This window comes from Lacerta agilis, chromosome 9 (assembly GCF_009819535.1).
Source record: "Lacerta agilis isolate rLacAgi1 chromosome 9, rLacAgi1.pri, whole genome shotgun sequence".
Lineage (NCBI taxonomy): Eukaryota > Metazoa > Chordata > Lepidosauria > Squamata > Lacertidae > Lacerta > Lacerta agilis.
The window spans coordinates 62,797,748-63,086,105 of NC_046320.1; the positions used below are offsets into that span (position 1 = coordinate 62,797,748).

The 288,358-nt window shown below is 45.1% G+C and overlaps 1 protein-coding gene across 1 annotated transcript; it reads left to right on the forward strand.

Moving 5' to 3' along the window:
• The first annotated feature begins 26,910 nt into the window (after positions 1-26,910).
• Positions 26,911-162,352, forward strand: ANTXR2 (ANTXR cell adhesion molecule 2). Its single transcript, XM_033160830.1, has 17 exons — positions 26,911-27,483; positions 33,050-33,121; positions 38,509-38,580; positions 42,512-42,593; positions 43,188-43,295; positions 44,207-44,275; positions 45,764-45,844; positions 68,218-68,275; positions 68,942-69,031; positions 71,690-71,759; positions 91,188-91,266; positions 93,754-93,849; positions 97,721-97,765; positions 102,163-102,258; positions 104,516-104,683; positions 106,130-106,210; positions 160,994-162,352. Exons 1-17 carry the CDS (start codon positions 27,281-27,283, stop codon positions 161,030-161,032), a joined length of 1,509 nt encoding a protein of 502 aa, XP_033016721.1. The 5' UTR covers positions 26,911-27,280; the 3' UTR covers positions 161,033-162,352.
• Positions 162,353-288,358: the final 126,006 nt, after the last annotated feature.

Consider the following 288,358-nt stretch of genomic DNA (forward strand, 5'->3'; position numbering starts at 1 on the left):
CGGGGAGCTACAATTCTCATAGTGGTTTAAAACAATTAATCCCTCTTCTCAGGGAACTTTGGGAATTGTAGCTCTGGTGCGGGGGGAAGGGTCTCCTAACAAATCTCAGCACCCTTAACAAACAACAGTTCCCAGGATTTGGGGGCGCGCGCAGTGGAAACCATGATGGGAAAGTGGTACCAAAGTGATTTAAATTTACAGTGTGGATGTGGGGGGTTACACAACTCCACATCCAGTTCAGCCAAAGGTCTGGGTGAATAATTGTGTTTTACCTGGTAACTGAAGGCCTATCAGGGCCAGTCAAATCTGTGAGGGGAGGACATTCCACAACCATGCAGGTATTGAGAAAGCCCTCTCACACCTGCAAGTCCACCTTTCCCCATATATGCCAGCTTGACTGCCTCTATCTACAGAACTAGCAGTGCTACAGGTGCCACATGATACCTGTTTTGTGCTTGTAATAAATAAATATTTTAGTGTGGTGGTATGTGCACTTTAAAAGGGACGTGGGTGGCGCTGTGGGTTAAACCACAGAGCCTAGGGCTTGCTGATCAGAAGGTTGGCTGTTCAAATCCCTGTGATGGGGTGAGCTCCCGTTGCTTGGTCCCAGCTCCTGCCCACCTAGCAGTTCAAAAGTAGATAAATAGGTACCACTCCGGCGGGAAGGTAAACGGTGTTTCCGTGCGCTGCTCTGGTTTCACCATGCTGGCCACATGACCTGGAAGCTGTACGCTGGCTCCCTCGGCCAGTAAAGCGAGATGAGCGCCGCAACCCCAGAGTCGGACACGACTGGACCTAATGGTCAGGGGTCCCTTTACCTTTACCTTATGTGCACTTTGGAACTTATCTGCCTATTGACATCATGCAGCTGCCTTCACTGTAATTTTTTTGGTGCCTCCTAAAAACATTTTTGTTTTGCCAAGCCTACCCAGAGGCATGTCGTATGTTTAATCTATTTTTAGTTTATTGCTGAGGTTTTTTTTAAACGTGCTAAATAGTTGTTTTTAACTGTTTTTACTGATACTTTCATTGTCTTATTCTCCTTGTAAACAACGTTGAACATTTTTAAAATAAAAAAAACAATCACATGGTATATAAATTTTATTGAAATAAATAAAACAAATACATACACAATGTCACACCCTTTGCATATATAGCACTGTTAAGAGGGTGCCCCTACTTGACTGTAAAGTCTGGGCAGGTGAATATGGAAACTGGCAATCCATAGTTTTGTGGATGTTCTGGAGACATCGGTCCAAGGTGCTGGAGCTTCTCCTTCTGTACTCAAGGAGACAAGTAAGAAGTAGGAGCTCTGCCAAGACACCTGGGCCACTCCTACACGCTCACATTCATAGTACACAGGAATACATGTTGCAAAATCAAAATGGATGGGAGGCTAGGGCTGCGACAGGCTCTGCATCTAAGATTCGGGGGCAATCTATTTTTTGCAGGCCTTATCCAGTCTTCCTCACCTCTCCTAAGCCTGCACATTTGCTGTGACTTTAGCACAACGCACACTCCTGAATGCCCCCCACGCCCCCACACTCCTGTCAGAGTTTCTCTGCTCAGATGGGATGTAGTGCATGGAAGTGGGGAGTCCTAGTGTGCTGGGGAGAATTAATATGCACTGTCTCCACAAAATGGAAATGAAGGCATAACACGTTTATTTCCATGATATGTGAGGCAGACGTTTCCCCATGTGTTAGGTTGTGCTTCTGCAGTATACCCTGGTTATCGTTTGCAGAGTTTTTTGTTGTTCCCCTTTGCCCCGCCCGCTCTCATAGCTGATGCCCATTCTCTTTTCTCTTGTCCGCAAAGGAGTAGACTCTTGCTTTGTAAAACGAAAGCTGGGAGTCCAAGGAAGCTTAATTTTGCATACTCTAACCACATCCTGTGCTGTTCTGCACTTTCTTGGAATTGTGCCATCCACAGAGTTTACATATACCACATTCATGTTGAGCCACCTACTTGTTGCATTTATTCCTATATTAGAAGCACACTCTGGGCCTACGTCTGTTGGCTTATGGTGTGCCAACTGGGCCATCTTTGTTAAGTATAGTAACTCAGTTCCCTGAAATGGTAAATGCTTGTATGCATTGCTATGCTGTGTGTTTAAATTCGATTGGTAGGTAACTGAATTCTAGGGAGTTCTCTAGTAGTTCTCATGTGATTAGCTAACGTTGGTCACCTGGGAGGTGATCTAGTGAAGGAGAGGCTCCATTTTATGTGAAGCAAGTTGACTGTGTTTTAGAATCCACTGTGAACACTGCCAACTTGAACAGAGCGTTGGAGTGCTTCTTCTCTGCTTGAAAGAAAGAGAATGAAGCTGCGGAAGAAGGTAGAAGTGGAAATCTCTCATAGGAGATGCAAGGCATGGTCTAACTGAGATACAGACGGCTGAGTGCTGAGCTCTGGGAAGAGAGGAAATGATACAGTTATTTGGAAGTTAAGAGAAGAGACTATAAGCCCATGCATGAACAAGCATGTCACTGTAAATATTATGTTTTAATTCACCTGTAGCTATAAATGTTACTTTTACCTTTTACAAGGCTGTTCATGTGACTATTGTTTTAAGGAGAAGAAAAGGGGGAAATACCAGGAGAACCCAGCCTGCCTCAAACCATCCTGGATTACTTAAACTAAAAGGCTACAACTAGCCTATCTAAGCTTCCTTTAAGCTGCAGAGGGATGCACTCTGCTGAACTCACAAATGTGAGGTAGGAAGGATAATATCTAATAAACAAAGGGACGCGGGTGGCGCTGTGGTCTAACCACTGAGCCTCCTGGGCTTGCTGATTGGAAGGTCGGCAGTTCAAATCCCCGCAATGGAGTGAGCTCCCGTTGCTCTGTCCCAGCTCTAGCCAACCTAGCAGTTCAAAAGCATGCCAGTGCAAGTAGATAAATAGGTGCTGCTGTGGCAGGAAGGTAAACGGTGTTTCCATGCGCTCTGGTTTATGTCACGGTGTTCCATTGCGCCAGAAGCGGTTTAGTTATGCTGGCCACATGACCGGGAAAGCTGTCTGTGGACAAACACCAGCTCCCTTGGCCTGAAAGCGAGATGAGCGCTGCAACCCCATAGTCGCCTTTGACTGGACTTAACCGCCCAGGGGTCCTTTACCTTTACCTTTTACCTATCTTATAAACATATCATCTCCTAGCATCTATACACACTCCCTACAGGCAGACCTACCACACTGTCTGCTACTGGCTGCAGATTCCCCATCTTTATCCTGCAGCACACAATCAATTCACACAGAGCTCTAGCTGGGACTATTCAGCCTCATCGTTGCTGCATGTGAACAGGCGGTGCAACATTGGCACATGCCCAGCATTTCATGTGGCTGCACACTGCAGGGAAGGATCAGTAGTGGTGAGCTGTCTTCTGTGAAGCTTTTCTGACACTCCCAATCTTTTTATGGAGAAGCCCCCAATAAGTTTCTGAAGAAGCATGGAGGGTCTCCAAAACACGGCTGGAAACAAATGTGATGACGTCATTGATTGGGCTCCCCCTAGGAATGCAAGACTTGCATCATTGCAATACAGGATACTTCCTAGTTAACCGGGCCCTGATTGCAGCAGCAACGACCCAAAGTGGAATAAGGTGGGGAGTCACACCAGAAAAAGGACATTGCCACAGCTCTGCTGTAGTTAGGAAGCATCATAATCAGATACAGGAAATTGGCACATCTGCTTTTCAGGCTGTTGCTCCAACTGTGTTGCTGAATGTGCACCCTGGCAAGATGATGCCACTCGATGTGCTCGGCAAAGATGTCTCTGCATAAATATTTACATAATTTTCTCCAGGCAGCAGTGCTAGAAGCAGTTGTTTTTAACACTTCTCTCCCCATGTGCAATTTTCCCTCCCCTCCCTTGTTCCTGAGAAAGAGTAACTGACTTGACATCCCAATGTTTGCCTTCTCTCCTGTTCTCTCCCTTTACCACTCTCTCTCTCCCTCCCTGGAAGAATGCCCTCCCTATTAATCAAACATTGGTTAATCTTAACTGGGATACTTTCAAGCAAAACTCCAGGCAGCTCTGTAATTGCTGAGAGCCTGTGTGGTGTAGTGGTTAAGAGCGGTAGACTTGTAATCTGGTGAACCGGGTTTGCGTCTCCGCTTCCTCCACATGCAGCTGCTGGGTGACCTTGGGCTAGTCACACTTCTTTGAAGTCTCTCAGCTCCACTCACCTCACAGAGTGTTTGTTGTGGGGCAGGAAGGGAAAGGAGAATGTTAGCCGCTTTGAGACTCCTTCAGGTAGTGATAAAGCGGGATATCAAATCCAAACTCTTCTCTTCTTCTACTGTATGCAGCAAACGTGGTTTCTGCTCATACACCAGTATACACCTCAGCAGCAGGGACGAAGTTAGAGTTGCCAGAGCCCTGCCTCCCTCTTCCCAAAGCCAGACGCCTCCTTACTCGCCTTTAGGAAGGCAGTCTGAGGTCTGGGAGTGGGGGGAGCCAAATTTGGGCCCCACACAGGGTGCCATAGTACCCAAGTCCGCCACTGTCAGCTGTGTGCATGACATGTTCCATACTGTTACAAAAGTTGGGATGCCTTCCCCTCTCTCTGCCAAATGGGAATATGAATCCATGGGGGTTCCAGGCACTCACCCGTAGTCTGTGTTCCTTTGGATAATCAAAACACAGCGGAGACTGTTGTAGCTTTAAGAAATAAGGTTTATTCACCTATTCACTGAGATCCAGCGCTGAGGGCCTTCTGGCGGTTCCCTCACTGCGAGAAGCAAAGCTACAGGGAACCAGGCAGAGGGCCTTCTCGGTGGTGGCGCCCGCCCTGTGGAACGCCCTCCCATCACAGGTCAAGGAGATAAACAACTACCTGACATTCAGAAAAAACCTGAAGGCAGCCCTTTTCAGGGAAGTTTTTAATGTGTGATATTTTTGTATCTGATTTTTGTTGGAAGCCGCCCAGAGTGGCTGGGGAAATCCAGCCAGATGGGCGGGGTACAAATAATAATAATAATAATAATAATAATAATAATAATAATAATAATAATAATTTAATGTGTTTCAATATTTGTTGGAAGCTGCCCAGGGTGGCTGGGGAGACCCAGCCAGATGGGCAGGGTACAAATAAATTATTATTATTATTATTATTATTATTATTATTATTATTATTATTATTATTAACGCCTTCAGTGTGCATGGAAGGAGTCAAAATCTTACAGCATCAGATCTTACAGGGGCGGGTGTGTACAGGATTCCTGAATTTCAGGGGGTTGGACTAGATGACCCTCATTTAGAAGACCCACACAGTTCTATGATTATTTCAGCCTTCTCCATCCTGGTGCCCTCTAGATGTTTCGGACTACATTTCCCATCAGGGCATGATAGCTGAAGCTGATGGGAGTTGCAACCTCAAAACCTCTGGAGGGCACCAGGTGTGAAACAGCTGGATTAGTATATAAGGTGTTGCCAGTATTCCAGGCCGTCAGTTTGCACGATCTATAGAAGCTTTCTGTATCGCCTCCTTCCGCCCCCCCCCCCATCCATTTCTTCAAGCAGGCTTTAACATGTAGAGAACTTCCCCACCTACAATTTCTGATGAATTAACGAAACGTTCTCTGCATTGATACATTTTTAATCATCCACGTAAAGTCAGCTTGGTGGGGAAGTTAAAAACTTGCATAAGCCCCACCTGATTTTCTAGACAGATATTCATTACCATATTTCTGAAACTCCAGTATGACTTATCTTTCAAACTCTTATGAGACAAACTCTTTTCGTCAGGGCTTGCATTTCCTCTTGGGGGGATACAAATATATTTTCTTCCTCTGCAGGTTTATTTTCCAGACATTTTGGAATGCTGCTTGTCTTTTTAAAAATGTTCTTTTTGTTGTTGTTGAAAGATCGGTATCTATCCAAAGCTTTTAGGCAAAAATTAAAAATAAATAAATCTAACAGCACAATCCCTAAGGGTGCTTACTCAAAAGTAAATTCTACTAAGATCAACAGGATTTCTCTACTTAGTCACTAGAAGGTGTATGACTACTGCTTTTGCGTAAGATTGCTTTAAGTCATTTGGTTGCCTCAATAATAATAAAAAGTTTTAATCTGTCATGTATTACTCAACATGTCTAACCCTGTTCCCTTTCACCTCCAAACGGCAGGATATGCAGGATGATACCAAAACATGCTGTTGTGATCCATGACAGCCACGTGGTGGATTAGGGTTGCCAAGTTTTCAAACAGCTCCGGTAGCTTGATACGCAGGCACGAGCAGTTGGCAGATGTTTTTCCTCAATGCAATGGGAATTCTCCATAACACTCTCCATATGAACCGACCCAGACACTATCCTCACCCAAGGCCCTTCTTCGTCCCCCTCCTCCGCGAGAGGTCTGGAGGGTGGCAACATGAAAATGGGCCTTTTCTGTGGTAGCTCCCCACTTGTAGAATGCTCTCCCCAGAGAAGCTCGCCTGGCGCTTTCGTTACATATCTTTAGGCGCCTGGCAAAACCATTATTGTTCTCCCAGTCCTTTGGCTAATTAAATAATCTATATGGCCTGTTAAACTGTTTGTGTGTGGAGGTATTGTTTTGTTCGTTATCATGGTATATATATTTTGTGTGTGTTTATAATGTAAGCTGCCCTGTGATCCTCGGATGAAGTACAGTATAAACAACAACAACAACAACAACAACATATTTATACCCTGCCCATCTCGCTGGACTTCCCCAACCACTCTGGGCAGCTCCCAACAGAATATTAAAAACACAATGAAACATCAAACATTAAAAGCTTCCCTCTACAGGGCTGCCTTCAGATGTTGTTTATCTCTTTGACATCTGATGCGAGATGAGCGCCGCAACCCCAGAGTCGTCCGCGACTGGACCTAACGGTCAGGGGTCCCTTTACCTTTACCTTACCAGAGTCTGGGAGTTCAAAGGAGCTCATAATTCTGGGAAGTTGGTGAACGATAGAAATTAATGAATGTCAGCATTTAGCTAATACTTGGGGTATTGAAGGGAAAATACAGGCTGCAGCAACTCTCCTGAGCTGTGCCAAACACAGGAAATTCCTGGATTTAGTTTATGCAAACTAGCTTGGCCCGGCTAGTTAAGTGCAAGCCATTATGAAACAATGGTCATTCATCAGCACATCAAAGAAAGATCCTTGGGTCTGTGCAAAACAGGGATTATCAGGGATAAGGGGCAGAGGGCATGGGGTCACACAGGTAAAATGTGCCCCTTGTAAAACAGAAAGTTTTGGAGAAGGCGAGGAGACAATCAGCGAAGGTTCGAGATGTAATGCTGTCAACTCTCTTCCTCCATGAACTGCCCTTCTCTGCACACATGCCAGCTTCTCAGCATCCTTCTTAAATTGTGGCGCCCAGAACCGGATACAGTATTCCAGGTGTGGTCTGACGAAGGCAGAGTAGAGTAGTACTATTACTTCACAAGATCTGGACACTATGCTTCTGTTGATGCAGCCTAGAATAGCATTAGCTTTTTTTGCCGCTGCATCACACACTTTGTAACATAGCTGTCAACTTTTCCCTTTTCTTGCGAGGAATCGAAGAGGAAGAAGAAGAAGAAGAAGAAGAGTTTGGATTTGATATCCCGCTTTTCACTACCCGAAGGAGTCTCAAAGCGGCTAACATTCTCCTTTCCCTTCCTCCCCGACAACAAACACTCTGTGAGGTGAGTGGGGCTGAGAGACTTCAGAGAAGTGTGACTAGCCCAAGGTTACCCAGCAGCTGCATGTGGAGGAGCGGAGACGCGAACCCAGTTCCCCAGATTACGAGTCCACCACTCTTAACCACCACACCACACTGGCTCTCTATTCGGAATAAGGGAATTTCCCTTTATAAAAAGGGAAAAGTTGACAGCTATAGTTATGGAAAGATGTGTTCTTAATTGCCTGGGTGAATAAAAAATGGTTTTCAGCAGGCACTTGAACGTTGAAGCAGAAAGTGTTTGCTGAATCTCAATTGGTAGTGAATTCCAGAGAATTCAGCTGATGACACTAACGTCTCAGTTTCTTGTTGCTGTCCAATGGGCTTCAATAATTTGGGGACCAACCAACGATGCTCCTGCAGATAGGGGACGGAGGTGGCACTGTGGTCTAAACGACTGAGCCTCTTGAGCTTGCTGATCGGAAGGTTGCCGGTTCGAATCCCTGCAATGGGGTGAGCTCCTGTTGCTCTGTCCCAGCTCCTGCCAACCCAGCAGTTCGAAAGCATGCCAGTGCAAGCAGATAGATAGGCACTGCTGCACTGGGAAGGTAAACAGCGTTTCCGTGCGCTCTGGTTTCTGTCACAGTGTTCCGTTGCAACAGAAGTGGTTTAGTCCTGCTGGCCACATGACTCGGAAAGCTGTCCGTGGACAAACGCCAGCTCCCTCGGCCTGAAATCGAGATGAGTGCTGCAACCCCATAGTTGCCTTTGACTAGACTTAACCGTCCAGGGGTCCTTTACCTTTACCTTTTACCGCTCCTGCAGATCATCTCAGGGATCTAGGTGGGATATGAGGGTTCAGGCATTCTGATCTGGAAACCTTGAACCACAGTTGATTGCCAACTTTTCCTGCACTGTATCTTTTTTCAGAGAACTGAACTGTATCAAAGGACAGGACACCCGCCCCCCCTTTAAAAACAGTTTGCTAACGACCACACTGAAAGCTTCAAACTTCCCGCCTTGTGAACCTCAGCCATCTCTGCAATATTTTTTAATGGTATTTCCTTTGCCTCCACATTTAACGTATTAGCCACATGTGGTCAACTGAACCCAGATGTGGTATATCACATCCTTGAGAGTGAAACAAAAATAAAACAACTATCAAACCTCCAGCATAGTCATGCGATTTCGGTACTCCTTCCTGTGCAGTTGCTGCCATAATGCAGTATCTATGTACATGAGGTGTGAAAAGTCTCTGTCTCACCTCATCAAGAGGCCCTCAGCAATTCATTGGGCTTCAGGCTGCCTGAACGCCATACATTTAAAGCACATTAATTCCCCCCAAAGAATCCTGGGAACTGTAGTTTACCCCACACACTGCTGAAATTGCCAGCACCCTTAACAAACTTCACTTCCCAGGATTCCTTGGGATGCGTGTATCATGCTCTTTAAATGTATGGTGTGTATGCAGCCTCAGCCCATTACAGTGGTACCTCGGGTTACAGACGCTTCAGGTTACAGATGCTTCAGGTGACAGACTCCGCTAACCCAGAAATAGTACCTCAGGTTAAGAACTTTGCTTCAGGATGAGAACAGAAATCGCGGCACGGCAGCAGTCCCCATTAGCTAAAGTGGTATCTCAGGTTAAGAACAGTTTCAGGTTAAGAATGGACCTCCGGAACGAATTAAGTTCTTAACCAGCGGTACCACTGTATGTGGAGATAATAGGAAAGATTTACCTTACAGGTAGGAATGGGAGTATCTATCCATTTTGGGTTTTCTGCTTCTCACTTTTTTTCCAATCTTTGCTTCAGTTCCTCACATTTCAAAATCAGTTTGCATTAAAACAAACACAAAAACCAGTCCTGATGAAAATTCACCAACATTTCAGTGTGAATTTAATCCCAATGTGCATATGTTTGCATGAAACCCTCCCTAATGTACAAACCTTTTTGCAAAACAATGCTCCCTGATATAATGCATTTATGTATGCTATTTTCACTAATATATAAACACGAATTGGCTGGAGAACTGCATTGCAAAACTTTGAAGAGCGAATTTTTGAACGACGGCTGTGTTTCAGTTTATAGGCTTGTAATAAGAGTTATTGAGATAATATGCATGGAAGACTTCCAGTGCTGCTGCCCTACTCATAGAACAGCTGGTTTGTTTGTTTGTTTGTTTGCTTAATATCCCACCTTTTCTCTGAGGAGTTCAAGGTGGTGTACAATCCCCACAAAGTGGTCCAGTCCCCACAACAACCCTGTGAGGTAGGTTAGGCTAAGAGGCAGAGACAGGCTCAAGGTCGCCTGGTCAATTTCATAGAGATATGAACCCTGGAGATTTGAACATCTGAAGATTTGAACCATAGTCCAACTTTCTACAGCACTGCACCACAATGGTGATCCAGCAAAAGCAAGCACCAATGGAAGATGAGGAGAAGCAAGGTTCTTTGATTTCCTCTCCCCACTGCACCCCATGCCACCTCCCACATTTTCTTAACCCAATCCTAGGGTGTAGAGTTTCAGGGAGTGCAGAGGCACAGAGGACTGAAGAAAACTCTTTCTCCCCTTATGTTAGTGCACAGTCCTTTGACCTTGGGCCCCAAGATGCTGTTGGATCATAACTCTCATCGCCCCTGGCCATTGGCTAACCTGGCTGTGGAAGATGGGAGTTGTAGTCTTAACAACATCTGGGCATCCAAAGTTGAAGAGCTGTGCGCTAGCTGATGCCTCAGCTGGATCAAAAGCCATTCTGTGAAGGGCAGAGCAGTGCTGGATTTCACCCAGGGTATGTTTATTGTGGCCAGAAATTGAAACCAGCCTTGGAAAAAACCAGCACCAAATCCTTTCTGACTACTCACCTTCTCATTCTGTTGTCGGTCAGGAAAAATGGTTCCAAGGCGTCCAAAAGAGAGGAGTTTAGAAAGGGGAGTGTTCAAATCAGTGTTACACCCAGAGAGTGCAATATAGAGATATCCCATTTACCTGGACTGTGAATGCTTGCAAAGCGAAATAAAATCCTATTGTTTCCAGTTGCTCGTTGTGTCTCTGAGATCAATAAGGAGTGGAGTCAAGGTGGCGTGCAAATTTGCGAGAGTGTCAGGAAATGGAGAGGCACTCGTTCAACGGCTGCTCTCCTCTCCTTCCTGGAACTGATCTTCTTCACATCCTGGCTCAATGCAGTTTCCTTTCCGAGTTAGGACTGGCAGAACAATCCCCAGATTTTGCAGGTTCAGGGAAGAGCCAGCCAGCATTTTTGTTGTGTGGCTAGGAACGGGAGAGGATGATGAAAACATCAGTTCCTCTAGGAGGAAGTTCACACTAGGGGGACAAGCTGCAGGGTTTGTGGGGAGCAACAACCTCAGATATGCTGATGATACAACCTTGATGGCAGAAAGTGAGGAGGAATTGAAGAACCTTTTAATGAGGGTGAAAGAGGAAAGCGCAAAATATGGTCTGAAGCTCAACATCAAAAAAACTAAGATCATGGCCACTGGTCCCATCACCTCCTGGCAAATAGAAGGGGAAGAAATGGAGGCAGTGAGAGATTTCACTTTCTTGGGTTCCACGATCACTGCAGATGGTGACAGCAGTCACGAAATTAGAAGACGCCTGCTTCTTGGGAGAAAAGCAATGACAAACCTAGACAGCATCTTAAAAAGCAAAGACATCACCTTGCCGACAAAGGTCCATATAGTTAAAGCTATGGTTTTCCCAGTAGTAATGTACGGAAGTGAGAGCTGGACCATCAAGAAGACTGATCGCTGAAGAATTGACGCTTTTGAATTATGGTGCTGGAGGAGACTCTTGAGAGTCCCATGGACTGCAAGAAGATCAAACCTATCCATTCTCAAGGAAATCGGCCCTGAGTGTTCACTAGAAGGACGGATCCTGAAGTTGAGGCTCAAGTACTTTGGCCACCTCATGAGAAGAGAAGACTCCCTGGACAAGACCCTGATGTTGGGAAAGATGGAGGGCACAAGGAGAAGGGGACGACAGAGGATGAGATGGTTGGACAGTGTTCTCGAAGCTACTAACATGAGTTTGGCCAAACTGCGGGAGGCAGTGAAGGATTGGCATGCTCTGGTCCATGGGGTCACGAAGAGTCGGACACGACTGAACAACTGAACAACAACAACAAAGGTATAAGAAGATAAGACTGTGCTGGATCAGGCCAGTGGACCATCTAGGGCCACATCCTAACCTCATGGTGGCCAACCAGATTCCTGTGGGAAGCCCACAAGATGGACATGAGTGCAATAGCATTCTGCTTAGCAGATGGCAGAATACAGTCATTGTGACTGGTAATGGGGTTACTACAGGAGTAGACAGTGTGGTGCCCTCTAGATGTTGGTTGACTGCAACTCCCAACATCCCTGGTTATTGTCTATACCTGATGAGAGTTGTCAAACAATGTCACTGTGGCAACCCCCGGGTTGCTCCATTATGATGCTGTTTAAGGGATATTTTCTAGCATTTCTAGATGAAAACAAGTACAAGAGAAGCTCAAAGGTATCTTTTCATATGGCCAAAGTAGCCAGTTTGCTTTTATGGATAGCATTAGTCTCTGGTCTCAAAAACCTGGGTTCAAAATATCCCCTATTTGTCTATTCATTGGATGGCTTTCATGAAGACACTATCTCCCAGTTTCAGAGCCTGTAAGAGATAGCAGTATTTTTTTTAAAAAAGATCTCAAACCTCAGCCATTTTCATCAGGATAAACAAGGCAATGATCACAAGGAACTCAGGACATTAAAGCTGCAATAAAAGTGATGGATTGTAAATAACTATAAATGATAAATAAACTCTGACGTACCAGATAACACCAGGCTGGGGTGTGGGCAAATGATAAGTGATGCTTGGCTCATCACTTAAGTTACAAAAACAATGTGTATAAAAGCAGATTTTGAAATCTGTAAAACACAGGAAATGAGTCACTGAGGCTAGTCCTCATGTAATCATTTGATATACTCAGGCTACAGATTATTCCTTTTAAAGTGTTCTGCTATATGGAAGTGGTTTTCAAACTCTATTCTCAAGAACCCTGCACGTTCTCAGAAGCTTAAAGGTGGACAGCTTGCAAACAATTTTTCTGCAATGCAAAGCCACATTTATATTTCTGGCATTTATAATTCAAGGCGGTAGACACGGTCCTCCGTGCAATAACTATGTAGATAGGTTAGGCTGGGGGTAGATGACTGGCCCATGGCCACCCAAAATGCTTCATTGCTGAGTGGTGATTTGAACTTTGGACTCCCCAGACCGGATCTGATGTTCTGACCACTACATCACATAGGAAGATGACATAGAATCATAGAATTGCAGATTTGATCTAAGTCAGAGGTAGACAACATGGTCTTCCCCAGATGTTATAGCTCCCATCAACCCTGACCATTGACCATGATGGCTGGGGCTGATGGGAGCTGGAGTGCAACATCTCTAGGGCACCATGTTGACAACCCAATTTAAGTTCTGCTTGCCTCCATTCTAGGCTTCATTCTCAGCAGCAGGGGCGTACCCAGGATCAAAACTGGGGGGGGGGGAGCAAGCCATGGTCGTTCAGGTTGTGACATTTCAGCACGGAAAAGGTGAATGAAACCAAAATTTTAAGAAAATTATATATAATTATAGCAGTGCTTTATTACAGTAGTTATTACAATGATTTGCTTGAAAAAAATTAATTTTTATTCTAGTTACATGTCTTATACTAATATCATTTTTCTTGGGTTTGAAGAAAACTTGTTCAAAACTTTCATTTCAATCCAGACCCCATCCACATCCATTATTAAAAAAATAAAGGAAAAACGCACAGATTACCTGAAACAGCTGGCAGCAGGCTGGGGAATGGGCAGCTGCTGCAAATGGCGCTGAGCCAGCTCAGGCCAGCCCTCTTCCTGCTCTCAGCCATGCAGAGCTGCATCCCCCATATGTTGTTGGACTCCAGCTCCCATCATCCCTAATCACAGGCCACACTGGCTGGGGCTGATGGAAGCTGGGGTTTCTGCGCCCTAGGCGAGATCACCTTCTGGCGCCCCCCATCGTTCTGCATACTTCGCGCATGCGCAGGAGCACTCCATTGCATCATGTGCATGCACAGAAGCAGCGCTCTACTTAGACTTTTCGGGGTGCAAACAGCACCCCGGAATGGATTGCGTCCGTAAGTAGAGGTACCACTGTATTTAAAATATTTATGCACCTGCCCTTACATTCAAAATTCCCAAGACAGTTTATAAGAACTAATACAAATTACTTTAAAAACTGTAATAGGCAGTACTGAAAACGATCTATGTGCAGGAGGTTAGGCAGAGGTTAATAAAGCCCGGGGAGATAAAAAGGTCTTTAGAAGGAAAAGGATGAATGAGTAAAAGCTTATTTATTTGGCACAGAGAGCATTGCCATACTCAACTGTGAAATAAGCAGTAATGCTCCTTCCCTGCCTGCTCCACAGAGCTGTGAGTGCCATGCAGCCTGCCCTGTGCCCACTAGGCCAACCTGTTGCAGCGATGGACTCTGTTTTGTTAGCAGTGAAGTTTCATCTGCCAGTCTGGTGGGCCTCTGTAGTGTGGTCTAGTGGTTAGAGGATCAAGATGAGCAGTGTTCAAAGCCACTCATAGACCCAGTCTCTTAGCCTAACCCAGGGGTCAGCAAACCTTTTCAGCAGGAAACTGTCCCTCAGACCTTGTGGAGGGCCAGACTATATTTTGAAAAAAAAAAAAAAAAATCAACGAATTCCTATGCCCCACAAATCACCCAGAGATGCATTTTAAATAAAAACACACATTCTACTCATGTAAAAACAACAGGCAGGCCCCCCCCCCCAAATAACATAGAGATGCATTTTAAATAAAAGGACACATTCTACTCATGTAAAAACATGCTGATTCCCGAACCGTCTGTGGGCCAGATTTAAAGGCGATTGGGCCTTAGTTTGCCTACCCATGGCAACGGCGAGAGAGAGAGAGAGAGAGAGAGAGAGAGAGAGAGACGGCCAGGCGGGGAGGGAGGGAGGGAGGCTGAGGGAGGCGCGAGAGGGAAAAGCGAAGCCTGACGCAGCAGTGGCAGCACAGTGAACACAGCCGTCGCAGCCCGCCGCTTGCGCATGCGACAGGCACTCCGCCTTCGGGACAGGAGCTGCCTTGCGCAAGGGGGGGCAAAGGGAGGAACTCAGGTGGCGGGGACAGCAGCTTCCTCCTTCTCCACTGCCTCCCCTTCTTCTCCGCTCCTCTCCTCCCGCCTAAATGGACGCGCCGGGCAGCCCGGGCTGCGGCTCCTCTTGCCTGGCGCCGATCATTTTTGCTTTGGGGGGGGGGCAGCTGGCTTCTAGGGGGGGCAGATGCCCCCCTGCCCCCCCTGGGTACGCCCATGCTCAGCAGACTGCTATTGATTTCCTAAAGATGTGGGAGATCCTTCTGCTTCCTCCCCATGTGACTGTTGCCTCAGGTGTGGATTTCTTTGAATGTCTTCTCCAATCTAGGACTGAAGAAGCTTCCTTTTACTGAGTCAGATCACTGGTCCATCTAGCCAAGTACAGTTGACCCTGACTGGCAGCAGGAGTCTAGATTTTCAGGCAGGAGTCTCTCTTAGTCCCACCTGAAGATACCAGGGATCGAGCCCCCTTATATCTTTGCTCTTTTGCATAGCAGATCTGCACGGGCAGACCTTAGCCACACATCAGCTGTTTAAAATCACTTTTCTCCTTGGACCACCCAAAGAAAGTTTCTGGCAAACACTTGCTCCAAGCATTCTAAGGGCTGGTGGCTCCATTGGAAGGCAGCATGCCTCACTAAACTGTTTCTTGCTTAAATGGCTGCTTTTGCTCATAAGGCGACATCAGGGAAAACAGAAATGATGTGTTTGATCTCACAAGATTGGAATGGTGTTGTGATTGAATCTAACAAGCGCATTGTTTAAAATTCTGTGTGAAGTCTTATGGTGTGCCTCCCTGCTCCTTTTTCTTTTTTTACTGTCAATTCAGTTTTGGGGAAGAATTTTGTTAGAAGTGTCAAGGAAATGACGGATGTTAAAGATATTGACTCTGCTAGCTTATCACCGGTGCGACTGCTGCTCAATTCTTCTTGTGTTTTATCATGTACGAACAAGAAAGACTTTAATTCAAAGAGTGGAGGAGGTTTAACAAGGGTAAAAAAAATTTAAAAATGTTAAATTAAATTAAACAATTAATCCGTAGAGCAATATATTTGTCCAAAATAATCCATTGGTGACATTCATCTTAGACTGCCAGGATCTTCTTGAGTTATGTCTCAATGTTCGGACATCGAAGCAGATGAAATTCTGCTAAGAAGTCCTGCCTTTTCATGGAAGCCAAGCAGCTTTGAAAGACGGATTTGCAAAACTTGCAAGAGTGTCATGTAAAAGATGAGCTTCCCTCCCTTTTGGAAATTGTTTTGGCATTCAGAGACACTGGCTGTCATCCATTACCTTCAGAAAGGTACATTGCTCCTAAGAGGCTCTTGTGGAAGCCTTAGTATACGTTACGGGCTGCAAGTGATTTTGTAGACCTCTGGCCGTTGACTCCATTTGAACAGGAGCCATGTTTTCTTTTTTCTCCCCCCTCTTCTTCCAAATGTATTTTATTAGTTTTTAACAGTAACATCATAAACGCAACTGAGAAAACAAAACAAAACTTGGGAGTACAGATTATTGGATTGTCAAGTGCTGAGCAAATGCTGGGATAGCTCAGTCAGTAGAGCACGGGACTCTTAATCTCAAGGCCATGGGTTTAAGCCCCAAGTTGGGCAAAAGATTCCTGCATTGCAGGGGGTTGGACTAAATGCTCCTCATGGTCCCTTCCAGCTCTACAATTCTATGATTCTAAGGAGAGCCAACAGCATGTGCTTCACCTACCAATTTGCTCTTGATAAAAATTGTCCCTCACTAGCCGTAAGGCCATTTATCCTTCCATCTCCCAAAGTAATGGAGGTTTTGATGGAGTTCTTCCTTCCGGCTGCTCACTACTCTTCCGCTCCATCTTCCTGGCTTGAGTACAGGAGTGAGCAGTTTGCTGTAGCTAACATAAAGGCACCTCCGGCAAAAGCCTCAACTTGCAGTTCACAATGGATGGGAAGAGGTTAAAGAGGCAATTTGCTGTGCTGCAGCATGCAAAAGAAATGGTTGAGATCAGGACCGACCGGTATGCCACCACTGCGGCGAGGCTACTACTTGAAAATAACTGGAAAAGCCAAGAATTACCTACAATAGATCAATGGCAGGTGAAAATGATAGACTTTATGGAGCTTGCTGAACTGACTGGAAGACTCCGCGACCAGGGAGAAGAGTCGATTGAAGAACACTGGAAGAAATTTAAAATTTATTTGAGTAAGTATGTTATTACGAAGTTTAATGGTTAAGTTACTGATATAATGTAATTGCTTAACAATGATATGATTTTGAAATTCAACTGGGGAGACCGAGCAAAAATCTACCGACAGCATACAAATAAATATGGCTAACCAGATCCAAAACACCCACCAACCCCACTCACACAGAAAACCAAAGATCACCACAGCCAACCACAAATGAATAATCACACCTTACGCCAATCCCGACCTCTCTCATCGCCAAAGAAACGCAAGCGAACAACAGAGAACCTACACAATCAACGTTGACACCAAACCCTGCACATATTAAGGAAGATAGAAACATCATCACCCCACCTCACCCATCCCCCCATCCCACCCACCTCCTTTCCCCCTTCTCTCCCAAATGTCTCAACAACCAAATCTGATTTGTTAAAACGTTACATGGAAAAAATACGAGAGAGACACTGCACACACTTTTGTAAATCAGGAAAATCTTTAATAAATAAATAATAAAAAAACTGGGGAGACCGAGAAAAGTCACCTAAATAATGTGAAAATAATTTAGGAATGTAAGAACTTATTGTTTTCTTTTCTTACCTTTCCTTTCTCTAAAATAATCTTATGTTTAAATGTTATATGATATTATCTTTCTTATAAACCTTACAAAATTAATAAAAATTATTATTATTATTATTTTTTAAAAAAGAGATCTGGGCTAACCGAAGACCTATTCCTGCTTGGGGTCAGCATAGTGATGCAAACAGGGCGGTGTTGCTCTCCCAGATTCCCAATGTCACTGCTGGTAACTGAGAGGGAGAAGGACAAAATGCAGGGAGCTCAGTGCAGTGTGGCCATGGCAGGAGACGTGTCAGATTGGTTCTGCTGCCACACTTGCACTGCGCTGATCTCCTACTGCCTCCTCCTCCTTCTTCTTGGGTAGCTATGATAGTTAAGGGGTTCATCTGATATATGTTGAGTAGGTATGCTGCTAAAGATTAGGAGCTTGAGCCTGAATTTGGTGATTTGGAAGTACCCGCCATTCTATCGAATAGGATTTGCTTCCCGGTGAGCTTGCTTACACAGAAGTAAGTCCCATCACAATCAGGATGTCTCATTATCAAGTATTTAAAAATTCAGACTGGGGTACCAAAGCAATAGCTGAATCCAATTGTGCCGAAATTTGACAGGTGGTGGAGGGAAAGGTGCAATAAACTATCACATTCAACTGATTCTTTGCATCACAGAACATCTGCTGCACGCTCAATTCACCAAGAGCCATCTAACATGAAGCAATGCCACATTTTTCTTCCATTCCAGAACAGCTGTATTTCTTGACATGACTTGTTGCTTGCCTACATATGTGCAGGGAATTTTAACCGAGGGCTGTTCTCTTAGTGGGCGCTGAATGGCTAAAACAAATGTGATAATAAGACTAACAACAGATGTTGGGGAGTGGAGCTGAAGCGCTCGACAGTGGACCTTGGCTGCAATCTTACTCCTGGAAAAAGGATTAAAGAAGGCTGTCATCTTCCTCTACTTACGAGGGATACAGTGGTGGTGGGAGGCTGTATAATTGAAGAATTATGCCTCAGTGGGGCATACCCCTTTTTCCTCTTCATCAAAATAATGGTTTGGATAACAATGAATCGGCAGCTACTAGAATGGCAACACTTTCCGTTTCTAACATGCAGCTGCGATACCGTGTTTCTCCTAAAATAAGACACCGTCTTATATATTTTTTCGCCCAACAAAACACAGTATGGCTTATTTTCAGGGGATGTCTTATTTTAACCACGTCGCATCAGTACGCTGCATAGCCACGCCTCTCCAGGCTGTTTTAATGGGAGGTACCACGTCACTATGGCTTATTTTCGGGGTATGGCTTATTTTTGGGGAACGGCTTATATTTCGCAAATGCATAGAAATCCTGCTATGGCTTATTTTATGGCTATGTCTTATTTTAGGAGAAACAGGGTATATGTCACATCCCCAAAACGGAGGATGAAAGTAAGGACAAAAACCCCCACCTTTTCCAAATTAGAAGTATATGTATCTGTAATAACAATACAGTGGTACCTTGGTTCTCAAACTTAATCCGCTCCGGAAGTCCATTCTAAAACCAAAGCCTTTCCCATAGAAAGTAATGCAAAATGGATTAATCCGTTCCAGACTTTTAATAACAACCCCCAAAACGGGCAATTTAACATAATTTTTACTATCTAACGAGACCATTGATCCATAAAATAAAAGCAATAAACCATGTACTGCAGTCACACAATCAATCAGTAGCTGAACTGGGTTCCACACAGTTACACACACACACACACACACAGCCACAAAAACGCAAAATAAATAGCCAAAACAGACAGACCTCAGTGTAACACACAAAATGGAAGTGTGGCACTCAAAATGGAGCATGTTCAGCTTCTGAAAAAAGTTCACAAACCGGAACACACACTTCCAGGTTTGCAGCGTTTGGGTTCCAAGTTGTTTGAGAACCAAGGCGTTTGAGAACCAAGGTACCACTGTAGTAGTAGTAGAAATAATAATAATAATAATAATAATAATAATAATAATAATAATAATAATACTTTTATTAAATTACACCCTGCCCATCTGGCTGGGTTTCCTCAGCCACTCTGGGTGGCTTACAGCACATATAAAAACAGTAAAACGCCAAACATTAAAAACTTCCCCATACAGGGCTGCCTTCAGATGTCTTCTAAAAGTTGTGTAGTTCTTTATCTCCTTGACATCTGGTGGGAGGACGTTCCAAAGGGAGGGTGTCACTGCTGAGAAGGCCCTACCGAGATCCGCCCCCCCCCAAATGATAGAAGAGGAAAAGGACTTTGACATGATGCACAGATGCAGATGTCTGTGTTGTGCACTCTTGAAAATAGCACTTAAAAAACAAACAAACCTGACAATCTCATGAGTAAAATAAGATGGTGGGTATTGTTATTATTTGGACTTATTGGCCGCTTGTTACCTAAAACTTCTCCAAGGTCCCGGACAGCATTTCCTTTAAGTGCCACACCCACATGCTTGAGGCCAGAGGTCAAAAGTGGTGTAGGTGTGGCTCATGGAATTGTTGAGTTGGAATGGGGCTCCCAGGATGGTGGGGGGAAAGGGTGTCAAACTATTTCTGCCACGTCGAAACCATATTCCCACCGATACCACATGGCAGGTTTGCATGACATGACCAGAGGAAGTACAGTGCAATAACTAAAAAAATGTTGTCATAAATGGGAGTCTGGGAAAAAATCTCCAGAATAAAGGGTCTGAAATTGCACAAGGGTGTGTGTGTGTGTTTGGGTGTGTATGACAAGCATCACAAGCAATCACAGGGGTTGGTGTAGGAAACACTCGTGTGGTTTTACACACTCCTAGGTTTTTACAGCAGCAGTGTGATGGGGACAAAATATGATCGCAAATATTAAAAGAGGGACTGTAATGGAACGACAGAGCATTTGCTTGGCAAGTTCTCAGGACTTTCTATCCTAGGCACTTCTAATTACAGCGTCTCAGTCATTTTTGCTTGGAAATGAGCTGGAGTTGAATTGACAGTTTGTTGACAGTACTAGGCTATGGCTTACCACTGGTTCCCCCCTTCCCCACCGCCTCAATATATGTGTTGAGGGGTCTATACTGGCTAGAAATTAGCTTCTGGGACCAAGTCAAAGTTCTGGCTTCTAACTTTAGAGCCAGGAAAAAAGAGAGAAGAAAGCCTTTGCTTAGGACTCAGTTCAGCAACCAGCCACTTAGACAATTGGACTAGGCCCAGCCAGACACAGGTTCAATCCCCAGTCTGCCACAAAACTTGCTGGGTGACCTTAGGCTGACACTCTCCCCTCTGTCTAATGTACCCCCCAGGGCTGTTTTGAGGATCGAAAGCTTGGGGACTTCCGGCGGCGACGCCATCGCCGGGTGGTCGAAGGCTGCTTCGGGTCCGAAGCGCCTTGTCCATCCCGGGGGTTAGGAGCCGCGCTACCGCAGCGCGCGGCTCCGGTTGGGGTGCGGGAAGAGCGTCCCGCACCCTGGGCTCCCCGGCTGCGCCCGCGGAGGCTCTGAACCCTTCCCTTGCCCCCCCTGTAAAGGGGGAGTGGGGGTGAAGGGCAAACGGAGCCGGGCTTCGGGGACATGCCCCAACCGGGATGCAAATGCGGCGACAGAGCCCGCGGTGAGCGTCCAAGTTCTACCTGTGAAGAATGGAGCTAAAAGAACCCGGTGGTCGTGAGTAAAGAATTTGATTAGAAATCGTGCTTTTGGAACGATCCGGGGGGAAGGAGAATGGCAGCCTGCCCTCCCTCCCTTCGAGCTCAAGAATCTAACCAGTTTGACCGATTGCTGCTACAGAACTGGTTACAATGTATTTAAAATTGACACAGGAGACTGGCAAACTTTTCTTTTGGGAAGCTAACTAGAGGAAAATATCTCCTTTTAAAGTTGCGGTATTTGCGCTCCAGTTCAGGAAAATGGCGACGAACAAAGAGGGGAGTAGAAATATGATACCCACTTCCTCCTCCTCTGCCAGTATGCTGGGTTTCGTCCTTGAACTGGCACTGAACTCTGGACTAACGGACGAACAGAGACTCACTGCCTTGAAGGTGGAACTGCTTTATAGAAAAGTCAAAGTCTTGTGTGGGGGTCTGAAATGGAACCAATTGCCCACAGAGGAGGCTTACAAAACTTTTGATACTTTGGAAGAAAGCCTTGCCAAAGAGTTGAGAGGATGGATGCAAAGATGGAGTGAAATGAATGAGCTACTTCGGAGAAGAAATTCGCTTTTTGGGGGTGGCAGCCCCAAGGCGACGTTAAGATTTCGTATATCCAGTCCCCGAGGTGTGAGCTCGGGGGCCAGGGACAGAGAATTAAGGTATTTACAAGAAGAAAAGGAATGTTACAAAGAACCGAAGAAGCTGAGAGATGATGAGATGGACACCTCTGAACTCGCGGCAAGGAGAGGTTTGGACTGTGCCTGGATCTGTGGACGCTTGGAGAGGGAAGAGATATGGAAGTTCAGTGCTGATGCCATTAGGAGAAGAATAATGGACAGAGGGGGTGTGGGGTGAAGCATTAAGTAAAATTTTATGCAGCCTGATATGGTAAATTGAAATTGGAGGGTGAATACTGTCAACAACTTTTTGTTATATTTCTTATTTGAACATGAAAGGAGATATTTCAAGTTTTTATGTTACTAGCAGCAACCTTAAGGATAGAAGAGATAGATTAGATGTGAATGATTTGAGAAGATTTATGAGGTGGACTATAAGCAAAGTGAATTTAAGTGGATTAAGTTTATGGATTTAGAAGATTAAATGGTGAGGTATTATTATGATGATGCATTTTTAGCAACTGTTGAAGATATAATTGAATGTAATTATACAATTGTAGTTAATGTTTTTTTTTTTGTAGGAGAAATGGTTATTAAATAGACTAAGGATACAAACTCGAAGGTGAAAAGGCAGGGGAAGTCAAAAGTCAAGACATGGAATTAGAAATTTTTTTTTTTTCTAGAAAGATGCAATAAGAAAGCTTGACATTGTTTGTATTTGTTTTATTTGTTCTGCATTTGTTTATTGTAGGTGTGGGTGTGGGTATATGTTTGTTATAGAAAAATGCCAATAAATTCTTATAAAAAAAAAAAAAAAAACGAAAGCTTGGAGGGAGAGCCACGTATGAGACCCTGAGCTTTTATATGATCGCCATTATTTACAATCACGCTTTTGATGCAAAGGCTTCAAAAGCGTGGCTCACAAGAAACACAAAAACTGCATTGAAATAAATGCAGGCCTCTACTGATCCCCAGTTTCTGGTATCTCATGGGTTTATATGGCTGTTTTCCATTAAGATCTCCACCACTTGCCCACCCATAGCTGTGTGGCCTTCCTTCCCCATGAAGAATGACCCACCCAAGTACAGTGGTACCTTGGGTTACAGACGCTTCAGGTTAGACTCCACTAACCCAGAAATAGTACCTTGGGTTAAGAACTTTGCTTCAGGATGAGAACAGAAATCATGTGGCGGCAGTGGGAGCAGGGCCGTCTTAGAGGGATCGGCCGCCGTGGCGCAGTGATCCCTCGGCGCCCCCGGCATGCCGCCTCTCCTCCTGCCTCCCTCCCGTGCTGGCCGCCCCTTGGGAGGGGGGGTGGGCGAGCGGGGGATGAGGGGCGTGGCACTGGAGCGGCGCGGGACTTTGTGCGCCCTTCCCAGTGCTCCAGCTGGGGCTCCGGAGGGCAGCCGGCTTACAGCCCGCCCGCCAGCGCGCAAGTGCCCGCCCACCCGCCCATGGGGGCGGGGGTGGGTTGGGGAGGGGGCGCCCGGTATGCCAGCGGGCTTGCGGGGGTGCCCCTGGGGGGCCCGGCGCCCTGGTGCTTCACGCCACCCAGCCCCTATGGCGAGACGGCCCTGAGTGGGAGGCCCCATTAGCTAAAGTGGTACCTCAGATTAAGAAGTTTCAGGTTAAGAACGGACCTCTAGAATGAATTAAGTTCTTAACCCAAGGTACCACTGTATCAGCTTTGGATAGTGTGAAAAGTGCCCAACCCAGCCATGGTGCTGTCTGTCTCTTCTGCTAAATTAAATAGCATCTGTGTTTAGATTTGACTTTGCACAGATGTTTTAAATGAGTGGTATCCTTTGGGACTGAAAGAGCCAGGGGTGTATCAATAACAATAGCGCTTAACGCTTGCGCAGAGTTTACAAGGGTTCAAGTATACATTTCCTCGTATCCCTCTGGAGCCATCTCTCCCATTTCCGTCTCTTAGGAACATGGGGCCCTTCCTTGGAGTAAGGCATTATGGGTAAGGTGCCTGTTGCTGCCACCAGAGTACAGTGGCAACCACCGTTTCAAATTTCATAGCAGTTCACTGAGCAACTTTAACCAAGTGCTCCCCGGGGCCACCTCACCCGCAGGGCCAAGCTCTGAGAAAGGACTGAGGTGCCCTCTGTTGCCTAGAGTCTTAGGCAGCAACTACCAGGCTTGCAGCTGGTCGACTGGCTGCGGCAACACGGCTAGCCAGTTGGTCAGCCAGCTAGGTGATGGCATGGTGTAGTTGTGTGAAGGCAGGACTCTGATCTGCTGTCCCTTCTGATCTGCCACCTGAGACAGTGGGCTCAGATTGGCTAATGGATGGGCTGGTGACCTCATCTCTGTGGAACAAGGTTGCACTCTCGAAGCAATACCTCACGGGCTGCTTCTCCCCAAATGAACCTACCCAGACCCTGCAATCACCATCTGAGTCCCCGAGAGCCAGTGTGGTGTAGTGGTTAAGAGCGGTAGACTCATAATCTGGTAAACCGGGTTCATGTCTCCACTCCTCCACATGCAGCTGCTGGGTGACCTTGGGTTAGTCACACTTCTATGAAGTCTCTCAGCCTCACTCACCTCACAGAGTGTTTGTTGTGGGGGAGGAAGGGAAAGGAGAATGTTAGCCGCTTTGAGACTCCTTCGGGTAGTGATGAAGCGGGATATCAAATCCAAACTCTTCTTCCTCTTCTTCTTCTTCATGTGCCACCTCCACGAGAGGTCTGGTGGCAACACAAGAATGGTCCTTTTCTGCAGTGGCTCCCTGTTTTTGTGGAATGCTCTCCCCGGAGAGGCTCACCTGACACTTTCATTGTACACATTTAGGTATCAGGCTAAAGCATTGCCTGATAAACATTCTATGTCCTTTTAAATGTGTTTGGTGGGTAGTGTGGCTTTGTTTTGTTTCTGTTATCATTATGTACTTTTTATTTTGTCTTTTCATATTGTGGAACCCCCCCCCCCCCGATGTTTGAATGAAGGGTGGTATACAATTTTCATTAAACAAAAATGTTTGGCTCTTTGTTTGTTAACAGGCCTCAAAGAACTATTTGTTTCAGTCTCAGTTCGTAAGTCAGGACCATATTTCTAAATGTTTTTGTTCTCCATTCTAAATCATGTTCCATTTTTTTGGGCTGCAATCTAATATACACAAATTTGAAAGTAAAGGCCCACTGAACACATTTAAGAGAAGACATGTATAAGATTGCACTGCTAGCGTCTATAATTGGGTTTACTGGGCCGAAATGGGATGTTTTATGCCAGGGGTCAGCAAACGTTTTCAGCAGGTGTCCGGTCCACTGTCCCTCAGACCTTGTGGGGGGCTGAACTATATTTTTTTGGGGGGGAAATGAACGAATTCCTATGCCCCACAAATAACCCAGAGATGCATTTTAAATAAAAGCACACATTCTACTTATGTAAAAACACCAGGCAGGCCCTACAAATAACCCAGAGATGCATTTTAAATAAAAGGACACATACTACTCATGTAAAAGCACACTGATTCCTGGACTGTCTGCGGGCTGGATTGAGAAGGTGATTGGGCCGGATCAGGCCCCCGGGTCTTAGTTTGCCTACCCAAGTTTTATGCTGATGTTTTAAGTTTTGAAATTTACTTGCTGCTTTATATTTTCAAATTGTTTTTTACGATGCTGATTGTGAGCCACCTAGAGCAGGCTCTTTGCTCTGAAAAAGTGGCAGAAAAATAACTGAAATAAATGAACACGATCTACTTGGGTCCATTAATTTTAAATGGTTCTACTCTGAACAGAACTTAGGTTAATACCAGTGTCGGATTTACATAGAAGCTAAACAAGCTACAGCTTAGGGCCCCACTCTCTTGGGGGGCCCCCCAAAAAAATTAAAGGAAAAAAATGGGTGTACATTTCCAAAATATAAGATAAAAAAAACAAATAAAATGAAACCTACATACAGCAACAGTGTTTTGTGTTGTGTAGGCTCCTATGATGTAAGTAATGGGCCCTGCCTGCTAGCCTGCTCCCTAAAATATCACTGGTTTGCTCATTTCTATATATAGGGTGCCTACATTCCGCATGGACTGGTTACATGGTAACATGTGCAAATGGCTTTAGATACATATTAGGTACCTAAATTACCACACAGCATATATTCAACACAAAAAAGAGACAATTTGTTGTTGACAAAGGACAGCTGGACATATAAAGGGCCCCATTGCCTTCAGTAGCTTAGGGCCTCATCGAACTTAAATCCGGCCCTGATTGATAAAAGGAAGCATGTTTGCACACATACTGTACTTCTCTTTCCCAAGGGATCTGGGCAAATGGCAGGTTCAGCAGAATTGCTGTGAATCTTGAAAAGCACAGAGGTGAAGAACTAAAAAAAAAAAAGGGGGGGGGAGAAGAGTGCCATACAACTTTGTATACTTTCCAGGGGCAAAAAAGGCACACCCCTCTCAGCTCCTCGTGTTCCCAGGGTCAGTGGAAGTGAGTGGCGTTCAGAGTCCTTGTGGGCACCAGGGCAAGACCCCAAGGTCGCCACTGTACCCAATGGCAACCCTCAAGAGAGTTTATAGCAGAGGTGTGATTGGAGCCCTGAGGCCTTTTGCAGAAACAGATATACAGTAGTCAGGCTGGAGTAACCGATGCGTTTTTCGCAACCCCTGTAAAAAAACAAAAACAAAAGCGATTCTGCTTTTAGCAAATCTTTTGGCACCATGAAACCCCACGCTCTGTTTGGTTCTGGGGAAAAAAAAGTCCTTTCCCGAAGCAAGTCGAGGCGCAGGCAGGATCAGGCCACGCTGGCCAAGCCCACTCTCGGCCTCTTGGAAGGGGGGGGGGGTTGAGGAATAGACCCCGGAAAAGACGCTGGCTTTGGGGTGGGAGAACCTCTCTTCCCCTTCTCCTCTGGCAATCATCAATCACAGAAAATTAGTCACAACATCTGCCTCGCGCCATAAAAGGTCAAGGAAAGGGATTGCAAACACAGAGAGAGAGAGAGAGAGAGAGAGAAAGAGAAGAGGAGAAGAAGCAGCAGAAGGGGGAGAGGGAGGACAAAACCCAGAAAGGAAAGACTCCCAGGCGCGCGCGCGCGCAAAGTTTTCTCTCCGCGGATCTCCTCTCTCGGCCGCCGAGCCTTTTCGGGTCGCCATTGGTGGTTCCGCGTGGCAATCAATACTTTGCAGCGGCGGGGAAGGAAGCAACAAGCGGCGGCCGAGGAGGCTTGGCAGAGCCGGAGGGGAGGCGCGCTTGCCCTGCACAGAGCGCACGGGGGGCTCCGTTTGCGCTTCCTGCAGCCGTCTCTCTCTCTCTCTCTCTCTTCCTCCCTCCCTCCCTCTCTCTCTGCAGCCTCTATTGTTTGTCCAGCGGGACTCCAGGGTGGGAGACTTCTCCTCCTCTCGGGATTTGTGCAGAGTTTGCTGCAACTCCCCTTTGTCCTCGGCGCGCTCTTCCTCTCTCCTCCAGGGCGCCCTCTCTCTCTTTCTCCGCTTCTGCAAGCCAGGAGACTTCGGCGGTTTGCAAAGAGGGAGAAGGAGGCATGGGGGGCCGGAGGAGGCTGAGCGAGGCCGGGCTGCGGGCCGGGCCGGTCTGCCGCAGGAGCTGGTCCTCGGATCCGCTGGGCCAGGCGACGCCGGCTTGGCTTGCGCTGCTAGTGCCGTTGCTGCTGCTGCTGCTGGCGGCTCACGGCCAGGAGGAGCCTTCGTGCAAAGGAGCCTACGACCTGTACTTCGTCCTGGACAAGTGAGTGAAGGGGCAGAAGCTTACCTGTGTGGGAGGAAGGGAGGGAGGGATGAGGGGGAGGGGAGGGATCCCTCCCCCCCGCCGCTTGCTGACGCCCACCAAACTCCCCCAACCGCATCGCGAAACCTCCCTTAACTTTCTCCGCTGGGAGAGCCGCCCTTGGCAGCGTTGCCAACGGCACGTTGAAAAGAAGACCACCACCGTTGCATCAGAGATGTTCTGGGGCTCAAGCCAGTTTGGGGATCCCACTGGCACCCTAAAGTCTACAGCTGGGTTTTACATCGCTCAGGAACGAAGGAAATGCCCTTTGTGTATGCTCAAAGGCTCTCTTTTTTGGGGTGGGGTGGGGAGGGTTGTTAAAAACCTGGGGTTGTCATCAGCTAAGGCCTACTCATAGTAGACTCATTGAAATTAGTGAACCTAAGTCATGTTTACTAACAGCATTGCTCTAAGTGGGGCTAGCATGAATATATAAAAAATGGGGTTCCCTTTGAGACTTCCTGAAACCTAGAAAGTTACCCTTGTTCCTTCCTAGTGCTTTTCCTCAGGAGGAATAAGCAACAGGCAAATAAACATGACTTATAATGATGATTATTTTTTTTAAAAAAGTGCTGATAACACAATACAGATATTCAATATATGTTAGTTAAAACTTTGATAGCCAGACTTTTTTTTTGAAACACACACAGTGCAGAAAAAAGATAGACTTAAACCGCCCCCTCTGAATTCACCTAACAGATAGAGGAGTAGGAGGTGCCAAATGAGTATTTCTAGGGAGGGTAATAAATCACCATTACAGAAAAGGCCCTGTTCCAATTTTTATAACCTCTGAAAATGGACATCTTCAGGTTATGCTGTTAAGAAAGGAATAGGGAACCTATGACTCTCCAGATGTTGATCTCCCATCAGGACCAGTGATCTGGGATGATGGGAGATGTAGACCAACAAGATCAGGGATTCCCCAATCCTGACTTCAGGAATGGGCATGGTCACATTGGAGAAGATGACTGTTTGGAAACCCTGATACTAAGCTCTCCAGAACTTTGTTGGAACCTGCATTTGAATTGCATTTGGAATGCTAAGAAGAAACCAGTACAGATTTTTCTTTTTTCTTTTTAACACGGTCAAAAAATTCCACTCTGGCTAAACCAAACTAACAATCTGGCTGCTGCGTGGAATTCCTCAACATTCTTCAGAGACAGCTTCACACAATGCATTGCAGAAGTCTAGCTTGGATGCCACCCGTGCATGGATAAACATGGCAAGGTTATCTGTGTCTAAGGTGGGGTGCAGCTGGCACATCAGCGGAAGCTGATGAATAGTGTTTCATGCCACATGCTACCTCTTGAGGTTGCAACTTCAGGTCTGGAGTCTTGTAAGGAGAATGCAGTCTCTGAACCACGGTGGATGAACTGGAGTCATTGGCTTTAGAGGGTGTAATTGATATAGTGAGCATAATGGAAACTTTGGGGTGGAAAGTTTCAGTGGGATACAGCTGTGTCTAGGTATAAACTTCTATAGGAAGGACAGGGATGGATATACTGCTCTGAATGCCAAAGTCCATTGAGTCCAGCAAGGTAGAACACCCCAAAGCAGTGTTTGAAATTAGGCAGGTGCCAGGCGCATTTTGCATCTGGTTTTTGACCAAGTGAAGATGCCCGGGTGCCAGGATGGCACCTGTCATTTCCACCACCTGGAGGTGCATGCCTGGGGATCATTGGATCTGGACTGTTTTCACACAGTAATACCCCATCATGTAGAATTCTAATAGTTATATTTTATCTGCACAATCGTAATGAATTTCTGGAACCAAAATGCTTTTTTCTGGGCTGCCTGAGCAGGAGCAGTCACCATTAAGAAAAAGAGGTTGGATTAGGCCAATATATATGTGTACCGTCCCTGGATCAAATGACTTTTCTTCTTTAAGTTCTCAAAGCTCTTAACCTAGCTCAGGGTTGTCATCTGAACTAGCCAGATGTTTACAGTCAGTCCATCATTTGAAAAATAAGGCTTTAGAGCTGTCTTGCCCCCAAATGGCAACTGGACGTTCCATTTTGGTGACTGCAACCTTGGTTTAATGAGCCATTTGGCACCTAGCTGATATATCTGAGTTTCTAACACTGCTCCAAAGGGGCAGACTCCTTCAGAGAATCATTGCGCATGGTCATACCCAAGAGTAATTTAGTCCTGGAGACATGCTGTTATGGAGATCTCAAGGAGATCTTGAGATGAAGAATGAAATTGAGGAAGTGTCCAAAAGAGGAAATGTTGTAACGGGTGACATCAGCTACCGTCACATAGACTACGTCTGTATTCCAGTCATAACAAAGAAGTGGTGACTGACCAGGAACGAGACCTTGGGGCCGTAGCAGATACCTCAATGAAGATGTCAATCCAGTGTACAGTGGCTGTGAAAAGGCAAATTTCATGCTAGGGATCATTAGGAAAATAAATTGACTGATTTTGGAAGTTGAATGGATTTCCAGAATGCATTCTGTTCGAAAACCAAGGTACGACTGTACCGTGTCCCCTTCTGGTTGCTTCACGTCAGAAAGGATCTTGTAGAGTTGGGAAAAGTTTGGAAAAGTCAAGCAAAATGACCAAGGGGATAGCGTGACTCTTCTTTGGGGAAAGGCTACAACACTTGGGATGTTTTAGTTTACAGAAAGGGCAAGTGAGAGTTGACATGGCATATGTTAGAGATGGCTTGGAGAAAACAGATAGAGAAAAGTTTTTCTCCCTCTCTTGTAACACTGGAACTGGTGGAGATCCAGTGAAGCTGGATCACAATCAACACCCTTCCCCACCCCGGCTAATCACCATCTGAGGAAAACTCCCTTTGTATAGTTGGACAGTTTCTCCCATTGTGAATCGCTGGAGAGGAGTGTGGCACATTTTGATGGGGAACCAAGATGGGAGGCAAAGGGTTAAGCTCCCCGCTTTGTTGTCTTGTGGGTGTCCCTTGGACTTTTTGCCAAAGAAAGCGCAACTGTGTGACCAGCAGCATGTCTCCTTTGATCCTTAGAGGCCTAATTCATTCAGATTTCTGTATTTAGTAGCGATCCTTTATTGGAGGACAGAGTCTCCTGCATTCACCTGAGATGTACCTTCTTCTCCCTAACTTGATCAGCAGCAGCATCCCTTGGAGACATGCTATGGTAGTGCAGCTGATTTGCAAGAGCCCAGAAGTGCATGGATTAAGCCAGGGATCGGCAATTTTCGGTGCTGTTCGACGAGTCCCCACACCACACTGCGCCGGTTTAGCGCAGTGCGCAGGGACCTGCCGAGCAGGTTGCTCAGTTCAGGGGCGGCTCATGGGCTGGTAAAACGACCCCTGTGGGCCGCTTTTGGCCCATGGGCCTTAGGTTGCTGACCCCTGGATTAAGTAGTTCAAATAACTGAGCATGAGGGACTGTCACCGTCCAGCTCCCCTAGTGGCCTCTCCGACAGGCCCATCTACTTGCTATGAGCCGAGTGGAGAAGCAGCAGCAAGCACTAAACAAACAAGTCATCCTACCCATTGTATTGTAACTTTTGTTGTTGTTGTTGTTGTAATAATGTTACGTAAACTATTTTGTGAGGTCCGCTTGGAAAGCAATATTTAAATACTGTAAAATGTAACTACCACCACAACAAACAACAAACTGTTCAGAGTTGCAGCCTGAATATTACTGCTGAGTGACAGACCTGAAGGGCTGTCACTCAATCTGTTTTGCCTGCAGAAGGTCCAGTCCCAGGTTCAATTCACAGCATCTCCAAGGAGGGTTGGGAGAGACCCATGCTTGAAATTCTGGAGAGCAGCTGACAGTCAGTGTTGACAGTGCTGAGCTGCATGGACCGGTGGTTTAACTCTGTACAGTGGTACCTTGGTTTATGAACTTAATCCGTTCTGGAAATCCAAAACCTTAAACCAAGGTGTTCTTAAACCAAGGCATGCTGTCCCATGGGGGGGGGGGAACGACTCAATTTACAAATGGAACACACTCAACAGGAAGCGGAACATGTTCTGCTTCCAAGTTCACAAACCAAAACAACCAAGTCCAGGTTTGCAGTGTTCTTAATCCAAGTTGTTCATGAACTAAACTGTTCTTAAACCAAGGTATTGCTGTATAAGAACCCGTATTCTTATGAATGGACTGTTAGTTGTGTCAGTTTTGGAAGACAGGAAAGTTTTGGGTGGTACTTTCCACATTGGTGTTTCTGCTGTCCGAGTGATGTGTCAGTTACAGGTGGGTAGCCGTGTTGGTCTGCCATAGTCGAAACAAAATAGAAAATTCTTTCCAGTAGCACCTTAGAGACCAACTGAGTTTGTTCTTGGTATGAGCTTTCAAAAAAAAAACACCAAAAGCTCATACCAAGAACAAACTCAGTTGGTCTCTAAGGTGCTACTGGAAAGAATTTTCTATTTTGTTTCGAGTGATGTGTGTTGTAGAAGGGGCATGTTCTGGTGTGCAGTCAGTTTACACAAGTGCTGGGCAGGCCTCCTGAGCTCCATTGTAGCTGTACGTGACTTGAACATGCACCTTTGAACAAAAACACAGCTGACTCCTGCCGCTGTACATTGCAGACGACCATTGGTAGTTTTAGGAAGCCTGTTCGTTGGAGAAACACCATTAATGATGTTCTCATTGAGGGACCCCCAGAGAAACTCGCAGTGAACCCTCAGTAAGTAGTTCAAAAGCCTCTGCCTTTGTGTGTGGCTGGTTTTTGTGGTGCTAAAGGCTGCTGAAGTAAAATGGGTGCGAATTTTTGTACGCTTATGTGAGAGAAGGAAGTTGTGGGATGTGTAGATGTTGCTGCTGGTGTCTGTGTGGTTTGTGGAGAATTTGATGTGAGGTTAGCCCATCCTCGGTTGTTGAAGCAGAAAAACGCTTCTGAGGTTGTTGGTAGTGGCAGTTCTTTTGACCTTGAAGAAGAAGAAGAGTTTGGATTTGATATCCCGCTTTTCACTACCCGAAGGAGTCTCAAAGCGGCTAACATTCTCCTTTCCCTTCCTCCCCCACAACAAACACTCTGTGAGGTGAGTGGGGCTGAGAGACTTCAGAGAAGTGTGACTAGCCCAAGGTCACCCAGCAGCTGCATGTGGAGGAGCGGAGACGCGAACCCGGTTCACCAGATTACGAGTCCAACGCTCTTTTTTTTCTTTTTCAAAAAATTTATTGGATTTTAATAACAGAAATACACAAAACACAAATACATACACTACAAAAACCACACAAAATACACACAAACAAAACAGTTATTTACTCATCCTTATCCTCTTTATAATCCTAGGCTTGGGACTTCCTCACATCCTCTCTTTTGCGTTCATTTCTAATCTTCTTTAGTAACTTTGTAACATTGTAAAATCTACTTTCTTGCATCTAACCTTAGTCTTACAATTATAATCCACATATCTTACATCCTAAATCTTATTCTTATCAAATAAAACATCAAATTCCACATCTCCACTTCTTTTATCCTCTCTTCACTTAACTTTGTTATGCTGTAGCCTATTTAAAGACAGGTGGGTTATTTGCTTTGACCCCCTTCATGATTTCCAGCTCATTTTCTTTCTTCTTTACAGGTCACACAGCGTCAAGAACCACTGGTCGGAAATTGTTAACTTCGTGAGGCTGCTGACGGACAGATTTGTGAGGTGGGCTGCTCTCCTTATGGTTTCTAGGTTTAATTTTGACACGAAGATTGCAAAACAAATGCTTTGATGCGTAATCTTTGGTTGTAAACCGTTCTCAAAAGAATTAGGCACAGACATGCTTTTCGTTCACATAAGGCGCCTTATGACAACATCACATTCTCTCAATATAATCAGAACGCAGTGCAGTGCTGATAAAAATACGTCGTAAAGAGTTCTGAAATTCCTACTCGTTTTTGTTTCCTAAGGTTTTTGAATCACATAAAACTCGGGTGCAGAATCCTTTTAAGCCTGAGGCGCACATTCCCTTGCGGACAATCTTCCAGTGTTGGGAAGTAAAAAGTCTTGTTTATGTATGGTAGGCTATGTTAAAGCAGAGATTTCTACAAGCACGTCCTTCCATCCTTGCAAGTAAGAGGAATTATCACAGTTTAAGGATGTATTCCAGCCAGGCAAACATGCTCAAGCATAGGATGGAACAGGGTCAGTGAGCAAGGTGGCATGAGAAACGGGGTGGCCTGTTGTCGACTTGTGGAAGACAGCTGGCAGTTCATCACACCTCAACCTATGGGATTTATCAGCAGAGTCTTCAGAGATTTCCTGCTCCCAGCAGAATAGCTTCTTCCAGAGTCCCCAGTTAAGGGGAAAACTCCTCTCCCACACAGTCCAAAGTAACAAAGTGTGTGTTAATGATAATGAGACAATGTGGACACTGGAGTCAAAGTTATAGAGAGATTCCCCCTGTGCTAGACATGGTTTGGTACCTTTCATTCCACGGTTGCATTTTCCAGCATGTCTCATTGTGCACTGAAGGCAAGGCTGCGTGTATTGCATGCACCTCCAGTCGCATTGCACAAGGAGAGAATTTAGTGTCTGACACAGAGTTTTGCAGCTTTTCTTCTTCTTCTGCTTTCGCAAAACAAAAATGCTGCATTTCTCAACCAGGGTAGCTAACATGGTGCCTGCCAGGTATTTTTGGATTACAGTTCCCATCATCCCTGACCATGCTGTCTTGGGGCTGTTGGGAGTTCGAGTCCTGCAACATCTCAAGGGTACCGTTTTGGCTGTGCCTGTTCTGGGCTTTGCGCCTGGGGATATGGCTTTGTGAATATGCAGGCAGTGTCTGTTGAACTATTAGAAGCTGGTGCTTTTGTCGTTCTCTGTAGCACTTTGTTTTTCTCCAAGGCTAGCAGAAGCAGGATCAATTGTGCAATCCATAAGCAAATGAATGCAAAATCTGCCTGTTCTGCATTTGTTAATTCTGCTCTTCCTAATACTTTGCGCTGCCTAGAAATCAGAGGATGATATTAAGAACAAAATATACACTTATTTCCAGTCCTGGTTAGGCATGTCCTGGTTAGGCACTGGGAGCGTGGGAAGTAGCTGCTCAGACCATGTTGCAGTTAATTGTTTCCTATGGAAAATGCGATACAGAAGGTGATTGTAAGCTTGACCAGCTGTCAAAAAGTCATGTGAACCAGGCAGAACTTAATTGCATATTGCTAGCATCTATCTTCCTAAAGTCAAAAATTGAGTTTTCTGTAGAACAAGGAACGGAATGCAGTTGAAACACACACACACACACACACACGGTAAGTTAATAAAAAGGATCTAATTGGTTGTTCCAAAGAAGCCATGTGGCTCAGGCTTTCAGTTACTGGCAAAAGAGATGTTTATCTTTTCCAAAAAAAATGATCCGATTGGCCATTCCAAAGCCTTTTGGTCATCCTTTATTCCAGCCAAGAAGCCTCGCCCTTCCACTTTGTTTGTTTGTTGCTGAATTGGCCGAAATAAAAGTGATTTGGCTGAATCCTTTGATGAACAGTTCTTAACAGCTTAATAAGATTTCTTCCCTCCCCCCCCCCTTTTAAAAGAGAAATGGGACTACTTAATGGTTGATAAATGCTGCTCAGCACAGCATATGGTGAAAACGCGGAGCAGGTTTCATTATAAGAATTAGATCATTCCGGTATGAGTTGTACATCTGTTTCCCATTTTGCTGGGCTTGAAAGATGTAGGTCTGCAGTAGCAGCACAGAACACGTTTTCTATCTTTTTAAGAGCCTCAAAATTGCAGTGAGATTTTGTTTTTTTTAAAAAAGTATTCCTATGCTTCCTATCATGATAGAACTTCTGGATAGTGGAATTTCAAAATGCAGAAGAAAGAAAAGTATTTGGTAATGAAATTGCCTATCATTTTTGTTAAGCCAAATCCATTGGAGAAGCTACTTAAGACGATGCCTTAAATTTGAAAAATGAAAAGAAAACCAGTCCTTTACAATTATTCTTACAGATCAAGGTTGAGAGTTGTAGTCCAAAATGTTTGCAGAGCACTACCTTGGCTGCCACAGTTATAGACACTTCTAACACCAGATCATATGTATTTGAACCTGTTTATGTATTGAGACAAATCCAATAGAAACTAGGAGAGGTCCCAGTTCTGCCCCCAGCATTTCCAGGGAAAGAGCTCTATTGAGTGATGGTTCCAGTCGTTTTGAGCTTAGGATGGCGTAAGAGAAGGCAGAAGGGGACAAAGTTAGAGGGCTCATTATAGCCAACAAGGTGCAGTATCTCCTAGTTGTTCAGCCCAAAGAGCAATCCTGACTTGGGAGTCTTTATAGGGGCCAGAGTGACCGTGTCCAGATGTCACACTAAACCATGGTTTGGAGTGACTGTGTTCAGATGTCACACTAAACCATGGTTTGGTGCAGTATGTGTGAGCAAGGACAAGCTGCAGGGAGCCTTGGTCTCACTTTCTCCCTTCACCTCTGAAGTCAGGAGAAGAAATTCAGTAGCTTTCACTTCCACTGCAGTTGGTTATGTTGTCCAGGCATTCTAAACACAGTGGGGGGGGGGGTCTCCCAGAACACAGTTCAACCACTAGCAGGATCCAATTCCATATGAAAGTGTGTATTAAATTCTCATTTTAACAGGAAAAACCATGCTTAGAAACTATAGATGTGTATAAGATAACCATAACCTATACACATTTCGGAATCCTGAAGCCACAATGGAACATGAGTTATTTAAAACTCTTTTAACTCTTTATCAAGTCTATATACAATCAAAGTTCTGATTCATTTTGAAAGAACAGAGGAAATAACAAAGATGACTCCATCTTTGGGTTGATGATGGAGGAGATGTTGATTTGTTCAGGTTCTGAAAAATAATAATTGTCATTTGGATGGATCCATCTTTGTTATTGCTGAATAAAAGAGAATGTTTTGGCCTGGCAACAACCACTGTACTGGAGTGCAGCGGAAAAAATAGCTTTCCCAAGGAATTAGAACTTCTATTGCACATTGAGTTGATAAAGACCGCATACAGTTGAAACATCTTTTAACCCAGGCACCCCCAAACTCGGCCCTCCAGATGTTTTGGGACTACAACTCCCATCATCCCTAGCTAACAGGTCCCAGTGGCCAGGGATCATGGGAATTGTAGTCCCAAAACATCTGGAGGGCCGAGTTTGGGGACTCCTGTTTTAACCAGTCTTCTGCTGTTTCAGGAGGACACTGATATACATAGATGTTATAAATACCTTTTGCATGTAGGCATGGGTATTTTGCTTAAATGAGAACTCAATGCACTCTTTTAAATAGAATTGGGTGTTGTTACTGGCTGAATGATGCGACCTGGGCTGATAAAGTAGTTTACGGTCACAGCGCTCAATTTAAAACGGGGTATTTCAAGCTTTGGTTTCTGAAGCCGGCTTGTTTAAATTAACCATGGTTAATATTAGCTAGCAGTTCCTGGTTGGGATGAAACAACAAACCATGGTTAACTAGAAGCAAAATGCTCAGTTTAAAACAGGGCATTTCAAGCTTTGGTTTCTGAAGCCGGCTTGTTTAAATTAACCATGGTTAAAATTAGCTAGCAGTTTCTGGTTGGGATGAAACCATGGTTAACTAGAAGCGAAAGCACCAGGGATGCCAACTTGAATAAAATATACCGCGGTGCAGGCACACCATTTGAATGTAAATGCCCATCAACTGGGTGTGTGTGCCCCCCTCAGAGATTTTGTGTGTGTGTGTGTGGGGGGAACTTCTTGGCCCCTAGGAGTTGTCTCCTATGGAAAGCACCTGCACTTCCTCTAGCTGTGTAGCAGAGAGAAGCATGTGAGGCTTACTCCAGCATATGCACATTACAGCACATTTTAATTTAGTTTCATTTATTTTTAATTTTTAATTTATTGAATTTATATACTGCCCTATATCCTCAGGTCTCCTGTTTCATGTGCAAATGCTGCCAGAGTGACCATTCTTGCCTCTAGATGTACTTTGAACGCTACTTGTCTGGCATTGCTGGTCTCTTCCTAGTTCCCTTCTTTGGGCAAAAACTTGAGTTGTGGCATACAGGACCACTGCAGAATACTCTTCTAATATGTACCTGTTGCCAGTGACAGTACAGTGGTACCTCTGGTTAAGTATTTAATTCGTTCTGGAGGTCTGTTCTTAACCTGAAACTGCTCTTAAGCTGAAGCACCACTTTAGCTAATGGGGCCTCCCGCTGCCACTGCGCCACCAGAGCACGATTTCTGTTCTTATCCTGAAGCAAAGTTCTTAACCTGAAGCGTTATTAATGGGTTAGCGGAGTTTGTAACCTGAAGTGTATGTAACCTGAGGTACTACTGTATTACCAATAGAAAGGGCAGTGTTCAGAATTGTTACGCGCTGCCTTTTGGGACATCCTCGGGGAAAATAAAAGCTAAGGAGTACACGCTCGTAAGACAGTTCGATGGTGCCTTGTACGCCTCTTTCTGGCAACTCCTGCAGCCAGGCTGGGGCCAAACACATTGCTCTGCTTTCCTTTGGACCACATCAGCAAGGCTGAGAGGGGGATCTTGTTGTCTGGCAGCCCAGGACCTCCATACAGACTTGCACCCTGCAGAGGAGGAACACTCCATTGTCTCTTGAGACTGATGGATAGCAACAAGGTCTGAATTGTGCACAGGTAGTGCACATTCCTTCTTCCAAAGGTCAGCCCTTTGGCAGGACCTCGGAGGCAGCGCAACTGAACAGCAGCTGCTGGGGCCCATCGGTGGAGAAAACCCTGTTACATTCAGATCCTGCTTTTGGGCTTCTGAAAAGCATCTGGCTGGCCACCTTGAGAATAGGGTGCTGGTACAGATGAGCTTTTGGTCTGATCCAGCACGGCTCTTAAAATTATGCAGTATGTCAGCTGAAATACAGAACTGCTGAGCTAGGAGGGAGATACTAGATGTTAGCTATTTCCTGTGTGGGTTTTGTGTTTACTTGGATTCTGTCATAAAGGTTAAGATGGAGAGATCCCCAGAGTCCTGCCATGGCACAGTTCCCATTGAAACGCACGTGGGTGCAGCCTTTTGATTTATGTCTCTGAGATGAATGGTTTTTTCTTTGTCTTTAAAAGCGACAAGATGAGGGTCTCCTTCATCGTGTTTTCCATGCAAGCAACGGTCATTCTGCCATTAACACAAGACAGGTAAGCAAATTGCAACATTGCTTTCCCCACTCCACCCCGAGCTTTTGATGCTAGTAGATACTATTTTAAGTGACACTGAATTAAGTTGGCCCTGAATTAGGCCTAAGGCAATTTCCCACCTGTAGTAAAATTGCAGTTCCTTTTTTAATCACCTGAAGTGTTTCTTAAATAGTACAGTTTTACCGTTGGTGAGCAATTCGCTTTAGGCCCAGTTCAGTGGCTCCTTGTTATAAGTAATAAGCTCACCTTTCAAAGACCCATAGAAGTTTAGAGTTGGAAAAGACTCATATAGACTAGCAGGAATCACAAGCAGCCATGATGGGTGGTTGCTTTCAGAATGCAGAATTCTTTATTTCCTATTATTTCATTTATACATCCCTTTCCCTCCAAGCTCAGGGTGGTGTAGATGGTTCATCCCATCCCATTTTATCCTCACAACAGGTAGGGTAGGCTGAGAGGAGGCATCTGACCCAAGGTCAACTATTGAGCTTCATGCCTGAATGGAGATTTGAACCTGGGTCTCCCCACGTCCCTATCCAGCACTCTAACCATTGCACCCCCCTGCTCTCAACGCAGCCTTCAAGTATTACAGGCCACTCTGCTGCTTCATTCTAGTGCAGGTGATGCAACCTACCTTGCAGTGTCAGAATCATAAGAGTTGGAAGGGACCCTGAGGATCATCTAGTCCAGGCTTTCTCAAACTAGGGTTTCCAGCTGTTTTTGGACTACCATTCCCATCACCCCTGACCATTGGTCGTGCTAGCTAGGGATGATGGGAGCTGTAGTCCAAAAACAGCTGGGTTTGGGAAAGTGATCTAGTCCAACCCCCTCGAATGCAGGAATAGACAGCTGTCCCTTACGGGGATCGAACCTGCACCCTTGGCATTATCTGCAGCATGCTGTAGGCAACTGAGCTATGTTGCAAGGATTTCCAGGACTGAGCACTTCAGACACTCTGAAATGCAGTCTAAATCCGGAGTAGTTTAGCTGTGTTAGCTGGAGATGGCGGTGGATTAATTGGGACTAAGCCATCCTCCTCCTCGTTCTCGGTTGCAAGTTTGAAAGACTTGTTGAAGCAATTGTTAGGAGGGGTGAGGAAGGAAGGGAACAGGCAGGGTAACTGTTGGGGATATAAATGTGCCTTTTCTGAAAGGCAGAGGTGTGAGATTCATGCACATATGTTGCACTGAGAGGAGACGTTCTATTTGTAACCATTCATCACATGCAGAGCAGCCTCCAAGTTGCCGTCAGTGTGATTGTCCTTTCCTCCCTTTGTCTTGAGTTCTAAGACGAGTCTCACAGAACGGGTCTGTTATTGTAAGGTGTCCCATCTCTTAAGAATTGGCGTTGTTGGTTTTCTTGCTTTTGTTTCAGGAAAGCGTCCCCCTATACAATTGTGTAAATCTCAGCTTTTGTTCTTAAATATGTTTGGGGTGTAGGGCAGTTGGTCCCAGGCACTGAGATGGAATTCAGAATGTGGTTCCTTATATATATATATATATATATTTCTGGAAGAAAATCCACAGTCGGGGGGAATTATGCCTCTGGTTACCAGTTTCTGGGAATTGCAAATGGAAAGACTGGAACTGGGATCACAGCCTACTTGTGGGCTTCTCAGCAACATCTGGTTGGCCATTGTGACACTAGGATGCTGGACTAGATGGGCCTTTGCCCTGATCCAGCAGGCTATTCTTGCGTTCTGTTCCAGAATATTAGTGGACAGATGGCAACCTGCTCCCCCCACTCTTGCTTTCAGAAACTTATTCTTTCTTAGATTTTCTTTAAAAACGATATATATGTGTTCATGAGGCCCCCAGAGCTGAAATAGGTCTGGAGGTGTCAGATTGCTGGGAGGTTTTGGTTGTATGCTGGATAAATAAAACTGAACTGATTGTACGAGAGCTATTTTTTGCGTTGCGAAATCTGTTTCAGAAAGACTGGAACTTGATTTGCCGTTTGTTTCTTGGCAGCAGAAGCGCCGCGGGGCCTGTGGACATGCTGCCACTCATTTTTGGCAAGCACAAAGTGTCTGCTTTGTAATCTGCATTCGTACATAATCATTTTCGAGTTGTTTTCAATAGACACCAAGTGTAAAATATTTTGGATTAAACAGATTGCATTAACTTTTACGTAACTTGCTCAGCTGCCATCTATAGTGCACAGCATGTCTTCCGTTGAAACCAGGACTGCCAGTATGGATATAAATTGCTTTGTGCAAGTTTTCCCGATCTTACCTTTTAGATTTCGGCTTAAGGCTTTTTTATGGGCGAGGAGTGGGGAAGGGATCAATGATGATGCCTCAAAAAAATCGGCATTTGCAAATGTGGGTGTTCGGTTCCAAGGGTTCTGCGTATACATGAAAACCCATATACTCAAACCCTTGGAACCATCCCCGAATGAGCATCCCAGAGCACCTTGGAGCTGGTGACAGGTGGGTAGCCGTGTTGGTCTGCCATAGTCAAAACAAAATCGAAAATTCTTTCTAGTAGCACCTTAGAGACCAACTGAGTTTGTTCCTGGTATGAGCTTTCGTGTGCATGCACACTTCTTCAGATACCTGAAGAAGCTGGTGAGTTGGAGCTGGTGAGTTGACCAAGCCTTGCCTGGTAAGCAAGACAGGGAGCTTGAAAGCTCTTTTTGCACCAGGAAAACCTTGCATGCATTTAATTTGCACAATTTCAACCGTCCGGCTTTCAACCATGCAAGGTTGAAATCGCGCAAATTAAATGTGCATAAGATTAAACCGAACTGTGCTGAAAAAGATGCAGTTGTGAATACCTGCTATCAGGTATTTTTCCAGTGTTGCCTTTTTAGGGGCAATATATTTCTGCTTACAAAATTTGGATTTGGGCTGGGTGATATCTGATTTTCAACATCGTGAGAGACTGATATATCACGATGTCTAAAATAAGGGTGGAACTATGTAGAGGCATTGGCTGGTCTCAGTTTTCCCCACATTGTGATTTTTGCATCACACCCACCCACCCCATGATTTGGGATATATTGCCATGTCAAAAATTATGAAACCGATATCACAGTAAGAAGAAGAAGAAGAAGAGTTTGGATTTGATATCCCGCTTTATCACTACCCGAAGGAGTCTCAAAGCGGCCAACATTTTCCTTTCCCTTCCTCCCCCACAACAAACACTCTGTGAGGTGAGTGGGGCAGAGAGACTTCAGAGAAGTGTGACTAGCCCAAGGTCACCCAGCAGCTGCATGTGGAGGAGCGGGGATGCGAACCCGGTTCCCCAGATAACGAGTCCACCGCTCTTAACCACTACACCACACTGGCTCACAGTATGGACTTCCAGTCGGTTTTGGATAATATATCAATATGTCGCCCAGCCCTACTTTATGCAGGTGTTTTCAGTGTCTATTGGTACCTCGGTTTACGAACTTAATCCGTTCCGGAAGTCCGTTCTTAAACCGAAAGCATTCTTAAACCGAGGCGCACTTTCCCTAATGAGGCTTCCCGCTGCCGGTGCCCTTCCACCATTTGGTTTCCGTTCTTAGGCCGAGGTAAAGTTCTGGTTTAGCGAAAGTTCGTAAACCCGAATCATTCGTAAACAGGTCTGTTCTTAAACCGAGGTACCACTGTATGTCATTGATGGTAGCTATCGTGGCTGGTGCCAGAGGTTGACCTTATGTTGCATCTCCACTGTTGGGGACAGGAAGCCTCTGAATACCAGTTTCTGGGAATCGCAAGTGGAAGTAGGGTTGATGTACCCACGTCCTGTTTGCAAGCTTCATATCTTGGTTGGTCACTGTGAGAACAGAGTGCTGGACAAAGTGGGCCTTTGGATTGATCTAGCAGAACTCTTCTTCTCTTCTTAAGATCTTTCCAGATGGGATCAGGGATGCTTGAAGGATTCGGCGATATTTTCAGTGCAATGTTTTAATAACGATCTTTTGCTTTCTTTTTCATTTTCAGGAACGAAATTCAGAGAGGCCTTGAAGAGTTGAGTAATGTTAAGCCAGGAGGTGAAACATACATACATGAAGGAATAAAAGAAGTAAGTTTTCCTCCCCCTCACTGTTAAACGATATATTGGCTCATGGCTTAGTGGGTAGAGTATGAGACTCTTAATCTCAGGGTCATGGGTTCGAGCCCCACCCTGGGCAAATGAGTCCTGCATTGCATTCCAACTCTACAAACTATAATTTTATGATTTGTTGCTGTTCAAGGTATCTTGCCATTCTTGGGTCAATTGTGACATGGAATTAGTTACATATTTAGTTCTTGTGTGGCTTGTTTTTTTAAAAAGCAGGAAGGTGGATTAGATCAGGACCATAGCAGGGGCAATGGGGCGAAGCTCTCCTCCCCCATGGTCCCAATCCAGTTGCTTCCCCTCCTCCTGGTTCTATAAAACAAACAACCCCTCAAAGCAAGCAAGGGTTGTGGGTTCAAGCCCCATGTTGACCAAAAGATTCCTGAATCGACTTTGTCTAACTTGGCCTCAACTTAATGGGCCCTTAGCTCATTAGTTATTATAACTGTAAATAATTTCAACAGCCCACATATTCTTATCTGAAATGGCTATATTCCTCTTGTGCCAGTTCTCAGCCCCGCAGTGACAGTGATAAGCACTCTTTTTTTGGTTTTGCAGGCAAATAAGCAAATCAAGGAGGTCGGAGCCTTGAAGTCAAACAGCATTATCATCGCTCTGACGGATGGACAATTGCAAGGATATATACCGCAATATGCAGAAAAAGAGGTGAGTGTTGAATTGAAACTGTGCCTCCTGCTTAGTTCAGTGCTTGCCTGTGTGTTGTTGTTGTTATTTATTAAATTTGTAAAGTTAAAGTTAAAGGACCCCTGGATGGTTAAGTCCAGTCAAAGGTGACTATGGGGTTGTGGCGCTCATCTTGCTTCAGGCCGAGGGAGCCGGCGTTTGTCCACAGACAGTTTTCCAGGTCATGTGGCCAGCATGACTAAACCGGTACTGGCGCACGGAACACTGTGACAAGTGACAGAGCGCACAGGAACACCATTTATCTTCCCGCCACAGTGGTATCTATTCATCTACTTGCACTGGCATGCTTTCGAATTGCTAGGTTGGTAGGAGCTGGGACAGAGCAACTGGAGCTTACCCCGTTGCGGGGATTCGAACCACCAACCTTCCGATAAGCAAGCCCAAGAGGCTCAGTGGTTTAGACCACAGTGCCTCCCATGTCCCTATACCCTATACCCACAGATTCACATAATCAAAATGGAAACAAAAAATAACCCCCCCCCCATTTTAAAAGGGCAATGGATCAATCAAAGGCCTCATTACAGAGGAACGTTTTTGCCTGGCGCCTAAAGGTGTATAATGAAGGTGCCAGGCAAGTCTCTCTGGGGAGAGCATTCTACCAATGGGGAGCCGCTGCAGAAAAGGCCTGTTCTTGTGTTGCCACCCTCTGGACCTCTTGTGGAGCAGGCGCATGAAGAAGGGCCTCAGAAGATGATCTCAGGGTCCGGTTAGGTTCATATGGGGAGAGATGGTCCTTGAGGTATTGCAGTTCTGAGTTGTTTAAAACCAGCACTTTGAATTGGGCCCAGAAACTAACTGGTAGCCAATGCAGTCAGACCAGGATCTTGTTATGTTCTAGCAAATGCATAAAACTTTCTTCATTTCCATTCAAGGCAGAGCTTGCCAGGGATATGGGAGCAAGAGTCTACTGCGTCGGAGTCCTCGATTTTGACCAGAACCAGGTAGGGGCTACATTACAGGACACCGTGCTGAGACGATAAACAAGTTGCTGGCAATGTTTGAAGATTTACTTGCTTCCTTGGTGTTGGGTACACCTGCTAGGAGACCTGCTCTGTATATGCAGCAGAATGAAGGTGCAACAGCCTTAGGTTGTCAGTAGGATATAACCTCTTTTGAATTGTCCCTCCACCCCCCCCCCCATGTTAAAAAACACACACGCCCCTGTGTCAATTTTTAAATGCCTGCCAAAAACCTTCCTATTCCATCCAGGCCTATGTAGGCAATTAAGAAATGCATCCTTCCACAATGGTTAATTGATGTCTGTTTTTAACTTGTGTAGATGGGTTTTATTGTATGGTTTTATGTTTTATTGCTGTAGGGAGAGCATGAAGCTCTCAATCTCAGGGTCATGGGTTCAAGCCCCACAATGGGCAAAAGATTCCTGCATCGCAGGGGGGTTAGACTGGATGACCTTTGTGGTCCCTTCCAACTCTATGATTCTATGAGGAGCAGCAACAGAAAAGGCCTGTTCTCCTGTTGCTGCCCAGGGACCTCCCTTGGAGGCAGGGCACAACTCTACAATTCTATGGTAGATACGGCTACTGCTACAGCTAAAGCTACAGATGTAGATGTAAATATTGATATGACATAGCAGTTTGTGTTTGCCGTGAATCTTGCATGTAGGAAAGCATTCAAAACCGTGAGCCCCCTCCTGCAGGTTGGTACGGCCCATTCTGTCATCTCCTCATTTCTTCCTCATTCTGCTGCATGTAGAGGCCAAGTCTGAAGCTACCATCTGCTGCAGGGATGGGGAACTTGTGGCCGTCTAAAAGATAGTGATGGACTATACCCCCCCCCCCAGAGTCTGAGCCAGCCTGGTTGATGGCCAGGGATGGTGAGAATCGTAGTCCAGCAACAGCTGGAGGAGCCCCAGGTTATCCACCCCTGTTACACTGAGCCAGGCCATTGGCCCGTCTAACCCAGTGTTGTCTATTCTCATTGGCGGTCACTCTCTGATGCCTTGGGCTGAGCTTCTCATAGGAAAGACAAGGCACAGATCTGACTTTTTTTAAAATAAAAAAAGAAGGTTGTTGGACCAGGACCCAAGGAACAGACATACAGACAGGAGGGAGAGATGTACACATGGCCAAAGCTTTGCTGTTTTTCTAGGCAGCTGTGTTCCCCCAGCTAAAAATACAAGTTGCTTTCAAGCAGCATCTTTCCTTGTCTGAGAACAGCTACAAAGAGCAAAAACAGCCCCATCTGCTTGTGTGGTTCTCCGTCATGCATCCTTCAGTTTGTGACTAGCCATAATGGCTATGTTCTCCCTCTGCTATTGCAGGCAGTAGGCCTCTGAATATCAGTTGCCGTGAACATCTGGTTGGCCACTGTGAAACCAGGATACTGGTCTGTGATGGTTGATTTTCAAAGGCCGGTTTAGCTGTTCATATTTTATTTGCCAATGCATTTGTCCTTCCTTCCTTCCTTAGCTTGAAAGGATAGCTGGTTTTAAGGAGCAAGTCTTCCCAGTCAAGGAAGGATTCCAAGCCCTCCGGGGGATAATTAATTCTGTAAGTATTCTGGAAAGCACATATTGCCTTAATTTTTCATGTAAAGGTGGTGAAATCTTATTTAGTTTTGTGGCATTGTCTTTCATGTGAAATATTAAGCTGCCTGAGCTTTCTGTAGCCTGAGTGCTTCGTTGCAGATTGATGTGGCTTCCACAGATCTGATCTCTCAGGCAGGGATGGCTAAACTGCATCTTTCCAGATGTTTTTGGACTAACACTCCCCATCGTCCCTAAACATTGACCACAGTGGCTGGGGCAGCCTGGGATTTGAAGTCCAGCAACACACGTCAACTATCCCTGCTCTAGGAGCTGCTAGGTACCACATAAAGCCCCAGACTGGATAGAGAGGAGTATTTCTCTCTTGATGGATTGCTGAACTATGGCTAAGGCAGAATCTCTTTGGCTGGCTCCAGAGTCCAGTGTGAGAATTTCATCCTGCCCAAGTTGGGAGGGAGGAAAAAAAAAGGATTGCCATGCCACTGAAACTTGCTGCTTCTGTCTGTTCCATAACCCTGGATGAATTTGAGAGATCGCCTCCATTTTATCTTACACAGGCAGCAATAAAACTGCTAGCACCTTTGCAAAGCTAAGCAGGATCTGGTCTGGTTTCAAACTGGATGGGGGACCGCGTGCTGAGATTCCTGTATTGCAGGGGGTAGGACTAGGTCCCTTCCTCAAGGTCCCTTCCAACTCTACAATTACACTAATGCTGTGGGATGCACCATAGAAGCACTGGAATAGAGACCCAGCTGGTGGCAACCACAAACTATTGCTTCATAGTCGGGGTGCAAGAAGGCATGGCTTTTTCATTCCGTTCCGTAATTGTCTTCTGCAGCACTGTTTCAATTCCACTGCATTATGCCTTCCATCAAGAACTATGTTAATCGTCCCGCAGTTTGCTGTGGTGAAAGTGATGTGACTTACACAATTCATGGTGTAAATTACGTTGCCAATATGTTACTCCACTCCATCCATTTCAGTGCAAAGGAAATGCAATGCATTTATTTATTTATTTTTGCGGGGGGAAACACAAGAACAATTACATAATGTTTGGGTACTGAAACAACCGTGAATACCAATCCTAATAGCTGGATTGCTTTCTGTTCCATTCCTTTTCCCCTTTTCATAGACGTTCCTACTTGGTAATAGGCAGTGCCAAAAGCTGAGGCCATTGTTCTTCAGTTTCTGAGAGCTAGGTTTCTGTAACCAGGGCTTGCTTGTCTGTGCAATTCATGGAATTTACAAGGAAGGTAGAAACTGGCCTGAGAATTTCAGCTTTTGGTAGAAAAGCTTCTGCAACGAATGTAAGGTCATGCAAAATACAGTCGTACCTTGGTTCTCGAACACCTTGGTACTTGTACATTTTGGCTCCCGAACGCCGAAAACCCGGAAGTGAATGTTCAGGTTTCCGAACGTTTTTTGGAAGTTGGACATCCAACGCTGTTTCCGCTTGAGTGCGGAAGCTCCTGCCGCCAATCAGAAGCCGCTCCTTGGTTTTCGAACAGTTTTGGGAGCCGAATGGACTTCCGGAACGGATTGTATAATAAGGTTACCAGACGAACCCGTTTTCCCCGGGGACAGTCCCCAGATTTACAAATCAGTCCCCTGACAAAATCCATCTATTTAGTAGGAAATTGAAAAGTGTCCCCGGATTCATTGAAAAAAAAATCTGGTAACTTTATTGTATAAGCAATAATGACTGTATAAGCAGTCTTTGCATATGTTTACCCAGTAGATTGTATTTGGCTTCTGCTAGTCATTAGAGGAGCTGGTGCTGGAGGAGACTCTTGAGAGTCCCATGGACTGCAAAAAGATCAAACTTATCCATCCTTAAAGAAATCAGACCTGAGTGCTCACTGGAAGGGCAGATCCTGAAGTTGAGGCTCCAGTACTTTGGCCACCTCATGAGAAGAGAAGACTCCCTGGAAAAGACCCTGATGTTAGGAAAGATGGAGGGCACAAGGAGAAGGGGACGACAGAGGATGAGATGGTTGGACAGTGTTCTCGAAGCGACTGGCATGAGTTTGGCCAAACTGCGGGAGGCAGTGAAAGATAGGCGTGCCTGGCGTGCTCTGGTCCATGGGGTCACGAAGAGTTGGACACGACTGAACGACTGAACAACAACAGTCATTGGGGGTTGAAGAGATCTGAAGCTGCAGTTGAAGTGGTCTGGGATTTCGCGTTTGACCAGTCAGTCGATACATGAAAACAAATCCATTCACACCTAAATATGAGCCAATATTTGGAGCTGGTGCTGTTCTCAGCCTCTGCTTTGGAGACAGTATGCCTCTGAACACCCATTGTCATAAATTGCAAGTGAGGAGAGCTTTCTTGTATGGAGGTCTTGCTTCTGGGCTCCCTGCAGGCCACTGTGAGAACAGGGACCTGTACTAGATGGGCTGCTGTCCTGGTACGGGTGTATGATGTATGATGAAGCTGGTACGGGCCAACAGACGGGGACTTCTTCATGCAGCTCATAGTTAAACTGCGGAACTCACTCCCACAGGAGGCAATGATGACCGCTAAGTTGAATGGCTTTAAAGAAGGATTGGGCAAATCTTTGGAGGAGAAAGCTATCAATGGCTACTGGCCCTTAACAGTTGCTGGAAACCACAAGAGGGGAGATGGCTGTTGTGCTCAGAATCGGGTCATGCTTAGGGATTTCTCCACAGGCATCTGCTGGGTTACTTGCAGGACTAGTTGGGCCATTGGCCTGATCCAGCAGACTTTTCTTTTCTTCTTTTTTGTATATAATTTTGTATTAAATTTTCTGTTGTACAATTTAAAGTACTCATTTTTTACATCCTTAAGATATCAGTGACTTCCGTTCTTCTCTTTCCATAGTTCATTTTGTTGTTGTTGTTCAGTCGTTCAGTCATGTCTGACTCTTCGTGACCCCAGGGACTGTTATGAGACTTCCCGCGGGGGCAAGTTGTGAGACTGACCCCCAGGGCGGGACGAAGCCTCTGTGCACTCCTGGCTACTTGAGTCCAGGGGCACATTAATAATATGTGATTGTTCCCCAGCTTGAAGAACAACACACACGAGCCATTTAGGCTAAAACCTACTTTATTATAGATAAAGTGCAGAGTATGTCTCTGCATGTCAGCTCATGAATTCAGAGCTGTCTGTAATACGTCCAGCATCTCTGAGCCAGAACAGAAAGTAAGAATACAACAGTACATTACAATAACTTCACGTGTGTGGGAAGGCTAGTAGGGCTGGTGGCTTTCCCACAGGATGAAAACATGACTCATAGTCAGGTGACCTCACTGCTGAGGCTTTTCACAGCTTGGCTTGTAATAATATCACAACAGGGACCACAGCACGCCAGGCACGCCTGTCTTTCACTGCCTTCCGCAGTTCGGCCAAACTCATGCCAGTCGCTTCGAGAACACTGTCCAGCCATCTTGTCCTCTGTCGTCCCCTTCTCCTTGTATCCTCCATCTTTCCCAACATCAGGGTTTTTTCTAGGGAGTCTTCTCTTCTCATGAGGTGGCCAAAGTACTGGAGCCCCAACTTCAGGATCTATCCTTCCAGTCCACCTGGAGAAGGAACTGGCAAGCCACTCCAGTATCCCTGCCAAGAAAACTTCATGGACAAAGACAACAGGCATGGTTCATTTTACATATTTATAAATCCCTGCATATTTTACAGAAACTATACCATTCAGTATTCCATTATTACATCCATCATAACTTATTTACACTGTTGAATTTATCTTAATGCAGCCAGCGTTTTCAGCTGTACACAGTTATTTCCCACATATTCAATAAACATTTTTCAATCTTCTCTAAACATATGTTCTTCTTGTTCTCTTATTCTATGTTAAGTCCGCAAGCTGCGCATATTCTGTCAACTTAAGTTGCCATTCTTCATTGGTTGGGACCTCCCTTGTTTTCCATTTTTGGCCTAACAAAACACGGGCCACAGTAGTGGCATACATAAATAACCTTTTTTTGACACCTGGGAATTTCAGTCTGAATTATCCCCAACAGAAAGGACTCTGGGTTTTTTTTTGGGGGGGGAAGTACTTTTAAACATTTCCCCCCAGTTCATTATGGATCATTTCCCAATACCCTTTCACAAGTCCTCCACATATGAAAGAACGTTCCCTCAACCTTTTTGCACCTCCAGCACTTACCTGATTCAGTCTTATTGCTTTTCATTTCTTCTTATGGCTTACTTACGAGATGATATGCATAGGATTTGGCTTGCGAAAAAAAAAGAACTGAGACAAAGTTTTAGTGGTTCTTTTTTTTCATAATCACACTATATGTGTTAATTAGCATATAGATGCCAGAATTTCTGTGTTATCGCTAACTACTGTGGCTGCTGTTCTGTGTATTCTCCGCTTCATTTCCCCCCCTGACCTCACTGTTTGCAATCCCCCATGCCCCTCAAGCCATGTGCGTGTATACGAGTAACTGAGGATAACACTTTATGCGCCAGAGGAAGCGGGGCCGCGCTCTGCAAAAGCTTATGCCACCACGCATTTGTTAGCCTTTTAAAGTGTCGCAAGCCTCTTGTTTGCTTCGGCTGCGACAGCCTAACAGGGCAGCTCCTCTGGGAATTGTGCAAAGTTAAAACAGCGTACGAGGTCTGTGTGCAATCCTCTTCCGCTACAAGTCTGCCAGTGAACTTTTGCAAGCTTTTCTAGCGCCGTTAACGTCTCCCAACTTTGCAAAGCATCTAAATGAACGAAAGGCTTGTCGGAATGGATCAATCTGAGAGGGAAGTCTAGTGGCTTCAGAAGAAATGCTGAAGGCAACTTAGTTATCCGATCAGTAATGGTTTACTGATCTAGTTTGGCTGATAATTATCTGGAAGTATGGCTTCCTGAGCAAGCGGAATAAATGCTCTGGCAATGTGAAAATTCAGGGCTCGCGAGTGTATAAGTTCCCCTTGCTCTTCTGCAGAGCCATATTTCATTGCAGATACTATGCCCTTCTAAAAAAATGTTCCTTGGAAGCAAGCTGCTTAGCCTTGAAGAGAAGTGTAGGAATTGCATGTATATCAGATGCATATCATGAGCATGAATTGCGGGAGGCCGCAATTCACTTTCATTTTTTAGAATGCATCAGAAGGATCGCAGCCAGCGTGGTGTCCTGGGTAGAATGCTGGGCTTTGACTCAGCTGATTTGGGTTCAAATCCCTGTTTGGCCACACATCTTGTTAGGCAGAAAGATAATAACCGCCCTGCCTGAGAAAAATGTGTGGTGGAAGAGAAACAATATAGACCTTGTGAGCTGCTTGGAGGAAGAATGTAATTCAAAGACATTTTTTTAAAAAAATTGGCATGGCTTTTTCATGAACAGAGGCAAAGGCCAGACAGTAGTGGACGGGCGTTTTGTGTGTGTTTTGCAATACGTTTGTTTTGAGAGAAGGCTCTCCTTCAAGCATGAAATGTGAGTTGGATTTCTAGCTGCGTGGTGGAAGAGCAGGGCTTGTGGCCCTGGGTATTTCTTAGCTCCCGGAACTAGGAAAAGCCAAATAAGTTATGCAAACATGTGGCATGATCTGCCCTATTCTGTAGGGTGCAACTGTGCAGGAGAAGTATCTCCATAGGGAATCTCTTTATATGTGTGTGTGTGTGTGTGTGTGTGTGTGTGTATGCTTTTTATTAGCTTATTATTACAACACAAACACACACAATGAACAGACTTAAAAAAATACAAATACAGATACAAAACAAATAATAAATGTATATCCGTATTTCAATTCTTATTCTTCTCTAATTGACTTCCTTCATCCTCAACGCGGATCTAATTTCATATTTGGTAAACTGTTTCTTTCTCATTTCCTTTTTCCTACTTTTCTCTATATTTTATACTTTCACACCATATTTTGTTTTGCAAAAATTACTCAAAGCAAGTCCGGGCATTGATTTTAGGACACTGCATTTTAATATTATTTTTATTTTTAGGTAATCTCTATATTTTCCCCATTCTTTTTGGAATTTTTGTTTAGATTGTCCCTTAAATGTATCCGTCATTTTGGCCAATGCAAGGCAGTCAAATAATTTATCTTGCCACTCTATTTTGTTGTTGTTACTATCTCTCTCTTCAATTTTTTTGCAATTAAGATTCTCGCTGCTGATGTTGCATACAGGAATATTCTCTTATTTTCACTTGCAATCTTGGAGTCCAATATGCCCAGCAGAAAAGCTCCTGGTTGTTTTTTTTAAATAAAGGTTTGTTTAAATATTTTCTTCAGCTCTTCATATTCCATAAGCTCTTAATTTTATTACAGGTCCACCACTTGCGTAGCAGTGTCCCTTCTGCTTGATTAAACCTCCAACACATTTTGGATTTTGTTTTATACATTTTGAATATTTTGCTAGGTGTTATGTACCTTCTCTAAAACATCTTTAGAAAATGTTCCTTTATGGCGTCGCCATAGGGAATCCCTTGCTTCTTCACCCTTGGTCAGCCACACATTCCTTGCGCTGCTTTGCCGTCAGAAGAAATGGCTAAATATGCCAATTTCGGTTTCTCTCAGTTTCACGCTTCTCCAATCTTAAGTTCATTTTTCCACATTTCCACATCAGTTTGTGATTTCTTCCTACCACCCCCCCAAAAAAAAATCTGCTGAAAATTCAACTGCATTTTAGTGAGAATTTCTCCTCCTATATACATTTTTATATTCAAGTTTTAAATAGTCAGTAGTTTTTTTTTTAAGTTTATGTCAATTGTATTATCTGTTTTAAATTTTGTTATCTTGTCTGGTGCTGCTGTGGTCTAAGGACTAATGCAATGAAAGTTGAGCCTAGTCTGGTCTTATGTGCTCAGCTCCATCCAGATCTTGCTTCGTTGTGGGAGAGCATCATGGGGAAAGTGGCTTCAGAATGGCTTGGTGTGTGTGTGTGTGTGTGTGTGTGTGTGGTTTGAAGCAGTTCGACTCTCTGCATTTGTGGTATTTGCACACATCCTGTTAGTAAGGAGAGCAAACACAGGAAGTGGCCTTGATGCGGGTTGCTGTGTTTGTCATTTGGATACTTCTGTACAAGTAGTTTAGCTCTCTCCTCGTGTCAGGTCTGCGTTGGGTTGCTCACGAGTAAGCAGGCACCAGTCCGAACTGTCTTTAAACAGTTTCATTGTGCTAACTATTTACAGTGCAGAGCGCTGAAAAACATGACTGTGTCAGTCGCTAGCAGAATCCGGGAGTGCCGGTTTCCGGCTGTGACCCCAACATAGGAATTTCGGCACCCCAGAGCGCAGCCTCCCCTGTCTCCTTTTGACCCCTCTGCGCAACTGGGGCGACGGAAGTGGCGTGCTCCCCTCAGAGCAAATCTCACGAGGCGTGCTGGGGCTCTCAGCAGCATCTCCAAGCCCCTGCCTCGCCTGGCTGCCTCCAGCTTGCCCCTCCCCGCTGGAGGAGGCGCCGCTCTGCCCGCTGGAAGAGGTTTCGCTACTCAGAAGGTGCCGAGGCTCCCAGTACATCTCCTTCCCCTCCCCCGGGGCTGAGGGCAGTTCCCTGACACCTCGGAGCATCATTTCTCTTCATCATACTAGAACCTGGAAACATCAGGACAGGCAAAAGAAAGCACTTGTTCACACACTGCACAGTTAAAACTATGGAATTTCCTCTCACAAGAGGTAGTGATAGCCACCAACTTGGACGCAGTGTTAAATCATAGATATCTAAGCTAGGTGCCAAATGGCTTCTTAAACCAGGGTTACGGTCGCCAAAACGGAATGCCTGGTTGCCATTTCAGGACCAGATGTCTCATTGTGCAGATAAAATATCACAGGCAGAGTTCTACAGGATGTGTGTGAAAACAGCAAAGGTCCAAGGATCCCCCTGGCACGCACCTCCAGATGGTGGAGATGTCAGGCGCTATCCTGGCGCCCGGGAAACTTCACTCGGTCCCAAGTGGCTGATAGCCAGGTGCAAAATGTGCCCGGCCAATTCCGAACACTGCTTGGATGCCTTTAAAAGAGGATTATGCAAAGGAAAAGCTGCTATGAACTACTGTTAGCCATGATGGCTATGTTTGCCTTCACTTTTGAAGACAGTATGCCTCTGAATACCAGTTGTTGAGAGTCATAGAATCATAGAGTTGGAAGAGACCACAAGGGCCATCCAGTCCAACCCCCTGCCAAGCAGGAAACACCATCAAAGCATTCCTGACAGATGGCTGTCAAGCCTCTGCTTAAAGACCTCCAAAGAAGGAGACTCCACCACACTCCTTGGTAGCAAATTCCACTGTCGAACAGCTCTTACTGTCAGGAAGTTCTTCCTAATGTTTAGGTGGAATCTTCTTCCTTGTAGTTTGAATCCATTGCCCCGTGTCCGCTTCTCTGGAGCAGCAGAAAACAACCTTTCTCACTCCTCTATATGACATCCTTTGATATATTTGAACATGACTATCATATCACCCCTTAACCTTCTCTTCTCCAGGCTAAACATACCCAGCTCCCTAATCCGTTCCTCATAAGGCATCGTTTCCAGGCCTTTGACCATTTTGCTTGCCCTCCTCTGGAGTCACAGCTGGGAAGAGTACTCTCGCACTCAGGCCCATCTCATGGGCTTCCCATTGACCACTATGAGCCAGTGTGGTGTAGTGGTTAAGAGCGGTGGTCTCGTAATCTGGTGAACCGGGTTCACGTCTCCGCTCCTCCACATGCAGCTGCTGGGTGACCTTGGGCTAGTCACACTTCTCTGAAGTCTCTCAGCCCCACTCACCTCACTTCTGAAGAAGTGTGCATGCACACGAAAGCTCATACCAGGAACAAACTCAGTTGGTCTCTAAGGTGCTACTAGAAAGAATTTTCGATTTTGTTTTGACTATGGCAGACCAACACGGCTGCCCACCTGTAACTGGAACTATGGAAGGCACCACATTGAGTCACCTCACAGAGTGTTTGTTGTGGGAGAGGAAGGGAAAGGAGAATGTTAGCCGCTTTGAGACTCCTTCGGGTAGTGAAAAGCGGGATATCAAATCCAAACTCTTCTTCTATGAGACCAGGAGCCTTGACTAGATTGGCCTTTGGTCTTATGTTCCCATATTGAGTGTGGAGAGAGGCTTGGATAAGCCAAGGCTCTTGTTGCAGTGCAACCTTTGCTGTTTCAAGAGAGAGAGAGGTGAACAGCTGGCAGGAGGTTTGCTCCATGTTGCTCTTCATGCTGTGTCAAAACTTTCCTGCCCTGCTGTTTTTGTACAGTCACCTGCTCTCGGTGCAACTAAGCAGAAAACACAGAGGGGTTTTTCGTTTTCTTTGCAACAGGCCAGAAAAGAGAAGTGCTGTGTATATGAAGCCTGGCCATGTGCGCAGCTTTCCCCCCCCCCCTTTCAAGAACAGAATCCATTTACAGGGAGCATCTGATTACCAATTACGAGCCTCCTTAATAGGAACATTTCCTGCAGGAGGAAGAAATATGCTTGGCTTTGTGTGCTAGGGCAGCCAGGAAGCCAGTCATTAAATGCTTAAGTGGCGAAAGGAAGAAGAAGTTTGGAGGAGAAGGAAGGGAGGCATGAAGTGAGCATGGAGGAAAATTATTCCGATTATATCACTCTCTCCTCTAATCCACACGGATAGCCTAGCGCTCAAGCTGCACTTGCTGTGAGATTTAGAACAAACATGTTAAAGAGTTTTCTGCTCATGCAGCTGAAATGCGAGAGGAGCAGAGAGCTATTGGGGAGGTGAGGGGGTGAATTGCTGTGTGGAGTTGTTAAAGGGGCTCAATGGCCTGGAAGGGGAATATTTCTCCGTCCTCTTATCCTTCACTACCGCACAGGGCTTAATTTGACATCCCCTGACATATTACAAATCATATAATGTCCTGGTGCACAGAGGGCTGCTTCCTAAGCAGCAACTTAACTGATAAGGTCCCAGGTTCATTCTCTCTTTCCCTCCCACCCCCTCCTCTGCATCCCTCTGCACGGTTTGCCTTATGATTTCGATTTGACTTGTCAGATACCGCTAAACTGCTATCGGTTGCATTACATAACTGATATGGCAAACTCTCTTAACAAACTACAAACTCCAGAGCATCGCTCTCGGCCTCCCACTCTTAAAAAAAAATAAAAAAAATATTTTCACCATTAAACATCATCACATAAGTATAAAAGAATAAACCACACAAAAAAAGAAAAGAAAACATTTTCACACAGTATTAAATCCACATTTTAGGATTACTCACATCCCCCGACTTCCCTCCATTCCCTCCCCTGGTTCTTTTATATTATCTTAATTTATACATCAATAATTTCCTTATCTTTAATTATCTCCAAATTTAAACATTATCCTTAATATTAGAAGTGGGTTTTTTTTTTTAAAAAAAGCCTGCTACTGTATTAACTTTCTTATACTGCTTTTGTACATATGCAATAAATATTTCCCACTCCTTATCCCAGTCTCGTCTGCCTCCACTTCACCAAGATTCTTCCAAGCTTCATAGAGGATTGTAGAATTGGAAGGTATCCCAAGCAGGGGCGTACCAAGGCTCTGTGCTGCCCGGGGCGGTGGCGGCGCAGAGGCACCCCCTTGGGGGAGGGGCATGGCGCATGCGGCATGACGTCGTCGCGACGTCACGACGCACGTGGATGCCGCTGAAAAGGGTGAATTCCTCCTTTCCGTCACTTTTTTCGGCAGGGGGTGTGGGCCAGCAAGGAGGGGGCGTCACGCTTGTCCCTGGCATGACGCCCCCTCCTCGCTGGCCCACCCCCCCGCCGAAAAAAACCGCTGGGAGGGGGGGAAAGTGAAGCAGAGCAGGCACGTTCAAGCGCCTGCTTTGTCTCCCCCTTTCCCCCTTCTAGCGGCTTTTTTCGGTGTGAGGGGTGGGCCAGCGAGGAGGGGGTGTCATGGCAGCGACAAGCGTGATGCCCCCTCCTCGCTGGCCCGCCCCTCGTGCCGAAAAACAGCCGCTGGAAGGGGGGGAAAGCGGCATGCCCCTGTTCGGGGCCCGCCCAGCGGGGTGGGGTGGGGGGGCGGCCAAAGTTTTACCCCCTCCCCTGGAACATGGGGCGGACCGCCCCCCGCCCCCCTTGCTACGCCCCTCACCCCAAGGGTCATTGAACCTGCAATCTAGGAATCTTAGCTAAAGCCAGGGCTTCCCAAGGTTTGGCTCTGCCATTCCTTACAGAGTGCCCTGTTAGCATATACGGAGTGCCTTCCTCTTCAAAGTTAAACAAATACAGTGGTACCTTGGTTCTAAAACATAATCCGTTCCGGAAGTCCGTTCCAAAACCAAAGCGTTCCAAAACCAAGGCTTGCTTTCCCAAAGAAAGTAATGCAAAACGGATTGATCTGTTCCAGACTTTTTAAAAACAACAACCCCTAAAACAAAAATTTAACATGAATTTTGCTACCTTACGAGACCATTGATCCATAAGATGAAAGCAATAAACAATGTACTATACTATAAAATAAATAAAACAGTATTGTAGATGATGAAAATTAAAATTAGTTTTTTTCCTTACCTTCACTGATGATAATCATTATTTGGATGGGGGCCTTTTATCCATTTCTGCAGTCAATCAATCAATCAATCAATCATTCAGTAGCTGAACTGGGATCCACACAGTCACAAAAAACAAATGAACTGAAAAAGCCTCAAAATTTAAAAAAAACGCAAAATAAATAGCAAAAACAAAAGGACCAAATATAAGCTCCAAATATCACCTCAGAAACTGCAATTGGAAACAGAAGGCTTGAGTTACGATGGGGGGGGGGACACAAATTAGCAGCGCAACAGGAAACAGGGGGGGGGGCGCAAAACGGAGCACGTTCGGCTTCCGGAAAAAAGTTCGAAAACCGGAACACCTACTTCTGGGTTTGCAGCGTTCGGGTTCCAAGTTGTTCGTGAACTAAGCTGTTCGAAAACCGAGGTACCACTGTACAACCATGCAGGCTTTAACCCAGGGGTGGGTTAATCTGTGACCCTCTGCATTCTGTTGGACCACAGCTGCTATTGTCTCTAAGCATTGGCTAGGATAGCTGGAGCCGATGGGAGTTCGAGTCCAGCAATAGATGGGGAGTCAAATGTTCCCCACCTTCCTTTAGCTCCTTTAGCCCCCCAGCATTTCAGCAGTTAAGCACCGGATTGCAGCCTTTCCTTGTGTATCCTCCAGGCATGCCTCTGCCTTAGCTGTGTTCCATAGAGCTTCTCTCTAGGCTTATTGATCCAGAGTCAATCCTGCTTGAACTCAATCCTGCCGCGGCCGCATTTCAGCCTGCATGGAAACCTGCTAATTCTCCTGTCTTGTCTTCAGAGTCTTTTTTGGGGGGCAGGGGGAACAGCTCTAAAATTGAGGAGTGATGCTTGCAATCTGACCAGACTGTTGTTCTGTACTTATCAGGGCAGTGTAAAATATAAAACACCTTTAAAAACCTAAAAAGTGACTGGCAAATTTTTGAAATGAAAATGAAACAGCTGCAAAGGCCTGCTGGCGTGCTGGGGGCTGATCCTTAGACCTTTTGCATATAAAAGCAAAATAGAAAATTCTTTCCAGTAGCAGCTTAGAGACCAACTGAGTTTGTTCTTGGTATGAGCTTTCGTGTGCATGCACGAAATAAGTGTGCATGCACACGAAAGCTCATACCAAGAACAAACTCAGTTGGTCTCTAAGGTGCTACTGGAAAGAATTTTCTATTTTGTTTCGACTATGGCAGACCAACACGGCTACCCACCTGTAACATATAAAAGCATGCAGTTTACCGCTTGGCTGCAGTTCCCTATTCCGCTTAGCAACGTCTTTTTGCAAAAGCTGGCACAGCATAGTAGCGCCGTAAAGTTATTTTTTATTGTTTTTAGTTTGTAAAATCTGTATACTGCTTTTAAATAAATCGAAGTTGTTTACAAAAAGAATGAAACAATAACACTGTCAATTAAAAAAAACGGCTATTTGAAATTTTCAAAATATAATTAAAATTAGCGAGAAGCTAAAACCAGATTGAAGCATGCCAGCATTCTACATAACTGGATTGGCTTGCTTAAACAAAAAATGTATTTAGAAGGCACCAAAAAGAGTACAGTGCCAGATGTCAAGAGGCAGGGAGTTCCAAAGTGTGGATATTGCCGCACTAAACGATTGATTTTGTACAAATGCGGAACGAGTGGCACCTGTAACAGTTCTAGCTCTGCACTGCCGCATATTTTTGCAAAACAGCTTCTCTTTATCAGTTCCTCTTTCCCCCTCCCGTTAAAGCACACTTCTCTTTTAAATCGTTCTTTTTTGTGGTTTCATAAACCGGGTTCCATTGCCCTGCTTTGCACGGCATTGTAAGTGAAACCATGTGCAAAACGGCAGGCTCCCGGAGAGGAGCTCCCAGACTCCTCCTTCCCTGGTCGATTTCCGTTGTTTCATCTTGTGTTGAGTTTTAGATTGTAAGCTCCTCGGAACGGGGACCTCTCTGAAGCACCTCTCTCACGGGATGCATGCTGAATAAACAGCAATAGCAAAAGAAGGTGCTGTGGTTCAAATGTGCATTGCAGCAACTCCTGAGAAACTAGCCAGGCAGAGTGGAGGGCAGAAAGAGAGAGACAGAGAGAGGGAGGGAGGGAGAGAGGGAGAAATAGCTCTCTTTTAAAAATTCTGGCTTCACCAGCAGAAATTCTAGCACCCACCCAGCAGGCGAAAACAACTGCTGAGAGAGAGAGAAAGCATCAGCCAGCTGGCAAACCCAATAGTGTGATGTTTCTGCTGTTCGTTGTGGTTTGTTTTTTTGTGTGGGCCTTGAGTGACTCCTGGATTGCTTCCTCGTTAAGTGAATAATTGGGTGGGACTTTGTCTTCCTCTCGCCCTCTCTTTTGTTCCACTTCATTAGTGTGCTATATTGACGTAACCTCAGGAAGCAGCTCTGATGGTGTCGGCCCCCTCTGAGGCTACAGATGTTTCGGAGGAGGTCAAAGCTGCGGCGGAGCTTCATGCTCCGGCACCGGGGTGGGGCGGGGCGGAGAGCAGGCAGGGGCGGGGCTGGCGTGTGTCCTGGGGCGTGGTGCTCCGCCTGCAGGGGCGTGGCACCCAGTGTGGGCGGGCGGGGGGCATCCGCGATGGCACCCCACTGGGATCGCACTGCCAGGGGCGGTGCGCTCCCCCCGCACTCCTCTTCCTCCGCCACTGGATCAAAGAAGATCCTGAGGATTATCCCGATCTTGGCTCCTTTCATTTATCGGCCATATTAGCAATCCATTTTCTCCTCGGTGCTGCCGATGGAGACTTTGAAAGGTGCCCCTTTGCCATTATTTGTGCAATAAACAAGACTTTAGAACCACCTTACCCCAAATGGCAACTACATGTTACGTTTTGATGATTAAACAAAATAAAATATAAAATTCCTTCCAGTAGCACCTTAGAGACCAATTAAGTTTATTCTTGGTATGAACTTTCGTGTGCATGCACACTTCTTCAGATACCCAAGGTTACATTGATGACTGTGACCTTGGTTTAAGGAGGCATTTTGCGTCTAGCTTGTATATATCTGAGTTTCTAACACTGTTTTGGGAGCCCTGAGGTTTGCAAAAGTACCAAAACCAAATATCCGAGTGGAAGTTCCGCCACCCCTGTCCTGTCCCCCACAGGAGAACTGATTATGCTCAGCATCTGCAGAAAACTGATTGTCAGATAGAAAAGGAAAACGTAAGTGGAGAGGGATGGAATGAGCTAACCTGGAAATACTGTTAGGAGATGCTGCAACATTTTGTTGCATGCCCACCTAAATGTTCTTTCTCTGAGAACCTCAGAGCAGCTTATATGCTCTCAGGGGGGCTCCCATCCAAGCAGCTTCCAGGGTCAAACCTGCTTAGCTTCGTAGTAGAACGCCGTCCCTGATGCATTTGCTTCTGTCACGAACCCGCTCTGACCTTTTGAGAAACCTCAAGGCTGTATCTTTCAATATATAAAGAAAAACGAATGATATAAAGTCTGAATCATCCTAATTGACTGTTTCTTGTACTGGTTTCTATCCCATTAATACCCAATGGAATTTTGCATAATGGTGTTCATAAATAGAGGGGGAAAATAACCACATCTGCATGAGTATATTACTGGACTCACATTCCCTTGAAGACATTGCCAGTCCTTGAATCATAGTGTGGAGCGAGAAAACCATTAATGCAATTTGTGTGTGTGGTTTTGTTTTGCTCTTTTATTGACGCAGGGTTCTGTAAGGTAAATTTTTGCAGCCAGTGCGCACGAATTTGGCAGGCATCGCAAGAGCAGGCCAGACGCTGGGCTTGCCATCTTTCTTGTGCAAGGAAAGGAGGAGCTAAGATTTACATTAAGTAAGACTTTTGCGTGGACCGCTGTGCTAGAATATAATGGCAAACTGCTTTAATTTTGTTTTAACGACTAGCGGCATATAAATTTGATTTCATAAATAAAAATAAAGAAACCATTTGTTTTTAGAAAACTTATACATTTGCTATCCTATGCACTGTCATGCTTTGGCAGGATTTAAGCAGCCTAGCTGTCAGGAAGGTTGCAGTTAGAGAGAGAAAGAGAGAAATACTTTTTCTGGCACCGTGGGAATACTGGATGAAATAATGTATTTAACTGTAACACCTTTTAGATGCATCTGCTAACTGTACAGTGGTACCTCGGGTTACAAACACCTCGGGTTGCAAACACCTCGGGTTACAGACTCCACTAACGCAGAAGTAGTACCTCGGGTTAAGAACTTTACCTCAGGATGAGAACAGAAATTGCGCGCCAATGGTGTGGCGGCAGCGAGAGGCCCCATTAGCTAGAACGGTTTCAGGTTAAGAACGGACCTCTGGAATTAAGTTTGTAACCAGAGGTACGACTGTAATTATTTTTAGAATGCGTTGGCTTAAATAAAATTAAAATTACAGGCACGCTTGCAACCCTGGGCTCCTTCATAAGGAAAGGGTGGGATGTAAATTCAGTTAATTAATCATCTTCATCATCATCATCATCATCATCATCCACAGCAAAGAGCAGTGAATGGTGCACATTTATGAAATGCAAGTGAAATCTTCCTATTGCTTTTAAAGTTGTGACATTCTGTGTATTCCACATGTGCGCTGCATATTGATAGAGAGCTTTTAATCTGGGAATAACTCCCAACGCTGCCCTTTCTTTTTTAAACAAGTAAGCAATTGCCTTGTTGCGTTCATGGTTTTCCTTGGTTCAAAATGATCTGAAATCTGACCCTTGAACTTGTTTTTTCTTCCTTTCTGGGGGCGGGGGAGGAGAGATCCAGCTGTTCTGAAGGCCTGCCCAGAATCCTGAACTCTGTTTGCCATATCACGGGAGGAACAGATGCCAGGAGAGTTATGATTTATGGTAGCAGCGGCTGCCAAAATCTTTTGAACTGTGTGCTAGGGCTAAGCGAAACCAAAGGATGCTGTGAAACGAATTGACGCTTAGCATATTTTGCTAATTGTCAATGTATAGAGTGTGTTGATTAAAAAAATAAATCCATCCATCCTGGATGTGTTCTTTTATACCTGGCCCTCCCACGCTTGGTTATGAGTTGGAAATGGGTTCAAACAGTTTGTTGTTGTTGTTGTTGTTCAGTCGTTCAGTCGTGTCTGACTCTTTGTGACCCCATGGACCAGAGCACGCCAGGCACGCCTATCCTTCACTGCCTCTCGCAGTTTGGCCAAACTCATGCTAGTCGCTTCGAGAACACTGTCCAACCATCTCATCCTCTGTCGTCCCCTTCTCCTTGTGCCCTCCATCTTTCCCAACATCAGGGTCTTTTCTAGGGAGTCTTCTCTTCTCATGAGGTGGCCAAAGTACTGGAGCCTCAACTTCAGGATCTGCCCTTCCAGTGAGCACTCAGGGCTGATTTCTTTGAGGATGGGTAAGTTTCATCTTTTTGCAGTCCATGGGACTCTCAAGAGTCTCCTCCAGCACCATAATTCAAACAGTTTTTCCCTAAAACTCATTCCTGTATAAATGGGTCTGGTGGAAGTAAGATATCACTATATGCTAACCCAGGCACCCCCAAACTCGGCCCTCCAGATGTTTTAGGACTACAACTCCCATCATCCCTAGCTAACAGGACCAGTGGTCAGGGATCATGGGAATTGTAGTCCCAAAACATCTGGAGGGCCGAGTTTGGAGATGCCTGTGCTAACCTGTAGCATAACCTGTTTACTGCAGCTCTCACTGAAAGATGTTGGCTTTTTGGGGAGCAGGCTTTGAGTGTCCATGTTCTCTCTTATTTTCTCCCCAGTGTTGTGATTGGTGGGAAAGTGAGGGCCTGGGTTGAGAGTCTTTCCCCTCACTGGCAGTGTTAGAAATGCCCCAGGCGCCGGGTGCATTTTGCGACTGGCGTGGGTCAAATTGCGACCACGTTGAGATCTGTGGATGCCAGCTTGGTGATAAACATCTCTTATCTGGCTGGCCTCTCCAGCTTTCTTAAGCAAGTAAGCAGTTAGGCTTATTTATTGCAGTTATGTCCTACTTCTTCTCCAAGGAGGACAAGGTTCACTCCCCCCCCATTAATCACTACAATAACCCTGTGAGGTAGGCTAAGAAGCTGTGACTGACACCAAGGTCACCCAGTGAGCTTCATGACTGAGTGGGGATTTGAACCCTCATCTCCCAGGTCCCAGTCTGACACTCTAACCACTACACCACCCTGACTTCTTAGAGTTCTTCTGCTATGGGGCAGCTCTATAAATTAAACGGGTAGGCAAATAAATATGTCCAATGTTTTCCTTGAAGCTTGAATTAGTTTTATTTTGGATTGTTTTATTTGATGTTTTAATGTGCTGTAAACTGCTTTGAGGTTTTTTTCTTTAAAATACAAAGTGGAATAGAAACGAAACAAAGGAGGAGAATGGTAGTAATAATAATAAATTCCAATAGTAGTTATAATAAATTTAATAAATTCCATTGTGGCGACTGCAACCCAGGTTTAAGGTGCCATTTGGCGATTAGCTTATACAGTGGAACCTTGGTTCTCAAACTTAATCTGTTTCGGACGTCCATTCAACTCTTGAAACGTTTGAAAACCAAGGCGCGGCTTCCGATTGGCACTGGAAACAATAGCCAACAGCCGCATTGGGTGTTTGACTTCCGAAAATCGTTCAAAAACTGGAACACTTAGGTAAGGTCCTCTGTTGGTTGCTCATGAGTAAGCAGGCAAAACTCTGAGTTTCCTTTAAGAGTTTTATTGTGCAGAGCTAATAAGTTCATGTCTTTATCAAGCACCGTCAGAATCCGGGAATGGCGCCTTCCAGTTCTGACCCCAACAAAAGAGCTTCAGTATACGGAAACCCTGCCTCCCATCCTTTCGTTTCACCCCACAACACCTTTGGGATCCGGAAGCTGCGTGTCTCTTCCCTCGCCCCTTGAGCGAGAGGAGTGCGAGGTCTCTTCAGCATCCTCAGAGCCTTCTCCCTCCATACCCCTGAAAAGCCTGCTCCCTCGGCTGCCAGAGGAGGTGCTGCTGGTCAGGTGGGGCCGGGGCTCTCTATAGCATCCCGAGAGCCCTTCCACCACCTTGTGCTGCGCCGGGGACAGTTCCCTGACAACTTACTTCCCGGTTTTTGGCGTTCAGGAGCCGATTTGTTTGTCAGCTAAGCCAATCGAGAACCAAGGTTCAACTGCATATGTGACCCCAGTACTTTTGAACTGGACCATCTCCTCACCTTTGGAAGAGAGGGTTCATTCTGCATATTCCTGCATTGCAGGTGGTTGGACTAGGTGATCCTCAGGGTTCTTTTCAGCTTTACAATTCTATGATTCCCCAGTGTCTGAAGAGATGCCATATTAGGATCACAGAGCATTGGAAGCTGCCTCATACAGAGTCAGATCATAGGTCCATTTACACTGACTGGCAGCAGCTCTCTAGAATTTCTGGCAGGGGTCATTGAGCCCGATGCCTTCTGCATGCAAGGCAGATGTTCTCCGACTGAGCTACAGCCCTTTCTGATTGCTCACCCCTAGCACCTATCCTGTCCTCCATTTCCACCCCTTCCTATAGTTATGGGAACAGGTGCTTCCTTCTCCTGGTGGTCAGAGGAGTGGGCTTCACACCAGCCTTACGCCTCCTCAGGGACAATCTTGGGGAGAACATACAATTCAAAGAGGTGGTCTCTGGCTAACTGGAACTGACAATGCAAATCCTGTTGTCAATGTAAAAATGACAGACAAAAGGATGTGGTTTCGATCTTTGGTGGTGTGGGAGAAGAACTGCACTCGAAAATTGCAAGAACGGATATGTTTGAGTGAGAGAAAACCTTGTCAAACAAATCTGGTTGCCATAGTTGCTAGGCCTCCTTCTAGATGTGCTAAGTTATAATTGGCTTGTGAACTTCGCTTGCTGTCCAAGGTCCCTGAAGTAACCCAACAGTTCCTCTGAGTGCAGCCTGCTATAAGTTTTGCAAAGCTGGAGGGGGAAAAGGGGTTTAAGGTGATAACGAAATGTTATAAATCAGAGGTTGAGTGGGGATGTGAACTCTGATCTTCAAGGTTTGCATCCAGGATTCCAGTCCTCCGTGCTGGTTCTTGATTTCAAAGCTCCATTCAGTTTTGTCCTATAGCTTGTTTTTTTAAAAATAAAAAATAATAAAGGCTTTTCTTGGGTATCATTTATCGTTGGCAGTCCAGAAACTCTTGGAAAGGGGTGTGTGGGCTGCTCTCTGCAAAGACAAAGCAGATCCTATATTTGGTGCAAAACACAGGAAATAAAAAAGATGTCATCAGTTATTTTGCGCTCTCTACGTTGTTCTGTCAAGGAAGTTAACAACCGTGCTTAGATTCACGATACGACGTAAGAGGATGTTGCTGTCCGGTGATGGCCTCATCCAGCAATTGTTTTATCATGGCTTCTGTCACCTTATTTTATTTTAACATTGCTTGCGCACTTTTGATGCTATCTAGCAAGTGTTGGGGATGAAATTTTAGTGGGTATCCACATTGTGCATGCAATAAATGTAATGTCTCTTGTTCTTCCTTCCACACCTTCCACTCTGCAACTCAGAAAGGCAGAGGAGGTTCATATTGCTTAGTCTGCCCCTTTCCCCCCAACTACCCCCCCTACAGAATATCCTGCCCCCCCCCCCCGTGGCTCCCTATCTTCCCCCCAACTGGTTTTCCAATCCCTGCCCCACATGATTCCTACTTGCATAGGGCCTGTGTGAGATTTTAGTCCTCGGTCAGCCTGCCACAATCGTTTCTCGCAGAAGAAGCGTGGTTTTGACATTTTGTTGCTGAGAGTTTTGTTCCCTGAGCTGTTGAGATATTTGTGGACATTCCATAGAACTACAGCCTGTTTTAGAAGTAGGAGGAGGATATAGTTAGCTATTCTAATAAGCAGAATGTATTTTGAGCTGCATCCACTGGAGTGGGTTTTAAAAATGCACGGAGCTCAATCTATCCCTTCCTCCTCGATCCTGATAGAAGCACAACTTTATTTTGATGGGATCATGTTGTCTCTCGGACATTTACTGGATAGTGAAAAGGGGCTGAGGATAGCCTATACTCAGACTAAGACCATTGTGAGTACATTAAAACAAAACAAAACAAAACAGGAAAACCTCAGCAACTGATATATTTTGCACTGTTGCATACATCTGTTAAGCGTGTGCATGTTTGCAAAGGAAATTGAAATGCAGAAACCTAGAGAGATGGTGTAATTTTGATATGCAGCCAGCTTCCTATTGCTTCAACAGGAGTTACTGTACTGGCAAGCAGAGTGAAGTAAAAGTTTAAAGTTGCTTATATTCTGTAACTTTGCTCGTGGGAACTCTGTGTCTGATACTGGCTTGCCGTCATCTGTATGTTAAAGTTATTTTAATCAGCAAGAATGAGTGATTGACAGGGTAGTCTGTAGTGTGTCTGGGAGTAAGTCTTCCTTTGAAAATAAGGAGCAAGTGTCTTTTGGAAGCAATTTGCTCTATTTCAGAGCAAGTGACCATGAGCTAACTTCGACCTTTGAACTCGCGATGCGTTCCCACAGGTTGTGTTCATAAGTTAAAGCCAATTGGATGAAGGTAAAGGTACATTCAAGGAAATGTGGCCTGGACCTGCTGCCTACCAATCATTGGTAATCAAGCCTGCTCCTATCTGCATAGTCCTGCCCCAATCTGCATATGCAAATAGAGCCCTATGAAAACCAGTGCTTACACGACAAGAAAGCACACCCCCTTCCTCTTTCTCTGAAAAGCATTTCTTGAAATCTCTTGCTTTTCTGGGATTGCAGCATTCTCTCTAGACTGGACTTGGACATGGTGAAATTGTCAAAGCATCACCAGTTGCCACGTCACTTTACAGCACCAACAAATCCTGAAACAAACAGGTCTTTGGGGCAAGACGAAGAGCATGCAGTTTGGAGTTTGACAGTGCGGTGTATGAGCAGGAAGAACAAGAGAGTTTCTTGTGTACTGCAGATTTTTGAGGGGATATTTCCCGAGTCTTTTCTGGGCACCATAGGTGGTACTGGTGGCCATGGGCTGATATTGGTTGATATTGGCAACCCCTGCGTTTACAAAACAGTGGTTGCCTGTGTAATTTCTCTACCCTCCCAGTCTCATGGCAGTCTAATTTAAACCAACTCCCTTTCACAGGGAGCTTATCTGGTTGCTTTTTATCGGCCTTCAAGCATTTAGTGAATACCATATTATTTTGATGGGCCTTCAATATTGCTTACACCTGGCCCCCGTCTGGTAGTGTTTTAAACAACTCTTATACTGTTGAGGCTGCTAACAGGACCAGTGGTCAGGGATGATGGGAATTGTAGTCCCAAACATCTGGAGGGCCAGAGTTTGCCTATGCCTACATTCGCGTTACATTAGGAAGAAAAGGGGGAAAGAGGTGGAGGGAGGAATGGTGAGTGGGGGTGGGGTGGGGTGGCAATGTTTCTATTTTGCTTAATGTGTATGTGGGGTTTAATCAACCAGGCCTGGTTATAGAGAAGCATTTTTGCCTGGAGCCTAAAGATATGTAGAGAGGGCACTAGGTGGGACTCCCTTAGGAGAGCGTTCCACAAATGGGGAGCCACCACAGAAAAGGCCTCTAGACCTCACACAAAGAAGGGCCTCAGATGATGAGATTTACACCCATAGAGTTTTCCACAGGTATACTGAGGGCCTGTGGGGTGAGTGTGCTGCGGAGTGTGTCTCTGCCCCATCCTAAACTCTCTCAACGGATTTCCAGTGGGGATTAGGATTGCTCTGAAAGTGATGTAGTTTGGCCATTCCCTCCATTCTGAGTCGTGGGAAATGAACGAGAGGAGTCCATTCATGGTGTAGGCAACATTCGAAATCTGCCTTGACGTTTGGATCGGGTGACTATAAAGCTGTTGTCTGGACGAGGGCCACTCCATGCACTCTCTACCCCAGGGCAGATGGATATTCTTCGTTATGGGTGGTTAGTTACAATTGCTCCATTTTGCTTTGACAAATCCTATAATGCCCCCCCTCTTTCTTAATTCCCACTTTCCCAAACAGATATTGAAGCAGTCGTGCCCAGATATAGAGCTGCAGCCATCGAGCGTTTGCGTGGGAGGTGAGTTTGCTACGGCCGGAAAACAGTGTTCAAATATTGACAATCCTGCTGTTTCTTCCTTGGGCAAAATGTGTAACTCGGAGCGCCATATGCTTGAGTAGGAAGATGCGAATTAAAGGTGCTTCCCTTCCTTCTCCAGTTTGCCAGTGACGACATTGCAGATTTAAATTTGTCCCGGTTTCCTTCCAAAAGCACCCCTTGGGGGTGTGTGTGTGTTTAGACTTGTAAGGAGGTTAACTTGATGCCATCCCAAATTATTTCCCCAAGCTACTCTGTCAGATAGATAAGGCCAGAATTAGGCTACATTGTGGAAACACCCCCCCAGATGTTAATGGACTACAGCTGCCATCAGGGGTGCCATTTCACCCTCAGGATTGTGCATGCCTGCCACTGTAAGGCTGACGTGCGACATCACGCAACATGTGACATCACAGACACTAGGTGCAGGCGTGTGCCTGTGATGTCCCACATCTGTGTTGTGGCGGCGGCAGTGGCTTCTCTTCCCCCTCTTCTTCACAGCCAGCAAGGCTCCCTTTTCTGTGGGAAGGGGCTCAGAATTAGAGGCAGAGAGACATAGCCTCCGCGCCTTTCCTGCCAGGGGAATTAACACATTCGGTTTTAGAGATGGCAAGCTCACGTCTGTCTCTCTGGTGTCCCTGCTTTCAGAGGAGTTCCAGGTCGTTCTGCGAGGCTTCATGCTGGGAAGGAATGTGGCCAATGTCTTCTGCTCCTACGAGGTCTATGGCATGAAAATCGGTAAGTATCACCGAAAAGTGCAAAACGGTGTCACACAATTCGAAACTCTTGCCTCTGCCCCCAGTTCTCGGGGAACTGGTGTAACCCAGCAGTAATGCGTTTTGAAACTGGTGGGGGGAAATTTGGAACGGAGATACAGCTGGAGAAAAAGCTGTGAAGCTCTAATTCCCCCACCCCTCACGTTTCTTTGCTCCGAATTTTCTAGCATGTTTTTTACTCTTGCAAAACTGGTTTTCACTTAAAGAGGCTGAAGGCAAAGTGCAGCATGATGTTTATCCTGGAATCTGCTACCGGCATGCTGATCAGCCCCCTTCCAGTCTCTCATGCCACAGGGCTGTCTTCCTCTGCCCCCAACCCGAGTTACCTATTTATTATTATTATTATTATTATTATTATTATTATTATTATTATTATTATTAAATAAGGGTGCCAGAGTAAATCATGTGATAAACATCTCATCTAGTTTGTCTCCTAGCTGTATGTGTTTTCATGTAGTGCATAGTTTTGATTTGGGTCGTATACACACCACGCATTTGAAGTACAGTCGTACCTTGGATCCCAAACACCTTGCGAGTCAAAACGTTTTGGCTCCCGAATGCCGCAAACCCGGAAGTGATTGTTCCGGTTTGCAAACGTTCTTTGGAACCCAAACGTCCGATGGGGCTTCCGTTGGTTGTCTTGTCACATTTTGCGAGATCTATGTCTAAAGCACTGTAAATGGCACATAATTGGAGGAGACAAAGAATTTTGCCAGGTGGACATACTTTGGTCTGAGAGGTTAAATGTTTGCTCAGTCTGCTGCAGGTTGTAGATTTGCGTGCATGTCTGTGTTTAAAAGTACTGAATTTGGCTGGGTTTTCCACGCCTTCCCATTTTTTTGGGGGGGGGGGCGGGGGGGGGAGATTGCCAAATGGTGTAAAGGAACCTTGCCAAAGAGAACAGCAGAAGACCAACCTTTCCTCCCTCAGCACTCTCTGATATGAGGGCATTTAAGACAAAAGCATATGGGCATATGCTAACCCACTCTGTTTGTGCTAGTATCCGATCTGGAATTAGCTGCTGGTGCAAAATGTTCTGTTCACAAGAAGAAATGTTTCATGAGCCCCTTCTTCTAACACATTCGTAAAATAGTAATAATAATAATAATAATAATAATAATAATAATAATAATAATGGAATGTTAATTTATTTGTTGTACAGTGGTCCCTCGACTTACGAAATACTCGACACCCGAATTTTTTGACTTACGAACGAAAAAAGTGGCCGCACGCCAACGAATTTTTTGACACCCGAATGGAAATCCGTTGGCATTTTAGAAGCGGTTTCCTCGACTTACGAATTTTTCTTTTTAAAACTGCTTTAATGCATTCCTATGGGAAAATCGCTTTTTCGACTTACGAACTTTTTGACCTATGAATGTGTTTTCGGAATGGATTAAATTCGTAAGTCGAGGGACCACTGTACATAAAATGTCTCAAAGCAATGTAAAAAAAAAGGCATGAATAGGACAAATAATACATTAAAAATACATCAAAAAGATTGAAAAATGTTATAGACTAAAAGTGAACATCCTGCCACACACGCCAAAAGGACAAATGGTACCCCAGCCCTACTTAAAAGCTGAAAACCAACACAGGCTGGTACATTATCATGCTTACAAAAAAAAGTATCAGGTGTTAAGCCGATTATGATACACCAAGACCAAATCACCAACACGGCTTGCAAATATAAAGAACAATTTTACTTGATTAAACACACTAAAGTGCAACATGCATGTCAAAGCCTGGAGATGTAGTATTGGTATAACAGTATAATAGAGAACCACCTGCAAGAAAATTTGCGTGTTTACACTGCGCTATATTATTATATACATTATTGGCAGAGTTGTGCCATTAGTTGACTGTTTGTCTATAAGTATCTCCAGGCTTTGACAAGCCTTATGAGGATGGGTTGAGGGAACTGGGTATGTCTGGCCTGGAGAATAGAAGATGGAGGGGTGATAGAATAGCCATCTTCAAATATCTGAAGGGCCGTCACATGGAAGATGGAGCAAGTTTGTTTTCTGCTGCTCCGGAGGGTAGGACCCAAACCAATGGATTCAAATTACATGGAAGGAGATTCCAATTAGAAGAGTTTGGATTTGATATCCTGCTTTATCACTACCCGAAGGAGTCTCAAAGCGGCTAACAATCTCCTTTGCCTACCTCCCCCACAACAAACCCTCTGTGAGAGCTGCATGTGGAGGAGTGGGGAAGCGAACCCAGTTCACCAGATTACGAGTCCACTGCTCTTAACCACTACACCATGCTGGCTCTCACACCATGCTGGCTCTCAATTAAACATTAGGAAGAACTTTCTGACAGTAAGAGCTGTTGGACAGTGGAAAGGAGGTGGTGGGTTCGCTTTGAAGATTTTAAAGCAGAGGTTGGATGGTCATCTGCCATGATTCCTTAGCCATGATTCCAGCAATGCAGAGGGTTGTGTGAATATTTGATTCCATGATTCCTGAACGGATATCTCTCCCATACTTCCCCACTTGCATACTGCTTCTAAGTTTAGCTTAGAGCAGGGCAACCTGTGGATCTTTGATTATTGTTGGACCTCAGCTTTTTATCCTGTAAAATTCTGTGACACTTTGTTTTTGTTTTCTCCTCACAGATGAAAGGCCCATAGAGGTGGGAACTGACTTCATCCTCTGCCCAGCACCTATTCTCAACGAAACTGGCCAGTAAGTAGTTCACACTTGTGTGCCATGAGTAATTCAGTTAATAGAGAGAAGCTCCAGAGAACCCAAAGCACCCATCTGCCAAGGAGGTTGCTCATGGTGTCTCTGTATGTGTGACGGTTGCGGCCATGCCTCTCTCCTATCAGGCCCCACTGAGGGCAGGCAATTTTTCTTGAATTTTCTGAAACAAATGTAATTGGATCATTCAGTCACTCCCAGTTTGCTGGTGGTGGGGTGTGTGTGTTTGTTAGTATTAGAGTGACTCTGCATGAGTCACTGTTCATTCAGGAAACGTAGATTATAGGAATATGGAAAGGGCATCTCTGAGGATGAGTAATGCATCCTCTTTCACAGTCTCTAAAGTTTGGGAGACGTAGACTCTGCTGTAGCTTTGATCTGTGTTTTAGAAAAGAACTGTGTTTGGGTATAGCTGGTCCCCCCCCTTTCACTGCTCCCTTCCTGTGTGCTAATTCACTAGGGAGATTCACCAGATCTGAAACGAGTTTTAGATAGCTTGCGACCAAACAGATTTGGAGAAGACTGTAAAAAATGAACCCACAGCCAGTTCATTTAACTCTGGAAAGGTCTGCCTTGTCAAAAGTTGTGTGCATGCTAGCTCCCTTTTAAAAATAAAATAAAACAGGGCATGTAATATGCTTTCTTCCGGACGATCTTTGGTCTAACGGTTAAACGGCTTACATTACCACTGACACTTACAAGCTATTATTAAAATTGCGCGTCAAGATGTGTAGCAGCACTCAACGGGCGATGATAAAACAAGGCACTAATTTAACATCCACAGCAGAATCTTCACAACATTATGGCTCAAACATTGTCCAGGTCTTATTCTAAGTGTCACTGGCCTTGCCTGAAGATCCCATATGCAGCCTTTAAAGCTAATTCTTCCTTCCATATTCAGAGATGCCTTAGGCTTCCGAGATCACATTTGCTTAGGTTTAATTTCTTACATACTTAGAGAAGCTTTTCCTCAGTGCTACCCAAGCTAGTCAGGAAGCAGAACATAAATGGCAATGGGAGCGTGCAACCAGGAACCTGTTTTGTAGCAGGAGAAGAACTTCACTGCCGTCTGTCCATTGGAGGTGAAAAGTAAAGAGTCCATTAAGATGGTCTATGTACCATGTAACTACGGGTTTCCCCCTTAGCTTTTTCTTTTCCTGAAGATATTCTGCAAGGCAGCAGAGCATCCCTCTACTCCACTGTTTTTTCTGTGTGGATTGTCCCTTCGGAAAGAAAAGAACTACAGTGGTACCTTGGTTCTCAAACTTAATCCGTTCCAGAAGTCCGTTCCAAAACCAAATCGTTCCAAAACCAATATGCGCTTTCCCATAGAAAGTAATGCAAAACGGATTAATCCGTTCCAGACTTTTAAAAACAACCCCTAAAACAATTTAACATGAATTTTACTATCTAACAAGACCATTGATCCATAAAATGAAAGCAATAATCAATGTACTGTACTATAAAAGAAATAAGACAGTATTGAAGATGATAAAAATTAAAATTATTATTTTTTCCTTACCTGCACTGATGATAGTCATTGTTTGGATGGGGGGCTTTTATCCATTTCCACAGTCACACAATCAATAAATCAATCATTCAGTAGCTGAACTGGGTTCCACAGTCACAGCAAGTCCCAGGTTCAAATCCTGCCATCTCCAGGTGAGGCAAGGAGAGAACCCTGCCCAAAATCTTGGAGAGATGCTGTCAGTCATTGTAGTCAGTACTTAGCTGATGGACTCCGTATAACTACATAGGCAAGAAGAAGGCCCCAAAATATAAAAGTGCTCTATATTGTATTCAAAGAATAAATGTACAAAGGAATGAAAAATGCAAATAGGAAAGTAAGTACAGTATTACATATAACAGAAGATGGAAAACTGCTTGCAATCTATTTTGACCCAGTCTTTTTAAAAGGTAAAGGGACCCCTGACCATTAGGTCCAGTCGCGGACGACTCTGGGGTTGCGGCGCTCATCTCACTTTACTGGTCGAGGGAGCTGGCGTACAGCTTCCGGGTCATGTGGCCAGCATGACTAAGCCGCTTCTGGCAAACCAGAGCAGCGCACGGAAACGTCGCTTACCTTCCCACCAGAGCGGTACCTATTTATCTACCTACACTTTGACGTGCTTTCAAACTGCTAGGTTGGCAGGAGCAGGGACCAAGCAACAGGAGCTTACTCTGTCGCGGGGATTCGAACTGCCGACCTTCCAATCGGCAAGCCCTAGGCTCTGTGGTTTAACCCACAGCGCCACCTGTGTCCCACTCAGTCTTTTTAATCATGCCCAAATAATCTAGAGTCCTTGGGAAGAGTTTTAACAACAAACCTAGTTGCTCACCAATAGAAAATACTTTGCCCGATCAGCTGTTTTGTTGACGATGGTTCTCCACTGTAAACATAACTTAATGTTATCTATCTTGGACTTTTTCCATATACACAAATGCCGTACAAATACTTTACTATCCGAAGATGCAAATGGGATATTTCACTCGAATTACAGTCTCCCACATTCCCTAGGGCTGAAACAGAGTAAGCATTACTTCCATGAGACATATTTTGTATTAGTTGTGAACATACTTCTTTCAGGTGACTAATCGTTAGCAATCAGAAACTGGGATGTTTATTGTTTATTCCACTGACACAATGCAAGGGAGCTTCCTGTGTGTATGTTTGGATGGTATCACTGCATGTGAAGGAACAAAGGTTTGAATGCTTACCCACATAAGCTTTCCTCTGCACATTCAAAACCAGCGTGAAAGAGAGCTGGGTGGAGGGAGGTTTAGTGTGATAAACTCGTCTTTATGTTTAGTTGCATGGGAGGAGTGTTCGCACACCGCTCCATCTCCCCAATTGCCGCCTGAAAACGATTCAGCAGCCCAGCAACAGATGCATCACGTGGGGCTCCGAGATGATCACCACAGCGCAGCCTGCCAAATGAAGGCTAAATGTGCTGGATTTTTACTGCCGTGTGTCTTTTAAACCTTGGTGCAAATTATCAGAACATGTTGTATTTTTATTGTTCTGGGATGCGACTGTCGGGCGGTGAAGTGTTTCTGCAGTCGGCACAGCACCAAATTGCAGTGGCAATGCAGGCAAAGTACGTGGTAGCCAGGAGAGGTTCTTTTTGGGGGCAGTCTTTATAAAACACTGCCTCTAGACTAGCCTAAACAAAATAAAAAATAAAAAAAATTCCTTCCAGTAGCACCTTAGAGACCAACTAAGTTTGTTCTTGGTATGAGCTTCCGTGTGCATGCACACTTCTTCAGATACATGCACATGAAAGCTCATACCAAGAACAAACTTAGTTGGTCTCTAAGGTGCTACTGGAAGGAAATTTTATTATTATTATTTTAATTTTTCTATTTTGTTTTGACTATGGCAGACCAACACGGCTACCTACCTGTATCTAGACTAGCCTGTTAGGGTCAGGTGTAGATGTTACATAACGGTGTTGACTTACTATTTTTCATCCTGGTATGTGTGCGATGGACTTCAACATTTTTTGCCGTTTTAAAGAAATCCGAAGGAGTTTGGCCTAGTCAGCGTGCGGCGAGTTAGAAAGCCGACAGCTCTGAAAGCAAATGTACATATTTGAACTTCTGACTTTCCGTTGGCAAAGCTTGTGCTGTTGTTGGAGAGCTCCCAGTTATTCCCCTTGAGGGGAGCGAACTTTGGTTGCTAACTTAGCAGCAAGCAATCTGCAAAAGGCTACGCTCCCACCTCCCCACCCGAAAAAAAAACACACACAACACAATCCCCATGGGAAGCCGTGTAGATTAAGTTGCATTATCGACCGGCCAGTTTTCACAACATCCTGGGATTTCCTAAATATATGGAGGAGGCAGATAGGCACATCTACTCCTATTAAACTCAAGGCAGGCCGACAAGGATAGAGGCCAAACAACCTAAAATAAATTGGTATGGCTGGCAGGACAGTGGCTTAGCTTGGACTCCAGCCCCAATCTCGTATTTCTGTTGACAGCACCGTGTGATCGAGATTGATAAAATGCCATCCAGGGCTTTGCACCCAATAGCAAAGGAACGCAGCCTGCTGTGCCATCAACAAATCCCTTGGGGTTGGATTTTGGTGTCCCAAATTTGAGGCAAGCGGGACAGTAAATTTGGAAGCCTGACTGTGCACATTTTGAGTTAGAATGAACATTCTGCAACCTGTATAAGCACGAGATAAAACACTTAATTTCTTTTATTTTTCACGATCTGCTTTATTCGGGTTGTGCTGGTTATACTGGAGGGAAAAACAGAGGACACAAATGCTCTGCTGCCAAACTATAGGAAATCTTAGACATCCACTTTCTGAGATTTTATCAGGTGTAGCTCATGTGGCTTAAAATGTCTCGCTTCCCTTTCCAGTCTGGAAGTGACTGTGGCTGGGGTGGGAGGGAGTTGCTTTTAGGCACTGAAGCTCAGGGAGGTAAAGTGCTTTGTGCTTTGTTCCGTGTTTAAAAGTAAGCATTCACTAGGAAAGGAACTGGAAATAAAACTGCTGACATAATAATGCCGTCACACAAATCTATGGCGTGGCCACATTTGGCAATAGTTCGTTCAGTTCTGGTCACCTCAAAAATGATATTGTAGAGTTGGAAAAAAGGTTCAGGGAAGAGCAACCAAAACGATCAAGGGGATGGAGCAATTCTCGTACGAGGAAAGGTGGCAGCATTTTGAAGTGCCACCTTGCCCCTCTCCATACTGTTAAGCATCAGTGGTACCACTGCCAGGAAGCTGGCACTGTAGCCGCAGTCCACTTCTGCTTCCAAGTGGTAAAGACTTCCCTGCTTGGTAAATTGATAATCTGTGTTCGTCCTCTGGCTGGAGTAATAAAGGGAACCTCCTTGTTTCCCCCCAGAAATTGGTACCTTCTGTATTTGCCATGTCCTCCAGCTTAGCAGGAGGTTGTACCTGGAGCTGGAATACCTAGCAGGGTGGGGGGGGAAGTTCCCCCAAATTGTGGCTTGTTCATGGAGGTGTTCTGAAGAATGCATTTGCTCTTGGTGTGTAACAGTGGTACTAAGGATGCGGGTGGCGCTGTGGTGTAAACCACCGAGCCTCTTGGGCTTGCTGATTAGAAGGTCGGTGGTTCGAATCCCCACGATGGAGTGAGCTCCCATTGCACTGTCCCAGCTCCTGCCAACCTAGCAGTTCGAAAGCACGCCAGCGCAAGTAGATAAATAGGTACCGCTGCGGTGGGAAGATAAATGGTGTTTCGATGCGCTCTGATTTCCGCCACGGTGTCCCGTTGCACCAGAAGTGGTTTATTCCTGCTGGCCACATGACCCAGAAAGCTGTCTGTGGACAAATGCCGGCTCCCTTGGCCTGAAAGCGAGATGAGCGCCGCAACCCCATAGTCGCCTTTGACTGGACTTAACCGTCCAGGAGTCCTTTACCTTTACCTTTTTACCAGTGGTTCTCAGACTCTGGGCCACACTTTCAGAATAAAAAAATTGATTTTTTTAAAACTGATAAATACATTGTAAAACAAAAAGAAACAACACCTGGCAGTGCTTGATTTATAAGAGCATCACTTGGTGTTCTTGCTCTCATTTTGAAAAGATACTTATCCATATTCTGCAAATAATATGTTTAAAAAATTTTTTTTGCTATACTATATTACACTGAAATGTTTAAATGTTTCTCTGCTTGTACTTTACACCAGGCTTGTAATCCTCTCCTGCCACACCCTTTGAGAACCACTGGTGTACAGGTGAAACTCGAAAAATTAGAATATCGTGGAAAAGTTCATTTATTTCAGTAATTCAACTTAAAAGATGAAACTAATATATGAGATAGACTCATGACATGCAAAGCGAGATATGTCAAGGGGCCCAAACCAAGTACTGAGTACCTATGCATGCTTCTACTTTTCAGAGGTCCAATATTGTTCTATTTGCAATCCTTGTTTTGTTGATTTCATTTATTATTCTAATTTTCTGAGATTGTGAATTTGGGGTTTTCATCAGCTGTTCGCCATAATCATCACAATTATAACAAATAAAGGCTTGACATATCTTGCTTTGCATGCCATGAGTCTATCTCATATATTAGTTCCACCTTTTAAGTTAAATTACTGAAATAAATGAACTCCCCCCCCCCGATATTCTAATTTTTCGAGTTTCACCTGTATATGATTGAATCTATAATAAGGTGCTTGGTGTTGTGAGTGCTACTGAAATGCCAAAAAGAGAGATGCCGGCTGCAGTCCAAAAATCTCACGCTTACGATAGAATATTATAAGTGTACTGTTAGCTTTTGATGCAGTGGATATCTTAGGATGTTTGCGGGAACCTGGGCTCAAATCCTTGCTCTTTTCTCAAAAGCTTCGTTGGCCAATAGACATGTCCTTTCTCTCTCACGCTACATAAGGTTGATAAAGTGTGGAAAGCTAATTCCCCCCCCCCCCGTCCTGAGTGCCTTGGTGGGTGGGTGAGACCCAAATGTCATAACAAATTTTAACACCCCCCTGCTCGATTCATTCTTTCTATTTGCCTCAAGATTGCAACTGTAGTCTGCTTTCCATTATGGGCTCCACTGCAAGTTATTGCCCCCCTCCCCCCGCACCATATAGGCTTACTTAAGGTGAGACATGGCTTGCAGCCTGTATTCCATTGCACAATCCAGTATTTTATAGAACGAAATGAAAGCGAAATACCCCAAAGCAATAAATTCTGCTAAGTGGCCTCAGAGGTCTCTGTTTCTCCAATCTGTCACCGCAGTGAGTTGTTTTTTTCATTATGGTGACTCTGTAACAACACACACACACATTCCTTTTCATGAAGCAATTTGGAGACTGAAGTGGGATCTGTGCTTTTACTACAGCAAAAAAGATTTTGAAATCTTAGCTTTTTTTAATTTATTAGCGTAACAGCAGCATCTGGCCTCAGATGGGAGCGATAGGGGTCTGTCGGACGCACAAAACAGACACAGTTGAGACACGCTTGGGGGAACGTGATATCATTTGTAGACAAAATCTATCCTCATGTGAGGTCAGGTGAACCCCCCCCCCCCATAAAAGGTTCGGCTGCTGTGCATCGCTGCAATGCTGTACACAAGTTACTTGGAAGCGTGTCTGATTGAGTTCAATGGGACTGATCAAGTATATATAGGACTGGTCTCAGTGGTGCAGCGATTAAACTGCTAGTGTCCTTGCAAAGCTAAGCAGGGTCTGGTACGGTTTCAAATTGGATGGGGGACGACTGTGTTGAGATTCCTGCACTGGCAGGGGGTTGGACTAGATGACCCTTAGGTCCCTCCCAACTCTACGGTTCTACAATTTTCATCTTTTCTCCTTCCTCTTTTTTCTACTAACCCTATGATACAGCTTGCCCTTGTTGTCCTCGGCTCCCTGGTTTTATTATGGCTCAACTCTCATCCAAGGGATTTGAGTTCAGATTGTGCTTTGGCAAAAGTAACATAGAGTCTTGTGGCACCATAAAGCTGAACCTGTTTAATCTGGCAGAAGCTTTTGTGGGCTAGAGTCGTTTGTGGCAAAGTGGGCTCTGGTCCACTTAAATCTATTTGTATTTAAGATGCTGCAGAAATACTTACTTGTGTGGTTTCATTTATTCCCCCCCCCCCAAGCATCTCTAGACCGTATAATATCTTTTTTAAAAAATAAAAAAATCCATAAGCGATGTACAAAAACAACATAAAAACATTAACAGAGAGAGAGTAAGGCAGCATTATAAAAACAGAAATCTAGAAATAACAGGGTCTGAGCAGATCTGTCAGGGACAGCTTGGGTAAAAAAGACATCTGGATCAACGAATAGATTATGCTTCATATATTGCAGAGGGAGGAAGTTTCCACAGTGCAGGGGCAATGGCCGAAAATGCCAATTTTTGGGTCAGCGCCCTGTGGCATTTTGTGGACTGCAGCGCCACAAGTACAATCTCCCCATATGCCCTGAGTGATGTTACATGTCTGTACTGGGCAGGCAGTCTTTCAGATAACCCGGTCCCCAGTTGTTCAGGGGTTAATACGTTACTAACAAGAGGCTGGATGGGTCTCTGTAGCCGATCGGCAGCCGGTGATTCTTATTCAGGCAGAACTGACTCTTGAGAAGTTTGCGTTCAGATATCACAAGCAATGCAAGGACTACAACTTTCAGCATGATGCAATGAGGTGTGCGCACCTATTTTCCCGACCCCCTCGGTCGTCGCCTTCCCTGTGGTGCTCCTGAATCACTTCTCTGAAACTTAAGTACTCCCCAGAATTTTTTTTTTTAAAAAAATTAAAAGACCCCCACACTCCTCTTTTTTCTGGTTTGGGCTCAGGGTGGACAAATCTTCCAATTCCAGTTTCTCATCCCCCCCCCAATCTTCCAATTTTCCACATCAGCTGAAGAATTCTCTCTTTTTTTATGTCCTCATGAAAATTCATCAGCATTCTAATGTGACTTTCTCCTCAAGTATACTTATATGTAATCTTGCCTGATATACATGTTTCCCAAGCAGTTTCCCCTCATACATGCATGTTGGTTTCACCAGTACCTGCATCGTTATGGATGTTTTGCCCTAATATTGATGCTTTTGTGCACATTACGTGGCTAGAGAACTGTTCTGCAAACTTTGGAGAAGCACATGTTTCAAAGGATAGCCGTGTTTCGGTTTGTGTATTGTTTTGAAAAGTATTAGCAAAGCTTGCCTTTAGATGAAAAACGGAAGCAAAATTCTCCCCTAACCCTGTTGGTTTTAAATATAGCTGCTGTATTTTTCTTCTTTAAAAATTCTGCGCGTCTATGTGTATATTCCTGCCAGCATTTCTGTTGAAGTTGGCTATAGCCTATTAACAAATTTTCTGGTTTTGGGGGTGCAATAGGACCCTCTGTTTTTGCTTCAAGGGGCTAATAATAATAATAATAATAATATTCCTACCTCTTTGGAACTTGTGATAGCTAATGATCCTGTTGAGTTAAAAGAACAGACCTTGAGTTATTGACAGCCCAGTTTCTCCTATCTCTCTGTCTCTCTTATCATTATACAATCTTCTGTAGACCTCTGAAGGCAGTCCTGTTTGTACAGTGGTACCTCGGGTTAAGAACTTAATTCGTTCCGGAGGTCCGTTCTTAACCTGAAACTGTTCTTAACCTGAGGTGCCACTTTAGCTAATGGGGCCTCCCGCTGCCACCGCGCCACCGCCACACGATTTCTGTTCTCATCCTGAAGCAAAGTTCTTAACCTAAGGTACTATTTCTGGGTTAGCGGAGTTTGTAATCTGAAGCGTCTGTAACCTGAAGCGTCTGTAACCCGAGGTACCATAGTATTGGGATGTTTTTAATGTATGACGTTGTGGTTGCTGTTGTTATGTTTCTGTATATTATGTTGGAAGCTGCACAGAGTTTCTGAGGCAACGTAGTCAGATCAACGGGGTTCAACCCCCCCAATTGTTATTATTATTTGTTGGTGTCGCTATCTGTCTCTGATAGATAAATGCACTGCAGCCGGGTGACTTCAGTTCCCCCACCCACACCCCGATTTGGTGTTCTCCAGTTGGTATGAGAAATTGTGCGTGAGAACTGATCAAAGTTTTGTTTTGTTATCTCCCCCCCCCCCCCGCATGGCCCAGAAAAAGGCAGGCAGGAAAGAGGGCTGCCATGCAAGGTGACGAATGTTCGGCGTGTTTGCCTAATTAACTTTTGGCTAAGGATTCGGAACCATTAAGGAGCTAGTTAGTATACGTCCCAAATAAACACATCTGGTCCCGCCAACAGTGGCAGTCCTGCCTGGATGCGGGTGACAGATGTGACGATCGTTCCCTCTGCCCTCTCCTTTAAATAATTAACAGCGTGCTGGTGGACGAACCCTCAAAGCCAGCTGCATAGTCTCCGAGCTGTTATCTGCGGACATGTGCCCCCATCCCCATTAGTCTGCTCCATCTAACGCAGTCTCTCCTCGGTTGCTGTCGCAACAATGGCATTCTTTGAAATAGCTCCGGAGCCTCTGCCTTCTCCCCCCCCCCCGCCCCCCGTTTGAAAAGGCACTTGGGCGGAGGGAGGAATACAGAGCAGACCACACATGTGGGAAAGATCGCCAAGTGCCCATTAGCTCGGGAGATTGATTCCTTCTCTCAAACAAAGGGCATTTCAGCTAGTCCCACCCAGATGTTTCATTATCTGGAGGTGCTGGGACGAGGCTGGAAACATCCCTCTTTTGAAAGCGGTGGCATCTTAAGACTCGTTTCTTGGGTTGATGTATGGTCGCCCAGCTTGGAACAGCTGGGAAATTGCTGTTAATGGGAGCAAGTTGGTGGCTCGGGAGGCGGGGAGAGGAAGGAGAGGAGAACAACAAATCTCACGACAGAAAACTGGCGAAGGACTTATCGCCTGCTTTATATCAGAGAGTTATGTTTCTGCTTTGGATGTTCTGTCCCGAAGGCTGGAGACAGGAGAACAATGTGAGATGGGGAACGTCGCTGGACAGTTTATTTAAGTCTTCGTTTGCACTTTTTTTTCTTTTTAACGACAAAGCTCAAATTCACGCAACTCCCTCTGCCCTCAAAGGCCAAAAATATCCCCCTTTTTTCCCTTTCAAAGTTCTCAGAGCCCTGGTTGTTCTGTAGAGTGTAATGACCAACAGAGGCAGCTGTCACTGACTTCTTCTGGTGAGCTGGGCTGTGCCTGCAAGCTCTCTTTTCCCCCTCTTTTTCATTTTGGTGAGACGGTCAACAATAGCGCAGCTGTCCTTCCGCCTAGTTGAGATCTCAAACCTGCAATTTGGCAAGAGGAACGGCACAAATTGGATAAATACCAGTAAGCGTATTGCGAAGGAAAGGAAAGCGGGACTGAAATGAACCCTACAACTTGTTTGATAGAAATGATTTAAGCAGGCATATGGTATAGCTAAGCGTGCTTGCAAAAACATTGGCCTGCTTCTTCTAGCAAGCTTTTGTATTATTTTTGTTATTTTAAAACCTGGTATAAAGAGAGAGGGAGCTAGAATTCCTGAGTTACTTGAAAAGAAAAGAGAATTACTTTCAGAAGATAATAACACACACTTAAACGGCATTCGCCCAAAGCATAGTTAATACAGAACTCAGCCCACAGAGTTGTGGAATTGTTGTTGTTATTAGTATTGTTTTGATTTCTTACCTTCCCATCGCAATAAGGCCCAAGGGGTTGGATTGCAGCAATTAAAAACACGAAGATTAGAAACAGTTCAGAACAACAACAAAAAAAACTATCATAAGAATAGGGCGGGTCCTGAGAATACACATGTCCATCGTTCAGCCCGGATATGGAGGTCCAGCTCCGAGGGCCTTCTGGTGGTTCCCTCGTGGCCAGATGTGAAGTTACAGGGAATGAGGCAGAGGGCCTCCTCGGTGGTGGTGCCCGCCCTGTGGAATGCCCTCCCATCAGATGTCAAGGAGATAAAGAACGACACAACTTTTGGAAGACATCTGAAGGCAGCCCTTTTCAGGGAAGTTTTTAATGGTTGATGTTTGATTATGTTTTTAATATTTTGTAGGGAGCTGGCCAGAGTGGCTGGGGCAACCCAGTGAGATAGATGGCATATTGATGATGATGATGATGATAATAATAATAATAATAATAATAATATCTCAAGTGTCAAAGCCAGGGTAAAGAGGTGCACCTTCAGCATACAGTGAATGATACAGTAAAGGTGCCCCACATCTCTCTCTCTCTCTCTCTCTCTCTGTGGGGAAATCCCGCAATTCTTCCAGTTCAGCCTTGTGCTTTTTGCCATCATGCTCTGATGAAGTAATGCGGAAGATGTCGCTGTAAGTTAGAATGTCATACATAATCCTTTCCCCAGGCCTGGGGTAGGTAACCTTTCTCTTCTCCCCATCTTTTAGGGCTGTATTTCCTTTGGGGTGATTTGTCAGGGGTTGTGTGTCAGTAGGGCTGGGCGATAAATTGATATATCGTCCAAAACTGATTTGAAGTCCATATTGTGATATCGGTTTCATAAATTTTGACCTGGCGATATATCATGAAATTGTGTGTGTGTGTGTGTGTGTGTGTGTGTACACGCTCTATGCAAAAATCACGATGCGGGAGAAACCGTGAAGCCAGTCAATGCCTCTACAAAGTTCCATCCTTATTTCAGACTTCATGATATATCATGATTTTTAGCTGGTGATATTTCACAATGCTGGAAACCAGATATCGTCCAGCCCTACTGTTTGCATCTATATAGTTCCATCCTTATTTCAGACATCGTGATATATTGGCATATCACGATGTTTAACTGGTGATACGTCGTGATGTTGAAAACCAGATGCTGCCTAGCCTCTCCACTAGTCTTCTTTTGTGATCACTCGTAGCTGAGTAAGATTGTCTTCCATAAACATGGTTTTAACAGTGAGTGTGGAGGCCAATTCTGGATCCACACGTCCTTCCACAGTGGGGACATAGGTTTCTGGGCAGGAGTTGGTCATGGTGAGGGTTTGCCAAGCGTGCCTTCCTCTTAGCACATTTCTCCCTTGTGTCCTGAGTTTGAGTGTCTTCAAAGCCCACGACACCTTTGGTAATGGCTGTTCTCCAACTGGAGCGCTCGCAGGCAAGTGTTTCTCAGTTGTTGGTGTTTATACGACATTTTTTTAGATTTGCCTTGAGAGAGTCTTTAAACCACTTTTGTTGGCCACCAGCATTACGCTTTCCATTTTTAAGTTCGGAATAGAGTAGTTGCTTTGGAAGATAATAATCAGGCATCCGCACAACATGACCAGTCCAACGAAGTTGATGTTGAAGAATCATTCACTGGTGATCTTCCTCTCCAGTAGTGGAGAGAACCAAAGCCAATGGTGGGTGGGATCAGAACAAAAAATGTTCAGAGCCACCCTTTCTCTTTTTGCCATTCCCTTTTCTCTCTCTCCTCTTTCTAATAATAATACCGGCAACCCCCAATTTGTACAGGGGTTGCATTCCTCATCATCATGTGGATTGGCAGAGCATTTCCACTCAGCACTCAGGGCTGATTTCCTTCAGAATGGATAGGTTTGATTTTCTTGCAAGTCCATGGGACTCTCAAGAGTCTCCTCCAGCACCATAATTCAAAAACATCAATTTTTCAGTGATCAGCCTTCTTTATGGTCCAGCTCTCACTTTCCATACATCACTACTGGGAAAACTATAGCTTTCATTCCTTGCTGTTCCCATTTTTTTTAGCAAGGTCATTTAAGAAACACCCACACCCACAAACACACCCTGCAATGGAATTCTGATAGTTTGGGGAAAAAAATATTTTTAAAATCTCGAATGCCCCAAGTCCTGAAAATGTGTTGCAGTCCTTTATTGACTTAAAAAAAAATAACTCTGGTACCTCAATTCCAAAAACCTCTTTACTTACCATCATTTTAATAACTTTTTGAGCAGTTGCCAGTTTAATCTTCAGTGCGTGGAAATTGGAAGTAAATTATTTATTGCTTCCAGCAAATGTCTTTCATGGTTTTTATTTAATTTCCCCCCCCATCTTTTTTTAATGGATCGTAAAATGGCAATCTTTTATTGGATGCTCATAAAGAAAGGAGCAAATGAATACTTTGCAAATAGGTTACAGTGGATTGAAATGTCAGTTGTAATTCAAGAGAAGGGAAATCCCTTCTCTAACCAAAGATGAGTAGACATGTGGCAGCGAGCCATCTTCCTCTCCTTCAATTTTTAAAATCACCCAATCCAAACACAAAGAAAAGGGAGAATTGCACTGGGCATTAAGGTTTATTTACAGTATTCGGCCCTCAAGCTAAACCCCAAAACTGGCTTCACCACTGTTTGGTTCTAGAAACTGCCTTGTCAGCCCTGGGACAGTGGAGGAACAATCAGGTGACACCAAATTGGGAGGGGTGGCTAATACCCCAGAGGACAGGATCACACTTCAAAATGACCTTAACAGATTAGACAACTGGGCCAAAGCAAACAAGATGAATTTTAACAAGGAGAAATGTAAAGTACTACACTTGGGCAAAAAAAAAATGAAAGGCACAAATACAGGATGGGTGACACCTGACTTGAGAGCAGTACATGTGAAAAGGATCTAGGAGTCTTGGTAGACCACAAACTTGACATGAGTCAACAGTGTGATGCAGCAGCTAAAAAAGCCAATGCAATTCTGGGCTGCATCAATAGGAGTATAGCGTCTAGATCAAGGGAAGTAATAGTACCACTATATTCTGCTCTGGTCAGAACTCACCTGGAATACTGTGTCCAGTTCTGGGCACCACAGTTCAAGAAGGATACTGACAAGCTGGAACGTGTCCAGAAGAGGGCAACCAAAATGGTCAAAGGCCTGGAAACAATGCCTTATGAGGAACGGCTTAGGGAGCTGGGTATGTTTAGCCTGGAGAAGAGAAGGTTAAGGGGTGATATGATAGCCATGTTCAAATATATAAAAGGATGTCATATAGAGGAGGGAGAAAGGTTATTTTCTGCTGCTCCAGAGAAGCGGACACGGGGCAATGGATTCAAACTACAAGAAAGAAGATTCCACCTAAACATTAGGAAGAACTTCCTGACAGTGAGAGCTGTTCGGCAGTGGAATTTGCTACCAAGGAGAGTGGTGGAGTCTCCTTCTTTGGAGGTCTTTAAGCAGAGGCTTGACAGCCATCTCTCAGGAATGCTTTGATGGTGTTTTTGCTTGGCAGGGGGTTGGACTGGATGGCCCTTGTGGTCTCTTCCAACTCTATGATTCTATGATTCTAGGTGGGTCTGTTTTGAGCATCCCTTTCCTCCTTTACTTGCCTTGTCCCAGGGAACTGTTTGAAAGCATGTGATAAGAAAGTCACCTTCCTGAACCTAAGCAATCTGGTGCCTGGGTAAGGATGGGCGAGAAACGATTTGCATTTTAAAGTGAGCCTACCTAATTTGCATTTTATGTACCGAAGCACACTACTCTCACTTTTCCAAATTTTGCAATATAGAATTGTATACGAAATGGCGCGTATTGCAGAAACGTCATTAAAACGCATGCACATATTTGTGGTGACTCCCCCTTTCCCCTAAAAAAAGCGCAAACGGATGCATAGATTGCGATGCAGAAAATTGTATACAAAAATGTGTGTATTGTAGAAATGTCATGAAAACGTGTACACATTTTTGTGCTGACTTCCCCTCCCCCCTCCCAAAAGAAGCAAATGGCTGCATAAATTGGGTGAACTGAACTCATGATTGCATCACTGAGAAATGGACAGAAGCTGAAATTGTAGATCTGTTGTTCATCATTAGGTCTGGGTCAGTTTCTTGAAGTGGAAGCCACATTTCACAATTTTCTGCAGTCCCTTCCAGTTTGGGTAAACTTGCAACATATAATCTACCTCAGGTTCCCCCCCCCCCAACCCAATGCTGGGTCATTCAAAGCTTGCGTTTCCACAAGCCTGCTAACAATATCTTGATTTGAGGTGCTTATTTAAATCGTACAAAACATGCCGGCATATACATTTCAAGGAGATCAAAACAAATGAAAGGGTTCCTTGCAGCTCTCAAACATGACGTTTGCGAAGATGACATGATTTTTCTTAGGCCTTTGAACACTTATCTCTGTGAAGATGATCTGTATGACTTGACTCCATAGCTCCTAGAACTTCTCTGTCAATCTTGTGTCCCTTAATCTTTGCAGCTGTATATCAGAAAACGGAGCTGATACTTGATGTGCTCAATGAGTCTGTTCCCTGAGATATTCGTCAGGCATTTTGGCAGCTGAAGGTTGAGAGAAGGAAAGATGACAGCAGCATCTTTCGGAAACCGGCATCCTGGAGATGTTGGAATATTGCAGAAATCCGGAAGGAATTTTGCCTTGCTCTTCATTTGCATCTAACTTTTAAAACCAGAGTGCACCTACAGGTGAAACTCAAAAAATTAGAATATCGTGGAAAAGTCCATTTATGCAAGCAATTGTTTTCATTAGCTACTGGAGTTTAATATATGAGATAGACTCATGACATGCAAAGCGAGATATGTCAAGCCTTTGCTTGTTATAATTGTGATGTTTATGGTGTGCAGCTGATGAAAACCCCGAAGTTGAAATTGTTAATTTGGGATTCTCATCAGCAGTACGCCATAATCATCAGCTGTACGCCATAATCATCTTAGTTTCACCTTTTAAGTTGAATTACTGAAAGAAATGAACCTTTCTATGATATTCTAATTTTTCGAGTTTCACCTGTACATTAAGCCCCAAAGGCATAATTCCTCTTAAATTTCAGTCCTTTGGGAATAATTCAGCTTTAAGTTACAGTGAAGACCACTTCAAATGTGGGAGTAAATAAAAGTAGAACTGGATACCAAGGCTAGATTGATTAACACAGGGGTCAGCAACCTTTTTCAGCCGTGGGCCGGTCCACCGTCCCTCAGACCATGTGTTGGGCCGGATTATATTTTGGGGAAAAAAATACAGTGGTACCTCGACTTACGAATTTAATCCATTCCGAATGCACATGTGGTTGAAAAATTCATAAGTCGAAAAAAGCAATTTCCCCATAGGAATGCATTGGAAATGAAAAATTCAGAAAAATTCGTAAGTTGAGTAAACCGCATCTAAAATTCATAAGTCGAGTAAACCCCATCTAAAACTGCCAACGGATGTCCTTCAGATGTCGAAAAATTCGTAGGCGTGCAGGCCCTTTTTTCATTCGTAAGTCGAAAAATTTGTATGTCGAGTAATTTGTAAGTCGAGGTACCGCTGTATATGAACGAATTCCTATGCCCCACAAATAACCCAGAGATGCATTTTAAATAAAAGCACACATTCTACTCATGTAAAAACTGCAGGCAGGCCCCACAAATAACCCAGAGATGTATTTTAAGTAAAAGGACACATTCTACTCATGTAAAAACACGCTGATTCCCAGACGTCCGTGGGCAGGATTGAGAAGGCGATTGGGCCACATCTGGCCCACGGGCCTTAGGTTGCCTACCCCTGGCTTTACACTAAGGACTGCCTTATGTATTATCAGCCCCTTGTAGTTCAAAGTGAAGCATAAATGGAAACTCGCTGAATCTCCTGTCAAAGCCGGGGAAGTGGAGGACAGCTGATCTATAATCCTCGCCATGTGCTTGGGGTTTTCCAGGGTTATTTGAAGAAATGAAAAACCACTTTACCATTTATGTTTCTCTGATGCCTGCCTGCTCTTCTCAGAAAGCCTCAACCAGCTATAATTAGGGGTTTTATGCTGTATGTATGTTGTCAGAGTGGTAATTAGTGTGTTTATTGCCAATCCTGAAATTTTTATGTACATGAGTTAGTACTTCACACAGCTAAATGTAGTTCTGCACATCCCAGGTCCTCACCATGGGACCAGAATCTTTAGACCACATGGTATCGCTCTCTGAGACGGTGAAATTATTTTCCACCGACTTCACTGCAAGCATTACAAATATGTATATATTTAAAATCTCATATTTTCTAATTCAGGGGCCTCATTTTGACTAGTTATTTTTGTAACTTTTATAGCTTCCAGGATAAAATGCTTGTTAGGTTATGTGGTTATGGTTTTCTATTGATAGTTTTGCACCACTTGGCAAATCTGGCTTTAACAGTCTTCACTTTGAGACAAAATAAGTTGCGGACAAAGCAGAATCAGCTGCTCTTGGGCCTTGCCCTTTTCTCCATTAATTCACCACTTTTAAACTGCAAAGGACTTCACGGCTGTTTACCATGTTCAGCTCTCACATTGGTTATTATTATTTATTTAAATTATCAAGCTATTGTTATCTTTTAGCATTTAATTGATTTACATAGTGCAAAATGCCCCCAGATGGCTTCTAAGCGGTTTACAAAGCATAAAAAACAATTGCACAAAGTTGTTAAAATGTAAAATGATTAAAAGCGCACCATAAATAAATAAATAATGCAATAAAACAATCCCATTAAAATATTTATAACCCGCTCTTCATTGTTCACACAAGAGAAAGAAGCAACATTAAAATGCAATAAAAAAAAAATCATTTAAATAGTACTTAAAAAGAAAGACAAAATGCAACAACAGGATTGCATTAGCCAACCGAGAGGCACCGTTGATGAATAGCTATGTTTTTATACCTTGGGTGCATTTTCATGTGGAGAATATGGCATCACTTTTCCTGATTATAACGCTAGCACTTCTGACTTGTTTTCCTTTCATGCTGCTATACCTGTTGCGTTAGGGAACTGTGGCTTTCTGACTGATAGACTGGCGCATCATGCTAAAAAAAAAAATCCTAGCAGTGGGTGTGATGTGACACCGCACTAAACATCGTTGTGCATCATTGCTATCCCTCCTTTTCCACTCATGTCTGCTTCTGTTCCCCCATGATTCCTCCATGAAAACACAACAGAACTTTGTGCTGGCGTGCTGTCCAAATTTTGCCAATTTACTACCATAGTTTTGAGTTAAGGGGCCTGCAAATGCCCCCCTCCCCTGCCAAATCAAATACAGTAACCATGCAAACTTGCGTGCATTCAACTTGCACGGATTCGGCTTAATGCTGAAGACAAAAATATATATTTTTTAAAAAAAGGGGGCTGGGTTCTGGGAGAAATGACTTTGGCAATCCCACCCACCATTGAACCCAATGGGTTTTGGCTCTACGCAATTTTAGTTTTAGGCGCGACCCCCGGAACGTGACCCACACCTAACTTGTGGGTCTCCCTTAATACAGAAATAAGTGCTGAACGTGCGCTGCATTCCATTAGTTTTCCCAAAGTGGCGTTTACATCATGTGAAAGCTGAAATACAATGCAGATATTAACAGTTATGGAAATGCAAGGGAAATGGGATAAACTCGTGTGAAGGTGGTCCTGATCTCAACCCCTCATTGGTGTTGGTGCTCCTTGCAGCTGGCTGATCACCACAAATATCTTGAGGGCCAAATGACATTTTCAGCTGAAAGCTTAGCATACAACTACAGTGGGTACCTTGGTTTAAGAACAGCCCTGTTTACAAACAATTCAGTTTATGAACTCTGCAAAACCGGAAGTAGTGTCCCGGTTTGCGAACTTTACCTCAGTCTAAGAATGGAATCCGAACAGTGGAAGGGCACTGGCGGTGGGAGGCCTCACTAGGGAAAGCACGCCTTGGTTTAAGAATGGTTTCGGTTTAAGAACGGACTTCCGGAACGGATTAAGTTCGTAAACTGAGGTACCACTGTACTTTAATTAACTGCAGCGTTGGGACTGCATGAGAAGTGAGGTTATTCCCTTTCCTTTCCAGCTGTGACCAGGCCAAAAATCCACACACCCACAGGCCACATGCAAGTCTGGTTCCTGCTGGCACTAAATGGGAACATTTTACCTAAATGTCATATCTGCACTGCGGGAGGGAGGGAAAAATTCATAGGTGTGCGGGCACTTTTTTCATTCGTAAGTCAAAAAATTCGTATGTTGAGTAATTCGTAAGTCGGGGTACCACCGTACTGAGTTAAAAACATTTTTGGTGTGTTATTTTCCCCACCTCACTTCTCGTTTCAGAACGATGGAGGTTTCCGTCAGTTTTCACCGAGGACAGTCTCCCCTCTCCAGTTCTTTGACAATTACCGCAACAAGATGTGTAAGTACATATCTGGCAAGAGCCAGGAAATAGGAATATGTGGCTGTTGTTTTTAATTATGGTTGATGTGCTGCTGGTTTTAAATTGCAGTGTCCATATCAAAAGGCTTATATTCCTGAGAATTTATCTGAATGCAGTCATCCAGGTTTGCTCTTCTCTTCCTTCTTCCAACCTCTCTGCCCCAAGATCAGATCAGGAGTGGAGCAGGTTTTGTCTAGACCTGGACGGCAGGACTCCATTGATGTCTGTGGGCAGCTCTTTCTTCCACCCTGGGAGAGTTCAAAATAGATTCTCAGAATGAACCAAGAAGTGACAACGAGATGTTTCTTTCCAAATACTGTACTTTTCCATGTATAAGACGAGGTTTTTTTTAATTTAAAAATGATGCTAAAAATTGTTGGCTCAACAACTCTGGGCCACCCCCCCCCCCAAAAAAAAAGCTCAACCATGGGCAATCTTCTGCCCCATTTCCTTAATTTGGGGTTCCCCAATATAGGGGGCGTCTTATACACAGGGGAGAGTTATACACAGAAAAATATGGTATATTTCTCCCATTCATATTCTCTCTCTGTCTCTCTCTGTCTCTCTCTCTGTCCTCTGTTCCAGTCACCCCACCCATCTGCTTGCCCATTTCCCCACTTTTTCTTCCCTCAATATTCTGTGCTATCAAGTTATTATGGGCTGTCAGAGGAGCTGTTCATGTTTCTGCCTCCTTTGCTCCCCACCCCTTCCCTTGAGCCTTTCCTGAGCATCTGCAAACCTTGTTTTACCTTGAGCCTGTTGCTACCTCCTTTTGGTCTGTGGATGGTACAGCTTTGGTTACATCAGCGGAAACAGGGGAAGGCTTGAAAAGTTCTTACGTACACAAGGCCCATTTGCTAGGGCTTCCAAAACCACTTCCTGTGGCAAGCCCCTTCGAAAAGCAGCTTTATCATTTAGCGCCCACCCAATGTCCTTGCCATTGGAGGAAGAGTCCAGAGGTTCACTGCAAGCAGAGTCCAGACTGCAGTGTTACTGTTACAAAGAGGACTTAATGTTCTGTCCTGGTAAAAGCAAAAGCAAAAACTCCTTCTGGTAGAAAATCCAGTGGTTGTAACAAGAATAAAACAACAATAAATCTTGCAAATTGAATTTATTTTATTTGTCTACTGTACTGAGACCATTTGTTAGCAGAGGTAGTAGGATCAACATTTTTTATGGCATGGGGGGTGGGATGGGGTAGGTGGATTCTTATCTATTTATCTGAATTATCAGGTTTTTTTTTAAAAGAGGAATAAAATCGGCAGCCTGATCTTTGGTGAAGCCAACTTACTCATTTGGCATCCTAGCCCTGTATGCTGTTTTCATAAACAGGAAACACATTTGCATATTTTCACTGCCAGAACAGGCAGCAGTTTCAGGAAAATACACTGTTGAAACAACCAAGTCCTAAATATTGCAGCTGCAGAAGGTGTCTTTCTTTCTTTCTTTCTTTCTTTCTTTCTTTCTTTCTTTCCTGTGCTGTTAAGATATTCTTTTACTTGCTAAGAGAAAAAAAATTGTAAGGAGAGCAACTGAATTTAGGCTGTCCATAAATTTAGGTACGCTTTATAAACATTAGATAGAAAATTGGAAAATTGTATCATGAATGCCAGACAAGAAATAAATGAAAAACCTCTTTAAGTGTTTTTGTTTGTTTGTTTTTAGTTTAGTTTAGGGTTGTTGTTTTTCAAAACAACAACAACCCAATTTGGGTACTGTACCCTTAAGAGTGATGAATGATGAGAACTGTTTTAAAAGTTTGTGCATGTGATCAAAATTCTACTGTGCATTTCCACCACCTGAAAATGAACACATTTGCAAAGTCCTGTAAGTGCACGGCAGAGATTATGAGCCAGTCCAATGCAGTCGGTGACTTCGAAGTACAACAGAGATGGAATTTTGCCATTCTTATTGGTAGATCCTCTTTTGTGCCTTGTGAACTGTTTATGTTTTCAATGTAGTGCAGTGTTTCCAAAACTTGGGTCTCCAGCTGCTTTTGGACTACAGTTCCCATCATTCCTGACCACTGGTCTTGCTAACTAGGGATGATGGGAGTTGTAGTCCAAAAACAGCTGGAGACCCCAGGTTAGGGAAACACTGGTGTAGTGCAATGCACACAGAGAAAGACGGAAATCACAAACGTATAATACCCTGCCTATTGATAGCAGACGGGCACCTTCGCTGTACTATTTTCCAGTGCCCGCGAAAATTTTTGCTTAGACAAGCTGATCCAGATATCTGGAATGCTGTTGCGTTTTTAGTTAGCTGCTGGTTTTAATTTCCTGGGCATTTTTATTGTTTTTACTAACCACGTCACACTTTTATTCTTTTTGTAAACCACTTTGTGGGGTCGTTGTTGTTGTTTTTAAGCAACCCAGCGGTATATACATTTTCTGAAATAAATAGTAAATATAATTTCAGCGAATATAATTATGATCTTTCCTTTTCTCTCTCTCCCCCCCATAGGCAAATGGCATTATTGCACTTATAGTTATCCTGGTATTGCTGCTGTTGCTGGCGCTTGCCCTCATGTGGTGGTTTTGGCCCCTGTGCTGCAAAATAGTGAGTGAAATAAATCTACAACGTGAAATTCTTGTCCCTTCCGCCTATGTTATCTTGGCAGCAAATGGCTGACTTCATCGTAACATGCACAGTTAGACAATGGAACTTGCTCCCAGAAGAAGCAGAGATGGCTTTAAACTGCCCTGTGATCCTTGGATGAAGGGTGGTATAGAAATCTAATCAATAAAAACAATTGATTAAATAATCCACTATTGCAGACGGAATGCCTTGCGACTCCCAGTGAATGGTATTCACAGTGGGGAGAGGTTCTGTTGCTATCATGGGGCCTGTTTACAGGCTTCCCACAGAATCTGGTTACCACTGTGAGATTAGTATGCTGGACTAGAAGGGCCTTTAGTCTGATCCAGCAGGTCTCATTTTTCTGCACCTGTTGCATTACCGGTAGTTGGCAAACAGGCCAGGTGGTCTTCCATTATTGTTTCCTGTTTTGCCTGAACTATGGTTTAGTTCAGCTTCAAACCATGGCTTAATAACACCATGGTCTGCTTCGAAGTTGTAGTCTACTGCTGTTATTACAGTCCTACCTCGGAAGCAGAACGCCTTGCAACTTGAACGTTTTGGCTTCCAAACGCCGTAAACCCGGAAGTGATTGTTCCGATTTGCAAGCGTTCTTTGGAATCTGAACGTCCGACGCGGCTTCCTATGCCCCACAAATAACCAAGAGATGCATTTTAAATAAAAGCACACATTCTACTCATGTGAAAACACCAGGCAGGCCCCACAAATAACCCAGAGATGCATTTTAAATAAAAGGACACATTCTACTCATGTAAAGGTGGGTAGCCGTGTTGGTCTGCCATAGTCAAAACTCATGTAAAAACACGCTGATTCCCGGACCATCCACGGGCTGGATTTAGAAGGCGATTGGGGCGCATCTGGCCCTGGGGCCTTAGTTTGGGGCCCCCTGGGTTAGAGTGTGGTGCTGAAAATGCCAAGGTCAAGGGTTTGATCCCTGTACGGTTGCATATTCCTGCATTGCAGAGGGTTGGACTAGATGACCCATGGAGGTCCCTTCCTATGATTCTATCTTAAAAATAAAAATACTTGAGGGCTAGAGCAACAACAACAACAACAACAACAACAACAACAGGACGTTGAAGGGGAAATATGCTGCCCCTCCTCTTCCCATTCAGCTTTCTTTTTGGCAGTCGCCAGTTGGCATCTAGCATGTCAGATGAATTGGGCATGCTGTTTAATTTTTGGCAGGAGCCAGTTGAAACCTCCCCACCCCCACCCCACTTGATCTACAGTCCATGCACACAACCAGGTTGTTGGTTTTTCTCTTTTTTTTTCTTATTTCTCTCCTTTTCCCCCACCCCCCTTTAAAAAAAGGAGTTTACTGTTGACAGTTCTTTCACTCTTCTCTGAATGTTAGAACATATGACTGCATCAAGCTGGCTCTGGGCTCTGGCACTGACATTTCTTAATGCCCACCTCGTTCGAACATTTGAAAAGTGTTAATGAGCAGATCAAAGGGACTGTTGCCTGAAGCAACTCGTTTTTAAATAAAAAAATAAAAAATATATATATATATCTATATATATTACAAAGAGAGAAAGAAAGAAAGAAGAAATCAGCTGCCCTCCAAAATAGTCCCTTGATTTTTTTTGGGGGGGGGTTTCTTTTCCTTTTCGTAGCTAAATAAAATACGAAGCAGGCCGTTCCTGACAACGATGATAATATAACCAAACTCAGATAAAATTGGAGAAGACTCAAAAGTCTGCATATGGTAAATAAACTGGAGATTGAGTCTCCTGGGCCCTCGGGATGGTATTTAAGAAATCTGAATTAAACAGAAATGCTGGCCGCCTTGCAATATTATGTCTTTTTACATCTGCAAGTTCTCAGGCTGCAGAAGTTGCCTACGCCCCCCCCCACCATGATAAGGATGCGCATCTTTATTTTGAAAGGAAAGATCAATCAAATTAATTAGTGGCCAGGATGCTTGTATTCGGACATGGTGACTGTGTGCAAGGTACACAGGTTACCTGAGTCCATTCGATGCAGTTCTGCTGACACAGCTTAGAATGCTGCCTGCAGAGGAGATTGCAAAAGAACCTCGTCCCAGGCACATTGAGCTATGCTTTATTGAAAGAAAAATTTGAGTACCCGCTCTGAGCCCAGCTTTGGCTGGGGAGGGCAAAAATAAATTATTATTATTATTATTATTATTATTATTATTATTATTATTATTATTATTACCATTTTTATTCATGCACCTATTAACAAATTTTCAGAACTGAATCGCTCTTTTTCTTTCACTATTGGCCTCCAAGGTGGTGCGGTCTGACCAAGGCAGAATCGAGCGGTACTATTACTTCCCTTGATCTGGATGCTATACAGGTGAAACTCAAAAAATTAGAATATCGTGGAAAAGTCCATTTATGTAAGCAATTGTTTTCATTAGCTACTGGAGTTTAATATATGAGATAGACTCATGACATGCAAAGCGAGATATGTCAAGCCTTTGTTTGTTATAATTGTGATGATTATGGCATGCAGCTGATGAAAACCCCAAAGTTGAAATTGTTAATTTGGGGTTCTCATCAGCTGTACGCCATAATCATCACAATTATAACAAATAAAAGCTTGACGTATCTCGCTTTGCATGTCATGAGTCTATCTCATATATTAGTTTCACCTTTTAAGTTGAATTACTGAAAGAAATGAACCTTTCCACGATATTCTAATTTTTCGAGTTTCACCTGTACTTCCGTTGATGCAGCCTAGAATGGCATTTGCTTTTTTTGCTGCTGCATCACCCTGTTGACTCATGTTAACCTTGCAGTCCACTAAGACCCCTAGATACTTTTAACATGTACTGCTAGTAAGTCAGGTGTCCCCTGCCCCCCCTTTTACATTTGTGCATCTCGTTCTCCCTGCCTAAGTGCAGAACCTGCCATTTGTCCCTATTGAAATTCTTTTCGTTAGTTTGGTCCCAGGTCTCCAATCTGTTAAGGTCATTCTGAATCCCCACTCTGCCTTCTGCGGCATTAGCAACCCCCTCCCGGTTTGGTACCATCTGCAAAATTAAATGAGCACCCCCTCGATCCCTTCATCCAAGTCGTTTACGAAGACGTTAAAACAACAGCGGGCCCAGGACAGAATCCTGCGGCACCCCACTTGCCACTTTCCCCCCAGGATAACAAGGAACCATGAAGGAGTACTCTTTGGGTTTGGTCAGTCAAACTGGCTACAAATCCACTTAACAGTTGCTTTGTTCAACTGGAATTTTACCAGCTTATTCACAAGAATTTAATACCATTACATGTCTTTAGGTGCTAAGCAAAAACCTTCCTCTTTGGCCATTAAATAATCTATGGCCTGTTAAAGGTGTTGGGGGGGGGGGAAGAATAGTCATTATGGTTATTTTTATTATTTTGCTGTCTATTACTATGCTTTGTTTTATGTCTTCATTATTATGCTCCGTAAAAATACATTTTAATGTTGCACACCGCCCTGAGGTCTTTTCATAAAGGGCAGTTTGTGCATGTATGTATCTGTATCTATAGCTATATCTATGCACATATTACACAGTCAAACCTCTGTTCTCAAACGGCTCCGTTTTCGAATGTTTCGGCTCCCGAACGCCAAAAACCCAGAAGTAAACGCTATGGTTTTTGAACTTTTTTGGAACTTCCGCCTTTGGGTTTTGAACGTTTCAGAAGTCGAATGGTCTTCCGGAATGGATTACAAATGAAAACTGAGGTTCCACTGTATATATGTTTGTGTGTGTATAAAAATATGTAGCAGAGGATGCGAAGCCAGGTTATCCAGTTACGATGCAAGTCTCAATGATCTTTGCCTTTCGTCTTCTATCCTCTATTCCACTCCCCCTTCCCCAAATTAGGTCATTAAGGATCCTCCTCCTCCACCACCACCAGCTCCAGTAGAGGTAAGTTGTGAAACTGCTTCAGAGGTTGGTTACTGCAGACACATTTTTCTGTCTTGGAGCCAGTGACTCAGAAATGTAAATAAGCAAGGCTGGAGATGCTTGCCCATCCATTGTCACCATGTGGTACCTTTTCCTGCTCTCTTCCAGAACCAGCTGGTTATGTAGATAGGTGTTGGGGTGAGGGGTGGGGGGCACAAACGTGGAACATGATAACATCATGAGTTGGGTAGGTGGTCCTACATGTTATGAAAGGAAGGCAGATAATTCAGGGATGCCATTTCCAATGAAAGCGCAATTTAAGAGGGTATCATTTATTGTACAGTGGTACCTCGGGTTACAAACACCTCGGGTTACAAACACTTCGGGTTACAGACTCCGCTAACCTGGAAGCAGTACCTCAGGTTAAGAACTTTACCTCAGGATGAGAACAGAAATTGCGGCGGCAACGGGAGGCCCAATTAGCTAAAGTGGTACCTCAGGTTAAGAACGGACCTCTGGAACGAATTACTGTATATTCTGGCGTATAAGACTACTTTTTAATCCAGGAAAATCTTCTCAAAAGTCGGGGGTCGTCTTATGTGCCAGGTGGAGAATCTGCGGTCGAGTATATCTCAAACTCTATATTTTAACTGGAAAAGTTGGGGGTCATCTTATATGCCCAGTCATCTTATACGCCGGAAAATACGGTAAATTCGTAACCAGAGATACCGCTGTATTGGGTTATTACCTTCATGAAGGAGAATCCCGTGATGAGCGCTTCGAACTAGACAGAATGCTGCTTTTTTCATTTATTTCATTTCCTAAATTTATACAAAACGATAAGTTCTAAATAAACAACAAATTGTAAATGATGACGGAAGGCGGTTTACGACATGTAACACAAATGTCACTACGTAATGTAATATCTTTATAGCATCAGAATCAAAACAATGATAGAAATGTAGTTATGTAATAAAATACGGTTTCTCTTAATGGCGTGAAAAATAAGGTTGGGTGGTGGTGGTGGAATCAGGAACAGGATATCTAAAATACAGAAACAGTGCACAGATGCACAATATTCTCTCAAAGGTAGCTCTCAATCCTGGCCACTCACAGAAAATGACAGGGCCTCCCAGCTCACACCCTCTCCTCTCCTCTCCCAGTCTTTCACTTTGAGTGAACTTCAGTTCCCTGAACCTCACTCAGGGCCCTTCCACTTTGTATTATACAGTTTCTTTTTTCTCTTTTTTATAAATAATTTTTATTAAGTTTTACATACATTCTTTTAAACACCCAATAAAATTCATCTCTTATACATATTTTTTGACTTCCATCAACCACTTCTCAAGGTTTTCAAATTTCCTAATTTCTTCTTGTATTTCCAACTTCACTATTACTTTTTAATCACAATAATTGATTATTACCTTCCAAAATTATCTCCGTAATATTTTCCTAAAATTAACCTTACAAAACGTCTTGTAAACCTACTAGCGTAATTTGTTGTTTACAGTTGCCTTTCAAATATTTCCTCAGATTTAGTCCAATCCTTCAGGAATTCCTGGTCCCGCCGGTTTCGAATTCTTCCTGTCATCAGTTGGGTTCAGCCCCTGGGTTCCCAATAGTGTCCCAGAATTGGAGGCACCACAGGGATATTTCCCTCTGGTATCTGTCCCTTCAAGGTGACTCCCACTAGCACATCACCTGGCAGACTGCTTTTCTGCAGCATACCCATTTTTCTCTTCCTCAAAGCTGAACCCCCCCCCCAAAAGCATTTCCCCTGAAAACGTTTGATTCTACATTTTTTTTGCAGTGTGATCGTTGTTATGAGGACCCCTGATGTTATTTGGGGTATTTTAGAAACATGTTTAATCATATTAACACCCCCCCCATTTAAGTCCTGGTAGTCAAACGAGTAGCAATAAACAAAGCAAATATTGGTAGTCGAGTGTAGTATAACATTCTTGTATGTGTGGCGCACTCCATTAGACAGATTGTTCCCCCAGAAGTACATAGGTAAAGGGCCTGTGTTGCTCAAACGGGAATTGGGGTGTAATAGACACTTCGAAATGCATTGCGCTGCAAATTGATTTTCCTTGCACATAACCAGAACCTCAGCTTTATGCGTTCTGCGGATGAAGGCGCCGGGAAGGAGGGAGGGGGGGAAATTGCTTTCTGATTCAGAGAAGATCTTATCCGCGCTTTCCCCTGTTCCCCCAGAAGCAGAGCTTTAAACATGGGAGCATCTTCTGATCATATCAAATATCTCAGACACACACATATATATTTACTTAAGTGCTCTCTTCAATAAAAGCTTATTTCCAAGTTGCACCGTGTACATCAGTTATGCATCCACCCAGTCAGTATATTTTAAGATACTCTAAAACAGAAAAGATAGTACATACTTTTGGGGGCAATCCTAACCAAGTCTACTTGGAACTACCAGTAAATCCTGTTGAATTGAGTAGGACTTAACAAGCAGGGTTACGGCTGCAACCTTAAATTAGTTTAAGTTAATAGCATTTATTTATTTATTTCGTAAAATCTACAACAAACCCTCAAAAGTGGTTTACAAAGAGAATAAAACAATAAAATTATCAGTTAAAAACAACTATTAAGAACATTTAAAAAAATGAAATAAACTAAAAACAGATTAAAGCATGCATACATTGACATCCTGCAGGTCTGGGTTGTTGTTGTTCAGTCGTTCAGTCGTGTCCGACTCTTTGTGACCCCATGGACCAGAGCACGCCAGGCACGCCTATCCTTCACTGCCTCTCGTAGTTTGGCCAAACTCATGTTAGTAGCTTCGAGGACACTGTCCAACCATCTCATCCTCTGTCGTCCCCTTCTCCTTGTGCCCTCCATCTTTCCCAACATCAGGGTCTTTTCTAGGGAGTCTTCTCTTCCCTCCATGCAGCAGGTCTGGGTAGGCTTATCTAACCAAAAATGTTTTCCAAAAGTGCTGTAAAGAGTATGGTGAAGGTGCGTGCCGGATGTCAATAGGCAGGGAGTTCCAAGGTGCAGGTGCTGCTACCCTAAAATACAGATTTTTTTACAACAACAACAATTTATTATTTATACCCCGCCCATCTGGCTTAGTTTCCCCAGTCTCTCTGGGTGGCTCCTAATCGAGTGTTAAAAACAATACAGCATTAAATATTAAAAACTTCCCTAAACAGGGCTGCCTTCAGGTGTCTTTTAAAAATAGGATAGCTGCTTATTTCCTTGACATCTGGTGGGAGGATGTTCCACAGGGCGGGTGCCACTACTGAGAAGGCCCTCTGCCTGGTTCCCTGTAAGCTCACTTCTCGCAATGAGGGAACCGCCAGAAGGCCCTCGGCGCTGGATCTCAGTGTCCGGGCTGAATGATGGGGGTGGAGACGCTCCTTCAGGTATACAGGACTGAGGCCAATACCAAATGTGAAACCGGTATTATGTGTCATTTGTAACAGTGCCAGGTATCTGAAGAAGTGTGCATGCACACGAAAGCTCATACCAAGAACAAACTCAGTTGGTCTCTAAGGTGCTACTGGAAAGAATTTTCTATTTTGTTTCGACTATGGCAGACCAACACGGCTACCCACCTGTAACTAGTGCCAGTTATGCAGATCAAAGTGGTAGATCTTGGGGGTAAGGCCATCTCTCAAATAAATTAGTCCCAACTTGCCAAGGGCTTTATGTCATGCTGCGTGGAGGAAAAAAAACCCACAACTTTAAACACGTAGCAGAGTTCCCCGAAAATAGACCAGAGGCAATTGTATTTCATCCAGCAGAGCTTTACTGCTGCTGAAGGCAAATGAGCATAATGGTCACAAATCCAATACATTCAGGATTGGCACAGTCCATAAGAAATCCACTTGCAGCAGACTTAACTTAAACTTAACAAGAACTTATAATAAGACCAAACCTTAACACGTGTAGCATACAGAACACCACAATAGAATGAAGGGATAGAAAAAGAAAATGAGTAAAACCCAGACTCCTCCTGGCTTGACTATTACAGTCCGCACAACCTTGACAGAAAGATAACAGAACCGGTTTAAACCAGCTGTTCTCAGCTTCCCAGAAGGAATAACCCAAACATCAGAAACCTACTGCCTATTTCCTTTACATAGAAAGACACTTTCCAGAACACTCTTGAATTAATCAGAATAGGAAAGAGCTCTACACATCAGATCAATACTTTCTGTGCTAAGAAAAGAAAACTTGAGAGTACACAAGGTGTGGTCTGCTGGAGAAAGGCTGAGTTCGGTCAACCCAAAGCAGACAGTTCCCCCATCTCCTATTTTCATTAGATCCCGTTCTTCAGAAAAGGCCAATAGCAGGTTGGTTGGAAAAGACCTCTAACCTAAGAGCCATTTGTTTCCCTTTTAAACAAACACCTCCCCTTAAAAATCTGTTTTGGGTTTTTTCCCCAGGAAGAAGAAGAAGACCCCTTGCCTAACAAGAAATGGCCAACAGTGGATGCTTCCTACTATGGCGGGCGAGGAGTTGGAGGAATTAAAAGAATGGAGGTTTGTTTTGTCGAGCCTTGAGTCGCTGCCGCTCGAGATGCAAAGCTGTGAGACGCTAGTGGTGTCTCTCGACTTTGCCTCCGATGCTGGCAACTGTGCGCCGTGTCACATGTTACCATGATAAGCCGGGAAAATGGAAGTGCTGCTCTGCTCCTGCAGTTCTCCAACAAAGGGGGAAATGTGTAGGAGAGAGGGGCTAGAGGAGGAGAGGGAGCTAGAGGAGGAGAGAGGGGGTAGAGAGGAGGAGAGAGGCCTCTTACTGGAACCACTCAGAGTAGACAATAGTGAGCTAAATGGACGCAGTATGACGGAGACTCCTGTGTTCCCTTGCAACTGACCCTCCTTGTTGCTCTTCTTCGCGGCCTCCTACTTGGGACCTGGACAGGACAGGGATAGGGAAGCAGGGGTCGTTGGGTGACAGCTCTCCTCACCATTGGCCATGGTGACTGGGGATGATAGGAGATGGAGTCATACAACATAACGCAGGTGTCGGGAACCAGCCAGCAGTAAATTGCACGGAGTAAGTGAACTCTTTATTAGAAAAACAGGATCTGTCAGGGTGCCAGGTCTAATGTGCACAGCAAGTCTTTTTCAATAGCCCCACTATTGCTGCCACTCTGATCCAGTCTCACCCATGTAAGCTGCAGTGATGCCAGGGGTCAGGAGAGTGGGTCTGCCCTACCCTATTGGATGCTACTGGATAGCAGTTGTGGCTCCAAAACATCTGGAGGGAGCTAGAATGGCAAAGGCTGGTCCAGATGGATCTTGGGTTGGTTCCAGCAAGGCTCTTCTTGCAGCTCAAGGAAATCTTATGTGTTAGTTTTAGAGGTCTGTAGATCATGGTTGCTTTGACCTCACTCACACAATCTGGTATGTGATTTGATGTCAAGTTGGATTTTTAAAGTTAAAATGGGCTTCTTTTTTAATATTTTTAATTTTTAAAAAGCGTCCCTCAGTTGACTAATTTTTAATTGTAGCCAGATTGACTTACTTCCCCTGATGTCAGACTTCTTGGAATTTCCCCCTTTAAATTTATTCGTAGGACAGTTTTAGGCATCTCTCCACAGATTAGGGAAGAACTGATTTCATCGGTTTCATTTCTTCAGGGCTTTGAAAAAGAAAAGAGAGAGAGGCTTGTTTCTACAACTGAATGCAGAAAAGAAGAAGAGAACAAGTCTTTTCAAGACATGTTAAAATCCTTTTGGGAAAAAATTACAGTGTCGTGTCAGTATTCTCATTTGCAGGCCATGTGTATCAAAAGCTCCTATTCTTCCACAGCTGGTGCAGTGTAGTGGTTAAAAGCATGATCTGCAAATCCCATGAACTCATGGCAGGAGGTGGTCTGGCTTAGGCAAGGCACTGTCTCTTAGCCCCAGGCCCCAAATCTATTTTATGTGGGTGGTCATGTTGGCTGATGGTCCAGTGCTGCAGCATCCGGAATGCGATGGGATTCACTTCTGAGTAGATATACTTGGGATTTCTCTGTAACTTAGAGCAGGGGTCAGCAAAATTTTTCAGCAGAGGGCCGGTCCACTGTCCCTCCCACCTTGTGGGGGGCCAGACTGTATTTTGAAAAAAATTATAGACGAATTCCTATGTCCCACAAATAACCCAGAGATGCATTTTAAATAAAAGGATACATTCTACTCATGTAAAAACCACGCTGATTCCCGGACCGTCTTTAAGCTGGATTTAGAAGGCGATTGGGCCGCATCCGGCCCCTGGGCCTTAGTTTGAGGACCCCTGACTTAGAGCTTAATAGAGAATTATACTTGAATCAGTACGTTTGTTTTTGCAACTGTAAGGTTCCAATGTGCATGTGGCTTAGCATGAATGGGCAAACATGCAGGTTGCTGGATTAAAGATGGCCATAGTGCTTCTTCCTTGGTTCTGGTTCTGCTGCTGCTGCTGCTCCACCATCAAGGGCGAAGCCATAGTTTGGCTTAAGGTTAAGTTTGAACCCAGGTGTGTGTAACCAATGTTTGTTCTTGCTTTACCACTTGGGAGAGACTTGGGATAAGCCCAGGTTTGGGTGTAATGGTAAGCCAAAGCATGGCTTTGCCCTGGCAGTGCTGCAGGACCAGGGGAGGAGTGCTTTGTCCCAGATCATTGGTCTGGGAGTCCACCTGTGGGCTTGTTTGCAGTGAGCCATGGTATGGCTTAGCTCTACATGCAAACTGGGCCACCTTGACTACTGACTTGAGCACCGTGTGTCCATACACAAGGCCGCTCTGAGAATGGGTCTTGCTTTCTGCAGGTTCGCTGGGGTGATAAAGGGTCGACCGAAGAAGGCGCCCGACTAGAGAAAGCCAAAAACGCTGTGGTGACAATCCCTGAGGAATCTGATGAGCCATTTCAGCCTAGACCTCCGAGACCCAAGCCTACCTCACTGCCTGCTCAGGAAAAGTGGTACACGCCTATTAAGGTACACGCCGAATCGTTTGTCATTGAGAGCATTGAAAGCAGTGTTTGCTTTGCAGTTGTATAATGGGGCAAATCAGGGCTGAACGGCTGGGAAGCCTGGGGAAACCAAGCCCCCATTTATACTAATTTAAGACCACTGGGCTAAACAACATTGGCAGTGGGTTGCTGGGAGGGTAGTGGAAGCCCCAGCCTGTGACATCTGGAGGTATTAGGAGCCTTGATTGTTGAACCAGGCCTCCTTCAGATTAGCCCTGCTCATACTCCAGCCAAGGGATAGGGCCTGACCCTATCAAGGTGCATGGAGCCAACTAGATATCTCTTGGGAGAGGGAACTTGTGGCCCTCTGGATGTTCTTGGACTCCCAAATCCCATCGTGGTCAGGGATGATGGGTGTTGTAGTCCAACAACACCTGGAGGGCAACACATTCTCCCTCCCTGTGGATGTTAAAAGCATCAGTGTGTTAAGGAAAGAGCAGCAATTGGAAGGCGTAGAGTTGGGAAAGAAGTGTGCAGGGCCTGAAGGCTATGGTGGAACTGAAAAGAGAAGGTGCAAGTTGCACCCACCCCAAGGCTGACTGGAGGGGAGAGTATTTATTATTATTATTATTATTATTATTATTATTATTATTATTACTACTACTACTACTACTACTACTACTACTACTACTATTATTATTATTAGAATTTATATACCACCCTATACCCGGAGGTCTCAGGGCAGTTCACATAAAAAGATCACAGTATATAAAATAAGAATAAAAGCAATAACCCAATAATACACTCCCCCCCGCAAAAGAGCCACATTTTAAAAGGGTATGTGCCGGAGCGGTACCTATTTATCTACTTGCACTGCTGTGCTTTCGAACTGCTAGGTTGGCAGGAGCTGGGACCGAGCAACGGTAGCTCACCCTGTCGCGGGGATTCGAACCACCGACCTTCTGATCGGCAAGCCCTAGGCTCAGTGGTTTAACCCACAGCGCCACCCGTGTCCCCCTTTTATAGGCTTAGGTTTTTTAAAACTACTAGAAGTAAGCACCTGCTTTGACTAGACAAACTTCATTTGAACAGAGGAGAGTTTGGAAAGTCTTTAGACCAACGAGATGCTTAATTTTTACTTGGTTTTCATATGTGCATGCAGGTGTTTTTGGGGTTTTTTTTTTTTAAAGTCCCTTAAAGTTAAAATAGTAAAAGACCTGAACTTAGAATTTCCCACTCATTTAACACATTGTTAAGAACCACTTACTTAATCACACATCGCTGGCTCAATGTGTTCCCATTAGGCGAAATTTATGCCTTAATAGCATCCCATTTAAGGAGCTCTCATTGTCCTACGGTGTCATTTGGCGGAAGATGATCCCTGAGACATATCCAAGGACGGCTAATGATTCCGAGAACTGCCGCCACGTACGTCAGCTAATCAAAAGTCCTCTTGGTCTCCTCTTCGCAGGGTCGTCTCGATGCGCTGTGGGCTTTGCTGAGGCGGCAGTATGACAGAGTGTCTTTGATGCGACCGCAGCAGGGAGATGAGGTGCGTGTTACGTGTTTGCGTGTGTTTGCTGTGCTGTTCACCACTCTCCACAGGGCTCTTCCCTTTTGTGTATGGAAAGATGGCCTACATAACTTCAGGTCCAGAGTTTCAGTCAAGGTTTTTTTCCCCATCCCTTCCTGGATATGCTTGAAGACCAGACCAGACCAGACCAGACCAGACCAGACAAATATTTATTTGCATCAGCCACTAGCCATAGCAGTAAAATAAAACACAGTTGTACTGAACATAGAGGTAAAGGCTTAACTATACAAAATGTCGTACTTTTCTGTCTATAAGACGCCCCCATGTATAAGACACCCCATATTTGGGGGGACTCAGATTTTAGAAGATGGGGGAAGATGGCACAGAGTTGTTGAGCTTTTTTTGGGGGGGATTACCCAGGGTGGTTGAACTTTTTTGGGGGGGGGGGTTGCCGAAAATCGCTCACCCCCACGCGCCCTAAAATCTGCCTCTCATCTGTCTCCTCAACGGCAGAAGCTGCAAATCGCCCGCCCGATTGCCTCAGCCTCAGCCAAACAACACCATCCATTGTCACAGCAACCAATAACACGCCCACCCTATGCACTATCCATGTATAAGACGACCCCCACTTTTTGGCATAATTTTAAAAGAAAAAAACCTAGTCTTATGCACAGAAAAGTATGGTACATTCCAAAGCTTTAAATCAACAATCAAGTAATAGATCTTATTCTAATTGCCCCTGCTATTTATTTATTGTTTTAAGTTTCTGCTGTCTCCTGGTTATCTTGATCTGCTAGACACAGTAGCGATGGTTGAGTGACCTGGCATAGATATTAGTAGAGGCATAATAACGCCACTCCTCAAATCTTTATAAAGAGTGCAAGCTAGCAACACGTGAGCTGCTGATAGTGAAGAGCAGGTGCTGTGAGCCGCTAGTCTATGATCGCCTTCCCTTACAGCCTTCCAAAATGGCAGAGAATGGCTGAAATCCAAATCGCTCCCTGTGTGACTTACGGCAGTCTGCAAAGGGAGACTTGTGCCAGGGCTAAAAGTGGACATTAAGCTTAGGACTGAGTCCCTGTCTTTCCCCACTCCCCGAAGCCTATAAGGGGGAGGGCATGGAAATCCCATTAAATGGAGGGCCGTAGCAAAGAACACATTGCATGCCGTTAATATAAATCAGAGGGCTGTGACTAATTAGCACCGTCTTTATTTACCGGGACTTTATAAAAGCACAAGAGCAAGGGACACCTGATGAATTTGTTTTGCCTTTTCTGTTAGCTTTATACCCAAGGCTTGTTGATCCCAAATAGCATGGCAAAATTCTGGCAAGGTTTTGAGTTAGTGGGAAACTGACAAACAGGAAATGTGTGTGTGTGTGGGGGGGGGAAACAGAGATATTTACAGAATTTATTTGGCTGTCAGTGCTAAATTTGATTATAGCATTTGACTCGCAGAGAAGATGACATGAGAATGCAGATGTGAGAGGGACTGATGAAGAGAAAGCCAGCATGTTTGGGTCTTTGTTAAATTGCCCAGCCACCTCCTATCCAAAATTCTAATAGAGCATGCATTCAGTGTTTAGTTCATTCATCTGTTATCTTACCCGTTCAATACATTTTGATCAGTTAAAACAAGGCAACAGACTCTTGAATTTATTTTTACTTGTGCCTAAACCCTTTTTGTGACTGTTCACTTCTGGATCAAGCAAGGAGTTTGGGTGCTTGCCAGTAGAACAGCATAAATATTGACCGCTTTTTAGTTGACTTACATACTTGCAAGTACGAGGTGGTTTCTGTAAGTTACTTACATGACAGGGAGCAAAAAATGGACTCTCGTTTCTTAAGGCCACCAGGAGAGAAGACTTTCATTACCTCTAAAACAAACAGCAGCCAGCATTTGATTTGTGTGGGGAAAAAATCAGAGAGAGAGAGAGAGAGAGAAAGAGAGTTGTAAACAGAATCTATATTTTGGCTGCTGAACACAGCGCTAAAGACAGTTATCATCTTTTGGGTGTGACTTGTGGTGTTGCAAGAACACAGCTTCTGCCTGGGTTGGGGGGGGGGGAAGCATGTTTTAATCCCCTGAAGGAAAATTTGCTCGTTTATTCCTCAGTTCAGATCAGTACCTCATGCAAGTGTGAATCGGTAAGCAAAACCACAGTAAGCAAATACAACTGTCACGCTGAACAGCAAGCGAAACGAAACGGGCTCCTGTCATCTCGTTCCCCTTTGCCAAAGAAGCCCCATTTGAATGCGAGTTTCTGATGAAATAATTGAAGCTGAAGCATAAAGAACCAGAAAGGAAAGGGGCCCTCTCTCCCGCCTCTCCTTTCTGCAGTTCTTTCAGACACTTAAGAGCGATGCTGGCCCAGTTTGAGGGCCACCCGCCGCTGATCGGAGAGGCTTTGATTGTGGACGGCACTCCTGGGAGTCATGAATTTTTCATCCCGCAACCGGCGAGGTGAGGGAGGCTTGTACAGGTGTGAGCTAGCAGGTTGTTGTCGACATCTGTTCGGAGCAGAGGCCCAGCTCCACGCCAGCCTGCAGCGAGGCTTCTGGGTTGTCGGCAGATGTAGTTAAGGGTGGAAGGAACAGTGGTTTTTGGTCTCACATTTCCTGCCCGGGGGGTGGGGGTGGGGGGAGCCCTGAAACACGAAAGGTAGAGTGGGGGGCGGCGGGCGCAGCTGCGCTCCCAAACATGCCCGAGGCACAAATAGAAGAGATCTAATGTAGTTTGACTCTGTTGTGGTGGGGAGATGGAGAGAGGGAGCCACTTCAGAGACAACCTAACGTGGCAACATCTGCCACCAAGTTTCTAGGGACTGACAGGGGACAGCAGGTATGGATCGAAGTCTCCACGTAGACAGCCTGCATTAAGCTGTGAACTCTTTTGAAGGCCTTCCATCAAACGTGCCGGAGTCCTCAGCAGGAGCTGGGTTTGTTTTTGTGCTTTCTCCCCCGTTTTTCAAAGCGGTGTTTTGGGGTGGGTGTAGATTTTTTTTGTGTGTGTGTGTGTTTATAAATGATGCATCACCACACACCCTCACCGTTCGTTTAAAGCCGAGAGAGAAAGAGGGGAGAGGAAGAAAGGGAGACCGGCAATACTTTTGGGGTTGTTCTGTAAGACAGCCAATTAATTCTCAGAAGTGCTTCTTGAATTTAATTGAGGTTACGTTCACCTTCAGACCACATCGCTACAACCGAGGCAGCAGCCAGAGTGTTGAAACGTTGTCACAGCGACACCTTGTCACACTGTTGCAGGAGATGGTGTTGGCTGCCCCCCCCCTTCAGTGCTTGTTGTTCAAGGGGTTTCGGGTAGCAATAGACAGAAAACTGGCACAGCTTTCAACATGCGCATTCGGCTCCTTTTGCTCTTTATCTAAGCCAGCTCATGCATTTTGATTTATGAGTCCAAGACTGGCACACAGACTCATACACCACTCAAGGTTTGTGTGTGTGTGTGGAGGGCGTTATTATTATTTCCCCCGCTTCCTCTTAGGTTTTGCTGGCTGTTGAAACTTACTGACACTGAAACTTACCATTGATCCTGAAAAGTCACAAGCATGGTGTACTTTACGGTTCTTTTGAACTCAAAATGGATTTTTCACTACCCTTCAGTGTCACAGAAAGTGCCAGTTTGCTGGGGTCTAGCAGAATTTGGTTCAGAATCAGGGCTTCGTTTGAGTTGGCTCTAGAATTAAAATAGGAAATGGATCCTGGTGGATGCAGGTCATTTTCTGAATGCAGTGGTGGAGTTTTGAGAACCTCTTGTTACCAAACAGGCTTCAAGAGCAACCTGAGAGCCAGTGTGGTGTAGTGGTTAAGAGCGGTAGATTCGTTATCTGGGGAACCGGGTTCGCATCTCCACTCCTCCACATGCAGCTGCTGGGTGACCTTGGGCTAGTCACACTTCTCTGAAGTCTCTCAGCCCCCACTCACCTCACAGAGTGTTTGTTGTGGGGAAGGAAGAGAAAGGAGAATGTTAGCCGCTTTGAGACTCCTTCGGGTAGTGAAAAGCGGGATATCAAATCCAAAATCATCATCATCATCATCTTCTTCTCCTTCTTCTTCTTCTTCTTCTTCTTCTTCTTCTTCTTCTTCTTCTTCTTCTTCTCCTCCTCCTCCTCCTCTCCTGCCTCTTGCAAAGCATTCTGGCATGCCAGGGCCAGTTGCAACTGAGCACAGCAGAAGATAAAGAATCAAGCTTGAGTTTCTTGATCTGTTTCTTTACACAATCAAACTGCAGAGATTGCCATATTGAGGCTGCCCCCTGCCTACGCTTTACCAGGAAACCCCAGGCTGGTTTCTTTTGCTGGCTCACTTCATGGGCAAGGGAGTCAGAGCTCATTGGTAGAGCATCTGCTTTGCACATGTAACGTTCAGTGAGTGTACAGTCTGCGTACCTAGCAGCTGAGCTTCACAACCCAGCAAGTATATGCCCTTTCACACAAACACTTGTAGAGACTGCTGGCGCCTGTGTTTGTTTTAATGTGTGAACAACCCTTAACGCCACACTCCCTTTTTATTCCCAGTATCCAGTCAATGAAGTCCCAGTGCGCGCACAGAGGTACAGAAGACAATCCAGAGGTACAGGTGACAATCCAGACAATCTGGATTGTCTTCTGTAGCTCTGTGTGTGCAGAATTTGGCGCATTGGGCATTTGGTTCTTCCCTTGGGAAGACCAACTGTGTGTGGATTGTGTTTGAGGGCTCAAGGATGTCTTGGGACCATTTCCTGAAAGTGAGTCCATATGTAGTGACCGCTGCCAAGGAGGTTTGACCCTGATCATATGACCAGCCCCCTTGGTGTGCAATGGCTGCTTGAACATGCTGCATCCTTGAGAAGTGGCTATTGCTTGACCCTAAAAAGACTGCAGAGAAGAGTTACAGGTGGGTAGCCGTGTTGGTCTGCCATAGTCGAAACAAAATAGAAAATTCTTTCCAGTAGTACCTTAGAGACCAACTGAGTTTGTTCTTGGTATGAGCTTTCGTGTGCATGCACACTTCTTCAGATACACTGAAACAGAAGTCACCAGATCCTTAAATAGACTGGAAAGAGAAGTGGCTGGATTGCAACTAATCACCAAACTTAAAACCATGGAGAAACCTGGTCTGAACCAAGACATTGGATTCTTATCTCATTATACATAACAAAGCTATCTTTAGCCATCTCACCCCTTGCCTTTCCCTGCAAGACTAATTGCAGCCGTTAAGAGTCGTCAACAGGTTTTCCACACCTATCAGCTGATCACCCATTCCCACCACCCTTCTGAGTAATACCCCTCCCCACTCCCTCACTATATTTAAGGATCTGGTGACTTCTGTTTCAGTGTATCTGAAGAAGTGTGCATGCACACGAAAGCTCATACCAAGAACAAACTCAGTTGGTCTCTAAGGTGCTACTGGAAAGAATTTTCTATTTTGCAGAGAAGAGTGGGAGACAAAATTGTTTCTTACAAATGGTGAAGGGTACAAATATTGGCGGCCAGTCACAAGGCAGCAAATGTGATGAATCCTTGGGATGTGCTGTGCCATACATCCTGCTGTATAGAAGCATGCAGGTGGGATCCTGTCTGCTCAGGAAGGTGAAGCCCCCTTTCTCTTCCTGTGTGCACAGCTAATTTCCCTCTCCCCATTGCAGCTGTCAAATATTAACTTGGCTACATTGCAAAGCATTAGAGGACTGGGATTGTTTCGCGGTTTACCTTGGCCCTCTCTGTTGCAGCGCATTGCCAATATTTGATATAGCCATTTCTCCCCCCCCCTTTTTTTTGCATTCCACCAGGATGCCCCGCTACGAGGTAGATGGGAACAAAAGCAGTTGCGTTTTAATCTGAACGAGGCTGCCAGGGAATGAGACACCTTCCATATCTATATATAACTATGCTCCATCATAAAAACGCAAACTCCCTGATTCCAGCACAGCCATTATGACCTGTTGGGAACTGACGTGGTTTATGTTAATGCTGCGTATCTCATTAGTCTAGTTTACAGAAGGGCTTGCTACCCTCCCAGAAACAGCAAGCAGAAAGCTGACAGTTTAATTCAGTTGCTCCTCTCCAGAGGAGACGTGACAGCTTTAACTGTCTTGTGCACCCAGATTTATGAACTAGTCCCGCCGCTCTTAACCAGATTAGTTCCTTTTCCATTAACTGTAGAAAATAGGGCAGCTGTCCGAGCGGCTGGTTGTAAATTCGATAATGTCTGCTGTGTTAATCTGTAGGTTTTTCAGATGGAGAAGGCAACAGATAACAGGATTAAAGTTTCACGACCCAAGGTTTTCACAGCCTGTGCAGGGGGCACAGGGGGGAGGGGCAAGGAAAAGAAGGGGGGGGAGAGACACATACAGAGAATGGAGAATGACACCTGTCATTAATCTTAATTGATTGCCAAGAGGTTTTAATCTGGGTTATTAATTAGGGAAGTCCTTAACGCACTGTCCGCATAGGAACATCAGATGCTCTTTTGTGGAATATGATGCGCTTGTATAGACACAGGATTTATTGACTGACAATATATTTTAAAAGTCCATATTGCACTGGGTTGTTTTTTTTTTGTGTGTGTGTGTGTGTGTATGTATGTATGTATGTATATATATATATATATATATATATATGCATGTGTGTCTGTATACACACAGAGAGAGACATAGTGAAAGTTACAATGTGGTGATTGTCGACAGTCACATGTGAACGCTGACAATCTCAGATGGATTTTATGAATGACTGAAAATAAATATGTTTACCCGCTTTTTGGACATGTTCCAAGTAAATGCTGACAATCATATCTGGGTGATTGTTAAAACTTAACACTGACTGCACGCTGATGGTGCTGTGTAGATAATGATAAATATAGTTTGGGATTTTGGATTACAGATTTTCACAGTGAACTAGATGCACCTGTGCTCTCATTCATGCACACCATGTACAACTGATGTAGCCACAGCTGAATGGAAGTTGTAGTAAAATGCTTCCTTAAAGGGTTCTGTATTTATTACTTGCCATTTTAAAGGAAGGCGTGTTCCACTTTTTTCAATTCTCCCCCCTTCTCTCTTTGCACCTCCAAAATTCATGCACACATTTTTCTATTATATAACATTTTTCTATGCATGTATAGAGATGAACACATGTATTCGCGGAGCTGTCACCAGCCCATGTGCAATATAACTATTTGCATAAATCTCTGTATTTAATTCTCTCTGTCAGTAGCTCCTGGTAACATAACTTGGCGCAGCTACTAGCATTCGGGACATCGCACGTTGCTTAGCACCTTAAATGTTAGATTGGGCGCATCAGTGTTAATAATCTGGACCACACTGTTGTAAAGTCTTGGCCTGCAGCTTTCAGTCTAGAACCAGGCCCATCTCAGGCCAAGCCGAATATTGTTACCCTTTGCTGAAATGAAAACACCTCTTCCACCATTACCTTGAGAGAACTGTGCAGGTTCATCATCTATTTCATCTCTTTCCCATGTAACTGTCATGCAAGGCATAGGTGGTGACTAAGGTAACACTTCCTTAGCAGAACTGAAACATTTTTGTTTATCGCAGAACATGGAGATTTGCAGAAAAACATTGCTTTTGACCAAATACTCCCCAGCCTCAGAAATCCAGCCACACAATGAAAGCTGGAGCTAAACACAAATGGTAGCCTTTGAAATCTCAGCAGCTGTTGAGTGCAGGAGCTCTGGAATTGCTGGAAAGGGGAGAAATAGCAGAACCCTCCAAGTGTCCCTATTTCCAGGGACAGCCCCAGATTTACAGAAGCCATCCCGGTGTCTGATTTGATCCCAGAATGTCCGCTTTCCCTTAGGATAGGGCTATGCAACCTAAGGCCCGTGGGCCAGATGCGGCCCAATCACCTTCTCAATCCGGCCCGCATATGGTCCGGGAATCAGCGTATTTTTACATGAGTAGAATGTGTCCTTTTATTTAAAATGCATCTCTGGGTTATTTGTGGGGCACAGGAATTCGTTTATATTTTTTCCCAAAATATAGTCCGGCCCACCACATGGTCTGAGGGACAGTGGACTGGCCCACGGCTGAAAAAGGTTTCTGACCCCTGCCTTAGGACATCCCTGTTTTCATCGGAGAAATGTTGGAGGGTATGAAGTTGTGCGGTCGGTCCCTGAACCAAGGAGATAAGTAACTACACAGCCTTTAGAAGACACCTGAAGATAGCCTTGTATAGGGAAGTTTTAAAATGCTTATTGTTTTGTTATGTTTTTATATATGTTGGAAGCTGCCCAGAGTGGCTGGAGCAACCTAGTCAGATGGGTAGGGTATAATTATAATTACAGTGGTACCTCCGGTTGCAGGCGGGATCTGTTCTGGAGGTCCAGTCAGATCCCAAGGTTTCCGCAACCTGAGGACTGATTCTGTGCATGCGCAGACCACTTCTGCACATGTGCGCACGGCGAAACTCGGCAAAATACTTCCAGGTTTGCCGCGTGTGCAACCTGAAGTTTGCGTAACCAGAGGGTTACGTAAACGGAGGTTTGACTGTATTATGGAATGGGACACCCCTGTTTTCATGGAAGAAATGTTGGAGGCTATGAAGCAGCGCTATAATAAATTTGGACGTTGTGTGTGTGTGTGTGTGTGTGTGTGTGTACACACACCTTGCTTTACAGCCCTGCTAGGACAAAGACCACTTGCATCACTGTGTTTTTTTTAAAAATGCTGTTTATGCAGAACCCTTAAGCTTTAATATTTGGAAGCTTAAAGATAGAAACATAGTTCAGAAAGAGGAAGGCTTTCAGCTGGGCACTTGTAAAAGAAGAAGATATCATTTTACCTCACCTCATCCCTTCCTTTTATTGTACTCCTATAACTCTCAGTGATTTTATTATTTTCACAATTAATTTTTGCATGCTCATAGCCTGTATTAATGAAGTACAGTTTCATTAAGATATTAAAAAGTAGGAGGGGGAGGGAGAAATATTAAAGAGTTGAGTTATTAACGTTTTCGAAATTACCGAGTGCGCCCACCAAGTAAGATCTGTGTCGCCTTAACTTCTCGAGGCGCCGTTCTTAGGCGCGTTGTGCATCTTCCAAGAAAGGTGGTTTCTTTTTGTGCACCTTTAAAAGAAACGCGGTCATAAGGACCAACATTTTGTAGGCGTTTTAAACCCGTAGGAAACAATCCAGTGTAGGCGGACATGAAAGGAAGCTGAATGTTGTGAGATTCAGGACAAAAGAAAGCACTTCTCCATGCAGCACGGTATACCCAAAGGAGCATCTCCAGCCCCATCGTTCTGCCCGGACACTGAGGACCAGCTCTGAGGGCCTTCTGGCAGTACCCTCACTGCAAGAAATGAGGTTACAGGGAACCAGGCAGATGGCCAGCTTCTTGCAGTACCCTCACTGCAAGAAATGAGGTTACAGGGAACCAGGCAGAGGGCCTTCTCGGTGGTGGCGCCCTCCCACCATATGTCAAGGAAATAAGCAACTATCTGACTTTTAGAAGATATCTGAAGGCAGCCCTGTTTAGGGAAGTTTTTAATGTTTGATGTTTTATTGTGTTTTTAATATTCTGTTGGGAGCCACCCAGAGTGGCTGGGGAAACTCAGCCTGATGGGCGGGTTATAAATAACTAATAATAATATTAATAATTAATATTAATATTAAGAAGAAGAGTTTGGATTTGATATTTCGCTTTTCACTACCCGAAGGAATCTCAAAGCAGCTAACATTCTCCTTTCCCTTCCTCCCCCACAACAAACACTCTGTGAGACGAGTGAGGCTGAGAGACTTCAGAGAAGTGTGACTAGCCCAAGGTCACCCAGCAGCTGCATGTGGAGGAGCAGAGACGCGAACCCGGTTCACCAGATTACGAGTCTACCTCTCTTAACCACTACACCACACTGGCTCTCATAATTATTATTATTATAGCACATAGATAAACTATAGAACTTGCTCCCCCAGTGGTGATCACCAACTTGGATGGCTTTCCAAGAGGATTAGACCAATTCAAGGAGGGTAAGGCTACCAATGGCTACTAACCATGGCAGCTCCACTCTACACTTGATCAGCAATATGCCCCTGAGCTCCAGTTCCCAGGAACCCCAAGGGCGGAGAATGCTGTTGCATTCAAGGTATTATTTGAGGGCTTCCTATGGGCATCTGCTTGGCCACTGCGAGAACAAGACCATGGACTGGATGGGCCTTGGGTCTGATCCAGCAGGGTCTTGTTGTATTCTTAAACCGAGAACATGGGGAAAGGCTAGGATAAGTTGAGGAGGGTGTCACAGTGTCACCTAGGCTGCTGCAAGAGCGACGGAGGTGAGCAGCTAGCTGGAAATCTGGTCCACTTAGCTCTTCATGCTGGACAGATGGATGGCCATCTGTCATGGATGCTTTAGCTGACATCACTGCATTGCAGGGGGTTGGACTAGATGACCCTCAGGTACCTTCCAACTCTACGATTCCATGACTAGATGGACTCTTGGCCTGATCCGGTAGGGAACTTAGGATTTCAATCTGGGATGGAATATTCCAGGAGAAGCGGACACTGATGTTCTGAGTCTGGGAGCCCTAATGTAATTGATGAGGGTCAACTGGGTTTGTATCAAGCCAGCAGCCACCAGGGGGTTTCTGTAGTTGCCAACCGTAGTTGGTCTTTCTGGGGTTTTCCGTAGAGGCTTGCTGTGTCAGCTGGCAGACAACCACAAGAAAGCTCCATTCTTTAAGTAGATAATAGAGTGGTACCTTGGTTCTCAAATGCCTTGGTACTCAAACAACTTGGAACCCAAACACTGCAAGCCCTGAAGCAAATGTTCTGGTTTGCAAAAAAAATTCAGAAGCCGAACATGCTCTGTTTTGAGTGCCACACTTCCGTTTTTAGTATTACGCTGAGGTCTGTCTGTTTTTGCTATTTATTTTGTGTGTGTTTTTTTGTTTTTGCGGCATTTTTGTTTTGTTTTTGTGACTGTGTGCAACCCAGTTCAGCTACTGATTGATTGATTGTGTGACTGCAATACATTGTTTATTGCTTTCGTTTTATGGGTCAGTGGTCTCGTTAGATAGAAAAATTGTCGTTAAATTGCTGTTTTAGGGGTTGTTTTTAAAAATCTGGAACGGATTAATCCGTTTTGCGTTACTTTCTATGGGAAAGCGTCCCTTCCCATAGAAAGTAATGCCCCAGCCACTCTGGGCAGCTCCCAACAAAAAATAGTAAAACCACAATACAGCATCGAACCCTAAACGCTTTCCAGAACAGTGCTACCTTCAGATGTCTTAAACATCACAGAGCTGTTTTCTATTTGACTTCTGCTGGGAGGGCTTTTCGCAGTTCCATAAAACAAAGCAGTTAATTTGCATCTTACCAATGTCTCATTCTGCAAGTGCCTTTTATAGATATCGATGAAGGAAGTGCAGAACGACTTACAGTTTGATAAGCAAAGAGCTACAGTCCCACAGTCGCAAAGAAACGATTTAATACCTTATTTCTTTAATACCTTATTCCTTTAATACCTTATTTCTCAGTCCCTGTTTACAATAACGTGTGCCGGAAGTGAAATCAACAACGAATGCGCCCTTAATTCACAGCCTCGCTGATTTAAAATTTACCCTCCGCAATTAAAATTGGCCCCCACTGATTAATGAACTGAAACTTTACTTGATTGATCTACCAATTAAAGGTTTGCGGGTTTATTTTACGCCCGTGGGAGAACGTCAGGAGAGATGGAATCAGACACAAGCCTTCCCTGCTCCCCCCGCCATGTGCACCCAACATCCGCCCCCCGCCTCCCCGAAATCATCCTCGGCACGGGCAGCAAAAGATGGGCCTGCATGAAGGATGGGGTGTGACAGATCTTGTTGCCCATCTTTTTATTTCCATTTAACTATGTCAATGTTCTTAGCATTTTTATGCTAACAAATGCTCCCACTTGACAGTTTGCGTCGCAACCTGAATGCAGCTCAAACATTAAGGTATGCTTCCCCCCCCCTTTTCTTTTTTTTTACTTAAGCAAAACACAGAGAGGGTGTATTAATTCAATTACAGGTAGCGCTGCTGCCTCCTGTCACTAAATATAGATATAGATACATATGACTTGCCTCGTGTTGGGTCACCCTGAAATGGATTTTTTGGCAGTGGTGGACAAATGCTAAATGAAAATCAATCGCTTCCATTTAAATGGGCTAGCCATGCTGCCTTTATTAAATAGTCTATGGCAGGCAGCTAACCTAATGATAAGGAGCAGCTTAACCTTTGACCCCTGAATGCTATTTAACATAACCCTCTGAGGACAGCGACCTCATTACTCTTATTTGCCTCTTTGACATGGCATCCGTTCTCTTCTAGCTAATACTAAGGGATGGCTTTCAATAGAAAAGTTAGATTTTAATTTTTATGCCTGCATCTACACCTTTTTTCTGTTAAGAGGGTGTTAATAGTTGAACTTCTAAGATTGAGGGGGAATCGCAGCAAGGAATCCATAATATATGGTTTTGACACTTCATGAAAAGGGGGTATTGGCTTTTAAAATCTTTTATCAGAAAATAGAGCTGTTTGTGGGTGATCTGGGAGGCTGTCAGTCTTCAGCCTTTTGGTGACCGGTTTCAAATTCTGCTCGCTGATAGTTCGCCTGCAGTATGTACACCGTCGGCCTCAGTTCTTCAACTGGAAATAACAACAGTTTTCCTTAAGAGATTGTTGGAAGCGTGAAGTATTACAAAATGTAACTTGAGGTACCAAAGGGATTATATAAATTATTTTTAGTATTTACAGTGGAACCTCAGTTGTCAAACATAATCTGTTCCAGAAGACCGTTCGACTTCCAAGGCGCGTTTGAAAATGGAAGCATCCACTTACGGGTTTTCGGCATTCGGGTTCTGAATCATTCGGCTTCCGAGACGCTCGAAAACCGAGTTTCCACTGTATTTATTGTGTGCCTCCTACTTCTTCTGCAAGGCACTCAGGCAGGTGTGCAAATGGTTGGTTGGTTAGTTAGTCCTAACCCTCCTTCAGTGAAGGATAGGCGTGCCTGGCGTGCTCTGGTCCATGGGGTCATGAAGATTCGGACACGACTGAATGACTGAACAACAACAACAACAACCCTACTTACTTGGGAGTAAGCCTCATTTAATTCAGTATAATTTACTTCTGAATAGCTATGGTTAGGAGTGTGCTGTTAGTGAAATGGTCAGAAATCGTAACGATGTCTGCTGAGAAATAAGTCCCATTGAACTCAGCTGTGCTTACTCCCAGGCAAGTAACGTTAGGATTGCTGTGTTAGCTGCAATTTCTTAGATGCTTTTTCATAGACACACACACGCGTGCATGCACCTCTTATAAGTTTATCCAAGCTGCATTGCCCAAGACCACTCAGTGAGTTTCAAGACCTTACCATTAAAATTACAAATGTAGTCTATAAGCCAGAACTACAGTAAGATGCATAGGTAAAGGTAAAGGGACCCCTGACTGTTAGATCCAGTCGCGAATGACTCTTGTCTTGTTTAGCTGCCCGTTTGGCAGTTATCATAGAATCATAGAGTTGGAAGAGACCACAAGGGCCACCCAGTCCAACCCCCTGCCAAGCAGTTGGAGCAAGGCATCCAGGAAGGGGGCTGTATTTGATGTAAATGCCAGTCTTCTATATCCTGACCAGGATAGGATTGTGCAGATTCACCTGTTGTGTGATGTCAACCTGAGTCTTCCATGAATTAATTTATTTCCAAGTTTGACTCACCATTTTTAAACCTTACTAAACAGGAAATGGTTGGATGTTACCTTGGTTGATTTGCATAGATCTCGAGGACAGGGCTGTCATTTCTGTCCAGCCAACTTTGCATCAGAAGAATGGGTGACGGGCGGGCGATCTTTCATTAGTGCCACCGTTTTCGCATTCCTGTTCAGGGGTCAGAGTTAACAGCATTGGGTCAACGTGTTAATAGACACCGGGTCCCATTCATAATGTGATATAAATACATCTGAGCGGACGGGGAGACATTACATGTGACCGATACACTGGGTGGAAACGTTCCCAACAGCAGCTTCTGATATGTTTTCTGCTGCTGTCAGTGCATGGACTGCACAGATCATTTTTTTAAGAAATAAAACATGCCCATCTGTAATCAGACAAAGTATTGCAGAGGTTACAGCGCAGCCAGCGGTTCTGCATTTCTTTTCCCAGAACTGCTGAAGATTAATATTTTAATATTTCTAAAGTGCTTTTGAAGACCGAAGCACTGTATAATAAAAGGAAAAGGAATTTAAGACATATTCTGCCCGCAGGCTTACATTCTGCAAGACAGGGGGAAAATAAAGGAAAGGGGAGGAAGGGAGATAGGTGTGGAGTAACAAACAGAAGCTTGGGGGCACAGGCAAGGCTTCAAATAGTCTTTAAAAACAGACAGTGCTGCTTGGATATCCAGTGGCAGGTCATTCCATAGATAGGCGGCTGCGATATACCAAGTCAGACCATGGTCCATGTAGTGTTGTGTGGCCTACACTGGCTGGCAGCAGCTTACCGGTATTTCAGAAAAGGATGTTTTCCAATACTGCCTAGAGATGCCAGGAGTGGTATCTGCAGGACCATTTGCTTGCAATGTGCAGTCCCTACAGTCATCATCAGGGAAACGCCCTCCCATCAGATGTCAAAGAAATAAACAACTACTACTGTTTGAGCTTCCAAACATGCTATAGGCATGGGTCACAGTAGTTTGTCGGTTTTTGTTTTTAACATGCTCCTTCATTGGAGGACTTTAAACAGGGTTTCGGTGGCCACCTGCCAGGGATTCTTAAGCTGTGATTCCTGCATTGCAGGGGGCTGAACTAGATGGTGCGGGGGGGGGGGGGGCTTCCAACCTTACAATTCTATGATTCATCCTCATAAATTCATTCCACTCACCATGTTGCAGTGGGCTCCTGATCCAAAGCTCTAGCCCTGATTGTGGTTGGTTCTGTGAACTGAGACTTAAAGGTAAAGGGACCCCTGACCATTAGGTCCAGTCGTGGATGACTGAGGTTGTAGTGCTCATCTCGCTTTATTGGCCGAGGGAGCAGGCGTACAGCTTCCGGGTCATGTGGCCAGCATGACTAAGCCGCTTCTGGCGAACCAGAGCAGCGCACGGAAACGCCGTTTACCTTCCCGCCAGAGCGGCACGTATTTATCTACTTGCACTTTGACGTGCTTTCAAACTGCTAGGTTGGCAGGAGCAGGGACCGAGCAACGGGAGCTCACCCCGTCGTGGGGATTCGAACCGCCGACCTTCTGGATCGACAAGCCCTAGGCTCTGTGGTTTAACCCACAGTGCCACCCGCATCCCACATGAACTGAGACATAGCCGGAAATAAATGGTGATAGTTCACAGATCAGCTTTTGCCCAAGAATGCAAATTGAAGGAAAGGCCTACTACTCCACGTCTTGAAGTGAGAGACGGAAGCAATAATGGTTGTAGCCTTGAAACAATGCTTTGGGAAGTTGTGCTTTTGGCGGTGGCGGGGCATTGCGTTCAACCTTTTCCCAGCATCTGGGCCAAAGCCACAGCTGTACATTTGCAGGTTGACTCGATGCTAAGCCTCCCTTCCTGTCGAAGGAGCCTGCCTTGTCCTAAAGTGACAGCGAGAGCAATTAAGACACAAAAGGAAAAGGCAGCAGGTTTCTTAGGGTTGCATTGTGTGAATAAGAGGAAGTGATAAAGAATGAAGGCAGTGATGGCATCTGACGTTTTTGAAAAGATGATGCAAACACCAACTAATGAAGGTTAGAGAACCCAGGAGAGGATGGAAGGATTTCTCAACAGAACAGAAGCCTATTAGTTCAGATAGGTATATTTAGATTTGAAGGGGGGGGGGGGAAGAAACAGAGGAAGCATGATGATATTGAGGCATCTTGGGACACATGAGACATGTTATAAATGTACATCCCCCCCATTATGTTTTTTGTGGCTAAATGTTGATTAGAAGAAGGATAGTGGTAATGAGGCTTACAAAACGGCATGTGCATAACCCACAAGCAAACTACTTCCGTTTTCTCAGCACCTACCGGCAGATTATGTTGGAAATCTTGCCTGATTTTGAATTGTGGCAATTTATTGTACGTTGCCTGTCCTTCAGTATTCTCAGTTCATATGGGGTTTTAAAGATCCCGGATGTCTGAGCAGATGCACTTAAAAAATAAAATAAAAAACTTGAACCACACTCCATTATGGGCTTTGTAGTCTTGAGACTGCGAAAGCCATTTTTGGCTGTCATTTGTTTATGTGTGGTTCACGGTTCCTTCAGTAATAAAATCACCATGAAAATGCAGAGATTGTAACCATATCCATATTATTATTATTATTATTATTATTGTTATTATTATTTCAAGTCAGGTTACAGCAAATAAATACACTGCTTAATTGTCCCAACCTCTATGTAAAATATAGCGCTGTACAGTCATACCTCGGGTTATGGCCGCTTCAGGTTGTACGATTTCAAGTTGTGCACCGCGCCGAACCCGAAAGTACCGGAATGGGTTACTTCTGGGTTTCGGCGCATGCTCAGAAGTAACGACCCGCGCATGCGCAGACACGGCGCTGCGGGTTGCGAACGAGCCTCCCGCACAGATCATGTTCGCAACCCGAGCGTCCACTGTACATTAAAATTACCGATAAAATCGGGTGTTAAAAACAAGGTGACTTAAAGCTTTTCCAAACTTTAGCAGTCTGAAAAAAGTGTACTGTTATAAAATACAATTCCATGTTAAAATACATGTCAGGTTTACATTGGTGTAAGAGGCTTTGTCACCATGAGCCTCCTTAGGAGGCAGAGTCTACTTGTGAGGAGGGAGGCATTGGAGAAGACTCAGCTTTGCATGGCCCAGCTGAAGAAGAGCAGTGCAGATACTGGACCACAACCACCTAATCCTAGAAGTGCAACATTGCCATATCATCATCATTTTATTTGTATGCCGTCTTTCCACAATTAAAACAATGCTCAAGGCAGCTTACAATATGAAAAACAATTACATAATTACAAACACAGCAAAATAGTCATAAAAATAAATAATGCATTAAAAACTACATAACCAAGCTGAACAATTTCCACATAGAAATGAAGATACAAAAAGTTCATATCAGTAACAACAGCGAAAACTCCCAACTAAAACTTCTCCCCAAATACCCCAGTCCTTGCTGGGCAGCAGCCGCAACAAACAGACAAACATTATTATTGCGGATAGTAGCCATTGATGGTCTTGTCCCCCATGAATTGGACAGTCCCAGTTGCCTTCTGCGCAAGAGACAGTCCTATGGGTCCGTTACGATCTGGGGTCGGGGGGCAAGGGCTGGTGGAAAAGTGAGGGCATCCCATAATGCCTTAAATAGTGAAGCAGCTGGTAGCCGGAGACATGCTGTAGCAGGCAAGCATATGCGCTGTAAAGGGAAGTTCAGCATCCTAGGGAAGATTTGCAACGAACGAAGGGTTTTGCATTGTCCAAATGGCAATTAATAACCATGCAATGTCTTTCTTCCCGGGACTGAGCTCTGCCCGGTTCGGCCTCAGTGGAGCCGGGATTACGGCAGGCAGGGTCAGCTCACCTGGGAGAGAGAGACAGCTGTTACGGCTGACTCCAGCCTTGTCAGCATTAATGGCCTGCTCTTGACACCTCATCCCAGCCGTCCTTGTTTCACGTACGATCTATTGCTTTCAAATAATTACTACCTGTCATCCTCCATTTAACGGACATTCTCCTCTTAGTCGGCCCGGACATGTAAGTGACATGAGATTGTAGCTAAAGCAATATCGGTTAACTTCGCTTTTCCGTCCTCCCTTCCAGCACTAACCAAACCTGGTGTGGGCCGATAGGAATTTCCACTTGGCTGTTTGTCATAGTAGGAAGTCTTTACTCCTTCTGTTTTGTCATGTACAAAGCATTGCTTTTTTAAGTAAATCAGTGCACTATTGTATGGTATGATTCCCCCCCCCCGCCCCAAGATAAGGAATGAAAGCCTAGAGATGTTGCCTTGCCTGTGTCTAGCTTGAAAGTTTGACCAAGGTGGCAGGTGCAAATATCTATTGCGTGTTGAGGTCCCCAACCACCCTCCAGTAAATAACTCACACCAGAAACATTAATTTTGGTTTGGTTTTTGGGATAAATTTTGGCCACAACTTTATTAAAATACAAGATATGTGAGTGGTTGCGTAGGCATTGGTTTAGACTATCTGACCCACTGGGGACAGAACTGACGACCGTCAGTAAGGGAAGGCATATTGGGGAGAGAATAGGAGCTGGGGGGTCAGACACAACGACTCTCCCCAAATGCTCCCAGGGGCTCTTGCGTGGCCCTGGCCCCCGACCGGGGGATACGGACAAAAGCATTGCGAGCCCCTGGATTCCTTTAACGGAATTCCCACGCAGCAGCAGCAGCATTGGAGGGGCAGACACAGCCAATCATTACCCCTCCAGCAACGAACACGAAACCAATGCCTAACCGCCAACCTTACAAGTTGTGACTAATTGCTACGCAGTAGGCGAAAACCAGAAGGCACCAGCCAATCAGTCAACTGGAAAAATTCCTACCAGGCCCCTGCACCAATGGCAGACGACCCCATGACAGGCATAGCAAGGTCAACGCAGAGGCCTAAAACGAGGGAGGGGAGGGCGGGCGATCCGTTGCAAGCAGCAAAGAGAAATAATACAGGGCACACCAAGGATTTTAATCCAGTAACTGTCCATCAACCAAAATTGCAACGTTAATTTCTCCCCAACAACAAGTAATGCCCCAATCAAAACAGCGACTAACTCAGAACCAACCCACACTGGAAGGGTGGATTTTCTGGCCCCCACCGCAACCCGTGCTCTCTAGGATGGAGAACACGCATTTCCAGCACACTGCAAGGTGTTGGTTGTAAGCTATGAAACATGAACTGTTCTAGGCCGAGCAAGACTAAGAAACCTGCTCTTTGATGTCCAATTTTATCTCTGATACCCACCAAGGTGGGGCCCAATTAAGGACTCCATGTATGTGTCAGTTTCAGTTTCAGTTCTTTCCAGTTTAAACAAACGAGGTGAGCATGCCTGTTTTGGAGAAAAATGTCCCTAGAAAGACTGACCCAGTTCTCTGGTCACGAGTGTCATGATGGCTCTTGTACACCAGCCTTCTCCAACCTGGTACTCTCTGGGTTTTTCTGGACTACAATCCCCATCAGCCCTAGCCAGAACATGCTCACTGGGGCTGATGGGAGTTGCAGTCCAAAAAATCTGGAGGGCACCAGATTGATGAAGACTGCTATAGATAAATGAAGCCATTCAAAGCACTTAAAAGATGGTTTGGAATGAAGTTACCGGCATATATTAATTATCAAACATACCTATATAGTCTGGCAAAGTTGCATAGCCTGTAGAAAGTGACCTTGTTGGAAAGAGGGAGAGAGAGACGTTTGGTGCCTCTTGAGATCAAGTGGAGTGATGCGTATCAGGAGAAGACACTAAAGATTTATTGTCTGTGGCAAAAGAAACACAGATCTCTGCTTGCGCAGTAAGTGTTTTTGACATCATACGCTGCAAAGGATGATTGGATGCTGTAGGTTATGAACTGTTTGGCTGAAGGAAAATAGCAGGCATTTTCACACTGCCGTTTTTCTCAGCCTGGGATCATCTTTTGCTGTTTGGGGACCAGGAGATTTTTTGATTTGCTTATTTGGAATAGACACTGCCTTTCCATTCACATGGCTGTGTTGGGTGAGAATCTGGCCATCACCAAAAGTGTGCCAACTTGTGTTACCAATATCTATGTTAAGTGAATCTGAATTAAGAGGTGACTTTACCACCAACAATTCCACAGTCCTTTCTAGTTGCATTTCCAAAGTTAAACCAAATCAGAGAGTATTCCACATTCTGGTTAAACTGGAAGGTCTGAGATTTAAACAACTTACCAGTTTGATCCCAAGCATGAAGTCAGAATGAAACCTCATGATGTTCAGTAGTGATTGTGCTTTCTGTGGCTGATGAGAGTTGTGGCTCAGCAACATCTGGAGAAAAAAGGGTTCCCCCCACCTGATCTATAGTTCACAGTTGTTCCAGCCATGTTTTCTGTTTCTTTTTTTTTAAAAAATGCCGAAACCTGCAGATTAAAGCAAAACAACTTAATTTCAGTAAAGAAACTGAAGACCATCAAGAAGCATATAAATCTTTCATTAGTTAACTGGATAATTTGAAACAAACCTTTACACAGCAAGAGAGCTTTAAAACGCATCCTTTAAAATAATTTAGCATGTGCGCCTACATTTATATATAGGCATACAATCAAGCAGTTAATTGTGCTGAAAATGGGATTAAACTAATCACACCCCAAAGCATATGCAGTTGTTTATGACATCATGAAACACCCAGTACACCTTCACAAACACCCACCCACCCACCCCATTCTGCTGTAAAGGGCTATTTGTTAGAAATGTTGCATTACAGATGAATGAACTAGTAGGGAAAGTAAGATTCTTATGTCGCCAGAGTGATACCTTAACAGTGCACAAGAGGGAGGTAAGCGTGGATTTGAGTGGGTGCCCCAAGAACTGCAGAACTGCATAGAAAACTCTAGAAGGAAGCACAAGGGGAGAAATTTCCCCACCCCATGCCATCACAAACAAAACAGCTCAATGAGAATGGAGTATGTTTTCAGTAGGAGCAGAAATCTCACCAACTCACTGCTGGTGACTGGACAAGGGGGACAGGAAGGGTTGTCCTGGAAGATACTATGGTTGGCTAAAAGAAGCACTCAACGCCACAACATTTTGTTGTAGGCCACTCTTGTATCCTCTGTTGTCATAAGTATCACAAGGACTTTGGATTATTTTTGCATATGCTGAGTGCAATAAGCCTGTTCTCATTGGGCTACATCAGGAGTCAGCAAACGTTTTCAGCAGGGGGCCGGTTCACTGTCCCTCAAACCTTGTGGGGGGCCAGACTATATGTTGCCATGATTATGACCCACATTTTTGGCAAAAACCCTTATTGGGACCACCCCAACGTTGCCCAAATGTGATTTTTTTTTGGGGGGGGGTGTTCCCTCGTACACCCATGCTGCTTCCTTTGCATTTTGTGCTTTGACAGTTATTATTTCTCTCGTAAGGCGGGGTGGGAGGCTGAGGTAAATGTGCCATTCCTGTCAGCCCTGGAGTGCGTGTGCACATGCGTGGGTGAAGGGAAAAACTGTTGGCCACGCTAAGTCAGGAAATCTGAACTGTGGCTCCCCTTCCCTCTTCCCCACCCCTCACCCCGGAAGAAAATATTGCTGCGCACACACGATGAATGGAGAAGGGGCTTTCTTGAGCAGCTGCCCGCCTCACTTTTGACCCCCAAGCCTGACTGAATCACAAAAAACATCACGTGCATGCTATGCCGGCTTCCTGGATTCCCAGACCGTCTGCGGACCGGATCTAGAAGGCAATTGGGCCTGATCCGGCCCTTGAGCCTTAGTTTGCCAACCCATGAGCTACATCTCTTCCGTGTTGTGTGAAGGAGAAGAGGGCCATTTAACTGATGCATGTAGAGTTCATGAGAAGCAATCACAGTATCAGAGTGGAAATCAAAAGTACTTAATAGTGGGTTGCGCATCCTGTGATTGTTCCTGCAGGTGGAAAAAGCATTAACATGCTAGAGTATTAAAGAACAAGTTTCCTTCCTCTGATGCTTAATTATCTGATGCATTGCTTTGCATTGTAGCGACGAGCAGTTAACCCAGGTGTACTACACCTTTCTTCATCCTCCATTTTTAAAAATCATTTCTTCCTGGGGGGAAGATCTTAGTTCTGCATTTTACAAAGTGCAACTCGGGCGAGAAATCGCTAGGAATATAAATCTCCATGTCCAGCTCAGTGTCCAGCTGATTCCTCTTTGTTACCTTTGAGCTTCAGGATGTGAACTTGTCATAAATCAGCGTCACGTTTCAATGGATTGAAGGCCAAACACTAAACTGTATTTCCGTGTCTCCCAAAGCAGTGAAGAGACTAATACAAAAGAAAATATGATAAAACTACAGTGAATACAATTACAAAAGTACAATGAATCACTAAAAGTAGAAAATAGCAACAACCCTGGCACACCACGAATCACACTTTTGGCATTCAGGAGTTGCATTTGTGTGCCAGCCACAAACACAGCTGCCACCCACAAGGAAGTACCCACCCAATAGGTTTATCCTTTGAAGCAGCTACAGCTGTGGCAGAGTCCCTGCAGCTGCTTTCCAGGTTGTGGCTAGCTGGTCCAGCCTTCTGGCTCCTTAACAGGCTGTAGTTCTCCTGGTGCAGCTGCAGGACAGAAGAGCTGGAGAGCCTATATTGGTGTCCACCTCCAAACCAGCAATAGTCCCATAACTGCTACCTGCCACCTAGAAAGATGCTTTGCACTGAGTCCATCTAGCTCAGTATTGTCTACACTGACTGGCAGCAGCTCTGTCCCCCCCCCCAGCTCTACCTGGAGATAGCAGGATTTGAACCTGGGGTCTTCTGCATGCAAGGCAGATGCTCTGCCATCAAATTTCGGCCCTTCCACATCCAGCCTGATCGAGCGTTCTGGTGGACTCAAAACTTCTTGCGATTTTGCTGTCCTATTTTATGTTTCCGTATTGTTGTAATACACCTGCTTCTTGGGAGAAAAGCAATGACAGCATCTTAAAAAGCAAAGACATCACCCGGCCGACAAAGGTCCGTATAGTTAAAGCTATGGTTTTCCCAGTAGTAATGTAGGGAAGTGAGAGCTGGACCATCAAGAAGGCTGATTGCCGAAGAATTGATGCTTTTGAATTATGGTGCTGGAGGAGACTCTTGAGAGTCCCATGGACTGCAAGAAGATCAAACCTATCCATTCTCAAGGAAATCGGCCCTGAGTGCTCGCTAGAAGGACAGATCCTGAAGTTGAGGCTCCAGTACTTTGGCCACCTCATGAGAAGAGAGGACTCCCTGGAAAAGAGCCTGATGTTGGGAAAGATGGAGGGCACAAGGAGAAGGGGACGACAGAGGATGAGATGGTTGGACAGTGTTCTCGAAGCTACTAACATGAGTTTGGCCAAACTGCGAGAGGCAGTGAAGGATAGGCGTGCCTGGCGTGCTCTGGTCCATGGGGTCACGAAGAGTCGGACACGACTGAACGACTGAACAACAACAATGGTTGTAAACCGCTATGATAAACTTTTATGATACAACTGTATATATGTAGGGTATGTTGTTGGCATTCATCTGTTTCGAGAGACAATGGAGTGCACCTCTGGGGGTGAGTGCATTCGCAGCACCAAAACGACCTCCCCGGGGCTCAAGCCTGAGCAGTGTGTATGAAGGTCTTGGGCTGCCCAGATGACAGGGACACCCCGCCCCCCTCAGCCTTGCAGATGTGGTCCAAAGGAAAGCAGAGCAATATGTTTGGGACCAGCTTGGCTGCAGGAGTTGCCAGAAGGAGGCGTACAAGACACCATCCAACTGCCTTAGGGACTCCCCTCCAGATTTGTGTAGGGTTTACTCCTGAGCCTTTTCTACTCCCAAAGATAACCTGCAAGGAAGCAGAAATTTAGGGTCAGAGTTTTCCTTCTCCTAGATGGCCTCCCTTCCCAGGTGGATGCACCGCATTTGCCAAACCAAGTATATCATATCATACTACCCGGCAACCACTATATCTAGTATGACCTTAAATTAGATTTTCAAAAGGAAAGGAAAATGATGTAAGCAAGAAAGGGATCCATTCTCCGTAGGAACTGAAATTCCATGTGGTCACGCTCTGCTGCGTGAATCTTTGCCCTGGAGGCTTCGAAGTCAAGGGGGGGGGGCGGGCTCTGTCCTCGAAAGCAGCAAAATTGAAAGGCCAGGGTTGGGGGTGGGCTTTTTCCAGAGCACTCGATACGCTTAATGTATTTAAGAGCTTAGCAGCCTATTGAAATTAAATTGCAAATGGATCCCACCGTTGTGGTTAAAAAGTCTTATCTACGCTCTGCAAAGTCACAAGAGCTGGCATTTCAAGCCCCCTTTATTCTCCTGTCTTCATGACGTTCAAAAAGAGTGGAAATGGTTCTAAATCTCCTAAACAACCGGGGGGGGGGGGGGAGGGAAATAGTATTAAATTTGTCACCGGACTGAATGAGCAAAAAGAATGGTAACTTTGCGGAATACTTAGTCTCATCAAGGGACTTCATTATTCCTTTGGAAGAGCCTCGTGATGCAGTATTGTTTAAAATCTGAACTTTTTCTTATACAGCATTATTTTAATGTTCATGTGATTTAATCATCTCTTCTTTTTTTAATGACTGCAGTAGGAGTAATTATTCCTGAATGGTGCTAAATCTATCAAACATCCTCCTTTCCACTCAAGCTTTTCTTGTGCAATAAATGCCCAGTGGCTTCCCATTTGCTTTGCACAGCCCCTTTTTACCCTAACAGAGTGCTTGTGTTTGCCTTTTTTGTGTGTCTTCTTGTACAAGTTCAAAAGCACAAAATTTTGTTTGGGGTCCCCCTTGACAGCCCCTTCCCCATAATGCAAACGTAAGGCTCAAACAGTAACCTTTACACTTACCTAGTGAGTTTATGGCTGTGAGGAAGTCGGGGGACTTCAGTTCTCATGCTTATAGTCACCACACCGCATCAGGTCTGGAGATCTCCAACCCCCAAAGCTTCTTCAAGGTGGGAGCCATGATAAAAATAGATCAGACGGTAGAGCAAAAGATTCTTCATCTCAGGGTCATAGGTTCGAGCCCCACGTTGGGCAAAAGATTCCTGGATGAGATTACTCCTGTGGTCCCTTCCAACTCTACAAATTCTGTGATTCCAAGTCCATTTTGTGCAACATTTGAGAATTATGGTATAGAAGGTTGTTGTTGTTGTTGTTGTTGTTGTTTAGTCGTCTTAGTCATGTTCAACTCTCCATGACCCCATGAACCAGAGCATGCCTTGGAAACTCTCACTTTCTTCTCAAAGCTTCTCCTTTTTTATGTCCATGGAGTTTTCTTGGCAAAATACTGGAGTGGTTTGCCAGTTCCTTCTCCAGGTGGATCACATTTAGTCTAAACTCTCGGCTATGACTTGTCCGTCTTGGGTGGCCCTGCATGGCATAGCTTATAGCTTCTTGGAATTATTCAAGCCACTTCGCCATGACAAGGCAGTGATCCATGAAGGGGATGGTATAGGTATGTCCTCCTAATTGGGGGTGAGTAACCCCCCAACAGCACTTGGAGAAACAAACTTTCTGTTTCTGAGTCCAGAGAAGATTAAGAACAGACAGAGAGCCTGATATATCAGAGCAATGGCCCATCTAGTCTAGCATCCTGTTCTCACAGTGGCCAACCGGATGCCTGTGGGATGCCCACAAACAAGACCCGAGTGCAACAGCATACTTGCCACTTGTGATTCCCAGCAACATTCCATCAATGAAGGCAGGACATAGCCTTATCATCCATATGTTTTTGTCTAACCCTCTTAGATTCTGCTTAGATTGATGTTTTTATTATGATTTTAGATAAGTTGTAAGCCACCCAGATTGACTGGGGAAACCCAACCAGAAGGGCAGGGTAACAACAACAACAACAACAACCACCACCACCACCACCACCATACACTTGAGGAGTGATGTCACCCCTGATGTCACTGGGAGAGCTTGTTGTTCAGTCATTCAGTTGTGTCCGACTCTTCATGACCCCATGGACCAGAGCATGCCAGGCATGCCTGTCTTTCACTGCCTCCCACAGTTTGGTCAGACTCACATTGGTAGCTTCGAGAACACCGTCCAACCATCTCGTCCTCTGTCCTCCCCTTCTCCTTGTGCCCTCAATCTTTCCCAGCATCAGGGTCTTTTCCAGGGAGACTTCTCATGAGGTGGCCAAAGTATTAGAGCCTCAGCTTCAGGATCAGTCCTTCCAGTGAGCACTCAGGGCTGATTTCCTTCAGAATGGATAGGTTTGATCTTCTTGCAGTCCATGGGACTCTCAAGAGTCTCCTCCAGCACCATAATTCAAAAGCATCAATTCTTTGGTGATCAGCCTTCTTTATGGTCCAGCTCTCACTTCCATACATCATTACTGGGAAAACCATGGCATTAACTATACAGACCTTTGTCGGCAAGGTGATGTCTCTGCTTTTTAAGATGCTGTCTAGGTTTGTCACTGGGAGAGCAACAGGGTCTAATTCCCCCCCCCCCATCTCACCAAGCTCCTCGCACTTACCTGCCTTCTCACATCCCAAACATCACCTTGACTTTCTTGCTGTTCTGATAGCAGCAGTATATATAGAAAGGGATGGGAGTTATACACTGCTATGGCTGCATGCGTGGTGAAAGGAATGCTGGGGAACCAACTGTAACAGTGTGACAGGAATTGGAAAGAATTGGGGGGAGAGGGGCATCTTCATCCATTCAGCAAGCCAAGGGTGTAGAGAGCAGGAACCATAGAATCGTAAAATTATAGAGTTGGAAGGCACCCCAAGGCTCATCCATTCCAAAGCCTGCAGTGAAGGGGAATCAACTAAAAGATCAATGACATCCAACCTCTGCTTGAAAACCTCCAAGGAAGGAGAGCCCACAACCTTCTGAAGAAGTCTGTTCAATTGTTGAATAGCTCTTATTGTCAGAAAGCTCTTCCTGTTGTTCAGTTGGAATCTCGTTTCCTCTAACTTGAATCCATTGGTTCGGGTCATTCTCTCCAGAACAGGAGAAAACAAGCTTGCTCTATCTTCCATGTGACAGCACTTTAGATACTTGAAGATGGCTATCCTAGCTCCATTCAGTCTTCTCTTCCTCCTTCAACTGTTCCTCATAAGTCTTGGTTTCCAGACTCTTGATCATCTTTGTTGCCCTCCTCTGCACATGTTTCAACTTGTCAACATCCTTCTTAAATTGTGATGCACAGAACTGGACACAGTATTCTAGGTGTGGTCTAACCAAAACAGAATAGAGCAATCCTATTACTTCTCTTGATCAGGACACAGTTACTTCTGTTGATGCAGCCTAGAATAGCAATTGTGTTTTTTTGTTACTGCATCACACTGTTGACTCACGTTAAACTTATCGTCTCCTTAGACCCCTAGATCCTTTTCACATGTACTGCTAGTAAGCCAGATGTCCCCCGTCTTATATTTGTGCTTCTGGTACAGAACCTTATGTTTGTCCCTGTTGAAGTACATTGGATTAGTTAACTTTGTTAACTAACCTCAGTCCTTGCCTTGCTTGGATATTAATTTGAGCTGAATAAGAATTTCCGGGGTTGTGAATCTTGCCCCATATCGAGATGCATCTCTTGAGATCCATATTTCTGTTCCACCACTATTGCTATCTCTGCTCCTTCAAAGGCAGCCCCCCCTTCCTTAACAGCAAAAGCTGTGCCTTTCCGTTGCGAAAATACTTGTTTACTCCATGGCAGTGTTGGTGGAAGAATGAAAGATCCGTTGGCTAAAGCCAGAATATCTGCTGTTTTGTACAAGTCCCCACTTTACTGCCCCAGCAGGACCCTCAAGGGGGCTTAGAATTCTGCACACCGTCCGCACAGGAAGCTGCAAAACAGAAAATAAAACAGCTGGGTGGGGGAAGAGCCTTTCTAAACAGCTTGTCTCTTGCAAGCATCATCAAAAACATTTCTTTCTACATTAACCTCATCATTTGAGTTTAATCTGCGCTGCCCTTTGGGGAGGGCAGGGGCTTCCTGGCACGTGGCTGTTTTAATGTCCAAATGGCAGGCTTTCAAGCAAGTGAGTCCATCCCTGTCCTGACAGCTTACTCCAATTAAGGCTGATGCTCCAGTCCTTTAACTCATTCCCCCTGTGCTTAGGTATTGCAGCACATATGGTAGGCTGCATCAGGCACTGATGTGAGACCATTTCCCTGTACCTGGACTCCAGAGAGGAGCTCAGTAAGGACTGCAGGCTTCATTTTAGTTTGGCTCGCTGCTCTAGTTTTCCAATCGTCGCGGCCTTGCAGCAGCTTCCGTTTTATGGATGTTGCCAAAACGTTGCCAGAATTGAAAACTTACTTGGCAACTTGCTTTTTTCTGCTCTAGGGCTTTTTGTAATCCGCCCTTCAGGCAGAGTCCCTGAGAATACATGCACATTAAAGCAAATACATGAGAATACATGCACATTAAATACATAGAATACATGCACATTAAAGCAAACACATGAGAATACATGCACATTAAATAAAGAGAATACATGCACATTAAAGCAAATACATGAGAACACATGCACATTAAAGCAAATACATGAGAATACATGCACATTAAATTAAGAGAATACATGCACATTAAAGCAAATACATGAGAATACATGCACATTAAATAAAGAGAATACATGCACATTAAAGCAAATACATGAGAATACATGCACATTAAATAAAGAGAACACATGCACATTAAAGCAAATGCATGAGAATGCATGCACATTAAATAAAGAGAATACATGCACATTAAAGCAAATACATGAGAATACATGCACATTAAATAAAGAGAATACATGCACATTAAAGCAAATACATGAGAATACATGCACATTAAATAAAGAGAATACATGCACATTAAAGCAAAATCATAAGAATACACTAAAAGAAAATGTTGCAAAATAATCCATCGTAAAAATCACAACCAGTAAAGGTAGCAGCAGCAGAAATAAACTTTTTAATAATAAAATTTGCCTTCCTTTTCCTGGGATTTCCCCCACCTGCTTATATGCTGTGAATTGCACCATCACACCTAGAACACTGGGAGTGTTTTATAAATATTACAGGGAAGAGCATTGTGTATTGCTTGAAAACCACAAAGCTTGGTTTAGATGGCTTTACACTGCCCCACTTTTGGGCTTGTGATACTCACCTGCAATCAGAGGTGAGGATTAGGAATCCAGAGGTTTTCTCTAGCCCAGGTTGCAATCTGAGTCAAAGAACCCCCCCCCCCACAAACACGCCCGTAGTTCACTCGTTTTTCACATTATCAAGTGTGCAATGGGCCTTGTGAATTTGGAATTGGGCTCGGAAATCAACTGAACCTATTTCTGACTTTAAGGGAGCGCAACAGCTCAGTTAACCAATTCCAAAATAAGCTAAAGGTTTGGGGGCGAGGTGTTGCCCATTGTGAATGAAGTGCAGGAAACACCTTCCCTGTGACTGGCTCCCATGCCATCTGGATGTTTTGCTCACATGGATAAACCCAGCTCATCGGGGCATTTTGCAAGCCGCTTGCAGCCATCAGACAGCGACTTCCGAAGTCTGCCACTCCAGAGTGGGTTGGGGTGCAGAAATTAGTAATTAACTATGGCTGCTATGCTAGACTGCAAAGCTGTGGTGCTTTCCGTATTTGGGGGGGAACACCCACCGAAGGTGAACCTTCCTTCTGAGCAAATGTGTAGGATTGTGCTGCGAGTCTTTGGAACCAGTAACACCTACCTATCAAAATAAAAAATAAAAAAATTCCTTCCATTAGCACCTTAGAGACCAACTAAGTTTGTTATTGGTATGAGCTTTTGTGTGCATGCAGAGCCAGTGTGGTGTTGAGAGCCAGTGTGGTGTAGTGGTTAAGAGTGGTAGACTCGTAATCTGGAGAACCGGGTTCGTGTCTCCGCTCCTCCACATGCAGGTGCTGGGTGACCTTGGGCTAGTCACACTTCTTTGAAGTCTCTCAGCCCCACTCACCTCACAGAGTGTTTGTTGTGGGGGAGGAAGGGAAAGGAGAATGTTAGCCGCTTTGAGACTCCTTCGGGTAGTGAAAAGCGGGATATCAAATCCAAACTCTTCTTCTTCTTCAGGTGTATCTGAAGAAGTGTGCATGCACACGAAAGCTCAAACCAATAACAAACTTAGTTTGTCTCGTAAGGTGCTACTGGAAGGAATTTTTTTAATTTTTTATTTTGTTTCGACTACGGCAGACCAACACGGCTACCTACCTGTAACCTACCTATCAAGTGCCTCAATACAAGTAGCCATCTGTTTAAGCTACAGTCCTAGGCACCCTTGCTGAGAGCTAAGGCCATCGGAAATAATGATTTGATTGAACTTCTCAGCACGCTAATGGTTAAGTCCACCCACAATTTGCAGATCCTCTCCTCTTGTCTGCTGCTACTGCTCTGAGCATTTCCTGCCTCACATCTAGAGCTGCCTTCGCCAACCTGGGTGCTGCAGGTGTTGGACTGCGGCTCTCCTGTGTTGTGGCTGGAACTGGAACATGTGGAGGGCACCAGGTTGGCTAAGGCTGATCTGCAGCTTCGGCTACCAGGAAATGAGGTAAATCGAGCCACCTGCTGCAGAGGGAACTTGACATGGGGTGCCTATTTCTTTTTAACACCTGTGTCTGCCCATAGAAGTTTCTCCTCAGGCAGGTTTAGAGGAAATGAGAGTATAACACACAGGTATGGGTGATGCCAGTTTTTGGTTTCTCTCATATTTCCATCGTGTTTCTACACCACTTCTGCAATTTTTATTTAAAAAAAAAATCGAAAATTCTTTCTAGTAGCACCTTAGAGACCAACTGAGTTTGTTCCTGGTATGAGCTTTCGTGTGCATGCACACTTCTTCAGATACTTTTTATTTTAAAAACGGTCTTGTTAAAACGAACCAGCAGTTTCGCACCTATCCCTCCCCGCGTATACACTTGCATTGTATAATTTCTCCCGATATGCACATTTTTGTTAAGCAACGTTCCCCATTATAATGCTTTTTTAAAAAATTGCCTTACTTTCGTTAACGTATGCACCCGCCTTCTCACTTTACCGTAAAACATAGGAAGGCACACGTTTTCGTACATGTAACTTAACTGGAGAATGGCATTGCAAAATTCAGAGACGTGCAAATTTCGGAGGATGTCTTACGCTTCGGCTTCCGGATTGTTTTGGAAAGTGTAGATGAGGTATATTTGCCTTTAAACGTGAGCCGATTTGAATGTCTCCCGGATCCATAGTAAAAAAAAGTTTTTCTTCCTTCATAATCCTTGTGAGAGATCAGCTTCATACAGTTTCTCTCGCCCCTCTTCCTTCCTTCCTTCTACCTACATATGCCTGGAGAATATGGTATTAGAACCTGGATGGTTGATTGGGGAACAGTAGGCTCATGGCAACCTCGACGAGGCTCACCTTGCCAGTCACATTACGTGTTCCTGCAAATGCACCGCAGCTATTTGGAACCTTTTCCGGGTTGGCGCTGGCATCTTCTTTTTTTGCTAGATTACATTTATGCATTAGTACCATCTGTGCCTCCTGAACCTTCTGTGACTCAGCCTGGGCCAAATGACTGGCATTTATCTGGAAGTGCATGCCGAATAAAGGGGGGGGGGTTTGGAGAATACCTAGAGTACTTGAAGCCCTTAAATAAAAATAAAAAATTGCTGGCTGGCTGTTAGCACTTAATGGATCTCGGGGAGAGAGCATGCCGGCGTTGAGTGCAAAACATCTGCATCTGGTGTCCCACCTTCAGTTGGGCTTTGCCATCATGCGCCTGAATGCTCAGCAGATCCCAAGCTGTTTATTTTTTAATGGGATGCAAACAGTGCCTGCAAGCCTCGCGCTCTCACTCATTGCATATTTTCTTGAAGAAGAAGAAGAGTTTGGATTTGATATCCCGCTTTTCACTACCCGAAGGCATCTCAAAGCGGCTAACAATCTCCTTTCCCTTTCTCCCCCACCACAAACAGTCTGTGAGGTGTGTGATGCTGAGAGACTTCAAATAAGGGTGACTAGCCCAAGGTCACCCAGCAGCTGCATGTGGAGGAGCGGAGACATGAACCCGGTTCCCCAGATTACGAGTCTGCCGCTCTTAACCACTGCACCACACAGGCAAAGAGTTAAAGCCCTGTGCACCGATGGTGTCTCAGGCACCTCTGGTAGCTTCTCGCGGTCTCCGAGAGTACAGTGGACGCTCTGGTTGCAAACGTGATCCGTGCGGGAGGTGCGTTTGCAACCCGCAGCATTCGCAACCCGCGCTGCTGCGTCTGCGCACGTGCGTGATGCACTTCGCCGCTTCTGCGCATGCACAAAGTGCGATTTAGCGCTTCTGTGCATGTGCGAGTGCCGAAACCCGGAAGTAACCCATTCCGGTACTTCCAGGTTCGGCACGGTGCGCAACACCGAAATCGCGCAACCTGAAGCGGCCGTAACCCGATGTATGGACTGTATAGTGAAAGTAAGAGAGTAACAGGCTGAAGAACTCGACTTTTCTCTGTTGCTCTGAATGTGTGCCAAAGAGGCAAGTTTTGATTTGTTTCAGAATTGACCTCTTTGGCAATGTAAGCAGCTGCAATAGGAACCGAAAATGAATTGGTCTGTTTTTGTTCTCTGCCACCTTTCCATGCTTTCAGTCCTAAGTCCATTCTTTCCCTTTCTTCTTTTACGTAAATGGCAGATGGGAAACCGGAAGTTCCTCTTTTGTATTTTTCGCTAATATCTCTTTTCTTTTCCTTTATTTCTTTTCTCTTGCTCTTTCTCTCTCTTTCTTTCTGCTGCCCCTTTCTTCTTCTGTTTTTATCTTTTGTGGGTGTAATTTTACTGCATTAAAGGAAAACCTTAATAAAAAATATCTTACTATCAAAAACTAAGTCCATTCTGCCCCATGTCCACAGTCTCACCTTCAACTTTTTATTTTTAAAAACACACAACAAAATTTGCATGTAAATAGATATTTTAAAATGTACTTTCTCTGGAAATACACGGTTTTTTCCAATGCATTTCCTTCAAATGTTTTGACCCCAAACTTCCAAGTTCATAAGCAGCTGTGTGCATGTTTTGTAAGATTCCTGAATTAGGGACTCCAGCTGTGAGACCCAGGCACTTTCTCTGGGCCACCACAATAGTTTGGCAGAGGAAGAAGCAGGTGGTTTACTCTGTGCTGTGCTACAGTGCCATCACTGGCCAGAGGGTAGTATTTCAGCTACCCACTCCCCCTAGGATCAGGTGGTGCAAAGGAGCCAATAGGGATCTGTTGTTGTTTAGTCGTTTAGTCATGGCCGACTCTTTGTGACCCCATGGACCAGAACACTCCAGGCACTCCTGTCTTCCACTACCTCCCGCAGTTTGGTCAAATGGGGATCTACGTAGTCCCATAAAGCTGTCAACTCTGAATTGGTTCCTCAATGCCACAATAAGTATCCATCCTTAAGCTTGGTCTGGTGGCTCCAGGATTTGACAAGGCTATTTCTGTTTCATTTCTCGGAGTCATTATGTCTCTGTATACCAGTTGCTGGGAATTGCATATGGGCAGAGTGTGGTTGTGTCCATGTTCAGCTTGCAGGGTTACCACAGGCCTCTGGGAGAAGAGGGTGATAGACCAGATGGGCCATTGGCTGCATTCAGCAGGCCTCTTCTCATGCTTTCAAGGCAGGCCCTGCCTCTGGTCTTCCTTCTGAAATAAATGGCAACCGCACAAGTATGTCTTCTGGCAAGGCAAGGCGTTCTCTTGGAATTTTGTCGAAGTTGCAATGATGAACCCATTCCCAGTGCTCTGACCTGGCGACCTTGCATCAGAGAGAAAATGAGCTCGTGATTTGTACAGCGTGCCTGATCCCTGGACCCTTCCGTCTCTGTCCCTGTGAGTGACACCTGCTCTGCCACTCTTCACGTGTACGCATCTGTGTTTGCAAGCACTTCTCCTGCTGCGGTAACCGGTGCATTGCTCTGCAGGACACCTTGCAGGCATTCGCTTCTTGTCAGCGAATCTGCTCTCTGTAGCTTCGATTCCTGTGAAGCTTATTTTTGATGTTCCATCGCTAATCTGCAAAGCTGTCTGGGGTTCACACAGCCACTCAGCACGTGGCTGGAAGCCTGTCTCTCCTCTCCTGGTTTTCTCGAGCCTGTGGTGATGCTTCTGAGGGTGCAGTTCTCATTGCCACATGTCACCGCCACCACTTGGTATCGTTAGTGGCATACCGGAAGGCAGAATGCGCCCCTGACTGAGGTGTTTGCTTCACCACAAAGACAATAGATTCTCGGATCATTTTAAAACAAACAGCCCAACTTTGAGCAGCCCAGTTTCACTGGAGGTCTTCAGGGATGGGTCCTGGCTCAGTGGCAGAGCATCTGCGCTGCATGCCGAAGATCCCAGGTTCAATCCCCCAGCATCTCCCAGTAAGACTGGGGAATACATCCTTTCTTGGAGCTTGGAGAGCCACTGCCAGTCAGTAGATGGTACTGAGGATGCCTTCAGCTTTTGGGAATATTCCTGTAGTTTTCCGGATTATATTGCTAGTACAGTGGTACTTCAGGTTACAGACGCTTCAGGTTACAGACTCCACCAAACCAGAAATAGTACCTTGGGTTGAGAACTTTGCTTCAGGATGACAACAGAAATCGCATGGCAGCAGTGGGAGGCCCCATTAGTTAAAGTGGTACCTCAGGTTAAGAACAGTTTCAGGTTAAGAACGGACCTCCAGAATGAATTAAGTTCTTAACCCGAGGTACAACTGTACTTCTGTTCCATTTTCTAACATTCCTTTCGCACTGCAGGACCTATAGTGTTATAGAATGGTGGCTTTTTGACTGATATACTGGCATGTTATTTTATTCACGCCAATGGGTGTGATGTAACACAATGACAAACGTTATCGGATGACTTCACTTCTCCCCCTCCCTTCCTGCACATGTGTGCTTCTGTGCAAGCTTCCTGCACATGTGTGCTTCTGGGTTGAACGATGGGGATGGAGATGCTCCTTCAGGTATACTGGGATAAACTGATGCATGAATGTAGCCTGAGTTAATCTGGCACTGTATAAGGCAGGTGTCTATATTTTTTATGCAGAGGACGGATTGCTCTGACTCCTTGATTTCCTGCATCTAGCAGAGGGTTGGACTTGAAAGCCCAAGAGGCCCAGTTTCAGTTCTGCGATCTCCCTCATAGCGGCGGCATACAAGGCTGTGTATGCACCATGTATTTCAAGCCCACAAATTCCTCCAAAGAACTGTGCCTTCACAGAGCTACAGACTGCAGGAATCTTGTGGGGAAGTCACGTCCTTGAAATGTATGGAGCTGCTGGATCAGCCCCAAAGTCCATCTGGTTCAGCATCCATTCTCTTACGCGTCACCAACCAAGCACAGTGGTACCTCGGGTTACATATGCTTCAGGTTACATACGCTTCAGGTTACAGACTCTGCTAACCTGGAAATAACGCTTCAGGTTAAGAACTTTGCTTCAGGATAAGAACAGAAATCGTGCTCTGGGTGTCCCATTAGCTAAAGTGGTACTTCAGGTTAAGAACAGTTTCAGGTTAAGAACGGACCTCTGGAACGAATTAAGTACTTAACCAGAGGTACCACTGTACCTTTAGGAACCTTAAAAGCAACAGCAGGAGGCAGCATAGCCCTGGTGCCTGGTATTCCGAGATATACTCCACTGGCCATGGAGGTTCCACTTAACTTCCGTGGCTAATGGCTGCCTAATCCTTTATGTTACAGTGACAAGTGTTTGCACAGTCGCAGCTACAGCATGAATCATATTTTGCCTGGGAATCAAAACCTGCTTTTTCTTTTTCCCCATATGCTCTGTGTTAAACATATGCTACGCTGTATATTTAAAACTATCAGCACACCATAAAAAAATAGCTATCAAAATATGTTTTCTTCATTATTGAAAGCTGCCATGTCTTCATCCATTCAGAAGAGGTTGGGGGTGGGGAGAGAAAAACCTGACAAGAATTTATGGATATAATCACCTCCCTCTTTCTCCCCAATGGAAAAAAAAATCTTTTAATAGCTATAGAGGAAATGAAATCTGTAGCAGAAATTCCAGCTCATTGGAATTACACAACTGATGATTAAAGCTCTGTGTGTGTCGATAGGGGTGTCAGCTGACCAGGTAGAATGACCTGGCCTCTCGTTCTTTTAGTAGGAGCTTAACTTGCAGAAACCAGTGGTTTAGAGGCTAGCTCAGGGTTTTCCAAACTTGGGTCTCCAGCTGTTTTTGGACTACAACTCCCATCATCCCTAGCTATCAGGACCAGTGGTCAGGGATGATGGGAACTGTAGTCCCCAAAGCAGCTGGAGACCCAAGTTTGGGCTAGCTTTTCATGGCGTAGGTGTTCACACGTTTGCCCACTAAGCCACTGATAAATGATCTAGAGCAGGCATCTCCAACCTTCAGCCCTCCAGGTGTTTTGGCCTACAACTCCCATGATCCCAAGCTAGCAGGACCAGTGGTCAGGGATGATGGGAATTGTAGTCCAAAACACCTGGAGGGCCAAAGGTTGGGGATGCCTGATCTAGAGCTTGTCTCAGAAGTAGGCAGCCCCTCGCGTGGGACATCTGGGGCTGTGCCAGTCACCTAGGCTGGCATATTTCCACTTTTGTGAGTTATCCCAACTGAAACGAGTCAGAGGATGTGGTAACCACTTGCATATTTCAGGCTACTTATCACCCTGAAAACTCGAGGGGGGAGAAACCTGCAGCTCTTTAAATGCAGTTGGACTCCAACTCCCATCACCCCCCAGCCAGCAGGGATTGTGGTAGTTGTGGTCCCATGACATCTGTAGGGGCACACAGATTCCCCCTTCCCTGCTAGGAAGACATGGAGCAAATTAAAATCTGCTTCCAGGAGATTCAGCTGTTTTGAGAATTTTTGATGCACAATTTTGGGTGGCAGAGGGCAGGAAGTGTAAGGTCAAGTATGGAAGCAATGGGCAGATGTGCGGAAGGGCACATGGTCACTGTAGGAAGGAAAAAGGGCAGCTGTTTAGTGCTCTTAAGGCCTGCAATCCCTCCAACAGTCCTAAAGCCTCTGGTCAACTCATCCAGGAATGGTAGAGCAATAGCCCAGTGGTAGAGAATATAATTTGCATGCAGAAGATACCAGGTTCTGTTCCTAACATTTCTCAGGTAGGACTGGTGAAAGTCTTCAGCCTGAAACCCACCCTAGGGGTGGTGGGATTATCTGGAGTGGTGCTAAGAGGTGAGGGGACAGCAGGAGGCACTGCACATGTGAATGACTATCAGACTTTGAAAAGCTGGTATCACTGGATCAGGTGATACCATTGGTGTCATAGGCTATTGGGTGCAGAGGAGTAGGTGAGAGGCACCAGCTGGGGAACCCCGAGGGAAGAAGATTCAGAGCCAGGAGAGTGGCGGTAGGACAACGATGGGTGGTCAGAGGGAGAAGAGGGAGCAGACTGGGAGGAGGAGGTGTTGGAAGCTGAAGAGGCAACAGGGTTTATTGAGCAGGAAGAGGCTGTGGCAGAGAGCAGTCCAGACTCAGAGGCAGGAGTGGAGGCTGGAGAGGAGGGGAGTCAAGAGGCAGAGGTCAGGCAGGCTGCTGTAGAAGCCTGGGAGTCTCCCCCTCCTGCTGCAACCAACTCCCCTCCTCTCAGTCTCCCAGAACCAGAAGAGGTAGGAAGAAGGCAGAGCAAAGACAGACAAGGCGGAGAAATCTCAGGTTGCTTAGGAAAGAGGAGACTTTGAGAGCTGTGGGAAGGTAGAGGCCTTCAGTCCTCACAACTGCCTTGGGGCAAGACTTGCTGGGAAGAGTTGCTGTGCTCACTAGGCATGAGCCGTTTCGCTTCTTTGAATAAAGAGTTAAACTCATATATACCTTGCGAGTTATTGCTGACCCACTCCCGCCATCCACCCTGACAAATCAATTTTGTTGAATTAATTAAGCCAAATAGTTTTAACTGGACTTTGAATAGATGTGCAATTAATTGTTACTGTTTTGAATTTTATTGTGTTATTGTCTTCCTTAGTGGGTCATGCAAACTGCTGTTCTGAACCATGCATTGTACAAGGCAGGGTGGTGGGAACTGAGGACGAGTTTATGGAGCCAAGAGGGTGGTGGCCCGAAAACGTTTGGGAACCACTGGTGTAGACAGTACTGAGTTAAATGGACCAGTGTTTTGATTCAGTATAGGGCAGCTTATTGTATGACCCAGTTAGACTTGGAGTGCAGCCGGAGGGCTCTCATTCCCAAGCTGGCTTCTGGGACACCCTTGGTGGTGTGACTTCCAGTTCCTAACATGAGCCTAGGCCAGCTGAAAATTGCAGCGGCATGCAACTCCAGCCCTTGATGATATCTGAATGCTGAAACATGAAGGATGTTTGTCAAGGATGTCATCAGAAGGCGAGCAGAGCACATTTAGCTGTCATGCCAGATCTGCTCTCCCGACTGTCCACCCTGCTGAGATCGCAGGGCTGGCGTTGATGGGTCAGCTCAGCCGTTCCTGTGGCATTGTGCTGTGTCCACAGTTGCAGCTGACAAGGTGCTGAGATGGGTCTTTCCCCCATCAAAACAAGGAGAAGTAGGGCATGCCAGGGGATTGATGCAAAGAGAGATGCTGCCTATCTCTCACCTTTATTTACATCCTGCCTCAGGGAGAGAGAGAGAGATCCTGCGCTTGCCTTTGTTTGATCAGCCCTTGGCCTGCTCTCCTCTCTCTCTCCAGGGGCCGTTGTGTTCTTTTCCATGGGAGCCCCATGGCTGTGGGACTCACTTCGATTTATTGATTTAGGAAATGCGCCCCTTCTTCACCCACATGTGCATACACACAACGCAGGCACTCAAAAATAATTTGAAGGAAACAAAGCAGTGTAGTGCGCTTGATGCAAATATCGCATCCCTGGTGCTGCACTACCCATGCAGTAATTGCTTGAATCAGGACTTGGGCTGCCATGCAGTTGTTTGTACTGTAGGCCAATCTCTGCCCCCCCCCTCTCTCACACACACACAAGCACCAAACAAATAGATTCTTAACATAAACCCCACATATCCCTCCATGAGGAAACGTTGAACCTTCTTGTTGTGTTCTCTGTAGCCAGAAAAAATAACACAAAGAGGGGAAAACACCCACCTAGCCTTGAGGGAGGGAGGGTGCCCGGGCATTTAGACTCTTTTTGGGGTACCTTTACCTTTTTAGCACTCATTGCGCCGAATAGTGCTTCAGAGGCTAGCTGTCGGGTAGCATAACAGCTGCTTTGGTTGGTGAAATGACAGCTGGATGACAGTGGCATCTAGAGGGCTGTTATATGCAGAATGTGTTCGAGGGTCTCTGTTGCTTTTGCCTCCTCTGTTTAAAGTACTGGTTCAGCTCTTACGCCTCTGGATCTATCAATCACTGTCTTAATGAGGAATCTGCCTTCATTCCTTGAAGAGTTAAACCCCGATACTATTTTAATCCTTGTTCTTAATGACTGCAGCATTTAGTGATCTCATGCGCAGTCAGCGTGCCTTGTTTCAGAGTCCCGCCCTTCCTAGTTTATTATGTAGAAATAATGGCAATTATTTAAATTATCATTATTAATTTAAATGATTGCCAAGCTGCTTTGCAAGCATTTGGAACAGCAAGTTTCGGGGTTGTCTGTTGAGGGGGTGGGGGAGATGTATAGTTTGAAAGGACTGGCAAATAATGGCTTCATTGAGGTATATAAAAACAACTACTGTTCCTGGGCATGGGTGGCGCTGTGGTTTAAACCACTGAGCCTAGGGCTTGCCGATCGGGAGGTCGGTGTTTCCGTGTGCTGCTCTGGTTTCGACAGAAGTGGCTTAGTCATGCTAGCCACATGACCCAGAAAAACTGCATACAAACGTCAGCTTCCTCAGCCAGTAAAGTGAGATGAGCGCCGCAACCCCATAGTCGTTTGTGACTGGACTTATCCGTTGGGGTCCTTTACCTTTACCTTTTTACTGTTACGATATTATTTGCTAATGAAATGGTATCAGTTAGACAACTTGATAGCCGTTTTGCTTCACAATGATAGGGTGTAACAAAAGGAAACGGTTAAACCACAGAGTCTAGGGCTTGTCGATCAGAAGGTCGGCGGTTCAAATTCCCGCAACAGGGTGAGCTCCCGTTGCTTGGTCCCAGCTCCTGCCCACCTAGCAGTTCGAAAGCACATCAAAGTGCAAGTAGATAAATAGGGACCACTCCGGCGTTTCCGTGCATTGCTCTGGTTCGCCAGAAGCGGCTTTGTCATGCTGGCCACATGACCCGGAAGCTGTCTGCGGACAAACGCCGGCTCCCTTGGCCTATAGAGTGAGATGAGTGTCGCAACCCCAGAGTTGGACACGACTGGACCTAATGGTCAGGGCCCCCTTTACCTTTACCTTTAGCATTTATACAGGCCTTTCCCCAAGAGTTCAAAGCTTATTTGCATTATTTCTGTAGGCCTTAAAATTGGAAGGGTGTGGATGGGTTAAGAAAGACCTCCCTAGCTGTAACTACCATCCATCTGGTTTAATTTGCCAGTCCCCACCCTGCAACAATATAAAATCACAGCAGATGCAAGTGGGCATTTGCTGGTGGAGAGATGTGTCCGATGCGATCCACATATTACAAGAGCTGAGCAAGCCCACTCCTTCCACATCCAGGAAGTATCTTGGCTTCTTTCAGGTGCTGGTAATAATACTCACTTGGAGTCGAGATGAGTACCCCCCAAAACTCATACTTCTGAGCCCAGAAGCACCGAGTTCTGTGACATCACTTCATGTTTCCATTACAGATATTGGTACTGCAGTTATCACGGCAGCTACTACTAATAGTATATTTATGCTTCTGGTTTGAATAGCAGTGCCAGTACAACGACTGTTACCAGTATTCATACTTTATTTATTACTGCAGTTATCCATACTGTGGCTGCCACTTGTGCTACAGTTACTATTACAGTTACTAGGGCTGTATTCCTGTTGTTACTGCTGCCACCACTCAGTGAACATTTAGTGAACGTTATGGGCATGGAAATGAAATGGGTTGTGTGCAGAGAGTTGGAAGCTACATTAAGTGGATAGAAACAAAAGAAATATACAATATAGGCAATGCATTGGTCTCTGAAACTCAATAAAATACAGTGTATACTTCCGGGTTTTGCCGTGCACGTATGCAAAAGTGTGCCTCTATGCGCGAACGGACCCCCAGAATGAATTCAGTTCGTATCCAGAGGGTCCACTGTATACAGTTTCACTTGTTGTTGTTGTTCAATCGTTCAGTCGTGTCCGACTCTTCGTGACCCCATGGACCAGAGTACGCCAGGCACGCCTATCCTTCACTGCCTCTCGCAGTTTGGCCAAACTCATGTTAGTAGCTTCGAGAACACTGTCCAACCATCTCATCCTCTGTCGTCCCCTTCTCCTTGTGCCCTCCATCTTTCCCAACATCAGGGTCTTTTCTAGGGATTCTTCTCTTCTCATGAGGTGGCCAAAGTACTGGAGCCTCAACTTCAGGATCTGTCCTTCTAGTGAGTACTCAGGGCTGATTTCTTTGAGAATGGATAGGTTTGATCTTCTTGCAGTCCACGGGACTCTCAAGAGTCTCCTCCAGCACCATAATTCAAAAGCATCAATTCTACGGCGATCAGCCTTCTTTATGGTCCAGCTCTCACTTCCGTACATTACTACTGGGAAAACCATAGCTTTAACTATACGGACCTTTGTCGGCAAGGTGATGTCTTTGCTTTTTAAGATGCTGTCTAGGTTTGTCATTGCTTTTCTCCCAAGAAGCAGGCGTCTTCTGATTTCGTGACTGCTGTCACCATCTGCAGTGATCATGGAACCCAAGAAAGTGAAATCTCTCACTGCCTCCATTTCTTCCCCTTCTATTTGCCAGGAGGTGATGGGACCAGTGGCCATGATCTTAGTTTTTTTGATGTTGAGCTTCAGACCATATTTTGCGCTCTCTTCTTTCACCCTCATTAAAAGGTTCTTCAATTCTTCCTCACTTTCTGCCATCAAGGTAGTATCATCAGCATATCTGAGGTTGTTGATATTTTTCCCGGCAATCTTAATTCCGGTTGGGGATTCATCCAGTCCAGCCTTTCGCATGATGTATTCTGCATATAAGTTAAATAAGCAGGGAGACAATATACAGCCTTGTCGTACTCCTTTCCCAATTTTGAACCAATCAGTTGTTCCATATCCAGTTCTAACTGTAGCTTCTTGTCCCACATACAGATTTCTCAGGAGGCAAATGAGGTGATCCGGCACTCCCATTTCTTTAAGAACTTGCCATAGTTTGCTGTGGTCGACACAGTCAAATGCTTTTGCATAATCAATGAAGCAGAAGTAGATGTTTTTCTGGAACTCTCTGGCTTTCTCCATAATCCAGCGCATGTTTGCAATTTGGTCTCTGGTTCCTCTGCCCCTTCGAAATCCAGCTTGCACTTCTGGGAGTTCTCGGTCCACATACTGCTTAAGCCTGCCTTGTAGAATTTTAAGCATAACCTTGCTAGCGTGTGAAATGAGTGCAATTGTGCGGTAGTTGGAGCATTCTTTGGCACTGCCCTTCTTTGGGATTGGGATGTAGACTGATCTTCTCCAATCCTCTGGCCACTGCTGAGTTTTCCAAACTTGCTGGCATATTGAGTGCAGCACCTTAACAGCATCCTCTTTTAAAATTTTAAATAGTTCAGCTGGAATATCATCACTTCCACTGGCCTTGTTGTTAGCAAGGCTTTCTAAGGCCCATTTGACTTCACTCTCCAGGATGTCTGGCTCAAGGTCAGCAACCACATTTCCTGGGGTGTATGAGACCTCCATATCTTTCTGGTATAATTCCTCTGTGTATTCTTGCCACCTCTTCTTGATGTCTTCTGCTTCTGTTAGGTCCTTTCCACTTTTGTCCTTAATTGTGGTAATCTTTGTACGAAATGTTCCTTTCATATCTCCAATTTTCTTGAATAAATCTCTGGTTTTTCCCATTCTGTTATTTTCCTCTATTTCTTTGCATTGCTCGTTTAGAAAGGCCCTCTTGTCTCTCCTTGCTATTCTTTGGAAATCTGCATTCAATTTCCTGTATCTTTCACGATCTCCTTCGCATTTTGCTTGTCTTCTCTCCCCCGCTATTTGTAAGGCCTCATTGGTCAGCCACTTTGCTTTCTTGCATTTCTTTTTCATTGGGATGGTTTTCGTTGCTGTCTCCTGTATAATGTTACGAGCCTCCATCCACAGTTCTTCAGGTACTCTATCCACCAAATCTAAATCCTTGAACCTGTTCTTCACTTCAACTGTGTATTCATAAGGAATTTGATTTAGATTGAATCTTACTGGCCCAGTGGTTTTTCCTACTTTCTTCAGTTTAAGCTGGAATTTTGCTATAAGGAGCTGATGATCTGAGCCACAGTCAGCTCCAGGTCTTGTTTTTGCTGAGTGTATAGAGCTTCTCCATCTTTGGCTGCAGAGAATATAATCAATCTGATTTCGATGTTGCCCATCTGGTGATGTCCATGTGTAGAGTCGTCTCTTGTGTTGTTGGAAAAGAGTGTTTGTGATGACCAGCTTGTTCTCTTGACAGAACTCTATTAGCCTTTGCCCTGCTTCATTTTGATCTCCAAGGCCAAACTTGCCAGTTGTTCCTTTTATCTCTTGACTTCCTACTTTAGCATTCCAATCCCCTATAATGAGAAGAACATCCTTCTTTGGTGTCATTTCTATAAGGTGTTGTAAGTCTTCATAGAATTGATCAATTTCGGTTTCTTCAGCACTGGTAGTTGGTGCATAAACTTGGATTACTGTGATGTTAAAAGGACTGCCTTGGATTCGTATCGAGATCATTCTATCATTTTTGAAGTTGCATCCCAGTACAGCTTTCGCCACTCTTTTGTTGACTATGAGGGCCACTCCATTTCTTTTACGGGATTCCTGCCCACAGTAGTAGATATGATAGTCATCCGAACTGAATTCGCCCATTCCTGTCCATTTTAGTTCACTGATGCCTAGGATGTCAATGTTTATTCTTGCCATCTCATTTTTTACCACATCCAGCTTACCAAGGTTCATGGTTCTTACATTCCAGGTTCCTATGCAATACTTTTCTTTACAGCATTGGACTTTCCTTTCGCTTCCAGGCATATCCACAACTGAGCGTCCTTTCGGCTTTGGCCCAGCCGCTTCATCAGCTCTGGATCTACTTGTACTTGTCCTCCGCTCTTCCCCAGTAGCAAGTTGGACGCCTTCCGACCTGAGGGGCTCATCTTCCAGCGTCATATCTTTTATATGCCTGTTGTCTTTGTCCATGGAGTTTTCTTGGCAGGGATACTGGAGCGGCTTGCCAGTTCCTTCTCCAGGTGGATCACGTTTGGTCCAAACTCTCCGCTATGACCTGTCCATCTTGACCTGTCCATAGCTTGCCTGAGTAATTCAAGCCCCTTCGCCACGACAAGGCAGTGATCCATGAAGGGGACAGTTTCACTACTAATGGTTAATCGGTCCTAAATTTACATTATAAAACAAGCTTGTTTATGAACATTTTCTGTTACGGTATTATTACTATTAATTAAATTTGTATACCGCCCTACATACGAAGATCCCAGGTCAGTTCACGAACAGAGCAAACCGCATGGCTTCTCTTACCTGACCTCCCAAGAACTCATTCTGAGCACAGGCAGATAAAGCCCGCCGTTGAAAATAACCTTGATTTGTTTGTTTCTTTGCCCTTCCGGTGGTGACAGAGCTGTTAGTGCTGGTGCAGCAGTATGAACTGCCTGCATTGCCTCTGCAGGCCCAGCGCTCACAGGGTTAAATGACTGACAACCGTGTACATGAGGGGTTTATGCCATGTGGCTGCACGGTTGTTAGGTCCATATGCCCAGTTACAAAATAAGCACTATTAGCAGGGATAAAAGAGCTGCTCTTAATAGCATTTTCTAAAAGCAGCCTGTGAACTAAAACAAAAAACCATGGGTGATAGATAATAGTCTGTTGACTCTCTTGGGACCCTTTCTCCAGCAGGCCATAGCACTTGTTTTATTTACCCAGGTTACAGTATCCTCTGCGGGGCAACCGGGTTGCTGGGACATACACCCTTCTGCAAATTAATTGAAACAATGTAGTTTATTGTGCAAAATTCACATACACATGTACAAAACTCACATATACGCACACTAGTAACGGATATGACCTCTGCTCTTTTTAAGCAGCATTTGAACATGGTTTGGCATGGAGTCTACTAGTTTTGAACAGTCACTGTTGATTTTCGGATCCCTGTACCACACTTGAATCAGCCCCTGAATGAGCTTCTCCATAGTCAAACAGTCTACAGCACGGAGGCGACTTTTACATATAGCCCACAATTCTCAATGGGATTTACGTCCGGGGAATTCCCTGGCCAATCAAGTACCTGTATTTGCTGCTCTGTCATGAATTTCTTCACCACTTTCGATGTGTGATGGGGCTAGGTCCTGCTGCAATATCCCTGTACCATCAGGATACCACTTTTCCAGCTCTGGAATAACTCGCTTTCGTAGAACCTCAATATATTGTGGCGAGCACATCATTCCTTCTATTGGCTGCAGGCTTCCAACACCATAATGATCAACTAACTTTTCGTGTTTGTTTTGAGTACAGGATTACGAGTAAGATAGAAAACATGCTTTGTTTCAATTAATTTTCTCTCAGCTTATAAAGTCAAAATCTTGGCACCAACTATACCTCCTCTTCTACCTCTGCCCCTCTCCACACCAAATGTTTGTATGTTCAGACTTTACTGTGCTAGGAAGCTATCCACCTGGAGATGCAATTGGAATTGTTTGCTTTTAGCCCATTCCGTTTTATTTACTTCCAGTTAATAGTGACGAGGGATGCGTTTAACATTCACTGGCTCCGATTTCATGTGCATGAAACCGTGTTTCTTTCACACAAACACTTGCACATGTGTAGAAACATGCTTGTACCTGTGCCCTGCATAACATGTGAGCAAGCCTGTTCAGACTCCCCACCAAGGTTTTTAAAACCTCACCCATGTTGTTCACCAGGTATATATGATGAATAGGGAATCGGGATTCCCCTAACAACTCAGCACCCTTAACAAACTACATTTCCCAGGATTCCTTGGGAGAAGCCATGGCTGTTAAAAATGCTCGGAACGTATGGTGTGAATATGGGCAGAGAGACCTGCCTTTAGTGAATTTGGCCCATCCCATTTCCAATGCCCAGGCCTGTCTTGTCCCTGTGAATTCCACCAATTCATTATGACAATCAGAAGTATAGCAATCTGGGAGACATCCATCTCACCCTGGCATAGTTTGGAGCATCACCCAGTTAAATAACAAGGAGGATTTTGGAACTCATTTTATTTCATTTATTAAACTTGTTAGTTGCTTGTCGCCCAACAGTCTCCAAGCGACTTACAGCCACAAAAGGAAGATATACATTACATAATCCCTTCGGAAATAATCTGGTAATAATCTGGGTGGAGTAACAATCTAGAGTCAGAATGCCTTTGAAAATGACATTCTGGTTTGTTTGTCTTTTTATTATTCAAAAAATTTAGACTCGCTTTCTGTGAATATTGCATGTATCTGGCTGTTGGAAAGCATGTGCTGAAATGATTGAGTTAGCCTCTTAAAGGACACAATCCGACTGCCTTAGCCTTTGTTCTTGAAGGACTTTTTGTCAGCCAAGGAAGTGCCTGTTTAAAACTTTGGCCACATTTCAAAGCCGCCTAGAGCGCTGGCGTTTACTAATCCCTTTCCAAAGTAAATATATCAATCCACTCCCTGTGTTTAAATATATATACAGTATTTAAACTAAACTGCAGGTGTCCGTGGATATTTATGAGGTGAGCCCAATATTCCAGAAGTTATAGCAGTGAAATACATCCTGTGCAGGGAGCCAGAGCAGGCACAGGGGAATGTTAACGCCGCTGGAATGTTAACGCCTCCCAGACTGGAAAACATGACACTTAAGTTCAGCAGTGGGCTGGTGATGTCAGCTCCTAAATGCTAAATGTAACACGGTTAGAGGGAAATGCCTGCAACTGAATGCCTTGGGAATTACCGGTATTATTATTATTATTATTTTACTAGTTCTGCACTGTTGTGCTACCAGCACCTTGTGCTTTATCGCTCATTTGTCCGAAAGTATAAGGTCTTGCCATCTTAGAGGACCCGGAGGAAACGGTTGCATGCGATCTTGCTTCAGGATTTTTGCAGCGTGCACATGATCTGTCTTACCTCTCAGCAGTGCAGCCAGGTGGGTGTGTTGAGGGAGGATTGTACTGATAAAAGTATGCCTGTGCTGCAAAGTTATAGAAAATTCTTTCCAGTAGCACCTTAGAGACCAACTGAGTTTGTTCTTGGTATGAGCTTTCGTGTGCATGCACACGAAAGCTCATACCAAGAACAAACTCAGTTGGTCTCTAAGGTGCTACTGGAAAGAATTTTCTATTTTGTTTCGACTATGGCAGACCACCACGGCTACCCACCTGTAACTGCAAAGTTATGTCAGTTGTGTGTGTGTGTGTGTGTGTGTGTGTGTGTGTATGTATCTCAGAGTTGTTCGGCAAGTTGTGGAGGGCTAGAGAGCCCCTACCTTCATTCACATGGAGAGAGAAAATGGAATAATAATAATAATAATAATAATAATAATAATAATAATAATAATTTATTACTTATACCCCGCCCATCTGGCCATGCCTCCCCAGCCACACCCTGGGGGGCTCCCAACAGAATATTAAAAATACGATAAAACATCAAACATTAAAAAACTTCCCTAAACAGGGCTGCCTTCAGATGTCTTCTAAAAGTCAGATAATTGTTTATTTCCTTGACTTCTGGTGGGAGGGTGTTCCACAGGGCAGGCGCCACCACCAAGAAGGCCCTCTGCCTGGTTCCCTGTAACCTCACTTCTTGCAGTGAGGGAACTGCTAGAAGGCTGACCTGGGACCTTCTTCATGTGGCTCTACACCTAAGAAGGGGAGGGGAAGGGAAAGGATGAGGAGAGAAAACAGCCAGTTTAAACTCGGTTAAGTTTGCAGACTATACATGCTTTCCTTGGAGTAAGCCCCATTGGACACAGAAGGCATGGCTGTTACACTGCCGTCTGCAGTCTACCTAAGCTTGTGTCATGGTCTGTCTTTAACCATGAGCAACCTATTGCTTATAGGTATTGGCTTGTCTGCTTCTAATCAGGGAAACTTCTAAATCTCCAGACATGAAGCAAAATGAGACCTGCCCCCAAATTTCGCTTGGAAGAGAAACTGAAGATGAATGCGTTGTCGTTATTGTTACTATTCATCTCATTTCTATACCGCTTTATATTTTTAAGGGGGGGGGGATCTCACAGCGGTTTACAGCCTACATTAAAACATCAAATAAAACAAAATAGAAAATTCTTTCCAGTAGCACCTTAGAGACCAACTGAGTTTGTTCTTGGTATGAGCTTTCGTGTGCATGCACACTTCTTCAGATACACTGAAACAGAAGTCACCAGATCCTTAAATATAGTGAGGGAGTGGGGAGGGGTATTACTCAGAAGGGTGGTGGGAATGGGTGATCAGCTGATAGGTGTGGAAAACCTGTTGACGACTCTTAACGGCTGCAATTAGTCTTGCAGGGAAAGGCAAGGGGTGAAATGGCTAAAGATAGCTTTGTTATGTATAATGAGATAAGAATCCAATGTCTTCTGATACCTATCCAATGTCTTCTGATACCTATACCTTTTCCACACCTATCAGCTGATCACCCATTCCCACCACCCTTCTGAGTAATACCCCTCCCCACTCCCTCACTATATTTAAGGATCTGGTGACTTCTGTTTCAGTGTATCTGAAGAAGTGTGCATGCACACGAAAGCTCATACCAAGAACAAACTCAGTTGGTCTCTAAGGTGCTACTGGAAAGAATTTTCTATTTTGTTTCGACTATGGCAGACCAACACGGCTACCCACCTGTAACATCAAATTAAACAGTCCAGAATAAAACATTATTGAAGAAAGTCCAATATAAAGTATATAAACAGGAAGCTAAAGATTTCAAAACAAAGCATTGCAAAGGAGATCAGCTACAGAATGCACATTTAACGTAGCCAAGGTACCAAAAAAAAATCTTGAACATTTCTAAAGAAAACATTACTAAAGGAAGTCAAATATTAAATACACACTGAAAACAGCATGATTAGCAAGAGAGTGAAAATATTATCTTAAGCATAGAACATATCCGTTGCTATTGCTGCCAATCCTGCCAATGGTGGTTCATGGCGAGTGACAGCTATGGAAGCTCGGGCTCGATAACTCGGGTCTGCACCGAAAGTCAGCCAAGATGGCCCTTTTTTGGTGGAAACATCAGAGTAACATTGAGGGAAGTTAATACTGACTTTCAACAAGACAAGCAACTCGTTGCATTTCTTTCTTTTGGGCGATCGCAACTAATTCGGTGCCTCCTGAAACTGGCACCTTTTCACAAGATAATGGGCACCCCCAAAATAATTTAAAGTGAAGTTCACAGGAGTTGTCACTCAAATTAGAAATGGCTGGCACTTGCCTCACACTCTGCACTAGCCATATTCACAGCAGGTGATGTGAAGTCATACGCAGGGCAGACCCACTGAAAGTAATGGACTTAAGTCCCGTGATTTCAGTGGGCATGACTTCCTTTGGATGTCACCCAATGGCTTTAATACTGCCTATTTATTTATTGGCGGAGTGTCATGCTAAATGCAAAGAAGTCCTTTTCAGAAGTTCCTCTGTTTCCGCCCCCCCCCCTTTTAAATGTTGTGCTGCTGGTCTCTTACAGAGGATTCCAAACACTTGGTTTTTCAAGATAGTAAGGGGCAAAGTTCAAGGTTGATAAAGGCATCAGATATGTGTGCTGCTTTAAAATCTCTTTTAGGATTCCAAAACAGGTCCCGTTCCTTAAACCTGCATCCTTAAGCATATTGGACCACCCAAGCTACTCTGATCACTCATGAGACAATCATGGGATGCCTGCATAACTCATGTTTTAATTAGTGTAGCCCTAAGACACTAATTTAGTTCAATTTTATACCGACTGCATGTTGGTATTGTTAAGGTTTATGACCCAATGATTTACAAGGCATGATACATCTGAATTCAAATTGGATGTATTGATTGTTTAATTGAGTAAGAGGGCATGAGTGTAACATTAAGCCACCGCAATGACAGACTGTGGCAGTGGGGCTGAGAAGGTAGATCAGTTTCCTCAGATTTTTCTGTGCTAGAGGAGGGAAATCCCGATCAGTGAATTCCATCCCATATCTAACACTAGCTTATTTAATATAGTTCATTAGTCATTCTTCAGCCATGCCCTCCCCAGGTAAAACATAGAAGAAAATAAAAACTGTACAGAAAAAAACCCATGGTGTGATCACAGCAGGCAACAAAATCTAACCTGAGAGAGAGAAAAAAAAACTCCCAAAAGCAATTAAACTGAACTCTGGGATGTCACAAGAAGAAAGACCCTAAAAACAGGTTTTATATACAGCTTTATAATGCAATAGCATTCCCTCCCCCCTCCCAAAAAAAATAAAGCTCAGTGGTGGGGGTTGATCCTTATATAGCCAAAATGGCACCGTTCACATGCAAAAGTGGTGTATGAACATTTACCTTGATCGGATGCGTTGGGGCTCTTCTTATTTATTTATTTTTTAAAAGTCTTACGCACTGAATTTCAGATTCCACTCCTCAGGTTTCAAATGTGCGTGGAACTGGAATCGGGAGCGATGGGTTCTGGGTAGGATTTGGGACAACAAATTAATTTCAACGCCAGGAAGTTGCTTCGGCTTTCTGTGGCAACTTTTAATGTGCCCTCTGCATGCATGCATTACAAAGCAGCGTAAACCTTGTCACATTCCATTACCTACACATGCAACTTGTACTTTTTTCTGCGCTGGCATGGAATCTTCGCTGTTACATCCATGGCGATACAACACCCCCGACCTTCAAAGTTAATTAGCACTTTCTGTGTGTTTTCCAACATCCTGCCTTCGGATAAAGCAGGCTTGCAGCTCACAAAAAGATTCCCTCTTCTGTGTACGGTTTTGATTTAGTGCCTCTCATCTGCAAGCCCATCAATATGGAGGGGGGAAGATAAAATTGAGAATGCATAAAGAGAAAATGCTCCATTGACATGGATGAATATCTCATAACCCTCTGTTCACTTGGTAGCTGGATGGTGGCGGGTGGTAAGAACCATGGGGAGAGAGAAAGGCCTTTGTATGTACAAGGTCTCAGGTTCATTTCCCAGTATCTCCAGCAACAAGGATCTCGAGTTACCAGAGTGAGGAAGACATCCGCTGTTGTGAGACAGACTGGACAGTAGTGAGATCTGTCATGTGACATCTTCCCACACAGAAATAAGCTATTTGGGATGGTTTCCAATCAGTTTCATAGTCAAACACTGGTCATTTGCAATTTGCAAGCCAGCAGTAATAAAGATAGATGTAACATCTGCACTCAGATTAACTGCAAACCATAGTTTGTCATTGCAAGCATGAGCTGCTTTAAGCTCACATGCTTTCTCCTCTGTGCATGAGAGTTTAGAAGCTTTCATTCTGGGTTCTCAGCAAAACGTAGTTTACTTTGCATCCAAGTGCTACTTTTAGTTTCTTGGTTATATACACACAGTGAAAACTATGGTTTGTCACGATGCCTGACCGCATCCTACAACTTTGGAGGCAATATATGTGATCCACTTTTGATATTTGAACACATTCCATAAATGTCAAGTTGTATTATTATTATTATTATTATTATTATTATTATTATTATTATTATTGCTGTGGATTATGCATAAATGTTTGGCATTGGTGACTATTTACAATTGCATTTGGAATGCTGACGATCTCAGATGTATTTTCTGGATTCCTGAAAAGAGATACATGTATGTGTGTCCCTACTTTTGTGACATACACAAGAGAATGCTGACAATCACATTTAGAGGACTGTCAACATCTACTGTGGTGTCTCTTGATTTCTTTAGACCTTGACAGAGTTCTGAGATTGTCAACATTCCCATGTAAATGTCAACCGTCAACCGTTTTCAAACATTCACGATAACATATGTACATCAGAGTCCACGGAAGTCAGAGGGAGTTTTCCCGCAGTCTTTGTCTACTTCGCTTCATTCACATGCTATTCAAAATTCAACTTCAGTTTAGATTAGGTTGCTTGACTTCCAGTAAATATGAACCCAGCATATGTGTGTTCTTATCTGAATATTCATAATATATTTCATTTGTGAATTTGGAAAGCCCTACTTGTTTTAGCTCAGGGTTACAGATCCCCAGTCAACGTGTGAAAATGGGCCAGGGTATTGCTATCAGAACACTATAGAGTTGTCGGCTATGGAAATCTAGGCACACGGCGAATACACTGTGAGACAAATAAGAAAGCTCAGGGAACTAGATGCATCCTGATAGTCTTAATATTCTGGTGTGGCCTCTGGTGGCTATGCCTGCCTTCCCAAACTGTAGTGCCTTCCAGATGTTTTGGACTGTGATTCCCAACAATCCCAGCCAGCATGGCCAAAGGTGACCAACGATTAGAGTTGTTGTTGAAAACATTGGTTGGGGAAAGCTGATCTATATCTATGATGTACGAAGCTGTGATTTACTCAATACTGAGATGGCAAAGTTATCGATCCGTATTAGGAACCCACTCAAGATCTTCTGCTGTCAGAAGTGGAATCTGCCTTCCCCGTCCACATGGGCTATTCTGGGCTTCCAAGTGCAGGAAGATCGTGCATCATGCTGTGCACGCAAAAAAGTGGGACAGTGGACCTCTCTGTATATCTCTCTCTCTGTATGGGTTTGGGTGTTTCCCTTCCTCTTGTGTGAATTGAAATTCTGGGTATTTTTGCATTCACTAGGACTTCGCTAGATCTTTTTTTTTCAAAAAAGAAAAAAAGCAGGGAAAGGGGGGGAATCAATTAAGTATATTAGTTAATATTGCCTTACAGTATGTTAATTAGTTCAAAAGCAACCTAAACATTTCAAAACAGTTTCTGATTTAAATCATGAAGAGCAGCAATTTCACCAACTGTAGGCTGACACTAGTCATGGTCCTGAATGTGTTGTGCAAATTATGTTAATTGCACGCAACTAATATATGTAAATCTACATTCCTTCAGAGCATGATGCATACTCGGTGTGGCCCTGGTTGCTGAGCAAGCTGCTCATCCTCTTGATTTTAATCAAGGCCTTCTGCTGGGTGATGATGCAAATCATGGTTACATTAATCTATCCACTGTGGACAATGTGTTTAAAGAGAGTTATGCTCTTAGTTTACTATGGCAAAATTTTTTATTAGAGATATAGGGTATATGGTACTTAAACGGTCCAGAAAAAATATCTGCATTCAGGTCGGTTGTAGCAAAACCTCCAACGATTTCTGTGGAACTGACCCTCTTTATCTTAGTATAAGCTTTTGTAGGCCAGCACCTAATTCATCTGATGCATGAAGCCACATGGCTGTAGAATCAGTTGCCGTACTCCATGAGTAAGAGGCCGTGAGAAATTACACAGTGTATTTTATCATGCTGATTTAAAGAATGATTTAATTGACCCACGAAAAGCTTATCACCTGACCGACTTCATTTTCATTCTTTGGAGCCAAAATCAGAGGAGCATGTCAGTCATGAGTTCTTTACATAAGCCAAAGCAAATACACCAGGCCCCTCCAAGTTAGAACTTAGACAGTGTCCCATTGTTAATCCTTTGGTTCATACACAATAAGATATCCAACCTTGAAGACAAGTAGTGTGTTAAACCACAGAGCCTAGGGCTTGCTGATCAGAAGGTCGGCGGTTCGAATCCCCGTGACGGGGTGAGCTCCCGTTGCTCAGTCCCAGCTCCTGCCCACCTAGCAGTTCGAAAGCACGGCAAAAGTGCAAGTAGATAAATAGGTACCACTCCGGCAGGTGTTTCTGTGCACTGCTCTGGTTCGCCAGAAGCGGCTTAGTCATGCTGGCCACGTGACCCGGAAGCTGTACGCTGGCTCCCTCGGCCAGTAACACAAGATGAGCGCCTCAACCCCAGGGTCGGACACGACTGGACCTAATGGTCAGGGGTCCTTTTTAGCAACCTTATTTGGAGATTAGTCTTCAGCAAAGCCAGAGGATAGACACAACCATGGAGTCTTCCACTGAATATCAATATATGCATTGTTCAAGTGTTCAGAGACAATAATATATGGGAAACCATTAATGTCAGATCTTTCAACATATCTCTTTTGACCATATTTTTCTAGATGGATGGTTGTGTTAATCTGTGGTCCAGGTGGGCAGGAAGTAGATCAGGATCTAGTGGCACATCTCTGGGTGATCTGCATTAGATAAGCAGGGATTTCTTACTCATGGTACTTTGACCATAGCAACAACAACATGCTGAAATGAAAAGAAAGATTATTGTAGGGTCTTAAATACTAACAGTTTTTTTTAATAGCATAAACACTTGTGGAATACGACCTGTGTCACCAGATGCATGAAGTATTGTCCTGAATTAAGCTTCATAATGTGATGAAGTGGACTGTAGTCCACAAAAGCTAATAAATTTGTTAGTCTTTCAGGTGCCATGAGCCTCTCTGTTGCTTTCTCTCTTTCATGCTATGGGTTTATATAGGATTCCAGTTATCTGAAGGACTGAATAGCCAGGGTTCCTATCGCCAACAACAACATAGCATGGTCATTCTCAGGGATCATATCCAAAAGGATTATAGCCATACCATTTATCCAACCATTCTGTCTTTGTTTTTAAAATGTAGTTACAGGTGGGTAGCCATGTTGGTCTGCCATAGTCGAAACAAAATAAATCTAATCACCAAACTTGCAACTAATCACCAAACTTAAAACCATGGAGAAACCTGGTTTGAACAAAGACATTGGATTCTTATCTCATTATACATAACAAAGCTATCTTTAGCCATCTCACCCCTTGCCTTTCCCTGCAAGACTAATTGCAGCCGTTTAGAGTCGTCAACAGGTTTTCCACACTTATCAGCCGATCACCCATTCCCACCACCCTTCTGAGTAATACCCCTTCCCATTCCCCCACTATATTTAAGGATCTGGTGACTTCTGTTTCAGTGTATCTGAAGAAGTGTGCATGCACACGAAAGCTCATACCAAGAACAAACTCAGTTGGTCTCTAAGGTGCTACTGGAAAGAATTTCCTATTTTGTTTTAAAATGTAGCTATTACCGCCATTCCCACTAACACCTGTATTGTGTTTTCTCTCTCTTTTTAGGGCCGATGCATGAACTTCACCCGAGTTCAGTCTCAGTAAAGGAAGGCAAAGAGGATGAAACGCCACCACTTCTGCGATGCAACCAAAGAACGGCAACCAAGCACTTAAAACAAAATCCTCAGAACAACTTCAGCCTCTCAGCCTGGAAGTTTTGCTGCATTTGATTCCACCGCAAGCCACCTACTGCTGCACTAAGCTCTGATGCCCGCCATTTTCTTCTCAGCTTGTTACCTCATGCAGTATTCATTACCGTATTGTATTATTTAGGAACGTAGGAAGCTGCCGTATGCCAAGCCAAACCATTGGTCCAGTGCATTGTCTACATTGACTGGCAGAATTCCAAATGGGAATCTCTCCCGCTCCTACCTGGAGAGATGCTGGGGACTGAACCTGGAACCTTCTGCATGCGACGCAGATAACTCTGCCATTAAGCTATGGCCTAAAGGTGATATTACAAAGTGTGTGCGCCTAGGTTTTCAGCGGAAGATCCACTCCAGGAATCACAACCGAATGACCAATGACATTGGCTTTTGTTGTTATTGTAGCGGAACAATATGCACTCGAGCCTTCATGTGCCTCTAGTGGAGCTGCCTTGTTTCTTGGATGCGACGGCAGCACTTGCTACTCAAACAGGAAACTTTTCGCCACAGGCAGGAGACTCAGATTCCCACCAGGCTTGGAAAAATGCAAGAGTTCATTGCCTCTCAGCGATGTCATGTCACGAAATCCTTCCGAGTCCCATCCCAACCCCAACCCCCCACTCCACCGCCACCCATCGGAGTGTGCCTTACGGGAACCTTCTGACTGAAAATCTTGTCACTTTAACACTGAGCAGTGCACATGCATGACAAAATCGTAGACATGGTGCCTCAAGGTATTGGTGGCAAGCGAGACTTTGCCCTTTAGTTTCTGAAGACACCTTTCTTTCATTATGTACCCAGGACAGGAAGAAAAATTAATAGAGCGTTATTCTACAGGAAGACAGCCTGTAACCAGGGATCTTGAGCAGAGATTGAGGGACTGACGCTACCCCAGGCTTTGGCATTGTGGCCGATATTTTCCCCTCTCCATCTCCCCCTTTTTTGCACTCGGCACTCAGTAGCACATGAAAACATTAGCCTCTGTAAACATACCTACCCATTCTAGGCTTATGTGTTGTTGTTATTGTTGTTATTGTTATAAGATTGGGAAAAAAACAGCCATTGCCACAATGCTGGCATCTCAGGGTCCTTTTCTCTCTCCTCTCCCACCCCCACCCCACAAATCTCCAAGGGCTCTTCAGCGTCACAACCCAGCAACTCTCTGTGCATGAGAATTTCAAAGTTTAATTAATATAATTAAAGGCAACAGCAAGCAGCAGCCTGTGAAGGTTTTGCTCATCTTTTTTATGCCTTTTGACATTGAATGACCTATTACTGTATGCGCATTACTCAGTTTTTTGAGGGGGTACCATGCTTTGGTGGAGATTCAACACTGGGGCCAAGAAAGGAGAGAGGGGGATGGAAAGACGAGGCACCTCCTTTCCTCAGTTTATAAATTAAATGTGCAGGAGTGCCGGCCATTGGTAAAACGTTGACAAACTATGTATTATATTTTTTTTTTAATGGAAAAACCAGTGTTGTGTCACGTCGGCAGTGCCAAATTATGTTAGCGTGAGTGGAAGCACTGTGGGGGAGGAAGGAGGCAGCAGCTGAAGAAAAGGGCTCAAATGATCCAGTCACTTTCGATACTGTACTTCAGATGCAAAATGGATATTCGAGTCGAAACCTGACAAAGTGCGCGTACTTTGATGGGAACCGGTATAGACAATGACCAGTGGCTGGGTCAGTGGGATGTCTCTCTGCGAGCAGGGAGGCTTATCAAATGACACTAAAAATAAGTTCAACAACCATCACGTCTGAGGGGAAAAGGCGAACATTTCACGTTTGGTGGGCATGCCTGCGCGGAAGACGGGAAAGAGCGAAAGGGATGCGTGCTGGTCTAATTATCCCCTTTGTTGCTTTTCATTGAAATCCCAAGGGGCGTGGAATAATTCCCCTTGGTTGATGGCCAAATTTGCGGCTCTTCCCAAAGCAAGAACTCCCGCCACACAGTGTAGCCTCTTGCTTAACAGCTATTTTTGGCTGGAGATTGTTGACATCGCCGGTAGCCTTGCCAACACCCCATGTGAGCTCGCATGGATGAAATCCTTTACCTGAGGTGCTACTACAAGTCATTTCACTCTTATTATTTAAGCCCTTCTCGCCAGTTCCTTCTTTTTGCTGGGGGGGTTACTGCCTTCCTTGGCTTCTGGCTTCAACCAGGAGACCCCACCTTCCGATGTCATCACATGAGTTTCAAGAAGGCATGTCACAGGCTAACTCAGGGGATTTATGCTCGCTGTACAATTATTTAAATTTGTCAGATGCTACAGCATGTGCGATGCGCAGCGTTAGCAATGTAAATAAGACAGAAAAATGTGCCGCCGCCATCATCACTTTCGGCAGACTCTAGTGGGAATGGAATTGGAGCTAAGATCATATCTGCAGACCTTTTTGACGGGGTCGGAGTACGACGACGCTGTCCGTTTTATATCCAAAATATGTAACACTTGCAGTTTCTTCACAAGCAGATATTTATAGTTTACTGCAAAACCTTGGTTATGTCTGTGTAAATTCTGACTTCCTCTGCTTACGGTGAAAACCAAACCATGTACATTTTCTGATTTGCTGCTCTGCACGTACCTGGGGAAATGGTGCTACAGATTTGGGTCAAGATATTGAACCATCGAGTGAAATTTGCAATCAATTCAGACATTGAACATGAAATTTTGCCTTTGAAGTGAAATGTTTAGGAAAGCAAATAACCTCGACACACCCATGGCTACCTGTAAAATAGCATATTTAAAGCAATTTCTTTTTATTTTCTTTCTAAAATGTATGCTCTATTGTGCAGAAAACTAAAACCAAAACGAATATTTAAAAGGACGACATGGGTAATATATTTGTGGCGCTCCAAAGGGCCATATTTAATGTTGATCATATAGTTCCATCTTTATGAGTTTCTATTTCCAAGAAATAAAACTCTGAAATGTGGTTATTTATAATAATAGTTCTTCATGCAGAACAACAAAGGTTTCTCGGGGTTTAACATTACATGGCTTTCGTTGTTTTATGAAACCTTTTTTGTTACTCATGTACAAACACTTATAATATTTAAATATATGTAGTAGCTGAAATGCATATATTTAAATATTGATGGAAATGGGGACATAATTCAATGCCTACTTTTTTTTAAAGCCCCTGGTTTAATAATAATCACGGGTGTGTTTGCCAACTTCATGTGCAGTGAGCTTCAATGCAAATGTACCAAAGCATTATTAATTTAACAGAGTTTATTAAATGTATTAAAGCTATATGTTTATAAAATTATAAGAGTCATCTCTATTAATCTCTGAATAAGGTTTCTTGGCATTCACGATGGAGTCATAACACTTTGGTAAGATACTGGAGTCAGAATGGACTTCGTTGCAGCAGATGTCGATGTCAACAGCACAATTTGGGGAAATAAAGACATACCTTTCTTCCAGTATATTTCTAAAGTACAGAAGAGGACTCGGGGGGGGGTGTTTACAGGACTCCCAGGAACATCATGAAGGACCTGTGTGCATTTGTGTGTGTGCACCTACTAGGGCTTGTGAAAAATAGGTGAATGCAATGGATTACAGTAATATATTCTACAGTGAAGTTTTAAAACAAACATAGAAATCCCATTTTAAATATAGAAGTCATAATCAAGTTTTATTTTTCTTACCAAAATACCATTAAAATGGAAATATATTGGCTTGTGCATCAATTAGGGATGGCTGAATTTATTTGGCCATCCCTAATTGATGCACAAGCCAATGTATTTTACTTTCTCATTTTTTCACTCAGGTTCCATAGCCCATATTCCCACATCAGTTTGTGTGTGTGTGTGTGTGTGTTTTAATTTTAAAAAATCTTTATTTCTTATCAAATTATACAACATAAGCAAAAACAATAACAAAAATAAACATGTTGCAAGTGTTTTTTTTAAAAAAGTCCTCGTGAAAATTCATCAGCATTTCAGTGTGAATTACTCACAATATACACGTTTTGCACGCATTTTTGCACATTATAAACATGTTTGCAATTTCCCCATATATAATGCATTATTGTGTGTTATTTTCACATTCTGTGGCCTTTTGAATGTGTTTGTGGAAGGCAAGGCAATTATTGGTTTGTTTTTGTTCTTCTAGGATGCATTTTGTGTTCTTATTGTGTATTTTTATGCTGAGAACCACCCTGTGACCTTCAGGTGAAGGGCAGTATACAAATTTAATTTATAATTATAATACATGCATTCATATGCACACTAGTATATTATTATTATTCTCAGTGATGTGTTAAGTCCCTTTCTAAGCTACCGTCTCAAAGTGATTGACACATAAATAAAAACAGCTGAAAACACAAAAACAGCAAGCATATTTAAAAAAAAAGACTAAAACCCTATCAAGGGGGTACTTGTGGTAAAAAAAAAAAAAAAAAAAATTAACCGCCTGGGGAAAACCTGTCAGAATAAAATTGTTTTCTCCTGTTTCCAGAAAGTGTAAAGTGGGCAACTGTTGGATCTCGACAGGAATGCTATTCCACAGAATAGGGGCAGTCACAGTAAAAGCCCTGCTCCGAGTTACTTTGCATTTTTATACAACATAATTATGCTATCAAAGTGCAAATTTCAAAAGGTGATTGTGTTTCAGTTTGCATCTTGTTTCAAAAGTGCAGATTTAGTAGATGCATCTTTAAATGTGAACTGAATCAAATCTCCCCCATCCCTAGGAACAATATGCCACGTTTTCTGTTGGAATTTGATGCATAGCTCAGATACCTAGATAGGGAAATTGAATATATTAAAAGCTGCCTTGCTTCCCCGCAAATATTTTTACTTCTCCTTTTCCTCCGAAATCGTAGCAACACATATACAAAAATATCACAAGTTCTTCAAAGTATTGCAATATATAAGGGTCTGGTGACTTCTGCTTCAGTGTATCTGAAGAAGTGTGCATGCACACGAAAGCTCATACCAAGAACAAACTTAGTTGGTCTCTAAGGAAGGATTTTTTTTATTTTTTATTTCGTTTTGACTATGGCAGACCAACACGGCTACCTACCTGTATCTTGCACTTAGATTCACCAGGTTATTTCTGGTTAATATTTAGAGAAGAGCAAATTTCCATACCATTTCATCAGCCAGACACACCCTTGTACGGATAACTGTCTTTCTGCCTTAATCTTCATTGTATGAGGAAGCAATTATTTTATTGTTGGTCCCATACAAATAATGCATGGATATGAATTGCTTACAATTGCCTTGTGAGGAAAGCAGATCGCTGAGTGTTTCACGAAAGGAACGCTATCGCGTTGGACTGGTATTCCGTCAATAGCTGAAATGTTTCACAAACGAGAGAAGAAGCTGGTGTTGACCAAAGATTAAAATTCATTTATTTCAAGGAGCCTTATGGAAATCAGCTAGTGTGTATTAGTGAGTTACTGTAAGAGGCTTAGAATGAATGCATACCGTGGGCATGATCATTCAACAAACCACTGCGATCAAGAGGTATATAAATACTTCAAATAAATAAACACTGAAATTTCCCTTGATTTAAACACATCAGGTTAAAGCACACAATTTCATTCGCCCAGTGATAGCTGTAGCTGCCTAATTGTGCCCATAACTGATAAATCATTGCCCAGTCCTATAGATTGTGCCCATTTGAACACAGTTCTTTTGCTGGAAAAAAAATATGTGGCATTCTTGTGTCACCCTAAATGAATACCTCTGGCCCTGCTCCCAGCATGAAATTTAGGAGAAATCTTACTGTAGTTCTTTGCCAATGCATAGCTGTGCTGGCACTGGAAGCTTTGGAATTAGGGTTGGCGTGAAAGTGTCTAATTGTGGCACCATCACATCCTTTTCCCAAGAAATCTCTGCCTGCACCAAATAAGGGTTTACCACAGAGTTCTCTTGTACTACCCTGTTGCTGGTGGCTTGCTGAGCCTGACCACCAGAAAGAGGCCATGGGAATCTGGGCACCCAAATTTAAGAAGGATGTTGACAAGCTGGAACGTGTGCAAAAGAGGGCAACCAAGATGATCAAGGGTCTGGAAACCAAGCCTTATGAGGAACGGTTGAAGGAGCTGAGAATGTTTAGCCTGAAAAAAAGAGGAGAATGAGATGTGATGCGATAGCCATCTTCAAATATCTCAAAGGATGTCACGAGGAAGAGGGAAGAACCTCGTTTTCGCCTGCTCTGGAGGGTAGGATTCGAACCAATTGCTTCAAGTTACAAGAAAGGAGATTCCGACTAAACATCAGGAAGAACTTTCCAAAAGAGCTGCTTGATTGCAGAACAGTCTGCCTTGGGAGGTGGTGGGCTCTCTTTCCTTGGAGGTTTTGAATCGGAGGTTGAGTGGCCATCTGTCATGGATCCTTTAGCTGAGATTCGTGCATTGCAGGGGGTTGGATTAGATGACCCTTGGGCTCCCTTCCAACTCTACAATTCTGTGATTCTATGAATCTCTCATATTTGTGCAGGAAACCCTGGGCTTGATTTTATGCCCTGCATTTGAGAGCACAGATTTGGGGTGTAAATATTCTTCAAAGCAAAAAAATAAAAAAAATGACATGACACAACAACAAGTCACATGTGAGGAAGGTGTGGAGGTTCCAGAACACTACTATTTTTAAAAAAGAAAGAAAGAAAGAAAGAAAGAAAGATAAAATAAACTCATCAGTGGGAAAAAGGCAACCGTAGGATGATTTATCAGCAAAGAATAACCAATGGTGACAACAGTGTTGGCAGAAAAGGGTCCATTTCAAGAATCTTTGCCGCATCAAGTTTGTATTTACTCATTCTGGTAATATGATGATTTAATTAGTTGGTGCCTATCTGAGGTTAAATGAATCGTTATTTTGTAAGCATTCTGTTTCACCTGGTATTTAATTTAACCAGAAAGTGGTGCGGGTTTTCACTTAACATTCATCTCCCAGATTTAAACAAAGGAGACAGTTCAGGCTAGTTATTAAAGGAGAAAGAATAAGAAAATGCCATAAACAGCTTTGTTCTGGGGAGAGGCTGGGTGGGGGGAAGAAAAAGCCCAAGGCTGGAAATGGCTAGCATATAACTATAATATATTTTCTGCAGCTTGATTACCACAATTATATATATATATATATATATATATATATATATATATATATATATATATATATATATATATATATATATATATATATATGTGTGTATATATATATATATATATATATATATATATATATATATATGTATATATATATATATATATGAAAATTTCCATGCCATCCAATCTTAAATGCTTATATAATTGTTTACATAACATTGGCTCATTAAATAAAAAGAGAAATTCTGGAGAAATTTGCCCTACTCAACACATGCACATACATGCACTGATTTGGGCCCTACAAAATAGTATGAGTTTATGGGACTGCTGCATTGAGGAAGGTCTGTTCAGTGTGCATGCACACGGAAGCTCGTACCAATAACAAATTTAGTTGGTCTCTAAGGTGCTACTGGAAGGATTTTTTTTTTTTTTGTTTCGACTATGGCAGACCAACACGGCTACCTACCTGTAACTAGCATCATTATAAAAGTACTAGATTCCGGGACATTCCAGTGAAGCTGTTTGTTGGAAGGTTTTGCCGAAGTAGGCAAAAGGAAATGCTTCTTCATGAAGCCCACAGTTGAAATGTGATGTAACCACACAAGGTGTAAACTTCTGAGGATGGTAGAACTACCAAGAGACCGCTCCCCACCCTGCTGAGCTCAACACCCAAGAAGGTCTTTCAGCTATTCGGGGCCTAAGTCATTCCAGTCTTTAAACAGTAACGTAAACTCTCTGGTGATAATGTGGGAACAAAGAGGACGCCTCAGCTATGAACATGCTCCTTCCAGTAGGGTGGGAATACAAGCCCATCCAGAAGAGACCAGCTCCTCATTTCATGCGCCCAGGAACCTGGAACACATAATGCCTCCATCTTTGAAGGGTTCAGCTTCAATTTATTGGCCCACACCCACCTTATCACCGCTTCCAAGTGCAGGTCTAACACCTGAACCACCTCTTCAGATTCCGATGGAACAGGGAGATGTAGCTGGGCACCATCCATGGAATCTGCAGGTGTTCAGTTAATATAAAATGGGAGTTGGGTGGGTGGTGCGTGTTTGCGGAGGGGAGAAAGCATGAATCACTTCTGTTGCAGTCAAAGTAGGAGCATACCCTGTAGGGCAGGAGTCGGCAAGGTTTACCTCACCTGGGCCGGTTCACTCTAGCGGAGATTCCTCCGTGGGCCATGATTTCCGGTGTCTGGGTTTGTGCAGACGCGATTTCCGGCATTGCCCATGCGCAGAAGAGATTTTCGGCGCCACAGAAGCGAGTCCCTGTGCCATGCTGTGCCAGTTTAGTGCAGTGAGCGGGGACTTGCCAAGCAGGTGGCTCAGTTCATGGGCCAGTTAAACGCCCCCCCATGGGCCGCTTGTGGCCCATGAGCCTTAGGTTGCCAACCCCTGCTGTAGGGAGATGTGTGGGCTGTAATGTACTGATGCATTAAAAATAAGCTGCTTTGAGAACATCCTAGGGCAGACGGGTGGGGGGGGGGGTAGAAAAGATTAAATAAAACAACGTTTTACACTAGAGATGCTGCACATGCACAAGTCACCAAGATTTCACATGAATCACTAGTGCTTCCTCTTCCCTTTCACGTGTTTCATATCCAAATCAAGCTGTTAGAGCTAAATCCCTTGGCCAGCCAGTGAAGAGGACTGCAATAGCTCGGAGGATAGATTCCTGTGCAAATCTTATGTTTTTTAAGAAGATTTTTTTGAATTGAATTTTACAATTTAATCAGCTTAATCCATCAACATAAATCACATAAGAAAGTAAGCACACACACCCTTCCCCCCCCCCCCAACCATAGACTTCCCTCAACTTCCCCCTTTCGGTTCTTTCTAATATTTTCTCATTCTGCATATTCTAATCTAATCTTAATATCATTCCTCTTTACCTAAAAACTCTTATTTTCTTACAAAATATTTCATATCAAATCATTTAAATCCCACATTCTACTTGTTTATTTCCACATCATTTTTCAACATCTACCACATTCCATTTTCTTAATTGTAAGTGTTTACTCAAAACCTGCTAGTAGTAGTAATAATAATAGTTGTTGTTGTTGTTGTTGTTGTTATTATTATTATTATTATTATTATTATTATTATTATTATTATTATTATTTGTACCCCGCCCATGCAGCTGGGTTTCCCCAGCCACTCTGGGCGGCTTCCAACAAAGATTAAAATACATTAAAATGTGAGTCTAGTTCTTTACAATATTTCTGTATATATAAAATAAATACATTCCAAACTTTTTTTTAAAAAAGTCTTTGTTGTCCTTCTCTTTTAATCTTGCTGTAAATTTCGCCACCTCTGCATATTCCATCAATTTGAGTTGCCAGTCTTCTTTCGTTGGCATCTTGTCATCCTTACATCTTTGGGCTAAAAGGATCCTAGCAGCCGCTGTAGCATACATAAATAAATTTTTGAGTGCAAATCTTATCAATCCCACCCTAAATGCAGATGAACTGGGGATCAGCAAGGGTTAACCTTTTTTATGGAGACTGGATGTGCTGTCTGCATCTAAAGGAGCCTTATTTATACAGGTGCATCTCAAACTCACACAAGTACTATTCATGCTTACCAGATGTGGTATGTTCCCACTGAGATCTATTGTGTGCATTTCCATTTTGGGCATTATACAGAAAGCAGAAAAACTGGAATTGCTTCCCATATCACAGAATGTTCCTGTAGCTTCCAAAGCTGCCAGATGAAGCTACACCTCATGGGCAGCTCCAGATAGTGTGTTTGTTTCTTTAAGAGGTTTTCCTCGAGAGTTGGGCCAGCAACCTCCCTTCCTCTTCCTGTAAATGGAGATTTGATTGTCATTGCAGAGCCAAGCTCCGCTCACCCTGCTCTGCTCGTTTCAGAGGAATGAGAATGCTCAAGCTTGGAATAACAGAAATTTGAGGATGATATGATCAAGGTGACATCGAATGTCAAAATGGAGCACGAAGTAAAACGGTATCAACCAAAGGGAATTAAATCAGGTAGAAAGGTATGTATCAAAAATTAAGAGCTTACATCAAGCCTGTTAATGCTACATTTGCTAATGAACATCTCCTTAATATCTATTGTGCAGTTATAGAATTTGTCATCATTTCCAACAAGATACTTATTAGACCTGGCATGTCCCATTTTATTTTGCAAATCTGTTTTGAATTGGCTCAATTAAAATTGTTATATATTTTTGATCCTCTGGAGGTGCCATCTGTTTAGTGGTACTAGGGGGTCCTGAAAAAACTGTTGTCAATTTTGTTCTGCAATAATTATTCAATTGTAATGAAAGGTTTTGGGTGCAATCCAAAGAAAATTAGGTGGACCTAATCAATGAGACTTATTCTATTTATTCATTTGAAATATTCATTAAACGTCCTTCATCAAAGATTCCAGATGCTTCACTGCGTCCTTAAGTCCTTAAGTTGTGTGGATTTCGGCAGAGGTACCCAAGGTCACCCAATCAAACTGAACGGTGGGACATTGAAGCAGACAGAAGAAAGTACTTTTTCACACACCACGTAGTTAAAATATGGGATGGGGTTAAGTAAGGTTAGGTCAGGCTTAGACAATCTGTACATTGCTTTCCATTAAAAGAAAGTCAGAAAATGATTCACAATCAAACTTTGAAAATGCAATTTAAAAAACCCAGAATACCATTGTAAACAGCGATTAATAGGACAATATCACAACCCAAATGGTTGGCAAAGCACAAACATTTTTGCCTGGCACTGAAATGATGACATGGTTGGCTTCTGGGGATGCTTCCACAAGAGGTGGTAAGGCCACGAAGGTGGAATGCCTATTTAAAAGGGACTGAGAAATGTCATACAGAATAAGAATATCCATGGCTACTTAGGAATGTTGGTCTTCTTCTTCTTCTTCTTCTTCTTCTTCTTCTTCTTCTTCTTCTTCTCATAGCCAAGTAAGATTGTCTTCCATGAACATGGTTTTAACAGTGAGTCCGTCAGTGACTGTGGAGGCCAATTCTGGATCCACACGTCCTTCCACAGTGGGGATATAGGTTTCTGGGTGGGAGTTGATCATGTTGAGGGCTTGCCAAGCATGCCTTCCTCTTAGCATGGTTCTCCCTTTTGTCCTTTGTGTCTTCAAAGCCCATGACACCTTTGGTAAAGACTGTTCTCCAACTGGAGCGCTTGCAGGCCAGTGTTTCCCAGTTGTCGATGTTTATACTACATTTTTAAAGAATTGCCTTGAGAGAGTCTTTGAACCTCTTTTGTTGACCACCAACATTACGTTTTCTATTTTTAAGTTTGGAATAGAGTAGTTGTACATTACCTGCAACACCAGTGGCAAAATGCCTCTGAAAGCAAGTTGCTGGGGTCATAAGCAATTATTGTGCTCATGCCCTGCTTGTGGGCTTCCATAAGTATCTCATTGGACACTGTGGGAACAGAATTCTGGACTTGATAGGTCTTTAGTCTATCAGGGTTCTTGGGTTTTCATGCAATACAATGTCTTGAAGAACTTTAGTTTCCACTTTGCACTGAGTACCATTTTCAAGTTTCAAGACACCTTGTTTTTGCATGAAATGCAAATTATGCTACTGGTTGTTGTTGTTTTTTAAGTCCTGCATACACACACACACACACAGAGAGAGAGAGAGAGAGAGAGCCACTTATAAGAGCTTTTCAGGAACCACAAAGGAACATTTTTAAAGGCTCCAGGGAGTTCTTCTATGAGCTCATCGAGCCAACTTCAGGAAAGCTCTTAATGAAACAATGTGGACCCTGGTAATATTCCTGTCCAGGATTCAACCCACATAGAGTAGTGCAGTGTGTGTGTGTGTGTGTGTGTGTGTGTGTGTGAGAGAGAGAGAGAGAGAGAGAGAGAGAGAGAGAGAGAGAGTGTGATACCCTCTAACATCCCACTGATCAGAATTGGGACACTTGTTAGTTAGTCTCTGGTGGGAGCCAACTGACTTGGCAGAGACCAAAAAACCAGTGTCTTTTGGTCCAGCACTCTATGTAGCTTTCCTGTTCTAAAGACCTGTCAGAGATGTAGCCCCAATGTGGCCTGTGGGGCCTGGCTGCTGCACGTCATTCCAGGTCCTGCTCTATAAATTTTCAGTTCTCACTTCTAAAAGCCGACAGGAGGCTCCCCACTTCAGGCAGCTGTCCTCCTCAAATTTGTGGAGAGGAACGATAGGGATGAATGGAGAGCAGAGCAACCCTGCAGCCCTTCTCCCTATACACCTGATGTGATTGTCTGAAAAGGGCTTCAGCCACATCAACACTGCAAACCTTATTTATTCCGCAGTCACAAAAAGTCGCACTTTATATAAATAAGTACAGTAATAAAAACATCATACAGTCAAACCTTGGTTGTTGAACGTAATCTGTTCCGGAAGCCCGTTCAGCTTCTGAAATGTTCAACAACTGAGGCACAGCTTTTGATTGGCTGCAGGAGCTTCCTGCACTCATGCAGAAGCTGTGTTGGACGTTCGGCTTCCAAAAAACATTCGAAAACCGGAACACTTACTTCTGGGTTTTTGGCGTCTGGGAGCCGAAACATTCCAAAATAGAGGTGTTTGGGAATCGAGGTTTGACTGTATAGCGTATCAGCTCAAATCGACTCTTTATCTTTCCCTCTATTTAAACCCTCCAATCTAAATCGGTCAAGTTGTGTATCCATACAAATCCTCTTACAAAATCAAACCAAATAACAGTAATCTATGTAAGTAGCATTTTGGTGTACCAGAACACTTGGTAGTCTGTAATTGGTTGAAGTCCACACCAAGCTGTTCAAGAAAACAGGTCTACACTATGTAGTTCTCAATTCAAAGAAGATAAACTAGATGAGTATATCCTATTAAAAAGGAAGAAAGTCTCACTGTGCTCAGTAGAACTTACTTCCAAGTAAACATGTATTGTACTTCATGTCTATTAAAATCTGTAGGTTTAAGGCAGGAATGAGAGAGACAGACAGACAAATACTTTTTCTATCTATCTATCTATCTATCTATCTATCTATCTATCTATCTATCTATCTATCTCTTAATGAAAAAGTACTTAATTTGTACTTTTGAGACCAGTTCACAAACAAAAATGCAATTATCATTCTCACTTCTCTGAATTTTTGATGCCATTCTCTAACCAATGTGTACAAAAATGAGTCCATTAGCTGTAACAGTGAAAGCATTTTTTTTTAAAGACAGGAAAGTTGGGAACTAGGAAATTAGGGAACTGGGCTGCAAAAAGGTGTGTGTTGATCAAACTGCATACTGTAATGCATATGTTTGGATAAATTTGCACTGTAAGTAAGTAATTTTATTGTGGTCAATCAGAAATTTGCGCTGAAATGGTGATGAATTTTCATGAGGAACTTCCATTAAGAATGCAAACTGATGTGGAAATCTGGAGAGCTGAATTTAGGATCGGAAAAATTAGAAACTAGCAAAAAAATTGAATTAAAAAATGACAGGTTCATTACTTCTGGATTTAACACAATGTTAAATTCTGCTTTTTCTGCAGACTATTTAGACTTGCCAAGCATTCCGGCAGTTTAGGCATATACAGCACACAGCTACATGGCCTCCTCTCGGGCATGAGTCCAGGAATAAGTGTGAGAATCCAATGACAGGTACAGCAGCAGCGAGAACGGTCCCAGCGCAAGTTATTTTCATATGGGGACAAAATTATTCTGTTTGCGATGGCATCACAGCTTCCTCTCACTTTCCTTATTTAGGAGGCAGGGACCAAAGAAGCACACCACGAGCTGGCTCACATTCCAGCATGCAGAAAATTAATTTTCCTTCCAGTGAAATGAAACAACGGGATGAGAAGGTCATGAACGTTTGCTATTTAAGCTCAGGGTAGCAGCTGCAGCAGCTACTCTTTGGTGCTAAAGGCAGATGACTGGAGAAGCCGGGAATTAAGGGGAAAGATCCTTAGGCACGCTTCTTTCCGATGGATTGTGGGTGGACGTTTAAGCAATAAATACATTTGCTGCTGACTCAGAATTTGGCAATTCTTGCAAAATGCAAGCATTTAGCCAGGAGTCACAGATGTAAAATACTGGTCCTTCCTTCCTTCCTTCCTTCCTTCCTTCCTTCCTTCCTTCCTTCCTTCCTTCCTTCCTTCCTTCCTTCCTTCCTTCCATGGTGGCTGCTGCCTACTGAGACTGGGTGCTGGATGAAACAACAGGTTAAGACAGAGCCAATGACAGGTGGAAACATCTCCCCCCACATTCAGTTCTGCAAAGTCAACACTGAGACTAACATGGAGGAAGCTGACAGACGGCGCCTCCCCCTGGACTGGTTGGAAGTAAGAAGGGTGGTGGGTGGGTGAGGTCAGACTGAGGGTGCTTGTGCTGGTCCCATGGGTTACCCAAGAGGCGAGGTCAAAGTCCGGTCCGTGGTCAAAGGTTCAGCATAGAGACAGTCCGTAGTAGCTGAAGCTGGGTGCAGGGCAGGGAGTCAGGCAAAGTCAGGAACAGGTATGCAGGCAGGGAACCAGGGCAGGTCAGGAGCTCAGGCAGAAAAGCAAGACGGGTCTCAAGCAGGAATACTGGCAGGAACTAGCAACCAACAATGTTGCTCCCACAACCCGGGGTGAGGTCTGGCTGCCTTTTATCTAGAACCGGGTAACGGATGGCCCCGATCCCCTGGCGACTCATTCCCTCGCCTCGCCTGGAGGCGAGCACTCCTCCTGCGAGTACTCAGGTCTCTCCTTCTATCAGCCCTGAGTCTCTGCAGCTTGGGAGAAGCCTGTGGGTTACAGCAGTGTTCCCCAACCTTGGGCCTCCAGCTGTTTTTGGACTACAGCTCCCATCATCCCTAGCTAGCAAGGCCAGTGGTCAGGGATGATGGGAGTTGTAGGCCAAAAACAGCTGGAGGCCCAAGGTTGGGGAACACTGGGTTACAGGACCCAGGAGCCACCTCAGCCCCAGCCGGCAGTGGGCCAGCTGCTGGTGACGACCCGGCTGATGGCAACGAGGTATCCCCTGCATCTGGAACCAAGGCAGACTCAGGCCCTAGACTCAGCTCAGCTGAGTCTTGTTGCAGAGGAGGCTGGGCAGACTGAGGCTCCTCAGGACCAGGCCCCAGACTTGGTTCAGCCGATGTCCCAGGCAGAGGGTCTGTTGCAGGCTGAGACTCCTCCGGCTCCGAGTCTGAGCCCGAGTCCCAGGCCATCACAGTGCTTGGCCAGGGTGCCATGCAACTTAATGGAGCAGCCTTTCTTATGGTTCAGAGATCCATAGCTATATGTATATAACTATGCACACAGTGAGAGCAGAGGAGGAGGGGAGATATATTTCTGAATACCTGCCCCCACCCAATCCGTTTAAAACCAGTCACATCTCAGGCCTTGTTTATCAATAATGTGGTAAAGCTCTGACTAGACTGTACCACTTCAGGCTGCAGGTGAAATGCTTCTCTCATACGAAAAAAGGGGGTGTGAGCATTTCACATAGAAAACTAGCAGGTTTGGGAGAATTTTGGATTAAAACTTTATCTCTGATATGCAGGAGCATATGTGCAAGGATTCCCATGCACACTCTGAAATGGTACAATCAGGACACTGGTTAACCACCTCAATGAGAATTACCGGTAATACTTTGATGCAAGCAGAGCATGGAGTTACCCAATCGAAATTCAGTTTGAATAAGTTATTGAAGCATGCACACATTTCTCTGGTTTATGGTAGCCCCATTATGCTGGTGCACATCAACCAGAGGTGAGCTATCAAAAAGTTTGAGCAGGTAACCAAAAGACCAGGTCTTCTACAGTGTGGCATAGAAATTCAAAGAGGAAATATAAATTGTTGATAATTGTGCCTTTGTTGGTTTTAGAATTTCAAACTTTTCAAGAGGAACCAGCCTTGTCAAGGAGAAAGGGTCTGTGATGGACCTTAAGAACAGCCTGCTGTCCGGGGTCCCATCTAGTCCAGCATCCTGTTCTCACAGAGGCCAACCAGATGTCTTTGGGGAAAGCAGCAAGCAGAACCTGGTCACACCAGCACTTTATCCTCCTGTGTCTTCCAGAAACTGGTTTTCAGATGCACACTGCTTCCAACAGTAGATAAGGAACTTACAGTTTGAGTAGCCATTGGTGGCCTTTATCCTCTATGAATGTGTCCAGTCCCCTTCTAAAGCTGTTAGTTTGATGGCTATCACTGCCTCTTTTGGGAACTAATTTCATAGCTACCAAGAAGAAGTACTTTATTTTGTCTATCCTGAATCTCTCAACATTCTGCTTCATTAGACGTTCTTGAGCAGAGTTTCCCAAACTTGGGTCTCCAGCTGTTGATGGACTACAACCAGGGCCGTCTTAAGCATATCCGGCACTGTGGTGCAAAGCTCCCTCCGGCGCCCTCCCCCCATTTCCCAGAGGTTTTTTTTTAGGAAGGATGGAGCTGCTGGCAGAGCTGGAGGAGGCAGGCAGCGGCTGGAGGGCGGCTCCTCCGGCAGGGAAGAGGCGGAGGCTGGACGTGGTGCCTCCCGGCTCAGCTGGCCACTTTGTGCCACGGTGGCCATGGCAGATGGAGGCTCCGGGTGTGGCGCTGCTTCGGCGTGGGATGGCGGAGGCGGGCGAGGGCAGTGAGCTGATGCCGGGAGGTGCGGTGTCCAGCCTCCGCCTCTTCCCTGGCACCCTCCAGAACGTGGCGCCTTGGCACCCCGCACCACTAGCCTCTATGGTTAAGACGCCCCTGATTACAACTCCCACCATCAATAGCTAGCAGGACCAGTGGTCAGGGATGAAGAGTTTGGATTTGATATCCCGCTTTATCACTACCCGAAGGAGTCTCAAAGCGGCTCACATTCTCCTTTCCCTTCCTTTCCCCACCACAAATACTCTGTGAGGTGAGTGGGGCTGAGAGACTTCAGAGAAGTGTGACTAGCCCAAGGTCACCCAGCAGCTGCATGTGGAGGAATGGTGTGATGGTCTGGGAGTCAGACTCTGATGCTGAACCTGAGGGATCCCAGCCTGCACAGGATTCCCCGCCTCCAGAACCAGCTGAGCCGGGGCCAGGGCTTGAGCCTGAAGGATCCCCACCTGTGCTGGATCCCCAGGTGCAGGCATCAGCAGAGTCTGCTCTGGCTCCTGATGGGAGGGAGGACCCATTGCCTGCAGGTGCTCCACTCCCAGCCTCTTCAGAGGAAGCCTGGGTCCAGTAACTCACCATCCTCTCCTGAGCTACAGAGGTTCAGGGCAGAGAGGCGAAGGGAGTTAAGTGTCTGCAGGAGGAGTGCTCGCCTCCAGGCCCGGAGGAGAGGCGAGTCTCCGGAGGATCGGGACCGCCCTAAGCATAGGGCCAGATAAAAGCCAGCCAGACCCAGCCCAAGTTGCGTGAGCAACTTAGTTGCAAGCGTGTGCTCAACCTGCAACCTTGTGCCTGAACCTGCCTTGGACCTTGACCTGCTCCCTGCCTCGCTCCCCGCCGGATTGACCTCCTTTGGACCCCTAGACCCAGGACTGCACTTGGACCTCGCTTCATGGACAAACCCTTGGGGCCAGCACAAATGGAGACTCAAACCCGGTTCCCCAGATTACAAGTCTACCGCTCTTAAGAGAAGCTTTTCTCTGTCCACTTCCACCATGCCATGTACAATTCCATCACTGTCTTTAAGATAATTTGAGAGCACACCTTTGACCATAGCAGACAGGCTGTGGTGGTGTATGGAGGTGAAGCTGCAGTCATTGAAATCGGAGACATTCCGCACAGAATTTCTGGGCCCACTGATTTATTAGTAGGAGAGCATCGTCTTACTGAGCAAATTAAGTACATCAGCCAGCACAACTGCCTAAGGAGAATGAACTGAATTGTAATGCTAAGGGGCTTTTCGGTTTCCTTGTTAGAATGGAGAGGCTGGGCTCTGCTAATGTAATGGTTGATCTGATTTTATTTGATTAGGCAAATTATGAAACAACTGTGTGAAATTCATTATTGTACTAATGTGATCTCGGAAATTGGAGCCTTATTACAGCTTTGGCCTTGATGCGTTTTATCGTTACCCTGAGCTTTGGAGCAATTTTTCAGAAAACAAACATGGGGGAGCTCTAGTAAATACATAGTGTTACACAGCCCCAGTTCCCCAAGCGCCGAAAAGATCCAAGGCCAGAACGACAGGGTCCCGTTTCCTTTTCAATTAGAGTTCACTGGAGACAAATGCTGCTTTTGTGTCCACACAGAGAATGCCAGCCAGGGAAGCACTAGCTATTCAGATTAACTGGATGCCCATGCAACATTCAGGAAAATGATCTATATATATTCTGAGTTACATCTGAATCGGATTTGGGAGCCGTTCCATTCACCCTACTGCTAAGGCTTTGGTCTAGTTTTCAGTGGGGTGACAAACTTGCATTTGGGCTGCACCACTTCAGACTGCAGGTTCGGGGCTCACAGGATAGAATGCGCCCCCATGCTGCAAAACACACAGTATAAATAAAGAATCATACATGGCAGAAGGAAGAAGAAGAAGAAGAAGAAGAAGAAGAAGAAGAAGAAGAAGAAGAAGAAGAGTTTGGATTTGATATCCCGCCTTATCACTACCTGAAGGAGTCTCAAAGCGGCTAACATTCTCCTCTCCCTTCCTCCCCCACAACAAACACTCTGTGAGGTGAGTGGGGCTGAGAGACTTCAAAGAAGTGTGACTAGCCCAAGGTCACCCAGCAGCTGCATGTGGAAGAGAGGGAGACATGAACCTGGTTCACCAGATTACAAGTCTACCGCTCTTAACCACTACACCACACTGGCAGAAGACTAGGTTAGCTCCCTTCTCCCTGATGTGCAACTTCTGTGTTAGAAACGCCCTGTCTTGGCTTGCCACCTTTGTTCTGGCAAAATACAGGGAAAGGTGGGGGCCGGGTGGTTGGGGGATGATTAATATTTTCATCCGGTGCTGAAGTGACTTCAAAGCAATCCATTACAATCTACTTCAGCATGGGCACACAAATACACACAAATTTGTCTTTGCTTGGCTACCCAGAGCTTAGGGGTCAGCAAACTTTTTCAGCAGTCCACTGTCCCTCAGACCTTGTGGGGAGCTGGACTATATTTTTTTTGGGGGGGGGGAGTATAAATTCCTATGCCCCACAAATAACCCAGAGATGCATTTTAAATAAAAGCACACATTCTACTCATGTAAAAACACGCTGATTCCCGGACTGTCCGCAGGCCAGATTTAGAAGGCGATTGGGCCGGATCCAGCCCCCGAGCCTTAGTTTGCCTACCCATGGCTTAAATACATGACCTTTCACACACCCTTTCAAACACATGCATTTGGAGAGGATCCCTTACTTGGCAGAGAGAGACACGACTTGAAATACAGGACAAAACTGTATCAATAAAAGATGTATCATTTCACACCGATGTGGGACAATTCTGTATTGTACAGGACTAGCAGCAACCCTAAAAGGGGCTTGTGTGTGTTGATGTGCCCTCACCAGTAGCCCACCACCTTCCTAAGAACTGGGCCCTTGAGACAACAACTTGGCCACCGTAGTGCATGCACTGCGAACCTCACAACTTGGATTACTGCAATACGCTCTTTGCAGGGCTGCCCCTGGACCCAGTCAGGAAACTCCAGCTGGTGCAGAATCCAGCAGCTAGACAGATGATGGGGACAGAGGGCTGACGGCATGTGGCGCCCTCGCTGAAACATCTGCACTGGCTGCCCAGAAACTGACAGGCCAGGTTCAAGGCTCTCGTGTCTATGCACAAAGCCATCAACAACTTGTGTCCAGGACGACCTAAGGACCACCTGAGATCATCTGGAAGTGTGGTTAGCTGTCCCCTGTTTTACAGAGGCCTGGCAGACCTCAATCAGAAGTCGAGCATTTTAGCATTGCCAAAACTATGCTGCAGTAACTGGGTTTTTTTCCAGCAACAATTCAGCAGGCACGCTCCCTTTGAACTTCCAGGCGTCTCTTGGAGGTATCTCAATGCAGTTGTTTTAAATTTTCTTGAGTCACTTTAATGATCATTCGGTATTGCTTGAAAAGATTTATGATGTGCCCGTACACCACCCCGATGTATTTTTTTGGAAAGGGCGGTATATATCAATATATTAATTAAATTAATTATTTAATTAATTAACATGAGGGACAGCTGGAGGTGTGTGTGTGTGCCTGTCTGTCTGTCTGTCTCTGTGTGTGTGTGTGTCTGTGCATGCGTCTCATCTTCTGGTTCATATCTGCGCTATGTTTAACAGAGCATAGCTGAGCCAACTGCACAGACATATCTAGGATCTCTCCTTCCAAACGTTTTTTTTTTTTTTTTAAGATTCTGTCGTCCCTTCAGGTTTGAAGAGGAAGATGAGAAAGGTGGGTTTGCAGGCCGTTCCGTCATTGTAAAGAGGAGGGAAGAAAGTACAGGTAAGAAGCAATAAGAGGAACGCAGGCAAGCTGTGGTCAGCTCCTCCCAAAATACTTATTTGAAAGACTGATGTGAGTTAACGCCGACTGTGTGCGATTCCCTCGCTTAAAATATATTTTAATTTTGCTCCAATCAATCTCTATTTTCTTTCACCATATCCGTGAAATATAACGCGGAAGATGAAAGCAATAAAAATAACTCACCTGGGTTGTAAGTGAGTGAAAGTAAAATGACAAGAGTAATATATAAGCATTTTAATAAAGAGCAGGGTGACAAGAAAGGAAAGCATCCCTTCCCTGATTGATTTATATAACTACCTTCATTACAGGAAGCTAACGACAATGGCATGCACACCTTCTCGCCAAGGAGCGCCGTGGGAAGGTGGTGTATCTTTCAATGGGACTATAACAAATGAGCCAGGCTGCTTTGCTGTAAAACTAATCTGTGCTCTCCACATATGAGCCACCTCCCTCTGCGCACGATAAAAAGGCCAATGTTCGAGGAGGTCCGTTTTTCACACTTCACCTGCTTCTTACTTTTGGGTGGAGTTTTCTTACTTTGTTAGGGGGCTGCGGGTGAATCTCAGGGAAGCAAAGGGAGTCCCCTGGCCGTGATTTACCTATAAAATCTCAAACTGGCTGGGGATCCGGAGAGCTGGAGGCCTGCCTGAATGAACCAGTCAGTTGCACCCATCTTTGAGATGGAGTAATGACTGCCAACTTGGATGGCTCTGTCGGTGGAGGATGCAAATTCATGGAGGGTGCCTATTAGCTGCGACGACTGCGTCCACTCTCCAGTATCAGAGCAGTATGGGAAATGCATATGGAAGGCAAAATGTATTTCGAGGAGTTAGTGGCCTCTGACACGGAGCCCTTCCTGCCTCTTCCTTCCCCATCCCTCGCTCTTGTTAAGTGTTTGTGATGGTGTGAGAACAGTCTTTAATGTTCTGACAACGTTGGGAAGAGGTGAAGCCCCCCACACAGCTGCCTTCATCAGTTTGGGAGGATAGTGCTGGTCACCTTCTTTCACGTTGGACATTGTTTTGAGAAAGTGAGGCATTGGGAGAGGGTGGCTAATCTGCACATAGCCAGTCTGGCAAGCTACACAGGTTATCTATAAAATTGGACAGTTTGGGCAGAGGGGTTGCAGTTTCATTGTTATTTTGGGGGGAGGGCCCCTTTGGCTGTTTTGAAAAAAAGAAATGTATTTCTGTTTTCTTTTTGTGAAATGTCTTGGGGGCTTTCTCTGAAGCAGAACGGCGGTTTTATGAATATCAGAAAGCATATTTTCATATTACCCAGCTGCAATGGAATTGCAATGTGGTGTGTTCTGCCGAAGCCTTAGACCATGGGCAGCCAAAATGGTTGATGGACTCCAACTCCCATCAGCGCCATCCAGCATTGGCAACGTTCAGAGATGATGGGAAGTGTAGTCACACAGGTTCCCCTTCCCTTTCCCAACTAGAGGGTAGCTTCTGTGTGGCAGTGCCTTTCCTAACAGTTTTGCTCGAAGGCTCGTGGAGGAGTTGAAAAGTTCAGCAGTTCCTTGCCAATCCCACCATGTCCGTCCACTGTTCTTATTTTAAGTGAGCGATGACAAGGTATTATTCACACCTCCTAATCTCTCCCTGGCTCGTTCCCCCGCTTTCTCGGATGGCTCAGCAGTGTAGGCATCCCAAATATCTCTTGGCTGTCCTCTCCCGGCTCGCCCTGCCCTCCAGAACTTGCCATTCCAACTTGTTTTGCTGGTCTCCAGCGTTGGACGCCTGCCCGTTGGAAGGGCAGCACCTGGTGTGCTAATGAGAAAATGCAACACAGGGCCCCCCGATCAGGTTTCTGTTCACTTCCTCTTCTGCCACGGAGACGCCCCCCCCATCATTTCCTCGAAATGCACGATCCACTCGTAGCTGGCTGAGAGGAAAGCTGGGGATGGTGACAAGCATTTAAAAAGGGGTGGTGGTGGCATTTTCTTTCCCCAATGCTCAGCATACCTGGAAAGCTCACCACTTGCCACTTGCCACTTCCTGATCTCAGGATGGAAAGAGAAGCTCAGCTGCCAGCTGGAACCATCCAACTGTCCCATCACTCTGCAAATATTTAGAGCCAGGTTCTGGATCAGCAGTGCTGAGTCACCTTGCTTGTTCCCGCCGGTGGAGTTACAAGAAGGATGAATCAAGGGAGCTTCCTGATTCTGTTTCTAATACAGTACCTTTTTTCCAATATTCAGGGCCGCTACTTAGGTAACCAAATAAGGAAAAGTACATGTACAAAAGGGAGGTATTGGCCTGGAGGAATCCCACAAATTGCAGAAATATAATAACAATTTGGTGCTGGACTCTAAAGGAGGGGGACCCTGAAAGCACCTGATGAGGACTGAGCATGCTGCTCAGTGGCTGTTGGGGGAAGAGAAATGGGAAACCAGAGAAGGAGGGGAGTTTTTTTTTTGAATTCTGAACAGCAACACCCCACAGTTCTTAACACATCCCACTTATTACTCCTATAATATCATACCCTCCAACATTCACCAGAAAATAGGGACATTCTAGAAGGCAGGATGTAGCACAGGGAGAAAATAAAAATAATTTTTTTATTTATACCCCACCCACCTGGCTGGGTTTCCCCAGCCACTCTGGGCAGCTTCCAACAGAATATTAAAAACAGGGCTGCCTTCATATGTCTTCTAAAAGTCAGATAGTTGTTTATTTCCTTGACATCTGATGGGAGGGTGTTCCACAGGGCAGACAGCACTATCAAGAAGGCCCTCTGCCTGGTTCCCTGCAACCTCACTTCTCACAGGGAGGGGACTGCCAGAAGGCCCTCGGTGCTGGACCTCAGTGTCCAGGCTGAACGATGGGGGTGGAGACGCTCTTTCAGGTATACTGGACTGTTATGTACTGAGCTGAATCCTAGAACAATAGGATCCAGAATGCAGCAGTCTGATTGGTCCGCAGGAGCCACCCAATCCAGCTCCAGGTGGAAGTGAATCCGCAATCTGATTGGCCTACAGGAGTAGCCCGGAATTAGCCAATCACATGGGGCCCATTGTGTAAATAATGTATAAATAGCAGACGTTGTGGGAAAACATTCATTCATCGCTACTATGAGCTGAATAAAGAGCATGAAATTCACACTTGACTCCAAGTATATTTCATGGGCCAAGGCCATTTAGGGCTTTAAAGGTCAGCACCAACACTGTGAATTGTGCTCGGAAACGTACTGGGAGCCAATGTAGGTCTTTCAGGACTGGTTTATGTGGTCTCCACGGCCACTCCAGATATCAGTCTAGATGCTGCATTCTGGATTAGTTGCAGTTTCTGGGTCACCTTCAAAGGTAGCCCCACATACAGCATATTGCAGTAGTCCAAGGGGGAGATAACTAAGGCATGCACCACTCTGGCGAAACAGTCTGCGGGCAGGTAGGGTCTCAGTCTGTGTATCAGATGGAGCTGGTAGATAGCTGCCCTGGACAAAGAATTGCCCCTCCATGGTGCAGAAACACCATGGAAAAGGGAGTGGGTAGTCAAAATTATTATTATTATCATCTGAAATATATGTGTGAAATTTTGGAAAACTTAGTTTAAAAATTCACAAAAAAGAAAATAGGGACATTTTATTTGGCATAAGAATGTCCCTATAACTGCACTGTGGCAGATCATGGCAGGAACATAGGAAGCTGCTTTTGACCATGTCAGACCACCAGTCCATCTTGCTGAGTATTGCATACACTGTCGGGAAGCTACTCTCCAGGAGAGGCATGAAGAGGGTGGAGGAGAGATTCACAACATGCAGGAGCAGTCTCTGACAGCCTGGAAGAAATGCTAATGCGAATAATAATAATAATAATAATAATAATAATAATAATAATAATACTTTATTATTTATACCCCTCCCATCTGGCTGGGTTTCCCCAGCCACTCTGGTTGGCTTCCAACAAAATATTAAAATACAATAGTCTGTCAAACATTAAAAGCTTCCCTAAACAGGGCTGCCTTCAGATGTCTTCTAAAAGTCCGATAGTTGTTTGTTTCCTTGACATCTGATGGGAGGGCGTTCCACAGGGCGGGCGCCACTACCGAGAAGGCCCTCTGCCTGGTTCCCTGTAACTTGGCTTCTCGCAGTGAGGGAACCGCCAGATGGCCCTCAGCGGTGGACCTCAATGTCCGGGCAGAAACCCTGGAGAGGAAGGGACTTAGATGGCTGTGAGGAGGTAGGGACCTTCATTCTCAGCAACTGATCCATGTAGAGAAGACCTACCGGAGATGAGTAGCTGTGCTTATTTGGCCTGACATTCCCGTGTCAATCGTGTTTTTGCCAATAAAGGGTTAACTCCAACTTGCACAGTGTGATTTACTGCTGGCTCACTCCTGACATCTACATGACAGAAATTTACATTTATAGCTCTGCTCACTTTTACCTTTGGCCCCACCCACCATTGGTATGTGGCCCCTGAGCTGGTTGCCTAGAAGCCAATGTGGCCCTTGTTCTGAAAACAGTTCCCCACCCTTGAGCGATAGCCTTCACGAGTCCTTTTTAAAAGTTGCCCTTTTCATTCTTGACTCTCTACACTGATGATTCCGAGACAGGAAAAACAATTTACGGGGCAACAGACAGAGAGCACACAATGGATTGCTCTGATCTGCAGTTGCCAGGAGGCTGCTTGACTCAAATGCTGAAGAAGAAGTGGAATGGGAGAAATTCGTTGGAATTCAGTCTGCTTTTAATATTGACTTCACCCTCTTCCAGTTTTGAAAAGGGGAAATCCCAGTTTATGCACAAAGGGACATTATTCATAGCTAAAGCATCAAGAAATGAAAAGCAGCTGGGCCACAAGGAACTGCAGAAAGGCTGCCAGATGTAGACTTTGGCCCTATTTGCACTATATCAGGCTTCCTCAGCCTCGGCCCTCCAGATGTTTTTGGCAACAGAATTCTGTTCAATGTTTTGACTTTACTTCTTATTTATTTACAGGACTTATATACCACTTCATCATTAAAACCTCTAAGCGGTTTACATAAACTATACATTAACATTACCAATAAAATCAGACGTCAAAAACATGTTAGCCTAAACCTTTTCTAAACAAAACCAGCAGTTTCAATAATATGCATTATGAAATAAAATGACATATTGAAATATGTTTTCAACAGACATGCCTGGGGAAACTGGTTAAACACCGAAAACAGTGCAGCAAAGGTGCTTGTCTAATATCAATGGACAGGGAGTTCCAAAGTAGTAATAATAATAATAATAATAATAATAATAATAATAATAATAATAGAATAATTTATTATTTATACCCCGCCCATCTGGCTGAGTTTCCCCAGCCACTCTGGGTGGCTCCCAACAGAATAATAATAATAATAATAATAATAATAATAATATAGCAATAACACTGATATTAAAAACTTCCCTAAATAGGACTGCCTTCAGATGTCTTCTAAAAGTCAAATCGTTGTTTATTTCCTTGACATCTGATGAGAGGGTGTTCCACCGGGCAGGCGCCACTACCGAGAAGGCCCTCTGCCTGGTTCCCTGTAGCTTCACTTCTCACAGGGAGGGAACCGCCAGAAGGCCCTCAGCGCTGGACCTCAGTGTCTGGGCTGAATGATGGGGGTGGAGACACTCCTTCAGGTCAAAGTGCAGACACTGAAATATTGATTTCTTACGAAGGCGGAACAAATGTAATGATGACTTGTAAAAGAGCTAGTTCCACAGATTGTAGTAGTCAAATGGGCATGTATGAGGCAAGGGGGTAAAGTGGTCGTAATCTGTTAAGAGTTTTATATAGCAATGCGAACACCTTGAAATACTATTAATAATATTAGCAGTTTTTGTTCAAATGATATGGTTATCCACAGATGGATTTTTAAACACGACAGGTTGAAATGTAAACATTTTGGGCACGCTCTTTTCTGCAAGCTACATAAAGCAAATGCTTGTGTGTGTGTGTGCACGCACACACACAATATTCTGTATTTGCAGAAGGATGACGTCTCTCCCTGCCCTAAGAGTGTGCCAGATTACTCATAAACCTGGACCATATGCCACTGCAATTTGTTGATGGGCCCAAGCTGTTTTGGTAGCTATAAAATCCAAGGGGATTAGAGAGGCTCGATCCATGCTGGAAATGGAACAATGGTGGTCGGGGCAGCTGTTTTCTCTCTCTCCTTCCTGCTTCTCAATTTAGGTCATCGTTCAACGAAGAGCCCAAACGCCGCAAACGAGAACGAGTGAAATACTTGCAACACACTGCGATAAGGCACTCTGCTTCTCTTGAACCTTCACGTCACGGATCACTTGCATGGCCAAGTGCCCAGGCTGGAATGGATGAAGGACAAACCGTACATGCAGAAACATCTGAACTTCTGTTTGTCCATTGGATCTGAGGATCCTGAAGTTGCTGGATTCTTACTCCTACAACAAACCATTAGTCCGTTTGCCCTCTCTGCTTGTGTGCACCATTTTGCTTCTCACGTGTTTCAGGTTGTTAGGAATGTGTTGATTTAAGCAGGGGTGGCCCAATACATTTTGCTGCAAGGAATAAAATGGCACTCCTTCCCCAGAAGCCACCTATAAAGGTCATCATTGCTAGTTTCTTCTTAAAATGTTCAAGTTCATCAGGGACCCTGGGACACGATGGACTGGATGCAACTAAGTTGTCGTACTAGTGGAAGTCAGCACAAGGCCTGCTAGAATGACACCTCCAATTTTTCCTGCCTCAGTTGAGTGAAGTGAGAGACATTACAAAGTCAATTTCCCAGGCTCCCCAGCAGTGACGGAGCCTTCTGAGAATTCAGGAAAACTTAGGCATGACCATAATCTAGGGTTGCCTTATTTCGTAAAAGTTGGGCCAAAACTGTTGAGTAAGATCTAATTTTAAAAATCACATTTTTGAGCTAAAATCTCGACTTCCAACATCGATTCTGTACATCATTTCCAAATATTGGCGCTGTCTTTAAAATAAAGAGGCAGATGTCTACATTTAATTCTACTGGGGATAAAGAATGAGAGGTTAAAACAGAAGAGCTGCTTCAGGACATGGTGGGGGCAGCTGTCACCTCGGAGTTTCAGATGACATGGGACGATTCCTCTGGAGTGTCTATATCTCACTGGTTGTGTTTCTGATTCCATTTAGGTGGCGACCGTTACAAACAAGGAAGTGGGCCTGTGGACCTCTCCTCACAAAGGTGAGCATTAGGCTTCTGCAAATATTATTGGTTTGCTTATTGCGAAGCATACATTGAATGCATGTATCTAATACATTGTGCTTTCTTTTCTGGTCAAAGGCCTGGAAACGATGCCTTATGAGGAACGGCTTAGGGAGCTGGGTATGTTTAGCCTGGAGAAGAGAAGGTTAAGGGGTGATATGATAGCCATGTTCAAATATCTAAAAGGATGTCATATAGAGGAGGGTGAAAGGTTGTTTTCTGCTACTCCAGAGAAGCGGACACGGGGCAATGGATTCAAACTACAAGAAAGAAGATTCCACCTAAACATTAGGAAGAAGTTCCTGACAGTGAGAGCTGTTCGGCAAGAAATTTGCTGCCAAGGAGTGTGGTGGAGTCTCTTTCTTTGGAGGTCTTTAAGCGGAGGCTTGACAGCCATCTGTCAGGAATGCTTTGATGGTGTTTCCTGCTTGGCAGGGGGTTGGACTGGATGGCACTTGTGGTCTCTTCCAACTCTATGATTCTATGATTCTATAAGTTCAACTTTGCCCCTTCCTCTGAATATTGCTCTGCTTTCCTCCCAGCCAGCCACCCACAAAAAACCTCTTTGTGTTCCATTCTCTCTAACCTTAAATGGATTACTTCTTTCCAACTGGACCATTTCGGATTCCGATCCTTTACTGTATCTTTCCGTTTCCATCTGTTCGAACTTGAACTCCTGATGGGTTTAGCAGATGTGCTATGAGGTTTGCTGTATGTAACTCTTATCATTCTACTTGCGCCCGCCTTTCCAAATATTGCAATGTTGGAGGAAAAATATTGGTAGTGGAGTTTAAAAGGCCATTTCACGGCTTTTTCTCATCACCCCCCCCTTTCTTTCGAAAAAAAGAGAGGAAATGATTTAATTGTTTTGTGTGTTTTTTTTTGAGCTTAAGGCCGTGTTGCCTTCTTGGCAGTGTGTGTGCTAAATTATTTAAAGACATTGATAGTAGACAATAGATATATTTTCCCCCCATCTGTGTCTGTAGTGTCCTGGCTCCCAATTGCATTCAATTTCATTATTATAACAGCACCTCTTAAAAACAATTGGCTTGGCTCTGCAGGATAGTTTTATAATGAGAGGAGAAGGGTCTTTAATGGATACATGAGTCAGAAATGAACAGCTTCTCGGGGCTAACAAAGCAAGGGAGTGGTATGTCTCCAACAAAGCCCTCCCACATGTTCCATTGAAGGGTAAATTTTCAAAACAGTGCACTCAAATTCCATGTCAAAATTCATTTTGTTTTAAAAGGAGAGAGACAGATAAACCCACTCATGTTATGCTTTGAACATTCACCCGATACAGCTTAGCTTTCCAGGAATGAAAATGTGGTGTGTGTGGTTGTGTGGTTGTGTGTGTGTGTGTGTGTGTGTGTGTGTGTGTGTATATATATATATATATATATATATATATATATATATATATATATCACTACAGAAAGGATTAATTCCTTAAGTGAGATGGGTTAGGTACTCCCCCCCCACCCATTCTCTATCTCCCCCACCCACCCCGCTCCCTGCCGAGATGTTCTTGATTACAAAGCAAAATACACGAACTGTGCCCAACTTTTAAAAATTGATTTTGGGATGGATGCCAGACCAGATGGTTGGGGGAAAAAACCTAAATACCATTGATTTATCTCGCCCACTTTGCAAAGCAATATTAGAGACAATGGACCTTATCAGAAGGAATGAGAATAAACAACGGAATGCAGACTCAATACAGAGTTAACAACCAAAGCTTAGCAGATTTTTATTATGCTATGATTAATTCAGAATTTATGAACATGCTAACTAGCGGGCAAACACGGTTAGCTTTACCTAATGGAATTGGAGCCAGGATGTGCTTGGCCTTCTGTTAAGTCACCTCCAATTTGTAGGGAACCACAACGGAGCTTTGCATACTGTAGAAATAAAGGAGCTAAGAGGGAGGGAATCATAGAATCATGGAGAGAAAATCCCAAAGGCTCAACTGTGTATCAAAGGAGTGAGCTAGGGCTGCAAGATTTAGTTCAGTTAATCAGCCAATTCATTGACTCAGCTTTCAGACCAGGGGTTCCCAAAGCGGGTGGCCCTGCCTCCTGGGGGATGAGTATACCTAGGGAGGTACTAAGCAGCAAGGGAGTGCTGGAGACATAAATGAGCATCAGACTTAGAAAAGCTGACACCATTGGTTTCAATTGGATTTTGAATAAATGTGCAATTAATTGTTACCGTTTTGAATTTTAGTGTGTTATTATCTTCCTCACTGGGTTGTTGAAGCCACTACAGTGGTACCTTGGTTCTCAAACTTAATCCGTTCCGGAAGTCCGTTCCAAAACCAAAGCGTCCCAAAACCAAGGCACGCTTTCCCATAGAAAGAAATGCAAAATGGATTAATCCGTTCCAGACTTTTAAATACCCCTAAACAGCAATTTAACATGAATTTCACTATCTCACAAGACCATTGATCCATAAAATGAAAGCAGTAAACAATCTACTGCAGCCACACAATCAATCAATCAATCAATCAATCAATCAGTAACTGAACTGGGTTCCACACAGTCACACACACGAAAAAGAGCCGCAAAAACAAAAACACAAAATAAATAGCAAAAACAGACGGACCTTGGCGTAACAATCAAAACGGAAGTGTGGCACTCAAAATGGAAGCACAACACTCAAAACGGAGCACATTCGACTTCCGGAAAAAGTTTGCAAACCAGAACACACACTTATGGGTTTGCAGAGTTTTGGGTTCCAAGTTGTTTGAGTACCAAGGTGTTTGAAAACCAAGGTACCACTGTATTCTGAATAATGCTGTGTATAGGATAGGAGCACTGGGGATGTGTTTATGGAGAGCTGTGCCCCCCAAAAGCTTGGCAATCACCATCCATGACAGACCTGGGTCATGCTCAAATGCACTGATTTTATCAGATGCAAGCCTGCCTAACTCAATGAGACTAAGACGCCACAAGATGTTTCCTTGTTTCAAGTGGTGACTCTCATGTGGATCATTGGCTTTTGATCTCTTCCAGCTTCATGATTTACAACGGCGACTTGGATTCAGAATTCTTCACTGGGTTTGTGATGATTTGAGAGAAGCAAATGAGAATGTGTCAGTCTGGTTTCCAGACACCTTGCCACCCCCTCTCTCATGCCTCCGCCATCTTGCCTTTCTCTATGCCAACCTTGGGGAATTGATGGCCCTCCAGTTGACGGACTCCAACTCCCATCAACCCTCAGTACTTGCCATGCTGATTGGGACTGATTGGGAGTTGGAGTCCGACAGCCTCTGGAGGGTTTCAGCTTCCCAACTAATGCACTACAGGAATGTATAACGTTTTCCAAGGACAAAAATAAATACATGTGGACAAAACAAATAACTATAAATACAAAATAAATATCACACACAGGAACTATAAGGGGTATAGAACTTTTCTTGCAGAAATATAAATTACTAAATGTGTTAATACGAATGGGATTTTAAAACATTGTAGCTGTTGTATTATGATTAAGATTGAGATGCAATTGGACTAAATAAGATTTCAGAAGCAAAATTAAATGAATTTATCTTACCTTGAAATCTAGCACACGGGGAGCCATCTAAAAAGTATAATTGGCTTATCAATTGGTTTATTTTTGAATTGTAATTGTAATTTGGTATTGTTAGAATGTGGCATATACTGGATATATGAAATTGAAAATTAATAAAAAATATTTACAAAATAAAATAAAATATTGCACTATGGCAATGTATGCTTTGGTTTGTCTGGGGTCTGTCTACAATTCCCATACATTGTCTATTTCCTCTACAACGGTTTACTGATTTTTTTAAAAAAATTCTTTTTGCTTTTAACTTCATATGATGTCATTGTTTGGTTTTGTGTTTTTATATTGCTGTAAACCACTGTGATATTTTTTTATGATCGAGCTGTATATAAATATTTTTATAAATAGATAAAGTAAGTGAAATCAGAACTGTGCTTAGCAGAGAGAGGATGCATGCTGGTCAAGCCGATTTATTCCAACTCTGCAAAGCTGGAAAACAACAACTCCCAGATAGCTAGGGTACCATTTAAAGATATCAAGAAATTGCATATCAATTATCCCTAGGGGAAGCAACCTCTAGACAAGCCCTATGACATGGAAGAGGACTCTGCAGCTGGAACAATGATAATGCCATAGAAATGAATAAGGTTCCTTTCTTACACTTTTCTGGGATAGTGTAGCCAAACACCTTGAACCACTCAGCCACCTAACATTACACAAACAATATTTAATTGCCTCACCTTTCCAAATGTTTGCGGAGGTACTAAATTACCCTCAGGTTCCAGCATCTCAGCAGAGCGATCATTCATCTCTGGTTAACGGCTGTTAGCAATGCAAGGGAATAGATTTCTCTGATGGAAATGTTTAAGGCCTGTTATTTGTGAGATGCAGGCGAGAGGTTGTATGTAATGAATTTAGCCCTGCCTCACTTCATTTGCCATGGCTAACATATACAATAAAAAGAGGAGTTTATATTCCAGCGCCACCATGCATGAACATCTCATTATAATAGCGGAGTCTTTTATTTTTATTGGAAATTGTAACTACACCGTGGTGTGTTAATTTTCAACGCTATAACACACACACACACACACACACACACACAAAGTTGCAGATTCTTGCAGCAAAGAAACTTCATTAGCGCAATTTAAACAAAGAAAACTGGTAACAACAAACGGTTGTGTTTTGATTGTATTGACTGATGCTCGGGTAAAGTTTGGTGGGGGTTTTTAAGTGCTTAGATGTTTTGGAATCAAAAAGTTTGGAGAGATATTAAATAGTTAGGGCTTTTGCAGGACATCATTTTATTGCTCCAGAATGAACAGTTGCTATTCAGCTGTGGAAGATCCTAATAGCTTAATCCTCCCAACCCTTCACATCCGTTGCTCTGTCCCAGCTTCTGCCAACCTAGCAGTTGAAAAGCACACCAGTGCAAGTAGATAAATAGGTACCGCTGCAGCGGGAAGGTATATGGTGTTTCTGTGCACTCTGGTTTCCGTCATGGTGTTCTGTTGTGCCAGAAGCGGTTTAGTCCTGCTGGCCACATGACCCAGAAAGCTGTCTGTGGACAAACGTTGGCTCCCTCGGCCTGAAAGAGAGATGAGTGCAGCAACCCCATAGTCACCCCATAGTCAGGACTTAACCGTCCAGGGGTAGTAGTAATAGTAGTGGTAGCAGCAGCAGCCGCTGCAACAACAACAACAACAACAACAACAACACATAAATACATACCTGTATATTTTTTCAGTTGCATTTATACCCCATATATTTTCACATGGGTGAATGAAATCTATCTAGGCATTCTGGAGTAAAAGAAACCCACCCTTATTGACCCAAAATGCTTTCCTCCATCCAATTTCCATCTGTAAACAAACTTCAATATCAGGAAAACATCAACACCACTATATGCTCTGCAGCCTTCCTGCCTAGCCCGGGAATCAGGTGCAGGTTTTATGTCAATCTATTTATTTTTATTTTTTTATATTTTAAAAGGTAGGATCTTACAATTTTCATTTCTGCTCGCATGATTGGATCTTTAAACACCAAAAGCATTCCACCTCTGCTGCGAAGGATGTGGCTGAAGTAGGGTTTGGAAACAGCTGAATAATAACAGGAGCCAATGGCTTAATGGAGGCTTAGGAGCGCCCTGCTTAAGTGCTTAATGGATGACATCTAAAGACCTTTCCATATAGCAAATGCAGACAGGTTGAATAATGTGTTTGTACGGGGAGGGGACAGGCTCCCCAAGGCAGCCCTTCCCCAGTTAATGCACAGCAGGGAATTGTGTGTGAGCAGGCTTACTTGCATAGGCTTTGTAGGTTCAAGTGGGAAGCCTGCATTTCAGGAAGCATAGTCTGCCAAAGACCAGTACTCCAGCCTCCTTCAACCTGATGCCCTTCAGATGCTCTTGAACTTGTGTCCAGTTCTGGGCACCACAGTTCAAGAAGGATACTGACAAGCTGGAACGTGTCCAGAGGAGGGCAACCAAAATGGTCAAAGGCCTGGAAACGATGCCTTATGAGGAACGGCTTAGGGAGCTGGGTATGTTTAGCCTGGAGAAGAGAAGGTTAAGGGGTGATATGATAGCCATGTTCAAATATATCAAAGGATGTCAGATAGAGGAGGGAGGAAAGGTTGTTTTCTGCTGCTCCAGAGAAGCGGACACAGAGCAATGGATTCAAACTACAAGAAAGAAGATTCCACCTAAACATTAGGAAGAACTTCCTGACAGTAAGAGCTGTTCGACAGTGGAATTTGCTGCCAAGGAGTGTGGTGGAGTCTCCTTCTTTGGAGGTCTTTAAGCGGAGGCTTGACAGCCATCTGCCAGGAATGCTTTGATGGTGTTTCCTGCTTGCAGGGGGTTGGACTGGATGGCCCTTGTGGTCTCTTCCAACTCTGTGATTCTATGATTCTATGATTCCAACTCCCATCAGCCCCAGCCAGCATGACCGGTGGTCGGGGATGATGGGAGTTGGAGCCTGAAACATCTGGAGGGACCCAGACTGGGGGAAACGAGTCTACTTCACACAGCACATAATTAAACTATGGAGCTCACTGCCACAGGAGGCCTGTGATGGCCACCTACTAGGATGACTTTAAACGACAAATTCATGGAGGATAAGTTTAATAGCCCTGAGGTCTACACCAGCCTGTTAAAAAGTGTAACAATTAAACCAGTTAGAAGAACAATGAAAGCAATTAGATCAGAAAGTTTGTGTTCAGGGGAATGCTTGTCATCTTCTTCATCATCATCATTTTATTTGTAGGCCGCCTTTCCACAGTTAAAACAATGCTCAAGGCGGCTTACAATATGAGTTACATAATTACAAACACAGCACAGTAGCCATAAAAATAAATAAAACACGAAAAACTGCCTAACCAAACTGAACAATTTTCACATAAAAATAAAGATACAAATTAAGTTAATATCAGTAACAAAAGCAAAAAAATCCCAACAAAACTTCCCCCCAAATACCCCAATCCTTGCTGGGCAGCAGCCGCAGCCACAGTCCTTATGAGGCCTGTCAGGCCCTGTCCTGGGTCAGGTGGAGAGAGGCAGGAACGGGGCCCTCAGGCACTCGGCAGGGGAGTGTGTCTCCAAGGGCCGGTGGAATGCCAATGCTGATTGGAGACGCTTGTATTTCAGTAGCGCAGGCATTCCACAACACCAGTACCACCAGTGAAGAAGCCTGCCTCCTTATAGGCCATATATTCTGACTGTGGGATCAGTGTACCGTGTATTGTGGCATGACCTAAGAGAGGAAGCTTTTGCTTAGGCATGGCACCCATCGATTTTTTAAAGCTGTGCAGGCTACAGTAAGGTCACCAGATTCCCCCCCCCCCAAGAATCCAGGGACAGTTTGTTTTTGAAAAGAGAAAAATAAGTTCTTTTAAAAAGTTAATTTTTTTTAAAGAAGTAATATCTTCTCTTCTGTGCTCTCCTCTGTCACATGGCCTTCTCTCTTGGAGTGCTAGCCACCGTGGAATAGGCTTGGGTCGGGCCTGGGCTTGGCCACGTGTCCTTGCCCTCCCAGTGCTCTCCTACCTCTCCTCCTCAGTGGCAGTGGCAGTAGCTGCAGCGTGGCAAGGTCAGGGCTCCCCAAATTTTTTCCTTCCTCTTTCTCTCTCTTCCTTCACCTTCTGCTCTCCTCCTTCTCCCTGCATCGGCTCCAGGGTTTTCCTGGCCCCGGAGCACCGCTGGGCAGTTAGCCAGGCGCTCTCGCTCCCAGCTCGATTTGGGTTGTGGGGGGGTGTCAGCGGTTCCCCCAGTTGATGCGCTGGGTGTCCCTGGTTCCCCCTTGGTAGTGGCAGTGGCAGTCTCAGCAGCCCGTAGCCAGCCTGGTAGCGCAGTAGGCTCTGGCTGGCTTCAGGAGCTGCTCGCTGCCATGGCACCTGCCATTTTGCCTTGCCGGAAGTCCCCATATGATGTGTCTTGTGCCGTTGAACCAATCACGCAACATTCATTCCCTACTAATAAATCTACAACACTTAAAATATAAATCCGTGGACATTAAATGAAATCTGGGGACGTTCTGGGGACAGATTTTGTCCGGGGACAGATTTGAAAATCCGGGGACTGTCCCTGGGAAATGGGCACGTCTGGTAACCATAGGCTACAGGAGGCCATGCCATGCTGTGCTTTTCCTTCTTTCCTACCTTTTCCAGCAGATGTCCCACACCTGAAAAATATGTAAGTGGATAAAAATGATGTTTAGACAAAGCATTTGAGAAAATTACCCTCTAAAGAAGCGCAATAACCCAAGTGCCATGTGTTCATTGCTCACATAAAGGAGTCAATTAAATACACGGTGAAATTTGCGGCATGGAGCACACCTGCCCCGCCACTATTCTTGGCTAATTATGGCCATCTTGTAAATGGGATGATTCATAATAGAATTGTAAGGGGTGTTGGACTGGCTGCTAGCAAGGCAATAACACAGCCATTAGGCGGGAGGGCGCCTGAGCTCCTTGCTCATATACAGATGCGTGGAGGGAGGCTCTCCGAACTTGCTCAACAACTGTGAAATTGAATTGTACCAGGACTGAAGGCTGAAACTTCGGTCAGAGATGACGGGGGCTGAACCAAATGTTTCCGAGTTTCAATTTTCATCTTTGAAATTTGCATGTGCAGTGAAGGTAGAATCTGTTGTCAGACACTGGAGCGAAGCAACTTGGAGGCGTAAAATGTTTCTTTGAGGGGTTTTTTGTTGTTGTTGCTGCCCATGTGCTGGACTCTAAATATAGTTTGAAGGAACTGTGCATGTATATCCTGGAGACCAAAACACTGAGAAATGGACAGTTTCTCTTTGTTTCTCATTTTACCAGTCTCGGGTTTTCCACATTTCTGCATCAGTTTTCGGTCTGATATCCACGTTTTGCAAGCAATTTCCACACACACACACACACACACACACACACACACTGGTACCCCGGTTTAAGAACAGCCCTGTTTACGAACTATTTGGTTTAAGAACTCTGCAAGAGGTAGTATCCTGGTTTGTGAACTTTACCTCAGTCTAAGAACGGAAGCTGAATGGTGGAAGGGCACCAGTGGAAGGAGGCCTCATTAGGGGAAGCGCACCTCGGTTTAAGAACGGTTTCAGTTTAAGAACGGACTACTGGAACGGATTAAGTTTGTAAACTGAGGTACCACTGCATATGAAATATATGCATTTTTATGCATACTTTCCCATAATGTACACATTATTCAGTGGGAGAACTGCACCACAAAATTCAGAGATCTGCAGAGTTTGAAAGATAGTTGTGTTTTGGTTCACCTCTTGTTTTGGAAAGTGTGAATTAGGGAAGGTCACATGATAATCTTCACCAAAACCAATTCTCTCCCGCCCGCCCCCCCAGTGTGTGAGATACAGTAGCACTTTTCAGATACCTGAAGCACACTTTTTCTCTGTTATCCCAGAGAGCAGGACTGGATTTAATGGACTACAGGAGAGTAATGTTTGGGCACCATTTCAATGGCAGATGAGAACTGTGAGCCATGCCCAAATATTTTGAAAATTTTTGAGGTTAATATATGAAAAGAAAGAGAAATATATAAATAAAGAGAGAGAGAGGAGAAGGAGGACGATGTGTGTCATTCACCAAATGTTATTTGGAACCATGCTTTCTGTATCTTATAAGAATGGACTCCATCATTCTTTCAGATGAGCGAGAGGACATGCAAAAATCAAATACAAATTCAGACAGAAAAGGCTGCATTTGTGACAGCTTGTTGGAAATGCAGTCCAATGAAACTCTGCCCACAAGTGCTTAGAAAATAGAGGCAGGACTCTGTTGTTCCACGATACCAACATACATATTGTAAGAGAGAAAGCTATGAATAAATTCTCTTTTATGTGCCCACGTTAGCTTCCAAACAGCTCTCCCAAAATATGTTTACGGAGGTTTTCTGTAAATGTGTGGGCTTCCTGGGGGGGAAAAAAGCCCACCACACCAGCCATGTTTTAATTGTTAATTAATTTAGGTTTTAAAGTGATACACTTCAAAGAGGGAACAATAGGTGTTTGATCATAAAAGACTTGCTGGCAAAGAGCCTCACTTGTGTATTTAACTGTTTGCAGATATTAGGGGGGGGGGGGAAGTCCTCAGACGCCTGTGCTCCAGGGAGTCAGGAGTGCTGGAGTCATGCAGGTGATACTTTCAAGAGATCCAAACCTGTACATTGGAACTGCACAGATGAACTGCCCTGGAGATGAAGGTTGTTTACGATTCTCCAGTGGAAAAGTGACAAATTAGAGAACAAAAAGACATTATTACCCCTGCGAAAGCTGCTAAAGTCCATGGTCTCAACTTGACCAAAGGAAGGCGCCGATTGCTCCTCTGCCCTCTCGTGAGTTCCTCAAGATGACCTGATTGTTGAGCATTCCTCCAGATTTGTTTGCTCAAAGCTTACAACCCCATAAAATACTTTCCTGAGATTAACAGAGTAACCCAAAGCACGATTTATCACACTGGTATGGAAGGAGCCAGAGCTGCTCGCCTTCAACCAGCTCTGCCCATCTGCCCTGGGCTCTGTGGTGGGGAGTCTTCTGCCCACCTAAATCATGATCGGGCAGAAGCTATTTCCATTGTATGCCTCCCAAATGGGCATTTTGAGAGTGAAGCAGAGGTGAAGCTTCTGTGGCCAACTATCTGCTGCATCCTAAGCATGTGCCGGATTTCGGTTTGATGAGGCCCTAAGCTACTGAAGGTAATGGGGCCCTTTGTAGGTCCAGCTGTCCTTTATCAACAACAAATTGTCACTGTTTTTTTGTGTTGAATAGATGCTATGTGGTAATTTATGGACCTAACAGGTACCTAAAGCCATAACAGGATCAAAATAAGTAAATTATGTATTACATGAAATCAGTAGGCACAAGGCTCATACCCTTAGTCTATGCTGCCTGATCATCAGTCTACAAGCACTCTTTTATATTATATAATAGGTACAACGGCTTGACCTACATTCAACTGTGCTGCACTGCAGTCCGCAGCTGCATGCTACATGCTGCCATTCAACCAGTCCATGCAGAATGTAGGCACCCTATATATAGAAATGAGCAAACCAGTGATATTTTAGAGAGCAGGCTAGCAGGCAGGGCCCATTACTTACATCACAGGAGCCTACACAACACAAAACACTGTTGCTGTATGTAGGTTTTATTTTATCTTATATTTTGGAAATGTACATCCAGGTTTTTTTCCTTTAAATTTTTTTGCCCCTCCCAAAAAAAAAAATCCAGCACTGATCCTAAGCCAGTTCAGCTAGAGGTAAAAAGACCCTGTCTGGGTCTCTCTGCTGTGCCAGCCTGGAGCTGTCACAAAGAAAGATCAGAGTTTGCTTTCTCACTCCTTCTGCTCTGGCCAGAAGGAGCCAATCTCTGGATTCAGTGGCCATTCCATTGTGCTATTAAGTCCTGCTACTGCCCACCAGGAATTGGAATTGCTCTCCACGTCCTATTCAACTCAGTGAAGTTTACACCACTGCACACAAATGTGCATTACCGTTAAGTGTGCTATTATTTGATCACGCCTTTGAGAATACACACACATATATATATATATATATATATATATATATATATATATATATGCTGGTTTATTTCATTTACTTGATTTGAGCAGTTCACAAAAAGAATGAAACATTCCCAAAATTAATTCAAACATCTGGTAACAGTGTCTGGGTGGAAATCGCTGAGACGCCTGTCAAAGTCTGGATGTATGGCATCCCATGTCAGAAGTCTAGATTTTGGAGGATTCCCTTAAAAATAGCTCAAAAACTTAAATTGGTCAACTTTGCCCCCCCCCAAAAAAAGCTTAACAACGTTGCCAAAAAGAGCTCAACAACTTTTATGTCCAGATTTACACTTTCTGAAATATGGCAGCCCTAAAATAAAATCAACGATGAACTAAAAACCAGATTAAGATACATGTCAACATTATAAATATTTCTGACGGGCTTGCATAAACAGCTGTTGAAAAGACAGTGAAGGGGCTTGCCTGAGTCAATAGGCAGTGAGTTCCTAAGTGCAGGGCTGCCACACTAAAAGATCAATATCTTACAAAAACAGAACAGGTATTATGTGGTACCTGTAACCGAGCTAGTTTTGCCAACTGAGGTGGCCAAGTGGATGTAGATGGGGGAAGATCTACTTATAAATGCTATCTCCAACTCCTCGAAAGATTCCATCAATGGTGTCTCTGAAAAATTTCACACATCCCTTGGGAAGACACAGGTGAACTCATACCAGTGTACTGGAAGACGCAAATATCAGCTGTGTCAAAGCAATGATTCTTCAACATCAACTTCGTTGGACTGGTCATGTTGTGCAGATGCCTAATGGTTGTCTTCCAAAGCAACTATTCTATTCCGAACTTTAAAAATGGAAAGCGTAATGCTGTTGGTCAGCAAAAGAGCTTTAAAGACTCTCTTTAAAAATGTAGTATAAAAACCGACAACTGGGAAACACTGGCCTGCGAGCGCTCGCATGGGAGAACAGCCAAAGGTGTCATGGATTTGAAGACGCTGAAACTCAGGACGAAAGGGGGAAACACGCTAAGAGGAAGGCACGCTTGACAAACCCTCGCTGTGATCAACTCCTGGCCAGAAACCTATGTCCCCACTGTGGAAGGACGTGTGGATCCAGAAATGGCCTCCATAGTCACTTATGGACTCACTGTTTAAACCGTGTTTATGGAAGACTCGGCTATGAGGGGAAGAAGAAGAAGAAGAAGAAGAAGAAGAAGAAGAAGAAGAAGAAGAAGAAGAAGAAGACCTAGCAGGGAAATTGGTCCCATGTTGTTAAGGGCTTCATTCACTAATAGTAACACCTTGCTGGTTCACGGTCTGTCTCCTTCCATGAGTGCACAGGCTACTTTCTCTTGGAAATGAAGAGCCTGCATGCTGGGGCAATGAAGATAAGGGCAACTTCTATAGGAAGTAGGGAAATGCCATGCAATCCAGGTGATGACAGGATGTGCCACCAAGTCCCCAGTGCATAGCCAGTGTGGTGTAGTGGTTAAGAGCGGCAGACTCATAATCTGGTGAACCGGGTTCGCGTCCCCGCTCCTCCACATGCAGCCGCTGGGTGACCTTGGGCTAGTCACACTTCTTTGAAGTCTCTCAGCCCCACTCACCGCACAGAGTGTTTGTTGTGGGGGAGGAACGGAAAGAAGGATGTTATCCGCTTTGAGACTCCTTCGGGTAGTGATAAAGCAGGATATCAAATCCAAACTCTTCTTCTATAGCATGAACCTGGCAGAGAGGAAGAAGGAAAAAGCAGTCTATATTGCCTCTTTCCCCAGTTAAGGTAGGAGCTATATAATGCCATTTCTCAATCCATTCCGGTTGCAGGGTGGGCTTAACAGAGGATGCCCATTTTTTGAAATGCCTATTTCATTTTGTCTGAACATCAAACAAGAATAATGTATCGGAGAGGTCTCTACAATTTGCAGAGCAATATCTTTAACTCGGAAAATTGCAGAATTGCAGCCCCAATCCCCGCTTTCAACGGAAGCACAAAGAGAAAGGGTAAATCTTTCACGCAACAGTTCGAAACAACATTTAATCCTGGCAGAAACTTAACATAGCTTTCTGTCTCTTGCAATCACAGAGAACACTAGAAAATATGTTCTTTTGAATAAAACGCATTGGAAGCCTTGTCAGGGAAACGGGGAAATTGATATCTTAGGCTCTTTCTTGGATCCAGCTTTTAAATAATATTTATCTGCCGGTTTAATGGGCGGGCGACCACAATGCGCATTGGACAGTGTCTCTGCTTTTTATTTGTCCTGTTGGACTTGCAAGCGAAATATCATTGTTATCCTACAAAACCTACTAAAGGCTTTTATTTTTTTAAAATACAGTATTGTCATGCACAGTTTTGCCAGCCATAACCACTGTGTATATTGTCCTAGTCGCCGTGCTCTTCAAAAACGACTGTACAATAAATAATCAAAGATTAAAACCTTAAACCAAGAGAACTTAGGGGGGAAATGTTTGAAAATTTTATCTCAGATTATAAAAATCCTGGGATGATTTACCTGTAGAGACAACTTCATTGCTGCCATGTGCAAAAACTAATGATCTCGCTTGGCCTGTGATTGGTGAGGATGTGGCTTAGGAAGCAGGCTTATAGGGAAGCAATAAAGTCATCTTTTACCACAACTACCTGACTTGTCACCAGCATATCTTCCGCCATTTGTTACAAGAAAAATCACAGTCAGTGTGTATATTTATATCAGGATGGTACTGGTGTGAGCAGTAATGCTTGCTCAAAGTTCCCAAGTTGTTTTAAGCTTGGGAGGGCTGGCCGCAGCCAAATGTATCATCACTTTTTGCCTGGACATAAAAAAATACACATGTTCTTACTATGAGGCTACTTCTTGATATACTAAGAACCTCACAGAGAGAATTTGACCTGCCCCAAAGTTGTTGTTATTATATTCTTGTGTTGTAGTTGTTGTTGTAGTAGTTGTAGTTGTAGTTGTTGTTGTTGTTTTGTTGTTAAGGTTTCTTAGAGGCTGTTAACAAGGCAGACTCAAGCAGTACACTTAAAAAAACAAACTCCTTAACAATAACAGACCCTCCAAGTGTCCCTATTTTCAAACCCTCCAACATTTCTCCAAAGAAGAAGAAGAAGAAGAAGAAGAAGAAGAAGAAGAAGAAGAAGAGGAGGAGGAGGAGGAGGAGTTTGGATTTGATATCCCGCTTTTCACTACCCGAAGGAGTCTCAAAGCGGCTCACATTCTCCTTTCCCTTCCTCCCCCACAACAAACACTCTGTGAGGTGAGTGGGGCTGAGAGACTTCAGAGAAGTGTGACTAGCCCAAGGTCACCCAGCAGCTGCATGTGGAGGAGCAGGGACGCCAACCCGGTTCCCCAGATTACGAGTCTACTGCTCTTAACCACTACACCACATTGGCTCACAAAATAGGGGTGTCCTATTCTACTACTACTACTACTACTACTACTACTACTACTATATTTGCACTCTGGGCAGCTTCCAACATATATAAAAACATAATAATAATAATAATAATAATAATAATAATTATTATTATTATTATTTGTACCCCGCCCATCTGGCTGGATTTCCCCAGCCACTCTGGGCGGCTTCCAACAGAAATCAAATACAAAAATATCAAACATTAAAAACTTCCCTAAAAAGGGCTGCCTTCAGGTTTTTTCTGAATGTCAGGTAGTTGTTTATTTCCCTGACCTGTGATGGGAGGGCGTTCCACAGGGCGGGCGCCACTACCGAGAAGGCCCTCTGCCTGGTTCCCTGTAGTTTTGCTTCTCGCAGTGAGGGAACCGACAGAAGGCCCTCGGCGCTGGATCTCAGTGTCCGGGCTGAATGATGGGGGTGGAGACGCTCCTTCAGGTATACAGGACCGAGGCCGTTTAGGGCTTTAAAGGTCAGCACCAACACTTTGAATAAAACATAAAGCATTTAAAAACATCCCTATACAAGGTTGCCTTCAGATGTCTTCTAAAGGTTGTATAGCTACTTATCTCCTCGGCTCGGGGGGGTCACATAACTCCATACCCTCCAACATTTCTCTGCTGAAAAGGGGGGCATCCTAAGGAAAAGTGGCGCATTCCAGGATCAAGTGTCTCTATTTTCCATGGACAGTCCTGGATTTACAGAAGCCATCCCGGTTTCTGATTTGATTCTGGAATGTTCCGCAAAACTTAGGACATCCCTATTTCCATCGGAGAAATATTGGAGGGTATGGAGTTATGCGACCCCCAAGCTGAGGAGATTTACAACCTTTAGGAGACATCTGAAGGCAGCCCCGTATTGTTTTATTATGTTGGGTTTGTAAAAAATGTTTTTATGTTGGAAGCTACTCAGAGAGGCTGGGGCAATCCAGTCAGATGGGTGGGGTATGAACAAAATGATGGTGATTATGATGAAGATGATGATGATGATGATGATGATGATGATGATTATTATTATGGAATAGGACAAACTTGTTTTCATCAGAGAAATGTCGGAGGGTATGCAATAATAAACATCCAAAGTTTGGATCTTGATGGATCAGCATTTTCAGGAAGGGAGAACATTTCATCAAGCTGTTCTGATCTTCACATCTGGGGGTGTTGAACTGGGCTGGGGTTTGCTGGATTCTGAGCCAGTTCCATAGCTGGGCCCATTGGGCCCAGTTACAGGTAGGTAGCCGTGTTGGTCTGCCATAGTCAAAACAAAATAAAACAAAAAATTCCTTCCAGTAGCACCTTAGAGACCAACTAAGTTTGTTCTCGGTGTGAGCTTTCGTGTGCCTGCACACTTCTTCAGAACAAACTTAGTTGGTCTCTAAGGTGCTACTGGAAGGAATTTTTTATTTTATTATGTTTTGCCCATTGGGCCCAGTTTGCCTGCCTGCTCTCCCAATGAGTGCCCAGGTTGTGGCTGCACCAGTGGCTCTGTCACTCTGCTGAGCCTCAGTAGTGGCAGCAAGGCTTGTTCTGTCAGGGAGTAAGTCCATGGAATATAAGAGGGCTTGTTGTTGTTGTTTAGTCATTTAGTCGTGTCCGACTCTTTGTGACCCCATGGACCAGAGCAAGCCAGGCACTCCTGTCTTCCACTGCCTCCCACAGTTTGGTCAGACTCATGTTGGTAGCTTCTATAACACTGTCCAACCATCTCATCCTCTGTCGTCCCCTTCTCCTTGTGCCCTCCATCTCTCCCAACATCAGGGTCTTTTCCAGGGAGTCTTCTCTTCTCATGAGGTGGCCAAATATTGGAGCCTCAGCTTCAGGAGCTGTCCTTCCAGTGAGCACTCAGGGCTGATTTCTTTAAGAAAGAAGTGTATCTGAAGAAGTGTGCATGCACACAAAAGCTCATACCAAGAACAAACTTAGTTGGTCTCTAACGTGCTACTGAAAGGAATTTTTTATTTTTTATTTTGTTTTTTCCTTAAGAATGGATAGGTTTGATCTTCTTGCAGTCCATGGGACTCTCAAGAGTCTAATCCAGCACCATAATTCAAAAGCATCAATTCTTCAGCAATCAGCCTTCTTTATGGTCCAGCTCTCACTTCCATACATCACTACTGGGAAAACCATAGCTTTAACTATACGGATCTTTGTTGGCAAGGTGATGTCTCTGCTTTTTAAGATGCTGTCTAGGTTTGTCATTACTTTTCACCCAAAAAGCAGGCATCTTTTAATTTTATGACTGCTGTAAACATCTGCAGTGATCATGGAACCCAAGAAAGTAAAATTTCTCACAGCCTCCATTTCTTCCCCTTCTATTTGCCAGGAGGTGATGGGACCAGTAGCCATGATCTTAGTTTTTTTATGTATGAGGGCTTACTTTTGTGTAAACATGCATAGGATTGTGTTGCATGTTGTAGACACCAAGTGTTGCTCAGAAACAACTGCACAAAAGCCTCAGTAGGTTTACTTCTTTAAGACTTATATTGGTTTTATACCAGTTTAACTATGTTGGTTTCCCCCTAGTAATTTTGGGTAGTGAATTTATTTAGAAGATTGCCACCCCCAAGCCATTGAAGACTTGGAGGACACACCAGAGAGGAATTAGACTAGAACTTCATTGTCAAATAAGAACCGAACAGCAGCAGGAAACCCCTGACTCCACCCAGATACAACTTAATTCAATGCCACCTAGTGACTAAATGATATAACGACACTCTCCACCCATTAGGACCCCCTCTCAAATTCTGCCAGCCTTGCCAGCTGCTTATATTGTTGAACCAGCCCAACACGAGCACACATATATAGTCCCAGCAAGAGACTTTACCCACTGACTTTTAGTGGATTAGATTTACAGAACGTTTAATCCTTCTGTCTACTATATTAAAGGTTGCTGGTATTGCCAGCCCAACAAATGATAACTGCAGCTAAGTCCCATGGAAAGCAACAGAAGACTAAGTTGCATTCATTTCCATGGGGAGAAAACATTTCATAGATGGGACGCTATGGCAGAAAGCACCCCTTATCTCATGGTTACCCTCCAGACCTTCCTTGAAGGTGGCAGCATAGAATTGTAGAGTTGGGAGAGACCAACTAGTTCCTGCAATGCAGGAATCTTTTGCCCCACGTGGGGCTTGCATCCTGAGTGTTCAGATCCCTGGACCCTCACTTGTGGGGTGCCTCAGGGTTCTGTCCTCTCCCCCATGCTTTTTAATATCCACATGAAGCCGCTGGAAGAGATCATCAGGGGGTTTGGGCTGGGTGTCCATCTTTATGCAGATGATACCCAGCTCTACCTCTCTTTTAAATCGGAACCAGTGAAGACAGTGAAGGTCCTATGTGAGTGCCTGCAGGTGGTTGGAGGATGGATGGCGGCTAATGGATTGAGGATGAATCCTGACAAGACAGAAGTACTGTTCTTGGGGAACAGGGGGCGGATTGGTGTGGAGGACTCCCTGGTCCTGAACAGGGGTAAGTGTGCCCCTGAAGGACCAGGTGTGCAGCCTGGGAGTCATTTTGGACTCACAGCTGTCCATGGAGGCGCAGGTCAATTCTGTATCCAGGGCGGCTGTCTACCAGCTGCATCTGGTATGCAGGCTGAGACCCTACCTGCCCGCAGACTGTCTCACCAGAGTGGTGCATGCTCTAGTTGTCTCCCGCTTGGACTACTGCAATGTGCTCTACGTGGGGCTACTTTTGAAGGTGACTCAGAAACTACAACTAATACAGAATGCGGCAGCTAGACTGGTGACTGTGAGTGGCCACCAAGACCATATAACACTGGTCCTGAAAGACCTACCTTGGCTCACAGTGCATTTCTGAGCACAATTCAAGGTGTTGGTGCTGACCTTTAAAGCCCTAAACGGCCTCGGCCCAGTATACCTGAAGGAGTGTCTCCACCCCCATCGTTCTGCCAGGACACTGCGGTCCAGCGCTGAAGGCCTTCTGGTGGTTCCCTCACTGCGAGAAGTGAGCTTACAGGGAACCAGGCAGAGGGCCTTCTCGGTGGTGGCGCCCGCCCTGTGGAACGCCTTCCCATCAGATGTCAAAGAGATAAACAACTACCTGACATTTAGAAGACAGCTGAAGGCAGCCTTGTTTAGGGAAGTTTTTAATGTGTGATATTTTAATGTATTTTAAATCTTTGTTGGAAGCCTGCCAGAGTGTGGCTGGGGTACAAATAAATAATAATAATAATAATAATAATAATAATAATAATAATAATAATACTAAGTCTCATGCTCAACTGACTGAGCTCTCTATGGAATATGACAACAGAGGATGATCTTAGGGGCATATCTTCCCTTCCCCAGATCCATTTCTGAAGAAACTGAGGGGGGTGAGGCTAAGGGTTTTCTTAAACCTTATTTTATCACAAGTTTAAATTAGAGTGTAGAACTATGGTCAGGAAGGGCACTGAGCAGGATCAGAACTTCCTGCCCACCAGCTCCCTCTGCCTTAAGCAAAAGTTTGTGAGTAGATCATGACCTTCCCTCATTCCCATCAGTGCCACGAACTACAATTCATGCAGAGGAGTTGCAGTGATGGTCAAATCTGTCAATTTTCAGGTTTCTCATTTTTTTCCAATCTTAAATTCAGCTCTCCACATTTCTGCTGCTGCTGTTCCCATGAAAACCAACCAGCATTTTGGTGTGGATTTCTCCTAACAAAAGCATTTTTTTTGTATGCCGTTATGACTAATAGACACATTGTTGCGAGCACTTCCCCCAAATTTAATGTGTGTTTTTGTATGTTGTTTTTGCTAATATGTCCATTTATATGCACGCCTTACCCTAGTGTGTAAATATACCCTAGTGTTTAAAACATGGGGAGCTGCATTGCAAAATTTGGAGACACGTGAATTTCCAAGGAAGGCTGTATTTCGGTTTGTGCATCTTCTTTCAGAAAATGCAAATTAGGTACGTCCACCTTTAAATGCTAACTGAAGCAAGTTCCTCCTCTGTCCCTAATGCTGATGGAGAATTTCCCATGCATTTCCAGAATTTCCTCCCTGATCTGTTTGCACACCTTGGTACCTATTTACCTTTGGCTATGCTGGTTCCTTTATATCAGTTGCTTAGAATTCTGCATTCATTCCTGGCATTTGCCATCTTTTAGCCGAGGGATTTAAATGATCTAAACCCTCCCATGTCTGACTGAGCAGGGCTTTGATATTTACTGTTCTTCTGACTTTATTATCATGTGAAATTGTCACTATCATGCTTCCAGCCCTTCCCTCTTGGCTCGTGTTATATTTAACTGTCTGATCTAGAAGAGGAGGCTGGAAACTGCCAGCCACGGGGAGATCTTAATACTGTTTATGCCATTCCGGGTAAGGGGGAAATATATATATGAAATTCGTGCATTTTCACAGGGTCGTTGTACAGCCATGCCCCCTTCTTGTGTGTGCACATATCAGAAGCACATTGTGCAAAAGAACTGGCCATCTGGATGCACTCCTATGCTTACTGAATCCCTGGCTTCACAGGTGCATTTCAGCTCTTTGTGTGAATTTCAGGAAGGAGGGCAGGATCTGTAGGAGTGCTTTGATGGTGAATCCATTGCTGGCCTACTTCTTAGGGACCACCCAAACTTACCTACAAAACTCAGATTTTACACAGTCAGTTTGCCCCTGGACAGTCCATACCTGGGTAGCTTCAGATGTGATTTTAACTTGGAGTTTCCATGTCTCTTCTCCCCATTTCCCAATATTTGATGGTTGTCTGATTATTTATTTTGTAACTGTGAACTGATTCTGTTTCTTTATTTTCCCTTTTTGTTAAAAGACCCCACAGCAACAAGCCCTGAACTGGGGTGAAGAGTAGAGATGCTTAAAGGACCTTCCAGAAAGGGTGTTGAAGAAATTCAATTCAGTTCACATTTAAAGGCAAGCTCCCCACTTCAAATTCACACTTTCTGTCACTGACCAAAACACAGCCATCCTTTAAACTGTACACTTCCTTGACTTTTGCAGCACATTTTTCCAGCCAAGCAATGTGTACAGAAATGTATCTACTAGGGTAAAGGGTGCACAAAATGCTTGTATTAGTGATAATAATAATAATAATAATAATAATAATAATAATAATAATAATAATCATCATCATCATCATAGATGATAGCATTGAAAAATGCATTATAATTAGGCAAAATTGCTTTGCGAAATTATGTTCATCAGCTGAAATTGCTCACAAATGGGTATATTTGGAGAAATTTGCCCTAACTTGCTGCTGGATTTTCCTGAGGACTTCTTTAAAATTTTAAATGAAATGCAAACCAGAACGGGAATGTGGAAAACTGGAGAAAGAAAGAAAGAAAGAAAGAAAGAAAGAAAGAAAGAAAGAAAGAAAGGGAGAGAAACTGAAATTGAGATATTTGGCAAAAACCCCCCCCACCTTTCAGCCTCTTATTCCCTCGCAAGCACCTATTTCTCCATAATATATATATATTAGTTGAGAGAACATCATTACAAACAAGGCAAAAGAAGCAGATTCTTTTTCCAGATGGACCCAACAGCATTACAGTTAAAGCAGCCAACCCTTTCAAGACCTATTTCCCCTCCTCGAATGCCCCCCCTCCACTTCCATTTGCTGCAAAGACACAAAACTCAATTAGTTATTAATTGGTGCATGTTAAAATTCATTAACTCTGCATATGAAGCTTAAGCTATAATTAACTGTCTTCCTTGCCTTCTTCTTCTTCTTCTTTTTAAAAAAATCCAGGTACAAAATCTCCTTTGTTAATAGGAAAGAAAGGAAACGTAAGTCCCCAAGACATATAGCTGCCCAGTGGCCTCCCTGAGAGACACCTCCACAGTGCTGGCAACATGACAAGCCCAGCGGGATCTTCAGAGCCAACCCCCTCATTGCAGCGCCTGAGTATTTGTTCTCCAGGTAGGAGTCAAAAGTAGAAAGCAGAATAACCAACCCCTACGAGGTTTTTTATTTAGCATCCCCGATGTTCTGATCTTGACAACATATGTGCATCCCCGGCCCCCCCCGGCCGCCCTTTGCATTTATTCTGCATGGCTTCCCGCTTTAAACCTTACCCGAAAGGTAATACAAGATAGACTCATAGCCCACATATGCAGCAGCGTGGGGGCCAACAGTGATTTTAAAGTAAAATGAGCAGTGAAATTAATTTACATGTCAGGTTCCCGGGCTAATGTCCCAGTGCCTTTCGATGGAATTTGCATATATCCGCATCTCCTCTCTTGCTTGCTGGGGATGGGATGTGTGCAAGGAAGGAGGCTGATGTGAATCTCCTTCTGTTGTTGTTGTTGTTGCTGCTGCTGCTGTTGTGGCTGTTGCCGTTGTTTCGTTTGCAAAAATGCTTCCTAGGGGAAAAAAGCTCAAAGTGATTTTGCAACGCAACGAAAACATGTATACAACAGTAACAACTATTGCGCATGTGAAAGCCATTAGAAACAAACACGTATTTTTCTTTTTAGGCAGTTTATTTATAAGAGAAATTAAAAACAATTTAAATTCCAGTGCAAGCCATCAGTTGGGATAAACACCTGCACTTAACAGTGCTGTATCGGTGTGATGGTTGATACTGCAAGTGCAAATGGTATTATCTCCATACCTTTTGAGAAACTGCTGGGATGAAGAAATGCCTTACAATGAGGATTGTTGTGTTTTTTTGCAGTTGAAGTTTTATTAAAGCTTGAAAGAATAACCACACACACACTCACACACCCGAAATAAGCATCAAAGATTGAGCATTTTTTTAAACATAAAAATTAAAAGAAAATAGAGAAGAAAAAGGGAGAAAACTTCTGATTCGCCATCTAATAGCTTTAAAAAACTTAATGATTGGAAACCCCTTCTGGACTTCCTGCACAATAAGGAAAATGAACTTGTGATATCAAGGTTTGAAGACGAGGAAAAGAAGAAGTTGACTTGTGAAAAGTAGAAGAGTTGAATGTTATGATGAAGTAAGAACCTTACAATGGGGATTTTGACCACACCAGAAAAGGCACATTTTCCCTACATGCCAACCCTATAGGCTTTTCCTTTTTTGCTGGAAGAGATAACAGCACAAGCCTATGTATGTCTATTTAGAAGTAAGTCCCCCTATATTCAGGGGGTCTTTTGTCCAGGTAAGTCTGTATAGAATCATAGTTTGGATTCCCTGGACCGTGGGCCAGAGATGGAGAATTTGTTTCCCTCCAGATCAGGGGCGTAGCAAGGTAAATTGGTACCCGGGGGCAATTTTTTTTTTGTCAAACCCCCCCCCCCCAGGCATGGGAAGGTCAGGTGGTACCCAGTGCGGAAAATTTCTTGTCATCCCCCCCATTGATTCCCCCCCCCCGCAAAAATGGTTTTACGTTAATTCATATTTTCTTACAAAGGAATAATAACAAGTAATAATAAAAAAAACCTTTTATTTATATCCCGCCCTCCCCAGCCAAAGTCGGGCTTAGGGTGGCTAACATCAGATACAAAACATTGGTGTAAAATCAAACAATAATTAAATTACCTCCTAAAAAGATCTCAAAATCAAATTAAAGTCTAATTAGATGGCTTTCTACAGGGTTAGGGTTGGGAACAGTAAGTGTTCTCTGAACTGAAATTTCAGCCTTCATGACATAGGAAAACAGCCAAGTGAACAGCTATTTTGGTGGAGGAGGGTCAAGATTTTAACTGATACGCATGAAATTTCATATATAGCTATATAATACCTAGTATAGTAAGATAAGACATTCGGAGCAGGCATTTTCCAAAAAAAAAAAAAAAAAGTTTTAAAAAAAGTTCCTTGATCATTTGTCACCCCCTCCATTATGGAACCCAGGGCGACCCAACCCCGCCCCCTTTGCTATGTCCCTGCTCCAGATGTTGGTGAGCTACAATTTCCATCATCCCTGGCCATGGGCCATGTTGGCTGGGGTTGAGGGGAATTGGAGCCCAACAACATCTAGATGGCCACAGGTTCCACTTGTATCCTTGCTTTAAGGGACAGGGCTTCCTTTGATTTTTACCACTGAAACTTTCTGTGACCATTTGTATGTATTGAATCTGGAGAAGGTGTCAAGGGTGTCGCTGCAAAATGGCTGCTGTGTACAATTGGCCAGCCACAAAATGGCTGCAGTGGGGGAATGACCATTGACAAAATGACCAGCATTCCCCTTGACTTGAATTGTTTGGGTAGAGTTTATGGGTCTCTGGGATATCTATAGATAACCAACATTTGTGCAGCCAAAAGCATTTCTTATATGATACCTCCACTGTTGGAGCTAGTATGCCTCTGAATTCCAGTTGCATGGAATCGCAGGTGCGGAGACCGCCATTGTCCTCGGTTTCTGCTGGCAGGTTTCGCACTGGGGACATTTGATTCGCTACTGTGAGAACACAGCCCTGAACCAGATGAGCCTTTGACCTGAACAAGCTTGGCTCTTCTTGCGTTCTTATCTACTTATTGTTGAGGAAAAACTGGTTGAAGTAAGCACTCGGTTTCCAGGAATGTAGGGCAAACCTTCAGCGATGTTCCCTGCCTTCTGACATGTAGCTCTCTGGGGTGGTCTGCTGGAAATATGAGGAGGGATTTCTAGAAATTCCAAGAGGGGATCGATAGAGCATTTCTACTCAAGCAGAGAAGAATGACATGCACCTCTGTGCCCAGGAAACTAGGGGGCTCCAAATGAATCACTTTTGTTGGTCTCGTTTGGATCTGAGCTCTAAAAATCCGTAAGTTATGTTTCAGCTCCCCGGCCTTCTGCCTTTCCTTTTTTTTGGACAGATCTGGCAAAATGCTCTCATTCCATTTTTTGTCTGTCAAGTGGAAGGAAGAAGTGGCAAGGGAAAATCAGCGCGACTGCCAGAAAACTGGGGCAAACCAGTGGCCTAGTTTATTGCATTTGTTTATGGCAGTAGCAGAAAGAAAACAGCAACAACAGAAGGGGGTTGGGACAGAAGGAGTCTGAATGCCTGTTACCAACTTCTCTTCTGGTCAGGCAGAAGCTTCAGTGACATGCAGGAGACAGATTGAGGGCTTGCCGAAACTTTGCCTCCTCCCGTCTGCCCTGCGGGTATCAATTCCACGTAGGATTTCTCCTTCATTTCCCACTGTCCCGCCTCCAGTAGAAATACCTGCTAGCGATACTAGCTTGCAAAACTGCTTTCATGTCTGTGCTTGTGGTGGTTGAAAAGCAGTTTGGCACTGCAGGGAAATCAAAGGAAGAACCCCGTTGAACAATGGACTGTAATGGATTTCCTGTTGGAAGTGCAACAGCAGGGATCATTCAGTTTGTAACTTAAGGTTAATTCTGTCAGTGTCAAAATCAACTAGCCTGCGTAAAACACAGCATACAAATGTTTGCACATACTTTTTAAAAAATGCAAACAGATGTAAAAATGGGGCAAAGAGAATGAAAAAAATGAGAAACGGAGAACAAATAGATTCACCTATTTCCTCAGTCAGACTCTGGTCCATTCCTGATGGCATCCGTAGATGAATGACTAGATATTATTCTGTTTCAGTAAAATATATCTGTGTAGTTGTAATCTCTTTGACACTTGAATCCTTCTCATGTTTACTGGGAAATTGGCCCAACTGATCTCCCTAGGAAGCTTTCTTTATGTTGCAATGGAAATTGATTAGATATTACCCAGTCTGAACCTTCAACTCAGGCTGAGCTACATATTTAAATTAATAACATTTCACCAAAGAGTAACTCAACAATTCCACCCCATTTCTGCCGTGGAATGTTTAGGATTTCAAAGGCCAGTTGCCCCCCTGCTATGAATTGCATTTGATCATAAACCATAAATCAGTTGGTTCCTTTGGGAGGAAAGGTGGCATATAAATTTGAAAAGTAAAAAAATAATAAAAACATTTTGATAACAAGTGTGCTCAGGTTCCAGTTTGCTGTCTTGGAACGATGCGTGAAATTTGTTGGCAATGGGTGGATTTTTGACGCACTGTATCTTGTAAACAAAGAGATTACCTTATCAAGGACTTGGGGCTTGCTGTATATGCAGGTGGTTTTATTATGCTATCAAAATCATAACAGTGGCATTATAATAAGATCGGTGTTTGCTTTGCCAAGAGCAATGAATAATACAAACAACGCCTGCTAAAATCATTACTATTTCATTTCGATGGGAAGCTGAGAGCCACCCTCTGATTAAAATTAAAAGGAAACAAACGTGGGGCAGTGGGGCTTGTGTGTGTGTGTGTGTGTGTGTGATAGTGATAGACACACAGCTGGAGAGAATGAACTCCTGGGTCTAGCTGACAGCAGGTATAACGCAAAGCATGAAGTGCCAACTTTCCTTTCTATAAGTAAATATCCTCTATTATTCAGATTTGCTACCCTGCCATTGTTGATCATTGCCATTACTTCTTATATGCCACTCTTCTCTCCAAGAGCTCTGAGCAGCTTACCTATGGCTCCTAGGTGGCGTCCAATCTGGGCAACTTCTAGAGCTATATCCACTGAGCTTCCGCAGCATCGCATGCCTTTTATATCATTCTCCGGGCCATATTCGCTTATGCAAAATTGCTTGGCTGGATGGAGTGAAATCCTATCTAACACAGTGTTCCGTTTCTCAGACTGGCCAGCCGAATACCTCTGGGGGCTCCCAAGCAGGGCTTTGCTTTTCCTCAGCCACTTGTTTCCGCCGTTAGAAGTGTTCTGCACATAAGGTCCTACAACACATTATGCTTAATGCACAGTGTGCTGTTACCTTTCTTGTTTTTATTAAATTACCTGCAGTCATGGTGTGTGGTTGTGACTGGGATCACAGTATGTGAGGAGGGGGGGGGTTATCCCTCCCATCCCAAGGCATTGCTCACCCACCTCTAAATATCCCCATTGCACCTATGAGGCTAAGGGGGGGGGAAGTTATCATTGGCACCATCGAGAACTTCCATACTCACTCTGGGTGGCTTCCAACAATATAAAAACACAATAAAACATTAAACATAAAAAACTTCCCTATACATGGCTAGTTTCAGATGTCTCCAAAAAGTTGTATAGTTACTTATCTCCTTGGCTCGAGGGTCACATAACTCCAAACCCTCCAACATTTTTCCGGTGAAAATAGGGACATCCTAAGGAAAAGCGGGACACTTGAGGATCAGATCAGAAACTGGGGTGGCTTTTGTAAATCTGGGACTGTCCCTGGAAAATTGGCACACTTGGAGGGTCTGAACCCCCCCCCTCCTGCAAGCTTCATATCCAGTTAGAGGGGGCAGGATTGTGGCGGTGGGGAGTTGAAGCTAGGGATGAGCTTTCTGGACCCTGTGATCCCCAAAACAACGCCAAACCTCATTGCAGGTGAGTCATTGCTGCTAACTGTGTGGAGAGGAAGTGGAAGTGTGGTGCAAACGGCCTGGCAGGAACACTGGTTTGGCTCCATTGGTGTGTTTGCACTGCGCTGACCTCACCACGCCCAATAAGCAGCAGTGACTCATCTGCCAGGAGGTCAGGTGAGTACCTCCCCCCCACCATGCCATCCACTACTGCCGGAGATCTACCCAGAGCTGTCTTTACCTGGGAGTGCAAGGGGTGCCGTCTTTACCTGGGGGGCGCCAAATGTATACCTACTGTATACTGGTCCCTCTCGATTGGTGGCAGTGAAAAGTAATGGAGCGAAAGTCCCCGCCCTGCCCTACTCCTCCGTCGCTCTGTTACTCCATAGCATCAAATATTCCCAACGAGTCAGGGAAACAAAAGCAGTTATTTCTGCTGCATCATTGTTACAGGTGAGTGATTTTCCTCCCACCAAAAAGCTCAGCAACTTTGAGTTTGCCCCCCTAAAATTTTTTGGGGTGGCTAAACTAAATTTGGGGGTGCTGGGCGGATCTTTGCACCCCAGCGGCACATATGCTAAAGACGGCCCTGGATCCACCAATAGAAGCCTCTGCACCAGAGGTTTTTTTTTTTTTAATAAGCTCAATGTGTTTAAGACAGAGCTCTTCCTCAGGGATGCAGGTGGCGCTGTGGTCTAAACCACTGAGCCTAGGGCTTGCCAGTCAGAAGGTCGGTGGTTCGAATCCCCGCAACGGGGTGAGCCAACCTAGCAGTTCGAAAGCATGAAGTGCAAGTAGATAAATAGGTACCGCTCCGGCGGGAAGGTAAACGGTGTTTCCGTGCGCTGCTCCAGTTCACCAGAAGCGGCGTAGTCATGCCAGCCACATGACTCGGAAGCTGTACGCCGGCTCCCTCGGCCAGTAAAGCGAGATGAGCGCCACAGCCCCAGGTCGTCCGCAACTGGACCTAATGGCCAGGGGTCCCTTTACCTTTACCTTCCTCAGAGGCATCCTGTTGCCCATTATGTGGCCTTGGAAAGCCCTCTTGGAACAATGGGCTTTATCGTTTATCAATGGAATTGCTTTGCATTCGGAAGGTACCGGGTTTGACCCCTGACATCTCCAGGTCTGTGGGAATACACTTCGTGGGTTTCTTTGAACCCGTGATTATTTGTATTAAGTTAATGTTAATAATGTGCACTATTTTATGTATTCTTCCGTGTAGAAGTGAAAGCGAAAGCAGGGCTCAGTGGGCGTCTCGCCACTGAGATCCCTCCGCTTAGGTTTTTGGTTCCAGAGGTTTGAAATTGTGAATGATCAGTTAATCTGCTTCCCGCCTTTTTTGGGGGCAGCAACAGCGTTCCTATTGGTAAACTTATCGATCATGACATTGCACTTGGTTGTCAATAAAAGGCTGCGGCTCCCCATTTTACAGAGATAGTCGGATAGTCAGGATTGAACAGTCGTTCAGGTAGTTGGGGTTTTCGGGGAACGGGTTGGTTGGGTTGGAAGCGCGTGCAGGAGGTAGATAGATTAGTATTGTGGAAGAATTGGCGGTAAAGGTTTAGTTAGCTTTAGTTTTAGTATAGATTAGCATTGCGGAAGAATTGGCGGTAAAGGTTTAGTTAGCCTAGAACTTGCGGAAGAATTGGCGGTTCAGGGTCAGCTAGCCTAGGTAAATGTTAGATCAGTTTAGGTGTAGAGAAAGGTAATAGCCTATACGGGTCAGCCAAAGCCATCAAAAGAAACAGTGGTTGTCTGTCTTTATTTAGTCTTAAAATTAATTTTTGGTAACTCACTAGCTCTCTTGCTTGGCCGTAGTTTTGGCCGCCTTTCATTTGGGTACGTTAATTAAGGGAACAACTTAGGAGGTCGCAAGTGCTTTCAGGTACTTTTACGAGGCACTTTTCGTCGGACTACTCATGCACCTTCAGATTTAGCCTGGCGGACAACGGCGCGGTGTGAGTTTTAGCTCCGGAATTATTAGCTGTCCCGTTCGCAGGCTTGGCCGGTGCCCGTGCAAGGACGCATGTGTGGCGCTGGCCGCAGATCCCCAGCAACTGGTATCCCGTGTGCAGTGGGCCTTGCCCTGCACGCGGGAGGCTCCAGCAAAGAACCCCCACACAGGTCAGGCTGGGAATGTCTGAAATCCCAGAGAGCTCCTTCCACTCAGTGTAGACAATATTGAGCTAGATGGGGCAATGGGCTGTCTCAGTATAAGGCAGCTCCCTCTGTTCCCATGGAAAGTGGATTTACTGCAGGGAGCCTGGAACTCGATGAATTCAGCTGCCAGTTGTCACATTTGCAGGGCACGTGTGCAGAGAATCACATATGAATCAGGCCTGAAACATTATGGCTTGAGAGCGAGAAACCAGAGAGTCTGCATTGACAGATACATAGATTTTTCAGAACAAAGTGTGATCTTGCAAACACAGAGCCACTGAGTCTCGGGCTCCGCGCCACCATCCTGTCTGGTTGTTCTGCGTCACTTTTGGAAGCATTAGTCAAGGGTGAAGAACTTCATAACCAGTGAAGAGCCAGTGTGGTGTAGTGGTTAAGAACGGTAGACTCATAATCTGGGGAACTGGGTTCGCTTCCCCGCTCCTCCACATGCAGCTGCTGGGTGACCTTGGGCTAGTCACACTTCTCTGAAGTCTCTCAGCCCCACTCACCTCACAGAGTGCTTGTTGTGGGGGAGGAAGGGAAAGGAGAATGTTAGCCGCTTTGAGACTACTTCGGGTAGTGATAAAGCAGGATATCAAATCCAAACTCCTCCTCCTCCTCCTCCTCCTCCTCCTCCTCTTCTTCTTCTTCTTCTTCTTCTTCTTCTTCTTCTTCTTCTTCTTCTTCTTCTTCTTCTTCTTGGAATGTGGCCTTCTGCTTGAAAAAGGTTCCCCATCCCTGGTATCAGTGGACTCTTTTCTCTGGTCTCTCATTTCAGATTCCCTTTTGCTATGCGGAATATCATCCGTTTCCCCAGGACGCCTACTAATCCCTTTACTGTCTCCCCTAGGAGTGATCCCAGTGTTGTGCCTCCAGCTGTGGTTAGCAGGTGAGCATCTCCCTTCTGCACTAACACCCTTGCTGCTTAATAAACCTTCCTGCCAAGCCAGCTCTCTTATGGTTCCAGCTGGGATCCATAGTCCCAGGTGCCTGGCTGTTTCCTCCAGGGTTCCTGTATTGTGCGCTCTCGATCACTGAGAATGCACAAACTGCACATCCCATTCCCAAGCGACACCAAACCACTGAGATGCTTTTGTTTCTTTGTCATATTGGGGAAGGGGTGCATTGATCGGCCATTGGACTGCCTGCTTTCAAAACTAGTCCCCTTTCCCATTTTTCTACTGTCTGGTTTAAATTTCAGCCCCTATACAGTGGCACCTTGGTTCTCAGACTTAATCCGTTCCTGAAGTCCATTCCAAAACCAAAGCGTTTCAAAACCAAGGCACATTTTCCCATAGAAAGCAATGCAAAGTGGATTAATCCGTTCCAGGCTTTTAAAAACAACCCTAAAACAGCAGTTTAACATGAATTTTACTATCTAAAGAGCCCATTGATTCATAAAAATGAAAGCAATAATCAATGTACTGCAGTCACGTAATCAATCAATCAATCAATCAATCAGTAGCTGAGCTGGGTTCTACACAGTCACAAAAACAAAAACGAAAGAGCCGCAAAAACAAAATAAATAGCAAAAATAAATAGCAAAAACAAACAGACCTCAGCGTAACACTCCAAATAGAAGCGTGGCACTCAAATCAGAAGCGTAACACTCAAAACGGAGCATGTTTCAGCTTCCAAAAAACATTCGCAAACCGGAACACTTACTTCCGGATTTGCAATGTTCAGGTTCCAAGTTGTTCGAGTACCAAGGCGTTTGAGAACCAAGGTACCACTGTATTGGGAAATTCTGAACAGAAAGCAAGAGGGAATTTGGTGTGAGGATGGCATATCCCCTTGCACTTTGCATGATCCGAAGCCGTTAGGGACTTTACACCTCCTAGGATTGAAACCTGGATGATACTGTATGTTTCTATCCAATTATCTGGGCCTACTCAAGACATGTTGCTACCTGAGACCAAGGAGAAGATAGAGCTCCCTACTTGTACAGAAAGCACCCCTGACTTGGCAGGTCAATTATTTATTAACAGGATTTATAAACCGCTTTTTATAAAATCTAAGCGGTACACATGAAATGGAATTAAAATACAGTGGTGCCCCGCTAGATGAAAGGCGTTCACTAGCGGAAGGCTGCCCCGCAAGACGAAAAAGTCAATGGGCTTGCCTCGCAAGACGGATTTTTTTTTTTTGAAAACCGCTATTCTGCTTTGGTGCTTCGCAAGACGAAAAATTCGCTATACGAAGACACTCGCAGAACGAATTATTTTCATCTTGCGAGGCACTACTGTATTCATTTTAAAAAAAGAAATAAAAATTGACCTTAAAACAGTAGACAGAAAGAAATGATAAAAATATAGATGAAACCAACACATTTTGAAAACAAGTGCGCATCATAACATTCCATGGGTGGGCGGCCTTTTTTTTTTTTTAGACTTCCTTATAGGCATCTGTTTGGCCATAGTGAGAACAGGATGCTGTAACAGAGGGGCTTTTGGCCTCATCCAGCAGGTCTTTTCTTACGTTCTTTTTTTTTAGCAAGCATTGGAAACAGTTGGATTAAATCACCTGCCTAATATCAAGAGGCAGGGAGTTCCAAAGGCTAGGGGCTGCTGTGCTGAATGATTGATTTTTTGCAAGGGTGGAACAAATATTACATGGCACTTGTGAAAGTACCAGTTCCGCTAATCAGAACGGTTGATTGGGCAATATGCAGTATGGCGATCCCTCAAGCAAACTGGTTCTAGGCAGTTGAGGGCTTGATATACTAAGAGTCGGATCTTACTTCAAAACTAGTGATCGGGGAGCATCCTACACTGTACCTGAAGGATACAGGCTAGCTTAGGAGGGCCAGGGCATGAAAACACAACACATAAAACTTTGCTCCAGCAACACATTGCTCCCTGCCTGCCTCCCCCCCCCCACCCAGCCTGTGCCGTCCAATGTGTCTGCCTCATTCTTCCCAATGGTAGGGCAGGCCAGGCCTATAACTGAGATCAGGCAGCAGGAGGCCTCTTTGCTGCCAATGGCAGCTTCACTCCCAATACATGTAGCAGCTGATCCTTCACCCCCTCCAGTGTGCTTGCTAACACAATGAAGAACCACAGGACACCGAAAACCATGTGTTCCATGGAAGATGTAGTTTGGCCCATTGTTAAGGCTGCAAAGGCAGCCAGGGTGATTTGCCCAGCAACAGCTACTGCCAGGGATGGGATCAGGCTGTCCAACTGATATTAAAATCACAGCGGTTGAGCAACAGCTCTGTGTGTGTGTGAGATCCCAGGTTCAACTCCTGACACCTGCTGTTAGAAGACACAGCCTTAGGTAGCTAGGCTGGGAATGGTTTGCTCCTCAGGGCCACCCACCCATCGGTGGAGGCAGTGCTGGGCTAGATGGGTGAATGGTCCAGCTTAGTATAAGGCGGGGCTGGTCCATTGAGGACTCCTTGCCATCCCTCTTTGTTCTTACTGCCTCGAGTAATTTGGTGCCATCGAGTGCTACAAGGGCAAGAGCAGGCTAATATCTTCAACAGTCGCAGGATGGCTGATCCCAGGACCAGGTAAAACACTTGGCTGTTTGGGCTATTGGTGGGGAAAAAAATAATTCTGGAAATCCAACATATACTGGCAGACTTGCTGCAACATATTAGCGCAGGCAAATCCATCTTTAACAAGCTGAGTGAATGTCTTCCCAATGTATTGTAATCCCCATTGAATCAATTATTCTCTGCAATGTTGGGCAAAAAACCAAAATCCTTGATCCCTCCACCACCAGTCTTCCTACTCCTTTGCTCCCAGAACACTGTCTTCTGCAGACACCCATGGGTTTGTATGATGTACACTTGAGGTTTAGCAGACCCCCTCCATTGTTCTATGCCTTTAAACAAGTTTGAAACTTTGCTCTTTTATCTCTGTTTTAATTGGTATCCATTAAAGTGGCAAGGCGAGATCCCAGATGATAAATACTGACAAGCACAAGTGAGAAATTTTCCAATTGGACAGTCCCCCATACGCAGGGCCAACTAATAATTAACAAATCGAGCAGGTACTTAAAGACACAGCCCTCGTCTAATGGAGCAGGAGACAGGGAAATATTAAAGGAGTGTGAACAGCTGGCTTGTTAATACTCTGAGAGCCAGTTTCTTACATAAGACACAAATGGGGAGGCCCAGTGGTAATTACAGTCTACTTTAAGATAAACAGGAGCAAAACACCTCATGAATCAATATCATAATCACACTCGGTGACTATTTATCTACAAAACTCTTGGCGTCACTTGGAGTCCCATTCCATGGCAGCTCAGACAGTGAACTGAGTGGAATAACTCTATGACACTGATTCCCACCGAGGGCTCGGGAGTCTGATCTGATCTGATCTTGGGGTTGGTTTCTGTGCTTCAGGGCTTTCATAGGATTGCAGTGTTAGAAGGGATTCTGAGAGTCATCTAGTCCAACTCCCTGCAATGCAGGAATCCATGACAGATGGCCATCCAACCTCTGCTTCAAAACCTCCAAGGAAGGAGAGTCCACCACCTCCTGAGGGTGTCTGTTTCACTGTCAAACAGCTCTTACTGCCAGAAAGTTCTTCCTGGTGTTTAGTCAGAATCTCCTTCTTTGTAACTTGAATCCATTGGTTCGGGTCCTACTGTCCAGAACAGGAGAAAACATCTTCCATGTCACAGCCCTTGAGATATTTGAAGATGGCTATCATATCTCCTCTCAACCTCTTCTTTTCCAGGCGAAACATACCAAGCTCCTTCAACCATTCCTCATGTGGCTTGGTTTCCAGACCCTTGATCATCTTCATCACCCTCCTCTGCACATGTTCCAGCTTCTCAACACCCTCCTTAAATTGTGGTGCCCAGAACGCTGCCAGTGCATTGCCAGATTCAGATTGAGAATTCACAGCGTAGCTCTGTGTTGGTTCCCACATGGTTTCGGAAACTGGAGGTCCGGTAGTTTTGCCTTTAAATGTGAACTGAATGGAATATGTCCCTCATCCATACGAGAGAAGGGTGGGAATTCTTTCTGCTCATTTCCTTCACACCATTTATAAGGTCTCACTCAAATCAGCCAGTCTTGGCCTGGGTGCATTATGAATGGTCCCACTGGCCGTCAGGTTTGCAACGATGCTCTTAAGAGAGCCGGTTCACATAGGATTTTTATTTCCCACTCGAGCAGTTCCGATCTAGACTACCCTTTTTTATGACGAGATTTCCTCACAGACAAATAGGATGATTACCTGGGAATGGCAGCAATATCTCACGGGCACGTCGACATTTTTGGGAGACCCATTGCAGTCACGGGATTTGCTGCTGCTATATGAATAACTGTTTGGTTAAGACATTGCCCTAGTCTTTAAGAAAGTGGAGAGGGTCAGGGAACCACTTCAACACCGAGAAAGATTTGTGTGGGTTGGCCTATGCTATGGTGAGTATGTGAACACTGGATTTGTAAATATCATTCACCTCTAGCAGTTGGGCAAGCCTGCCTTCCAGTGTGACGGGTGAGGGAAAGGGAAAGAAATTTATGCTTTACGACTCGTATCTAAAACAAATTTTATAGGAAACTTTTATGTTTGTAGGTTTGAGCACTTTTTTTATAGTGAGGAGTTCTGAAAACTGCCATAAAATTTCGCCTTGGGGGTTATGATTGCATTTGTATCCTTCCCCACCTTAGATAAATAAAAAAAGACAGTTTTTACTGTAGATGCTTAAATGGTTAGAATGGTGTTTGGGTTGTGATGAGCCTTTTATAGGCATGGTGTTATAAGAATTTATTTTTTAAAAAATAATAATAAAGAAATACAACTTAACATTTCTTGATAAAGAAATCCCAACACTTGGTGATATGAGCAGGACCTGGGAGAAACTCAGATTTTGCCACACTAAACTCTTTTATCATAAAACGAGGACTTGAATATATTTACCTTTTTATTTTATTTTTTCCAGAAGAAAAGTTTGACTTAAATTAACTTTAAGAAGCAAACAGGCAACAAAAGCAGCAATAAGCAGATTGGCATCCCTAAGATGACTTAACACAATTAGTATTTAATATCCATTTAAAATATTGAGAATTGGTATGCTCGACATATAATGTGAAATCCTCATTGTCAGTGGTAATATTAAATTTATTCCAGTTTAAACAGTTTCAAGTAGTTCATGAACTGGTTATGAAACACTTTTTAAAAGGTTTTTTTGCGGGGAGGGGTGAGAGAGTAGTAAAAAAATTGTATATATACAAAATTCTAGACTTTTTTCCTCATATCAAGGTGGTATACAACAAAATGCACAAGTGAAATAATACAGAAATTGTCATAAAAACAATACAAAATAATCATAATAGTGACTGACTCATGTTGCAAACGGTTAAACAGCTGATCATACCTGTCAGCATAAAAAGGTCTTCAACTGATACCTGAAAATTAGGAGTAAGGATGCCTGATAAATTTCCACTGGAAAAGTATTCCACATTCTGGGACCAGCAATGCTACATGCCTGAGTTCTAGCTGGAGCCAGTTAAGCTTCTGAAACTAGCATTGGGTTATCAAGTTGCTTCACTCGTGCAGAAGCTGTTTGTGAATCTTTGATACCCAAAACCTGCTTGCCTTTGAACGGGGATTGAAAGGAAGCCAAATTCTGGAGTATGGGGTTCTTTTGAAGGAAGGAAGGAAGGTGAGTGAATGATGGAATAACCTGTGTTTTTCTTAGTTATCCAGATAACAGGAATGATTGCCGGAAGTGATTTTCGCTTAATAGAAAAATGTGAATACACCTCATCACAGCTTGATCCCTCTAAATGCTGATAGAGAAAACATTTTCCAATCTATATCCGATACGTGAATGCATGCAAGCTCTGTGTACATGATCAGGAACTCTGAAAAAAAAAGTGAGGTCCCTGATCAAGCAGAGAAACCATCATGCATACATTGACTGTGTCTAAGTTGGGATGTGGAATGCTGCTGTGATCTTGCATATGTTCAGACAACAGAGAAATTTGCCCTTGATTTAGGCCTTGGTTTTTCAACATGCATGAGCTCACACATTATTCTGTGGTATGGCTGGGGAACTAGTGGCCTTCCAGATGTTGTCGAGCAGCAACTCCCATCATTCCTGCCCATTGGCCACGCTAGCTTGGGTTGACATCTGGAGGGCTATTGGTTCTCCACCCCTGTTCTATCGGATGGCAAGCACACTCCTTAGCACACCAGGATGGAAACTGTACACCAATGTGCTGCTGGAATCCTGTGCCCATTGGCCCCAGTCATCAGGACAAATGGCTGGGAATGATGACAGCTGTAGTCCAAAAATGTCCGCAGGGCACCATGTTGGGTACCCCTGTTGAATGCAGCCATATCCTGTGAATTCCCATCCGTTTCAAACTGGACTGCCATGGCTTCCCCTAAAGAATGCCAGAAATGTCTTCTTAAAAGCTCTCATTTTCTTAAAGCTACAGTTATCAGATGTCCCAAGTTGGGAGCAATGAGAGTTTAATGGGGTTTAGACTGACTTCAATTAGTGTAGCTGTTCGTCATCATTAGGAATGGAAGGATCTTTGGTTCTCTCAGTTTTTCATTTTTCCAATCTTAAATTGAGTTTGCATTGCAGCAATTTTAGATGTGTGTCTGTCTGTCTGTCTGTCTGTCTGTCTGTCTGTCTGTCTGTCTATCTATCATCTATCTATCTATCATCAATCTATCATCTATATCTGTCTATCTATCTATCTATCTATCTATCTATCTATCTATCTATCATCTATCATCTATCATCTATCATCTATCATCTCTCTCTCTCTCTCTCTCTCTCTCTCTCATCTATCTCTCATCTATCTATCCTCATGAAAATTCACCAGCATTTTAGTGTGAATTACTTCTACATACATTTTTTTGGGATGTAGTTTTAACTAAAGTACACTTATTTTTCTGCAACCACTTGCCCCCAATATAATGCAGACTTTCCCTTAATAGATGCATTTTTGCAAACATTGACTGATTGGAGAACTCCATTGCAAAGTTCAGATGAGAGTCTCCCATTGTTTCAGAAAGGGCGCATTCGATAGATCCAGCTTTAAATGCAATCTGACTCTCAATTTCTCCCCTATTCTTAGTCACTGTGACCTTACCTTTCACTTCATGTGCCTACTCCATTCAAGGCTACGGCAATCTCCGCAAAGAGTTCAGTGCATTGGGAATGAAAGCAGCAAAGGGGAGCACCGTTAGAATCCCAACAAAATGTCCTGCAGGCTACGATTAGAATCAGCTGGAGGTCATCAGACAGATCGAGACTGGCTGAAGAGGACCATAGTCATGAAAATGTTACCCAAGGGCTAAAACAATAGTTTCTGAGATTGTGGGCAAATAGCCAGGAGCCAGAGGCTGATGCTAATATATACTGTTGTCACCTAAGGCAGCTTTGACTATTTCTGCCACAAGGAACTATCATGCCTTTTTTTGGGGGGGGGGGGATGCAGACTTTTTTACACAGGTTTTCTTTTCTCCATCCCAACCCCCGAGACCTTATCATAGAATTGTAGAGTTGGAAATCTCTAGGATCATCTGTAGTCCAACCCTCTGCAATGCAAGAATCTCAACTAGACCATTGCACTGTAGTCTGATTTCTTCTTTTCGTTTCAACTGCTTTTATATGGCTGGCTTTCTTTATATGATAGCTTTTTGTTTGTTTGTTTGTTTGTTTGTTTGTTTGTTTGTTTGTTTCATACCTGATTCTTTAGGCAAAAAGGCTCTCACGAAAGCTTACATGCAAGCAGTTGAAATAAGGCAGCCCCTGCCTGAAGGCTTGCAATCTGAAAGACACGACACAAAAGGAAAAAGGGATAGGGAGGGAAGAGGGGTGAAGCAGACTCAGGAGCCATTTCTTAAGGTAAAATAGTGGTTCTGATGATGACCAGCTGGAATGGAAATAGTTGGGGTGGGTGGGTGGTATGTGATGGAACTGACCTGTCCGTGAAGCTTATGGAAGGAGCTAATGGAAGGAGCCCTGCTGCTCATCTCTCCCACGGAGGCAGCCTGCTGGAATGGCAGGTGAGAGTTGAAGGAGAGCAGGCCTGATGGAGCTGGCTTTTCAAGGAAGCCGATGGAGAAGCTTGCTCTCTAAGATGTAGGTCACCTTTTTGTCCTATATAAGGATTGTGCACTGGTGCTGAAAATAAACTTGCCAAAGTTCACAGGAGAACCTTCAAACTGCAAATCATTCATTGGGAACCCAATAAATTGCAATATTTTATTGTATATCTTATTTTTTTCGTGTGTGCATGCTGTTGTTGACTTGCAACTAGGGCCACATAGGTTTAAAAGGACGCAGGTGGCGCTGTGGTGTAAACCACTGAAGCCTCTTGGGCTTGCCGATCAGAAGATCAGTGGTTCAAATCCCCATGACAGGGTGAGCTCCCATTGCTCGGTCCCAGCTCCTGACAACCTAGCAGTTCGAAAGCATGCCAGTCCAAGTAGATAAATAGGTACCGCTGTGGCGGGAAGGTAAAAGGCATTTCTGTGCGCTCTGGTTTCCGTCACAGAGTACCGTTGCGCCAGAAGTGGTTTAGTCATGACCCGGAAAGCTGTCTGTGGACAAATGCCAGCTCCCTCGCCTTTGACTGGACTTAACCGTCCAGGGGTCATTTACCTTTCATAGGTTTAAAGCACTTCGATAAAATGTTAATAGTTGTGGCTTCCATAATGAACATTGGGAAGCAGTGGCTTGTGGTGAAATTTTTCGTAGGGCCAGAGCCACTAGCATCACACCTCCCTCCCTAAGCCGGACAGAAGCTTCTTGGGCAGGGGTCTGCAACCTTTAAGACAAAAAGAGCCACTTGGACCCGTTTCCGAAGAGAAAAAAAAATCTGGGAGCCGCAAAACCATTGCGGCCCACAAAAATATAAACACCCAGAAGCTCATAGCACAATTTAGACAGGTAATGAAGAGCAGGTAATGAAGGCAAAATGGCAAAATATCACGAAATGCTCCCCCCCCCAGCCAAACAACAAGCACTGTATTAAAGGAACCGTCCGAACGCCTGACGCTGCAGGGGCAAATCTAGAAGGGGAAATCCAACCCCCCAGAATACTTCCGCCCCATGAACAGCACAAATGCAACCCTAAAAGTTTAGCAAACTTATGCAAAAGCACACAGCATGCACACTGCCCCAATCACTATTGGCCAGCAGAGGGGCTGGGCAAGGCAGCTGAGAGGGGCTGAAGCAGGGGGCTGATCACGTCCCCCCTGCAGGCGCGGGAAAACATTCCTTCAGAATGGATAAAACCCTTCTTTCAGTCCATGGGACTCCCGCTTCTAGGGGGGCAGGGGGCTTCTAGGGGGGGCCGCTGCCCCCCTGTCGGTACGCCCATTCTCGGGCCCCTTTCGCTACACTGCTTAAGGGAAGTCTCCTGCGCGCCCCCGAAACAGATCCCGGGACCGGTCGTCCCCTGAGCTTTTTCCCGCGCCCATCTCATCCCGTTGGGCCGCCCTTAGCTGAACAGCCGGGCTTCCTTTTCCTTCCCAGACTGCCACGTGTCCTGGAGCCGGGCCCTTCCACTTTTTTAAAAGAGGGCTTCCCCCTCGCCCGCCGCCCCTGGCCCAGCCCGCAGCTGCCTCCTTACCTCCTCGAGTCGCCGCGCCTCGTCAAATCACAGCAGCCAGCAGCTCCACCAGCAGCAGCCAAACACAAGCGCCGGGACAGGCGCCAAGGAGGGAAGCTGCTGCGGTCTGCTGCTGCGCCTGCGCTGGCACGAAACGAGGCACGCATGAGCAGCACAGCCGCCGGCAAGGTAGAGAAGTGGGTGGGCGCAGGCGGGCCAGCAGCGCGGCGCAGCGCCCCCTACATTTCGGCGCTAAACGCACCGGCCCTGCCCGGAGCCGCGGCAAAGGTGCAAAAGAGCCGCATGCGGCTCCGGAGCCGCGGGTTGCAGACCCCCGTTCTTGGGCTTTTTGAAGGAGGATTCAGGCTATAATTATAGGTTTTAGTGTACTGGTCCAGAAAAACACTTCTGCTGCGCAAACCAGCAACACTTCTCTTTGCAGAGCATTAAACAATTCCAGCAGCGGGATTCTTAGTGCAGAGACGATCAAATGACACACGGGAGCTCAGCTTCTTAAAGAGAGGTTTATTGCAGGCTGATAACAGAAAACACCTCCGGAGCTTTCACTGTGCCACGCCCAAGAGGCAAACAAAACAAACGCTCTGTATTTACTGAGCAGCTTAACAACTTAATGACCTAAATCATGTGACCTTGCTAGTCTGCCAGCGTTTCAGGTTTTAAACCCTAACATATAATACTTTAATACTCTAATTTACTGGGAACATTTAGGGGACTTGTCCCCGTGTCCACTGACCACACACCACTGCTGGGAACCATAGTTTACCCCTCACAGAGCTACTTCCAGCACTGTAAACAAACTATAGTTCCCAGGATTCTCTGTGAGTGTGGCCTAAGTCTAGAATTTTACCAGGGAGTAAGCCCTTTTGAATACAGGGGAAATTACATAGGATTGTGATATAAAGTCTTTAAGTCCTTTTGGGTTTCCTTCCAGAAGGAAATGGGTGGTGATGTAGAAGGAACAGTTTTGCTGCATTTATTCTTAATGAGAAGCAATGTTCCTGGTCCATTTCTGTCACTGTCCTGGTTTGCCCAGAAAGAAGACTGGTGGTGTTTTAGTTAACCTTTCTTTTTCAGCCCCCTCATTAGATGGAGTAGCTGTCGTGTTGATTTGGGTTGGTAGAAAGCAGAACTGGTTAAAAAAAAATTACCTATATGTGCTGCTTTTTAAAATGTCACAACTAATTAATACCGAAGTCTATAAACTATCCCAACGAATATGATAATGACTTGCATATCACTAAGCTGTTTGCATAAAAGAGAACCCTAAAATGCTTCACCAAGCTCTGCTGGTCCAATGTTGCTCAGCTTAAATGCTGTGTAAAATCCAATTTAACGGTCCTGGGGCCAAGTGAACGGGCCTGATCCCAAGGTTGCGGGTTCAATCCCCCTATGGGACAGCTGCATATTCCTGCATTTCAGGGGGCTGGACTAGATGTTCAGGGCCCCTTCCAACTCTACAATTATACGGTTTTCTTATTACCTGCCCCCACAGTATACACTGCCGGTCTCCACTAAGGAAGAGCAGGAAAGCACATGCAAAATGGGGGAATCAGGACGCAAATTTCAGTTTGACTATGCTGTAGCCACCCTCAACTGCACCGACTTTGGGTTTATTTCAACAGGACGTTCTGCCCTTGGACTGAGATGTTAAAATCATTATCTTTCCCCACACATCAGGGGGAACCATAAGCACATCCTTATAATGTCAAAAGAAAGAGGGACGAGGGAGGGGAGTGTGGAGTTTTTGAGGGAAAGGGTAGAGGATCTGTGTTGCATGCAGAAAATTGCAGGTTCAATCCCAGGCATTTCTGGGTTGCGACGGAAGTGACCCCTGCCTGAAAACTCAGAGAGCCTCTGCCAAGTCAGTGTAGGCACTACTGAGCTCAATGGATAAATGGAAAACCTGTTGCAGGACACCGAGGGATAATGTGCCTCATTGCTATGAAAACATCATTTGCCATTTCCCCCCTCTTCAGTCGCTTCAGTCCTTCTGCCCCAGGTGTAATGAAATCTTGATTAATGTGTCCCGTCCTTGTCCTTTGGGCCTATTAGAGTCAGAAAAGGACAGAGCCTTCAAAGGAATCCCTCTGAGGCTTTCCCTAATGAAGGGGAAAGCGACGGAAAAATCTGCAGAATGGACAATTCTGACATACGCTTTTAAGCAGCCCATCTTTCAATGGCATTGAGAGGCATTTAGCTTCCTATTATTTGAGGTTGTCGCCAACGGTGCTGCTCCGATGATGTTAAGGCTGCCATTAGCAGAACATGGAGGGAAGCAATTTTCAGCAATTTCCTTCTCCTGTGCAGCCCCCAACCCCCATTCAAGAGGATCCATGTATTGGGAGTCTGCAGTGTGTGGGGGAGGGGGTTGTAAAGAAATGGGTCGCCTCTCCATTTTGCTGATGAAAGCCTTACTCCAGTGCTGTCAAGTATCCCGTTTTCCCCGGGAATCTCCCTTATTTCAAGCAGTTTCCCGCTGTTATCCCTTATTTTTTATATCCCTTTAACTTCCCGTTTTTTCAAAGGAAGCAGCTCCTCTCCCACCCCCTGCTGGCCAGGGACTGGGAAGACCTCGCCTCCTTGCAGCCTCAAAGCAAGCGGGAGCCATTTCCCGCACTTACAGGTGTCGTAGCCCACGGGCAGCGTTTCCAAAATACAGTAAGCCTACTGCACGCCTTCACACCAGTGCCGCCCACTTTTGCTTCTGGCTCCGCCCACCACTGCCATGTGACTGTCCCCGGGATAGGTGAGGCTGCTGATCCCTTATTTTCAAATCCGAAACTTGACAGCTATGCCTTACTCTCAGCTCAGAGGTACCATGCAGTCTCCTCTTTAAGGCTAGATCTGCCAAGCCACACCCATCCACCTGACCCACACCTGACAAACTACACGATGTCAAGTGTGGGACAAGAAAAAGGCACTTTGCAGGTCCTGCTAGAATTTGCAAAGCCCAGGTTCGCAGTGCTCCACAACCAGCTGATCATCGTATCTCACGGAGCTCCAACATAGTGCTGTCGGCTCTTGCAAACCCTCTGTTCCTCTTGCTCCTTTCATTTGTTCCTCTCCTCTTCTGCTGTATTATTAACAGGTTTGTAATTATTGAGCCCAAGCTGTAACGGCATCTGGAGCAGAGCAGCCCATCTGCCCTTCATACCCAATGTTGCTAACTCGACTGCTGACTCTCTTGTGATTTCTTGAAACCTGAAACAAGAAAGGCCATCACATGACTTCCATTGCATACCTTTGGCCAGCAGTGGGGCTGTGACAAGGCATTCCGTTTGTTCCTTCCCCGGTGAGAGAACTGATGGGGATGATGGTGGCTGGAAGGACTCTGAGCAGACGGACGTGGCACCGCTGTGCCAGCTCCGGGGCACTTATCCCAAAGGAGCTACACCAAAGGTGAGCCCTACTTCAGTGCTGCCACAAAGGCATGGACCTAGAGAAACGTAGGAAAGGTACAGAAAGGGAGATGAATAACAGACCAAGAGAGCAACATAAGACTTTGACAGGGCTCTGATCCAATTCAGGGAGGTTTATTGACAATGAGTTCAGGAAAGGCCATTCCCCAGTGATCCCGTTACCTCATTATCTGACCCACACATAGAAGGATGCAAATAGAAGGTGACCAATCCCATTTCTCCACCAGAGGTGAAACAGGAAGATGTTGACCTGTCATGAGAGAGCCAGTGTGGTGTAGTGGTTAAGAGCGGTAATCTGGTGAACCGGGTTCGCGTCTCCGCTCCTCCACATGCAGTTGCTGGGTGACTTTGGGCTAGTCACACTTCTCTGAAGTCTCTCAGCCCCCCTCACATCACAGAGTGTTTGTTGTGGGGGAGGAAGGGAAAGGAGAATGTTAGCCGCTTTGAGACTTCTTCGGGTAGTGAAAAGCGGGATATCAAATCCAAACTCTTCTTCTTCTTCAACAGCTGTGGAATGCGGGGACAGTGCAGGAGGGCACTGGCACAAACACTCAGCATGTGGCTAAAGGAAAACAGAGGAATCAAGAACCATTACACATGACTCGGTATAAGGCAGCTTTCTGTGTTCCTATGAGATGCAAGCACAGGGTTGGGTCCAGACTTAGTTGCACTCAACACATGCCCATTGGAATCAGCGAGACTTGCACTAGCCCCTGCAGCTCTTTTACACTACTAGCATACCCCTCAACCATCCCAGTTTTGAGTGGAATATCCCAGAATTACAGAAGCCATCCCAGCTTCTGATCGGATCCTGGAATGTCCCTTTTTTTGGTCTGGTGCTGGACCAAAAGGCTCTCATTTTATGGTCTCACGCTCTTGCACAAATCAGCTGGCTCCTACAAGCTTCCTGATTTTGCTCAGCAGGGTGTCAGAGGGTATGGAGCAGGTTGACATTTTCTATGAGCAGCAGTGAGGAACCTGTAAGCAGTGAGGAACCTCCAAATGCTGCCATCATCCCTTACCACTAGGATCCTGGCTGGGCCGAAAGCTCATACCAAGAACAAACTCAGTCCGTCTCTAAGGTGCTACTGGAAAGAATTTTCTATTTTGAATTCAAACTAGATATGGCTAAGTCTGGAACCGGCTCTCAAACTGAATTTATTCCTCTTCCTCCCCCCAACCTCCCCCTCCCCGGAGAGTTAAGTGCGGAAGAGAATACAGAACAATTACATTCTGAAAGCAAAGCTAGGCCTAAGGTGCTCATAAATATACAGCCTTCCAAAACCCACAGAGCAGACTGCGCCAGCGACGTGCTAAAGGGGCTTTGTGCATGCCAAAGCCCAATGACAATGGGAGATATTTGAATGCATTTCAAGACCAAGGATTGACCAAAAAAACAAACAAAACCATCAACAATTGGCAGCAAACAAAATTAAAAACAACAGCATGAAATGCCCTGGAAACGATTCACGACTGAAAGTGAGGCATGGCTCTTGGAAGGGGAGAGGTAGAAAGAGAGAGAGAGCAGCCTTTTCGTGGGGGTTGTGTGTCGTCGCTGTTGTTCTCTCCCCCCCCCTCCACCCGCCACCCAAACACTGTCTTAGGCTTGCCCCACTGCCTGTATGCTCAAGTCATCTGTCGAAACATCTGTGTTTATTTTGCATGACAAAGTTGTTCTTCGGCTTTGACAAAGCCCGTGACAATTTGGGACCTGCCGGTTTTGCGGCTCTTCCACAGGCTCCTGCGGAAAGCTTCTGCGGCTGGCTTCTCCTTTCTCGATGTAATACATATTACATGATCTCCATCCATATTTAATGACAAGTGTGCAATAGTTTTTTAATCTTTATAGCTTTAATGTGAGCGAGCGGTTTTAATAATTGGTGCTGCCGCGGTGGCCTCTTCCCAGAAATACCCAGGAAAACTGCTGTGTTTTCAAACCCCCCTCGGTTGTGCAGGAGTGGGGGGCGGTGGCTGGGGGCTGTAAATTACAAAAACTAGGTTTCTAATAGAGTTGGCAGCCTTGCCTCACTCTTTGGAAATGCCAACCTGTAGCAATAATCAAAGACAGATGCCTTGACAGTTTGCAACAAAAAGTTTTTTGTGATGAGACGGCTCCAAGCTTCCAACTCAAGGAACTTACACAGCAGGAGGGAGGAGGCCCTCGGAGACTTCCTGTCTATGTGCTCATATATATTGATGTTTATATTGTACAAATGGGATCCCGAAAGAACATAAGATGAGGAGGGAAATTCTGCTGGATCAAACTGGCCTCCTGTTTCTTCCAGTTGCCACAAGCAGGAGGAGGACCACAATCTTTCTCTTCGTTGCCTGGAAATGGCACTATGATCAGCTATGATGGAACCCAGTTAGTTTTTCCAAAGACTGATGATTATCAGCTTGTGGTACCACAATAGGAGAACTTTTTCTCTGTTCTTCTTGGATGCCCTCCCTGACAAAACACAAGAGGTTCCATCAGTGTTCGCATTCTGACAGATATTGAAGACACACCCATTGAGGGAAGCATTCCCCTGAACTGAACTTCTGATTTTATTGTTTTAACTACTTTAAAAACAAAAACAAAAACAACTCTTTTATTTGTTACGCTTTTTAACTGTTTGCTTTGTTGCCTATTTTAATAAAGGATGTTCTAATGGCCCTCCCCCACAACAAACACTCTGTGAGGTGAGTGGGGCTGAGAGACTTCAAAGAAGTGTGACTAGCCCAAGGTCACCCAGCAGCTGCATGTGGAGGAGTGGAGACACGAACCTGGTTCCCCAGATTACGAGTCTACCGCTCTTAACCACTACACCACACTGGCATGCATTTCAGTACTGGTTGCAGACCCTCCAAGCCAAGCATTTCAATTTTCCAGGGACTGTCCCAGATTTACAGAAGCCGTATTTGATCCCAGAATGCCCCGCTTTTCCTTAGGACGTCACTATTTTCATCGGAGAAATGTTGGAGGGTATGGCGTTACGAGACCTCCAAGCCAAGGAGATAAGTAACTATACAACCTTTAGAAGACATCTGAAGGAAGCCCTGTATAGGGTGTTGAAGGAGGCAGTGGTGCGTCTGCTCTTAAACAAAACACCATCAGATCCTTGAGATCTATCCAATTACCGCCCGGTTTCAAACCTTTTGTACCTGGGTAAGGTGATGGAGAGAGCGGTTGAGGAACAGCTTGGTAGGTTTCTGGATGAAACATTGGCTTTGGATCTATTTCAGTCCGGCTTTCACCTTGGTTATGGGACCGAGACGACTCTGGTTGCCCTAACAGACGATCTCCGTAGGCAGCTGGATCGAGGTGGGTCGGGACTGCTGATTCTATTCGATCTGTCAGCAGCCTTCGACATGGTTGACCACGAGCTTTCAGACCACCACCGTGCCTCTTTTATCTCAGGTCAGGGACAGAGGGTGGGGCTAGGGGAGGAATTGTCGTTGCGGCACCCCTTGGTGTGTGGAGTGCCTCAGGGCACAATCCTCTGCCCGGTGCTTTTTAACATCTTTATGTGCCCCCATGCCCAGCTTGTCTGGAATTTTGGGCTGGGTTGTCATCAATATGCTGATGACACCCAACTTTATCTGTTGATGGACGGCCATCCTGACTCGGCCCCAGACACACTGACCAGATGCTTGGAAGCTGTGGCTGGATGGCTGCGTGGGAGCTGACTGAAGTTAAATCCTTCAATGACAGAGGTCCTCTGACTGGGTCGGGATGACATGGGGTTTGGGGGCCAACTCCCATCCCTTGTGGGGGCTCAGTTAGTGCCAGCGCCCTCTGTTAGGAGTTTGGGTGTAACCTTCGATGCCTCCCTTTCTATGGAGAGCCAGTGTGGTGTAGTGGTTAAGAGTGGTAGACTCATAATCTGGGGAACCGGGTTCGTGTCTCCGCTCCTCCACATGCAGCTGCTGGGTGACCTTGGGCCAGTCACACTTCTTTGAAGTCTCTCAGCCCCACTCACCTCACAGAGTGTTTGTTGTGGGGGAGGAAGGGAAAGGAGAATGTTAGCCACTTTGAGACTCCTTTGGGTAGTGAAAAGCGGGATATCAAATCCAAACTCCTCCTCTTCTTCTTCTTCTTCTTCTTCTTCTTCTTCTTCTTCTCTACATGGAGCTGCCCTTGAAGCTGACCCAGAAACTTCAGCAGGTGCAGAATGCCGTAGCAAGGCTCCTTACAAGGTCCTTGCCATGGCAGCACATTCATCCAGTGCTATACCACCAGCACTGGCTCCCGGTGGAGTACAGGATCAGGTTTAAGGTGGTGGTTTTAACCTTTAAAGCCCTATACGGCCTAGGACCCTCGTACTTACGGGACCGCTTCTCCTGGTATGTCCCACAGAGGACCTTATGGTCTTCAGATAAAAACATCTTGGAGATCCTGAGCCACAGGGAGGTTAGGCTGGCCTCCACCAGAGCCAGGGCTTTTTCAGCCGTGGCCCCGATCTGGTGGAATGTCTGGTGGAATGTCACAAGAGACTAGGGCCCTGTGGGACTTGACATATTTCCGCAGGGCCTGCAAAATGGAGCTGTTCCGCCAGGCCTTTGGTCCAGGCCCAGTCTGACCCCCTTTTTTCCATGAAACCCTGTATGTAAGTGGCCCCCTTGGCCCTTTCGATTGGCCCATATGGGACCAGCACGGGTGACCAGACCTGGCGAATATTTAATATTCCTACTGTCATGGCTGTGATTCATGGGTTGGCCACTTAATTTCATTTTGATTTTACTGTGATTTTGAGCTGTGTTTTAATCAATTATTTGATTTTGTGTTTTTAATGTATTATATATTTGTTATTAGCCGCCTTGATCCCAGCCTTGCCCCGGGAGGGTGGGGTACAAACAACAACAACAACAACAACAACAACACAACAACAACAACAACAACAACAACAACAACAACAACAACAACAACAACTATTATTATTATTTTAATGTTTTATTATGTTTTCATATATGTTGGAAGCTGCCCAGAGTGGCTGGGGCAACCCAGTCAGATGGGTGGGGGGTTATAAATATGATGATGATTGAATAGGATGTCCCTATTTTCATCAGAGAAATGTTGGAGGGTATGTAGTTGCTGGGAACTCAGAAGAGAGAGCTTTTGTGTTTGGATTCCGCTTGCAGGCTTTCCACAGGCATCCGGTTCGCCACTGTGGGAACAGGACGCTTGACCAGGTGAGGCATTAGCCTGATCCTGCACGATATACGTTGTGTATAAATCTGTGTCTCTTAAAGGCAAAACACATCATGTTCCAGAGGTTCAGAATGAATGGCACTGAAGCATGTTAAGTTCAAGGCCTTAAATGTGACTTCGAGCACAAATGCCAAGCAAAGTATTAGCAGCAAGCTGGGAATTTATGCTCTCCTGCAAATAATTTGCAAATAGGCCAACTGGTTACCGCCCCGTCTCCTCACAATTTGCATTAAATGTCACACATGCAGCTGCATGAAATTGGAGGGCTGTGAGTTAAATCAATTTACCACCGTTAGAATTTTTTTTATTTCTCCACTTTTAAACGATGAGGCTAAAAGCCAACAAGGATTCTGTTCACTGCAGGCTAAGAGGTAGCTGTGCAGTGGCGATTAAACCGGAGAAATAATAATTATACTAAGGGCTTTTAGCATGGAAACATAGCTACATTCTTCTCTATTAATGTCCAGGATTTTCCCAAGCAAGTGATGAAGGAAATGTAGGAATTCAACGGCGCAGTCCCCTCTTCTGCTGGGCAGGATGCAACTGAACTTGAATCAAGTACAAAGGGCCTTTTCATGCAGGAAATTTCAAAGGGTACCTGTGCTTTGGTTCTCGTGCGAATTAGGTAGGCTCACCTATAAATGCAAAGGGATTTTAATTCTGTCCCCCACCCAGCTCACCCCATGGGGGGTGTCCCCACTGCTGCTCTCCCCGTCCCCTCCCTCTCTGTTGCAGGCTAATTGTTGTGTCTTAAACTCAAACTGCAAACTGCCCAGGAATTGAAAAATCAGTGGCGATGTACAGGTGTTTTAGGTAATCAAATAAAAACCTAGGATCTTTTGCATGAAAGTATTTGCTCTGCCATTGAGCAATGATCCCTTGGGCACTTCATACCTTAAAGACCACTCTCCTTTTGTGTCCCTTTACGATCTCTGAGATCCACAGAGAGCCTCTTATCCTCAGTAATGCCCTATCCACCGAGAGGCAGCCCAAAGGGACACAATAAAATGCATTCTTAGTTCCTGCCCTTCAGGGGTGAAACACTTCCCTGGTGCTGACTTGCCAAAGTCTTAGTCTGCACATTTATTTAAAATATTTCTGTGCTGCCTCTGGTTTGTTTTAAAGTCCTAGGTTGGTTTTCAACAATATGACAAAAGGACGATTATGATAAAACGATATTTCATTGATGAACCACATCCCATCAGGTATCTTGACATGAGTAACAATGTAATGAAAACATATACAGAACAGGCGCATATATAAAATGAGTTAAATCAGTTGCACATATAACAGCAATGGAGGAAACCAACCCCCCCCCCCCAGTTTAGAGCAACAACAGCACATACATAAAATCAGTTCAAATCTGATATAGGTGCCAATTGAGATACAGATCTGTATCAGTTAAAAACCACACAACAACAACAAATTGGAAGAAGCAATAGTTAAAACAAACTATACCATTTGGCAGAGCGGGATCCCACAAGGTGGTAAAACATCATAGCAATTGAAAAGGCTTTTGCATGTCACTCATCAGTGGTGGCTGGTGCCCAGACATGCCAACTCTATGTGTCTTTGCCCCCTCCCCCCAATATCTTTTGGGAAGGGGTCAGGCCTCCTCAATGTTGAGGGGCCAGGGGAGGCCAGGAACGGTGTGACTTCAGTGCTCGGCTCCTCCTGAGCGCAAGAGAGGAGGAGCCATTGGCCATTGAAGCCGAGTTGCACTGGGCTCCATGCTCGGCTTCCTCCCGGCGATGTGACGTCGTGTATGTGTTGTGTGTTGCGCACGTGGTGTCACACAAATGCGACGCGCATTGCAGCATGACATCTCTCCTGTGTGTCGCACCGCCGGGCCCCCTCAATCTTGGGCGCAAGCTAGTGCCTCTGCTGGTGCCCATTGGGATGATGTTAGACACAAGTCACAATATATGAAGCTCATTGAAGTCATGCAAGGCAACTTGCTAAAAAACAACAACCCTCTTCTACATAGTCATTGAAGTTGCAGGAGCCCATCTCTCTCTCAGTCTCCCCACTCCCAGCAGTGCCCCATCTGAGGACAAGTACAATTGCTGGGCAATGATCTAATGGGTAAGGAAGTCTTTCACCTCTTCATTCGATAACAAGTCCTACCTGTTTTGGCACACCTCAAAATTCGGGATTAAGGTGGGAAGGCATAGGAAAAAGCAAGTGTAGCAGACAGCTGGTGTGCAACTGTACTTCATTGTGGTTCACTCTGAAATAGGATGGTTGTGCTACACTGAGCATGTGGATAGCCAATCCACTTGTGGGTTTTTCACAAGTACCACAAATATGAATGGGAGACAAGCTCAATGTCTTTCAGGGATGTTAGAGGCCGAGGCAATGTGTCAATCTTGTCTTCGGCCTCAATAGGCTGCAGAAGATTGGATGAGATGACCTCTGGCATCCCTTCCATTTTTGTGGCTAAGTGAATAAATTATTCCATAAGAGAGATGGAAAGACAGAACTAATGAAGTCATATGCTGTGTTAATGCTCACTTAATTGATACATTTATCAACTTCATCTATTGATTCATTTGTCACTTGAAAACTTACTCTTTCTCGAACCCAGAAAGGAAAGACGCACATATTCAACTCAAGAGAGCACAGAATCAAGCTTTTAAATGAAGCTTTGTTGTGGACTGGCTGATTGTATCATTTATTGCCTCTGCAACCATCCAGAACGAGGAAATTAAAAAAGCCAAACAGCAGTAGTAGTCAATGTGATGCTCTCTAGATTTTAAAGACTACAGCTCCCATCAGCACTAGCCAACCAACAATCAGGAATGTTGGGAGTTGTAGTCCTTAACTCTAGGAGAGTACCAGATTGGCTTCCCCTGCTAGAAAGTGTCAGCCATTATTCATGGGCCTGAGAATTCTGATTCTGGGAAGTTGGGAATACTCTGTATTTCTATTGTATTAAGCATTACTGCCATACAAAGACAAAGTAGATCAGCACCAAGCCCCCTAAGGATAACTTTTCAAGGGAAGCAAGGGGTGTAGGGCGTGGGACAATCTAATGAAAGCAGGGATTGTCTCTTCCCCTATTTTGCTTGAGTCACTGCTTTTAATATTGTCCATGGAAAACCAAGACCTGCTTGTCCCCCCCCCCCCCCCCCAGGATATGAAATATGTCTCGGATAATCGTAGATTCTAGGCTAGATCAAAATAGCTCATTTGCCACATAGCAGCTGGACGTCCAATGCTGGCGTCAAAGGAGAAAGCCAACTCCAAGATCATACATCAGAACTTGGCAATAGGCTGTCAGTTGGCAACCAGAGAAGAGCAATATTACATCTCCTTGCCGCAGCTAGCTATGGAAACTTCAGAGCTTGAAAGCCCTCTGGGACACTGTGATTGTGATGGATAGTGTGCCCTTGGTCATAAATTGCTCTGATATGTACCAGAGCACTAAGAGGCTTCTTCTTACTTGTAGCTGATTAGCAATTGCAATGTCTCTGTATGAGGATATTGATTAAAAACAATACCATATGAAAATTACCAACAAGTGATAGGCAACTGAATCTCATCCCTGGTGACAGACACACTTTGACTATAATCTCTTTTCAGAGACAGGCAAAATTGTCTTTTTAAACCCCTCTGGCAAAAAAGATAGGGACATACTTTCATATGTGGTGGTCATGTCTTCATGCTTGTAGATTTTAGACTGCTGTCTGGCTTCAGTTTCAAGAGACTACCCACTGTTAGGACTTCACAATTGACACTAAGGAGTCTAGTGGTCTGAATATGGACTTCTAGAAGAATGTTTGACGGTGGCTAAATATTGGAAGGATGATGGTTGAGTGAGACCTTGATAGCAGAAGCACATGTGGATAATACAGAGACTGAGACTTTCTAGGGGACAAATAAAGACTGACAACTTTGTTGTATGTTGCCATGAATTTATTAGATGTATCATACCAAGGAGAACATTCAAGTTTTGCCATCATATAAGGATTGTTTGGTTGTGCCACCTGTATGGCATTGATATATGTACCAAGAGAATATTAACATCATCATGATCATCATCAAATCTGCACACACTATTGGCTTACAATCATAGTTGGAAGGGACTCCAAGAGTCTTCTAGTCCAACCTCAACTGCTCAGCCCCAGGTCTTTTGTGCTATAGAGTATTTGAAGGGTTTGTTCTTTCCCCATTGTAACCAACCACCAGAGGTGGGGAACTGCTCTCGCTCTCTCTCTCTCTCTCTCTCTCTCTCTCTCTCTCCCTTTCTCTCACCATATTCCCTTGGCAGTGGGTGGACCTGGAGCAAAACTAGGCAGAACCTGAGTCAGGTGCACATAGGAATGTGTGGCTCTCTTTCAGCCCTGACTGGGCAACCTGATGTCTCCCCCAACTCTCTCAAACACACACACACACACACAGTACAAAAGAAGATATTCTTCCCAAAGAAGTGACCCAGAGAGCAAGAATGTGTGTACAGCATTTTGAGGTCCGCATTAAATTGCATTGCCCAGTCTGGATTTACATGAAACCACCAGGTGAAGTCATCAGAGGTTGGTGGGCAGGACTGGAGTGAAATGACATCACGATGCTGATAGCGCTCTATCTCTCTTTCCATATCTGAGGCAGGTGGGGCAGTGCAGGTATCTGGAGGTTATAATAAACTGGATGAGGTCCAAACAAGAGATTTAACAGGGGAATGGAACATGAAATAAAATGCAAGAGGCAAAGCATACAGGGAACATCTTCAATGCTAGCCCCATCGGAAGAGACTGAATTAGACCCCATTCCCCCCAGATTGCATGCCTGGTATGAGCAAACCCCTTGCAGCTCTGTTGAGAAATCTGGAAGCCACAGTGTTAATCTCTATACGCTTCTCCGACAGGGGAATATATACTGTTAAATCTTGGGAGTTATTTAAAATGCCAGGGAGTATAATAGCAGTCCTCTGAAATAACCATTTCATCTGCCTACATTACTCTAAAATTAATGAATAATGAAGCGATGCCCTTCACATTCTCTTCCCTTTCCATTCCAAGATATATTGATCAGATGACATTTATTTAAGTTTGGGATAATGTATTAATTTCAAGATAATTATTCAATATACTTTTGTCACTGTTGATATGCTTCAATGTCATCCAGGGGCCGGGGGATGAATAAACTGTTATCTGACATTGCTGGACAGGGTGCTAGAAATAAATGCAATTTTTCTCCTTGGGGGAAAAAAAAATCAATGTCTTTAGTGTGGGGAGGTTCCCCCCCTCTCTCTTTTTGGAGTGGGGGGAGAGGAGAGGGAAGAGAGGAGGAAGCAGGGCATTCTGGTGGAATGACGGAGGATCCCAAAAAGACCTTTGTTATTGTCGCTTTTGTAAAGCAAGGCTGGTTCTGTGGAACAGAGCCCTCTTTGGCTGTCACCGAGGTCAGACTGATGCTCAGCAAAGCTGACAGAGCCCATCCTTAGTGGATGCCATTGCAATATTAACACTCATTTAGAGCAGATGTGGCTAAAAGCATGAAACATTGAACAAACAGCTGCCACAGATCCAGTGCCATTGCTTGAGCACTTATGTTCTATTAATGCACTGGGTTCCTGTGGCCGTCAGGGCTGCCTCCTGCCTCCCTGGTTCTCCATGCAGCAGATGGGTCAAGCTGTGGCAACTCCGAGATGAGCTGTATTCCCCCTTCCAACGGGCGTCCCTGGATTGCAAAGCAAAAACTGGAAAGGAACAGAAGAGGGGAGTGCGTGCATGGGGGGGGGGACACACCCCATCAAGCTTCTTTTGGAGGACTGGCAATGACATTGCTCTCACAAACAGCAGTATTCTTGTGCCAGGCTGTGTATGTTCAAAGCCTGTTCCCAGCCCCGTTCTCAGCTTTATAACAACTCACATGGACACACAAACACAGAGCGCAGCCTACTTAGGTTTTCACAGGTCCACACTGAAGAAAACAAAACAAAACAAAAATGTTCTCCATTTATATATCTCTTTATGAGGGTTTGGAGACATAAGGCGCAGCCTTATACTGAGCCAGACCATTGGTCCACTTAGCTCAGTACGGTCTGCACTGACTGGCAGCAGCTTTTCAGGGTTTCCGGCAGGGGGCATTCCCAGCCGTCCCCAAAGATACCTGGGATTGAACCTGGGCATGTCGTATGGACCATAAAGAAGGCTGATCGTCAAAGAATTGATGCTTTTGAATTTTGGTGCTGGAGGAGACTCTTGAGAGTCCCATGGACTGCAAAAAGATCAAACATATCCATCCTTAAAGAAATCAGCCCTGAGTGCTCACTGGAAGGGCAGATCCTGAAGTTGAGGCTCCAATACTTTGGCCACCTCATGAGAAGAGAAGACTCCCTGGAAAAGACCCTGATGTTGGGAAAGATGGAGGGCACAAGGAGAAGGGGACGACAGAGGATGAGATGGTTGGACAGTGTTCTCGAAGTGACTGGCATGAGTTTGGCCAAACTGCGGGAGGCAGTGGAGGATAGGGGTGCCTGGCGTGCTCTGGTCCATGGGGTCACGAAGAGTCGGACACGACTGAACGACTGAACAACAACAACAACAAATGTCGTACACAAAGTGACCGAAGTACGGCCCCGCCTTGGAGACCTGAGTCGTGCAAGGGAATGACACCATGCTATGGTTTAACAGCACAAAGCCAGTGTTATTTGCATCACATCTTCTGCTTCCCGGAGCTGAACTGAAATCCTTACCTCGTTAAATTCAATCAGGTTGGTGATCTCGGTGGCAGGCATGTATTAACAGCATTTACATGCCATCCAGTAACTGGTCTCTGGGTGACTTACAAAAACACACACATGAAAACATACTGTGCTGGCCCCAAGGGTTTGTCCATGAAGCGAGGTCCAAGTCCAGTCCTGGGTCTAGGGGTCCAAAGGAGGTCAGTCCGGCGGGGAGCGAGGCAGGGAGCAGGTCAAGGTCCAAGGCAGGTTCAGGCACAAGGTTGCAGGTTGAGCACACGCTTGCAACTATGTTGCTCACGCAACTTGGGCTGGGTCTGGCTGGCTTTTATCTGGCCCTATGCTTAGGGCCGCCCCGATCCTCTGGAGACTCGCCTCTCCTCCGGGCCTGGAGGCGAGCACTCCTCCTGCAGACACTTAACTCCCTTCGCCTCTCTGCCCTGAGCCTCTGTAGCTCAGGAGAGGCTGGTGGGTTACTGGACCCAGGGGATGCCTCAGCTTCCTCTGAAGAGGCTGGGAGTGGAGCACCTGCAGGCAATGGGTCCTCCCTCCCATCAGGAGCCAGAGCAGACTCTGCTGATGCCTGCACCTGGGGATCCAGCACAGGTGGGGATCCTTCAGGCTCAAGCCCTGGCCCCGGCTCAGCTGGTTCTGGAGGCGGGGAATCCTGTGCAGGCTGGGATCCCTCAGGTTCAGCATCAGAGTCTGACTCCCAGGCCATCACACCATCCCCCCTCCCAGGCCTCCCCCTCAACTGAGGGGCCGGACCAGGCTTGCTGGGGTAAGCTGCATGGAAATCACGGAGGCAGGCAGGTGCGTGGACGTTTTCCACTGGTTCCCATGAACGATCCTCAGGCCCATACCCCTTCCAGTCGATGAGGTATTGGAGCTTCCCCCTGCGGTATCGTGAGTCGAGAATGCGCTCCACCTCGTACTCAGGCTCCCCCTCAACCAAAACTGGCTGCGGTCGTGGATTGTCTGGGTGGAACTCGTCGGGCGGGGCGACTGGACTAAGTAGGGACCGGTGGAATACTGGGTGAACCTTGAGTGATGGAGGTAACTGGAGGCGAAACGCCACCGGTGACACCTGCGCAGTGATGGTGAATGGGCCGGCAAACCGTGCATCCAGCTTTCGTGAGGGCCGAGAAGGATGCAGGTGACGGGTAGAGAGCCACACCCGATCGCCAACATGGAGTTCTGGCCCCTCCTGACGATGTCGGTCAGCCTGGGCCTTGTATGCGTCCTTGGCCTGGCGCAGTTGCTCCATCAATAATTGTTGCTGGGACTGAAGCTCCTGAAGCCAGTCTGTCACTGCGGGGACCGCGGAAGCTGGCAGCACGTCCGGGAACAAACGTGGATGGTAGCCGTAGGAGGCCTGGAACGGGGTCTGCTGGGTGGAGGCGTTCACTGCATTGTTGTAGGCGAACTCCGCCAATGGCAAGTGATCGACCCAGTCATCCTGCTGGAAGCTGCAGTAACACCGGAGGTACTGCTCCAGCACCGCATTTGCCCGTTCCGTCTGGCCATCGGTCTGCGGGTGGTGGGCCGAAGATAGACAGACCTCCGTCCCAAGGGTCTGGTGCAGGGCTCGCCAGAAGTGGGATGTGAACTGGACGCCGCGGTCAGAAACCACACGCTCGGGAAGGCCATGCAGGCGGAAGATGTGCTGCATGTACAGTTGAGCCGTCTCCTTAGCTGTGGGTATGGACGGGCAGGGGGCACAGTGCACCATCTTAGTGAAATGGTCCGTGAAAACCAGGAGGCAGGTACAGTGACGAGATGGGGGCAAGTCTACCACAAAGTCCAGTGAGACCGTGTGCCAGGGACGTGGTGGGACTGGTAATGGCTGGAGCAGACCGGGGGGTCGCCCAGTAGGACCCTTGGCCCGCCGGCAGACATCGCAACCAGCAACATAGCGTGCCACATCAGCCTTCAGGCGGGGCCACCAGAACTCCCGGCTTACCAGATGAGTGGTCCGGTACCGCCCAAAGTGCCCTGCTGCTGGGGCATCGTGGGACATCTGGAGAACCTCAGCCCGCAATGGTCCTGGTGGGATGTATAGACGACCCTGGTGCAGCAGTAGGCCCTGGTGCAGGGCCAGCCCTGGATATCGAGGGCATGACCCGTCAGACAGTTCCCGGAGCCGTTCCTGAGCCCAAGCGTCGACCCGTTGCTGTTCTCGCACCCGAGCCTGCAGTGGCTTGGCCTCCTGAGTGGCCAGGAATGTGGCTGGTGGTAAGATAGTCGTCGGTACTGCCTGCTGTACAGTGTCTGCGACGTCCTCGGGTTTCCGGGACAGGGCATCCGCTTTCCGGTTTTGGGAGCTAGGGATGTAGCGGATCCGGAACTGGAACCGGGAGAAAAACAGCGCCCACCGGATCTGCCTTTGGTTCAACTTGCGGGTGGTCTGGAGGTACTCCAGATTCCGGTGGTCCGTTCTCACTTCCACCGGGTGTCGTGCCCCCTCAAGATGATGGCGCCAGACCTCAAAGGCCACCTTGATGGCCAGTAGTTCCCGCTCCCACACGGTATAGTTACGCTCTGCCGGAAGGAGCTGCCGGGAGTAGTAGGCGCAGGGTAACAGCGGCGCATCGGGTCCGTGTTGCTGAGACAGGATGGCACCGAGAGCCGTACTGGAGGCATCAGTCTCCACCACGAAGGGACGAGAGGGATCAGGATGCTGTAAAATCGGCGCCCTCTGGAAACAGGCTTTCAACCCCTGAAATGCCACTTCAGCCTCCTCATCCCAGGAGAAGGGTGTCTTGGGGCGCAGCAGTCGGGTTAATGGGGTGGTGCGATGAGCATAATCTGCAATGAAGGTCCGGTAATAGTTGGCGAACCCTAGGAACCGCTGTAAGTCCTTGCGGTTCCGGGGCGCTGCCCACTCTCGAACCGCAGCCACCTTCCCAGGGTCCATCTGCACCCCGTCAGGGGAGAGTCGGTGTCCAAGGAAGTCCACTGACCGCTGGTGGAACTCGCACTTGCTGAGCTTGGCATACAGGCGGTGCTCCCGCAAGCGCTGCAACACGGACCGAACATGACTCTCGTGATGGGCTGGGTCACGGGAATAAATCAGAATATCATCTAGGTACACCACCACGTATTTGTCTAGCAAGTCCTGGAACACGTGGTTGATGTACCGTTGAAACACGGCGGGTGCGTTGCATAATCCGAACGGCATAACCAGGTATTCAAACTGCCCATACCGGGTCCCGAATGCCGTCTTCCACTCGTCCCCGGCACGGATCCGAATCAAGTTGTAGGCCCCTCGGAGGTCCAGTTTGGTGAACATCTGCGCCCCCTGCACCCGCTCCAGCAATTCTGCAATAAGGGGCAAGGGGTACCGGTCTGGGATGGTGATCTTATTCAGGGCCCGGTAGTCATGGCAGAGGCGAAGCTCCCCACACTTCTTCTTAACGAAGAGTACAGGAGCGGCAGTGGGTGAGGTAGAGGGCCTAATAAACCCGCGTTCCAGGTTCTTGCGAAGGAAGTCCTGCAAGGCCTCACGCTCTGGCTCCGAAAGAGAATATAAGCGGCTTACAGGCAGGGGCGCCCCAGGCTGGAGGTCTATGCCGCAGTCGAAGGACCGATGAGGTGGCAGCTGGTCTGCTCCCTGTTCCTCAAACACGTCTAAATAGTCCTGGTACACGGCAGGGAGCGTTGACACAGCCTGCCCCATGGGGGCAGCTGCTACTAACTCGGACTGAGCATGGGAACCCGGGTCTGGGAAGCGTACAGTCCGATTGACCCAGTCGATCTGAACATTGTGCGACTCCAGCCAGTCCATCCCAAGCACCAGGGGAAACCGGGGCATGGTGGCAATGTCCAGGGTTCGCACCTCCCGGTGCTGCTGGTAGCACAGGACCAAGGGCTGGGTCTCCCGAGTAACCGCGCCCGAGCGTAGGAGCCGTCCGTCAATTGCCTCCACCTGTACTGGTTCCGGCTTGTTCTGAAGCGGCACCTGATGCTGAGTGGCGAAGGCAGAGTCCATATAGGAGCGGGTTGCCCCCGAATCCACCAGAGCGTGGGTGAGAATCCAGGGCCCACCGGGGGGGTATAGACGCACCGGTATCATGAGGTGTTGCAATTCCACTGGTGAGGGCCCATCATGCGATGCTTGGGGCCCCAGGTAGCCTGGGCCATCGGCTACTGGGGTTGGCCGTTTCACCTGCGGCTGGCGTTTCTCAGGGCAGGTTCGGGCGTAGTGTCCACTCCCACCGCAGTAGAGACACAGGTTCCCCTCCCGACGCCGAGTCTTTTCCGAGGGGGAGAGGCGAGGCCGCGCTGCCCCGAGCTGCATCGGCTCCTCCAATGACTCAGCTCTGGCCACGGAACTGCAGGGAAGCACCGGCGCTGGGAGCCCGGAGTGCCGGCGGCCCCGGGCCTGGCGACGGTCCTCCAACCGATCATCTATCTGCAGACTCCGTTGGATGAGGGCATCCAGTGTGGCAGGGCGATCCAACGTGGCCAGCTGATCCAGTACCTCGTCTGAAAGTCCCTCGAGATACTGGTCCCGCAGTGCAGAGTCGTTCCAGGTCAAGTCCTGCGCCAGCAGCCGAAATTCTGTGGCGTAGGTGGCCACTGTGGACTTGCCCTGTTTCAACCGCCGAATTGCCCGATTGGCTTGACTCCCCTTCTGAGGGTTGGCAAACGTGGTTTCCAGAAGATTGCAAAACCCCGTATAGTCTGTCAGCAAGGGAGAGTCTTGCCGGAGCAGCGGCAACGCCCACTTGGCCGCCTGGTCCTTCAGCAAGCTGATCAGGAAGTGCACCTTGGTGCGGTGGTCGGGGAAATCCCGAGCTCGCCCCTGAATATACAGCTTGGCCTGGGCGAGAAACATGGGAAAGCTGGCTGGGGACCCATCAAATTTCTCTGGCAGGGCCACGGGGTACTTGCCAGGAGCTGGGGCGGCGGCCCCAGGAGCCGGTAAGGCATCCAAACGCTGCTGAAGCGCCGTAACCACATTGCTTAGCTGCTGCACGGTGTGGGTCAAGGCCTGGTTCTCCTGGGCCAATGCCACCAGCGCAGCCGCCTGGTCAGCCATGGCTATTAGTTCCTCCCGAACGCACCCCAGCGAAGGGGGAGTGCGGGTGTGGCGTGAGCAAACTGTGCTGGCCCCAAGGGTTTGTCCATGAAGCGAGGTCCAAGTCCAGTCCTGGGTCTAGGGGTCCAAAGGAGGTCAGTCCGGCGGGGAGCGAGGCAGGGAGCAGGTCAAGGTCCAAGGCAGGTTCAGGCACAAGGTTGCAGGTTGAGCACACGCTTGCAACTATGTTGCTCACGCAACTTGGGCTGGGTCTGGCTGGCTTTTATCTGGCCCTATGCTTAGGGCCGCCCCGATCCTCTGGAGACTCGCCTCTCCTCCGGGCCTGGAGGCGAGCACTCCTCCTGCAGACACTTAACTCCCTTCGCCTCTCTGCCCTGAGCCTCTGTAGCTCAGGAGAGGCTGGTGGGTTACTGGACCCAGGGGATGCCTCAGCTTCCTCTGAAGAGGCTGGGAGTGGAGCACCTGCAGGCAATGGGTCCTCCCTCCCATCAGGAGCCAGAGCAGACTCTGCTGATGCCTGCACCTGGGGATCCAGCACAGGTGGGGATCCTTCAGGCTCAAGCCCTGGCCCCGGCTCAGCTGGTTCTGGAGGCGGGGAATCCTGTGCAGGCTGGGATCCCTCAGGTTCAGCATCAGAGTCTGACTCCCAGGCCATCACACATACTAAACATACCAATCTAACAACAACAGCAGCAGCAACAGCTAGGTAGCCTTGTTGGTCTGCCATAGTTGAGACAAAATAAAAAAAAATTCTTCCAGTAGCACCTTAGAGACCAACTATGTTTGTTATTGGTATGAGCTTTCATGTGCATGCACACTTCTTCAGATATTCTTCAGGTACCTGAAGAAATGTGCATGCGCACAAAAGCTCATACCAATAACAAACATAGTTGGTCTCTAAGGTGCTACTGGAAGGAATTTTTTTATTTTGTTTAAACAACAACAACAATTTATTTATACCCCCACCCATCTGCCTGGGTTTCCCCAGCCACTCTGGGCGGCTCCCAACAGAATATTAAAAACACGATAAAACATCAAACGTTAAAAACTTCCCTAAACAGGGCTCCCTTCAGATGTCTTCTAAAAGTCAGATAGTTGCTTATTTCTTTGACATCTGATGGGAGGGTGTTCCACAAAGCAGGTGCCGCTACCAAGAAGGCCCTGTGCCTGGTTCCCTGTAATCTCACTTCTTGCAGTGAGGGAACCGCCAGAAGGCCCTCGGAGCTGGACCTCAGTGTCTGAGCTGAACGATGAGGGCGGAAATATGTAATGATTAGATAATCATAATAATCCATTATAATAAAATGTTATAATCACAGACCAATAACAATGGTAAACAAATTCCAGCATTAAAAAAAGCAGCAACGGAGAATAAAACACTGAATTATAGATCTAAAATTCAGCGCTTTCAAAATGTAAAAGCCTGGCAAAATAAAATGGGCGGAGCTGCCAGGTGAACCTCTTTGGGGGGAGCACACCCAAATTGGGGAGCCACTCCCTAAAAAGCCCTTTCTTTAATATCCATCCACCTCATCGCATTTGGTTGGGCACCTGCAGAAGGGCCTCTGAGGAAAATTTCATGTTCTGGGTTCATCTGTGGGAGGAAGTGATCCTTCAGGTAACTTGGTCAACACTTTGTCTTGGGCCCAGACTGAAAGGCAGATGCCTTGTACCATTACCTGCTATCAGAATGGTGACTGATTCCTTCAGTGCTGGCCCTAGTCATTTTGCTGCCTGAGGCAAAGGACAAGATGGCGCCCCATGTGCTTCCATGTCCAGAAGGTGACTGGACTGAGACCCAACTCAAACTTCAATGCCGGCAGCAGGATAGCACACATGAGGGCCATTGGTGAGTTTAGAGGGTGCAGGGCACTCAACAGGAGAACAGCCAGAGGAGAACAGCTGCTGCTGCCGCCTGAGGTTGTTGCTTCCCTCTGCCCAACAGTCAAACAGGTCCTGACTCGCTTTCTAAGAAACATAGTGAACTTCTGGTCTGTGGGTGACGTATGGAACAATGAGAACTTGCCAGGAATGATGGAGATGGAATAGATTCTGAGATACACTTGCATAACCTAACTAAACTAGATCCTCCTTTGGAGAAGAGCACCCTTACACATAAATGGTTTAGAAATAGTACAGAATGAAACACTTCTGAATTCTGCATGCCACGCCCCCTTTCCGGAGAAAGACCTATATACTGTTCACCTTAGGTCATTCGAACGCGGTCCAAGAAGAAAATGTTGCGAGTGAAGTCTCTCGTTCGCCCTCACCTCGTTTCCCAAAGAAGCCAGGGTTTTGCCCTTTCTAAAATAAAGGAGAAAATCTGTGTGACAAGCACGCTCGGTCTGATTGCATCTGACAGATTTAAAGTGCACCCCTTTTACTCCCCATGAGGCTTTGATCCTCTCACTTAACAGGACTTGTAGCTGCAGGAAATTACCTTGTCATACGCAACACAGTGTTGTGGGCTGGTATTGACAGTGCAAAGTGTCAGTAACTGATGCACGGAGCAACATCAGTAACTGATGCGCGGAGCTAAATAATTCATCGAGAAAGCAGGCGCTTCTCCAGCAACACACCCTCCCCGAGAATCTCCATTCTGCACCGGGAGAGGCACGAGATGACAAAGGGATCGAATGTTCCCAGCCCTCCGTATAACCCAAAGGCCGCTGGTGCTTATTAAAAGGATTGCCAGCATTGTGTGAGGACAGACCAAAGGCCGCCATCGATTTCACCAGAGTGCAGCCTGAAAGTGTGGAGAAATCCAGCTGGACGTGGTACCCATTGGCTTAACCCTCTTGAGGATTCCTGCCCTTCCATTTGAGCAGAGGCTGCATTTGAAAGAGCTGGGGGGGGAGGAAAGGTCGATCAGTCCTCTGAGCTGTAAAGCGGATCGCCTCTTGCTCCACCTGAAGCACACGGGAGGCAGGAGGTGGCAAAAACCAAACAAAGCATCCGTTCTCCCGCACAAAGTGCTTTTTGGTCCATCGGTGGGAGGCCAAGAGGCTTCCATGAAAGCCATTTCGGAAGAGACAGTGGAGGGCAAGGGAAGGTGGCTCTTTCAGGAGACTAATAGGGGAGTAAAGGCATAAAGGAAAGAAAGGTTATAGAGAATTAAATAAGGTTCTTTACGTATGCCACAACAGCAGCCCGTGTTTTTTAGCCCCCAAAATGGAAAATGAGTGAGGTCCCAACCAAAGAAGAACGGCAACTAAAACTGATGGAATATGCGCAGCTTGTGGATCTAATTTATAGAATACTAGTGGTTTCAGCCCGTTAAAATAACGGGTGCTAGAATATATGTAGTCAAATTTTTAGGGAGGCAGGATGAGCTCATCCTACCAGGTTCATCCAGGGTCCAGAAGCGTCTCCAGGAAGTCAGGTAAGCCCAAGGGTTGAGTTGGAGGGCCAGGATCAGGATGATTGGGCCCGCTTCATTGGCGGCTGCACGCAAGGGCTCAGGGCCCTTCTGCCGCCGACGCTTGCCATGGGGGTGCTCCCGCTGGGCCTGGGAGGGCGAGGGGAGCCCGGGATCAGGCCGCGTCGGCGGCCGAAGTGATGCTGGCGGCGCGGAGGGCCCAGGGCCCTGCCGTCGCCGCTGATTGTCTTTGCGGCCTCCCGCTGGGCCGCGGGAGCCCGGGAGCAGGCCGCTTGGCGGCTGGAAGGGACGCGGGCGGCGCGGAGGGCCCAGGGCCCTGCCGTCGCCGCTGATTGTCTTTGCGGCCTCCCGCTGGGCCGCGGGAGCCCGGGAGCAGGCCGCTTGGCGGCTGGAAGGGACGCGGGCAGCGCGGAGGGCGCAGGGCCCGGCCGCCGCCGCCGCGGGTCGTTGGGGCCTCCCGCTGGGCCTGGCGGGCTGCGGGAGCCCGGAATCAGGCCGCTCGGCAGCCAAAATGGATGCGGACGGCGCGGGAGGGCTCAGGGCCCTGCCGTCACCGCCGCTTGTTGGGGCTTCCCGCTGGGCCTAGAGGGCCGTTTGATCAGCGGCGGCGCAGGAGGGCGATGGGGGAGCCGTTGTGAAAGCCCCCGGCGCCTGTGCAGTGGCGTCCGCCGCTGTTGTCCGGTTGCGCCGCGCCTCTGCCGACGCCTGGCCGGTGGGTGTTTCTCTCACGGAGGGGGAGAGAGAGAGAGGGGGGGAAAGGAGCGTGAGACGCCGCGGCCGGGTGCCTCGCGCCCGATGTCTCTCCATCCAATCCCTGTGTCCCTGGGGCACATGCGCAGTAGCGCAAACCCAGAGACACACGGACTGGACGCAGAGACACTTGCATTTTTTATATATAGAAGAGAACAAGAAGAACATTCGTTTGAAGAAAATTGGAAAGTGTTTGTTGAATATATGGGGGGGAAATTGTGTACACTTGAAAACGTTGGCAGCATTCAGATAAATTCAACAGTGTAAATAAGTTTTGATGGAAGTAATAATGGAATACCGAATGGTTTAGTTTATTTAAAATATGTAGGGATTTATGCTATGCAAAATGAACCATGGAAAGAGTAAAAGGGAAGTCGTTGATATTTTAAGGTTGTTTAAATGAATATTCCAAATTGTAAAACAGAAAATGTAATAGAAATTATGTAATAATAATAATAATAATAATAATAATAGAGTGCTAGATTTAAGTTGGAATTATGCTGGGGAATGCTTTGTGGCCAAATGGAAGTTGGTATGTGGGCAGGGTCTCCCAATGCCTCGGTCCCAAGGCAAGAGGGTTATGCTCACCCCATAAGCTCTAACATTCCTCAGATGAAAATAGGAACATTTGTCACTCCCCCCAACTGACCCTTCTCAACACCCCATTTTTGTCCACCTCCCTGCAGAGCATTTCCTATCAGAAGAAAGGCAATTGGACAGAGCAAACATGCCCTCCATTGTCCTGAGAAAACCCCGTTGTCCCAATTGTATTTTGCTTTATTCTTTGGTAGATCTACAAAGAAGAAAAACACAGACTGATAAATCAATTTTAGAAAGGGACAAGATTAGACAAAGGAAGAAGAAGAAGAAGAAGAAGAAGAAGAAGAAGAAGAAGAAGAAGAAGAAAGTTTGGATTTGATATCCCGCTTTATCACTACCCGAAGTAGTCTCAAAGCGGCTCACAATCTCCTTTCCCTTCCTCCCCCACAACAAACACTCTGTGAGGTGAGTGAGGCTAAGAGACTTCAGAGAAGTGTGACTGGCCCAAGGTCACCCAGCAGCTGCATGTGCAGGAGCGGGGATGCGAACCCGGTTCACCAGATTACGAGTCTACCGCTCTTAACCACAATACCACATTGGTTCTCAATGTACACACTGGAGTACAATGTATTTAAAAACAATGACAACCAAGACTCCTCGTGCTCCACTTCCCCTTTCTTCCCACCCAGGGCAGCCCTGCCCTCTACCTGCCCCCTCAGAAGTAGCATGTCACACAGGGGTAGGTCTTGAAGATGGTAGTCTCTCCTCCTCCACCTTGTCCTCTCTCCAGCAGCTGCCATGAGCTGCCCAAGGGAGGAGGCAACAGGATGCTCCCTTGATACAAAACTTGGCAGCAGCAGCACTGACAGGAGCAGATAGGGACATTCTGGGATCAAATCAGAAGCCGGAATGGCTTTCATAATTTGGAGATAGTCCCTGGAAAGTCGGGACACTTGGAAGGAATACCACCCTATCCCGACTTCTGACCTGGCCCTTTGTGGTTTAACAGGTGGTAGAAACAACAAAAAGAGCCCTCCTGAATGTGACCAGGGGCTTACCTAGCCCAGCATCCTGTCCTCATATTGCCTTCAGGAAGCCCCCAAGCAGGACTTGAGCACAACAGCAATCTCCCTAGTTGTGGTCTGAAATGCAATGCCCCCCCCCCCGGCCTTCTCATAATCATAGAATCATAGAGTTGGAAGAGACCACAAGGGCCATCCAGTTCAACCCCCTGCCAAGCAGGAAACACCATCAAAGCATTCCTGACAGATGGCTGTCAAGCCTCCGCTTAAAGACCTCCAAAGAAGGAGACTCCACCACACTCCTTGGTAGCAAATTCCACTGCCGAACAGCTCTCACTGTCAGGATGTTCTTCCTAATGTTTAGGTGGAATCTTCTTTCTTGTAGTTTATAATAATAATAATAATAATTTATTATTTGTACCCCGCCCATCTGGCTGGGTCTCCCCAGTCACTCTGGGCGGCTTCCACCAAACATTAAAATACATTTAAAATATCACAGTTTAAAAACTTCCCTAAACAGGGCTGCCTTCAGGAATTTTCTGAATGTCAGGTAGTTGTTTATTCCCTTGACTTCTGATGGGAGGGCGTTCCACAGGGCGGGCGCCACTACCGAGAAGGCCCTCTGCCTGGTTCCCTGTAGTTTTGCTTCTCGCAGTGAGGGAACCGACAGAAGGCCCTCGGCGCTGGATCTCAGTGTCCGGGCTGAATGATGGGGCTGGAGACGCTCCTTCAGGTATACAGGACCGAGGCCGTTTAGGGCTTTAAAGGTCAGCACCAACACTTTGAATTGTGCTCGGAAACATACTGGGAGCCAATGTAGATCTCTCAGGACCGGTGTTATGTGGTCCCGGCGGCCCCTCCCAGTCACCAGTCTAGCTGCCGCATTCTGGATTAATTGCAGTTTCCGGGTCACCTTCAAAGGTAGCCCCACATAGAGCGCATTGCAGTAGTCCAAGCGGGAGATAACTAGAGCATGTACCACTCTGGCGAGACAGTCTGCGGGCAGGTAGGGTCTCAGCCTGCGTACCAGATGGAGCTGGTAGACAGCCGCCCTGGACACAGAATGAACCTGTGCCTCCATGGACAGCTGTGAGTCCAAAATGACTCCCAGGCTGCGCACCTGGTCCTTCAGGGGCACAGTTACCCCATTCAGGACCAGGGAGTCCCCCACACCCACCCGCCCCCTATCCCCCAAAAACAGTACTTCTGTCTTATCAGGATTCAACCTCAATCTGTTAGCCGCCATCCATCCTCCAACCGCCTCCAGGCACTCACACAGGACCTTCACCGCCTTCACTGGTTCTGATTTGAAAGAGAGGTAGAGCTGGGTATCATCCGCATACTGATGAACACCCAGCCCAAACCCCCTGATGATCTCTCCCAGCGGCTTCATATAGATATTAAAAAGCATGGGGGAGAGGACGGAACCCTGAGGCACCCCACAAGTGAGAGCCCAGGGGTCTGAACACTCATCCCCCATCACCACTTTCTGAATACGGCCCAGGAGGAAGGAGCGGAACCACTGTATAACAGTGCCCCCAGCTCCCAACCCCTCTAGCCGGTCCAGAAGGATGTTATGGTCGATGGTGTCAAAGGCCGCTGAGAGATCCAGCAGAACTAGGAAACAGCTCTCACCTTTGTCCCTAGCCCGCCGGAGATCATCGACCAGCGCGACCAAGGCAGTTTCAGTCCCATGATGAGGCCTGAATCCTGATTGGAAGGGATCCAAATGGTCCGCTTCTTCCAGGCGTGCCTGGAGTTGTTCCGCAACCACCCGCTCAATCACCTTGCCCAAGAATGGTAAATTTGAGACTGGGCGATAGTTGGCCATATTGGCTGGGTCTAAAGATGTTTTTTTTAAGAAGCGGTTTAATGACCGCCTCCTTCAGCGGGTATGGGAAGACTCCCTCACAGAGGGAAGCGTTCACCACCCCGCGGAGCCCATCGCCCAGTCCTTCCCGGCTTGCTTTTATAAGCCAGGATGGGCAAGGATCAAGGACACAGGTGGTTGGTTTCACTCGTCCAAGCAGCCTGTCCACATCCTCGGAGGTAACAGATTGAAATTGATCCCATGAAACGTGACTAGACAGAGCTCTAGCACTCTCCCGCCCCAGCCCTGCTCCCACGGTGGAATCTACCTCCTTCCGAATCTGAGCGACTTTATCTGCAAAAAACTTTGCAAAAGCATTGCAGGAGATCTTGGGGTCCCTACCAGGCCCCGATGACGACGGTGGTTCTGCTAAACTGCGAACCACCTGGAAGAGTCTCCTGCTGCTGTTTTCTGCAGATGCAATAGAAACGGTGAAGAAGGCCCTCTTCGCCGTTGCCATTGCCACTTGGTAGGCTCAAAGTTGAGCTCTAGCCAGTGTCCGGTCAGATTCAGAATGAGTTTTCCGCCACCGGCGCTCTAGCCGTCTCAGCGACTGTTTCATCACCCTCAGCTCCGGGGAAAACCACGGGGCTGTCCGGGCTCCATGCAATCGGAGAGGGCGCTTCGGAGCCAGACAGTCAATAGCCCTGGTTAACTCCACGTTCCAGCGGGTCCAGTTTGAATCCAGTGCCCCGTGTCCGCTTCTCTGGAGCAGCAGAAAACAACCTTTCACCCTCCTCTATATGACATCCTTTTATATATTTGAACATGGCTATCATATCACCCCTTAACCTTCTCTTCTCCAGGCTAAACATACCCAGCTACCTAAGCCGTTCCTCATAAGGCATCGTTTCCAGGCCTTTGACCATTTTGGTTGCCCTCTTCTGGACACGTCCCAGCTTGTCAGTATCCTTCTTGAACTGTGGTGCCCAGAACTGGACACAGTATTCCAGGTGAGGTCTGACCAGACCAGTTGCCCCGGCATATGCCAGCAGTCGCTATTGTCCTGACATTGAAACATTCTGCATAGCAATACCACCCTAGCTTTGTGATATACCATACCACCAGACTACAGCTTGTATAAGCTTTGGAAACTAGTTTCTTGTGCTGTATATCCTTTCTTCTTCATATATATATATATATATATATATATATAATCCATGGGTACCAAACAAACACATCAAAACCAAAGTCATTTGCATCTATCAACACTAATCAGAGCCACACCACCGCTTTGGTAGCATCTCGACTCTCACCTGACCCGGAAGTTCAAAAGCTACATCAAGAAGCAATTAGCATATTTCCCACAGACGAGGCAGCCAAATGAGCAAAGAGCTAATAGCAGCCCCGACCAAAGCGTCTCGGCGGACTTCCTCCTCCGCTTCCGAATTGGATCTGTCAGCTCCTAAATTGCGTGCATTTTTGAGCCGCTAGTACAGTTTACTGCCCGAGAAAATATCGTATCAGCTACCATTAAGGTGGCAAATTGCTTCCTAAATGGTAACTTAAAGGATAGGATTGTACTTCCCATCTTAATTAAGAACACAGTCCTGGTAAATGGAAATAAGCTGGCCAATGTATATTTTTGTTACTGAAATGGAAACTAGCACTAGAAGGAGATATCTGAAGCTCTACGTGTAGGATAATGAGGTGTTCTGCCCATCCTCATTTAAACCCCATAACAACCCTGTGAGATAGGATAGGCTAAGAGGGAGGCAGGCAGGGAGGGAGGGAGGGAGGGAGAGGGAGAGAGAGAGAGAGAGAGAGGGAGAGAGAGACACACAGAGACCCAAAGTCACCTAGTGAGCTTCATTTGGTTGAGTGGGGATTTGAACCCTGGTCTCCTAAGTCCTATTCCAGCACTCTAACCACTACACCACACTGCCTTGCAATGCTGAAACTTATAGGAATTGATGGAAGGCCACCACAATGAGCCTGTGGCTTAATGGACATTGCAATTTGCAAAATTGCATCAGCCTGAAAAAGAGCTAATGCAATCATGACAATCATCTCCGTCGCAGGTTTAGTTCTTGGAAACTGAGGTGAGTAATGTGTAGCTCAGCGCCGAGCCCAGCAGTAGCCCATGCCAGCAAAATCCAGCTTCCTAACAACATTGGGTCACATTTTCCAAAGTCTACAACCTGATCCCACCCCCCACAATATTTTGCTATATAACAACTAATTACATATAAACGAATCCTTCTTCACTGATCCAACACTCAGTCTGCTTTTAATTACAAGGTTTCGACAGTGACAGATGGCACAGAGTATGACGAATTGACCCTGAAGGGTTAGATGGTTGTCACAAGAGTGATTTGGTTTCAACAGCCAAAAATAGGTTGAGGTTTCAACGTTCAAAGGTATAACATAGAGTTGACTTGATGTTGGCAAGTGCCTCTTGGATCCATGCTGTTATTAGTAGGCCCTGAAAAGTGTACAAAGAGTCTATTGAAAGCAGACCAGGGCTGAATGAGATGAAGCTATTCACTGTTATTGAACATTTTCAGAACTGCCCCCCAAATGCCTTCCCCTTTCAGCATTTTTGTCACTTGAAAAACAAAAGTTCACTTTTTCATTTAAGCTGACTTGCTCATCCTTACTTGTCCTCACTTTCCATCACCTTCATTCACCCTCAGCGATCTCACAGACAAATGATTTTATTGACCGATGTCTGGCAATATGGACGTCACTCAAGGGCGCCGCCATAGTCACTAGATGTCCACTGATCTGGTGGGATCATCTATATGACTAATTTAGGAAGGAGGGAGAATAACTGGATGATAGAGCTGGAGGGGGAGCACACTTGAATGCCATCTAGCCCGACCCCTTGCCTGCGGAAGGAAATCCAGAGCGAAAGCATCTTCAAGATGTGGCTGCCCAGTCTTTGCTTCAAGACCTCCAGCAGAGAAGAGCAAGGGCAACTGGTTTCATTGTCAAGCTCCTGTTAATGTTAATACATTTCTCTTAATGCTTCATCAAAACTCAGCCTCTTGCAACTTAAGCTCATTAGATCTCTCACCAACACTGGATGTCCTGGTAGGATTTCAAAGTCTGGTGAAGGAAGTCTCCTTGCAGTGGGAAAACTGGGAAAGGCCAGAGATTAGAGTTCATAAAATCATAGAACTGTAAGTTTGGAAAGAACCCCGAAAGCTCACCTAGTCTAATCCCCTGCAATGAAGGAATCACAGCTAAAAAATCCCTGACAGAAGGCCATTCAACCCCTCTTTTAAAACGTCCAATGAAGGAGCATCCATGTTATGTACTGAGCTGAATAGGATCCAGAATGCAGCAGTCTGATTGGTCCTAGAACAATAGGATCCAGAATGCAGCAGTCTGATTGGTCCTAGAACAATAGGATCCAGAATGCAGCAGTCTGATTGGTCCTAGAACAATAGGATCCAGAATGCAGCACTCTGATTAGTCCACAGGAGCCACCCAATCCAGCTCCAGGTGGAAGTGAATCCACAACCTGATTGGCCTACAGGAGTAGCCTGGAATTAGCCAATCACGTGGGGCCCATTGTGTAAATAATGTATATAAAGCAGACGTTTTGGGGGAACTTCCATTCCTCGCTACAATGAGCTGAATAAAGAGCATGAAATTCACACTTGACTCTGAGTATATTTCAATCCACCATTTTCCAAGGTGGTCCATTCTGCTATCAAACAGCTCTTACCACCAGAAAGTTCTTCCTAGTGTTTAGCCGGAAACTCCTTTCTTGTAATTTGAATCCTACCCTCTTGGGGCAGCAGAAAACAAGCTTGCTCCATCTTCCCTGAGACAGCCCTTCAGATGTTTGAAGTTGCCTATCCTATCACCTAGTACAAGTTTTCAAGGTACATTTTGGTGTGAAAATTTACAAGGGAGTTTGAAAGAAGGGGGAAGAGGGATTCAATAAGGCTGAATAAACTCCTTAGGGGTGGTTTGATTCATCCCTGTCATTGCGGACTCTTGGAAGAGTAACAAGATCAGATTTCCTAGGAAAGCTAGACTTGGACAGTCAGGTAAAACGGGCATGGAGTTTACTTTACGTAAATCATATAAAACACCTGGAAGAACGTCCTGCCAAATGTGATTCAAACTTTCAGGTGAAAACTAGAAAGCAAAGACCAGAAGCAAGTAACTCACAGCTGAATTGTTACCTGTCTGGTTGCAGATGCCTTTCTTTTGTGAAAACAGGTGTATCTCTGCCCTTGAGACAGCTGCTTGTCACTTCTACTCTGACCAGGTTCGTCCATCAGCTCATCTGCGACCTGCCCTGACAGGAGACAAAAGGGCAACAACATCAGATGGCAAAATTTGGGGTATTGCCAACCTGATGGAGAGTGTATTAGGTGCTGAGAACAGCGGCAACTCTCAGCAAAGGCCTGAAAAGCAATCAGAATCCATTCACACAATACTGCTTCTTGTTTAGCATGGTGCATTGGTCTGTGGAGAGGATCAAACCCCCCCCCCCCACTGCCATATGCCCATTTACCATTTAAGACAGTGGTAGCCAAACTTGGCCCTCCAGCTGTTTTGGGACTACAGTTCCCATCATCCCTGACCACTGGTCCTGTTAACTAGGGGTGAGAGAGATTCTACCAAACTGTGAAACCAGGGCAATGCAACGATGGTGTGGGGTATATTTCAATCAGAAGGGCAATTTGGGAGAAGGCATTAGGGCTTCCAGTATTTATGCATTGCCTCAAGTGTGGCTTTGCTACTTCAGCTGGTGAATAGGGAAAGCAAACCACTGCTGCTAGAATGGCTATAGGGCAACAAACTTTAAGTACCCAGCATCTTCTTTCCCTAATCCTCTGCTGTGCTGTACTGCTCTTCCACCAAGGCTAGGGAACCCTTTTTGGTCCAAGGGCCAGATTTTTATCTGGCCAGCTTCCGAGGGCCAAGTGGGTGCGATCAAAGGCCAAGTGGGAGGGGTCAAACAATGCCACTATAAGGAAAGTGAAATACGTTTGAAAAACAACAGCCATCAAGCCAATCACCTCCATAAAGTTTAAATAACATACACCACACTCCTAAAAATTCTACATGCATGCACACAAAACAGTGTGTGTGTGTGTGTGTGTGTGTGTGTGTGTGTGTGTTTCTGTTTGTGTGTGTGTGTTAAGGGATTCTTGTCTCACCTCAAGGTTGAAACAAATTGCAGCTTCCCAAATGTTTCAACGATAGTAGTAGTAGTAGTAGTAGTAGTAGTAGTAGTAGTAGTAATTTTATTACGGCCATTGGCCCATATCCAAACAACAATAACAATAATACATCATGTAACATTTAAACCGATACAGTTTAAACAGTTTTCCAATTTAAAACAACCTCTATATATACACACACAAAATTTTCAGTTGGATAATACAATTGTATTCAATGAAATTTATTCGTCCATCTAAAGCATAATTTAAACTCTATCAATAAATTATAATTTGATTTATTGATAGAGTTTCAATGTTACACACAGCCCACAAGCTATCCACTTGTGTAGCATGTACACACAAAAAACCCTCCCCCAGTACATACAAAAGTAGCATTTCAGGAAGAATGGCTCTTGTCTAGCTTTTCCCCTGACAGGCTAGTTTTCTATATTCAGGGCAGGGGGTGATTTTTTTTTTTTTCAAATGGAGGGGCATTTACACATTATCTCCCACCAGTTTACTGAAGTGATACAAACAGGTTCCTTACATGAATGAAAGGACTAGGCCTCAGTTTTTCTTCAGACCCCACTTTCCCCTCCTAGTTCTTTCCCTCAACCTTCTTTGCCTGAGCATCTCCCCATTTTCATCTGAAGTGCTGTCATTCCTCTCTCTGGAACCCCATTACAACAGCAATGAAATGTAAGGCTCTCTAATTAAGAGAAAACAATTGGGGACCGAGTAATGCAAAGGGGAACTTTCTGGACACCTTTTATGTCTTTAAATGTTCCTATTGGAGCATTCAAAGGTATTTAGCTAGAATTCATTTAAAACTGAAGCTGAGGAATGTCTCTAACAACTCCGGAGGGGGCAATGGAAGAGCTTTCGACTTTTAAGTTGCACTTGTTGGTTCTAATAATTGGACTGTGTGTGATTCATTTTGTGTGTGTGTGTGTGTGTTTTAAGAAGCAGCAGAGAGAACTGTTCAGATACTTCTTGCAGGGGACAAAATAGCATTTGCTATTCAGAGCAATTTGGGGCGGGGGGGGCGGACAAAGCTTGGGAATAATTTTTCCAAATTAACTCTGCAAACCAAGCTTCCTTTGGGTCTTGTTCTGGGTCCCTTGACTGCTGGAAGGAGAGAGAGAGAAAGAAAGGATCCCTTTTATCCAAGTGTTTAATAGACAAATAGCCTGGCAGGGATCAGATTCATCTTGCTGGATGGAGTGCTGACATGCAGAAAGCAGAACTCGTCACAAGCAACTACAGTAGCTCAGTCTCGCCCCCATGGTCCCCCCCCCCCCGTGCCCATATAAGTGGCACCAGCAGCATCAACTGTATCAGCAGCCTGTCCACTGTTTTGCATCTCCACTGAGCCTCTTGGCCAAGGTTGCTAACTTCAGATTTAGAATCAACCAGAGAATCATAGAATGGTAGCGTCCGAAGGGACCCCAAAGCTCATCTAGTCCAGCCCCCTGTAATACAGGAAACTCAGCTAAAGTATCCATGACAGATGGCCACCCAACCTCTGCTCAAAAAACTCCAAAGAAGGAGATGCCACCCAGTGTGGGAGCCAGTGTGGTGTAGTGGTTAAGAGCGGTAGACTCGTAATCTGGGGAACCGGGTTCGTGTCTCCACTCTTCCACATGCAGCTGCTGGGTGACCTTGGGCTAGTCACACTTCTTTGAAGTCTCTCAGCCCCACTCACCTCACAGAGTGTTTGTTGTGGGGGAGGAAGGGAAAGGAGAATGTGAGCCGCTTTGAGACTCCTTCGGGTAGTGAAAAGCGGGATATCAAATCCAAACTCTTCTTCTTCTTCAGTCTTGAGGGAGTCTGTTCAATGGTTGAACATCTCTTACTGTAGAAAGTTCTTCCTGATGTTGAGTCAGCAGCTCCTTTGTTGTAACGTGAAACCATTGGCATGGTTCCTACCCACAGGGAGCAGAAGAAAACAAGCTTGCTCCCTCTTCTATGTGACAGCCCTTAAGACATTTGAAGATGGCTATCATATCTTTCCCTAGTCTCTTCTTTTCCAAGCTAAATATAGCCATGTTCAAATATATAAAAGGATGTCATATAGAGGAGGGTGAAAGGTTGTTTTCTGCTGCTCCAGAGAAGCGGACACGGAGCAATGGATTCAAACTACAAGAAATAAGACTCCACCTAAACATTAGGAAGAACTTCCTGACATTAAGAGCTGTTCGACAGTGGAATTTCCTGCCAAGGAGTGTAGTGGAGTCTCCTTCTTTGGAGGTCTTTAAGCGGAGGCTTGACAGCCATCTGTCAGGAATGCTTTGATGGTGTTTCCTGCTTGGCAGGGGGTTGGACTGGATGGCCCTTGTGGTCTCTTCCAACTCTATGATTCTATGAATCTATACCCATTTTCTGGCATATAAGACTAAGGCTGTAGATTGAGGCACATGCAGGGGTGTAGGAATGGGGGGCGGGGGCGGTCCACCCCATGTGCCATCATAGAGGGGGTGACAAATTATCAAGGAACAATTACTGCCCTACTAGGGTGGTTCATAAAAACTTTTTTTGAAAATGCCTGCTCCAAAGATCTTATCTTACTACACTAGGGATTATATAGCTATATATGAAATTTCATGCATATCGGTTAATATCTTGACCCTCCTCCACGAAAATAGCTGTTTACTTGGCCGTTTTCCTATGTGATGAAGGCTGAAATTTCAGTTCAGTGGAGCAGGGTCAAGATATTAACCGATATGCATGAAATTTCAGATGTAGCTATAGTAAGATAAGACCTTTGGAGCAGGCATTTTAATTTTAATTTTAGAAAAGTTTTTTTTATGAACCGCCCTACTGCCTTACCCTCTGCTGGGCTTTCTGGGTCATGGAAAGTCGGCCTATGTGAAGAAAATAAGACTAGGCCGAGTAGATTAGATAATACAGAGCATGGTGAAATCACACTAAATAAAACCTCCCCTTCAGTAGTTTCAAACACTACTACAGGTTCCACATAATATCTGTTATGTATTGAAGTACTGCATTGTTTACTGTGACAGCACCTGCACTTTGGAACTCCCCGCCTATTGCAACAAAGCACATGCCTTTGCTAGACTCTTTTCGGGCACCTGCTAAAAGCATTCTTCTTTAGGCAAGCATACCAAGATGCTTAGGAATTTGAAGTAATTTTAATCTTAATATTTTAGCATTTGTATGTTTTAAGGTAGGATTGTTAATTTTTCTTGATTTTACTGCTGTGGTTTTTTTTTGTTTTGTTTTGTTGTGTTTTGGTAAACCACTTTGTAGATTTTTTAAAAATAAATTTTATTAAATAAAAAACAATAAATAAATATAAATAAAATAACACAGGCCAAAACACAATCCACCCTGTAGATTTAAGTATCTGCCCATAGTCGCCTACTTGTTATCAGAGGCCCAGAATCCACATTCCTTTGTAAGAAAATATGAAATAACGTAAAACCATTTTTGCAGGCAAAAAACCCCACACAGTATGTAGGGGGGTGACAAGAAATTTTCCACACCGGGTACCACCTGACTTTCCTATGCCTCTGGGCACATGGGAGTGAATCTCATTGAACACAGTGACACTTACCTCTGAGAAAGCATGCCTATCATTGTGCTATAAGTACTTTAGCTTCCAGAGAGCATCATTTGGACACAAGTTATCCTGTGCCCTCCCGATCACAGCGCTTCCAGTGTTGGAACGCTAATGTCAGAAGCAGGAGGGCCAAGGAAGCTGCCGTGGCAACAGAGAGGAAGGATCCGGCAGAGATAATAGGGAGATCTATTATCCAATGGCTACTGGGCCATAGGATCACAGCTGTAATCTCTTTTCAGAATCACCAGAGATTAAATCCATTGAAGTGTGTGTTTGTGTGGGTGAGTGTTTAGCAGGACTTCTACCCATCTCATTTTCAGAGCAACGTACACAAGAAATGGGAATCATTCCCCCACCCCCACCCCAAAAAATCACCACTGAAGTTACTTAAAACAGCCAAACCAAATTTGGCAAGTGTGTCGCATAATCTCCATGCCACAAAATCTGCACAACCCTCTAATCATTCTACATGCACATACCAAGCAGTGTTTAAAGGTAGGGAACACATATTTTAAACAATACAGATCACAATAAATATTGAAGTAACTTGGGCTTAGTGCTCACCTGATCGACCAACAATATTTTCCCATCTCCGCTTGGTTCAGTTGATTAGAGTCTTTCCCTGTCCTGGACAATGCCAATCTGTGTTCTGTTAAGAGGAAATTTAATGAACAAAAGGTCAAACCACCCGACCATTTCATCATTATCAGATACATGGTGGGGGGGGGGGGGAGGAGACAGAGAAATGTAATTTAGCAATAAATAAGAGGCTGTTTTGTGTGTCTGCTTTTTCCCTTTCTGCATTCCCTTCTCATGAAAGTTTTTCCAGTTTAAACCTAGATGTTTTCTTGAAATAGTTACCAATATCTAAAGGGTGAGGAAACCTTTGGTGTTTTTAATTCTAGGGAGCAACTATAAATTGAGAAGAAAAATGTTCATCCTTTGAGCAGCCTGGATGCAGAATTGGGCAGAATCAGGACTTGAACGCAAGTCCCCAAACCTTTTAATGTATGCATCTGATGAGGCAAAAAAAGGGGGCATGCAAGTCTCACTGCAAGCAAGACTAGTTATGCCTTCTCCCCTTTCAGTTTTGGTTCCAACCTGTCATTTATATTGACTTCTGTCCATCACCCAGGAAGGAAGGAGCAGAAGTCCACTGCCCCCCCCAGCTTTGCCCTGGTCTCCAGTGCAGTTTTCTGACTTTTCCTTGCCAAGACAGAAGTGTAAATGCACATTTAAAGCACATGACTTCCCCCAAGAACCCTGGGAACTGTAGTTTCCCCCTCACATACAGTGGTGCCCCACTAGACGAAAATAATTCGTCCTGCGTAAATTTTCGTCTAGCGGGTTTTTCATCTAGCGAAGTGGCAATGGAAGCCGCACTTTCGCTAGACGGGAAAAAAAGACGAAAATTTTTCGTCTTGCAAGGCAGCCCCATAGATTTTTTCGTCTTGCGGGGCTGCCTTCCGCTAGACGAATGCCTTCGTCTAGCGAGTTTTTCGTCTTGCGAGGCATTCGTCTAACAGGGCACCACTGTACCTGAAATTCCTGGTGCAATTCCAAGGATTCTTTTGGAGCAGTCATGTGCTTCAAAGGTACCGGTATATTGGATGTGTATATCCAGGGATATGCCTGGAGTTGGTCTTTGTTGCCCTCACCAGTTGGTGAGGTCAGCAACTATTCTATTCCAAACTTAAAAACGGAAAGCGTAATGCTGGTGGTCAACAAAAGAGGCTTAAAGACTCTCTTAAGGCAAATCTTAAAAAATGTAGTATAAACACTGACAACTGGGAAACACTGACCTGCAAGTGCTCCAATTGGAAAACAGCCATAGGTGTCATGAGCTTTGAAGACGCTCAAACTCAGGACACAAGGGAGAAACGTGCTAAGAGGAAAGTATGTTTGGCAAACCCTCACTGTGATAAACTCCCACCTGGAAGCCAATGTCCCCACTGTGGAAGGATGTGTGGATCCAGAATTGACCTCCACAGTTACTTACAGACTAATTGTTAAGACAGTGTTCATGGAAGACAATCTTACTTGGCTATGAGTAATAGAAGAAGAAGAAGAAGAAGAAGAAGAAGAAGAAGAAGAAGAAGAAGAAGAAGAAGAAGGGAGCTTTTTGGCCTCACTCTGTCCTTTCTCCTCAGGTGGGCAATAAGGACTCAACTCTGGGCCCAAATTTCTAAAAGACCACCTCTTTTGCTACAGACCCTTTTGGGTGTTAAGATCAACAGAAGAAGGCCTCGAGGTACTTCCACCCCATTCAGTCGTTCAGAGGGTGGTGGCCAGTGAGAGGGCATTCTTTGTGGTAGCCCCTAAACTGTGAAATTCCTTCCCCACAGCAGCCCATCTAGCACCTTCACTGTGTGCTGAAGATGCCTGCATTGCAGGGATTGGACTAGATGACGACTCATGGAGTCCCGTCCAACTCTGCAACTATGCTATTCCATTATTATTCACACTGGACTTGGATACCTGAGCAGGGCCGGATTTAGGTTTGATGAGGCCCTAAGCTACTGAAGGTGATGGGGCCCTTTATATGACCAGCTGTCCTTTGTCAACAACAAATTGTCACTGTTTTTTGTGTTGAATATATGGTAATTTATGGACCTAATAGGTACCTAAAGCCATTTGCACATAACAAAATATGTATTTTACCAAAGTAATTGTTGAACTGAAATACAATCAAGAAGAAGTATATTCATAGTGAAAAATTTTGGGTGCCCCTAAGAGAGTGGGGCCCTAAGCTATAGCTTGTTTAGCTTATACGTAAATCCGGCACTGTACCTGAGATATATATTATAGGATCCACCTTGTTCTCTTGATTGGGATCTGTCTTAATGGCTTTTAGTATTGCATTATTAAATTGTTGTGGGCTGCCCTGGGACTTTTTGAGGAAATGGCTTGCCAGCCCTCCAGGTCTGACCTAAGGTCTCCAAGTTTGGCAGTGGCCCTCTGCAGGTGGCAGATGGAGAGCTTGAATCTCCAGGCAGACAAGAGTGATAATGATAATAATGATGCATGCAGCTTGCAAACTCCAACATGGCGGGACATGACTCCAAATTATAGCATAGCCGCTTGGGGGGCTGATCTGGCTTCCTCTGCTCACCTCTCCCAATTAACTTCCATCTCTAGGGGCCACCCTATGACATCAGATGGGGCTGCCCTTAGGTCTTGGATTTGGCCCCTGAAATCTCAGGGTCAGGGATGCTCCTGACCTGGGAACCCTAATGGGGAAGGACAGGTGAGAAATATAATAAACACTCACACTAACAACTCACAATTTCCGAAACCCAGCATGTCACAGACCCGAAGAACCATCTAGGGCCAACCTGGGCTTGCATAGTCTGCACAAAAGAACCTCCTGCTTTGACCCCAAAGGGCCCCAGAAAGGACAGTAGGCTGATTTCTTCCAGAGTCCAGGAAATAGTCACCGCATACATGTCTTAAAATGCAGAAAATTTATGGCCTCCTGCTATTTTGTCCTGTATAATTACAGTTCCGACCGCCTGGCTTAAAATGGAGATCTCCCCCCCCCCCCACCGCCTGGGTTGAACTGGGGGAGGGCGGGTGGATGCGAAGAGGTGCCAGTCAACCCCATTTGTGTGTGATAAATAATCAGTTGTGCACTCAGTTTTCAATGCTTGTTAAAAATCCAGGCACTGGAACAGCTCCCGAATCTCACCGCTCCCACCTCCACTGCCAATCTCTTTTGCATCTCATTGGCATTTGAGAACATTAATTGACTCATTATTCCAATTCATATTCAGGAAAGGAGGCTGATTAACGAAGGCAGATGCAGAATCTCCAGACACATTGGGAGCGGTGTTGTTTGTCCCGGCAGTTTACTCGACTTATTAGAATCCTTTGGAAACTACAACCAGGAGAACCAGAGACATGCCCTGCGATGTCGGCTGCTTTATAACATTTCCACCTCTTTGCCCTTGTTTTTTTTTTTTAATTAAAAAACAAACAAGCCACCATAATCTTACAGCCATACAGAAGACCACGGGAAGCTTGAAGCAGCAACATTTTATCAACATATAATTTGTTATCTTTGGTGGGGGCAGGAATCCCTTTCTTCATAAGAGTATAGTTTGGGAAGAGTAGAAAACAGCCACCAGGCCAGATAGGGTTGGCTCAGAATTAGAATCAATGCAAGAAACCCATAAACCGACCGGCTAAGAGATCCTAGAACATTGCTCCTTTCTACATAGTCAATTCCAAAATTGCTTCCTCACATCCAAATTAAGAACTGCAGCCTCCCTGTGTTTGATTTCCAGGAAGCTCTTTGCACCAGGGGAGAGGAACCTCTCTGCTCACCAAGGCTGCATTTGGAGTCCACATACTGGTGGTAGATGGGGCCTACATCCAAAGTGGAGAAAGCCCAAGCAAGGAGAAGTTGGGCATGGTGCCTGGGACTGAAAGACGTTGCAGTCCAAATCACCTGCAACTTGGTTACAACTCTCATCAGGCCCACCCAGCTGCACATATAGCTTCTGACCCTAGAAATAATGTATAGCCATTTTGGTTAGAAGCCACTGAATTTGCTTACTTCCATTCAGGGATGCCATCTAGAGGGGGCTGAGGGGTCAGAGCCCCCCCCATATTTTCTAAAAGGGGTCTGCCCCACTCCCCAAATTCTGCTGCAACCCTCAAAAGGACATGCCAGGATGGAGATGTTTAGCCCTGCCACGACCCCCAAAGTGCCAAAAACAAACCCGTGTTGCAATGAGAATTGTTTTATTATACAATGTGTGTGCGGGTAGCTCAATTCTGTTATCATTCATCGGTAGTATGCTTTGTATTGTATTTTCAGCTGATGAAGACTATTACAAAATAGTAGTAAAGGTAAAGGGACCCCTGACCGTTAGGTCCAGTTGCGGATGACTCTGGGGTTGCGGCACTCATCTCGCTTTACTGGCCAAGGGAGCCGGCGTACAGCTTTCGGGTCATGTGACCAGCATGACTAAGCTGCTTCTGGAGAACCAGAACAGCGCACGAAAATGCCATTTACCTTCCCGCCGGAGCGTTACCTATTTACCTACTTGCACTTTGACGTGCTTTCGAACTGCTAGGTGGACAGGAGCTGGGACCGAACTTTCTGCCATCAAGGTTGTGTCATCAGCATATCTGAGGTTGTTGATATTTCTTCTGGCAATCTTAATTCCGATTTGGGATTAATTTTACTCACTTTTAAATTAAAAGGTTTTGCTTTCTCTCTTTCTTTTTAATTTGGTGCCAGTTCCCCACAAATAGAGTTGTTTAAGAAAGGGGAGGTGTGTGTGTGTGGGAAATATCCCTATAGGAAGTATATTAGGACCGACACAGCTGACTGCTATGGTTCCTTTGGAGCCGTTATCATCTGTCATGTAAATACATAATTAAGGGCTTTTTAAAAATGCAGATTATGTAAATATATAGTTAGGGTCTTTTGAAAATGCAGAGGGTCGACCCAGTGGAATCTAATGAGTCCTTTGGAGCTGTTTGTAAAGACATATTTAGATTTGAAATGTGGAATGAACGCTCAATGGACCGCTAGGTGCTCCTTCAGAGCCATTTACGGACTCTTCTGCAGATCCTTATTTTTGTATGGGGGTTTTCAGAAACATAGTAATAATGCAAGATAAAGTGTACCAACTGTTCAGTACTTGGGTAGTGGGGGAAAGCGGGAAAGCTGCAAAAAAATTTTTTTTAGAAGTAATTATTGCTCCTAAATACATCTCTCTATCTTCTCAAGCTTTAAGGTTCCCCGGAAGCTAGTGAGCCGATTTAGGAGGAATTACGGTCAACCAACCAACTTTGATAAGATAAGATAAGATAAGATTTATTTATTGTCATTGTCCGTATATACACAGTATACACAACAACGAAAATCAAACACCCAAAGACCGGATTTACCATACACATTTGCACATATCTCCAACACTCTCATCCTTATTAAAACATAATCTATTAAAACATAACATAATCCAGCGTATAACATAACCTATTAAAAGCATAGCATAACCTAAGAGCCTGTCTCATTCCCTACTACTCACTGCTTACTATTACTTACTACTGACCCTGAGATCATTATTAAGTGCAATCAAAGCTCTTGGATAGAAACTATTCAGAAGGCGTGTGGTTCGAGTTTTCATTATCCTGTATCTTCTGCCCGAAGGCAACAGTTCAAAAAGGTTGTGAGCAGGATGGGTGGGATCTCTCAGGATGTTGTGTGACTTCTTCAAACAGCGAGACGTGAAGATCTCGTCCAGGGTTTGCTGACTTCACTTTGCACTTTTGGGTCTGATCTGAGTTTTTCAGGCTCCAAAATGTATCACACACTTAAGAAGACAAGAAGAGTCCTGTTATTTCAGCCCAAAAGCTCGTCTAATCCTGGATCATGTTGCATGCAAAGGGTCCCAGGTTCATTTCCTAACATCTCCAAGCAGGTCTGGGAAAGACCCTGGTCTGAAATTCTGGAGAGCAGCTGCCAAGCAGGTGTAGGCAATACTAGGTAGGTCAATTTTCTGATTCAGTGTACAGCTTCCAACATTCCTATGTTCACTGCAAGGATAGGATTCTGGACTGTCTGGGGATGATCTGGATCGGAAGAGTGGGGAATGCAATCGCAGGAAGAACAGCTCCTAACAGAAGAGGGGGGTATTCCAGAAGCAGAGAGGCAGACACAGAAGCTGCACAGCTGAGAGAGGACACTCATCCCCCACCACTACTTTCTGAACGCAGTCCAGGAAAAAGGAGCAGAACCACTGTATAATAGTGTTCCCAGCTCCCAGCTCCTCTAGCTGGTCCAGAAGGATGTCGTGGTCGATGGTATCAAAGGCCGCTGAGAGATCCAGCAGAACTAGGAAACAGCTTTCACCTTTGTCCCTAGCCCACCAGAGACCATCGACCAGCACAACCAAAGCAGTTTCAGTCCCATGGTGAGGCCTGAATCCCGAATGGAAGGGATCCAAATGGTCCGCATCCTCCAGGCATGCCTGGAGTTGTTCTGCAACCATGGACTAGATAGGCTTTTGGCCTGATCTAGCAAGGCTTTTCCTCAGTTCTTACGTTACAATTAGAGCATCTCTCTGTCCTCCTCTGTTTGAGCTGACCTCAATGTCCTTTCCTTCATTTTCCTTTTATACTAATAATAGCACAAATTTTCTGTGGTAGATTCTCCTACCTGTCTCATCCAGCTATTGATGAAAGGTCTTGGCTATCACAGTCGTGTGTTAAGTATTTGTGCGTAACTATTGCATCCTCCAGAATGTTGGAGGCATGCAGAGAACTTCACGTCAGAGAAACCACGGTTCTGCAGTGTCTACTTCGTTCTGGACCATTCTGCTCTGGTATTTCTGCCTCGCCTGTTGGCTGCTCTATATGACAAAGTGAACTTTGGGAAATGGTTGACACCAAGTCGAATGGCATTGACGCTGTCCGTGCAATTACATTCACTCGGGCAAGAATTTCCACATCTTGTCTCAGTTTGTGTGCTAAATTGTTTGATAGAAACATCAACCAGATTTCAGAGACTTGAGAGCTAAAAGGGTCCATACTGTGAGCTCCTGCTTTCGGGGAGGATTCTTTCATTCTTCAAACCTCTTTGGGGATGTGGGGACATTCAGGAGAAACGATTCCTAATCTGTCTCCTTTGATCAGCAACAATAATGTGTCTTGCTGTGCTGCAGATTGGGTTTATGTTGCAATGATGGTGATTCATTTTTCATCACAGTTTATTGATTTATATTCCACCTTCCCTCAAAATTGCTCAAGGCATGTACATGGTAGTGGTTTGCATCGGTCCCAACTTTCACCTTGAATACCTGTTTTTCTTTTTTTCTTTTTTAATAACCAATTTGTTTCTGAGTTGCTCTGTGCTCCTGGGTTTTGGTTTTGAGTCATTCTGTGAAATGAAGTTCTGTGTCCGCCTTGCATTCTTTTGGGGAATCTAAAAATGGCCAGAACCTTTTCCCTCCTTTTGGCAGAAGCGGATAAAATTTGTCTGCAAAGGAGTCCCTGCAAAATGGATGAAGTAAAATAGATTTTGCACAATCCACATTAGCGCCAACTTTATCAGGGTGGTTATAACTCATAAATCCATAGTATCTCATTTTTGGTGGCTGTTGGTGGTGGAAGTTTGTCTCTTGCTGTTTCTGACCTTGGGATAAAGCAGCTTCCTATGTACCTGAAAGTACAATGCACAGAAAGTTCAGTCTCTTGGCACCCCCCCTCTACCCCACACCACAGGCAGTTTTGTAAACTCCCACAAAAGCCCCAGGGTATGTACAACCACAACATGGTTGCACATAAATAGCTCCTTGGATGAGTTTTAGGTTTTTCTGCTTTGGAGGGCAATGCACTTAATATGTTGCTGTGGAATGCCAGTGTCCATGGGTTAAGAATCTGATTTTTTTTCTTCATATGGTGCTAGGCATATTGGCATAATTCTTCCCTTCTGTTTTTGATTCTCTGTCCATGACAGATTTCACAGCAGGGAATCATTCTATCACATATGGCCACTAAATTAAAGAAACTTCCAAAACTTCTGTCTGCGAGTTAATTTTAAAACCAAAAGAACAGAACAGTGCCTTAAAATAAAGAAGTTAAAATAGAAAACTGAAGGTCCTCTTCCTCATTAAACCTACCTGTAGCTTTACCTGTCTATAAATTGCATTCTGGGCCATAATAATATGCCACCTGATAAATGAGGCTAGGTAAGTTTGGAAGACATCCTCCGTTACAAATTCTCTAAGTAAATAAAATCCTAATAAAATCCCACCAGCAATTGATCTACTGAGTGTAAAATATGACCCATTCACATTTTGGCCTCTTGTGATAGTTGGCACCCGTCTGTCTGTCTTGGGAGACAATGGAGGAGAGCACCTTTTGGGCTATAGTCAAAATGTTGGAAGGTTTCAGCGCCTGCTGTGGTTGTAGGAGAGACACGTTTTGTTGCAGCTGGGGCAGATGAAGGCATCCAGTTGTGCTGCTGCAGATGTACCATAGCATTTCTTCTCTCTGCGCTCCTCCCAGTGGTCATTCCTCCTCTGCAGCTACATAAGAACAGGAATCATCCCCTGAATGTAATTATAAATGAACCTTTGACATATATACCTTCAATATGCATAAAAATTCAATGAGAGCTGTGAGCTTGCCTATGCCTCATAATCCCATTTATATTAGGTCGAATTTGAGACAAACTCACTCTCATATCCTTATCAACATGAAGTAGTCTTTCTTTTTTCTGATTTTTCATATTTGTCAGAGTTGAAAACCCCTTTTCACAAAAATACACTGTGGAGAACTGTAGAACAATCAATCCTCTTGAAGAGAGAAGCTGATACCGTTTCTGGTTGTATATCCAAAAGGGGAAAAAAAACCTGTTTTGATGCAATACTATACTATATTATACTATACTATACTACACTGAAATGTTAAAATGCTTCTTTGATTGTCCTTGAATCTTCCCACCACACTTGCCATCCTCTCCTGCCACACCCTTTGAGAACCACTGCTTTGAAGGTTATTTTGGGTCTTTGATAAAGTCCTGTCTTCTCAGTTCCCAATTAACTACCCCAGGACACTTAAAACCCCCATGAAAATTTGTCAGTAGTTTAGTGAGATTTAGTGTGATTTTTCTCCCCTATAAAAACACATTTTTATATGCAATTTTGCCCAATATACACCTTTTTGGCAAAGCAATTTCTCCTAACTTAATGCATTTTTGTACGCAATTTTCACTAATCTGTGCATTTATATTCACACTTTAACCCCACTGTATGCATTTTGTACACATGCTTGGGGATTCGCACTGCAAAATTCAGAGTGGTGCACATTTCAAAGGATGTGCTTTGCTTCATTTTAAATCTTATTTTGGAAAGCGAAAAATGCCCAAGTTCACTTTTAAATGCAAACTGAACCAAATTTCTCCTCACCATGCTTGCTGTTTTGACTACATAGAGACTGGCCCTCAGAGAACTGAGATTGCTATCAGTACATAGGATTAGACTAGGCTGGGCTGTAATGGAACACAATAGAATAAAGGACACACACACTCTCACACTTTCTCTCTCGCACAAAAGCACACACACACACACACGTTTCCTGGAACGGATACATTGACTGGAGCTGCTATCAACAAGGGTGTGTCTTTAATATGACCAGTATAGCAAGGCTACAGCTTTTCACCCCCAGCAGCTGAGCTGAACTATAGGGAGCTAATGTAAACACAAGCTTATCAGCAAGTGCTGGGCTCTTGCTGTTTGTGCTGAGAGGTATTGTACCCCTGTGGCTTGTGAGGTGTTCCTCTGAGGGGTTGCATTGCATGGACTTTCCAGTTCAGCCAGGAAACGGAGCGGAGCATGGTAATTTGGTCAAGACAAATCCCATAGCCATCCTTCAACTTCCACGTTCCCACCTCATCCTCTTTTCAATCTTGCAACTGAAAAGCTTTTACAGCACCTTTAAGTCTATCTGCTCTGCTCCCTCCAGTTTGGCAGGCGCTGTTCACGGCGACATTGACAGCTGCTCCAACCTGCCCCTCTTTTCAGGGGTCTCAGGGGAGGAGGAGGAGGAGGAGAGGAGAAGGAGGAGGAGGGGGATCTTGAGATGTTCCCAGAGACAAAACATAAATAATGATGCCGTGATTTCCATTCAGGTTTAGGACTCTGGTTGCAAAATCAACTAGGATTTGTCACCTTGCCTGGATTGTCTCTTCAAAGACAAGTGACATGTATAGGCTCCTTAAAAAAAATATCTTGAAGAAGGGCTTAATGAGGGCAGGATTTGCCACCACTAATACGCAGCGGGTCCCCAAACATCTGGAATTAGGGGGTTAGGTGAGACAGTATGGCATCCAAGCAGGGAGAAGCCTGGGCTTGTCAATGCTGAGCCAAAGGCAGACAAAGTCACGGGAGTTGAAATGTGAGTCTCAGCAGGATTGGAACCAGATCTGTTCAGAGTTTGGGGGCAGATCCAGAAGTGGTAGAATTAAGTGCAAGTTAGGATTTCAATCAGGCATACCAACTCCTAGGGCCAGAGGGGTCTTTGGTCCCCACAATATTTGCTGGCAGGGGGCTGGCTCACCTGGATGTTGAGGGAGTGGGGGAGGCCGAGCGTAGTGCGGTTTAATGGCTGGCTCCTCCTGAGCATGAGAGAGGAAGCCACCCTGCTCGGCTTTTTCCTGACAATGTGTGCTCTGTGTGTGTGTGACATTATACACGTGACATGCACGCAACATTGTGTCTCCAGGGAGACTGTGCCTCCATGCAGCCTATTGCTGCTCCACCCAGTGGCGTAGCAAGGGAGGGACGATGGGGGCGGGGCACCCTGGGTTCCAGGGGAGGGGGGTGACACTCGGCGGCCCCTCCTGCCACTCCCCAAGCTGGGCACCCCCACAAGCCGCCGCTCGCTTGGCGACTCACTTGATCACCGCAGGAGCAGCAGTGCCGGCCTGGATGCACCGCACATGCGCGCCATTTCCGCACATGTGCAGTCTGTCCGACATGCGTCATGATGTCACGATGCATGCGTCAAGATGCCCCACCCCCAGGGGGTGCCTCCGCATGGCTTTTGCCGCCCTGGGCAGCCAAGAGCCTTCCTCCACCCCTGGCTCCACCCGTTTCAGCCCCCTTCTGCTTCTGGGAGACTGGGGGGGGGGAGCTTGTTGCAGCAGGAGAGGGAGACACCCTTGACTCTTGACCAGCCTGATTCATCTCTGCTTCTTGACCCCCTTCCACCACAGACTCTCCCAGCTCACTAAGTCCTGTTATCTCTTCAGCTTCCAACGCCTCCTCTCTCCAGTCTTCGCCCTCTTCTCCTTCTGCCCACTCATCCTTGTCCCACCACCACTTCCCAGGCCCTGAGCCATCTTCCCTTGGTGGTTCCCCAATTGGTTCCTCCCACCATTCCTCTCCATCCAACCAGCCCATGACATCAGGACTAGCTGACTCAAACCTAGTGCACGATGTCTGGGGGGCACTAGGTTGTGGAAGCCTGCTTTACATTAATAAAAGCAAGAAGAGTTATCAATTTCCAATTGGAGGCGTTCTGATCAGATATGGCACAATCAAGGTTTCTTAGTGCGAAAATGTGCAGTTCCCTAATGCAGCTGACAGAAAGCCACACTCAGACCTTTTCAGAGGCTTTCAGGAGTTATTACTTGAGATTAACTCTGGCGTGAGCAAAAAGGTTTCAAGTCTTGCTTATACTTTGCCCCTGGCTCTGAATTAGCAACTTAGCTCTTAAATGATCAGCAATTGAGTCATAGGTGTTAATGAGTGAAGTTCAGCTGGAAGGGATGAAGCGAAGGGGAGGGTAACTAGGCTAAAAAAAATAAAATATTTTTTTTTAAGCCACTATGAAAGAAAGAGTGGGAGAAAATACCACTCAAAGATTTCTTCAGTCAAACTGTATTTTAATCAAGGCTTCCCAGCCAAGATGAAGAAGTCAAACTGTGACTTCTCCAGCTGTAAAAAGTGGAAGTCTGGTTTCACATTTGCATGATTTTGAAGGTCAAATGCCTGCTATCCAAGACTTACTGATCCATATGGACTAGAAATGCCACAATATGCAATCATCATGAAGGCAGATTGTCTCCTGTAAATCTGTCCTTTTTGTAACACGTTCAAAAACTACCGTATTGGATGGATTATAAATCCATTCAGGAAATGCGTGCAATATGGTGTGAAGCTTCTCTGGTTTATGAAAGTGTGCATTCGAGTGCATATGTGTTGGAGAGAGAGGCAGACAGAGGCAAAAGATCAGGCTGGATTAACTGTTAGGGGAAATATGCTATGGAATAGGATCCAGCCCAAAGTGAGGCTACGGCTGTAACGGAGCTATCTGGCATTCACCCTGCGTGCATAATTCACACCATTCCAAGTTCTGGGATCCGTTTAAATATCCGCAGCTGAGCCCATGGCATGGAGCGACCACCCAGCGGGGGCAGGAAGGCAACAAACCGTAGCTAGGTGCCCAGGTTGCTAAGAAATTGTGGAGGGAACCAGATAATCAGCATTAGGAAGAAGAAGAAGAAGAAGAAGAAGAAGAAGAAGAAGAAGAAGAAGAAGAAATTGGATTTGATATCCTGCTTTATCTAATGAGCTTAAGTTGCAGGAGGCTGAGTTTTGATTAAGCATTAAGAGAAATGTATTAACATTAACAGGAGCTTGACAATGCAACCAGTTGCCCTTGCTCTTCTCTGCTGGAGGTCTAGAAGAAGAAGAAGAAGAAGAAGAAGAAGAAGAAGAAGAAGAGTTTGGATTTGATATCCTGCTTTTCACTACCCAAAGGAGTCTCAAAGCAGCTCACATTCTCCTTTTCCTTCCTCCCCCACAACAAACCCTCTGTGAGGTGAGTGGGGCTGAGAGACTTCAGAGAAGTGGGACTAGCCCAAGGTCACCCAGCAGCTGCATATGGAGGAGTGGGGACGCGAACCCGGTTCCCCAGATTACGAGTCTACCACTCTTAACCACTACACCACACTGGCTCTCAACTTGGTCCCACGACCGTGGGTGCCCAGGGTTGCGGGTGCCATGCAACGTGCATGACCCTGGCACTGAAATTTGTGGGTGCTTGGGCTCCCAGGGCCCCCCAGGAGTTGCTCAGCATGGTCACTTGCACATTGACACAGAAGAGAAGCCACGTTTGCATAAAATGTTCAGGTGCTAATTTTTACGTCTAGATGAGAATTTAGAAATATTTTCCATAATTTCAGTAGAAATATACAGAACTCATCATAGTGGGGAATACTGTGACACGGCGCAAAGTATTCAAGAGCAGTCTGCTGTGCAGGTGCTCGTTGTTGATGAGCAACCTCAAGGCTCCAGATTATTATTATTATTATTATTATTATTATTATTATTATTATTATTATTTATATACAGCCCTTCATCATAAGATCTCAGGACAGGGTAAAATGCAGGATAAAAGCAAGTAAATAATTACAAACAAAACAACAAACAATAACCCTCCCTTCCAAAAGACACATTTAAAATGTTGTAGAAAATTAATCAGCGAAAGGCCTGGTTGAAGAAGAACGTTTTCACCGGGCACCTAAAATATATATAAAATGAGGGCGCCAGGCGAATCTCCCTGGGGAGAGCGTTCCACAAATGGGGAGCCACTACAGAGAAGGCCTGTTCTCATGCTGCCACCTTCTGGACCTCACGTGTAGAAGGCACACGAAGAAGGGTCTCGGATGATGAATGCAGAGTCTGAGGTGGTATATATGGGGAGAGTCAGTCCTTGAGGTATTGGAGTCCTGAGCTCATCCACAGTATTAGTGCTTTATCACTAAAGCAGATTTTGGCCACAATCACACCATACATTTAAAGCACTATGGTACTACTTTAAACAGCCATGGCTTCCCCCAAAGGATTCTGGGAGCTGTAGTCTGTCAATGGTGACGGGAGTTGTTGGGAGACCCCTGTTCCCCTCACAGAACTGCAGTTCCCAAAGTTCCCTGGAAAGAGTGGTGGATTGTTAAGCCAACTCTGGAACTGTAGCTCTGTGAGAAGCTTGTGAGGGAACAGGATGGGAGTCTGCAGCCTTTCTTACTGTCTCGATGCAATTGAAGATATGGATGCTTCCTCCTGGCAGGGACCCGGCGAGCCAAATGAGGAGGGGCTTAACATGGGAAGGATAGATGCCCTGGTGAACCAAAGATAGGGTAATTGGTCCTTCATGCTCCCTGGAAATGGAAAAGAAGATTGGGGGATGGGTCTGTTTCAAGATGGCAGCCACCCACACTATTCCATGCACCAAAGCCAACAGCAAGACTGACAACTGGTTCTCATTTCAGCACTGGCAATGGGACAGTCTTCTCATACTTGAGGGCAGCAGGCTAGCTCAAGGGTCCCAGAAAAGGCCACATAAGCATGCACAGCTCTGCCTTCCAACACCTCACAGTAATTATCCACCTCCCAGCATCTGCCGCCTGAGGCCTCTGCCTAATGGTAGGGCCAGGCCTGATGGGGAAATTGTCATGGAGACAAAAGCACTGGAGTGGAGATGCATGTTAAGGTCTGTTAACTGGAGATGTTGGAGATTTGTGTCTTCAAACAACCAGAGCTACGTTTAGGCATATTAGAACTCTGTGTGGCTGGGCTTTGGAATCTTCTTCAATACGAGGGTAGATATGAAGGAGGAAAAATAATAGGAATGTCCATCTGAGCATATACAGAGCTTATTTACATTTCCACAGCCATCTTCCATGTTCTCCAGGAGAAGGTTATGGGTTTCCAGAGTAGAGGACCTGTTTTACAGAGAGGATTAAACCCTGGAATCTGTCATTTTTGAAACCAAACAATCTTCACCCTCATCTCTGTTCATGCTTCTTGGTTTCAGTTTTGGTCCTCTTTGTACTTCTCAAAGAGGACTGAATGAAAATCTGAAGCTTCATCCAAGGGTTAGGAAACTGGAGGTAGGAGTGGGGGTTATTCACAAAAGGGAAAAAGCACTTTACTGCTCTTCTGTAGTGAGGTATAATGTATACCAAAAGCTCCATCTTGACATAGCAATGGTGGAGCAAACCTTTAGTGTTTAGAATCTATTTAGCATTATGAGGGGCAGGTATAGCTTTGCAGACATAAGTGTAGATTCTTGCACTGTTTTATTATTATTATTGTACTTTTGCTATTTTTTCTGTCTCTTTTGACAGCACATGTAGTTGAAAAGAGACATATGGAGACAGGCATGCAAAGCCTAACAAACACGTTAGAATGATTTAAAATTGAATGCTAATCAATGCTAGAAAGATTTGGGAAGGGGGGCTGCTCCCACAACCAACTTCTTGTCAAGCTAAAGAGGCTTATTAAAGATAGGTACGATGATAATGATGATGATACATTATTTACTCCTCTTCTTCCTATCTTTTCTTCCCCCTTAGGTGGAACAAGCAACCAAGCACTTCCCTGAGAAGGCTGGATCAGCCCCATCTCTTTATGGCTGCATTGGCGCCTCTGGGACCAGGTTGATGAAGGAAATGTTACTGCCTCCTCAGAGGTGTGCAGGACAGGTGGGGTAATCTCCTCTGCTGGAGAAGCAGGGCAGGACACTCTGGAGGCTGAGCTGTTGATGTGATAGGTAAAGTGGACAAGTTTTTGGCGACTCCAGAGATGGAAGCAAAACCAGCACCAAACCCTGCAGGGGCTGGTAGAGAGATGGGACAAGATGAGGGAAATTGCTCCCACTAGGATACCCTTCCTTGAGCTCTCCTGACCCAGGTAGAGACCTCCCTAGCCCACTGGATGGCTCCCTAGGGTCTTCTGGCCCAGCCAGCACCCCCACCAGGTCCCACGACACAGAGGCTTTTTATAGCCACCAAATGAGTTTGTGATAGAGGTGAGATTTGAACTGGGTATGTGATGACTGCCGTTCTGTTTCTACACCATACCAGCTCTTACGAGTGACATTTATATGAATGGGGAGACCTTCAGATCCAAAGAGCACAGAGCACAAGTCAGTTTCCACCGTGTCAAAGCCACCTCCCTCCTCAGCACTCCTTGAGAAATGTTCCCATGTTCATTAACATTGCCTTTCAAGTGATTAACAACATGGCTTTCAAGTGATTCTTCCAGCCCTCATCGGTGCCCTCCGATTGGCTACATTGCATTGTGATGTCATCCCATTCACTATGAAATCCCCAACTTGGTGGAATTACCCAATGGCAAGATTCACCAATGCGACACAATTCGGGAAGCACCGCCCTGCTCTCAGTTTCCTTTAGTGATGTAATCGCTTAGCCAAATTTGGTTGATTACATAGCGTCATGAGACCACTCTTTTCATTTCAGGATCCCTGGTTGACTGGGATCTCCTGTTTAACCGAACCAGGAATGAAAAAGTAGCAGCTTGGGAACAGACTGGCACACTGAGAAAAGAGGTATATTATTCACACAATTTAAGGGTAATTAAAAATGGGCCAAAAGTGGAGTCTTTTTGGAGCCTGGATGAAAAGGGAACAAGACCACCACTCCAAGTGATTGCAAGTTTAATAGCAGTGGCAGCTATAAAGGGGCTATACTGGGTGGCAGGCAATGCTATTTTTCCTCCTAATTCCCTGAGAAAAACACTACATATTGTTTCCTGATGAATTGTGAGTAATAAAAATAGTGGCCATGAGCTAGTGGACATCAAGTAAAGGTGTACTATCAATGGCAAGACCTCTCTTCTTTTGCTTCTGCCCCCGTTGTTGAAAACATCCCTCACCTTTTCACTACCTGTGAATGGAGCAACAACATTGGGGTTTTTTTGGGGGGGGGGTACATTTCAGGTAAGCCCCAGGTGTAGGGAATCATTTTTCTAACTCTACCAAAATTCCTGTTTTCAACTGCAAAACCCCCTAGAAAATGTTCCATCCAGATGTGGCACAAACTACCACATCTGGACATTCAAAAAGCAACACCGGCAATGACCACCGTGCGATTTATAGAAAAAAAGAGTCCCAAAGTAATAATAGTGGATAATCAGAGTTGAGTTCCCTCTTCCTTTTCCAACATGGAAGCGCTGAATATTACCTGAAAGAGAAGGAGGCGAGAGCTGAACAGACCTTTACAACAGAATGGGCATCTGCCAAGACAAAAATACCCAGTGAGCTTATGGCGTTGGCACAGTGACAGTATAAGCAAGCTGTCTTTGCAAATGATTTTGCAATTGATCCATTGCAAGACTGGAGCCTGGATTATGTACACGCTGTAGAGCCTTGGGGTGGGGTGAGGGTCACATTTCAGAAGCAACCACCTGAACTGCACGTAGATGGGGGGACGGGCAAAGGAGAAATCCTCCCAAACCTTTTTTCAAAAAAAAAATGGAAATAAAAGTAAGGTGTGCAAATGCCTTGGAACGGAGTTTTGGGCTGTGTGTCTGCCATTTCATCTTTTCTCCCTCCCTCCCCCCTTTTCTTCTTCTTCTCTCTCTCTTTCCCCTGTTCAGCCGAATGGCATTTGCTAACCCACAAGCTGCTGTTTCCCTTCCCAATGAAGCTCTGATGGGTGGAGGGCCAAGAAAAATTAGCCCAAATGATGAATGCAATCTTGACAGAAAATATGCTTTTTAGCAGAGACCGCATGTTGCCAACAGGCAATTAGAAGGAAAAATTTGGAGATTTCATTGGATATAAAGTCTGCAAAACAAGAAACCGTGTACCTGATACTCTTCAGGACATCTGCATTAGCCACAATATTTTTGTGCTGAGGAATAAGAACAGTACACCATTTTAAAGCAGGGCAAATTACTTCTACGACTGTCTGTCCTATTACTCTTTAACATCCATGTTAGTAACAATGTGCGTGCCCCCAGCCAATCCCCAGCGTTGGCATTGCAGAAGTCAGCAGAGAGGAGGATGGACCCAGACTGGAATTAGTTGGCCCTGTCTGTCATTGGCTCTGTCTCCAACAGCCATTCCCGATGCATCTGGTGTCCAGGGTGTGTGGTGGAAATACTATGTATCAGTAGTTCTTCCCAGGTGAGTTTGGGCTTCCAATGGCACCTCAGTATCCTGAAGCAGCTCCCCTGCTGCTTCAGGTAACATCCACATTAGGCCTCACTTTCCCATGCCAACTCTCGCTTTGCTTTCCAAAGCCCATCGTTGTGACACAGCAGGGAAAGAGAAAGCAGCCCAGCCTTTCTGATCCATGACCACTACTGTCAAAAGCAATGATTTCAAACCCCCGTTGGTAGGTGTACGCTTTCAAGGGCATGTGGCTAAGAACCTGTGCTCTAAACAAGTGGCTGGCTCGATTCCCCCGACACCCTCACCTGATGTGACATTTGTACTCAGTCCATAAGCAGAAGAATTCACCTGGCGCAGGGTGGCCCAATTACCGCTAAAGACCTTGTCTCTTTGATCCCCGGGACTCCGCCGGTTCCCTCCCTTGCAGCTTCCATTTAAGAGTATTACAGCAGAATCAATCACTTGTCCAAAGGGAGCAGCGTGTTGAGATTTCCTGTCGGGGAAGAAGAAGCTTCTCTGCAGGCAGCATGTCAGGCTTTGTCTGAAGGACTGGAACTGACAAAGAGCCAGTCTCTATTGGCCATCAATTACTTCGAGCTAAAATGGCAACCTACTTTCATGAGGAGGGCAGCCCTGGGCACCTCGAAGCATCCTCAGCCGACTCCGCGGGATCCAGGCGGAAAGCAGCATGAGCCAATCCCCGTCCACCTGGGGGATTGCTCTCAGAAACCTCAGCCCCTCGTGGGACGTCAAATGGGAATGAAGTCAGGCAAAGGTTCTCCGCTCTTTGCTTTGGAAAACAGAAGCACTTGCCTTAAAAGCCACCTCTCTTTCGAAATAAAGAAAGGCACTCAATGGCAGTGACTTTTTTCAGCCTCAGTTCGAAGGTGAGTTCCATTCAGAGCAGAAACAAGGAATGAACAGCACAAAGGAAGCTGCCTTCTTCTGAGTTAAGCCATTGCTCCATCTACCTAAGTTTACACTGACTGGTGGGAGCTCTCTCCAGGGTTTCAGACAAGGGTGTCTCCCAGCCCGGCCTGGACATTGAAACTGGGACCATCTGCATGCAGAAGGCAGATGCTCTGCTACTGAGCAATGGCTCTTCCCTGACTTTGCTCATGGTGAATTGCCTCCTCGCCATGGGTTGCGTGGTCACTTTTGGAATATTTGGTTTAGTCCAACCAACGGTGATTCGTGCCTGTAGCATCTTCCCTATGGGGAAGGCTGGAAAAGGGTAATGTAGAAAGCAAAAACATTCATCACGAGCAGCTACGTCACAAGCCCAAGCGGTTCAATAAATCAAGCATGGATTGTACAGAATACAACATTTAAGGCAGCTCCCTATGTTCCTACGTACAGGCAGGCAGCCATCATCAGGAAAATACTGCCTCCACATGGGCGTACCCCGGGGGGCAGGGGGGGCAGCTGCCCCCCCGAAGCAAAAAATAAATAAATGGTTATCGGCAGCCTAAAAGGAAAAAAAAGCTCTCCTCCTGAATAAAAGCTCAACGACTGGTCTTTCTCCCCCTCCCAAAATCTCAATAACAATTGAGCTCTTGCCCTCTTGCCGAGGCACAGTTGGCCACTGTGTGTGTGTGTGTGTGTGTGTGTTGCACCGGCTGTTTCCCCCTCCCTCATGCCAACAAAGAGCTTGCGTGCCTATCAGAGACCGGATCCTAGCCTGCACCCTGCTTGGTCAAATGGGGATGCAGGCTGAGACTTGGGCAGTGTCAGGGGGCGAATCCGAGGGCTGACCATGGTCTTAGCCTGGGTTCTCATCCTTCAAGTCTGCCTGCTTTTTGTATCCACGCTACATCGTGCTGGCAAGAGAGGAACAGTTTCTGAATTTGCTGGGATTCATCGTTGCAAGGGAGCTTGGGAAACTGAGTTCCCTTGCATGGTGAGTAGTTCCTTTGCGAGGACTGAAGATCCTGGGAAACTGAGTTTTTCAGCCATTTGGGGCTTTCTGTTTGGGGGGCGGAGTTTTTCTGTTTTTTGAAGCTGTTTTTGTTTTTTGAAGCTGTTTTTGTTTTGGAACCTGAACGACCATGGCTTGCCCCCCCCCCCAGTTTTGATCCTGGGTATGCCCCTGTGCCTCCACATCAACAACTCTCACCCATAAGTCCAGGGGAAGCCCTGCACACTCTCAAGCAATTTTTTTAGGCCAAAGACTAGGTATTGTATAGGCTACCACTGAAGGGATCACCTGCAAGCTGGGATATAAGAAGGCAAAATTTTCTATTCTACTTGGAGTACTGCTAAGCATCTTCTGCCAAAAACTGTCCAGCCTGGCAAAAATTGCATACTTTACATGTCATTACACAGCACAGGTGGTGCTGTGGGTTAAACCACATAGCCCAGGGCTTGCTGATCAGAAGGTCAGCAGTTCGAATCCCCGCGACGGGGTGAGCTCCAGTTGCTCGGTCCCAGCTCCTGCCCACCTAGCAGTTCGAAAGCACGTCAAAGTGCAAGTCAATAAATAGGTACCGCTCCGGTGGGAAGGTAAACGGCATTTCTGTGTGCTGCTCTGGTTCGCCAGAAGCGGCTTTGTCATGCTGGCCACCTGACCCAGAAGCTGTACGCCGTCTCCCTCGGCCAGTAACGCGAGATGAGCGCCACAACCCCAGAGTCGGACACGACTGGACCTAATGGTCAGGGGTCCCTTTACCTTTACCTTACATTATTCCACCCCATTTGATGAAAAGGAAGCACAATGCAAATGTGGGGAGGGATATCATCGATTGCCTATCATTCTCAGACTGAAAGCAACAACATCAGTGAATACCAATTCTGTTCACGGGAATGATTTCTGCTCTGAACATGGGATGGATAATCAAGCACTGGCAATCTCCTCTCCTGTTTCCATTTTCATCGGAATCCCTACCTACAAGGCTCTGGCCCCTAGAAGTCGCTCAGGTGGTCCACCGAGCCTCCAGTTCCCTTAATAGTTGCCCCTGCAACCTCCTGCCACCACTTACTAAGCTACAGAGAGTGGTAGGGCTCTCCCTCCAGATGCTTGAGTTTTTTAACTGTTCTTTTGTCCTCGTTCGTTTTGGTTTGCCGTGGTTGCGGGCCAGACTGGATTTAAAAAACAAAGCACCACCCCCCAAAATCCTGCTGATGTGCTGTGGTCTGCACCAGACCAGTGCTGTAGTCAGGGATGTTTGTGCATGGATGGTAATTACTGTCAAAATGCAAAGGGTTAGTGAACAGGGCCTGTGGGGAAAGCAGGAATGACACTCAGTACAAGACATCTTGCTAATAGGTCTGAGAGCAATTACTGTATGCTTTATAATCAAATCCTTAACCCCGTCGCTCTCGGACTGAGCCGCCTGCTCTGGTTTTTTTCTACAGATTTGTCCACCCTTTCATCTATATATATAAAATCGTAAAAGGTGGGTGTTTGTGCTGTAGCACCTTTCTCCGCAACCGCTTGACTGATTCCGTTCAAATTTGGACACAACGTTCCATGGGCATATGGGAAGGATCTTACGTTGTTAGATTGCAAAAAGAATACACCCAACCCAGGTAAAAATTGGATTTTGTGCCAAAAAACACAGCACCCTCCAGTGGACGGAATGCAGCATAACACACTAAAAACGTCTCAAACCCCTCCTCCTCCTGTTACTACGTCACTACCTCCAGCCAATAGAGGGGCACACCGCTCACAAATGCCGCTGCTGTCTCCGGCGGCAGCTGTAAACCCACGCAGGCAGGAACAACGCTTTGTGCGGTTGGCGGCCATGGCTCCATCGGGTGGGGAGGAAAAGCGAGACGAAACGTCACTTCCGCCATCTGCGGTGTTACCTCGGCCACCTACAGAGCCAGGACGGGCAGAAACGGCACTCTCAAACCTTTCAAGTTTCCAACGCCGCCTCCACTTACAAAACAGCCAGGGCGGGCGGAAACGAAACTTACCGTCCTTTGCGGTGGCGGCAGTAGCGGCTATAGAGCCAGCCGGATAAGAAGTAGTTTCCGACGACGCCTCCACTAACAAGACAGCCGTAGCGCCTGCGGAGTCGGCCGCAAAAAAAACTTCGGTCATTTCCGGGACTCTGTCTCCACTGAGAGGAGAGTCTGGACGCCCAGAAACAAAATGACCACAATTTATGGCGGTGCCTAAAGCATCTGCAGAGCCGGTAAGGAAACCACGCAACCTCAACTTCAACAAGAAACAGTGTCAGTAAGCATACACTTCCACTTTTGCACTGCACCTCCCTTTCCCATTTCACCAAATCAGCCACAGCAACATGTGGCCGGGCCAGCTAGTATTTTATATAAACTGCATCCCAGAGAATGTACAAAAGTGAATCAAGTTGCCAATCTGTTCTCTCACTCAACACACCTGAGATAAACTCCATCATCATCAAAATTCATCATCTTATCTCAGGTCGTGAGGCTAGTCTCACAGGCTCTCTTGAGTTGGGAAGCTTTTACAGCAAACTTAGCTGCGTTGAACTTCACAGCATTAGCCATGCCAAACAGCAGATGTTTAATTTTGTCAATGTCACTACAAGTGGCAATTTACCCTAACAATTTCTTTAAATATTTTGCCTTTGGAATTTCATTCAACTTACAGTTCCATAATAATAAAAGCATAGCAGGA

Bases quoted from the DNA above. Each gene is read 5' to 3' on its own strand.
- ANTXR2 (XM_033160830.1), top strand. From the start codon at position 27,281: ATGGGGGGCCGGAGGAGGCTGAGCGAGGCCGGGCTGCGGGCCGGGCCG. The intron at 27,484-33,049 runs GTGAGTGAAGGG...TCTTCTTTACAG, and splicing joins CTGTACTTCGTCCTGGACAA to GTCACACAGCGTCAAGAACC. The intron at 97,766-102,162 runs GTAAGTTGTGAA...TTTTTTCCCCAG, and splicing joins CACCACCAGCTCCAGTAGAG to GAAGAAGAAGAAGACCCCTT.